This window comes from Bombyx mandarina, chromosome 07, assembly GCF_030267445.1.
Source record: "Bombyx mandarina strain Sakado chromosome 07, ASM3026744v2".
Classification (NCBI taxonomy): Eukaryota; Metazoa; Arthropoda; class Insecta; order Lepidoptera; family Bombycidae; genus Bombyx; species Bombyx mandarina.
The window spans coordinates 2,293,146-2,581,503 of NC_143214.1; the positions used below are offsets into that span (position 1 = coordinate 2,293,146).

The 288,358-nt window shown below is 38.7% G+C and overlaps 6 protein-coding genes and 2 long non-coding RNA genes across 9 annotated transcripts in view; 4 read left to right on the forward strand and 4 right to left on the reverse strand.

Moving 5' to 3' along the window:
* Window positions 1-3,405, forward strand: part of LOC149502597 (uncharacterized) — a 3,826-nt gene extending 421 nt beyond the window's left edge. The window contains exons 1-2 of the long non-coding RNA XR_016323299.1: window positions 1-702; window positions 1,842-3,405. The exon at window positions 1-702 is cut by the window's left edge and continues 421 nt beyond it. This is a non-coding gene — a long non-coding RNA (uncharacterized LOC149502597). The remainder of the gene's footprint in view (window positions 703-1,841) is intronic.
* Gas8 (Growth arrest specific protein 8) overlaps window positions 1-6,334 on the reverse strand; it is an 8,290-nt gene extending 1,956 nt beyond the window's left edge. The window contains exons 1-3 of the mRNA XM_089728605.1: window positions 5,364-6,334; window positions 4,220-4,912; window positions 3,788-3,975 (exon numbers count right to left, since the gene is read on the reverse strand). Of these exons, the coding sequence (XP_089584731.1) occupies window positions 3,788-3,975; window positions 4,220-4,912; window positions 5,364-5,424 (942 nt within the window). The 5' untranslated portion in view covers window positions 5,425-6,334. The remainder of the gene's footprint in view (window positions 1-3,787; window positions 3,976-4,219; window positions 4,913-5,363) is intronic.
* Window positions 6,335-6,957: 623 nt separating this feature from the next.
* On the forward strand, window positions 6,958-10,334 carry LOC114241245 (uncharacterized). Of its 2 annotated transcripts, none has more exons than XM_028172039.2 (4): window positions 6,958-7,288; window positions 8,018-8,191; window positions 9,056-9,148; window positions 10,050-10,334. In XM_028172039.2, exons 1-4 carry the CDS (start codon window positions 7,046-7,048, stop codon window positions 10,305-10,307), a joined length of 768 nt encoding a protein of 255 aa, XP_028027840.1. In that variant the 5' UTR covers window positions 6,958-7,045; the 3' UTR covers window positions 10,308-10,334. The 2 variants fall into 2 exon arrangements, with proteins under 2 accessions (XP_028027840.1, XP_089584692.1); XM_089728566.1 differs by having other exon boundaries at window positions 8,018-8,134.
* An 18,903-nt stretch (window positions 10,335-29,237) lies between these two features.
* On the reverse strand, window positions 29,238-175,390 carry Ibm1 (IAP-binding motif 1). Its single transcript, XM_089728606.1, has 3 exons — window positions 174,572-175,390; window positions 77,310-77,623; window positions 29,238-33,691 (listed from the first exon to the last, which is right to left on the reverse strand). Exons 1-3 carry the CDS (start codon window positions 174,717-174,719, stop codon window positions 33,545-33,547), a joined length of 609 nt encoding a protein of 202 aa, XP_089584732.1. The 5' UTR covers window positions 174,720-175,390; the 3' UTR covers window positions 29,238-33,544.
* Window positions 175,391-183,346: 7,956 nt separating this feature from the next.
* LOC114245543 (uncharacterized) lies at window positions 183,347-204,906 on the reverse strand. Its single transcript, XM_089728916.1, has 6 exons — window positions 204,274-204,906; window positions 203,476-203,769; window positions 188,200-188,317; window positions 187,117-187,635; window positions 185,597-186,708; window positions 183,347-185,041 (listed from the first exon to the last, which is right to left on the reverse strand). Exons 1-6 carry the CDS (start codon window positions 204,904-204,906, stop codon window positions 183,347-183,349), a joined length of 4,371 nt encoding a protein of 1,456 aa, XP_089585042.1.
* An 18,131-nt stretch (window positions 204,907-223,037) lies between these two features.
* On the reverse strand, window positions 223,038-226,784 carry LOC149502598 (uncharacterized). The gene is made up of 2 exons (XR_016323300.1): window positions 225,660-226,784; window positions 223,038-225,554 (listed from the first exon to the last, which is right to left on the reverse strand). It is a non-coding gene; the product is annotated as an uncharacterized LOC149502598 (long non-coding RNA).
* Window positions 226,785-230,287: 3,503 nt separating this feature from the next.
* LOC149502599 (uncharacterized) lies at window positions 230,288-232,202 on the forward strand. Its single transcript, XM_089728607.1, has one exon. It carries the CDS (start codon window positions 231,096-231,098, stop codon window positions 232,200-232,202), a length of 1,107 nt encoding a protein of 368 aa, XP_089584733.1. The 5' UTR covers window positions 230,288-231,095.
* A 23,437-nt stretch (window positions 232,203-255,639) lies between these two features.
* LOC114241163 (uncharacterized) lies at window positions 255,640-256,947 on the forward strand. The gene has a single exon (XM_028171941.2). It carries the CDS (start codon window positions 255,640-255,642, stop codon window positions 256,945-256,947), a length of 1,308 nt encoding a protein of 435 aa, XP_028027742.2.
* The last annotated feature ends 31,411 nt before the right edge of the window (window positions 256,948-288,358 follow it).

Genomic DNA, 288,358 nt, shown 5'->3' on the forward strand with positions numbered 1-288,358 from the left:
TATGTTTTGTGAATTGTTTCGCAGTAATTACATTTGTTTGTATAAAAGAAGTTGTAGTTGCTATAACCAACACAAAATGGCTAATTGTGTAAAAACCACTGAATAACTCAGGCGTGGCTTTTTGTTGTAAACAAGTAATGTTAAAGTTTTATAGAATTGTATTGTATTTTCATTGTAAAAGAAGTTATGTGTGTAAATCCTGGCTTAACGCCGACATCAGAAGTGGGATCGCAGCCCCAAAATTAATCGTAAGCCTCCGAATGAAGTAGCCCACTGTTGAACAAGTGATGGGTCTCTCAACCTGTATTAAAAAGGCGAAAAGTGATGATAGCTGCAAATGCTGTACCCTTGTAGTGGCATTATAACTTTTATTTGCCGCCGTTCAACTCCGATGAGGGCGTGACATCAAGACCGATGCGGAAATGTGGACGAAACTATCATGAAGCTAATTGTTTCATCGCATGAACATCGAGTTCAAAAGAGCAAGCAAGACATAAGCCGATATCTGGTCTTTGTATTGAACCGCATTGGAGCAAGTGAGGGATGAACTGATCCATGCATTCAGTAAAGTTGTGGATATTTAAAATGAGTTCTAGACCGTGGATGTTTTGGAAAAGCTACTGACGCTGAGATGGTAAAAATACTGATTTCAGGTATTTATCTTAAATTTATTCGATCCAAGTTATTGAGAAATACGCTGTGGTATGTATTTCGCTTCCTAAATAATATCGATTCTAAAAACGTTCCGAAAGCGTCAAATTGAAAATATACTGTAAATATAATGTTAATAATCTAAACATAACTCAGTTTTATCACAATCACATAATGATTCCTTCAGTTTTCGTGGCACTTTTAGTAACACTAAAGTTTTAAATGTGGTTACTGCGTCACTTGCGTCATTTCGAGAAAACTTGTTACCGCCGTCAAGATGACAAACGTATCACCACAATTAAGACTTAAATCATTGCAGATCTAGTTTAGTAAGCTAAACAACTTCATGTAAAGTTTTTGAGCATAAGGAGTCAACTGATTTCAAAACAAAGCATTGTGACTTTTAATGGAGAAAAATACTAGAACTATTATAGAATTTCATATGGTAATCATAATCATATGGTAATACTGACAGTCTTGCTGACATCCTAATAGGTTTTAATCTTTTAAAAATAACTTCTCAGTGTTGCACTCTTTGAGGAGAACTTATCTATTTTTATAAGTTTATATCCAGTGAATGCTCAAGTTTGGAGTCATTATTCAATCATCATGTAACTTTTGCAAATCATGTCTCATAGATGGTGATCAGGCAGATAAAAGTTGGATTTGAAATAATTAATTTGGATAGGATAGTACAACGCTGTACATACTGTATGTCTCCTGTTTATTGTGAGGAGTTCAAGCATATTACAATAAAAATATAAATAAACTTTTAATAATATGCCATAATAAGAGACAGCTCATCCCTGTTCAGCAGCTCCATATTATTACTTTTCCTTTCATAATTATTTATTTTTGGATGAGTGATTAACTCTCTGCGCCCTAGGTTTCTAGTGGGGGTGCTGCTTTATTATTAGTCAAGAAAAAGGATGGCAAAGATCTCTATGTGATTTCTGTTTTTAAAATCTTAGTTCCATTTTTGGAAACCTGTCACTTTTAAAAATTCACCAAGATAAAAGATAATTCAGGAGTTTCAAAAACTTGTGAACAATATGAAATTCAGTACCACATTATTGCAAAGAGAGCGAGCATGGTCAACAGGCATGCTGAACTTATTGATGGGTCATAAATGTCACATGTTTGTAAAATATCAATTAATAAGATCTGACAGGCAGCTTTAAGAATTACAGTTGATTAAAAGCTGCAGCACAACAATAAAACAAAAATGCAGAGGCATTAGAAGGATGATGTTCCCTACCAGTCATTAAAATAAAGCAAATTGAAAATGGTCCGCTGAATGATGAATTAGGGGAAATTGAATCAGCTGGTAAAAAATGGATGGACGAGCGGTCTCTGTCATCTAATGTGTTTTGGTAAAGGTAAAGGTTTAGTAATGGTAACGGTTTGATATAGGTAAATCTATCCTCTTAATGTCAGAGGATTCTGATAACTGACAAATTGACCGTATGGGCAGAGAGATTTGTTCTGCTGTAAAATGATTTATAATTTGTTATGGTATCTACTTTTATTTTCCTATCCAATTATCCTTCCTAAAACGCTGGCGGGCCACCATGCGAATCCTTAAACCTGGTCTTGTTGGCTAGATCCCGTATGGGTGATGCCTTATGAGTTGGCTAGATCCCGTATGGGTGATGCCTTATGAGTTGGCTAGATCCCGTATGGGTGATGCCTTATGAGTTGGCTAGATCCCGAATGGGTGATGCCTTATGAGTTGGCTAGATCCCGAATGGGTGATGCCTTATGAGTTGGCTAGATCCCGAATGGGTGATGCCTTTTGGGTTGGCTAGATCCCGAGAGGGTGATGCCTTGTGGGTTGGCTAGATCCCAAGTGGGTGATGCCTTGTGAGTTGGCTAGATCCCGAATGGGTGATGCCGAGTGTGTTGGCTAGATCCCGTAAGGGTGATGCCTGGTAAGTTGGCTAGATCCTGTAAGGGTGATGGCTTGCGAGTTAACTAGACTCGTATGGGTGATGCTTTGTGTGTTTGGTAAATCCCGTTGGGTAATCCTCTTGTGTGTTAGCTAGATCTCGTAAGGGTGAATGGTGCCTTGTGTGTTGGGCAGATCCCAGTAGGGGATATGCCTTGTTTACTGTTATGTGAAATGCTAAAACAGCGCAAGGGACGCGCTGGAATCAGTATGGCCGTATGGGCGCAAACGCCACTGTTGGCAATAATTAACATAATAATATATAGATTAGTTTATTATATGTTAATATTTATTTATTATTAGCAACAAAACTGTTATTCTACCATATTTAATAATTAGCAGACACTGTTTTGATGTGAAAATGTTCAGAATATGTTTAATGTTTATATTATTGTTTAAAAACCCAAATGACTGTATAAATGATTAAATATGAATAAAGCACAAATATTAATAATAATTTATATTATAATTAACACTACTAATAATTTAATTCAGTATTGTAATTGTTATGCAATTATGTTGTTGGCGCCATCTATTATTAGGCTGGATAATAACAATGTTAGTTAATATTACTTAAAAGTAATTCATGTAAAGTAAATTAAATGTGAGTCATGTAAAATCACTAAAATATGTATTTTGAATATTAAGCTATGTTTTGTGAATTGTTTCGCAGTAATTACATTTGTTTGTATAAAAGAAGTTGTAGTTGCTATAACCAACACAAAATGGCTAATTGTGTAAAAACCACTGAATAACTCAGGCGTGGCTTTTTGTTGTAAACAAGTAATGTTAAAGTTTTATAGAATTGTATTGTATTTTCATTGTAAAAGAAGTTATGTGTGTAAATCCTGGCTTAACGCCGACATATACGTACTTAACAAATGTTCACGATTGACTTCCACGGTGAAGGAATAACATCGTGTAATAAAAATCAAACCCGCAAAATTATAATTTGCGTAATTACTGGTGGTAGGACCTCTTGTGAGTCCGCACGGGTAGGTATCACCACCCCGCCATTTCTGCCGTGAAGCAGTAATGCGTTTCGGTTTGAAGGGTGGGGCATCCGTTGTAACTATACTGAGACCTTAGAACTTATTATGAAGGTGGGTGGCGGTGTTTACTTTGTAGATGTCTATGGGCTGCGGTAACCACTTAACACTAGCTTAACACTAGGCTACTAATACTCACAGCTAAAGCAGCTTTGTCCCTATCATAGTTCGACATTTGCCGTTTTAGTTCCTTGTTGTCGATGATGGCTGCTTCTAAAGGCTCTCGAAGACCTTTCGCTTCTGCTACTGCATCTCTCGCGATCTTCTCGGCGCGTTCTTTAACTTTCTGCATATCTTCCATCTGTTGCTTGAGGCTACTGATTAAGCCTTTAGGAAAAGAGCAATTTAACATTAAAATTAGATATTTATTTTGGGTCTGCAAATTTATATCACAATATTTTTAACAATTCTTTTTCATAATCAAAGAGGAATCTTTTCCTAGAAAACTTTTAGCAAATGAAAGTATCGTTAACCATTACAATTCTAATAAAAATATTGAATTACATATTATTGAAGTTACATTTTGAAACCGCGCTAAAAGATAATAAAATCGTAAAATTTAAGCTCTTACCCAAATTGTTCAAAGTGATATCGTTGTAGTAGTTCTTTAAGTCGGCAAAAGCTCTTTCGTGATGGGCTATCAATTCAGACAGCTGTTTATTCTTTCTCTCTTCGACTTCAGCTATTTCGGTTCTATGTTTTACTGTCAACTCTACCTTAGTCTCTTGAAGCTTCTTTTCAGCTTTTTCTTCTATTTGTCTTGCTTTTTCTTCAAATTCTTCTCTCGTCTTAGAGAGGTCTTCGGCATGCATTAGTTTAGCTCTCCGCAGTTCGTCTTGAGCAGCTAGTGCTTTCTCTCTCATTTCTTGTCTTAGTGCTCTTTTGTCATTCAAAAGCTCGAGTTCTTGTTCAGCGTGTTCTTCCTTAGCAGCTTTTAAAGCCACGAGATTTTCCGCCCTCAAAGCGGCTGCAGCAGCTTGCTGTTCGTACTTTAGATGTTTTATCTTCTGCTTCTCTGTTTCAAGAAGTGCTTCATTTTCTTCTTGTGCTTCCTCTGTAGCTCTCTCTCGGTTACGAAGTTCAGCTTTAGCCTCATCTAGTTGTTGTCTAGTAATTTCCCAGAACGTTCGGATCTTGTCTCTTTCTAACTGAAAGTAATTACGTTCTTCCCTTTCTTTGTCTAATTCTTCTTTCACTCTAAGAGTGAATTGTTCTAGTTTCTCTCTTGTCATTTCAGAAGTGTCGACTCCATCAATAACGATGGCTGAAACAATACATATATTTTAAGTTTTAAATTTAAATGAGTCGGAGTTTTAATAAAAAGTAGTAGTAGCTCTTTTTGAAGTTCAACAAGTTTCATTTATGTTGAATAAAATAAACTTGATTTGATTTGAATAATGAATACATTACAGTAGGGCTAATATCATGTTGCATTTAAACATGTTAGACAATTAAGTTTTACTGGTGGTAGGCCCTCTTGTGAGTCCGCGCGGGTAGGTATCACCACCTTACCTATTTCTGCCGTGAAGCAGTAATGTGTTTCGGTCTGAAGGGTAGGGGAGCCTTTGTAACTATACTGAGATCTTAGAACTTATATCTCAAAGTGGGTGGCACATTTACATTGTAGATGTCTATGGGCTCCAGTAACCACTTAACACCAGGTGGGCTGTGAGCCCGTCCATCTATCTAAGCAATAAAAAAAAATTAAGTTTTACCTGCCGCCTTCTTAGCACCGCCTTTTCCTCCTTTGGGCGGCTGAAAAATATTATAAAACATTGTTAAATACTCAATAACGTTTAGAATGCTTCCTCAGAACCTAATGTAGGTGAAGTTAATAATGGAGCATACTCACTAGGTAATAAAATCAAATTACATACAAATTCTTTTTGCAATCAGCGGGTGTGGTAGCCATTTTCCACCGGTATTATTTCGGACCATTTCTTATAAAAAACAAAGAGTAGCAGCTTATCTGGTGACCCTTCTCTACTTATAGTCGGTCAAACCCGAAATGGTCACTACCCAGATCTAACCCAGGATTTGATTCCAAAAAGTAAATAAAGACTATACCAGAGCTTTGAAGGGATCCAGACTATTTAAATAAAGAATCAACTTACCATTTTGTTTATTTATTAATATTTAAGTAGCGTGATAGTTAAACTGAATTTGACAACAAATAAGGAAGACAAATCGTTGTCATGGATTGTGATTAAACAAAGCAGTTGTCATAGCAACGGTTTCTTCGACAATATTTTTCTATTACGATACGGGCTATTGGGACTATATCATTGGGTAACGTTTTACAAGCTAGATAAAAAGTTTAATAATAAAAGTTTTGCTTGATTTAATGGAATAATGGCCTAGCTGATGGTGGGTGGTTACTATCGATCATGGACATCAGTAATGCCGAGAGCACAGCCAGATCGCTGTCTAACTCTGAATCAAGTTTAAGCAAACAACTCAGCGATGTTTTTATCTTACTTATTGCGCTTGTATGCGACTCTGTGTGGTAGTACTAATACTTCATTTTCAATTCAATTTTGTTTATGATTTTATAGGTTTTTTGCACAGAACCCTGTCCCTGAGTTATCTGCTATTGAAAATCGGTCTAATCGCTTCAATTTTTAGATCTTTTCTTATAGTTTAAATAGGCAGTCTAGCTCACGGCTCACCTGGTATTAAGTGTTAACCGGAGTCCATAAACATCTACATAAACATCTACAATGTAAATGTCGCCCCCCACCTAGAGACATGAGTTGTGGGGTCCCAGTTTTAACAGTACAACGGTAGCTCCACCCTTCAAACTGAAACGCATTACTGCTTCACGGCAGAAATAGGTAAGGTGGTGATACCTACCCGTGCGGACTCACAAGACGTCCTACCACCAGTAATTACGCAAATTATAATTCTGCGGGCTTGATTTTTATTACACGATGTTATTCTTTCACCGCGGAAGTCAATCGTGAACGATTGTTAAGTACTTGTTTCATTAGACAAATTTTTACCCGTCTGCGGGATTCGAATACTGTTGCATCACTAGATACGAACGCACCGGACGTCTTATCCTTTAGGCCAAGACGACTTCAAGTATTTCGGGCGTCTTGTAAACAGCTTGCCTGTATCTGCCGCTAAGCTGTAATATCTTCCTTTTTGAAGGGGCGCCATCCACTTAGCACCAGGTAGGTCTTGAGCTCGTTCACAAACCCAAGCCACGAAAAAAACTCGGCGTGAAAAGGCAAGCCGTGTTCTATTTACATTTCAAAATAAGCAATCACGTTGACACCTGTCAAAGATGTCATGATTTGACGTCATTTCATTATACACTGACAAATTCGACGTGCCGCACGCTATAGTATGTGAAAGTAACAAAATTTTAAAATTTTCCGTTCACCAAATCAAAATGCTGGTACAAACGTTGAGCACTTTGATGTACACTTTCGTCTTTTTAAGTTTATTCCTGGTCGATTATTTGTTAGGCAATGGTTTCGTTGATATGTTCCAAACGATATTCTGCAAGATAGCTTGTTTCGTGAAGAAAACATTGCGAGAGGAGGCGAAAAAAACGCAATTGGTTGGCAAGGAGAATCCGATTAGCATTCCGGTCATATTCATCGAAATACTGGTTTTGTCATTGACTATTGCCGTGAGTATTGTGGTATTTGGCACCTTAAAACTAACGGCCATACAGTTCAGATTAAAGTTAGTGTTGTTTAGAAGTATATTGAGCAACATAATATTATAAATTCAGGTTGTATTGTCAACCTGTCAGGATAAGTCCTTAGAGGCTTACAATACGCTAAAAGACCAGAGACTACCCATCGGCCATCGCTGTAAGTCGGTGTGATACTCTGAGAATGCAGCTGAACATTCACAGGGGAAAGCATTAGTAGCTTTTTACGGCACCCCCGAGAAGAGACGTGGTGGTTCCATTCCAAGCTAACACCACACAACAATTAACCAGAAAAATCTGTGAATTCTGATCAACCGTATGTACCTACGTGTTGTTGACAAAAAAACGATATTCTTCACATATAGCCAAACTCGAGAGGCTATATGGGGCTAAGCGACATTTTTGAAACTTTACAAGAGAACAATTTAAAGTTTGAAATTTAGACAAATAAAGAAAAAAAAAATGTTTTCTCTTGTTTGAATGGTGTAAACCTAATTTTAGTTCGATTAAAAATATCAAATTTTCCCAATGAAATGAACCTTTAAGTACTTATAAATGTCGCGTTTTAAGCGAAATGTCATTTAAACTAAACAGCCCTTAACCCCCTTGAAATAAACTAACATAAAGTATTAAAGATGGACGAATTTTTACTCATGAATGCGTTGTGTTTGTACCTTAATATTTTCTTTCGTTACGTTTCAGTTCTTAAACAAGTACAAAAAGTATCGAGCCAAAGATCGTATAGATGAGTTACTGAATGAGAGCAAAGAGGCCATACGTCAGACAAACGAGTTTCTAGAGAAATGGCGACTGCGGAGGGTATCAGCGCCTTTAATGACCTCACGAAAATATCCCCTCGATTCAGTATCACGCTTAGTAATGTTCAATTTAAATTAAAAGTAGTTATGAGAACGAGGTACTGGTGGTAGGACCTCCTGTGAGTTCGCTCGGGTAGGTACCACCGCCCTGCCTATTTCTGGCGTGAAGCAGTAATGCGTTTCGGTTTGAAGGGTGGGGCAGCCGTTGCAGCTATACTGAGATCTTAGAATTTATATCTCAAGGTGGGTGGCGCATTTAATTTTTATATGTCTATGAGCTGCAGTAACCACTTAACACCAGGTAAGCTGTCCACCCATCTAAGTAATAAATAAATAAAAAAGAGTTTAATATTGGTCGACCGCAAATTGATACAGCTATGTGGTTTTTTAAGGAGTAGGTCAGAAGTATTCGTTTCGTCTACTTTTTGAGTTAGAGATCTTATCTTTCATGAACTGTTACTGGTACATCCTCATTATCCATCTCTAGTATTTAGGATGTCGTCGTGGCCTAAATGATAACACGCCCGGTGAACTCATGCGACTGTGCCAGTGTTCGAATCCCGGAGGCGGTTACCAATTTTTCTGATGAAATACGTACTTACCAAGTTATGTTCACGAATGACTTCCAATGGTAAAGGATTAACATCGTGTGATAATATAATACAAATGAAACCCGCTCAAATTATTATTTGAATAATTAGTGTTGTTAAAGTATCTTGCGAGCCCTTACTGGTAGATAACCATCGCCCTGCCTATTTCTACCTGCCTCTTCTCAACGTGGGTGACCTAATACACGTTGTTTTGTGTATGGGCTTCGATGACCATTTAAAAAGAGGAAAGCCGTGAGATTATTCACCCGTTTGTGAAATAAAAAGGGCACTTATACTCAATATATATTCATTATTAACTTTCATTGGAACAGGTGCCTACAGATTTTTCCTACTTGGACGAAGAACCCCAAGAAATCAAGCCTTTGAAGCTAGAAGTACCAATACTACACATGGCCATAATAGATGTGAGTTTGTTGGGTTTTTCGATATTGAAAAAGCTTTGTAAGAATATGTAATATTCACGGGTCCTTACCAAGTTTTTAATACGCTTTTATTAGCTTCAGACGTATGTATGTAACGGAATCTTTGAACATGATTTTGACCCCCTTCAAAACGTCGGATTAACTCGAAATTTGGTATACCTATTAAGGAAAAAATTGAAATTCAACTAAAAAATGAAAAATAAACAATAGTTAAAAAAAACTAATATAAAAATACGCTTTTATTAAAAAAAACCAACTAATAAATAGAAAACGGTTTTTACAATAAAATAATTTTTTCTTTTACACTATTTTGAAATCAAATTTATTAAAATTCATTTTCTATTTTTAAGTTGGATTTTCTATAAAAGCGTATTTTGTCAGTTTTTTAAACTATTATTTATTTATTAATAAGCTCTCGATATAAATTTAATAAAGATAATTAAAGATAATAGCTTTGTAGGGAATGTGGCATTGCGGAAGATTGAAAATTGTGGGTTGAACAAATTTTTGTACCCCCTTTAAAGTATTTGTGTACCGTAATTACCATGTATAATGCTTAATAGATCTAGTTTTAAGTTACATAAAGTTTAAGTATAATTTTATTGAATTAATGATATTAATTAGCTGTGAAAATGCTTGCTAATGTAGACTGGACTGGTTTTATCATTTTCTTCTTAATAACGAATCACTAAACGGGTGTAATCATTCTTGGGATTAAATCCCCAAGTTCCCATACCTACCTGGATGAAACTCCCATTCCCAAATCCCATTTGCGGTACAAACGCAAGATCTATCTACTACAAGTACTTTTCGATACTTCCTTCAGTTGGTTTAGTAGCAGAAAATCATTTCAAATCTCAATAAATATTTCAAATTCTCTCAGACCCTTGGGACAACAAGAAGCCTGCCCGAAAGCGGAGATGCCGGTGACACGTTCAACATTACGGATTCAACGTTATTATCTGTGACGTCGCTTCTCGAAGATGACCTAGAATCGATACCGGATCCGATTGATGATAAATTGACAGACGAATCTAATCACATCGATATGGATAATCGATTTTTGGACAGATCGAAAAGTATCGAGTTTAATAGTCGATTCTTGTGGGATGTTGTCGAAGAGGATGAGGCGTATGAGTAATTGTGTAATTCTTTTGATAACGTTGTATCAGTGTTTTGTATTTGGAATATAGAATTGCTATTTACGAGTTTTTTTTAACTTATTTAATAAGCAGCTTAATCCGCCGAGACATGCAAGAGTATGATGCTAGTATGGTCAAGAGAGTATGATGATAAATTGTTTTGGGATTACATTCAATTAGCTAAGAGTATCTAGGTATAATAATTGAGTCAAGCTTTCGATTTATTTATTAGGAAAATATATAACGAAGGCTCAGCTTATTCTAAATGTTCCCGTGACTCAAGTAATTATCGATAAATTATATCTCAACACATTCATTATAATACGCGCTACTTATAATAAAAAAATTAATATCACATTGTGAGATATTGTCTGCCCATAAGACCATGGGAAAATTTAATTACCTCACATCATATTACGGACACCCTGCGGTTAATATGACATCAAAGCAAATTCGGATTCGCACCCTTTGCCAATAATTCTGTGCAGTTGAAGACTTGCCTCAACAGCACTCATTATAGTTCGCGGCTTTGCTTGAATCCGTTTTTAGATTTTGTGTAATTACTTTTCATCTTTATTTAATACTATATTCAAAAACGTTTTTTTTTTTTCATCCGTAAACCAAATACATATTGACTTTATCAAAATTGGCACAAACAAAATTACTAATGTTCTTTTGCCAAGTTTTATCAAATAGATCATTATGATTATAATGCTTTTGGAAAATTAATATTGTAGCTTATTCGTAATTAGCATTCTACACATCTATTTAACACGTGGTTGGAGGCGTCCGGATTGGGGTCGGGGTGCAGTTGAAGTACCTCGGCCTCATTCTGGACAGTCGTTGGACCTTCCGTGCTCACTTTCAGCACCTGGTCCCTCCTTTGTTGGGGGTGGCCGGCGCGTTAAGCCGCCTTCTGCCCAACGTCGGGGGGCCTGACCAGGTGACGCGCCGTCTCTATACGGGGGTGGTGCGATCAATGGCCCTATACGGGGCGCCTGTGTGGGGCCAGTCCCTGGCCGCGGGGGTGGCGAAGCTGCTGCAACGGCCGCAACGCACCATCGCGATCAGGGTCATCCGTGGTTATCGCACCATCTCCTTTGAGGCGGCGTGTGTACTGGCTGGGACGCCGCCTTGGGCTCTGGAAGCGGAGGCGCTCGCCGCTGACTATCAGTGGCGGGCTGACCTTCGCGCCCGGGGCGTGGCGCGTCCCAGCCACAGTGTGGTCAGAGCGCGGAGGGCCCAATCTCGGCGGTCCGTGCTGGAGTCATGGTCCAGACGGCTGGCTGATCCTTCGGCCGGTCGTAGGACCGTCGAGGCGATTCGCCCGGTCCTTGTGGATTGGGTGAATCGTGACAGAGGACGCCTCACTTTCCGGCCCACGCAGGTGCTCACTGGGCATGGTTGCTTCGGTGAGTTCCTGCACCGGATCAGAGCCGAGCCGACGGCAGAGTGCCACCATTGTGATTGCGACTTGGACACGGCAGAGCATACGCTCGTCGCCTGCCCCGCATGGGAGGGGTGGCGCCGTGTCCTCGTCGCAAAAATAGGAACCGACTTGTCGTTGCCGAGTGTTGTGGCATCGATGCTCGGCGACGACGAGTCGTGGAAGGCGATGCTCGACTTCTGCGAGTGCACCATCTCGCAGAAGGAGGCGGCGGGGCGCGTGAGAGACGCACAATCCCGCCGCCGTCGAGCGGGGGCCAGGGAGGCGGATCTCGCCCAAGCCCTGGCCCTCTAAGTGTTTCGGGTCCCCCCTCACATGTCGGTCTGGGGACCGGCGAGGGGGGCCTAAGAAGACGACGTGCAAGCTGCTCTGCACGCGTTTTACGCCAGAGCATCCGGGTGAAGGAAGGCCGGCTATCCTCGACCCACGCTGGTTCTGGTCCAGCGGAGTATTCCGTAGGATAGCTCACTCTAACCGGCGCTATCTATGCGGGCTTCGGATAGCCTGCCGACCGAGAGGGCTGGTGGTCGTGGCGCCGACGACCGCCGGTCCGGCGTCCCGAGGAGGAGGGTGATGGGAGAGATGTGCTCCGCACTAAACGCTTCACTTTCCCCCCTTTGCCTCTTCATGAGTTCTGTCTCATGCGAGGTTTGGACGTTGGTTGTTGAGCGACAGGAGGTTTTAGTCAGTTCGACTCTGACATGCTCCGCCCTCTATCCCCAGTGGAGGGCGGAAGCCTGGCGATTTCCTCCTGACCAAAAAAAAAAATATCTATTTAACAAATTATAGTTCTTCTTAATCGTGACAACGAAAAACAACAGCTTAGAGCACTTTACATCTTATTTCCAGTTAAATAGAATTCCAAATTCAATGGACTTGTCAAAGTTCGCAAGTTTGTATCCGTAAACTGATGGTTTAAATTGTAAAATCATCTGGAACATGACATTTGTCATCTAAGAAAAAGAAATTATTCTCTCCACGAACGATACGATATGAACGTCTATTTATTTTTAGTTAATAAGAATAGCCATATTAATATAGTCAGAAAATCGGAGTGATACTGGTCAGGCAGTTTATTGTCAGAAAATGACAATAAAATTTTCACGTATAACAGCAAATCTAAGTTTGTCAATAAGGCGAGGCTTAATATGCACGTTCTGTCATAGAGTGACAATATAATGAGCGTTTGACACTGGGGGTGTGCGCTATCGACGGGATATAAATGCCTTTGTGGGATTATGGTATTTGAAAATCTGAAGTAAGGATTGAGTTGTACAACAAAATTTATTTGTCCGTTTTTTTCTTCTTATTGTTCCATTTTCTCTTCACTTTCTTGTTCTTTCGAATGAAGGTGTTGGTGTTAAATTTCGGCTATTTTCAACCCGACTTGATTATTTGATATTGAGTAAATCTAAGACATGCGATTAACCTCAAAATTTGGGCGCGTATCAAGCATGCACCGATACTTTGGCCATACAAATTAAAAATGAATTTAAATATTTTTATTTAGTTAAGTAGTAAGCTTTTTTTCCCCCACCTTTTTACGGGTGCCTAAGAGGCTTCCAATTACAGCCGGACGAATAGGTGAGCTCAACCTAAGATAATTTGCTGAGACTAGGCCCAGCAAGAGCAGTGCTGCGCTGAATCTACCACCGAATCGGAATCGCGGTCCACTGAGAAGATCCGGCGAGAAACTTAGTGGGCTGTGTCTATGGGAATAAAGCGTGTCTTTAAAACTACAAATGTATCGTATTACTTTCTTGGCAATTACAGGTAAAAGGTAAAATACTATGCAGTGTATCAAGCTTATTTAACTAATCCCAAACGAAATTGGATTCAAAGTCTTTTTTATTCATAATAAAAAAAATCCAATGCAAAATACGTTACAATCCAAAATGTGGATGCCTTACTTCATTATTTTGTCAAATTTTGGATACAAGTTAGTAACACTCTCTTAGTACTTAATTGCTTGAAGAATAGCATCCCGACGTGTCTTATTCAATAGATTTCGACTCTTTCAAGATGAATGACTTCAATTACTGGTATCTTTGACCTTCGATATAATTATTTAATATCAGATTTGCCATTACTATCCTCAATAATGAGTGAAATAAAATTCATAAAATTTATTTTATCTATATATTTTTTTTAAATTTATTCGAAACAGATTGTTCCAAATTGACAAAAACTTTTCTGAACGTTTTGAAATCAGAACAAAATATAATTGTGTTTTTGTAATATCACTCCACATTTCCCCCTAATTTTGGGCAACTGTAATCGTAGTGGTGCTTCCTTTGTGGGATCAAGCAGCTTATATCAGGGGATTATGGCGCTTATTACCGGGGCATTAGGAATTTATTATGCATGATTTAACGATAATGAAGTACGGGGATGTTTTACGACAGCTCACGTAATTGATTTTAGATTATTCGTTAATACGGTTGTTGATCGAAATTAATTAAAGACGATGTCGAGTTCACCGGGTGTACACAAGAAAGTACACTTTTGAGAAGGTTTTTGGAACGAAGTTACTTATGGGACGATGCGGAGGGGTACCCTAACCGGGAAAAAACGTCCGTAACGTAAGATTTTTATTATTTATGTATAGTCTTAGTATGATGGCTATACAGTGTCTAATCTATAGTCCTCGTAATGACGGTTATTATTATTATTCAAATAAGAAGCTGTTTCTTTGTATATTAGTATTACAGTCAAACCTGGATAAGCGAGAACTGGATAAGTGAGAAAACTCTATAAGTGAGAGTAATAGCCAGGACCCGTCATTTTAAGCTCCCAAAACCTCTATTAGCGAGAAACAGAAACCTCTGTACGAGAGAGTCGTTTCTCCCTCATGGACCTCCGTGAGTGAGACTGCTACTTATCTATACCTCTATAAGCGACAATCGAGCTTTATTTATTTATATTATTTAGGAGGAACAAATGACAAAACAAACTACAAATTTGACATCTGCTATTTTATGACTCATTCTTAACTTTCGGGGAACTTCCTACCATTGTTTTTGTAATGTTTTCTTGTCAATATTGAACCTATTCTATTTCGTGGAACTAAATAACGTTGTTATTTTATTAAGTCAACATAAACTTAAAATAGTGAATGCGTTTGAATCCGGAAAATCGCGAAATGAAATTCAGAGGGAGCATTAGCGAGAAACTCGGGTTAGTGAGAAACCTCTATAAGCGAGAATAAGATTGTGCTCCCTTGAAATCTCGCTTATCCAGGTTTGACTGTATATATTTTTTATAAATCATTGTGAATAAAATAAAGTTGATAACTTTGTAAAGTAGTTTTTATTTTTATTTTTATCAATAAAAAAATCATAATAGAAAATGTATAGCCGAATAATTATTTTTTTTATACCTCGAATAGAACTTAAAATTAATATTTTTATAATAAGGAACTTCGTTCCTATCCGGTGTCCCACGGCACCACACATTTTTTTTAAGGTTTTCAAAGATGACTAATGACAGATTCAACGCATCAATCCTAGAAGAACTAGGCGTTTCCACAGGACTCTTCACCACTTGCCTACGTAGGATTTTCGAGTATTTCGGTCACATTCCGAAGAAAAAGGATGAAAATCTCGAAAAACTACTGATCACCGGCAAAGTGGAAAGAATATGGCTTAGGGAGCGTAGTCCTATACGCTGATCCGATCAAATTAAGACGACATTGGACTCCAGCATCAATGATGCTATCCATTGCGCAGAGGTCAATAAGAAATGGAGGAACATAGTCCAAACAACAGTGCTCCGTAACGGTCACGACCCTCAATACTGAAAGGCACAACGCAAGGAGGAGTATGGCGAATTCAGAAAAAAAAATTGTTGACGAACAAACAACTAAGCCGCCACATGTTTCATAAAATTTTCTCGAAGTATTTTTGTGTTTTTATAACTCTACTTAGGTTAACGATCTCTTGACCCATCGAGAGGACTGAGAAATTAATAATTAAGCCCATCCTCAATTATTTTCTAGTTCTAGTTTTTCTAATTCATTTCTAATAAACAAACCATTTCTCAAATATCATAATACCGAAAAGCGTTTAGGGATTCTTCCATCCGTACTTAAGTCAGTAATTCGTATCGACAAACAATGGTCACGTGTTGTATGTATATGATCACTGCACCCACCCTTGCGCGTATAGCGTAATGATGTGGTGTATTCAATGGTGATTTTGTAAACATATGAGGTTAAAATTGAGCAAGAATCAAGAATATATTATTAAATTTTGCTCCTAATATAAATGGTGGGACGTCTTGTCTGATGGTAGGATGTGTTGTGAGTCCGCACGGGCAGGTACCACCACCCTGCCTATTTCTGCCGTGAAGCAGTAATGCGTTTCGGTTTGAAGGGTGGGGCAGCCGTTATTCTATACTGAGACCTTAGAACTCATATCTCAAGCTGGGTGGCGGGATTTACGTTGTAGATGTCTATGGGGTCCGGTAACCGTTTAACACCAGGTGGGCTGTGAGCCAGTCCATCCATTTAAGCAATAAATAAATAAAATGAGCATCTGGTATGTTAATTAAGATGGTCGATGCCAGTAGATCACTTACCAAAATGAGTAAAATAGTAAATTTAAATTGAATTGTAGTACTGAGTTCTTAACAAAAAGTACCAGGCGCTCATTACCAGCGAGGAGGTCAATTTATCACTCAACCTAACTTTTTGTATCGTTCTATTGAATAGGTACTTTTTGCACTGAAGATTAAGTTTCCCGCGTCTCGTTCGAATTTCGAACCATTAATACTAGACGACCGTTTTAACAAGAACCTTATTCTGTGAGAAAATTATTGAGTTTAATACGAGTTTTGAGTTGCTACGGTGTCAATGTTATTTGGACTTTATTGATCTGTGGTTTTATTGAATACATAACTAGTTCGCATTGGATTTTGTGCGATTTTATACCTACGAACAAAAAAAAACTATGTAGGTAATACAATAGTTAGTTTTCAAAACTAAAATTTTCAGATTTGTTATTGGTAAACATTAAAATTGCGACTTTCTATGTTAATTTTTAGATACATGGCCATTGTTTTAGAGTACAATGTGTATAGTTTAATTAATGACCTCTTCAAATTTCATTGAATTGTAACAAGAAAAAGACTGCCGTAAATTATTACTGCACACAGCAGACGAGCCACATCTAGTAAATGCCAACCGCCAACAACCTAGTGAGTTTCTCGCCGGATCTTCTCAGAGGGTCGCGATTCTGATCTGGTAGTAGATTCAGCGAAGCACTGCTCTTGCTCGGGCCAGTGTTTGCAAACTCTTTCAGGTTGGGCCTCCTGAGCTCCCTACCATTCAGAGCGTAGCTGAAATAGTCCCATAGGCTACCAACGAATAGGGAAAAAAAAAAAAAAAAAAAGACGCCAATTAGATAAGGGCAAAAAATGTCACTATATAAACCTAGAATACAATATTATCGTAGTAAACCATCGATAGTGGTAATATATCGATGTAGTAAACAAGTTTTTTTTTTAAATCACCACCCGTAAAAAGCGAAACTTAAACATCATTAACACTTTTGAAATAATAAAACGTCGTACACGCGCCACACAACAATGGATGACGGATTGCTAAAATCATTCTTCACGATCACGCCCATACATTTTAAAACTACCACATAAATCCAGTATTGTTTGAACTAAACCAATCATTTCTATCACTACCAAATCGTTTGTGAAGAACAAACTTATTTTACTACTTCGAAAAATGAAAATTTCCTAAACTGCAATACGTTTTCGACGTATTCCGAACGCAAACTTCAAAACGCAAATTAGAATTCTATGATTGATATAATGACCAACATCTCCAATTTAAGTAGCGCTCGACTGTTTCGGTCGATACCTGCGAGCGGAGCTCAAGATGATTTGGATGAGTTTTACAGGAGGCCGTCAGCACGTGTTGGTCACGTGACATTAGGAAAAGCAAAGCGCTAGTTCGGAATAACAGCTTAAATGGCGTCATTACAGATTTTGATTATATATTACATTGTTTGATATAGGTTTTGTAATAGATAGGGGTATGAGTTTGTAGTTTTATTTATTTAAAGTTTATTAATCGATTTCATGTGCGAGACTAAATTTGAAAATGTTTATTGGGAAATTCGATTTATGTTTGAAACGTAATACGAATTAAGAACGTAGTCAACGTCAAATGAGCATAGTAGTAGTTTTATTTTTCCTACTGGAAAAGCAAAGGTATCATACCATACAGCCTTATCTTTTATATATTTTTTGATGTAATGAGATGCTACGAGATGAAATATAGTCTCAGTTAAATGGTAGTTATTTACTGAGATTTTTTCGGTGGACTTTTTGAAGGATCCCGAGAAGTTACGTCCAGCGGCTTTGTTTCATTTTCCCACATTTGTGCACTTTCACAGATACTAAACAGTTAATAAACCGCCGTTCGTACACATTTAAAACTGAAGAAACACTAAATCGACAAAATAAAACAACTGACAACTTCGCTCCTCGCGTTCCCGCCAAAAAGTCCATACTTTTTTTTTTTCCCGCCAAAAAGTCCATACTTTTTTAATTGAATTCATGGCACAGATTATAATTAAATACAAAACTGATAGGATGATAAAATTTTCTTTCATGTATATAAGCATCTTATTATCGTCTAGATATATGGAAATTAGATAAAAGAAAAAATATATTACGATTATTAATTAATGTATCATAGCAGCAGTATATTTTATGTACTTCAGTGATGGTAACCATTTATAGTTTACGAACTCGGCTGTCTGAGTTGATAGCAAGTGATAGGTAAACCTCGATGTGTGTAGCCTAAAGATGCGAGGGAGAGGCCAGATATACTACAATCAACATTATGCAAGTACATGTTAAAAAAAAATTTGGCAAATGGATTTTCCACAATGACAATTGTTGAAAATCGATACAGTAGCATCTAAAATCAACCACTTACAAAAAACAACACTAAATTTTAATTTTTGAAAATAATTTCCCACAACGCGTCCCTCGTTTTAGTTAAAAGGATCAATTCAAAAGCTCGACGAAAAAAATCTTCCCACGTGCTATAAATTAAAGTCTTATTAATTTGTCGGGCACGTGTCTGTCTGCATTGCGATGACCCGTATTACAGCTAATGCAGCTTCACCTAAGCTACCTGTGGAGTATTTTATTTTTTATTGCCCTTGTAGGCAGATGAGCATACGGCCCACTTGATGGTGAGTGGTTACCGTCGCCCATGGACTTCAGCAATACCAGAGGCAGAGCCAAGCCGCTGCCTACCGCGGTACTGATATGTACGTATGTCCTCCTCCACGCCTCAGTTTCCTCAATGCCGAGGGTCGTGACCACTTCCTCGCAACAAGAGTTTATTTTGGATCACTAGCAGTGTTCTTTTTTTTTATTGCTTAGTGGGTGGACGAGCTCACAGCCCACCTAGTATTAAGTGGTTACAGGGTCCCATAGACATCTACAACGTAATTGCGCCAACCACCTTGAGATATAGTTCTAAGGTCTCAGTATATGTAAGGTGTAAGTATGTAAGTATGTAAGGTGTCAGTATATGTCGTCCGACAAATCACGCTTACTCATTCCTTGCATCATGGGGTGATTTTCGTGGGATACAATAATGGTGGGTACCCACGTGCTTCCATATCAGTCTTTTACAAGGGATTTTGTCTCTCGTGGCCACTGAAAACCGCTGCGAGATCGCCATGTGGACTTGGATGGTGGGTTATTTAAAAGCCGTTAATTCTAGCAATTTCAAGATGTGAGATTAATGCGGTTTCACCTAAGCTATGTACCTGTGACGCATGTTTTAACAAGCTTTTATTAGCTTGGTATGTATATAGGTATGTAAAAATTGCATAAGCATCAAATACCGGTAATAATACAACATCTTTATAACTTCGCTCCAAAATAACCTGAACAGTTTCGACAGGAAAAGAACAAAAGATGAAGTTAATTGTTTGTTCGATTTTCTGTATAGGTACGAGTTTGTTTTTTTTTAAGTTTTAAACAACATTTTTTTTTGTAACCATCTAAAGTTGACTTTCTAAATATTCAATAAGTTGTTATTAAACGACTTATTGAATATTTAGTTGAATATTAATTCAAAGACCATTTTTTCAATTAGCTCTATACGAGATTAAAATTCGTCACGTCATTTTGGGAAGTAGATATCCGTAAATATTAATCTATACTAATATATAAATCTGCAGTGGTTTTTACGGATGTTCCGTTATAACTACTGAACCATGCATCCGATTGACTTGAAACTTGGTATCCATGTAGAAAATACATGTACTTAATGGATAGGCTAATATTTATATTAGTGTTGGACTCCCTAATAATAATGACAATAAATAATAATGATAGTTTTAAATGCGCAGCGAAGCGAGCGTGTACGGCTAGTTACAATATAAATATGTATTAGCTTATAGCTGCTAGTTAGCTTTACCATTCTCAAAATTTTTAACTCTCGGATTCGAACCTCAGACCACTGTGCCGCGTGTACATTATGTTTATTGCGAATAGCACACGGCACCCCACAAGCCGAGACGGTACATTTGCATTGATATTGGATGTCCAGCTTCCATTTCGTGTACCATCAACGGATGATTTTACAATTCATAGACTAATTATAACAGAGATGACGGTGTATATAGCTTCGTCCATTTAACTCCTCTCAGAGGCAAGTCTTTCGATTTTTTTATTGCGTCGGTAGGTGGACGAGCTCACAGTCTACCTGGTGTTAAGTGGTTACTGGAGCCCATAGACATTTACACGTAAATGTCGCCACCCACCTTGAGATATCAGTTCTAAGGTCTCAGTATAGTTACAACGGCTGCCCCGCCCTTCAAACCGAAACGCATTACTGCTTCACGGCAGAAATAGTCAGGGTGGTGTTGCATACCCGTGCGGACTCACATGAGGTCCTACCACCAGTAATTACGCAAAATATAATTTTGTGGGTTTGATTGTTATATACGTATCTCATTAGAAAAAATCATACCTGGTATCGCTAGATACGAATGCACCGGACGTCTTATCCTTTAGGCCACGGCGACTTATAGATGACTATAATCTCTGCAGCATCGATCGCGTTTGAGTGGCAACCGCGTGGCAAGAGAAGACCTGGTCGCCATGTGCATGCTTGGCGATGCAGCGTGGAGAGCAAGATGAGGACTGCCGGCATGACCTGGAGTGATGTCAAGGAGCAAGCGCAAGACAGGGTCAAGTGGAGACAGTGGTACCCTAAGACACAACAACAAAAACAACATAATCTCTGCGTCAGATCTCTGGAACTTAAAGTCTCTTGCGATGTTCCACAGGAACTCCATAAGTGTACTCTACATGAATAGTACCGTCTTTTTGTCATCACAAAATTGACTACGAAGGTAAAGTTATCCAAGCGAGACGCTTAGTAACACAAGTCGACATAATTACTTCAGTGCGCCGCGTAGGGCACCGGTGACCTACATGGCAGTCATATGGGTAACTATGTTCGTTTGCATCTCAAACGTTTTCCGTTAGTCGGACTAATCTAGCATACTATTTCCAAACCCGATCCATTAACGGTGCTTTTAGGTACCACAAGCACCGGTCACCGTCCTCGTCGAACCCGTCGCTTGCGACGAAGGGCTCGACGAGTGAATTAACCCATAGACACAGCCCACTGAGTTTCTCGCCGGATCTTCTCAGTTGGTCGCGTTTCCGATCCGGTGATAGATTCTGCGAAGCACTGCTCTTGCTAGGACTAGTGTTAGTAACACACCCGGTTTGAGCCCCGTGAGCTCACCTACACGTCAAGGAGAAGCTAATATAGCCTCTCAAGGCTATCAGCATAAGAAGGAATAAAAACGGTTGTCTGTAAAGTCGGCTCACTAATAATAGTTGATCGTGACAACGTCAGAAGAAAATACTGATGGAATGGTTTCATTTTTCAAAAGAAAATTTTAATTTTATTTGTTTGAAAGATATTTTGTATGGACAATTGACACCACATTCACTTTTCACTGAACTTCATACTTGACGAAAACATGTAAATGTATTATTGTATAGCAGCTGTCCACGCGGATGCATCGCTCACTCAAGTAGGAGAGAGTCAGATGTCAAACGCTGCCGAACGCGAAGGCTGATTTTGTCTCTTGGTCGCTCGTTCCGCGCTCTCGCTTGCACTTCAAGCCTTAAATGGAACGCCTCAATGAGTCATGTTTTTTCGTGCGTGCAGCCGGCTTCATCGAATTATAAGACGTTGTCACATCAAAAATCCAAAATTGAACCGTCCAAATTTGCACCATCCGTCATGTCTACAACATTCCCCGTCTATAATCTTTGTTCACGTCTGAATATTATTAAGGTTTCCCATTTAGGGTCCGAGCTGCGTGCCTAAGTGATATTAGACGTGTGTACGTATGTCATGATTGATTTCGTTGTACGGGAACGAACTTATCGACGCGGCTATGTGCTAATTAGTTTACATTGACGCGCGTCTGCTTATGGAGATAGGTTTTCTTTTATTGATCGAAATGGGCAAACGCAATCTGGGCTATGTTAAATATTAACTTCTACCATTATATCGAGTTGAGAGCTTGAGACTTGTGATTAAAGTCTCAAACTCTCCTACCCATTGAACATACCGCATCACTGTTTCATGGCAAAATAGACAGTTTTTGTTGGGCTTTTTTTTATTGCTTAGTCGGGTGGACGAGCTCACGTCCCATCTGGTGTTAAGTGGCTACCGGAGCCCACTTCAAGCCTTAAATGGAACGCCTCAATGAGTCATGTTTTTTCGAGCGTGCAGCCGGCTCCATCGAATTATAAGACGTCGTCACTTCAAAAATAAAAATAAAATATCTAAGCAATACTTAATCTGGACAAGCTAAAAGACGCGCAACTTCATGAACTTCACGAACAAATAAACATATTAGCGTTTTAAAATAAACAAGTCTATAAATAGCATCATAATGAGATATATGATCTGTGACCAAAAATGACGGTATGTCGAAAAGAGCGGGGGATAAAAAAAAGCACAAAACATTCATACTGCATATAATGCGAACGTGATGAAGTAACGGGGTGCGTCGGCGTTTGAAGCAACCCCTTCATGTCCTTATTCAGTTACAACATTTTTTATTTAATTTTAACCATATATTTACCAAAAAAAAACCTTTTACAGTAATTGCAGTAAATTTCAATGAGTCATTTGATGAAAGTTTCATTCGGCTTTAAACTTGATGTATCTACCTTGGGTGGCTCTTGACGAATGCCAATTACGCTGAATTAAAGCCTATGTTACTATTTCCACTAAAACTTCTGCGGAAATTGTTAAATCTTAAAGCTCCCAAGTCAGAAGTCAAGTTTTGTTTTCTGAACTCAGAACAGGAAGTAAGCATACCTACCGGTTAATGATTCTAACAAAATTAATGATAATGACCAAACTTTTACCATGACAAAATCTGGTCGCCATTTGTTTACCTACACTACTTATCCGGGATTAGGAACGTAATCGTAAGTTATTATTTTTCGCCCCAGTTATATCCCAATACTTCACTATTATTATTTTTGCCCGAAAAAGTTTTTAATGTCCTCCAACTAACGAGCAAATTCCATTGTCCCAAGCGCTCCGACCTAAATACGTGCACACGGAACATGAGGTCTCTCCCATAGTCTGAAAGTTTGAATAACCTGAAGCTTTAAACGGCTTAAGGTTTAACCGCTTGCGATGGACGCCAGTGCAAATTTTAGAAGCCTGTATGGATCATCATGTAAAGTGACTCACAATATTTTGTCACCGAGAATAAGCCCCCGTCAAACATAAACGAAACACCGAATCAAAAAAGCAATATGTCCAAATTTGTTTTTCAATTTTGCACCAATTTTGCATACCGTGCCGCGCAGTCGGGTAATGCGACCAAATAAAATACGCCATTGTGGTTTTTACGATGCGTAAATATGGCGGTTCCATATTTTTTTGATTTTTTTTATTACTTGTGTAATGTGAAATAGGATTTTCTCCGCACTGTTTTATTGTTTACAAAATACGTATGCGGCTTTGTTATGTTTGCTATATCATTAGTTATATCTTAAATTCGAACAGGTTGTATGATTTTAATGAATTATTATGAACGGAATTATTATGAAGTTAAATATCACATATGACGGTTTCTCTCATCCTACGACTGTGTATGTAAATTAGTGAAAGTTCTGCTTTGGAAAGACTTTTTTTAATTACATGTCCCTTACAGATAGACGAGCATACGTCCCACCTGATGGTGAGTGGTTACCGTCGCCCATAGACTTCAGCAATGCCAGGAGCAGAGCCAATTATGTTATATTACTACTATAATATGATTGGCCGCTAATTATATTACTACTATATTAATACTAATTATATTTAGCTTTTAAATCAGCTTCGGTAAACTTGAAAAAGCTCAATTTTCCTCTATCTGATCGATGGTAGCCCCAATGGGCTATCCCAACTACGCTGGTACGGGCATGTGAGCTCACGGGACTCAATCTGAGAATTAGCTAGAGCTGCGAATTAGCTGCGAGCCTGAGATTAGCTAAGAAATAGTTGACACTAGCCCTAGCCAAGATCAGTGCTTCGCAGAATCTACCACCGGATCGGAATCGATTAGCTGAGTAATGCCGAATTACTAGACAATTCAGCATCAGTGATTCAGATTCATTAGATATAAAAATGCTAGAAAGCATGTAGCTTAGAAAGTTTGAGTACCTTAAACGATTTGTAAGCACGTTCTTGCAAAATTCTGAAAGAGTTAACTTAAGGTAACAATTAAGCGATGTATTTTTTTACAATTAAAATAAATTGATGCTGTTTCACTGACGAAAAAAAAAATCGAATTACAATAAAATATATACATATTTAAATACGACAGTTCAAAATATCAGTCTTCATTATAACATGATCAACGGCCCCCTCGATCGTATTGAAATAATCATTGATCGATGATTGTCACGTCGTCTATATGCAAATCGGGATAGTTCACGGCTGGCTCCGGAATTTGAATATCGCTGAATTTGTTTCGTGCATTTTTAGGTTGTGTTATTTAATAGTGCGGAATGGGGACGTACTCAGATTTTTGAAGTGAAAATAAAAGATAAAAGGTATGCTTAGTAATGCCTAAAATATTTTTTTTTATTATTTCAAAGAATACGTGTTTTTTTATTACTTAGATGGGTGAACAAGCTCACAGCCCACCCGGTGTTAAGTGTTTACTGGAGCCCATAGACATAAAAAACGTAAATGCGCCACCCACTTTGAGATATAAGTTCTAAGTTCTAAGGTATCAAGTATAGTTACAACGGCTGCCCCACCCTTCAAACCGAAACGCATTAATGCTTCACGCCAACAATAGTCAGGGTGGCTACCCGTTCGGACTCACAAGAGGTCCTACCACCAGTAAAAGTACGTATAGCCACACAGCACGTGTTGAGTGAGATACTAATAGAGAGCATACCCTCATAGAATTTGCTCAATCAGACATGTCCCTGCAGGTGTATACCTGCGCATTAGTTAGCGGTGACTGAAGCTTTTCTCTCATTTTGCTCCGCGACAACCAGACGCGATGTAAAGCTTCTTTGGAAAATATCTGTTCATGTAACAGTAACATGTGTCTCATATGGATTACCATTGTCCCACGCTAAGAAATAGGTTATTGAATACAATGGTGATGAAACTTACGGATTTACCTGCTGTTAAGTGTAATTAAGTGCTTATAACGGCTTTTTCAGAGTTGAAGTCATTTAGTTCACTACCTTTCGATCGAGAATGGTTTAACTTTAGAGCTAGGGGGACAGAATGGCCGAACTCGCCAAACTATGTTTAAGCACGTTCTACTACTTAGTAGTTTATTTTTCACTACCTAATCGTTGGTAGTCTAAGGGGCGATTCCAACTTCGCGCGGACTAGTAGGTGAGCTCACGGCTCAATCTGAGCGAATCGCTAACACTATTCCTAGCAGCAGTGCTTCGGTGAATCTACTACGGGACCGGAATCGCGACCCACTGATCCGGCGAGAAACTAAGTGGGCTGTATCTATGGGTACCAGTACTATTGAATATATTTCAATCAGCGGACTTTTTAAAAGAGAGAACCGTAATTTTTCTATAAGCAATTATTAGGTTATTATAGATTTAAAACTTTTATGAATAATCAAGGCTTCATTAATGAAACAGTTATTTAAATTATTTACGAACAAATCCGGCCCTGCATAAAGTACCGTATGCAAAACAAGTGATTTGTTCGGTTGTGACGCGGCTCCAATTGAACGCAAATATTGGTTGTATAGGATTTTTGATGGATGCCAATCTTACTTTGAACAGATTGTGTGAGAAGTAACGAGTTTGTGATGCTTTTTGTATTTGCGAATTTCACACAATAGAAACAATCAATCGTGCTCTGTGACCTAACCTAGCCTAACATTTGAAATGTTTGCTTTTAGGTGCTTTTAGTGAGGTTTGCTTTTAGGCTATACAGCTTTTACGGTAGATGAGCTTACGGGTCACCTGGTATTATATGATCATCGGAGCCTAAATACATTAACAACGTAACTTCCCCCTCCATTATTACTACACGAGGAACAAACCACCTTACACTACCATTAATTAAAAAAAAATGGACGTTACGCTAACGCAATTACTAAATACTAAATATTTAGATAAATAAATAAATATAATAAATATTTACTAACAATCACGCCACGTTAACTTGTCCCGTGATAAGTTCGTAAAGAACTTGTGTTACAGGTACCAGATAACGGAAATAAATGTAAGATTTTTATTATACACATACATATATTTAATATACATCCATAACCCTCGAATAGACATTTATATTTATCATACAAATATCTTCCCTTGGCGGGATTCGAACCCGCGACCCCCTTGTGTAGTGACCATGTCACTTACCACTACACCAGACGGCCGTTATTGAATTGAGAGTTTCATTCAATTGAGCGAATAATATCGTACGAATTCTGGTGTGCTATGGTAGGAGTGGGTGATATAAATCGTATATAAATTCAATATCTATATATCGCAGCAATATCGTTGAATCCGATATCGCCCCGCACGAAATCTATATATCGATATCAGCCGATACACGATATTGCTCGATGTGATGCGCATCGCCATATCGTACCGATTCGTGAATCGAAATCTATATTTCGATATCAGCCGATACACGATATTGCTCGATGTGATGCGCATCGGCATATCGTACCGATTCGTTAATATCAGCAATATTCGTTTGGTTCGTATCGAATCGGCCAGAGTGAGTGAGCGCACGATAGGGATATCATGTGATGAATGAAACAGAAACAGGCATTATCCACACAATTGTAAACCTTATATTTAAGTCCATATGTCTGTAGATTATTCTTAGCGTATCAGCAGGATACAATTAAGAAAAGAAGTTTCAACTTTCGACCCTAACTTGAATGCAGTATAGCCTATTTGCATCGTTGAATTTAATTTCACGCGCTTTGACCTTGAACTAGAATTTTTGGACAAGTGTTTATAAATACTTAAAAGTTTTTTGTGTTTGATTTTTAAAGTACACATTTTTCTATTTTTAGTTGAATCCAAATAATTGAGTTTATTTCTTGTGTTTGTATTAAACTTTTGAAATCTACACTCTTTTGGTATATTTTGTAATTTTAAATTAAGATACAAAATACTAAAAACTGAAAACAGTGTAGCCAGTCCTAAGCCTGGTAAAAGCATGAAGGAAAGTTTTTTTGATATTTTTATTTTCATGTTCTTTTTATTACTTTAAGATCATATTATAAATTGATATCAGAAAACCAACCGTATAACGTTGACTTAAATCTATATCTACTATGATATTATATCAGCGTATCGTTTCAAATCTCAAATATCATGAATCGAGAAAATCTACTAGCATCCATCAATATATAGATTCAGAAAATATATAGATTCAATATCCGATATTGATCCTCGATATATAGATACGATTCGATACGCGGCAAAACCGATATTACCCACTCCTATGCTATGGACTTATCCGCTTAGCATTGGCAAACGTGAATTATATAGCGATTAAAAATCTACAGAATCCCTCAATATTCTTCGGTTCAAATGTAATAAAGCTTTCTAATTACTCGCTATTGTCGGACCACATTGTCTCAGCTTAACTGTTAAGTCGTAAAACCTTCTAAGTCACGTTTAAGTGAAACGTCCAGTCGAACTGAGCGTTCAGCTCCAAGCGTTAAGTTACAAATTTCGTTCAGTCGTAAAACAGTGATGGACGATGTTTACACTCAATTTAAGCTTGGAGCTTTGTTGTATGGAATCGATCTTCCGATATTTCTCAGTGACTTAACTCCACTTACGTTACACACTGTACAAAAAATATTCGTCCATGGACGTCAGAACTGGAAAGCTGTAACATTTTTCGACGTCAATTATGGTGTATTATAGCAACAATTTCATAACTAATTAAATTAAAAATAATTATAGAAAAAATGGGACTTCAAATAAATGAACATACCATAATGAATATTAAGTTCGGCGTAAGACGGAATGGTTAAGAGGGAAAGGATCGTCGGCTATGCGTTGTTAAAAAAGGATTGCAGCTGTTGAGATTAGTTATTGGGACTCGGATCGAAGATCGATCCATGGATAGAAACATATCCTAGATTGCTTTCAATCTCGGATTGCGGATATGTTATTGGTTTCGAACGTCAAACGAATGCTCAAATAGTTACCGAAATTAAAAGATTTTCTGACCCGTGGTATTTTTTGGATTTTGGTTGGCTAAATTGATGACGTCATCCACATAGACGAGGATAGAACTGAGGTGTCGTTCGATAGTCCACTGGAGAGTTATTCAGATAGACCTCGACCCTCAGTATTGAGGATTATTGACGCAAGCAGGAGGTGGCTACGTAATTAAAACATGGCGTAGTCACCAATGTGTGACGTAATGAAAACTAAAAAAACTTTTAAATATATACATATTTTATTGCTTAGGTGGGTGGACGAGCTCACAACCCACCTGATGTTAAGGGGTCACCGGAGCCCATAGACATCTATGACGTAAAAGCCACCACCTATTTTGAGACATGAGTTCTAAGGTCTTTACAGTACGACGGCTAATCCAACCCTTCAAACCGAAACGCATTACTGCTTCACAGCAGAAATATGCCAGGTGGTGGTACCCTCCCCACCAGTGCGGACTCATAAGACATCCTACCCCCAGTAACTTCACCGTGGAAGTCAATCGCGAATATTTGTTAAGTACGTATTTCATTAGAAAAATTGGTACTTGCCAGCAGGGTCGAACACCGGTGCATCGCAAGATACGAATGCACTGGACGATTTTCCTTTAGGCCACACGACTTTTAAATATATCCACTAAGCATCTAATAATATGGTCTAAAATCGTATCTAAGCCGGAGCGCGAATCGCGTTCGGGAGAATTAAAAGAAAGTTATAGTAAAAGAAGTATATTTCGAAATAAATCATGAAACAAGAATACATTAATTGGCAGTTTCAAAATGAAATACAAAATTATTCTACGCTAAATTAATTAACTAAGTCATGGTATAACTGATTTACTAATAATAAAATGAAACACAAAAACATGGCTGGCGAACCTTAAAATTATCTAAAATATACAGGCCTTTATGGATAATACATAAACACACGCTTTGTTTCTAAAAATATATAATATATTTAAAGTAATTTCTTAATTACAAACATACAAAAAATGTCTTTCGTTCATAATAGAAATATAATTTATTTTATTTAAAATTATTCCTTTTGCTATCTCAATTTTTTAGTTCGGTTAATTCGTAATTAATTTACATGAAAACAAAAATTTATATAATAAAAAAAACATATTTATTGAAATATCAAAAAATTTAAAACTACACGTTACAATTATATTGCTTATGATTTCATATTTTCTTATAAATACGATACATTGGTCGTAACAATAAGCAGGTTTGTTAGGATTCATTTAGAAAATGCATAATATTTAATTACGTAAATTAAGTTATTGATTATGGAATTTTTTAAGAATTTCGTCACATTATATTTTTACTTTAATTGCTGAAGCTTTAAAATGTATTTACTAAAAACAATTTAGTTTTTTATTATTTATTTATGCATTTCCCGAATTTTCCTTTTCCTTAAAGCGTTATTATTATTACATATTAAATGGAAAATTTAGAATTTTATTCGCTACAGATTAATATAAAAGTGCGTTAGCTTACCAATTTTTTTTTTATATATACAAAACTCTTAAATCCATTTAAAACACTTTTTTGCTTTGAATTTTCTGACAAAAATAAAACATCGATAGAAGAAGTTAAAGTTTACGAAAATACAATGAATACAATAAAAAAAATTAGATACATTTCTATTTTTGTCAGAAACGTATCGGCAAAATATAATTGGCAGATAAGAGTTTCCAAGAGATCATTAGGAAAACTTCTTTTATTTTTATTTTATTAATTGCTTAAATAAATACATATGTACTATCACATTTGAACACATCCATCTGAATGTCTTGTGACCGTAATCGAACTGAAGTATTACTAAATAAAATAAAATCGTAAATAAAATAAAATTCATTATTGGCTTAATCAGAAGTGAAGCTAATTAGCTTCTTTAGGATTTATATTAGGACTAATATGGATAGACCGGCTCGAAGTTTATTTTTTATTTTTATTGCTTAAATGGTTGGACGAGCTAGCCTGGTGTTCAGTGGTTACTGGAGCCCATAGACATCTACAACTTAAATGCGCCACCCACCTTGAGATATAAGTTCTGAGGTCTCAAGTATAGTTACAACGGCTGCCCCGCCCTTCAAACCGAAACGCATTACTGCTTCACGGCAGAAATAGGCAGGGTGGTGGTACCTACCCGTGCGGACTCACAATACTAGAATGCGTTCAAATTCTCACGTCACATCGTTTTAATATTCCGTGGTCAGTAATACCAATTGTCACTGTCCTCTGCTACTACAAAGTTTGATCTAGTTCAATTGACAGTTCGATGGCTGTACATCAACGGGCTGTGACGTTGGTTCTGTGATAACTACGGGCCTCTTTCACCGCTTAATACCAGGCGGGCCTTGTGTGCTTAGTACGAGTTTTATTTTACGTTCTCGATCGCGTAAGAGTTAACTCAAATTTGTATGGAGTTGGAGCAACTTCACTACGTTTGCTGCTGGGGCGCTATTCATACTCCATACAAATTTGAGTTAACTTTTATGCGATCGAGAAGTTAAAAACTCTTACTACGCACGCGATTTCATACCTCCAATCAGAGCGCTTAGTGCGAATTTTTTAACGTGCTCGATAGCGTAAAAGTTAGCTCATATTTGTATGGAGTGGGATCGTTTTGGGTATGTTTGCCGTTAGGGGCGCTGTTCCAACTGCATACAAAATTGGCTTAACTTTTACGCTATCGAGAACGTTTAGGAACTCACACTAAGCACACAGAGCAATAAAATAATAATACTACAATTGGTATTTAAGAAAGTATCAAGATACAAGTTACGATATTTAAAAAGGCATGTTACAAATGTCGTTGAAATGATTCATTTTAAAGACGAATTAAATGATAAAGATAAGAATCTGTACTTACATTTTGTCTTGACAGAGCCGTCACATATAATTAATCTACATTTTGCACATGGGTAAAACAAATCGAAAATTTGTAATACATATATTTTTTTATTCACATCTTCAATGGCAGCAAGTGTAACATAAGTTTAGTAACGTCCTATTTCATTTACACCGACGTTAAGTTACGAAAATACGAAGCCTCATTAAAACTACAAGCCGTAAAACTAACTTTACCTAAGCGAGTACAAAATTATTACGATTAATTAAATCTCAAAAATAATAACCACATTATTAACCGCATTGATATAGTTTGCGATCCGTCAATCAGAGAAACGGTTTTTTATTCAATTTCAGAAAAAAAAGAAACATATACAATTTGATGAGATAGATTATTTTAAATCTAAAATTACGTGGAAACAACCAAGTCCTTCTTGTCGTTATGAATTCGAATTTAATTACAATTTAAGAACGCTAAGCACAAATGACGGATGCCATATATATATATATATATATTTATGTATATCGCTCTCAATTAAACTATTTACAATAATAATATCAAAATAGACCATCTCTTTTATCAAGGACACACCGTTCGAAAACTTGGCACAAATCCAAGACCCTTACGCTATTTACATTCTAAAATAAACATTTCAAAAATAATGAATTATTAAAAAAAAAAAAAAACATGAGATCAATCGATGATAATTTTTAGTCTGCCCTCTTTGGAACAATTTGATGGAAAACGGACGATGTTTAATTAAAAATAAAAATATTCGATTAAGAAAAATATTATACATATATTTTTTGTTAATAATAAAATCACTGGTCCATTTTCAACATTCGCTTTTATACTTATCTCGATTTAATCTACACAAGATTATTATTATATTTTACGCTAAAAATTCCTTAAATCGTTTAAATGTGGAGCGGAATGTAAATCGTCATTAATGTATATTAATCAATTTTTTCAAATGATTCAAAACAGCAAGATGAGCATTTTATTTTTACACGCAATTTATGTACAAGTTTATGTATATAGGTAGTTAGTTCTATTCTAAAACACAAAACAGTTTCTGCTTTAGCATCTAAGGCTAATTTTGGTTGAGGTCCGAGGATCGTACAATGGCCTGTTTAGTTTCAGTTTTTTTCCTACCTATGCTGATACCTTGAGAGGCTATTTCAGCTTCTCATGGACGTGTAGGTGAGCTCACGGGTCTCAAGCCGGAGTGTTGCTAACACTGGCCCTAGCAAGAGAGGTGCTTCGCAGAATCTACCACCGGATCGGAAACGCGACCCACTGAGAAGATCCGGCGAGAAACTCAGTGGGTTAGGTTCAGTATTCATCAATGGGTATATAGTACCCGTGCGTGGGTCCGTAGCCCCGGTTACTTATAGCTATTGGCAGTCCATTAATATACCTCGGACGCTCGTGTCGGTCCGATTTATTACTGCTGTTTTTTGTTTTGTTGATTAAAAATAAACTTTTAATATTTAATGAATAGATTCGATATGAATAAAAATCAGCTCTACATTAATAAGTTTTAATAAAAAGCTAATTAAAATTTTTCAAACTTTTCGAATTCTTAACCGGCTTCGAACCAAAGTTTTTCCATAGAAATTTAACGCGAGCTTTGACTGTAAAAGCGTTCTGATATAAACAGTGAACTTGCTAAGAAATATTTGTTATTCCAAAATGTTTTAACGATATAACCCTATAAAAAGTTAATTAATTAAGTTATACTAAATATTTTGCGTTTTAATAAAAAACTTATTATATTTAAATTAAAATCTCGTAACACAATAAATGACACACTTAATTTTTTTCATTTAAATCGTTTATAAAAACTTAGCTTCAATTAAGCTAAGTTATGTAAAACAGTTACATAATATTATAATAGTTTTGTGATTGATTTTATATACATATATACTTTTACATATTTTTATATGACATAGGCAGACTGTGTGGCAGCTGTTGCTTTAAAAATATGATCATACAAAAAAAAAATATTATAAAATGAACCGATAAAATTAGTTGTTACGTAAATAAATAAAAAAATTAAAAATTGTAAAAAAGAACGTAACACGGAATAAAAGCAATGTTTATTCGATGTACGCTTAAAATACAACATCCTGTATGTGTATAAATGCTGATGCGTGACGTTCACCGCTTCGAGAAGAGCTTCCAGCCCAGCATGAACAGAACCGCGGTGCATATCGAACCGGACAGCTTATCGGGTATGATCGAAGTTAAGATCGAAGTCACGCCCGGCTCCGTAGAAGTCGGGGCGTCCGGAGTACCCGCATCCGTCTGAAAAAAGACAAATCTATACTAATATATAAACCAACAGTGGTTTTTACGGATGTTCCGTTATAACTATTGAACCATGCATCCGATTGATTTGAAACTTGGTATCCATGTAGAAAATACATGTACTTAATGGATAGGCTAATATTTTTTATGCGTGTTGGACTCCCTAATAATAATGACAATAAATAATAATGTTAATTTTAAATTATGTACATGTAATTCTATACGTCTATTTCTACCGTGTAGCAGTAATGCGTTTCGGTTTGAACGCCGTTGTACTGTTAAAACTGAGAGCTTACAACTCATGTCTCGAGGTGGGTGGCGGCATTTATGTTGTAGAAGCTTAAGGGCGCCGGTAACCACTTCACACCACGTGGACCGTGAGCTCATCCACCCGTCTAAGTCATACAAAAAACCTTATTTCAGTGATATTAAATTGAAACTGTTTTGCATAACTTTAAATGGACAATACCACTGTTTGGTGATTTTTAGAACGCAACAGTTTCTAATGTGTGATATGATATGTAAAGTGTGAGATGGGGAAATTTTTGCTCGGTCATACGAGCTGATACTTCTTCAGATTACATTACTTTAGGTTTTGTAGTCGTCGTGGCCTAAAGGATAAGAAGTCCGGTGCATTCGTATCGAGCGATGCACTGGTGTTCGAATCTCGCTGGTGGGTACCAATTTTTCAAATGAAATACGTACTCAACAAATGTTCACGATTGACTTCCACGGTGAAGGAATAACACCGTGCAATAAGAATCAAACCCGCAAAATTATAATTTGCGTAATTACTGGTGGTAGGACCTCTTGTGAGTCCGCACGGGTCGGTACCACCGCCCCGCCTATTTCTGCCGTGAAGCAGTAATGCGTTTCGGTTTGAAGGGTGGGGCAGCCGTTGTGACTATACTGAGACCTTAGAACTATATCTCAAGGTTTGTGGCGCATTTACGTTGTAGATGTCTATGGGCTCCAGTAACCACTTAACACCAGGTGGGCTGTGAGCTCGTCCACACATCTAAGCAATGAAAAAAAATAATAATAATAATACAGAGCTCCAAAGCTCCCAGTTGTTTTTTTTTGTAGGGTTTACTGGTGGCCCTAAAACCATTCCAGTTTCACAAGGACAGGTGGGCGAGCAAGGTCTCAGCCAGGAGGGGCGGGATTTTCTAACAGCTACCCGAGTGCCTCCAAGGGAGACCTAACAACTCAAGAGTAGCTGCTTCGCGAATGAATCTACTACCGGATCGGAATCGCGACCCGCTGAGAAGATCCGGCGAGAAACTCAACGGGCTGATGCTTAGGTTAGGTTGCACGTCGAACTCTTTGCCGAGTTCGACGAGTATGGCTACCGCGCTCCCAGTTGTCAGCTGCCACCCAGTCGTACTGGCTCCCAATACGACTCTTCTCTATTGAAGCTATTATTAATCGCCCGTTTCTATAAATGAAAATAAAAACACAAGACGCACGCATCATGTTTATTCCTCAGCAATCTAACTTCAAATAACCGAACATTCAATCGTGAATTTGTTTTATACCATCGCCAATCAAAAACATAAATTTTCAGTGCGGGTCATTAAATTTTAATGCAATAACTCCCCAGTAAAGGTATATGAGGTTTAGGCGTTGTAAACTTAGCATATCTGGAAGCTCGTAAAATGATGCATTGCTTTTAATGTCCACTGCGCGGGTTGGTGCCGGCATCTTGTATTTTTCAGTCGCGAAGCCATTGTGTGTTTCAGTTTCGAGGGTCAAGCAGTCGACCTCACGTCTCAAGCTAACCTCATAATAGCAAGTGAGCTGTGAATTGATCTGGCCTATTTTTGTACCGTTTTTTGTTCTTGGAAAATTCAGTTTATCCCTAATGTATAATACTCATTAAACTGTTATGGTTTTCCATTCGCTCAGTGCATATCAACGCTAAATCGTCGTACTTCAAACACTTTTTATAGATATTAATAAAACAATATCCCTCGTAAAGCTTAGAATGAAATTTAAAGGGCTTTAGAATACGCGATACGATATCTATACGATTTATCGTGGATATATGATTTAATATGGTTTAAAGCATTTGTAAAAAAATCTATGTTAAGTCAATTAAGTTTTTATATAATTATATTTATCATCATCATCATCATTATCGTGAGCCTATGGAAGTCCACAACTGAACATATGCCTCTCCAACTGCACGCCATTGAGAACAATCCTCGGCGTCTCTCATCCAACTCTAGCTATTACTTTTATATTAGTAACTATTTCTCAATAAATCTGTACCACTGCTTCTACTGTGCATTAATAATAATATGAAAATGACAATAGTAGGATTGTCTCCCGTTTCAATATTTCTTGATGTTTCAAGTAAGTACCAGAAGTATAAAGTGCTTAAGAATTTTTTGAATTTTCTTCTACTTAAATGTATTAAAATAAAAAGTCGTCGATTTTTATGCATAGGTGGGTAAAAGATCTCAAACGTTAAAATAATCTAACAACATATTTAGACTCTTATATTTGGAGTCTCAAATGTGTTATAAAATAGTACTTCTACCTTCCACAGCCGCATTACTTTATATGATTGCATCGTGCCATGATAACCGAAATTTTACTTAAGGTAAAAAAAAACATTTGTATCCGAGATTACTTGGAGGCATCGTTTTGGCATACTAACATTTATATACTCATTTATTTACGCTATATGAACACAAAAAGTAATGGTTACATTACAAACAATTCCTTTTTACAACGTTCTTTTACTAGTGGTAGAATGTCTTGTGAGTCCGCGTGGGTGGGTACCACCACCCTGCCTATTTATGCCGTAAAGCAGTAAGTTGAAGTGGTTTGAAGGGCGGGCAGCCTTTGTACTGTTAAAAGTGAGACCTTACAACTCATGTCTCAAGGTGGGTGGCGGCATTTACGTTGTAGATGTCTATGGGCTCCGGTAACCACTTAACACCAGGTGGGTTGTGAACTCGTCCACCTATCTAATAAATAAATAAATAAACGTTTGACCAATGAACGGAAAACTTCAAAATAGTCGACAGTAAAACGCATCAGCAGTAATTCAAGTGAGTGATACACTCAACGATTTTATTGTATGGGATAATTTGAATGGTGTTTTTATAGTCCTAAGGGTGGAAACAATGCATGTTATGATAGCATTATACGGCTTTCCAATATCATCAATACGATTTCGACTGCATTACTCGAGATTAGATTTAGTATTTTTATTGCGCCATCGACTTCTGTCGTCGGGTGTAAAAGGTTTGTTTATTGTGAATTACGATCTTTCGAATTTTATTGAAGCACTAGCTTTTACCCGCGACTTCGTCCGCGTGGAATAGTTACTATACTATATAGCGCATGCACTGGAAGCGAGTTTTTTCTCAAAAGAGAAAAAACGTCGATTTTGAAACATTCTTTATTGGTGCTCCGCATTAGTTTTAGCGTGATTTTATATAGCCTATAACTAAGTTAACGGTAACGGGACAGCTCATAGATATCACAACGCGACTGCCATCACTCATTATGTAGATTAACGTCGAAACTCAAATTACTACAAAAACCCAATATTAAGAAACTAACTTTTGGCTGCGACTTCGTCCGCGTAGAATAGTTCACAAATAATGCTTTATTTTAGAACAAATTTGGTCAGCATAAAAAACGTTCTTACGCCAACCTTAACATATAAATATATGCTGTCGGGGACTTTTTTTTAGATCTTTTAAATGGGAACAATTCTCTCATACATTACTTAAGCGAAACGAACCGTTTCCGCAGCGCACGCAGCGGAAACTCTCAAAAGGAAAAAAAAAACGATTTTGAAACATTATTTATTGGTGTTCTTATCTTAGCGTGATGTTATAAAGTCTATTTCCTTCCTCGATAAATGGGTTATCTGACACTGAAAGATTTTTCAAATCGGACCAGTAGTTCCTGAGATTAGCGCGTTAAAACAAACAAACACACTCTTCCGCTTTATAATATTAGTATAGATATTTGCATTACGCTTGTATCTCTTTATGTTGGTACCGTTTTTTTTGCCCCTGTAGTCTGACTAGAATATGGCCCATCTGATGACGAGTGGTAATCTCGCTCACGGACTACAGCAGTGCAGAGTCAAGCCATTGCATACCAATAATTATAATAATTACAAGCCTTTATTTAAACGAAAATAGTGTCATTTTAAATGAGGTTAGATGCATGTGACAGCATTCGAATAGAATAGAAAACCTTGTATTAAATTCCACGACCAGAACTGAGGTGCTTAATAATGAAAATAAGTTTTTTTTTTAGTTTCCTACCTATGCTGATAGCCTTGAGCCTATTTCAGTTTCGCCCTAAGATGTAAGTGAGCTCACGGGGCTCAAGCCGAAGTGTTGCTAACACTGGCTCCAGCAAGAGCAGCGCTTCGCAGGATCTACCACCGCATCGGAAACGCGACCCACTGAGAAGATCCGGCGAGAAACTCAGTGGGCCGTGTCTGTGGGTTAATTCGCTCGTCGAGCCCTTCGTGGCAAGCGACGGGTTCGACGAGGACGGTGACCGGTGCTTGTCGTACCTAAAAGCACCGTTAGTGGATCGGGAGGATCCGTAATGACGTGTTTTGGGCGACGTCGACTGCCGTCGGTCTACAGAATCGGCTATGTAGTTTCCAGCGGCCACGACAAGAGGGTTCTCATGTCGAGAGCCTATGATATACAAAAAACAATAATCAATAAACAGACTTCTAATTTTACATCTACTTCGATGCACTACTTTTTTAAGGTAGGTACATAATATTATTTTAAAAAGAACAAACAAAACACCAACATACGGGAGACCTATTGTGTAAACGTTCCCTTATTTGAACAGATTACTAACCACAGGTACAAAAGAACCCTAAATACGAAATTAGAAAGAATAAAATCCGCTTAGCCACGCCGAAACCATTTATTATGGCAAATTATTTTTATAACAGCAGTTTCTATTTATAAGCAGACGAACTCACGGTCCATCGGAGAGTAATCTGTGATCCCGATAGACACATAAGGTCACACCTTAGTATTATAGGCTAAAATACCATTTAAATGAAAATCCATAATCACTCGGCAGGAATAGGCAGGAATGTGGTACCTAACCATGTGCTACATCAATACCGATATAAAAACATATATACATATATTAATACGTGAAGCAAAAACTTTGTATCCCTTTTTACGAAAATTGCGCGGACGGAGGAGTATGAAATTTTCCACATTTATAGAGAATATAGAGAAGAAGTGCACAATGCTAATATTTTTTAAAATAATGCATAAAAGATACATTAAATCAATAAAGAAAACATTACACACACTACCATGTATTTGACACACACGCACACACACACACACACACACAGATACTCTTTGTTTATTGTCAAACTTTTGTTACATAAAGTTCGTAGTCAAATTGAGAATAGGTTAGTATTGTTTATCTTTAATATTACAAGTATTTGTCTATAGTGTAGTCTTGGCGAAATCTGTAACAATAGGACCATAATAATGTTGAAACTTATAATTTCAGTTATTACAGTCGAATTTCGACTACTGCGGGACCACTAGTACCAATAAAACTGTCAAACTATACTGTGACAGCGTCACTGTCAAACTATATAAATAATATTTGACATATCGGGAACTTTCCAAATTTCAATGCCTAATAATTATCAACGCTAACATTTTTTTCATTTATCTTCCGACGTTTCTGCATTTGCGATTGTTGATCTTAATACAACCAAAAAATAAAAAACGATACAAAAGTACCTTTGAGACGTAACAATAGATAAGTCACCTCAAAGGGGATGCAAGGAACCGTATAATTTTCACTCGATACAGATCTCGCTACTTTGGAGTCTAATACACTTTCTTGATTTCTAAGAAAAACCTACTATAAACTGTGGAGCACAACACTCAATTTCCTTTGACAACATGATTGAGAACTTCATTTGAAAACATGCAAGCCAAAATATCTTGTATTTCTAATCAACATGAAGCTCATTTTCCTTTGAATGAATACTAATGTTCGGTAATTTCAAATGTTATTTACAAGGAGGATTGTAAAGAAGGAATTTAAAAAAAGAACCCGCGAAATGAATTCGATTTAATTTTGGTGTACGTTTTTTTTTTCTCTGTTTGCCAAAGGAATTGGTTTCCATTGATCTGCAACAAGAAAGGGTGGTTAATTTGATTTTTAATATTGAAATAAATCAGGTGCACGGACTAATATTGGAATGTAATAAATAATGTAATATTCTATTTGATGTTGTTAATTTACGTTTTTTTCAACTGGTAACCGCTTTGAATTTTTATTTACTCTATTTATCTATTTATTATTATGATCATGTACTAATGCGAGAGCAATGCTCACTTCATCTGGTGAGCCTTATACTCATCGTAATAATTCGAATTCGGTATTCCATGTCTACTACTATCTACACGCAAAATAAAAACAACCAAAAAATTATAGGCAACATGTTTTTATAAACAATAAATATTATTATTTTTGCAATCGCAATGGCTGAATGGCACTAAGTTCTAAGCCAATATTCAAAATTCAAAAAAGAATAATCATTACCAACAACCTCTGCAGGCCGACTAGATATTTACGATGGATTAATGCGTAGTATCATTTTCGTGTGAAAATCAATGGCTGGAATAGTTTATTTTTTTATTGGGTAAAATGACTACACAAATTATCAACACAGGTCTGACGTTAAGCAGCCACTTTTTTTATTGCTTAGATGGGTGGACGAGCTGGTGTTAAGTGGTTACTGGAGCCCATAGACATCTACAATGTAAATGGGCTCACCTTGAGTCATAAGTTCTAAGCTCACAGTTACCACGGCTGTCTCACCCTTCAAACCGAAATGCATTGCTGCTTTACGGCAGAAATAGGCAGGGTGGTGGTACCTACCCGCGGGGACTCACAAGAGGTCCTACCACCAGTATTGCCACTAAGGTCTAAAAGAACTGCTTTATAAATGCCGTTGTGTAAATAGTGTTATTGAAATCGGGTTTGTATACCTACACTTACAAAGTAGTGCGGTCGATTCTGAAAACAGTAAATGTAGAGCAAAAGTATTGCAAAGCGATAATGGCTGTATTTTATCGATAGAATTGAAATATTCTATCGTGGAACCCGCGAATCGTGTATCCGAGACGGCATGAAGACTTTAATGGCCTTAATATTGAGTTGTTGCCGATTTTACGATGCGCCTTTTAAAGTCAACTTACAAAGTCTTAATTGTTTTCTGTGGCACGTGTAGGTACACATGGGACGTTATTAAATCGATAACTGTGGATTTCAAGCTTTTGAATTTAGAACGTGCTTCTTTTTTTTTAATTACGTAGGCACTGTGTCATATTTAAATTTCCATTTATTTATCATTTCTTTTTATACAGTGATATGTGAGGTAAGATTAAACCTATGTTACGGATGCCAGGGCCTTTTCACAGCAACATTCATATTATACACAAAAAAAAAACGTACAATTATTTCTAGTAGTCTCGTCTCAAAGGGTTATTAATGTTGTTTGAAATGTCATTATCTTAAAAATTTAGATTCTCCCTCCTAAAAATGTACAACTTTTACGATAATAATAGAATTGGTTTAAGCCAACCTACTTTTTTATGTTTGATAGATTATTGGTGGCCCGGAGGGCTTTCTAGTTTTACCAGCAATAGGGCAAGCAAGAGCTCAGGAAGGAGGGGTGGGATTTGCTAACAGCTACCCGAGCGCCCCCACAGGAGACCTAACAACTCAAGAGTAGCTGCTTTGCGAATGAATCTACTACCGGATCAGAATCGCGACCCGCTGAGAAGATGCGGCGAGAAACTTAACGGGCTGATGCATGGGTTAGGTTGCACGTCGAACTCTTTGCCGAGTTCGACAAGTACGGTTACCGGGGTCCTTACTTCTAGTGTCAGATCTAAAGTTGTCTAATGCAAAGGTGTCTAATACAAAAATGCAAGTTACTGGATCTGATGGATCCGTAAGGACGTGTCGCAAATCTACTGTAAATTCTAGGCATATTGAATTTTGACCAGTTTCGTCTACGCTTGTCTGTATAATTAATTTATAGGGTAAGAAGCGTATTACTCGCTGTAACAATCACCACCCAATCAGCAATTGTAACAACTAACTCCACTACTGCTATACAATATCAATGTTGACTTAATTAAAAAAATTTTTTTAAAAAAAACTCTCATTGTGATGAAAAGTTATGAAAGCGATCTCGTAATTTCTATGATCATAAACTTTTTTTTTTTTGCCACAACGAAATAAAAAGCATCATTCATGTATGTATAATATGATATATAAAAAAATCAAAGCAATCTTCTAAAGAGGGTATTATGAAAAACCGCGTAGGCAACAAATATAACGACACATACGACGTTTACGATGCAAGAAATAAATTAAATGCTATCGTAAAACGAATGAAAAAGTATCGATATATAGAATCGACGCGTGTCGCACCACTATAAAACGTGTGCGCGCGTTTTAGACGAAACGCATATTGTACGAATAAACATGTCCGGCGCGCGTCGGAATGGGCTCTACGCATACTATGTTTTACCTTCGCAATCAACCGGAGATTTAACGGATCTAACGCTCTAAACTAGAGAGTGTGAGAAGTTTTGTTTTCCGAATAGACATGTTTTTTTTTCTTTTTTTATTGCCTTTGTAGGCAGACGGGCATACGGCTCACCTGATGGTGAGTGGTTACCGTCGCCCATTGACTTCAGCAATGCCAGGGGCAGAGCCAAGCCGCTGCCTACCGCTTAATACTCTCCACAAGCCTCGTTTGAAGAAGGACATGTCGTATAATATGCATGCTTTAGAGTAATCATATAACGCGTTCTAACTCACTTTCGATAGTTTTGGTTCGCGAGTGTCAAAATCATATGCATAATAAATAATCTGCATCTATAAAATAAATATATTTTATAAGACGTGCACTAGAAAGCTTTGAATTGAAAAAAAAACTGACGCATAATTTTATAGTTCTTTATAAAATATTAGACATATAAAATTACGATTAAGGCGGTCCGATGTATTTTAGTTAGTATTCGCTTATGATTTATTTTGATATTTAAGAGATTTATGACTAAACTAGGTTGAAATTTGTAAATTAAAATAGCAAAAGGCTTTTTTTCCCTAACCTACGCTGATAGCCTTGAGAGGCTATTTTAGAAACCGGGAGTGTTGCTATCACTGGCTCCAGCAAGAGCAGCGCTTCGCAGAATCTACCACCGGATCGAAAACGCGACCCACTGAGAGGATCCAGCGAGAAACTCAGTGGGTTGTGTCTATGGGTTAATTTACTCGTAGACCCCTTCGTCGCAAGCGACGGGCTCGGCGAGGACGTTGACCGGTGCTTGAGGTACCTAAAAGCACCGTTAATGGATCGGGAGGATTCGTAATGACGTGCTTAGGGCGACGTCGACTGTTTACCATTCGATCCACAGGATCGGGTATGTTAGAGAAGGACGAAGACTGATTCAAACCTCTATCACAGATGAAGTCAGATTTGAAGTCGTCGTGGCCTAAGCGATAAGACATCCGGTGCATTTGTGTTGAAGCGAATGCGATGCACCGGTGTTCGAATCTCAGGCGGGTACCAATTTTTCTAATGAAATACGTACTCAACAAATGTTCACGATTGACTTCCACGGTGAAGGAATAACATCGTGTAATAAAAATCAAACACGCAAAATTGTAATTTGCGTAATTACTGGTGGTAGGACCTCTTGTGAGTCCGCGCGGGTTGGTACCACCACTTTGCCTATTTCTACCGTGAAGCAGTAATGCGTTTCGGTTTGAAGGGTGGGGCAGCCGTTGTAACTATACTGAGACCCTTAGAACTTATATCTCAAGGTGGGTGGCGCATTTACGTTGTGGATGTCTATGGGCTCCAGTAACCACTTAACAACAGGTGGGCTGTGAGATCGTCCACCCATCTAAGTAATAAAAAAAAAATAAAAAAATATCGTTATTTTGAAATGAGCGTTAAGAAACAAAATATGTATATTTTTAAATTGAAACCATGACATCATCAAAACACAATTTACATTAAAAAAACCGTCAAAATTCAGATACATTTGTACAATGGATGGTCTTCTCGCTAAAAGCGATCTCTTCCAGACAACCGTTAAATTTAGAGATATTCTGGAAAATAAAAAAATATTGCAGGTACTCGTATGTTGCGGTGTACTATAGACAATATATTATTATAGAAAATATATACATACAATATATAGACATCATAATATACCGTTTACACATAATATGAAATATATAACTATTTGATTTATATACCAATATACTTAAAATAGTTACATACACATAATAAATCAACAGTATGGAAATAATAAATGATAATGAAACAAACAAACAACACTTAAGCAGATAAGTAACATTCCTTCAACATTATTTTAAAGCAGTTTAAAGTCTTTTTACCGGTACATATCGACGCAACTTAGATTTTATTTTATGATCGGCAAAAATCGTCACATGTAAATAACAAATTAGGACTTTGCGTATTACCAGTCTTTTACCAAGAAAACATTTTACAACGCACGACATCATAGAATGACACCAATTAGCGTTAAAAAAAATCACGACCTTATCGATGCCGCGACGGACCGGTCGTAAAAACGAAACTGCTAATAAAAAAATCGGTCATTAACGTGCGCACGCGCCGCCGACATAAAAATATATCCATAAAATTTTGATCTTAGAGAAATTACAGTAAATCACAAACTCACTGGTTTTAGTGTGAGGAAAATGTTTATAGAGCTTTTTTTTGCAATCAAATATGATATGCTTTATCCGGGTGTTCAGCGCATTATAGTATCTCATGTTATCCGGAAAGTTAATCAAGCACTCAAAATCTGTTAGTCTAGTTGATTAATCTGATTTGGTGGCGGTGGTCGTCGTGGCCTAAAGGATAAGACGTACGGTGCATTCGTATCGAGCGATGCAACGGTGTTCGAATCCCGCAGGCGCGTACCAATTTTTCTAATGAAATACGTACCTAACAAATGTTCACGATTGACTTCCACGGTGAAGGAATAACATCGTGTGATAAAAATCAAACCCGTAAAATTAAAATTTGCGTAATTACTGGTGGTAGGACCTCTTCTGAGTCTGCACCCTGCCTATTTCTACCGTGAAGCAGTAATACGTTTCGGTATGAAGGGTGGGGTAGCCGTTGTAATAATTATACTGAGACCTTAGAACTTATATCTCATGGTGGGTGGCGCATTTACGTTGTAAATGTCTATGGGCTCCAGTAACCACTTAACACCAGGTTGGCTGTGAGATCGTCCACCCATATAAGCAATAAAAAAAAAACTCAACGAGGAGTTAATTTCACGGACGTAATTTTCGTTAATTTTTGTTTTATCGACTGTCAAATTCCGAAACCTATACAGGATTTTGATTACTTTAGTTCAGTTGTTGAATCCGATTGAGGGCTGAAACCAGTTCGGATGATCTTTGCAAGCCGCCCTAAGAATAAACATTCGTTTTAACTAGAAAACTATAAACGCTTTCTTTATTTAAATCTAGAGATTTGATAGTTCTAACATTTTTTAACAAAATGACCGAAGTTGAAAGTAGCTCTACGTTGTGTATTGTATTTAAATCTATGTTTTGTATTACGTGATTTATTTGACCACAACTGACGTCATGAAGTTAGGTTCAGTTCGAGATTGCGTCGCACGCTACCGTCACTCTAGCCCGTTGGCACCAGGAGGACGGGACGACGCGACAGCATCCGCTGTGCTGTATCGCGTTCCGGCTGCCTGGCCCAGCGTGGTATCCCGGACCACCAGCATTGCCCGGGATGCTGAATCGCGGAGACCAGCGTTGGTCATCGACGATTGCCTCGACAGCCCGTCGGTCGGACGTCCTTGCGCCGCGAGTCTGGTTGTAGTGTTGACCGCAAGAACCCCCTTAATCTGACCCCGGTGCAGATCGGACGTCCGTTGAGAGGGGGCAAAGCGAAGTCGTTTGATTCGGTAGGGCCCTAAAGATATCCATGGGCACGCGGTCTGCTCCCAACATCTCTAAACAAGTCCTACATTCCCCGCGTTCCCTCTAAGCGCGGACACCTCTTAAGAGGTTTGGTCCCCTGCCCAAAAAAGCCCTACGTGACCCGACCCGAATGACACATATTCGGTGCCAACTCATGACGTCACAGCTCCGCCTCGTCCATACCGTCTCCACATCGTTACCACCCGTTTATCGACAGTTAAAATGTTCTTAATGAGCATTCGTTAAAGCGTCGGGCCGCTCTTGATTTGGTTATTTGTCGTTTAATTTTATTGCGCATTGTCGCTTGCAACGATTCAATCGGTCACGGACATTAAAGAATGCTTTTATTACACGTGTTAAGAAGAGTTCGTTGAGGAATTTTTAGGAGAGCTATATAATTTACGGGGAGATTGCAACGTTTGATTTATGTTTCTCTGAACGCGAATAAGGGGACTATGGGTGGATTAAATTTCGTGTGTAGTTCATTCTCGATATTATCATTTATGATTGGCGGGAGACGGATTTTTTCATGTTTTCAGACAAAGAAAATAGCCGCTTTTGACATATTTTGATTACTTTTGTTTGTTGGATGGGCAACGAGTCTATCTCTCATAGTTGGGCGGTCAACGGGGCCTATAAGGTTACAGCATAAAACTGGACATACAGCATATTTACTGGTGGTAGGACGTCTTGTGAGTACGCGCGGGTAGATACCATCACCCTGCCTATTTCTGCCGTGAAGCAATAGTGCGTTTCGGTTTGAAGGGTGGGGCAGCCGTTGTAACTATGCTTGAGACCTTAGAACTTACATCTCAAGGTGGGTGGTGCATTTACGTTGTAGATGTCTATGGGCTTCAGTAACCACTGAACACCAGGTGAGCTGTGAGCTCGTCCACCCATCCAAGCATTAAAAAAAAACCTTAACCGATGGCCATAGCCTACTTTTTACGAGTACGCTCCGCAATGGTGGGTATCCGATTCGGTGGTACATCTTATGGAGCCTGCTCTTATTAGGGATGGTGTTAGCAAATTCACTAAGTTTAGCCCGTAGGCTCACCCACACGTCCACGTAAATCTGAAACCGCTGCTTTCTTCAACAGTGGGTTTTCAGAGGACTTTTTGCCACGCAACCTTGCGCTATGACATGTTCTTCTTCAGAAAAGGTTTGAAGAGAGTTCTCATCAGTCGTTATTAGGCGGCGACTGTGCTATATATACCTTTGGCATTGCTGATGTCCTGATAAGCGATAGTGACCACTTAACTTTACGTGAGCTGTATGCTCATACTTACAGAGGCACTAAAAATAGGAATACATAATAATATGTAATAACTATCCACTAGTACCAGTATTAAAGTGCATTCCAAGGAAACTCTTATTGATTACTAGCTTTTGCCCGTGACTCCGTCTGCGTGGAATAATTACTTTGGCATAACGCTAAATTTTACCTCCACTTCATTTACGTAGAAAGTGAAAATATTGTTGAATTCTAGAATGTTAAGGAGCTATTTGAACCTCTATTTTGAAACATTATTAATTATTGGCGCTCCACTTGTATTGGCCTTACCGTGATGTTATATAGCTTATAACCTTCCTCAATAAATGGGTTATCTAACACTAACATAATTTTTCAAATCGGACCAGTACTTTCTGAGATTAGCGCGTTCAAACAAACAAACTCTTCAGCTTTATAATATTAGTATAGACTAGTCGTACTCGCCCACTTCGCTGGGCATTTAAAATGAACATTATTATTTATTGTCATTATTATTAGGGAGTCCAACAGTCATATAAATATTAGCCTATCCATTAAGTACATGTATTTTCTACATGGATACCAAGTTTTAAGTCAATCGGATGCATGGTTCAGTAGTTATAACGGAACATCCGTAAAAACCACTGCAGATTTATATATAGGTATTAGTATAGATATAGATTAAAATTTACGGCATGTGGTTTTAATGAAATCCATATATTCTGTTCCAAATCCGTCTCCTTCCACCTGAATCTGAATGTCAGCTTAATTTCGAATATTTACTTGGCAAATAGACGGATAGAAAATAATTTTAAAAGTTACTGGTTTATTTTAAATTAGTCTTATTTAATTTTTCTCCTCAGCTGCTTCGGTCATATTGCCCGCCGCAAGTCAGATAACTTGGACAAAGTGATCGTGACGGGCAAAGTAGAAGGAAAGAGACCCCGCGGCCGATCACCTAGCTGTTGGTGTGATCAAATAACTACCCTAACTGGGCTGCCAGTCGCAACCGCCACTCGAGAAGCTGAGGACCGGACGAGGTGGAAACAGCTCACGAGACAGGCCACGCTCAAGTTTCAGTTCAGGGATACGACCTTCAGCAATGAAGAAAGCGACGAAGAAGAAGAAGATTTAATTTTTCTAGTTTTTCTATTTTCCCCCTTTTCTCTCTTAATTCCTCTTCTTCAATGTAAAGTCGTACCGGATACCTATCTTAATTCGTCTTCTTCAATGTAAAGTCGTACGTGCCCTACGTATTCATTCGTAGTTCGTATTCTTCCAAATTCCCCGCGGAACCATAAAAAATAAAGTTTCTAAATATTTCCAAAATTTTCGTTAAAATTCATAGATAATAATTCGCATTTCATTTCAATCGTAAAACAACAAAAAAAAAACGAATTTGAAAAGTTATTTTTACTCTCGTTTTATATCAGATTTTAACGCGCAAAGGAATCTTTAAAACAAAGATGGCAGATTTGAGATCCGACTCTTTTTTTTTTTAAAACAACAATAAAAATTACATCCCTTTGCGTCAGAGAAGGGCGGACCGACTTAAGTATTTAATTTTTACAACGAGCCTTTTATTTTCTTAGTTTATGTTGTACAGTAAAACTTGTATGGCGAATAAAACGTAATCGTAAAATAGGTTGTATTCGAATGGAAATAATAACTATTTGTGTTAAAATTTAGTGTTAGCAGGAAGTCAAGTGTTCATTTACGAATGGGGATGGATAGAGAGTTATTTATAGCAGAGTGAGGGCAACGAATGTGAACAAATTACATTCCGTCTTTAACAGGAGTGCATATTGTCCGTACATCGCCGGTTTACGATGCGTATTGACAGTGATTTTCTGAAAACGCTCGCTAGTGTAAGATAGAACTATGGAAATTAAATAATTACAAATTATTGACATGTTTTAATTTTGATCGTCTCGTTAGTCTGGTGGTGGAACTTGGCAGAGGAACCACGATGCAGCCAATATTTATGTCAATACTTTTAATACTTATATCAGAATTTATGGCTTTTCTTTGTTTGTTCGCGATCTATATATGTATTCTATTGAATTTAAATAAATTAATCGACACTGTCACTGGTGGTAGGACCTCTTGTGAGTCCGCACGGGTAGGTACCAGCACCCCGCCTATTTCTGCCGTGAAGCAGTAATGCGTAAGGCGGGGCAGCCGTTGTAACTATACTGAGACCTTAGAACTTATATCTCGAGGTGGGTGGCGCATTTACGTTGTAGATGTCTATGGGCTCCAGTAACCACTTAACACCAGGTGGGCTGTGAGCTCGTCCACCCATCTAAGCAATAAAAAAAAAAAACATAATGTACTTAAGGTACTATGTCAAAGCACAAGCTATAAAAACAAAAAAAAGCTATAAATTCTGTTACAATGAATGCAAAATATTATCTTCATTAAATTCGAAAATGAATATCGACTGAATATCGATATATCCACATATCGATATCACAATACAATTTTACACAGCGCACGTGCCAGTTCTAAAATCTCGAGTTTTATTTTAACAGCTGATATGAAAAATGCGTTTTTCTTTAGCCGTTATAAAAAAAAGAGCGTCTTAACTTTAATATCATTTTTATTGTACAGATTACGGTATCATTCGGATGGGGGTCCGATATTTTGTTTACGTATACTGAGACGTAGACTTGCATCGCAATATTGTGAATTGAAAGCGCAATTAAAAATACTTTGGCCATTTAATCTCGTATTTTTTTATTGCTTAGATGTGTGAACGAGCTCATGGCTCCTCTAGTGTTAAGTGGTTACTAGAGCCCATAGATAGCTACAACGTAAATGCCGCGACGGCATTGAGCGACGGTAATCACTTACCATCAGTTGGGTCGTATGCTCGATGCCTACAAAGGCAATAAAAAAAAACAAAAAACACAAGTTCTAAGGTCTCAGTTTTAACAGTACAACGGCTGCCCCACTCTTCAAACAGAAACGCATTACTGCTTCACGGCAGAAATAGGTTAAGTGGTGATTACCTATCCACTCGGACTCACAAACGTCCTATTATCGTTATAAAATATAATTATAGTATTATCGCCAGTTCGATTCTCACATCGGGCAAACATTCGTGTGATAAACACGTTTGGTTGCTGTTTGTCTGGGTATTAGCATCGACGTTTTTCGACAAGTAAGTTCGTATTTTGTATACAATATAAATGAACTACTATAAATAATAAACGAATATAAATGAATTACTAATTTATTAATATATTTATAAATTAGTCCAGAAGAGATGTGTGAGCCTTCTAACTTTCTTATGGTATACTTAGATATAGGCCGATAGAAAGATATGTCAATAGCGCTAATTGGGAATTCATTCCAGAGCAGGGTACCTAGTTCTAGTGTTTCCGGATATCGTTTCCAACATTGTTTTTTTATTTGCTTACAATTGCGGACTTTTTGGCGGGAACGCGAGGAGTGAAGATGTGTGATTTGTTTTTTTTGTCTATTTAGTGTTTCTTCAGGTTTAAATGTGTAATAACGGTGGTTTATTAACTGTTTAATATCTGTGAAAGTGCACAAATGTGGGAAAATGAAACAAAGCCGCTAGACATAACTTCTCGGGACATTCCAAAAAGTCCACTGAAAAAATCTCAGTAAATGTCTACCATTTTACTGAGATTATATATCATCCCATATCATCTCATTTCATTTAATTTCATCCCAGTTGATTGATGTCTCAAATTAATCATCTTCATTTCATTTCACTCCATATTATCATTTTTCATCAAAAGAAGAATATAAATAAAAATAAGACATGACTTAAAGGTCTTAGTTACCAGATTATAAAATCCCTTCAAAAAAAGCGTACAATTGCCCGACTTAAACACTGCTCCAAACTCTAACGCTTCACTATTCATTTCGCTTACATCCATAGTAGTGAGCAAACATACAACGTAACAGGTATTTAATTTTAATTTAAATTTAATTTAAATAATAGGTGTTTGTTTCCGTGTTTCTGTTTGTCAGTGACGTCACACACATTCGAGTATTTCTATTTCCAAAATATATTCTATCAATCTGTTTCTACTTTACTGGTGGTAGGACCTCTTGTGAGTCCGCACGGGTAGGTACCGCCACCTTACCTATATCTGCCTTGAAGCAATAATACGTTTCGGCTTGAAGGGTGAGGCAGCCGTTGTAACTATACTTGATACCTTAGAACTTTTATCTCAAAGTGGGTGGCGCATTTACGTTGTAGATGTCTACGTGTTCCAGTAACCACTTAGCACCAGGTGGGCTGTGAGCTCGTCCACCCATCCAAGCAATAAAAAAAAATCCAAAAGCACATTACCTAACATAAGCATTCGTTGGCATAAAATTCGCGAAGAATTTTTATCATGTATCGATAACAACCGTGCATACCTTTAAATCGAGTTATTAACTATAAAACGCATGCGTTGCTCGATCAACGTTACAATAACGTTTTTACGTACACACATAATATTATGTATATTGCTAAAAATGTTTATAGTTAGAAAAAGGTAAAAACGAAAGCTTTTTTTTGTTCGTGATGAAAATTTTAAATTGTAATTGTAAAAGTGTAAAACTAATAATTATGGACTTACGTAGTTTTAAGGACGGGATTTGTAGCTGGTTTTTTTTAATACTAGTACATTCTTTGTGACAGTAGCTTTTTGACTTACAACAAATATCTTTTTCGAAAAATATTTCGGATGCCGAAGATACTAACTGAATAAATTGCCGAGCGAGTAGGTGAGCTCACGGGGCTTTGAACTGACGAATATCGCAGATACTAGCACCGAATCGGAATCGCGATCCGGTCAGAAGATCCGGCGAGAAACTCAATAGGCCGTTATTTGGTTACGTAACAATTGTGTATACAAATCTGGCTTTTAAAAAAAATTTCAAAACGTCGTATTTCATTAAAAAAAATCGATTGTCTGTAAAGTCGGTTTACTGACGATAGTTGAACGTGACAACGTCATAAGAAAATACGCCTCAGAGCGAGGTAACGCCGCATGCGTCATTTTTTTTCGTGCGTGCAGTCGGCTCCATCGAATTATAAGACGTTGTCACGTCAAAAAAAAAAACATCTAATTTACCAATTCCTTGACATGGACTTCTTCGGTTTCTCCTGTTTTACCACAATAAATTTTTAATAAATTTTTAACACCCAAATAGCAATATCAATTTGAATTAAACCTAAAATTCATGGTCCGCCACCCTTATCTTTAGGGTGTCGTAATAAAAACGCCGTGTGCACGGGGGAAATCTTTTCTGTTTTTTTTTTTTTATCTTTATTCTTTTGAGCGAGTTCGAATCATGACGGCTCACCCGTATTGAGCATTTTTTTTGCAGTCTCGTGTTTGTCATGTTGGTGGGTTCACTTAAGGCGACGATTTGAAATTCGTAAAAATTTGTAAGTTGTTTTTTGTATGCGGGTGGGAGATGACAGTACAGCGGTAGTTCTTTTGACGTTCAACAAGTATGTACTTTCATTTATGTTGAATATTTTTTTTTTGATTTGATTTGATTTGATTTGACATGATAAAGTGTATCTTCGTTATTATGAGGTTGAAATATTTTTATTTATTTTGTATTGCATTTATAGGTGGTTTTTTATTGCTTAGAGCTCACAGCCTACCTGGTGTTAAGTGGTTACTGGAGCCCATAGACATCTACAACGTAAATGCGCCACACACCTTGAGATATAAGTTCTAAGTTCTCAGTATAGTTACAACGGCTGCCCCACCCTTTAAACCGAAACGCATTACTGCTTCACGGCAGAAATAGGCAGGGGTGGTGGCACCTAGCTGTGCGGACTCACAAGAGGTCCTACCAAATGATAATTTTGCGAGTTGGATTTTTATTACACCATAGTTTTAATTTGATCAGTCCATAGCAGTCAGTCCATTTCTAGCATATTGTGTTATAGATGTCTATGGGCTCCAGCAACCACTCAACCAGGTGAACTGTGAGCTCGTCCACCCACACAATCAATAAAATAATAATAATAAAAAAATTCAGCAAAGTGTTTACGTAGTAACAATGTACATATCTATATATTAATACGTGAAGCAAAAACTTTCTATCCCTTTTTACGAAAATTGCGCGGACGGAGGAGTATGAAGTTTTCCACACTTATAGAGAATATAGAGAAGAAGTGGACAATGCTAATATTTTTTTTCAATAATACATAAAAGATACATTAAATCAATAAAGAAAACCTTACACACACTACATACCATGTATTTGACGCACACACGCATGCATACTATTTATTGTCGAACTTTTATTTTTGACGTCTGTTGTCAAATTGAGAATAGATTACATATTGTTTGTCTTTATTAATATTTTTCTATAGTATAGTCTTGGCGAAATTTGTGATTATAGAAGTCTAAAATACAATCATAATAGTGTACAAACTTACAATTCCAATTAATTATAGTCGAATTTCGACTACTGCGGGACCTCTAGTTTATTTAAAACGCCTTCTTCCCCTTAACGTTTTCTTTTCATCCGCACGATTTCATTACGATATCTCCTTCGCTGTTATGATTTGTATTATAATTCTTTCATTTACATCCGTCTCACAGAATAATCATAATGCAATCTGATATATCAAGAGCATTACTGAAATATACATTTGTTAGATTGAGTTTGCGTAATCTTTGGAAACATTTCGTAATTTAAGGAGAGAACAAGGTAAGAATTAAATTAGACAGTAGGTACCAGCCTATTTTTGCGCGAAGCAGTAATTCGTTTCGGTTTGAAGGTTGGGAGAAGTGTTATATCTACAATTGAAAAGAAGACTTCATGTCTCAAGATGGCATTCGTGTTGTGATGTCTACGTCCTGTTTTTTTTAATTGCCCTTTTAGGCAGACGAGCATACGGCCCACCTGATGGTGAGTGGTTACCGTGGACTTCAGCAATGCCAGGGGCAGAGCCGAGCCGCTGCCTACCTATGTGTGCTTGTGCGAGTTTTTTAACGTTCTCGATAGCGTAAAAGTTAACTGCTTACATGATCATATTAATATCTATATATTAATACGTGAAGCAAAAACTTTGTATCCCTTTTTACGAAAATTGCGTGGATGAAAAATGCGCGCGGAGGAGTATGAAATATTCCACACTTATAGAGAATATAGAGAAGTGCACAATGCTAATTTTTTTTTAAATAATGCATAAAAGATACATTAAATCAATAAAGAAAACATTACACACACTACATACCATGTATTTGACGCACACACGCATGCATACTATTTATTGTCAAACTTTTGTACTTGTTGTCAAATTGAGAATAGATTAAATATTGTTTGCCTTTGTTAATATTGTTTATAGTATAGTCTTGGCGAAATTTGTGATTATAGAAGTCTAAAATACAATCATAATAGTGTACAAACTTACAATTCCAATTAATTATAGTCGAATTTCGACTACTGCGGGACCTCTAGTAAATATTATCGTACACATAGCATTTAAGTAATAACCTAAGCTTTTCTCAAGATAATCAATGTCAAGATTAAATAGTTCAACTTAGATTAGTTTAAGTTATCACTTCTGTCGGCTGTCCGGAAAGGCACAAATTTTTATTATTACACGCTTTATTTTAGCTTCACTTGTATGTAAGTTTGTATCTGACTCCTTTAGACGCGATTTTGACCCACTTTAAACGGCCAGATTTCATTCAAACTTTGTAGATGTGAGACCGATGTCCTCGATAAATCTTTCATCACCTGGTAGGGTGCTTTTAAAGATATTATTGAAATAATAATTCTTCTACTTATATCTGTCAGAAAAATATTTATAACTAATAACACCATGCACCCGACGCTTTTTTTACAATAAAATATATTTTACACTATTTTCATTTAAATTTATTTCTATTTTTTGGTTGAATTTTATATAAAGCGTGTTTTTTTAAACTATTATTTATTTATTTCGAAATCAAAAATGCCTTAAAATTGAAAACAAATTACACAAGTTAAACAAAAAACATTGACGCGACATCCATTCGAATGGTAAGCAAGAAGATATATCATATTACAGAGTACACAACCCTAAGTACACTTGTTTCGTCATGGGAACAAACATGCGTAAGGTAAAGACGATCCTCGTTGTGTTCTAACCGCAGGCGTTCCGTATCACATACTTTCTATTGAATTTTAATTTATGATCGATAACGGTGTTACATAAGAATTTTAATTAGAAATTATTATTTTTTCCCATAACTTTACGTCGGGCAGTTCGTCACTAAGGTCCCTTTTTTTTCTCCTACCTATGCTGATAACTTTGAGAGGCAATTTCGGCTTCTTCTTGACGTGTAGGTGAGCTCACGGGGATCAAACCGAGAGTGTTGCTAACGCTGGCCCCAGCAAGAGCAGTGCTTTGCAAAATCTACCACCGGATCGGAAACGCGACCCACTGAGAAGATCCGGCGAGAAACTCAGTGGGTTGTGTCTATGGGTTAGTTTACGCGTCAAGCCCTTCGTCGCAAGCGACGGGTTCGACGAGGACGGTGACCGGTGCTTGTGGTACCTAAAAGCGCCGTTAATGGATCGGGAGGATCCGCAATGACGTGTTTAGGGCGACGTCGACTGTTTACTTGGTCCACTGGATCGGGTATGTAAGGTCCTTACTGAATTTGTGTTTGCGTCGCGGAGAGGTCATTTAGAATTTCACTTTCAAGTTGAACAGTGGGACAGCTGTAATACAAATAAAACTGTCTCCATGTCTCAAGGTAGATAGTGGCGTTCGCGTTTTCGGTAGGCAGCGGCTTGGCTCTGCCCCTGGCATTGCTGAAGTCCATGGGCGACGGAACCACTCACCATCAGGTATGGCCGTATGCTCGTCTGCCAACAAGGGCAATAAAAAAAAGGGTGCGTGTACTTATGTACGCGCGTAAGAAGTTATACTTTTTTTTTTATTAAATTTATTTCTTTTTTTTTATTTCAATTTTAATCAGTTTGAAAAAAATCGATTAAGCAACATCCTCAAACACGCATATTGGACATCCCTTTTCTTGACATCGTATAAATTCGGTAATTCTCGGTACGGTTCGGAAAGTTCGCCTGCGGCTATATTCAGACTCGCCAAGTTACGTCGGTCGTATTGTAATGAGCGATTTAATGGGCAACTTCATTTCTGTTAATTTTGTATCACGGTGCGCGCGCATCGTAAAATTTCACTCTCATCAATATTTCATAACGCGTCTAAAGAAAAATAACTTCAAAAAAGTGTGTCTAGTCAAGCTCCGGTATCAACTTACCATCCGTCTATCTATACTGCAAAAAAGTGATCACGCATGTACATTTTTTTGTTTCTAGCTAAGGATAACTTCAGTCGTGTTTTGCGAGCATGGAAAATAAATCAAAAGTATTACGCATCCTATTGCTTAATTAAATTATTTCATCATCATCAGCCCATACTCATTCACTGCTGGGCAATTTAGCCAATTTTCATCACTAAGTCCCTTCTTCGGCTTGTAAATGTACTCAAGTTATTGTACTATCTAGCCAGGGACACGTCACACAATAACTTCTTTACTATACCCTAATTAGGTGTCCGCTATTTGAACCTCATTGATGAGGCTGTTTTTGTGTGCCACCGCTATGATTCTTGGCTGCACAAAAATTATATTGGTGGTATGGAAGTTATAGGTATTGAACGTCGGCAGCAAATGGAAAAAGCGAACACAATGCATGGTCATGTTATGTGCACTGGTGGATACAAGGTTGCTTGTGTCCGAAGAAATTATGCCTTGCGGCTTAAGAGGTAGGATGATCCTAGATCGCCCTTGAGGCGCCCTTGAGAAATATTGATATTTATGTTGTAATGTTTATTAGCTTCAGTAGCCCGTAAACAAGAGATACCTGAATCAAATGATTCTTTAATTATCGTTAATATTACTATCTAGTCATTTGTATATTATGTAGTCAAAACAACCCAAAAAAAAGCAAAAAAAAGTATTAACACCGTATCGTCGTCGCTTCTCGCGAAAGCAAAAAAATAAACTCCAAAAACCCTACGCCTCGAAGGATTCTCGCAGTAATTAATACGGCGTCATCAAAAAATCTAAGCATCGCGACGCCCTTCGGAACTGAAAGACGGTGACACTCGAGTTTTCCATAAATAAAAAGAAAAAAAGATTAACGTTAAAACGTCTAAAAAGAATCTCGCGTTCACTTCGAGTTAATGATACGGCACGGGGAGTGGCGAGAAACAATGGTTGGGGTTCATTTTACACCGTTGCGAAATAGAAATCTAATATTTGCAATATATTGGTAATACATAGGCGGCACTGAAAATTTCGGGAATTAACGAAGTGACACAACATTACTATTTAAAAATGTATTTATTGCTTTTCGACTTCGACTACTTATTCTCCGCGAAATTTGACACATTTTTCCATACGATGGAACCAATCATCCGATTGCATCGCCGTACAGTCCGGACGCGTTTTTACGAAAAATTGTCGCTGCCGTCGCGATCTTGTGTCTCGAGTTTCGTTGCATTGTCGTTGTCGCACCGATCGCGGCATTGTTGCGAATTCTTGACGCACTATCGCTGGCGTCGCGACCTTGTGTCGTAAAAGCGATTCGAGCTTGTTGATTGTGCACTCGCAACGACAACTTCACACTATCATTTCACTCATCTCATTTATTAAATTTAATTATTTATTCGGCGTGAAAAACAGTCTCTTTCGAGACTAAAACTCCACTGAGATCACCGCTTGTTGTGGCATTCTCACAACCCAGTGGAGCCCTACCTTCCCAACTTTCCACCCCAATTCCCAGCCGACTGCCGTTTTCACGGCAAAGGCACTCCCCCCCCTTGGAGCTGGTAAAGCTCAGGGGGTGAACTCCTACTCAGGGGACTCGCCTTTCGGCGAGTGTGCCTTAAGTCCCGGGGACGCCCCCCCCGGGCAAAAGAAACCATGGAAGAAGAGTTATTAGGGTTTCTCGGGTTACTTGCCGAGAAGTACCCGGTCCTATCTAACCTCACGGCCGAATTCGCGGCCTACAGGGCCGCCCGCGCAAGTTCCCCCCGCCCGCGTCCCTCGCCGCGTCGTTCAGAGCCGCACAAACATGCCCCGCCCCCAAATCCATTTCGAGCGCACGTATTCACATAGCGACTCATGAAGCGCCTAGCGCCAGCGAGGCGCCTAACGCACCCGCGACGTTTACACCGATCTCGTCCGTCGCGTCGTCAATCGCCAACTCCGGTTCAGACTCCGATACCGGATCGGAGATGGACTTCGAGTCCGCGACGAGCCCGCAGCCCGGAACCTCCGATGGGTTCAAAACCGTCACGCGCGGCAAAAAACGCGCCCGTGCCGTGGAACCGTCCACAGCGCCAAAACAGCCCAAGGCCGCGAACGCGTCGCGACCTAAAGTCGTGGTCTCACCCGACTCCCCTCGCCGCGCAACCCCGTCGCCGAAACCCGCGCCCGTCAATAAAATTACCGCGCCCCCGCCCGTAATCCTACGGGAAAAATCAGCGTGGAACCGGGTATCCCAGGCCCTTACGGCCAATAAAATAAATTACTCCCAAGCGCGTAATCTCGCGCACGGGATTCAAATTAAGGTCGCAACGCCGGGCGACCATAGGGCCCTCACATCTTACCTCCGAAAAGAGAGCATAGGTTACCACACCTATGCACTCCAGGAGGACCGCGAGCTCCGCGTAGTAATACGCGGAGTACCAAAGGAGCTCGACGTCGAGCTAATTAAGGAAAACCTAATCGGGCAGGCGTACCCGATAGTAAGTGTGCACCGTATGCACAGCGGTCGGGACAAGTTCCCGTATAACATGGTTCTCGTCGCGCTAGAACCTACTCCGGAAGGCAAACGGATCGCCTCAAGTCTCCGCACCGTTTGCGGTTTATCAGGGGTCACCGTCGAGGCCCCACACAAAAAAGGCACTCCCGGGCAGTGCCATAGGTGCCAACTTTATGGCCACTCCGCGCGCAATTGCCACGCGCGTCCGCGGTGCGTAAAGTGCCTCGGTGACCACGCGACAGCCGACTGCTCGCGGGTCAAGGAGACCGCGACCGAACCGCCGAGCTGTGTGCTCTGCCAAAAGCAGGGTCACACGGCCAACTACCGCGGATGCCCCAAGGCCCCGCGGAAGCGTCTGGCCAACGCGCCACTGAAAACCGTCGGCCCAAAGACTTCGGCGCCCCGCGCGCCGAAACCTGCCTTCGTGCCGGCACCGGTGCCCACCGTCTCCGCGTGGGCAAAACCGCTGCCGCTCACGTTGGCAGGGAAACCACCGGCACCCCAGCCCCTGCTCGCGCCGCGCCCCGCCCTCGCGCCCGGTCCCGCGCCTCGCCCCGGCCCCGCGCGGCCTGCCGTAAACGATTTTTCAATCGTGCGGGATTATATCGCCGCGATAAATATAGATCGCATGCGCTCGTTCGCCGACGCCATGCGCAGGGCGGTCACGGCCGATGACCGCCTATACGCGACGTTCGACCATATGGACGTCATCGAGTCCGTCCAGCGTACGCTGGCTTGATTACCGGTAATCAATGGCCAACAACGGTAGGGTAAAACCGCGTTCCTTAAAGTTAGCATTTTATAATGCTAACGGACTCGCGCGTCAGCGCGACCAAGTATATGAGTTTCTCCGTGACAATCTCATCGACATCCTTCTGGTGCAGGAGACCTTCCTAAAGCCCTCGCGTCGCGACCCCAAAGTCGCGAATTACGTCATGGTTAGGAATGACAGACTCTCCACCCGCAAGGGCGGGACTGTCATTTACTATAGGAGGGCCCTGCACTGCGTCCCTCTCGATACTCCCTCGCTCTTACATATCGAGGCGTCAGTGTGCCGCATCGCGCTGACGGGACACCAGCCGATCGTCATCGCATCCGTCTATCTCCCCCCTGACAAACCCCTCCTGAGCAGTGACCTCGAGACACTGCTCGGTATGGGGGACGCGGTCATCCTGGCAGGCGATTTAAATTGCCACCACACTAGGTGGAACTGCCATCGCACGAATGTGAACGGTAGGCGTCTCGACGCGTTCATAGACGACCTCACATTCGAAATATTCAACCCCCCGACCCCCACGTGCTATCCGTACAACGCCGCGCGTCGTCCGAGCACAATAGATCTGGCACTGCTGAGGAACGTAACTCTGCGCTTACGCTCCATCGAGGCAATGTCAGAACTCGACTCAGACCACCGACCTGTAGTCATGCAGCTCGGTCGCCCACTCAACCGCGAACCAGATACGAGGACCATGGTGGATTGGAAGAAGCTGGGCACGTGCTTAGCTGACACCGCTCCACCAATCCTCCCTTGCGGCCCGGATTCAACTCCATCCCCCGAGGATACCGTCGAATCCATAAACATCTTCACTGATCACGTCTCGACGGCGATCATAAGATCCTCGAAACAAGTCGATGTGGAGGACTGCTTCCACCGCATCAGACTTTCCCCCGATCTTAGGGACCTCGTTAGAATCAGAAACGCGGCAATCCGGGCCTACGATCGATATCCCACGGATTCAAACCGGACTCGGATGCGTCGCTTACAGCGGGAGGTCAAATCCCGCTTAAGCGACGCCCGAAACGAAAACTGGGATAGTTATTTAGAAGAACTCGCGCCCACTCACCAAGCATACTGGCGACTAGCTAGGACCCTCAAGTCCGAAACTATCGTCACTATGCCGCCTCTCGTACGCCCCTCAGGCCAACCACCGGCTTACGATGACGATGACAAGGCAGAGTTGCTGGCCGATGCACTGCAAGAACAGTGCACCACCAGCACTCAACACGCGGACCCCGAACACACCGAGTTCGTCGACAGGGAGGTCGAGCGCAGAGCTTCCCTGCCGCCCTCGGACGCGCTACCCCCCATTACCACTTCCGAGGTTAAGGAGGCGATCGATAGCCTACAACCACGGAAAGCTCCCGGCTCCGACGGCATCCGCAACCGCGCGCTAAAACTGTTACCAGCCCAACTGATAACGATGTTGGCCACGATATTAAATGCTGCTATGACGAACTGCATCTTTCCCGCGGCGTGGAAAGAAGCGGACGTTATCGGCATACACAAGCCGGGCAAACCGAATAACGAAACCGCGAGTTACCGCCCCATCAGTCTCCTCCCGGCGATAGGCAAATTATACGAACGGCTCCTTCGTAAACGCCTCTGGGATTTCGTATCCGCGAATAAAATTCTTATAGACGAGCAGTTTGGATTCCGCGCCAGACACTCGTGCGTCCATCAAGTGCACCGCCTCACGGAGCACATCTTACTAGGGCTGAACAGGCGGAAACCCATTCCGACAGGAGCCCTCTTCTTCGATATAGCGAAGGCGTTCGACAAAGTCTGGCACAACGGTTTGATATTCAAACTGTATAACATGGGAGTGCCAGACAGACTCGTGCTCATCATACGAGACTACTTGTCGAACCGTTCGTTCCGATATCGAGTTGAGGGAACGCGTTCCCGGCCCCGTCGCGTCACAGCCGGAGTCCCGCAAGGCTCCGCCCTCTCCCCGTTACTATTCAGTTTGTATATCAACGATATACCCCGGTCTCCGGAGACCCATCTGGCGCTCTTCGCCGATGACACCGCCATCTACTACTCGTGTAGGAAGAAGGCGTTGCTTCATCGACGACTTCAGACCGCAGCTACCACCATGGGACAGTGGTTCCGGAAGTGGCGCATCGACATTAACCCCACGAAAAGCACAGCGGTGCTCTTCAAAAGGGGTCGCCCTCCGAACACCACGCTGAGCATCCCCCTCCCGACTAGGCGCGTCAATACCCCCGCCCCCGCCGTTCGCCCGATCACGATGTTCGACCAGCCCATACCGTGGGCCCCGAAGGTCAAATATTTAGGCGTCACCCTCGACAGTAGGATGACATTCCGCCCCACATCAAGACGGTACGCGATCGTGCCGCCTTCATTCTAGGACGTCTCTACCCGATGATATGTAGGCGAAGTAAAATGTCCCTTAGAAATAAGGTGACACTCTACAAAACTTGCATACGCCCCGTCATGACCTATGCAAGTGTAGTGTTCGCTCACGCGGCCCGCATACACTTGAAATCATTCCAAATTATTCAATCCCGTTTTTGCAGGATAGCCGTCGGAGCCCCGTGGTTCGTCAGGAACGTCGACCTCCATGACGACCTGGACTTAGAGTCCATCAGTAAGTATCTGCAGTCGGCGTCCATGCGCCACTTCGATAAAGCGGCACGACACGAGAACCCTCTCATCGTGGCCGCCGGTAACTACATTCCCGATCCTGCGGACAGAATGGAAAGCAGTCGACGTCGCCCAAAACACGTCATCTCGGATCCGCCCGATCCACTAACGGTGCTTCTAGGTACTTCAAGCACCGGTCACCGTTCTCGTCGAACCCGTCGCTTGCGACGAAGGGCTCGACGAGTAAATTAACTCTCAGACACAGCCCACTGAGTTTCTCGCCGGATCTTCTCAGTGGGTCGCGTTTCCGATCCGGTGGTAGATTCTGCGAAGCACGACTCTTGCTAGGGTTCGTGTTAGCAACATCGTCAGGTTTGAGCCCCGTGAGCTCACCTACTAAAGTTAGGGTTACGCTGACATAGCCTCTCAAGGCTCTCAGCTTAGGTAGGAAAAAAAAAAAAAAAAAAAAAAAAAAAATGAAGCAACCATTCCATTCGGAAGTTGGGGTCTCCAAAATGGCCGTTTTGTAGGCGTCCACAGCTTCTTCAGGTGATGAAATATTTTTAGAACAATATCGCAAACGTAACGATCATACCATTGTAGTCAATATCGAAAGTAGATCAAGCATTGAATACATTTTTATGATGAAATGAATATCAGTTCATATATATTAATAAATAATAGTTTAAAAAAACAAAAAAAATACGCTTTTATAGAAAATCCAACTAAAAAATTAAAAATAAATTTAAAAAAAAAAAAGTTTCAATTAAAAATAGTGTAATTAAAATTATTTTATTGTAAAAAAGCGGGGGGGGGGGGTGCATGATATCAGTAGTTATAAATATTTGATGAACAGATATGAGTAGAAGGGTTATTTTGATAATATCCTAAAAAGCAATTCAAATTTATTAAAATTTATTTTCTATTTTTTAATTGGATTTTTTATAAAAGCGTATTTGTTTAGTTTTTTTTTAAACTATTAATAATTTTTAGTTGAATTCCAATCTTGTCATATATTTTTTTTAATTGTCATCGGTCCATAACAAGTATACCAAATTTCGAGTTAATCCGACGTTTTGAATGGGGTCAAAATCATGTTCAAAGATTCCGTTACATACTAACATACTGAAAGCTGAATGAAGCTGAAGTCTGAAGCTAATAAAAGCGTATTAAAAAAAATAGATTGACGCGTTCGGTTTCAGATTGATTTGATGTTGAAGATATTAAAAGCTAGTTCTTTAGGTAATCTAAATTGAATTAGTTAACGTTTTGGTATTTTGGTCATGTTGCACGCAGGTATACCAACGATTTGGAACGCCTGGTGGTGACCGGTAAAATCGAGGGAAAAAGGCTTAGGGGTAGAGGTCTCATACCATCATCTCGTTTTTACCATCGCACCGCCCGCCACCGGAGTAGAGTTCATCCATATTACCTGGAGTCATTGCGTCCATCCACAGTGCGCTTCCAGAGAACTTTTTTGCCACGTACCATCCGGCTTTGGAATGAGCTCCCCTCCACGGTGTTTCCCGAGCGCTATGACATATCCTTCTTCAATTGAGGCTTGTGGAGAGTACTTAACGGTAGGCAGCGGCTTGGCTCTGCTCCTGGCATTGCTGAAGTCCATGGGCGACGGTAACCACTTACCATCAGGTGGGCCGTATGCTCGTCTGCATACAAGGGCAATAAAAAAAAAGAAACGATGGTTGGACTAAACAGCGGAGGAACTAAAGATACCTGTCAGCGACGCACTCCACCGAGCTACAAAATGGGATCGATGGAGACAGCTGGTTGACGGAATCAAACGGAGTCACGATCCTCAGCAATGAGGGACCGATTGAAGAAAGAGAGAGAGTTCACGTAAAATAATTCAGTAGGCCACGGCTTGGCTGTGCCCCTGACATGGTTAATATCCATGAACGACTTTTACTATTTACCAGTAGTGGTATGGTGGAATTCCTTTATTCTCACATTAAAGCAATAGCTGGTCCAAACTAGAAAAAAGTAGCTGAAGATAGAATCAAATGGGCATCACTGGAGGAGGCATTCACCCATCTGGGGTTCCGGTAGATTAAATAACTACATAATATTAAGTAAACATAACTACTAATTATATTAAGTAAGTGATAAAACTATATTAATAATTATATAATATTAAAATCGAAAAACTAAAAAAAAACTAACACATACATAGATTTTAAGTTATGTGAATTTACTGGAAATAAAAAGGCATTATTATTATTATTATTCTCACATCAGAACGCATCTAGTTATCTCAATAACCCGAAAAGAACCTTGAAGTGTGCATACTAATTTATTTAATTCATAATCGTGGCGATAATATGCTAGAATGCCATTTTTTGTACAAGTCAGTATCAAAATCTTTAATTCTAATGTGCATCCCTCAATTGGATGTATTTTGTGCGATCATAAATTTTCACAATAATGTTCAAAATCAAAATTATGTTCACAACGGTGTAACGTGCAGTCTCAGCCAAACTTCTCAGCTCAAGATCTCAGTGAAGATGTCTAGATTTTTTCTAGTCTATTTTCGATCCGGTTCTGACGTCTTAGAGAACGTCTGGCATGACTTGGGCACTTGACAAGTGTAGTGCAGTAGCTCGGTCCTGGTCACTGGCGGTTGCTTTGTGCTTTTTGCGGGTTTCAAAACGAAATCTTAAAAAGCTTTTGTTTAATGATGTTTTACTCCCAAACATAATTAGAAAGCGAATCATTTTCTTTATTCAAATTTGATTGTGGAATCCTTTTTTATTACCTTTGCAGGCAGATGAGCGTAAGGCCCACTTGATGGCGAGTGGTTGTCATCGCTCAAGTCAAGCTGTTATAATTGCGTCGAGTGTATTAAGTAAAAAAAATAATTACAAAAACTCTATTTTTGATTGATTGATTATGTTTTAAATGTATAACTTAGCTCGCAGCGATGGGAATGTTTAATTTTTTGTTTTTTTATTACTGGGTTGGGTGAACTAGCTCATGGCACACATGGCAGTGTGTTAAGTGCAGATTTGATTTTTATTACACGACATTATTTCTTTACTGTGGAAGTCAATCGTGAACATTTGTTAAGTACGTATTTCATTGGAAAAATTGGTACCTACCTGCGGGAATCGAACACCAGTGCATCGCTACATAAGAATGCACCGGACGTCTTATCCTAAGGCCACGACTACTTCAACATCAAGGGAATATTTTTGAACTGTGATATTTTTAATGACCAGCAGCAAAACAAAAATTTGCTATCTACATATGTAGATATAAACATGAACGGAGGAGATACGATTTAATTTTTTCGATAAAGGTAACAGGAAAAAATCTAGTTAATCAAAATCACGCATTACATTCGGAATGATCACAGCAATTTACTTATGAATATTAATACCGGTGAAGCGAATAAGACGGATACTATACAAAAAGGGAACAAATCTCCGGGACACGCCTAACAAAAAGCCTCTCCACCTTGACACGGGCCACATTTGGAGACTAAAATCGGGGTCTATTTTATCGTGAATCACACTGGCAGCTTCGCGCATCATACTTTTTGCGTTTGAAAATTTGAACACAAAATTTTTAACTTGGGTTAGGTACATTTTGTAGCCCTCTGACCCAGCGAGGTATCCCGGAACACTAGCGGCATCCATACCTTTAATTAGTTCGACAAAACGATTAAATTTCTGAAGCGACCTATGACGTCGGGACTAAAATTATGATGATAGCTCAAACCTGTGGGTCTCTAACCCATACATCAGCAGGCTGAGTTCTAGCCGGATCTTCTCAGCGGGTCGCGATTCCGATCCGGTAGTAGATCCATTCGCGAAGCAGCTGCCCTTGAGCTGTTAGGTCTTTGGAGGCGCTCTAGCAGCTGTTAGCAAGTCCCATCCCTGCTAGCTGGAAAGGCCTCCGGGCCACCAGTAATACTTCCTACATAAAACTACTTGTGGGTTTGCCCTCAAACATTAAACTAGATTGCCTAGTACATCCCTGGCCTACAAGGCCCTACGGTGATCCTCAAATGCGAAAATACATTTTGACGGATGACAAAACACAAAAGATATAAGACGTAGTGTAATTTTCTGCGCATTTAATATTCTCGAGTGTTTACCGTACAACGTCGGACGGAATCCTTTTTGAGACATTTTATTTTTTTAAAAAGATATCTTCGTTTTCCTTTTTCTTACAATGCACGGCGTTTGTGTGTGCTTAAGGAGATGTAAAAAAGGTTTTTTACGATTCGTGAGGTTAAAAATGAAAATTGTTTTTTTTTGTCTAGTACAATACAATATAACTAGAGGTCCCGCAGTAGTTGAAATTCGACTATAATTAATTGGAATTGTAAATTTGTACACTATTATGATTGTATTTTATACTTCTATAATCACAAATTTCGCCAAGACTACACTATAATAAATATTAACAAAGACAAACAATATTTAATCTATTCTCAATTTGAAAACAGCCGTCAAGAACAAAAGTTTGACAATAAATAGTATGCATGCGTGTGTGCGTCAAATGCATGGTATGTAGTGTGTGTAACGTTTTCTTTATTGATTTAATGTATCTTTTATGCATTATTTAAAAAAAAATTAGCATTGTGCACTTTTTCTCTATATTCTCTATAAGTGTGGAAAATTTCATACTCCTCCGTCCGCGCAATTTTCGTAAAAAGGGATACAAAGTTTTTGCTTCACGTATTAATATATAGATATTATGTCGATCGCACAATAAATAATTCTAAATCCGATGATTCTGCTTAGTATAACTGAATATATAATATAATTTTACGGTATAGTGTCAACGTTTTATTTTTATGGATCATCTTGTTGGACCACTAAAGTGGTGAATGAAAGGCGATTGCATGCACCAGAGACTTTTTTTCCTTACCTATGCTGATAGCCTTGAGAGGCTATTTCATCTTCTCCTTAACGTGTAGGTGAGTTCACGGGGCTCAAACCAGGAGTGTTGCTAACGCTGGCCCTAGCAAGAGCAGTGCTTCGCAGAATCTACTACCGGATCGGAAACGCGACCTACTGAGAAGATCCGGTGAGAAACTCAGAGGGCTTTGTCTATGGGCTAATTCACTCGTCGAGCCGTTCGTCGCAAGCGACGGGCTCAGTGAGGACGGTGACCTGTGCTTGAGGTACTTAAAAGCACCGTTAATGGATCGGGAGAATCTGTAATGACGTGTTTAGAGCGACGTCACGTCAAAAAGAAAAAAAAAAGTTTAATATGTTACGTACTACGTATTATCATTACGTATTATTATCATACAACAATTTTTCTGTCGCGAACTCTTACCGTTGCGCTTTGCAAAGCCATTACAACAAACTATTTAATCTTCCTATTGCTTTTTTATTTATTGCTTATATGACTGGACGAGCTCACAGCCCACCTGGTGTTAAGTGGTTACTGGAAACCATAGACATTTACAACGTAAATGCGCCACCCACCTTGAGATATAAGTTCTAAGGTCTCCGTGTAGTTACAACGGCTGCCCCACCCTTCAAACCGAAATGCATTGCTGCTTCACGGCAGAAATAGGCGAGGTGGTGAAGCCTACCCGTGCAGACTCACAAGACGTCCTACCACGAGTAAACCACTTTAACCGAAGGTCTTGTCCTTAAGCAAGCCTCCGCGTCGTGACGTCAGAGCTCCCTGAACTTGGCCAACCCCTTTTTGCTAAATAAATACAATTTCACTCACACATGCGCAAATGAGTTTTATTCCAATAACAATAAACACACATGTGTATCTTTACTTGTTTAATGTGTTCGCAATTAATTTTATGTTTATATTATTACGCTCTGTGTCTGCGTGATGCTCTCCCGCCGTGATTCATTCGAGACACGAATAGAAATTTGTTGCAATATGTTAATAGTTGCCTGATTTGGCTGTGTTAATTCCACCAGATTTCCAGGTATCGTACTAATAAAATAATTTAGTAGGGCCTTTAACAATCTCAAATAGTAACAATTTTCGGTAGGCAGCGCCTTTGCTCTGCCCCTGGCATTGCTGAAGTCCATGGGCGACGGTAACCACTCACCATCAGGTGGGCCGTATGCTCGTCTGCCTACAAGGGCAATAAAAAAAATAAAATATAAAAAGATTAAACGACTGTCATTAGATTTACGTGTACGTAATTCAATTTGGTTAAGGTTAAAAATGTGCCGTGATAGATATAATAATTAAACGCATTACTGCTTCACGGTAGAAATAGGCAGGGGCGGTGGTACCTACCCGCGCGGACTCATAAGAGGTCCTACCACCAGTAATTAAGCAAATTATAATTTTGCGGGTTCTATTTTTATTAGGTACACGATATTATTCCTTCACCGTGAAAACCATTCGTGAACATTTGTTAAGTACATATTTCATTAGAAAAATTGGTACTTGCCTGCTGGACTCGAACACCGTTGCTTCACTAGATACGAATGCACCGGACGTCTTATCTTTTAAGCCACGACGCCTTCGCATTATCTACCACCGAATCAGAATCACGACCTACTGAGAAGATCCGGCTAGAAACTCAGTGGGCTTTTCAGTGGGCTATGTCTATGGGTTAATTCGCTCGTGGAGCTCTTCGTCGTAATCGACGAGTTTGATGAGGACGGTGACCGGAGAATCATCATCATCATCATCATGAGCCTATGACAGTCCACTGCTGGACATAGAGGCCTGTCCAATTGCACGCCATTGAGCACGATCCTCGGTTTCACTCATCCAGCTCCTATAAATAGTCATCGAATTATATTTTTTTCTTACTTGTGGTAGGACCTCTTGTGAGTCCGCACGGGTAGGTACCATCACCCTGCCTATTTCTGCCGTGAAGCAGTTATGCGTTTCGGTTTGAAAAGTGGGGCAGCCGTTGTAACTATACTGAGAACTTAGAATTTATATCTCAAGGTGAGTGGCGCATTTACGTTATAGATGTCTATGGGCTCCAGTAACCACTTAACACCAGGTGGGCTGTGAGCTTGTCCACTCATCTAAGCAATAAAAAATAAAAATATAGTTAATATTATCAGGTTCAACAGCTAGGTTTTGGCTTTGTGTAAGTAACAGAAACCTCAACATTTCACGGGTGTAACAGTCATTTTGCAGGTTTGGAGTCAAGTGAGATAGCTGGAGTGTGATGAAAAATCTATAGGTCGTCATTTCATCATTTAGAACTCAATTTTTTTTCAAAGTAACAAAACTCAAACAAATATCCAAAGCCAATATTGGACAACCCTAAAAATAAAAGCACTTTTTTTTTTTTTTTTTTTTTTTTTTCCTACCTGTGCTGATAGCCTTGAGAGGCTATTTCAGCGTACCCTAGCTTGTGTAGGTGAGCTCGCGGGGCTCAAACCGGAGAATTGCTAACACCGCCCTAGCAAGAGCAGTGCTTCGCAGAATCTACCACCGGATCGGAAGCGCGACCCACTGAGAAGATCCGGCGAGAAACTCAGTGAGCTGTGTCTGTGGGTTAATTCGCTCGTCGAGCCCTTCGTCGCAAGCGACGGGTTCGGCGAGGACGGTGACCGGTGCTTGTATTGCCTAAAAGCACCGTTAATGGATCAGGAGGATCCGTGATGACGTGCTTTGGGCGACGTCGACGGTTTACCAAACGGTCTACAGGATCGGGTATGTAGTTTCCGGCGGCCACGACAAGAGGGTTCTCATGTCGTGCCGCCTTCTCAAAGTGGCGCAGCGATGCCGACTGTAGATACTTACTGACGGGGTCGAGCTCCAGGTCATCGTGGAGGTCCACGTTCCTCTGGAACCATGGTGCTCCGACGGCTATCCTGCAGAATCGGGATTGTATAACCTGAAGGGGTTTCAAGTTGGTGCGGGCCGCGTGAGCGAACACTACGCTTGCATACGTCATGACGGGGCGTATGCAAGTTTTGTAGAGGGTTACCTTATTACGGAGGGACAGTTTGCTTCGTCTACAAAGCATTGGGTAGAGTCGTCCTAGTATAAACGCGGCGCGATCGCGTACCGTTTTTACGTGGGGACGGAATGTCATCCCTCTGTCGAGGGTGACGCCTAGGTATTTGACCTTCGGGGCCCACGGTATGGGCTGGTCAAAGAGAGTGATGGGGCTAACGGCGGAGGTGTTTACGCGCCTATTGGGGAGTGGGGTGCTCGAAGTGGTATTCGGAGGGCGACCCCTTTTGAATAGCACCGCTGTGCTTTTCGTGGGGTTAATGTCTATTCGCCACTTCCGGAACCACTGTCCCATGGTGGTTACTGCGGTCTGGAGTCGCCGATGAAGCAACGACATCTTCCTACACGAGTAGTAGATAGCCGTGTCATCGGCGAAGAGCGCTAGATGGGTCTCCGGAGACCGGGGTATATCGTTGATATACAAACTAAATAGTAACGGGGAGAGTGCGGAGCCTTGCGGGACTCCGGCAGTCAGATGACGGGGACGAGAACGAGTTCCCTCTACTCGATATCGAAACGAACGGTTCGACAAGAAGTCTCGTATGATGAGCACGAGTCTGTCTGGCACTCCCATGTTGTACAGTTTGTAGATCAAACCGTTGTGCCAGACTTTGTCGAACGCCTTCGCTACATCGAAGAAGAGGGCGCCGGTCGGGATTTGTTTACGCCTATTTAGCCCTATTAAGATGTGCTCCGTGAGGCGGTGCACTTGTTGTACGCACGAGTGTTTGGCGCGGAATCCAAACTGCTCGTCTATTAGAATTTTATTCGCGGTAACGAAGTCCCAGAGGCGTTTCCGAAGGAGCCGTTCGTAAATTTTGCCTATCGCTGGGAGGAGACTGATCGGTCGGTAACTAGCGGTTTCATTATTCGGTTTGCCCGGCTTGTGTATACCGATAACGTCTGCTTCTTTCCATACCGCCGGAAAGATGCAGTGCGTCATAGCGGCATTTAAGATGGTAGCCAACATTGTTATCAGTTGGACTGGTAAGAGTTTTAACGCGCGGTTGCGGATGCCGTCGGAGCCGGGTGCCTTCTTAGGTTGAAGGTTGTCTATTAATTCTCTAACTTCGTCAGAGGTAATGGGGGGTAACGCGTCCGAGGGTGGCAGGGAAGCTCTGCGCTCGACCTCCCCGTCGACTGCCTCGGTGTGTTCGGGGTCCGCGTATTGAGTGCTGGTGGTGCACTGCTCTTGCAGTGCATCGGCCAGCAACTCTGCCTTGTCATCGTCATCGAAAGCCGGTGGTTGGCCTGAAGGGCGTACGAGAGGAGGCATAGTAGCGGTAGTTTCGGACTTGAGAGTCCTTGCTAGTCGCCAGTATGCTTGATGAGAGGGCGCGAGTCCTTCTAAGTAACTATCCCAATTCTCATTTCGGGCGTCGCTTAGGCGAGATTTTACATCCCGCTGTAGACGACGCATCCGAATCCGGTTTGAGTGCGTGGGAAGTTGATCGTAGGCCCGGATTGCCGCGTTTCTAACTCTTAGGAGGTTCCTAAGTTCGGGGGACAGTCTGATGCGGTGGAAGCTATCCTCCACATCGACTTCTTTTGAGGATCTTATGATCGCGGAAGAGATGTGATCCGTGATGATGTTTATGGATTCGACTGTGTCCTCGGGGGATGGAGTTGAATCCGGGCCGCAGGGGAGGATTGGTGGAGCGGCATCGGCTAAGCATTTGCCCAGCTTCTTCCAGTCCACCATGGTCCTCGTAGCTGTGACTGGGTTGTGGGGGCGACCGAGCTGCATAACGACAGGTCGGTGGTCTGAGTCGAGCTCTGACATTGCTTCGATGGAACGCAAGCGCAGAGTTACGTTCCTCAGCAGTGCCAGGTCTATAGTGCTCGGACGGAGCGCGATGTTATACGGATAACATGTTGGAGTTGGGGGACCGACTACTTCAAAGGTAAGGTCGTCTATAAACGCGTCGAGACGCCTACCGTTTATGTTTGAACTGTGGCAGTTCCACCTAGTGTGGTGGCAATTTAAATCGCCTGCCAGGATGACGGAGTCTCCCATGCCGAACAGTGACTCGATGTCACTGCTCAGAAGGGGCTTGTCCGGGGGGAGATAGACGGATGCGATGACGATCGGCTGGTGTCCCGTCAGCGAGATACGGCACACTGACGCCTCGATATGTGAGAGCGAGAGGGTATCGAGAGGGACAACGTGCAGGGCCCGCCTATAGTAAATGGCAGTCCCGCCTTTGGAGGCGGTGAGTCTGTCATTCCTAACCATGACGTAATTCGCGACTTTCGGGTCACGACGCGAGGGCTTCAGGCAGGTCTCCTGCACTAGCAGAATATCTACAAGATTGTCGCGGAGGAATTCGTAAATTTGATCGCGTTGTCGCGCGAGTCCGTTAGCATTGTAGAATGCTAACGTAAGGGAATATGGTTTCTCTCTAGCGTTTTGCGCCATTGATTACCGGTGATTTTAAAAAGTACGGGCCACGGACTCGTAAACGTCCATGTATTCGAACGCGGCCGCGAGCCGTTGTTCGGGGTTTACCGCCCTTCGCATCGCGTCTGCGAACGATCGCAGACGGTCGAAGTTGACCGCCGTGACGAAGTCGCGCACGAGCGTGAAGTCGTTGACGGCTGAGGGTTGCGGGGGACGGTACGCGGGCGCGGGGGGAGGTGCGAGCAGGGGCTGCGGCGCGGGACGTGTCGCGAGCGGGGGCTGGGGTGCGGTTTGTGTTCCCGACCTCGTATACGGCAACGGTTTGTTCCACGCCGAGACGGTGGGAACCGCAGCCGGTACGAAGGCGGGAAGTCTTTGGGCCGACGGTACGGGGGGCTGGGTGGGTCGGACGTTTTCGCGGAGCCCTAGGACATCCACGGTAATTCGCGGGGTGCCCTTGCTTAAGGCATAGGACACAGCTTGGAGGTTCGGTCGCGGTTTCCCTAACTCGCGAGCAATCTACCGTGGCGTGATCGCCGAGACACTTCACGCAGCGGGGACGCGCGTGGCAATTCCGAGCCGAGTGGCCATATAGTTGGCATCTGTGGCACTGTCCGGGAGTGCCACGTCTATGGGGGGCTTCAATGGTAACCCCGGATAGGCCACATACTGTCGCGAGACATGCGATCTTTTTCTTGGCCTCCGGGGTTGGTTCTAGAGCGACTAGAACCATGTTATATGGTTTTTTGTCGCGTCCGTTGTGCATCCGGTGCACACTTACTATCGGGAGGGACTGAGCGGTCAGATCCTCCCTTACGTACTCTATGTCGAGTTCCTTCGGAACTCCGCGTATTACTACGCGGAGCTCGCGGTCCTCCTGAAGAGCATAGGTATGGAAACCTATGTTCTCCTTTCGGAGGTACGCGGATAGAGCCCTATGGTCGCCCGGCGTTGCGACCTTTATTTGAATCCCATGCGCGACGTTACGCGCATGGGTATAATTTATTTTGTTTGCCTGAAGGGCCTGGGAGACGCGGTTCCATGCTGACTTCTCCTGGAGAATCAGCGGGGGCGGGGCGACAGTTTTTTGCGCGGGTGCGGGCTTGGGACGCGGCGGTGGGGTTGCGCGGCGGCTGGAGTCCGACTCCGGTGTCACGACTACCTGCGGACGGGAGGCAGTCGCTGATTTTGTTTGTTTTGTCGTGGAGCTCCGGGACTCCACGGCGCGAGTACGTTTTTTCCCGCGTTTTACCGTTTGGAACCCATCCGAGGTTCCGGGCTGCGGGCTCGTCGCGGACTCGAAGTCCATCTCCGATCCGGTATCGGAGTCTGAACCTGAGTTAATTATTACGGACGACGCGACGGATGAGATTGGCGAGAATGACGTCGCGGGTGCGTTAGGCGCTTCGTTGGCGCTAGGCGCTTCGTGAGTCGCTACGTGCGTACGTGCGCTCAAATTGGGTTTGGGGGCGGGGCCTGACTGCGCGGCTCGAAATGACGCGGCGAGGGACGCGGGCGGGGCGGGACTCGCGCGGGCGGCCCTGTAGGCCGCGAATTCGGCCGTGAGGTTGGATAGCACCGGGTACTTCTCGGCAAGTAACCCGAGAAACCCTAAGAGCTCTTCTTCCATTTTTTTTCGTTTTTGCCCGGGGGGGGCGTCCCCGGGACTTAAGGCACACTCGCCGAAAGGCGAGTCCCCTGAGTAGGAGTTCACCCCCTGAGCTTTACCAGCTCCAAGGGGGGGGAGTGCCTTTGCCGTGAAAACGGCAGTCGGCTAGGATTGGGGTGGAAGTTTGTGAAGGTGGGGCCCCCCTGGGTTGTGAGAATGCCACAACAAGCGGTGATCTCAGGGGGGGTTAGTCTCGAAAGAGACTGTTTTACTCGCCGAATAAATAATAAATTTAATAAATGATATGAGTGGATGATAATGTGAAGTCGTTACGAATGCACAATCGACAAGTTCGAGTTGCTTTTACGACACAAGGTCGCGACGCCAGCGATAGTGCGTCAAGATTTCGCAACAATGCCGCGATCGATGCGACAACGACAATGCAGCGAAACTCAAGACACAAGATCGCGACGGCAGCGACAGTTTCTCGCAAAAACACGTCCGGACTGTAAGGTGATGCAATCGGAACTGATAAAAGCACAAAGAACTAATTTCGTCAGTATTAACTGGGTATAAAATTCTAAATTCGTGTAACGATGTTTTTACAGGTGGTCTGTCTTGTACGTTATTGCGGGGACAAAGGTTTATTGTATATGCATATGGACTCAAGGTCACGGCTCGGTGTCTGAGCGAGCGTGCTTTGTATTATTATTGGAGAGTTGATCGATTTTTATATGAGACTAGATGAGACCGCGGTAGTGCTCGAGCTAATGCTTATAGCATTTATTTAAAAAAAAAAAAACGTTATCCTAAACTGTAAAAGTGCTATTAATTACGTCTATATAAAGCAGGCGTGTTAAAAATTTGTAGTTAAACTTTTTAAAAGGAACCATCAAAATCTTCAAACATTCGTTTTAAGCATCACGGAATCCACATTACTGAGCCTCCGATCAGAAAACACTCGTATAGAAATTTATTGCAACGTAAACCGGTTATCTGTTGGAAACATTTAATTTCGTTTCCCGTCAGCACTTTTTATTTTATTATCAGCATTAAGTAAATAATTGTACGTCTCGAGCTCAATGCCATTACGGGCTTTATTTGACGGAGGCGCCTGATCTTTTTTAATAGCACAACTTTTGCTACTATGTTTTTGTAAGGCGTATTTCATTTTTTGATCTTTGTTCAAAATTAATTTTAGCCTTGATGGCTGTCTTTGTTTATTAAGTAATTTCAATTGGTTATTACTTCAATTAGTGCATGTGCGTGCATTATTGCGGGTGCAGTCTACACGTGCAGTCTCTTAATACGCCTGTCGCTAGCAAACCTTTTGAATGTTGCTTTATAAATAGATATATTGTAAGGAGGTATTGATTTGAAGAACTGAATTAAGCCGCGGTCAGACTGTCTGATTTAGTCCGAGCGCATTATAATATCAAACAGTAGCTCCGTTCGTGTAACATGCTAAAAGTCACCCAGTTTTTTTTCTTCCACCTTTGCTAGTAACCTCAGCGGCTTATTTTTTCTCACGATATGATATTTCAACATCGTGGAGGTCAACTGTGAACACGTCTAAAATATTTTTTATTGCCTAGATGGCTGAACGAGCTCACAGCCCACCTAGTGTTAAGTGGATACTGGGGCCCGTCTACGACGCAAATGCGCCACCCACCCTGTGATATAAGTTCTAAGGTCACAAGTATAGTTACAACGGCTACCCCACCCTTCAAACCGAAACGCATTACTGCTTCACGGCAGAAATAGGCAGGGTGGTGGTACCTAACCGCGCGGACTCACAAGAGGTCTTACCAGCAAGTACGGACTTCCATAAGAAAGATTGGTAGTTATCTGCGAAGTTTCGGCACTATCGCATCGCTCGATATAATTATGTGCATCGGGCGTCTTATTCTTTAAGCCAATACTTGACCAGAATTGTATTACAGGGCTATATTTATTCTAAACTAGCTGACCCGGCAGACTTCGTAGTGCCTCACTCGATAAATAAAAGACCTAAACTTTTGTATAAAATAAACTTAAAACAAAGAAAAGAATCCGTCCGACGCGGCGACGGGGGACACATCAAAGGAAAAACAAAATAGTTATTTTTATTTAATTCCGAGCATTTTCATATTTGTCCTTTTAAACCTTCCCTGGACTTCCACAAATAATTCAAGACCAAAATTAGCCAAATCGGTCTAGCCGTTCTCGAGTTTTAGCGAGACTAACGAACAGCAATTCATTTATATATATAGATAGATGAGCATTACAACAACTAGAAACCATCTCGAATAATAAGTGTAATTAGTGTTTTAGCCGATTACAGGCGAACACTGAATTCAATAGCTATGATTGTTATACTGGAATATGGTAAATGTATGTATGATTCATTGCGCTGAGACAAAGAACGACCCGTGTGTGTATTTAAAATACTACGCATTGTCATTTATTGCGCATTACATAACGCTATTTTCAAATTGCTCGCATTTGTTTTATTATAATTAATAAAATATGTAATTAATTGTAGAATGTTTTCCGTATAATGTTTTTCGAATTAGACTACGTCATGGCCTGGAGGGATTATTGCAGTAGGTACATAAGCAACACAACAGACTGAAGTCAACAGCCTCAATATCACAAGCCATAGTTTGAAATACAGTCCTAATTTCAGTTATATTGTAACATATATTCCGAACTTGAATCCGAAACTAAAGACTAGTCTTAATAATCGAGTTTTTTAAATAAAATAATCAATTTTTAAATAAAAATAATATAATCGATTTTTTTTATTGCTTAGATGGGTGGACAAGCTCACAGCCTACCTGGTGTTAAATGGTTACTGGAGCCCATAGACAAGGTAGGTAGAAAATTCAAATAAAAAAATCGATTCGAATTTGCTATGTGTGCTTAGTGCGAGTTTTTTAACGTTCTCGATAGCGTAAAAGTTAACTCAAATTTGTATGGAGTTCGAACGTTTGCTTTCGTTTGCCGCTAGGGGCGCTATTCCAACTGCATACACAGTTAACTTTTACGATATCGATAACGTTAAATAGCTCACACTAAGCACACTGATCGCAACCTAAAGATCTCGTGAAAGTTTCATCGATATCGAATCAAACGGATTCATCTATAGAGTACGTAAATACCTAGAAAAAAATCGATTTATATAAATAATGTTACGGTACCTCGTCAGCATCGCTCACTCCGTCAGTAACATCCGTCCCGCCTTTGTCCCGCCAATGCTTTTCGCTACTGGAAAACGTAAACTTTCTTTCTCTCCTAGGACTGAACAGGACCCCGCCGGGCGTCCTCGGACTGTTGCAGCCGTATATCTCCACGTTCCTAGTGGAAAAGATATCGTTTCTGTCGGTACGGGGCGCGAAGACATCGTCTTCTATGTCCGAATCGAAGGTCAGGGAGAGCGGAGGTGATGACGCTGACAGACGAGCGGGTTGAGGGTTCCGGCTTATCGTGAGCTCGGAGTCGGAGTGGGGTCGATCTGCGGACAAAAAAAAAATATAATTGAATATTTAGCGTTGCAAGGCATCATTTGAACATTATAAAAAAATCCTTATACATATTTGATGCAAGGTTACTGGTGGTAGGACCTCTTGTGAGTCCGCACGGGTAGGTACCACCACCTTACCTATTTCTGCCGTGAACCGGTAATGCGTTTCGGTTTGAAGGGTGGGACAGCCGTTGTAACTATACTTTAGACCTTAGAACTTATATCTGAAGGTGGGTGGCGTATTTACGTTGTATTCCAGTAACAACTAAACACCAGTCGGGCTGTGAGCTCATCCACCATCTTAGCAATAAAAAAAAAAATCTGAATCTATGTGATTAACAAATTATGTTTGTTTCATAATATTAGATAATATTTTCACTTGTAAAAATCCCTCCTCAGGTAAAGGCTTTCTCCAACAATTACCAATATTCACTAGATCGGGCTATTTTAATCCGATTTGTAGTTGTTACTTTCTTTTTTCTTCTTCCTTTCCTTCTTTCTTTTTTCTAGTGGGCACTCCCACATTGTAACGTTTTTTAACATTATGACATAATAATTCCTAAATTATAATTTGTGTCCTCGCGGCCAGTGGCTTGGATGTGACCCTGGTAATCGCGATGTCCGTTAGTTAGTAGTAATCTTCATCATCGTCGTCAGAAACGACAATTATCTGTTGTATTTTAAAATAAAAAAACATCATTTTATCAAAGTTTGTGAACGTTGATGGCGGCATATCCATCCATCATTTTTTTTTTTCGGGGGGAAATCCTCATGGACTACCTCCGCCTGGGGAAAGGTGGAGGGGCGTGCCGGACTCCTACCAGCTAAAACCACCCCGGTGTCCACCCACACGTGCGCGCAGGGCCGCGGGAATCCAAATTCTTCCGCAGCCCCACACCAGTGCTGGCCTGGTCTGTCCAGGCCTCGTCTCCTGCACGGGGTGGTGAGGCGTTCACCTACTCCGTGCATCGCCTCAGAGGCACGCGCCGACTCCCGCACGCGCCTTCGTCTCAGGTCCATCGAATAGGGGGCGAGGGCTTTCCCAAGTCCCTCACCCCTGGACCCATTCATGGGGGGCGGAAAAGGGCGTTGTCCGCTCTTCTCCTGCGCCCGATGCGCCTTCTGCGGCCGGAAGCAACCGTGCCCCGACAGCACCTGTGTCACCTTAAACGACAGGGAGCCGTGCCTTCTCCCGAGCCAGTCGTCCATCCATCTGACCTAAGTCTTAAACATTGTGCACGCACTTACAGAGCAAACAAAATGTACGACCTGCCATGAAATGTCAGATTCATTTAACTAATACCAACATATTAATATCAATGTTTCTCATTTAGGAAACGCCTATTCAAAAACTCGGTCAAATGTATTATTATTACGGGCTACAAACCGCAACTAATAATATTTACGTACAAGAAAATAAATCAAAGTGTTATTAAAACGGCCATCTTTGTTGTGTGGTTGGGTAATGTTTTTCTTTGGTCGCGTGTGGTCAGATGGTGTTCTGTGGTTATTGTGGACCGTTAATGTAAGGTAAGTGATAAGTAATCGAAACGATAATCCATATATATAAAAATAAATTGCTGTTCGTTAGTCTCGCTAAAACTCGAGAACGGCTGGACCGATTTGGCTAATTTTGCTCTTGAATTATTTGTGGAAGTCCAGAGAAAGTTTAAAAGGTAGATAAATATGAAAATGCTCGGAATTAAATAAAAATAATAATTTTGTTTTTCCTTTGATGTGCCCTCCGTTGGACAGATTCCTTTTCTTTGTTTTATGTTTATTTTATACAAAAGCTTAGGTCTTTTATTCATTTATTGAGGCACTATGAAGTCTGCTTTTTTTTTCCTACCTATGCTGATAGCCTTGAGAGGCTATTTCAGCTTCACCCTAACGTGTGTAGGTGAGCTCACGGGGCTCAAACCGGAGTGTTGCTAACACTGACTCTAGCAAGTGTAGTGCTTCGCAGAATCTACCACCGGATCGGAAACGCGACCCACTGAGAAGATCCGGCGAGAAACTCAGTGGGCTGTGTCTATGGGTTAATTCGCTCGTCGACCCCTTCGTCGCAATGAAGTCTGCCGGGACAGCTAGTCAATACTATAATTTACTTTATGTGATCATTTGTTCACAAATTGTTGCAGTAAATACGTAAACGAGCATTTATGCTTCAAGATTCAAGTTTCACGGCAAAAATAAGTGATAGCCTGATTGTATCTAACTTGGGAGCCCTGCTAACAGTAAAAAACCTCATGATGATCATCCGACAAACAACTAGCCTTGCCACTATTTAAATATAAGTAATGCCTCATAAAACCAGGTTGTTCCGTCATTTCGGAAAACATACAATCAAATTCAGAACCGGAGAATTATTTTTAAGTATGGCAACCGTCAGAAGGCATGCCATTGTTGCCACAGTTGGTTTTTTAAATCTTGAATCATTAAAAACGATATGAAGCAAAATGAATTTACCACCGGATCGGAAACGCGACCCACTGGGAAGATTCGACGCGAAACTCGGTGTGCCTGTGGGTTAATTTATTCGTTGAGCCCTTCGTTGCAAGCGATGGGTTCGACGAGAACGGCGACCAGTGCTTAAGGCATCTAAAAGCATCAATAGTGTATCGAGAAGATCCGAAATGACATGATTAGGGCGACGTCGACTGTTTACCATTCAGTCCGCAGGATCGGGTATATGCGACTAAGTGTACTCTAGTATACTTCTCCCAGATAATATTAAAGTCATTTTCAAATTAAACTGGTACTATAAATAAATGCGAAACAAAAAAAAAAGAAAATAAACGTATTTAATTGCAAACTTTAAAACTCTATTCAAGCAGAGCGCAATACAAATTACGGTGAAGGGAAAAAAATACAAACAAAAAATTGCAGAACAAAGAAAAGTAATTTGTTATCAACAATATCGATGATCGAAGTACCAGCAGACCAGGAGTCGTATGGAGGTGATACAGACAAAAAAAAAACAATAAACCAAAAGCAGACTATTCAAGGACAGAGTATAATGTTTTTTTTTTCTTTATGTAGGCGCTAAGCTTCAAACTTATGTATTTTTTCGGTCGAAGATAAATTAGCGGTCAGCTCGCCTGGGGCAAAGTCACTGCTATAAAATATTTCAAGAAAAACTTGAACCAAATATTTTCTTGATTGTTTAAACCTGAAGTAGTTTAGAACCATAAAAAAAAACACTAGAAAACCATTATGATTATCGGTTTAGTTTCATCTAAAACCAAACAAACTCTTGTTATTGAGTATCGAATAAATAACAACAATGGAAAATACCTATGAACTTTTAAAACTATACGCTATCAAATGAACAGACAGCTTTAACGGACACAAATTAATAAAATCTTCGCTCGGTAAGGCGAAACCAGTTTGCTTGACACACGTGCAGCGACCGGCCGCCATTAGAACGAGATACAAGATATGTTTGGACCCTTCTTGAGTGCAACGATAGTAAAGTATGGATATACCGGTCCTAATAAATATTACGTTCAGTTTAAATTATGATCTAGTTTTGATAAGCTGAGGTAAAGGGATACGGTCGTGGACAACACTGGAAATTTATTGGAATATCTTGATAGAGTAATAACTACATGCTTTAATTGGATTATGAATAAAACAAAACGAACATTTAGAGTCTTTATTTAAACATTAATATTGTTTTATTGAATACTAAGGCAACACGGTCACGCTTCGCTATGAATATTGCTAATTAATTAAAAACATTGGTTAGGTATTGAAACTATTTGAACGCCATATTATATCGTGCGTTTATGGAATTATGACCCAAACTTGGAGTGTCAACAACTGTTGTAGGAAATTTCATGACAATCAGATAAAATATTTAAGAAGGAATGCAGGACAATTGTATGCAATACCTAAAATACGTATTACAATTAGAACGGTTGCGAGTCGAATTTTGGAGCACATTAATCATTAATTTGCAATTATATCAATGATTCGGATTGTTTTAATTTTTTTTTTTTTTTTTTTATACTTAGATGTGTGGACGAGCTCACAGCCCACCTGGTGTTAAGTGGTTACTGGAGCCCATAGACATCTACAACGTAAATGCGCCACCCACCTTGAGATATAAGTTGTAAGGTCTCAGTATAGTTACAACGGCTGCCCCACCCTTCAAACCGAAACGCATTACTGCTTCACGGCAGAAATAGACAGGGCGGTGGTACCTACCCGTGCGGACTCACAAGAGGTCCTACCACCAGTAATTACGCAAATTATAATTTTGCGGGTTTTTATTTTTATTGCACGATGTTATTCCTTCACCGTGGAAGTCAATGGTGAACATTTGTTGAGTACGTATTTCATTAGAAAAATTGGTACCCGCCTGCGGGATTCGAACACCGTTGCATCGCTATATACGAATGCACCGGACGTCTTATCCTTTAGGCCACGACGACTTTTTAAAATTATCAAGTAGAGTAACTAGATTCTAAAATGTAAATGCAAGTCAGGGATAGCGGCTGGTGCCTGTGATTCTTAATATGAGTACACTAAAATCGCCAACGATTTTTATAGTAATCGTTTTTTTTAACTGCACCTAATAACAAATTCGATAGTGCACCCGTTTTGTTTTTGAATATATCGCAAAAGGCGTTGAATGGAATGACTTTACATTGCAACAGCGTTCTTTGAGCGTACTATACCAGCCCACTTCAATCTCCGATCAACATTTTGATGTCTACGGAATCCGGTAACTGCTTAAAACCACTCGTCCACGCAACTAAGCATACATATAAATAAATAAAAAGTATGTTGGTAGTAAGTTGTGTTGGAAGCGTTTATGGGTAAGTATTACCATCCAACTCATATCTGCCACGAAATACGTTCCGATATGAAAAGTAGGACATCCGTTATACAATACAATTGAGAATTCGACTTTATGTATGATGATGGATGGACAGCATTCACGTTGTAGGCTCCGGTAACTACTTAACACCAGAATAAAAAACAAACATTTGTAACCAAATAAAGACTGTGGTTGTAAATGAAATATAAAGTTACAGAAACGCTGATATGTATTGAATTGGCAAATGAACGTTTCTTTATGCTTAAGTTTCAAGTTCAAATTTGTTGATTACATAGAATGGGCTATTTACTTTAAACAAATATTGCTTTGCGGTAGTAATGTAAAATAGTGGGAGCGTTAGCTACCTACGCGGGTGCCTTTCATCGTGCCTAATCTGCTTGGTTATAATTTAGATCCATCCATACTATTCCCTCTCCGTGTAGCAGTGTCTGTGGAGTTAGTTTTTTTGTCTCACCGATTCTGGATGCGTAACACAGGTGTCCCAAGTTTATTTACAAGTTGTCTATTCACAAAAAAATTAAAGTATTTATTTTATAAATAGTAATTAAATACGAGAACGTTAATACACAATTCCCGTATAAACTGTTGTTTATTTATCAATATATTCTTGGGTAGATTTCATACTAGTATTCACTTTTGTATTTATTGTTACGTTACGTTTTATTCTTACCATTTTTATACGATTAATTTTGTTATCCGCGTCTACGAAATATAAGTGTGAATATTTAGGTAAGATATTAAGTACGGATAACTTGGAGTTTTTCGATTATATTTCTATGAATAATCGCTGCCTGTTTCAAAAATTTACTAGGGCTATAGCGTCTTATGAGCTTGCACGGAGTACCACCACCCTGCCTATTTCTGCCGCATGAAGCAGTAAAACTTAGACTTAAAACTTATTTACGGTGTCGATGCCTTTGCAAATGCGTAAACACTGGCGGGGCGCGTATGATACGGGCCCAGAAAGCCGTCAGATTTATCGTTGAGGCTTCGATCTCTTGTCCATGGACATGTGGCGGTACTGAAGTTTTTTAGGTGCTTTCAATAACCACGTCTTTATTTAACTATGTACTATAAAGTGCCTTAGTCATATATCCAGAAAAAAAATAACTCGATGAAGGGACTATTACTTCAAGGCCAGGTAGATGGCAAGAGATCACTTGGCCGATCACCAACCTATTGGATGGAGCTGATAGGGAAAGTAACTGAGTCTACCATGGTCTAGATTTACTCGAAGCGTTTTGAGCCGCCAAATCTGGAAGCTAATCGCCAGGAGGGGAATCCTCAAAATGGGGACCTAACCACCGCCTCATCAAAGCAACCACGATCATTTCTACAAGAATGTGCTATTAACGCTAAACGTACCATAACGGGTCAAATGACCCATTTTGAACTTTTGCACATTTGACTTCATGCCTTTTCTTATCAATGAATATACAGTTATTATACTATTTTTGTTGTTGTTTTGTTTATTTTGAGTAATACTTGTTGTATATGAGTCGACTATTATCAAATCAGAAAAACGAATTATTGACTTTGTATTCCATTGGCAGTCACAAAACTCTTCTGAACGACATCTTAGATAAATAACAGGTTAAGTATTAAACTTTATATAATGCAGGTTTTGAACCGTATTCTTTGAAGGAGACGATTATATTCAAATCAATCTGTAATGACATATCAATAACATTTTTTTGTCCAAATGCACAGATTGCCACCTTTGATAATAGACGACTCATATCGTTGTCTACCCGCTTCGGTAGAAATAGGTACCAGTAAGTGTCGGTATGATTAGTGCTAAAGAAAACTGTAAATATACTTAAATTGTATCATGTCAAAGTCCTCTCCGACTAAAACGAGAACAAATGCGACTGCGTAACAATTTATAACTGTAAATGCTGATGACTCGGACCGTAATACACAATAATGACACGAGTTAAAACATATAATGTTGGGTTGGTACAAGACTTACTGCAATTTAGCGTGCGTTCGCGCTAATGCGACTGTGATGGTTTAACTAGTACAGTAAGTATAGGTTCGTGCTTGACGAAATAGTCTCTAAGGTCTGTGACCTTCGGTTTTTAAATCTACACCTCGAATAGATATTAAAATTTATTGATCTTAGTCTTCATAGAATTGTGAACGCCGTTGTCCACCTTAAGATTTCAGAATAAAGTCTAAACTGCTTTGGTACATCAAATAACAGTTTCGACGTTTAGATGGAAGCGAATGATTACTTCGCAACAGACACGAACGAGATGGTATTACATAGTTGTATTAGTACTAGATGATCTACATGGGGAACGGAATCAAAGAGTTCGGGTGGTATTTCATGATGGGATTCTAGCTAAGAATGCGACTAAAAATGTAGGTAGTTCGAAATTAAATTATGATAGGCAGTTTTTATTGCATAAACTCAATATGAGCGCACACTTAACTGAACACTTAGGAAAAAGACAAGAAGGAAGTTGAGTAAAGAGCGAGATAGCTACATTTTAGAATTACAGGTGTCGAATGCGTTTAGGAGTTTGTTTGATATCTCACAGATATTAAGGGGTTACCGGAGCCCATAGAAAAGTAAATACATCCACATACCCAGAGATTGATTTAGATCTCATCTAATTCTCAATTATAAAGACTATCCCAATTGGCCAAATAGTAATGCATAACCACTTTGCGGTAAAAGCTGACTAGGTGATGGTACCTTCTCATGGGTCGTTACGCCCTACAATCTTAAAAACATCTATTGATGGTCAGCGCGAGGAGAACGTTTTCTCCGTCTCTATCAACAAGTTCCGGCTTGAACTGTAAGAAAAACGACGCTCAATTCAATTGCCACTTCAACTACTTGCCATAAATTAAATGGCTCTAATGACAACAGTCGTGAATAGCAAACAGATTTGCCTATCAAATTTAAACCAATTAAAAACTCTTTCAAACGCTACAGATCATTATGTTGATCACATCTAACGAAAACGAAGTACAAACTTGATCTTATGTAAACACATACGTGAATAAAAGACAAATCAGACGTTAAAACGGTATAAAATCGTGATTTTTACGATTGTCGTAAATCAAGTTTCGGTTGTTGATGGCGCGTCCCGAGAACAAATAAACGGCTTAGTGAAAACCGGCTCTTACTAGGGATAGTTACAAATAAAAGACAACAACTATGAGATATCGATGAAAGTTATTGGAAAAACATTAAACCTTTTCGCCTATGAGACTTAAGAACTAATATCTCAAGGTGGGTGGCGCGTTTACGTTGTAGATGTCTATGGGCTAGGGGGTCCAGTAACTACTATAACTACTAATAATCATAGAGGGACTTAAAGGGTAGTACGATTTGTGAACTGCACTTATTGTTTTTAATAAACAATTTATGATTAGAAATTTAGACTATCGGTTAGAAACAAATTAAAATTAATTAAAAATCTAGGAAAGTACTCAATCTTATTATATTAAATAGTATTTCATAAGCAATGAATATTATTGTAAGTGCCCCTTAAATAATACTGTTTGTAATGTAGATAACCGCGAAACTTTTCTTCACAACTTCAACAACTTTTTAGGTTGTCGTAAATCACTGAAGCAAAGCTGTATACCAACAAACAAAAGAATAGATTAAATGACTGTTTAGTTTATTATAAAGATTGCGTGAATCAAGAATGGCCCTTCGAAATACCGCATGCAATTAACCGCATCTCGTGAGTAACAGAAATTCCCACAAATCGTGCTCTGACCAGTTTCACAGGCGAACGATCACCGTTCGGATGGACGGAACACAATCCCTGGATTATTCCGACAGGACACAGCTCGATGACTCGTCACAAAAACTGTGAAATCATCGCACAATAATTAATTGATTCGATTTTGTTCAATCGATGCTCCCGAGATCGATGTTCCATCTCTATGTTGAGGTGATCTTGTGGTATTATTAGTTGGAAGATGTCACCGATTGAGAATCGATATTTTTACACGACCAAGGCAACTAAAGAGCGTTAATGCATTTATATTTAATTTTTTTGTTATATTACTCGAGCAGTCTTGTGACATAAAGTATCTATTATTTAAAACATATCAGCCATCCTACCCTGTGAACGTATCTTCATCATTCTTATTACCGAAAGGGCAGGAGGGCAGGGCCGTGGGTATAACCACTGCAAAAGCTGCAAAAATTTTACAATACAGTAGAATAGAATCTGTTAGATTTAACTACTATGTGTTTGGTTTAAAAATGGTTGCCTTTATAGGCAAGTGCCCACCGGCCCACCTAAGGTAGTCAGCATCACACATGGACATCAGGATTGAAAGGGGCACAGGACCGCTGCAAGAGGCTATCTGTTGTTACAAAAACATATGTCACACACAGGCAAATGCCACAAGACACTTCTGTTATTAGCAAGCAGAACAGTAATTATGATTGAATTGTTTGGTCATCTGACTACCGCTACTCCCGGATTATTTACTGCCCTGAAAGCATCTGGTTGATTGGATCTGTAGACATTATTATAGGTAGGACCTCTTGTGAGTCTGCATGGGTAGGTACCACCGACCTGCCTGTTTCTGCCGTGAAGCAGTAATGCGTTTCGGTTTGAAGGATGGGGTGAAATCAGCTTCTGCTTACCCAAAAGTAATTTCCTTGCACATGTCTGTGTGCAATGCTTCGTGTTTCAATTGCCAATCCCTTCAAATTGTTATGTCACCATTAAGCTTGGTAAATGTATGTTTTTCGATTTTGGAAGTGCCACGATGGAAGGGCTACCTATCTGATCTATTGATGAGTTTGTTAGGTAGATAATACTAGTTGTTGTTGTTGTAATAATTGTTGATAATACTAGTAAAGGGTAGTAACTAGTAACTACCAGAGTGTGGTATAGACCATCGAGTTTGGACAAACTACTATGTTATTTGTTTTTTTTTTTATTTACATCTCCGTGCCATCAAAGCTTATTCTAATCCAATTAAAATCATTCGTACATTAAAGAACCAGTAGTCGCAGACGCCACTAACCAGTCCGTATCATTGATTCCGAGTAAAAGGCAATCACGCTAAGATCCCTCATTCACGTTCCAATAGGCTCGTTATTGCTAAACACATAATCCTTTCCACTGGTAACTGTAAACGAACCAGTTCAGTGTAATGTGGTGTTCTTTTAAATAGCTACATTTTAGCTTAGTGGCCAAACGCCTTGGTAAATATTAGGTTGATAATTCGAGTTGGGACGACTTATAGGAAGTATCTATCTATTTTCTCTCGTTGGGACGACTTATATATATCTATCTATTTTTTATCATTGGACTAGCTAGGTACTTATTATGGTTGGCCTTCCCGGATTTAAAAGGTTATAAGGGCCCACAGATATCTTTTAGATATTTAATTCTATTGTATAATGGCGGTTTCGTCCTTCCGATCGGAAGTTATTTGCGTCAGGATAAGGAGAATGGCGGTACTAATTATTTTGGCGAACTAAACAATCAAGATCAAGAAAAATCTGAGATAAATCAATACGGCTCTTTTTCATTTATAAGGTCAAATTACTTGAATAGTGAAAATTTATCAAGTCATTAAGCAGTAAATTTAAGTTTGTAATCTGGATCTACTAGACTTGATAGTGTTTCCTTGTCGTCCCTATTGCGTGTGATATCTTCCTATGTGACCATACAATCCGTCCTACCATCAGTGTAACATTGATATTCTAAAAACATCTACTAAATACGAACCATAAATTAAATATCAAATACACAAAATTATTTAATAACAGTCCAAAGACGATCGAAAGTTTAATTTCAAATTACTTCGAATTTTATTGTTTTAATTTTCAAATTGTAGACACCAAAAAGTTTGGTAACGACTACAGGCGTAAGTTTGAAACGTTTATTCACAATTACATGTTATTATAGTTAATTGATGCTCCCATCAGTGTGATTCAAAAAAACTATAAACCATAACGTATGTGTCTGACCGTAGACAATTACGTCGGTGCTTTATTTGATGACTCTGAATTTTGAACAGTGATTTGTAACGATAGCATTTCCATTTTTATTCGTAATTCTTCCTTTGAGTCAAATTCGATCTTTTTTGTTCATAATTCTATCGACGGTTAAATATGAATCCAAATTTAACACGTTCGCGTGAGCAACCTCATTTCTGAATATCGCTACTGTGGCGCACCTTTTTCCCATACAAAGTTTAGCAACGTCTAAAAACGTCCCGCCGTAATACGTACATCGTATGATGATTTTTTTAGGGAACGTGGCGGTGTAGGCTATGCAAATTATGAAAATCAAATGTGTTGCGGCGCTAAGTAGATGCGCCATAGGAATTTGCCCATAAAATAGACGTCCAAAGACGTTCGGACAAAATAAATATGATAATCTAGAGGCCGTCATATGACGTTGCGCCATTTCATAATTTTAAAAACACGAAGTTGTAAGACGTTGCTCACGCAAACGTGTTAACAATATAAAAAATAAATAAATGACGGTAGTTGTATAAATTTCGTTGGGCAGTTGATATATTGCGATGAAATCTTCAAGGCTTTTTAGTATCACAGCACCCGGCATCGTAAAATACCTGATCCCAAGTTCTTAGATCCACTATGTTTTTCGTGAGAAAAGAAAAAATTTAAGTCCCCTTCGATGACAGTCCGAATATAGTTCGAAACTTGTATATTTATGTGTTTATATGTACGTTTATTTTGTTATCTACAGTTATATATTTCTTATTCGGTGGATTTTAACAGATCGTCTCTACAATGCAACAACCCACTCTGGAATGAACTTCTAACCGTAGTGCTTGCTAAGCCCGTGTGGACGATATTGTTGCAATATCCAACAGTGACTACTCAGGATCAAATGGACGACGCGCTTGTCTACCTACCTACCTAAAGCAGTAATAAATTAGAAAGCTAGTTGTATCTAGGAAGCAGATTCCTACTTATTCGCTGGTAGCCTAGGAGGCTTTTCCAGTAGGCGCGGACGGGTAGGAGAGCTCACTAGCTCAACTTGAGAGACTTTGATAACATTAGCCCTAGCAAGAGCAGTGCTTCTCAAAATCTACCGTCAGATCGGAATCGCGACCTATTAAGAAGATCCGGCGAGAAGATCTTGGGGTAGGCTGTTAGCTTAGGAAAGAATATAGGATATTTCAATCGGCTCTTGTGCACGGGTCAGTGAATACACTATATCAATATTTTTTTTATTGCTTCGATGTGTGGACGAGCTCACAGCCCACCTGGTGTTAAGTGGTTACTGGAGCCTATAGACATCTACAACGTAAATGCGCCACCCACCTTGAGATATAAGTTCTAAGGTCTCAAGTATAGTTAGAAAGGCTGCCCCATCCTTCAAACCGAAACGCATTACTGCTTCACGGCAGAAAAAGGCAGGGTGGTGGTACCTACCCGCGTGGACTCACAAGAAGTCCTACCACCAGTGAAGAAGTGCAAGTGAGGTTATGATGGGAAAGTTAGTTTGTAATAAAGGCAACATAAATACTAACTAGAGGTCCCGCAGTAGTCGAAATTCGACTATAATTAATTGGAATTGTATAATAAGTTTGTACACTATTATGATTGTATTTTATATTTCTATAATCACAAATTTCGCCAAGGCTACACTATAAAAAATGTTAATAAAGACAAACAATATTTGATCTCTTCTCAATTTGACAACAGACGTCAAGAACAAAAGTTTGACATTAAATAGTATGCATGCGTGTGTGCGTCAAATACATGGTTAGGTAGTGTGTGTAATGTTTTCTTTATTGATTTAATGTATCTTTTATGCATTATTTAAAAAAAATATTGGCATTGTGCACTTCTTCTCTATATTCTCTATAAGTGTGGAAAATTTCATACTCCTCCGTCAGCGCAATTTTCGTAAAAAGGGATACAAAGTTTTTGCTTCACGTATTAATATATAGATAGAATGATAGACACAAATACAAAATGGAAGATTTAAAATACAAGACAGCAAGGCAGCGGTCCTAAACATTTGGAAACGCACTCGCGTAGTGTAGCCGCATTGTATGTAAATATGCTTCAAACCAAACTTATTAATTATCATGGCTGAAGGATGACGTGAATGGTAATTAGTTTTCGAGCACTACCACAGTATTGGGACTGCAGACAAGCAACAAATGTTGCTTCATCCTCGCTGACAATTAATTATCCGAGAGGGTTTTGTGATTAGTCACTCATAGTCTCTTCTAGGTATCGGTCACTTGATTTTCATTCGCGAAACAATAAAAATAACATTTTGAATTGTCCAGAAATTTTAATTGAAACTAATGATCCCTTTGTAGTCGAAATTTGACTATAATTAATTGAAATTATAAGTTTGGACATTAATATGGTTCTATTGTCAAAAACGATTTAATGTACTTTTATAATCACAGATTTCGCCAAGACTACATTATAAATCAATAATATTAAAACAAACTATATTAATCTATTCTCAATTTGACCATAGACTTTCAACAATAACAAAAGTTTAACAATAAATACGAAGTATATGTGTATGTATGTGTTGTGTCAAATACACGGTAGTGTGTAATGTTTTCTTTATTGGTTTAATGATTTTTTTATACATAATTAAAATAAATATTTGTGATCTGCACTTCTTCTCTATATTCCCTATATAAGTGTGAGAAATTTCATACTTCTCCGTCCGCGAAATTTTCGTAAAAAAGGGTACACAGTTTCGGCTTCACGTATTAATATATAGATATCAGATTAGACATTCTTCATGAGAGTATATTTTTTGGCGATTATTCGGAAGACTAACAGCGTGTGACCGACTACTGCAACCAATGATTGCGATGAAATAAATCGTCCTTAAAGTTGCTCGTCTACAAATTAAGCGTTATACAGAAACAAGTAAAACTCATAGCTACCGTACTACGCGCCTTTTCATATGCAAATAAGCTTCAAGCTATTGTAACATTGATGTATGCGATGCTAAATCTATAGCTCAACGGTTTACTTTGCCTTTATAAAGAACTTTAACATCACAAGAGAGAAAAGTTTGACGTTATTTGTTTTTTTCTTTCATGTGAAAGTACCTACTTCATTTTGTTACCCCGTTCAAGAGTATAACTAATATTTATGAGGTATTATTTAGTAAATATAATCGTTTATTTCTGTATTTATTTAATACTAGACAAGGCGAGTGGCGGCATAGTCACTTAGCACCAAAGCAGTGAGTTTATACACCTTTTTTTTTTATTGCCCCTATAAGCAGACGAGCATACGGCCCACCTGATTGTGAGTGGTTACCGTCGCTCATTGACGTCAGCAATGCCAGGGGCAGAGCCAAGCCGCTGCCTACTGCTTAATAATCTTCACAAGCCTCGTTCGAAGAAGGATATGTCATAGGGGAAACACCGTGGAAGGGAGCTCATTCCATAGCCGGACAGTACGTGGCAGAACATATCTCTGGAAACGCACTGCGGATGACCGCAGTGGCTCCAGGTAGTATGGATGAGCTCTACTCCGGTGGCGGGCGGTGCGATGAAGTTATCATCTCAAACAATTCCTCAGAGGACTCCCCATGGTACATACGGTACAAAATACAAATCTATATATAAAAACAGTAAAGCAGGTCACTATGCGTATGTCGATTCGAATTGTTTAATAAATATTTGAAAGGAATACTGTTCAATGTAAAACAAAGACTGTTTTAAAATAGAATTACGTAATCTAAAATATGATTATAAGCTATCACAAATAATATAGGTAGGAACGTAAAATTTAGCCGAAAACTAAGCCCGTATGCCGAAGATTTATCAGCGGCTAACCGCAAGAGAATTGGTTTACGCGCTTCAAATTATCGCCGAAATACTTTCGGGCCCGTATCCGAATTTCAATTCAGGTAGCTGCGGTTTATCGATAAAAATAACCGATTATATTTTTCGTGGACCGAGTTTTTGTCGATAAAGATTTATCGATATTTTATTGCCGCTTTGAATATTTCTCTCGTGCGTTTTGTTTTTATATTATTAGTTGGAATTCTGTCGGAACATTTAAATGTTTTTTTTTTTTACATCCACAGTTCTTATAAAGGAAAATCAATGTTCATTAATAGACATCGAAACTCTGTATCCAGAAACTTCAGTGTTATCGTATTAAAGTAACAATATAACTTTTTTTTTCTTACCTATGCTGATAGGCTTGAGAGGCTATTTCAGCTTCTCCTTGACGTGTATGTGAGCTCACGCGGCTCAAACCGGGAGTGTTTCTAACACTGGCCCTAGCAAGAGTAGTGCTTCGCAGAATCTACCACCATATCGGAAACGCGACCCGCGGAGAAGATCTTGCACTATATAATGGTTTAACCAACTCAATACAAGAAATTATGATACTAAATATATGTCATAAAAATGCTTAATACATATCTATACTAGTATATAAATCTACAGTGGTTTTTACGGGTGTTCCGTTATAACTACTGAACCATGCATCCGATTGACTTGAAACTTGGTATCCATGTAGAAAAGACATGTACTTAATGGATAGGCTAATATTTATATGAGTGTTGGACTCCCTATACCAGTTGTGGGGGCGTTAATGATGAGAATCTTTGTGGGGGTAAGAAGTAATAATGTTAATTTTAAATGCCCAGCGAAGCGGACGGGTACAGCTATACCTATTATAATCTTTACAGTTACAGTTAGGTACATTACAACCCTATATTATAATCTTGTAACATTGTAAGTCACGTCAATAGCAATAGCTCATCAATAATTAATTCATCATCGCATTCATCATTAATAATTACTATAGGTATATTCAGCGAATGGTCATATTTTCGATATTAAAAGAAAATATACGGATGAAAGGCGATTGTATGCAGCAGAGATGCGAATATTGCGATGGACCTGTGGAGTAACGAGAATGGATAGAATACCGAATGAATATGTTAGAGGAAGTCTGAAAGTGGCACCTGTGACAGAGAAGCTGAGAAGTGCGCGTTTGGGATGGTATGGACAAGTGATGAGACGAAATGAAAATGAGGTTGGTAAGAGAGTGTTAACTATGAACGTGGAAGAATATAGAGGAAGAGGTAGCCCTAAGAAGAAATTGATGGATTGCGTGAAAGACGATATGGGTAAGAAGGGAGTGAGCGAAGAAATGGAAAATAATAGAAGAGTATGGAAGGAGAAAACATGTTACGCCGACCCCAGGTGACTGGGAGAAGGGCAGGATAATGATGATGATGATGATGATGATATGGACAAGGCCAGAACACTTTTGTTGTTTCCATTCCCACCTAACCGAATACATTCTGAAGACATGAGAGTACGCAAGGAAATGTGAAGTATATTGTCCATAGAAGCAGTATCTTGGTGGAAACACTTCACAGTACTTTTGTGCGTTCGAATTAAAATATTGACATCCTGACTACCTTTTCAGCCCACACCGAGAGTGCCCTTTGAAAATGAAACTCCATCTCATTAATATTCAACATTTCATTCTGCCAGAAGACATCTCTCGACATGTCGTGATGACAACGTATTTATAATGAAAATAGTGTTGAAAGTAAATACTCAAATACATGAATTTATCCCAATTTAGTGTTCCCTGTGTTATGGTTACCAGAGATTGACATACAAACTTTTTTTTAATTTGAATTTTGAATTCGCAAAAACACGAGAACAGCTGGACCGATTTGGCTAAATTTGGTCTTGAATTATTTGTGGAAGTCCAGAGAAGGTTTAAAAGGTAGATAAATATGAAAATGCTCGGAATTAAATAAAAATAACAATTTTGTTTTTCCTTTGATGTGTCCCTACCGGACGGATTCCTTTTGTTTGTTTTAAGTTTATTTTATACAAAAGTTTAGGTCTTTTATTTATCGATTGAAGCACTACGAAGTCTGCCGGGTCAGCTAGTATATAGATAATAATCAGCCAACCAAAGATCAAACAAACCTGTTCATTACACGAATGTTTGTCCGTTGCGGGAATCGAATCCAAGACCCTTGACGCAACCCTATCAGTAGCTACTCCAACACCGAGTCAGTCAAAAGTGCGTTCTGTTTTTTGATATCGATATTTCAGTTGTAAGAAACTTTGATCGCGGTTTCATTTTACGACGTACAATATAATAAAATTCGAAAAAGCGAGAGTCCACAGTGATTTGTGTCGTCTCCGTTCGTAGTGTGGGCGTTGGACTACTGTGCCGTTGATAGTGTTGTGAATTTTCGGTATTGATTTATCGATACGTCACAAAAACGAAAATATCGAGGGTATGCCGAAGTTTCTCGAAACACATAAAGGAATAAATTGATTTTACGTCACAGGACACAGGTACGTACGGTGACGATATAAAACTTCGAGCACGAAAATCTATCGAATTCATAATGAAAATGTATCGAGTTCTTGATACGAAAACGGATCATTAAATTAGATGGTAGTATTCGATAGCCAGCCTTAGAGATTTATGTTACGTTAATTTATTTATTTATTTAAGGATTACCGACAGGGTTTACAGTAAGACATAAAATAACATTGACATGTATAGAGCAATTGATAACTGCAACCCTAATTAGAGGTAATCACAGCATGCATTACATTAATATATCAATAGAGATTTAAATTGCAGCATTTAAAATTCTGTCACTGTCAGTCTTAAGCCCGGACGAGAAAAGTGAAGGGTTGAGTTGAAGTTTCACCCTTCCACCGTAACACAGTCAACGCGGAATGTCGGGCGGCGTTTAATTAGCCGGACCCAAATAAGACTTCAGCGGCCTCGAAGAATTAAATCTCTGCCAAAAGCACTGCCGTGGAAAGACGCGAGACTCCACCATGTGTATTTTCCTAAGAAAGCCTCATTGATATACTGGTGGTAGGACCTCTTGTGAGTCCGCGCAGGTAGGTACCACCGCCCTGCCTATTTCTGCCGTGAAGCAGTAATGCGTTTCGGTTTGAAGGGTGGAGCAGCCGTAGTAACTATACTGAGATCTTAGAACTTATACCTCAAGGTGGGTGGCGCATTTACGTTGTAGATGTCCATGGGCTCCAGTAGCCACTTAACACCAGGTGGGCTGTGAGCTCGTCCACCAACCTAAGCAATAAAAAAAAAATGAGACCACGACCCTCAGCATTGAGGATTATCGATGCAACGAGGAGGTAATACTTAAAAAAGATAACATACATTGCTATCTTTTGTTATTACGCTGGTATTCGCTATCTTCGAGAATTAGATTTGACGCGCAAAAAATTCACGTAACCACAAAGTATCGATTAAATCCGAGAACATCACTAGAGGCCAGTGACCCAAAAAAAGGTACTACGGTAAGAAAAAAAAAGGTTTATTTTATTTTCGAGATACAAGTACTATCGTGGCATAAATTAAAGGGTTTATTATTTTCTCTCTTTCTTTTACCACGTGTTTGAGACGCGAGCAGAGCGTGGCCGCGCGGTACGGTCTGCAAAACGAGCCCGCGACGTCATGCTTTTATTTTCTGTTTTCTTGCATTGAACACGGACTGTGTTAATAACCCGAAGAGGTGCGGAGTAAGCGCTTTTTATTTTGCAACGAAGTATTGGTTTAAACGAGTCACTTATTGTACGATCGCGGCTGTGATTTGAGGATTTATTCAAGCACAATTTTTCTACTAAGTATTTGTTTGGTGTTGGTCCGAAGTCTATGATTATCAGATCACAGGCTCACTCATAGACAATGCGGATGACAGTTTACAAAATAGGCACTTTAGTTTTTTAGATTTATTTTTCAACTAAGCCTATCGCATTGCAGAACACAATCCCTACGTAAATAAATTTACAAAGGAATTGATTAAGAAGAAATAATCAAAAAAATCAATCGACTTTCCAATACTCGGTACAAAAGTAAACAAGTTTTTTTCCATGTACTGGTTAATACATCATTGCATTGTGAACAACATATAATTGTTATTTTTCGGACGGTACACGACATTATCTCGATTATTACCGTTCACTTACATATAAACTGGCCGACTACTGGCTTTACGCGTTGCTTATGTGTGAGTATCGTATGCACGAGGCTTTAAGTTAGTGTGCGCGATTTCACAAGACCTGTTCTTGTCGTTCTGGTATTGTATGGAGTTTGCATTATTGTTAGACAAATTAAATAGCAATTTAAATGGTTAATAATTTCGTTGACTTAATTTCGTCTCGAACTGGATATCAACAGGGTTTTGTTTTTATTAATCTGCTAGGCCTTTATGGTTCTGATCGAAAAGGCTACTAGCTGTCGTTACTTGATGTTCAAGTACATACTTCGTTTAATAGTCTTGCTACTAAATCTTCTACATGTCTTTATCCTTGTACATGGGGTCAGTTCTATCAAACGTCATTTTTGCACTCACAGACTTCTCTCGCATAGCCTCTTTTTTACCTTGGTGGTAGGACCTCTTGTGAGTCCGCATGGGTAGGTACCACCGCCTTGCCTATTTCTGTCGTGAAGCAGTAATGCGTTTCGGTTTGAAGAGTGCGGCAGCCGTCGTAACTATACTGAGAACTTGGAACTAATATCTCAAGGTGGGTGGCGGCATTTACATTCTAGATGTCTATGGGCTCAGGTAACCATATAACACCAGGTGGGCTGTCAGCTCGTCCACCGATCTAAGCAATAAAAAAAATGCACAGTACTGCTATCCACCTTAAGTATTCGTTAGTAAATTTATATTATTTTAGATGTACTATATTGAGAGACTCATGCTTACAGACAAGATCGAGTGAAAGCGAACCAAAGGATCAATCTAACACGTGGCATATTTTAGACACACAGTCGAGCGTCATCTATTGTATGCTCTGTTTCGATGGCTGTAATGTGTATATTGGCATAATAAACTTTTTGGTGTTAGGGCGTACTGTAAGCGCGCGGATGAGATCTTGGAGAGTAGTAAGTGGGACGATTCAAGTCTTCTGTTTAATCAGTGTGAGTTTTTTAACGTTCTCGATAGCGTAAAAGTTAACTCAAATTTGTATAGAGTACAACGTCCCTAGTGGCAAACGTAGGCAAACGTTTCAGCTTCATACAATTAACACCTGCGATCAGTCGCCAAGACTATAATCAGGTGAGTTGTGATGTAACAATTGGTTTGGAGGGATAGAGCCAATGCTCCGTCTCGCCTTAGTAGGGTAGCACGTCGGCTCTCCTGAGTCTTCTAATCGGATTTGGCTGCAATAGTAAGCTGGACAACGGGTCTGGGTGAGCTTTCAAGCGGTTCTTATAGTTAGCTGAGTATCGTTTAACTTCATCCAAGACGGTTGGGATTTCCAGGTACTCGTGGATTTCAGAATTTCGAGTATACCAAGGCGCCGACGAGAGTACCCTCAGGATACTGTTTTGAGCTCTCTGGAGGCACATAATGTTGGATTTGCTGGCTGTCGACCACAGTTGGATTCCATACGTCCAGATCGGTTTTATTATTGAGCCATACAAGTTTGAGTTAACTTTTACGCTATAGAGAACGTTTAAAAACTCGCACTAAGTACACTGTAACCAATTTAACTAGAGTAAACCGTAAGATCGTTGACTTAAGCCATGAAAACAAAATCCTACAATGAAATACTATTTCCTACAACTTGGAACATAGGATATTATTGGAATAAATTATATTATACTTAATTGAAAATAATAATAATGTTCTGGTCGGGTTTTTTCCGGCCGTATTTTATAGGCCCGGTTATATTCGAGTAAGATAAAGCAGTGGCGTTTTTTTTTTGAATCTATTTAATATCTGATCTTCGTCTAATACAGTGATCTGTTTTCACTTTTATTTTAAAAATCTAGATATTTTTTTTCGTTAGTTAATAAAATAGGTTCTAATTTGATCAGTTGGATGGATCAGTGAACGAGCGTGTCGCCCGTCTATGGTCCGCCCTTGGTTATTGGAGCCCATGGACAAGATAGCGGGAATCCTGCCTTCTTCTCTTCTCTCAAGTCTTCTCTCTCTTCTCTTCAAGTCTCCATTGTATTGGGCAACGGTTGTTCCAGCCTTCAAACCCAAGCCCATGACTGCTTCGTGGCAGAAATAAGCAGTATAGCGGTGCGTACTTGTTAGGGCTTACAATACGGTCTACAACCAGAAAAAACCCGTTATTATTCTTTCGAGTAGTCTTTGTTAATGACTTGATTGTGCAATGTTTCAGGGACAATGAAAATATGAACATTACGTAAATATTATCTTTAATAAATTAATCATGTTTTTCTTTCAACATTGTTATAAAAAAAAAAAAACTGGACCAGTGAATTAAAAATGTGCTAACAGATTTATGATCTTTACCGTTAGCAAAAACAAAGGGAATTCGAATGGATGTAAAAAACGCAATTTGAACTCTATTACTCTTGTTATAAGACAATGCAATACTTGGACATGGAGTGGTGTGATAAAGTAATTCAATTTTGTGTTAATGTTTAGATGGGTGAATGAGTTCATGGTCCGCCTGGTGTTAAGTGGTAACCGGAGTCCAAGGACATCTACAACGTAAATGACGCCACTCGAAGACGAGTGGAAGGAACCGTTCCACTTCACAGTTAGTCATGAGGTCGAAAACCCAATCTAAATAGGCTGACCCATCCTTCAAACTGGAAGACATTACTGCTTCACGGCAGAAATAGGCAGGGTGGTGGTACCTACTCGTGCGGACTCACAAGAGGTCCTACCACCAGTAATTACGCAAATTATAATTTTGCGGGTTTGATTTTTATTACACGATGTTATTCCTTTACCATGGAAGTCAATTGTGAACATTTGTTGAGTACGTATTTCATTAGAAAAATTGGTACACGCCTGCGGGATTCGAACACCGTTGCATCGCTAGATACGAATGCACCAGACGTCTTATCTTTTAGGCCACGACGACTTCGTAACTTGCGGCAAAAAGAGGAGAATGGTGGTATTAAATATGCATGCCGTTTTTTACTACCAAATCAGAGTAACGAAAGCTTGAGAAATATGGATATGGCATTCTCCGTTTCGTCAGGTCAAAGTACTTGAATAAAAGAAATAAATTAAGTTATTAAGCAATAGATCCTAGTTTGTAATCTCAATTTCCTCGACTTGCTACTGCTTCCCCGTTGTTCAACCAAAAACCATTATAATCACAAAACTATCCTTCTCAACTGGGGGGAACTAAGGGGGGAAGAGGTCGACCGAAGAAGACATGGATGGAGTCTGTGAATGACAATATGAGAGAAAGAGGAGTAAGATGACGGTTGGTAGAGGAGAATGGAATAGAAAAATTCGCTGTGCCGACCCCACCTAGTGGGATAAGGTGGAGAATACAAGATGAATATCCTTCAAAATTGTCACTTCATCACTCCTTATTTTTATCTTAATTAGGCATTTAGATCATATAAAATAAATAATTGTTTGTAATCTTAGAACCCTGTCTATTTCTGCCACGTAATCTCTCAGGAAGTCCGCCAGGGTCTGACTAGTCAGAGAGTCATTTTTACCATACAACCCAGAAACTTCTATCTTAAGGTGCCTTCATTATTGTCAAAACGTGTAAACGTTCCACGTAACACCAATCGAGCTGAGTTCCTAATTTAGCTACGCGAATAAAAATGTTTAAATGGTCAATCTTTGCTGTTGCGAAATAGCCCAGAAGACTAACAGCGAAACCCCAATTAATTTTCGTACACAAAAGGATATGTTATAAGCATAATTGGAGAGTTGGTCTGAAATATGGCTAATAGCAACAAAATAAGTCAAAAAGGCTATAGCAGAAGAACAAAACGAAAAAAAAAAGATCCGTCACGAACATAGGCGAGGGAGAAGCAAAAGAAAAAAATACGTTTATTTTCGTGGCGTCTCGTTCTTACATTGCACGGTGCGATATTAGCATCTCTCTCGGCCGAGTTGAACGCTGGACACCTGTGCTTTAGTTTCCCCTGAGTACCAACGACCTCTTCGGGACATCGTGACAAAACATCATAACTCCCTTGAAAAGGGAATACGAATTTCGTTTTTATTTTGTACGCACATCGGTCGACGTTTGTATCGAACGGATCGTAATTACTGATGTGTTGTGCGCAGAGTAAAGCAATCATTGTCGTACAACGATTTGATTCGTGGCAAGTTGGTTTTTTTTTTGTTTTTTTTTCTTTTTTTTTTTATACTGCGTAAACTAATGTATCGTAATAATAACGATAGGGAACACCTGTTACTAATCCTATTGTTGGTGATCTCACAAAGGTATATTACGAAGTGCTTTTTACGTAAAAGCCGGAGTTTTGCAGTTTCTCTTTTGTTAGAAAAGTCGGGAAGTAGGGTATAGTTTTTTGTCCGATAATGCACATGTGTCGTGGATTAAGGGTGCGCATGTAAATACAAATAAATCAAGCCTATTTAATGTTGTAAAAAGTTTTTTTTAGACTACCATGCTTTTAGTTTTTAAGGACGAAAGTAAATCTAATGTTAGTTTTACAATTTGTTCATCGCGCATCAGGTCATCTGCCAAAATGAAATGCTTAGCGTTAGCCAACGGGCCAATGCGGGAATGGACGCAAGAATCACGCTGAAAATTACAGGAAGATGTAGATACTAATATAAGTAGCTGTTCCTCCACAAATATTCTGAAGCATATTTCTTCATCTTGAGATACCATACGATAAAAAGAGTATTAGGAAACGAACCCTTCTTGGTCCTGACCTCAAGCAAAAACTGTTTGTTATTTCATGTATGGAAACTTGACCTTTGTCTTTTTCTGAGACCAGATGTATCTAGATAGCTTCCAAACGATCGCTTTGGAAAATTATGGGGAGATATTAATTGTTTAGTAACTAATGGACATCGAGGGTCTGGTGACCACTAAACTAATAGTCGAATTCCACGATTCCAAATTTGGGTACACTGAAAGAAGTGTATAACCAATTAAAACGCGTAACTTTAACCACGGCATATCTTCATCTACTGAATCGGTCTCTTCATTGCTGAAGGTCGTGTCTAATTTGAATTGTTGAGCATTCAATGCACAATGCTTCCCCACGTCTTCCAATCCTCGGCCGTCTTTATAGCCTCGGTTTATTGGGAGGCCGGTGAGCGTCTTTATTAGGTCAGACCAGCGGGTAGGTGAGCGTCCGTGTGATCTTCTCACGTCAACCTGACCAACTACTTTCAGCTTCTCTAAGTTATCGGGGCCTCTACGAGCGATGTGACCAAAGTACGTTGGAAGCAGATAGAGGACAGCGTTGTGGCAAATATATTCGACAGAAATATGTCGATTATTGTCTTAATCATCCAGTTACGACAAATATGACCAAAGCTCACTAAGTCACAAAGTCGCTACGTTCGTTAACTGAAATGCTTTTGCTAATGCGTTTCGTCTCTGTCAATTGATTTATAGTTCGGTTGAAAGCTCTTTTGACACTTAAATTAATTGGTTTGTAACAGCCGAGCTATTAATAATCTTTCGGTTTGCGGATTTTCATCAGAGAGAGACATATATGGCTACTTTAGTTTGGAGTCGTCGTGGGCTAAAGGATAAGACGCCCGCTGCGTTCTACTCGTTTTTTTTTAAATTCTAACAATTCTCTGGTTGTCTTAGAGGCTATTCCAGCTACGCCCGGACGGATAGTTGAGCTCACGGGCTCAACCTGAGAGAATTTGCTAACACTAGACCTAGCAAGAGCAGTGTCTCGCAGAATCTACCACCGGATCGGAATCGCGACCCACTGAGAAGGTGCGACGAGAAACTCAGTGGGCTGTGTCTCGTGGAACTCTTCATCTTGATCGACGAGTTCGACGAGGACGGTGACCGATGCTCGAGGATTACCGATCAAGAGACACGATTACGCCACTGTTCAAATCTCGCAAGCAGATACCGATTTAATACGAGTACAATCAATAAATAAATGACAGTAAGTCTGTCTTGGCTACTGCATCACACGCATATATATTTTCTACATTATTTCAAATCGGTTTTTGATGACATTAAGAATTCAGGGTGATGAGCAGCAATAATTATTTTGTTGTCAATTTTTTTCTTTTTGGCGTGATAACTCATCAGATTCATCGATGAGCACCGGTTGCATGCACGAAAAAGTGTCACGTTCCGCCTGAGCCCGAGCGTGCAAGCGAGAGCGCGGAACAAGCGATAGAGAGGCACGATCGGCCCAAGCGTTGGCCTGCAACACATTTATCTCTCTTCTCGCGTGACATCAGAGACTTAACGTCAGTAGCAGAACTATTCTAGAGCTAGCAGTTCGAATAGTTCTGCTACGGACGTTATCAGGTCTTTACAAACAAACAAACTTGATGAAGATAGACGCTTTATTATTGAACAAAATCAGAATGTTGCTACTGAATACATATTGTAATTTTTCTGAATTAATAAGTAACTCGATACGTCACAGCGTAAATGATATACGATCGCTGACAACCGCCTTTTTTAAGTCAAATTGATTATATTCTAAAACGATTTACATAATATATTTTATTTTTTCTCCGCGTCCCGTCAACGGCAGTGTCGTTTGAATAAATCTAAATAATCATCAAGGCAATGTGTAAGGGTTGCGTTTTCGTATAATTCCTTTTTCTATAAAATATTCTTGATACAGCATTTTTATTTGTCATACGACGAAACAAAAAAATGTATTTCAAAAATTATTGTAAAAGTTCATCAAAAAGTGTTTTCTAGTATAGAGCGACTGAAAATTTATCTGAAGGTTAAAAATGATAATTCCATTTTTTGTTATAATTTATATTGTCGAATTAGTGTTTTAGTTTTTTTTTTATTGCTTAGATGGATGGACGAGCTCACAGCCCACCTGGTGCTAAGTGGTTACTGAAGCCCATAGACATCTACAACGTAAATGCGCCACCCACCTCGAGATATAAGTTCTAAGGTTTCAAGTATAGTTACAACGGCTGCCCCACCCTTCAAACCGAAACGGATTACTGCTTCACGGCGGAAAATAGGCGGGGTGGTGGTACCTACCACCAGTGAAGTGTAGTTTAAGTATTGTGGTCGAAATTCAATCACGAACACTCGACAACCCAAAATCTTAATTCGATTTAGGTATGTATTACATATTCTTTTTTGTTTGGTAATTAACATTTTTTCTTGCATTGTCGAGGAAAAAATCTGCTGCCAAATTACTTATTTATAACACTTACAGCTCGTCAATCGCGGCTAAACAAAACAATAATAAAGAAAGAACAGGTGATAATTACAGAAGAAAAAATGTACTCAACTGTTATGTCTTTATCGACTTATTTATGTGTGCTTTTAGTTGATTTTTTATGGCTTAGTTTGATGGACGAGGTCACTGTATAGTGATCCATCCTACAATTTTCTGTCGCGATGCTTGGAAGGGTAGAACAGAGTTATACTATACAATGGAGTCAATGTCCTTATGTTCCAAGGTGACGAAAGGGACAAGGTGAGGTCAAGGCGACTGTCTATGAACTCTAATGACCACTTAACATCAAATGGGCCATGAGCTCGAGCATTCAACTAGATTGATTTACTGCTTTGATTCGTAAGCGGTCTGGTACTTGTGGATGCCTTAAGTTGCATTGGAATAAGGGTTTTAGACATAAAAAAGGGCCAAATGTTCGTTGTCACACAAAAATTGTTTTTTTAAAGATTTTAAAATCATTTAAAATGAATTGTTATACCTTTGGCACGTGTAAAAAACTGACCCCAACTTTTCTTAGTAAATCAAAATACAGAACGGATAGCTAAACAAACAAAAAGGTCCATCTATCCAATAAACAAAATCATAGATAAAACCTCTGAGATAAGTGTAACATTATTTCTGTGTGCGCATCAAGTTAGTCTTATATTCGAATTAAAACACGAACGACATTAAATCTTAAACTCAAAGATTTAAAGTTTAATATCTTAAATAATATAGACTGTAGTTAAGACTTTTTCGTATTGACGTTAAAATTTATATTGTATTAAAAAGTTGTATAGCTACCGGTAAGGGTGATTGAACTCGGTGACCGGCGCACGCGGTCTCATCTCGTTTTTATAGTACATACTGTTTATTGTTTTGTTATTGGTGCCCGTTTTTTTTTTTTTTCGAATTTCGAAAGTCACTTCGAAAATTCATGGAATAATCTAGAAAAGTCTGTAAGTAGTGTTATTCTGATTAGTTGTCGATCGTTGTTGCAATTAAGTAGAATTTTGCTGCATAATTTCTAAGACTATAATTTTTTTTTACAATGAATTTTTTTAATAATCACGATGCAGAAATGTCAATTTGTTAAATTTAGTGACTTGTCTATTAACCGGCCGCTAAAAAAATGCATTTCTGGTGGGTCGTGATCAAACATCATAGTTGTAGATTTTTTTTGCATACCTACCTATGCTGGTAACCTCCACAGGTAAACTATATTATTTTCACCCAATCTCAGTGGGCCGTATTATTAGTCCCTGAGTTCTTAATTTTAAAAAAAAATCATTCAAATGATTTCCATAGAAAATTCTATTACATCATTATGTCAACATATTGTAAATTTGCGTTGAATTTGGATCGTTGGCATTCTCTCAGCGATTAAACTATGCTTTTTTGTAATTCAGGGAAAAAATAGCTAATTTGGCGATGGACATTGGGAAAGGAGAAACTTTCAGCTCTGTTTGAAGTGTTCTGGTTCAAAACGCACAAAACTATTGATTCTATTGAGGATTAAAAAGACAATAGTGCTTTACAGCAACAGAGTTTGACCATCAAAGAATTACAGCGCCCCTCTAATGACTAGTGGTGACTATTTATCGGAGGCTGCCCACCGCTGAGGAATCTACAAATCTCACTTGAGCCCTCAGTGAGCCCGTAGAGGCAAAAGCTAATTCCAAAGATCGTCTAGGGAAAAAAATATTTTGTAGTAGGAATGAACTTCAAAGTAAGGGGTAGTGTATTGGTAATATTTCCTTTTTATGTTTCAGTTATTACTGGTGGCTCGAAGGCCTTTCCAGTTTCACCGGGATAGGTAGGCGAGAAAGAGTTCAGTCAGGAGGGGTGGGATTTGCTAACAGCTACCCGAACGCTTCCAAAGAAGACCTAACAACTCAAGAGGAGCTGCTTCGCGAATGAATCTACTACCGGATCGGAATCGTGACCCGCTGAGAAGATCCGGCGAGGAACTAGCGGGCTGATGATTAGGTTAGATTGCAAGACAAATTCTTTGCCAAGTTCGACGATTACGGTTACCGGGGTCCTTACTCCCAGTATCAGAGCTGAAGGCGTCTAAAGCAAGGGTTATTGGATCTGATAGATCCGTAAGGACGTGTCCAGGGTGTTGACGGGGACTAGCTCCTGCGTGATCAGGATTCGGAGAGCGTGTTCGTAGAAATTATGAATTTCATATCATTCCTCAGAGCACGCCCTTGTGAGGAAGATAATAAAAAATATATGCTTTAAGGCGTATCGAATAGGGTTTTTTTTATAATAAAATTAACTAAGATTTCTGTCTCCCTAATTGCTCTCTGCCCGTCTGCCTTCAATAAGCACGTACCTACTGGATTTCGATTACGATGAAAACAAACCATGAATAAGGCACCTGATAAATTGACTGAGGTAAGTGCGATACTATGTACCGTATTTATTTTGGTAGAAGTCACCAGCGGTAGCGGTTTCGTTTAATTGCTCTTAATATTGTTTTAGTTAGCGTCTAAAAATATAAGTAATGTTCAAATTATTTCAATTTAAGTGTGAAACCGAAACAAGAAATGTAATAATGAGCCGCATAATATTTGGATTTTTGTAGAATCCTATGATTGGAATAACAACCAGTATGCAATGACACCAACTGCATCAAACAAATAAGTCAAACAATTCACTTGAAATATTTGACAAGACACATGCTGGTCACATACTGTCAAATTATATTACTAAAAAAAAAATTATCAAAATATTTCCCAACTTTGCACAAGGCCATAAAAAATATAATTTTAAATAAAACGCCAATTAATATAATTTTAGGACACGCGATAATCAATTTCAACGAAAAACCGGTAGCGACCAATTAGACCTCAATTTGGTCATAAGACCTGCAATTTTGGAAACAGGTTGCTCGCATTAAATCACAATTATGTTAAGAATCAAAAACAGTTTGATGAGAATGTACTAATAATGATAATGGAGAATATTTTTTGCTGGTAAAGAGAAAATCGCTAGACTTCTGACTACGCGTTGAGGGCGGTAGGCAGGAATAGAACTGACTAAAATACTAGGTGTAAGTAGATGGGTTATGAGAGTCACCAACTCGCACTCCAGGTTAACAGTTGGCTCGATATTCATCACCCGCTTACACTTCACCAGGTCAGTCAACTCACACATTATGTTTTAGGACCCCTTGCTGCTTCTCAAACCAGTGTACAGAGGCAGCCCATAATACTGAAGAAGTCAAAATTAGACGATCTCTATCCTGGTTTTCGGCTCAATGTCGAATGGCTGATGTTGGTATGGAGAGAGAAGCGCTTAGCTCTTTGTAGCAATATGTGGGGACTCTCGCGAACTTAAAATATTTGGTTGGCTAACATTTATACAGCTATTAAATAGACTACAGATTTGTTTCATAAATTCTCGTTTTCAATTTTACCTATCTCGATTGATGCAAGAATAAGTGAATGCCAAGCCCATATTTAATTCTGAGCTAATTGAATTATCCCTCGCGTTACAGATGATAATGAATCGAGAAATGAAAATGTTTTTTTTTTAATTGCTTAGATGGGTGGACGAGCTCACAGCCCACCTGGTGTTAAGTGGTTACTGGAGCCCATGGACATCTACAACGTAAATGCGCCACCCACCTTGAGATATAAGTTCTAAGATCTCAGTATAGTTACAACGGCTGCCCCACCCTTCAAACCGAAACGCATTACTGCTTCACGGCAGAAATAGGCAGGGTTGTGGTACCTACCCGCGCGGACTCACAAGACGTCCTACCACCAGTAAAGAAAATTATGTTTATACGTTCTAAAATATTGGAAAAACAGTACCTACTGTGAAACAGTTAATACAACCAAACAAAAGTAGATCAAAACGTAAAACAAAACTATAATTACGTTTCGTTTACATATTAAAGCCAAAAATAGAGAATACTATTTAAATACGATAACACGCGTTCAGACACGGTACAGACTCGAATGTAAAAACTCGACTTGCGCACAGATGTTCCCGACCTGCCTCAACACTCATAACAATTGCGTAGTGCAGTTTCATTACAGAAAGATTACTTGGATTCATTCGTTCGAATTGCCGATGCACCTGATGGTAATATTAATGAAAAAATTCTTACGAATTCTATTCAAAGGTGAGTGTGACAGGAAAATGTAAAAGTAACGGCTTTTTTATTTTGTCATTTGTGATTTACTCGAATGAGCCATACGCGTAGCTTCTCTGAAGGATCAAATCAAGAACGAGGTTAATAGAACACCAAACTGATCGAGATAGTCTAGTAAGCTAGCGAGCTGAAGCAGCAGTGACCTGGATATGTGCTGTTGAAGCAATGATTGCTGACGCAGGTTTTAGATCAGAAGACGTAATATGTGACACCTCGACCAGATGGACCGATAGCTTGCGAATGGTAGAGGGCAAAGAGGGGGATAAACCGAGACTGGGCTCAGTGGGGTTAAGTTGGAAAGTCTATTGTCCAGCCGTGGATGTCTGTGGGATAATGATAAATAGTTCATGGTCCTTCTTGAATAACATTAAAGTTAGAAACTTGATATAAAATTACAGGATTTTTAACTTTTAATTGGTAACTAATTAGGTAGTTAATATAACATGTTTAGAATATAATTCACTTAATTTAAACTTATGTCTTACAGCAACCCTGACTGACTAACTGACTGATTCATCCACACGCAGCCTAAGCCGCTGGGGCTATAAACTTCAGATTTTGGCAGTACATGTGTTTTTGTTGTTAAGCATATAAGGAATGATTATTGGAAAATTTATTACTCATCATGGAGTAAAATGGGGTATGAACGACTTTATGTAAGTCTGTAATTTACAAAGCAAGTTTTACGGAACTCAATAATCCAGGTTCGGATTAAAAATAAACGTAACCTATACAATTTGTTTAAATTTTAAAGGAGCAGATAGCAGTTGAAAGTTATCGTTGCAAAATTCATCATTTTTTATTCACTACTAGCTGACCCGAAGACTTCGTAGTGCTTCAATCAATAAAATAAACTTAAAACAAACAAAAGGAATCCGTCGGACGGGGGACACTTCAAAGGGAAAACAAAATTGTTATTTTTATTTAATTCCAAACATTTTCATATAATTTATTTACCTTTTAAACCTTCTCTGGACTTCCACAAATAATTCAAAACCAAAGTTAGCCAAATCGGTCCAGCCGTTCTCGAGTTTTAGCGAGACTAACGAACAGCAATTCATTTTTATATATACTTAGTCTGGCCATAAATACTGTTTCAATAAAAAATAAACAAAATATTACATTTGAATTTGGAATCTGTCTTACTCTAAACGCCATGATAATTTGGAGTCTCTAAAACAATCCGTATGATTGGCAGTGAAAATTTTTCCCATGGAAAGAGTGCGTGCTTCTATTGATAATTGGCCTCAACGTTTAAAAGACTGTATTGCAGCCAATGGAGATCACTTCGAATAAGCTTTTTATACTTTAAATTTTTTTATATTTATGTATTAAACTAACACACTGTAAAAGTAATAAATGTTATTTGCAATAGAAATTTTATTTTTTCCTTTGTAACAGTATTTATGGCCAGACTAAGTATAGGTAAGAAGAGAGTGGCTCTGTCGCCAGTGGCGGATGTAGATAAATTCTGGCCATATTCCATTTTCAAAACGCTTTAGCATTAACAGGTAAGCAATTATGAATGCAACCAAAATACGTTCTCGCGAATCGGAATAAACTTACCGCAAGTTCATATAAACAACATCTCGTAGCGAACAAGACGAGAGACTTTCCTCGCTTATATTTATCAAACTGGAAATAACCGAACGTTAACTATAGTACACGTTTTATTATTGTTTACATTTTGTTTACGATGCGAACTCAAACAGCTTGTGTTTTCGTGAAAACTAAGTTATTAATATACAGCTGGATTTGTTTACGTCCGAATGGTGTTTTTGAATAAATTCGCATTGCGGTTTTGTTTATTATTATTATTATTATTAAAAACAAGACATCAGACGCTTCGGTGACCGAAGTGTGGATCTTTTTCGTTAATATTAATGCATCAACTTGAGCAAAGATTAGACCCGAGGCGGTTCCGTCACACTGTCACTAGATGGCGCTGTTTGGTTTCCATAGTGCTCTTCAATTTTCAAAGTTTTTGTGTTACAGTTTTAATAGGTTTAAAAGTTAATTAGACTACTCGGAGTTCTGGATTCAAGGTTGAATCGAATATGACCTACAGTGGAATTTTATGACAGTAAAAAAAACAATAATCTAGCTATTCATTGATTATCCCTCCCACTTTTGATGGGTTATGTTGTGAGGCCGCGCTTGGTTATTTTCTTTTATTGCTTAGACGTAACAACACGAAGACCGTTATTCATCATAAGCCATGAGATCCCAGACTCAATTGAATTGTATAACGGCTGCCCCACCCTTCGAATCGGAGTATTTGACTCCTTTGCTCTAGAAATAGAAAGGGTATGCTGGTTACAACACTATGTAGTAGCTTTCTTCTCAGTCGGTCACTCTTGTCAGAGTGGTCGTGGTTGGGCTGACGATGTATATGCAGAAGCACTCGTTAGGTCAACCATGCTCCTGAGGACCGCCCCCCAGACAATGCACTTCCAGGTCTGGTGGTTCAAAGCGTTTCGAGTACATTACACCATGGTGGACTCAATTGCCTTCTTTATTAGGTCAGTCCAGGGGTTTGGTGATCGGCCGCGTGATCTCTTGCCTTCCACCCGGCCTTGGACTGCCAGTCTCTCCATCGAGTCCTCCTTTACTGGTGGTAGGACCTCTTGTGAGTCCGCACGGGTAGGTACCAGCACCCTGCCTATTTCTGCCGTGAAGCAGTCATGCGTTTCGGTTTGAAGGGTAGGACCTTAGAACTTATATCTCAAGATGGATGGCGCATTTACATTGTAGATGTTTATGGGCTCCAGTAAACGTTTAGCACCAGGTGGGCTGTGAGCTCGTCCACCCATTAAAGCAATAAAAAAAAAATTAAAAAAAATGTGATCAAAGAACTGCACTGATGTAGTAGCAGCTACTTGCCATCAAATTGGTTCTAAGTTCGAATATAAAAAAAAAAAAAAACTAACAAACACATTATTGTACTCATTAATCCTTTTTGAACATGACTGCCAAACGTGTATTTATAGTTGTAAATTAAAAAGCACGTAAGAATTCAATACAAACACAATCCTGCTTTATGCGCAACAATAAAGCTCTCAGAAAATCAATGCATAAAGACACAATGTAACTAACATACAACAAAATGAATACAATAACCACTCTAAAAAAGCTGTAACTCGCACGGAATACCGTTAGGAACAGGCTCAAGTTTCATTAGACGATAACGCCACTTAATAAAATCTTTACTTCCATTAAGTTATTAGGTAATGAGAGATCAATTTGTAGTGGTCCATTGTGCAGTAATGTCACGTCTTAACACAATCGGTCATTCGCATCAATTCTCAATTTGTACGTGATCCCGCATTCGTATTACAAAGAAGTCAATGTTTTGACGAAACATATTCTATGCAAAGGTTAGTGCACCTTACTTCGGAGTTTAGATATGTTTCTCAAACTATTTATTTGTCTGTGAACAAAAAGCGACAGCTTTATACCAAAAAAAACCTTTAAAAATATTAGGTAGTATTTATTGTAAGCACAAATTTATTTACCATTTCATAAAAGTGGAAGAGAATTCATTATGGTTGTATTTTCCCACCACTATAGTATAAGAGTTGTGAAAATATTCTCTAAAATCTAAGATCTTTCTAATATTATGAAAAGCTTATATATCTTAACGGATGACTGACAAGTCTACCCTAGTACTTATAATACTAGTTATTATAGCGAGTTACACTTCATTACGGATCCTCCCGATCCATTAACAGTGCTTTTAGGTACCTCAAGCACCGGTCCTCGCCGAGCCCGTCGCTTGCGACGAAGGGCTCGGCGAGTAAATTAAACCACAGACACAGCCCACTAAGTTTCTCGCCGGATCTTCTCAGTGGGTCGCGTTTCCGATCCGGTGGTAGATTCTGCGAAGTACTGCTCTTGCTAGGGCCAGTGTTAGCAACAATTTCGGTTTGAGCCCCGAGAGCTCACCCACGTGCTAGGGTAACGCTGATATAGCCTCTCAAGGCTATCAGCATAGGTAGGCATTAAAAAAAAGTGTTTCACTTAGATTGTGACATGCAGATTATGCTGCTTATAATATGGTCCCTCATATTTAGTCTATTCGCAGTCCCATATCACAGTTACATAGTACGTACTTTTTTTTAGTCGAATTCAAATAAAAATAACTAACTGGTAACTCTTAATTTGAATAGTTAATTTTTTTTTTTATGTATCTCTCTCTACTACTCCGCCTTAAATAAGCCGTTTAAGTTGATTCTTATTGTAGGGTAACTGTGTATATTAGAATCAAATAATTTAGGTAACAGCCAAAGTTATGAAGCGAATATTTCAATTTTCAATAAAACATTTAATGTATTCTATGGTTTATATTTAGACCTATGATATATGCTCGAGAGAAAGGGGGATAAGCCATATTCATCTTTTAAAGTAGAATAAAGGGAATTTGTAACAAAAACGAAACCCGAACTAAAAACATACTTCAGATCCACGCTATTTAAATCTATTGGATGACCTGGCGAAATAAATCTGCAACAGCTCTCTCTCTCTCTCTCTCTCTCTCTCTCTCTTGCTTTTCATCTCATTTCTTATTCAAAAATCATCTAAATCAAATTTAAGCGTATATGTGTGTGATCAATTATTGTGGTCCAAGTACTCTTTTATAATAACGAGACTTAAACTGTAAATACATATCTGTAATCCTTACGTTCTGTAGGAGGTCTAGGAGTCGTGGTAGGTCGTCTTATGAGTCCGCACGGGTAGATACCACCATCTGCCGTAAGCAGTGAGGCAGTAATGCGGTTTGAAGCGTAGAGCAGCTGTTGTATTGTAACTGATACCTTACAACTCATGTCTCGGGGTGAAAACCAAAATCGCCCCGCAACTAATATAATATTTTGTGCCAAACGAAATCACAATACAAAATAAAAACATTAAGATTCCGATCTGATCGTCGAAATCCGATGAACGGATCACCTTAAATGGTAACGTGTGAATGCTGAATAACAAACGCTTGTAATGCCCCACCTGGCGCGCTTCGTTGGTAATGTAGGCTTTTTATTATTTGTTATCGTTGTGGTCGATTAATTTGGCCTTTCTGATCACTCTTCAGACTGGCCTCTTCTCGCTCTATACCTAAGTCTCGGTCCTAAAGTGAAGGCTGATCTCTGGATCGAACTAGTCGCTTTCATGTCGACTTTGGACCACGGATAAGCCACCACAGAACATTTGGATGAAGGATATTATAAGAGCGCTTTCATACGTTCCTGTTCTATTTCCACATCATTTCGGATCCTCTCGATCCATTAATGGTGCTTTTAGGTAGCCTAAGCACCGGTCATGGATCTCGCCGAACCCGAAACACAGACAAAGCTCATTGAGTTTCTCGCGAGATCTTCTCAGTGGGTCGCGTTTCCGATCCGATGGTAGATTCTGCGAAACAGTGCTGGGGTTAATGTTAGCAACGACGTCAGGTTTGAGCCCCGTGAACTGACCTACTAGTTAAGGTTATGCTGCAATGGTCTCTCAACACTATCAGCTTACGTAAGAAAAAAAAAATCAATTTGGATAATGCAGAATCCTCAGTAGTTAACAGCCGATTGGCACTTCTGGCGTTATAAGTGTAATTGGTCACCATTCACCATAAGTTAAACGGATTGCACGTCTGTCTTATAATCCAATCTGCAATGCATAATTTAGTACCCGTAATACCACGAAAACGTTTTGCCTTACAATAACTGATCTCTAAAGAATACAGAAACGTTAAATCTTCCAATCGATTTGGAACTAGATGGATTTAATTGGAAACGAGGTCAACGGTGACCATTTACTAAATAGTCAATAAATTGCAATCGATAAAATGTAAAATTCAACACACCTTGCCTAATTGTTATTAAGTTTGACTCAATTCTAAATCGAAGCCTTAAATCGAAATTGGATTTTAACCTAATAAAGTTCTATTAATCATCAATCATGTTTAGCTTTGAATTTTACTTGTCAAAGCTGGTATTGTGTCGAGATCACGTTTCTTATAATACCACATTTTGTCGACGCGAACCGTATTTATATCAGGTCCCGATGGATGGATAGTAGAATTTCCTACCTTTTTTTTAACACTGGATAATCCAATTACATATACCCGGTCGATGGGGGTAATAGACCAGGTTATGGCGGACTTTTTTGCCTCCAGAAAGGAGGGGGAGAAGGGGAGAGACCAAGGAACCCCACTATCCTCGATTCCTCGCAGGAGATTACGCCTTGAAGAAGGCGCGCAAGGCAACCACTCCGTAGAATCGACTGCCGATATCGCCCCTAGGAATCTCTACCTAACTGGAACTTATATTATAATTGTAGTTGGATCTATATGTACAGCAAAACCCAATTTACCTGATATTCATTGCTTATCGGAGCTTATAGATATCACAACATGAGTTTTTGGTCTTCAGTTTTGAGATATATCACGTCTATCGCACTCTTCAAATTGGAATGCCCGAATACTTCGCATCCAAATTCAGCGGTATGGTACAGTGTAATGTTAAAATCTCCTACAATAGTCCAGATTTATCGAGTTTTAGAATGAGATGAGTTGGTGGTGAGATCGAACAAGCTTGGTTAGAGACGGGTTTCTGATTCTGTGTGATCTGTATTCTGCTCAAGGACCAATACCAATACCTTCACAGGATCGATTGGTTTTTAAGGAAACTTTTTTCTGCCTCGCTAGTTGCCGTGAGGTCATATAGAAAGAAACGATCTATCTAATCTTCAGTGGTCACGATCGCTTTTAGACATTAGAAATTCCAAGATCAAAGTCAAACCAATGTTGCATTATTCATTACACATATTTTCTAATTTCACTTTTCTTAGATTTCGCCTTCCCTTCGCCAAACTTTAACACACAAGTAAGCTGTATCTGTCTTCAGATAGTCTTTATAATCATTTAAAAAAAAAAAGGCTTGTCCATGCCTAGATCGATATTACGTTTATCATTCGTCGCCATAGTGTCTGCATCACCAGTTATTTCTTCGAATGACACATAACACAGCTGGTGCCTGTGATCTGTCGCGTAAGCATTCTCTCTAGTCCTTATTTGAAGTGTTTCAATGAACGGAACTGCGAGAATGCGTATATACAGAGTGTTCCGAAACTCAACTTATAGCAGGTACGGGGCGACGGGCTAGCTAGTACTAGTTCCGGGAAAAATCCATTTCACTCGGTTAAGTGATAATAGGTCAAGTCAAGTCATCGTGGCCTAAAGGATAAGACGTCCGGTGCATTTGTATGTAGCGATGCAGCGGTGTTCGAGTGTGGACGAGCTCACAACCCACCTGGTTACTGGAGCCCATAGACATCTACAACGTAAATGCGCCACCCACCTTGAGATATAAGTTCTAAGGTCTCAATTATAGTTACAACGGCTGCCCCACCCTTCAAACCGAAACGCATTACTGCTTCACGGCAGAAATAGGCAGGGTGGTGGTACCTACCCGTGCGGACTCACAAGAGGTCCTACCACCAGTTATTACGCAAATTATAATTTTGCGGGTTTCAAATACCTAGTGGCTTTTTTTTCTTTTTTACATACATACATTTCAGTAGATTTTTCTTGATTGTTCTACCATTATAATAGATATGGACATCAAGAGCCTTAAATAGTAATAATCTGGATGGTTTTGACCTGATTTGATCTGATGTGGTCCAATTATGCTACAATGAAGTTTCGCAATACCAACTTGAACTTCAAGCAGCCTGGTATGTGAAAACATACTTTTACACTAACGAATGTCAAGGGTAATAAAATACAGTACAAAATGATTTTCCAGTTTCCATTTTCAGTCAAACGTGTTTTGATATGTGCGATGCGCATACGCCAACTGAATCGATTCGAAACGGACGTAAGTGACGGCGTTCGCGAGGAAAATCAATCCTTAGTCCATCCAAGTCACCGTTGTTCTAAAGTCAAGTTTTCCGTGTGCGTTTACAGGCGCATATGGATGTCGTGATCGTTGCGTCAGAGCCGTAGCAATCAAGGTCTCCGGGTCTTTGAATGTCAACGGTTTGTTTACATGACTATACATGCGTGTTTATGAACGGGCTTTATTAAATAAATTTATACATATTCGCAATGAATTTATAGCAAGGTTAATGATAACATGCTAGTTACGTTTGTAATTTCAAGTGATGGTTAAGTCTGCTGAGATTTATATGTACAAGGTGACTGACTATTCACAAAATCGAACCGAATGTCTCTCTGCTTTATCGCTCCCTCGCTGCTGAGGGTCGCGACTACATGTTTTTTTTATAGCTTATATGGGTAGACGAGCTCACAGCCCACCTGATTTTAAGTGGTTACTGGAGCCCATAGACATCTACGGCGTAAATGCGCCACACACCTTGAGACATAGGTTCTAAAAGGTAGGGTTGCCCCACCCTTCAAACCGAAACGCATTACTGCTTCACGGCAGAAATAGGCCGGGTGGTGGTACCTACCCGTGCGGACTCACAAGATGTCCTACCACCAGTAATAACGCACATTATAATTTTGCGAGTTTGATTTTTATTACACGATGTTATTCCTTCACCGTGGAAGTCAACATGTGACTTTCCTCTACAGTGTTCGATCATGGGTGGCATGGACCGTATGGTATAGACTACTGCCCGCCGCTTCCTTAACCAGATCTGACCGTCTAGCTGGTGTTCTGCCCACGGCGCACTGGCCTTCTATGTGACACGAAATTATGAACTTCTCTAATCCATATCTGGGAGACCGCTTGATGTGTCCGAAAAAGCTCATGACACGTTCCCGGCAGATATATAATATACAACTGACTTAAACAGAGAGCAATATTCATTCATTTTAGACAACTAGTGGTCCCGCAGTAGTCGAAATTCGACTTTAATTAATTGAAATTATAAGTTTGAACAATATTATGGATCTGTTGTCAAAGACTATTAAACTTCTATAATCACAGATTTCGCCAAGACTATAGACACTATAGACAAATAATGCTAAAGATAAACAATATTAGCCTATTCTCAATTTGACCACAGACTTTAAGCAATAACAAAAGTTTGACAGTAAACAAAGGGTATATTATATGTGTGTATGTCAAATTCATGGTAGTGTGTGTAATGTTTTCTTTATTGAATTTATGTATTATTTAAATAAAATATTAACATTCTGCACTCCTTCTCTATATTCTCTTTAAGTGTGGGAAATTTCATACTCCTGCGTCCGCGCAATTTTCGTAAAAAGGGGTACAAATTTTTTGCTTCACGTATTAATATATAGATATTCATACGGCAGTGGTAGCTTTAATCGAACATATAATATTTGACAGATTCCTGAATTGCGCTAAAGACATTTTCAAGATAAGTTTGAATAAATACCAAGTTCCGGACATCAGAATTCGGACCATCAGACCAAATTCTCCTACTCTGTAGATGTTCCCTTAGTTAATTCTTCCAAAATACTAAAATGTTTTGATAACGTTAGCTGATCTAAACGTGCAACTAAAAGTAAGCAGTTAGTTACCAATAATGGTTTTGGAGGAAGTTTTGGAGGAGCTGACGACCCACCTAGGATTAAATGATTGACAGAGTCCATAGATGTGACAACGTGGATGCTGCCGCCCGGCATGAGAGTTTTATTTGTGTTATAACTGCTATCTTTTGCTTCGTTGTAGGAGTAAGCTATATGGTAATAGAATATGCCTCACCACTAATTTTATTGTTCGCAAAATTTATTTTGAGTACCGTGTTGTTTTTTTTTGTAAACCTACATTTATAAATTTATTTTTTTTCTGTTGATTTTCTACTTACGTGTGATTTTGACGGTGCAAATTTGTTTGATTTTTGTTTTAGATATTTGAATATTATTATACATATATTAGTTTTATGTACTGTTGCTTTACCAAATAAATAAATAAACATTCTTACAGCCACTACCTCTTAATACGCCCGCATTTCAAGATCACCACGAAAAATAAACGGAACCCCCAACATCCTCTTGACATCTGTCAAACATTCAAAACAAGAACGAATTCTTTGCATTACTGCAGACTAAAATTCACTCCGATGGTATCCCGAGGTATTCTGACCCCAAAATTACAACGTCGGAAATCAATGTTTCTGTCACTTTCGTTTACTTGAAACGCGTAAATCACGTTGACAGTTGACAGTTGACATTTTTTGTCATTCGAAAGAATTTTCTGAGGGTGGCGCTGGTGTTCTTCAAATAGACTCCACGTGATGACAGTTGACAGGTTAATTGGTTTCTAATTTCGTTAAAGCTAAATAGTTGTCAATAAGGAATGACCCTGCTTGAATTATATCGAAGATTGGGATTTGGGGTGGAAAAAGCTTTTTACCGTCTCTCATTAAATATGCCTTATTCGCGTCAAATTTAAAAGTAAAAGTCCTTAATTTCAATAGACAGACAAATATAATTATAAAATACTAGCAACCCGCCCTCGCTTTGCTTCGGAAACATTAAAACAAAAATGAAACAAAAAAAAAAAATTTAAAAAAAATTAGAAAAAGTAGCCTACGTTCATCAGGGACAATGTCGGCTTCTAATGGAAAAAGAATTTTTCAAATCGGTCCAGTAGTTTCGGAGCCTATTCGAAACAAACAAACAAACAAATCTTTCCTCTTTATAATATTAGTATAGAATCAAACTTTTCTAAATGCACTTAAAGAAATGTAATATGTTTTCGTGGGTTTTTTTCGTGGGAATTTACCTGTATCGAAGTATTTAAGTGTAGAATCATAAAAATAAATACGATAAAATTTCCTAATAGCATCAGTAATTTCTAGTACAGCCCTACAAAATTAATATTAAAGTACGGGTTAACATATTATGATCAAAGATCCTGGACTCCTTCGCCAAGCTAAAAGTGGGAATACACGTAATTACTCGTAGATAGACTACAGACATGAAAGAGAGAGAGAGAGAGAGAGTATTCATTATTGTATATCAAAAAATAAATTAACAATGCTATACATTAAATACAAAAAAAGTACAATTGGCGGTCTTATCGCTAAGAGCGATCTCTTCCAGACAATCATCAGGTGAACAAGAATCATTTGGAAACGAATTACACGCGGGATTATCAATCCAGTGAAATATATGTAGACATGAAATGATATAGAGTTACGATCTTCATACGTTCTTTGTACATACATTACGATTATATTAAATTTATACCTTAAGGAATTCGAAGAGAATTTTTTTTTTTTTTTTTTTATTGCCCTTGTAGGCAGACGAGCATACGGCCCACCTGATGGTGAGTGGTTACCGTCGCCCATGGACTTCAGCAATGCCAGGGGCAGAGCCAAGCCGCTGCCTATCGCTTAATACTCTCCACAAGCCTCTTTTAAAGAAGGACATGTCATAGCGCTCGGGAAACACCGTGGAGGGGAGCTCATTCCATAGCCGGATGGTACGTGGCAGAAAAGACCTCTGGAAACGCACTGTCGATGACCGCAGTGGCTCCAGGTAGTATGGATGAACTCTACTCCGGTGGCGGGCGGTGCGATGGTAAAAACGAGATGCCGGTATCATCTCGAACAATTCCTCAGAGCACTCCCCATGGAACATTCGGTACAAAATACAGAGGGAACCGAAGTCCCTCCGCAGACCCAAAGGTTCCAAAATTCGGATACAATAAAAATAAAATAACATTGTACTGAACTTTAACACTTATAATTAATAACAAATAATCACTCAATCAACAAGTAATCACAATGTGTCCAATCAAAATATTTACGACACACCCTTAACTACACTAATTAATTTCATACATAAATCAAATGTACTTAAAAATAATAAAGAATAACTATGACAAATAACACTTTATTTGAACCCCCGAAATAGTACAATAGAACTACTTTCCACACCAAAAAACTTCAAAGTAAATGAATATTAATGGGTGACACCCTTGTATTAGGGCTGAAGGCGAAAAGTTTAGTTTAAAAAAAGTTCTTTAGTTAAAAAAAAGTTTAAGGCGATAAATTTTGTACGTAATTATAGATTGTCGAAAAGAAATTTGAACGTAAGTGAGTAAGTAGGTGATCTAATTTGTGGGTATAAAGTTTCTTTTGTACTAATTGAAGTTTGGTGTAAATTATCAGTTTAAGACTACAAATAACTATACGGCAATTTTTTGAGTGAGACGTTTTGAATAAACGGAAATTTGTTATTAATTAAAGTCGAAACTCAATTATTTCATGGGTAGATCAAGAATCATTATTCGCATGTCTGTTATAAATCAATTTTCAGTTTTCCATAAGCTTGAAGTCACAATACCAACATTTCCCCAGAACATATACAAAAAATTAAAGAAAAACTTCAAAATATGGCATTCAATTTATGAAATAGTTTGATCGAGGGCCCTTGCCGGTAGATATCGCCACTTAGTGTATATTGCTGTCGCAAAACAGCAAATCTTTCTGATTTGAAGAATTAAACAGACGTTTTAATCTATAATTGAGATTTGATTTCATCTCTCAAAGTGGACTATAAACTTGTTAGTTCGCTAATCTATGCAATAAATAATAAGTATCGGAACTAACATCCTTAGTAGGAATATTTTAGGCCTCATTTCTTAAATTCACTAAACGACGTCTATAAAAACAAGCAAAATATAATATTTCAGACATGATGAACAAAGCTTAATATTCAAAACATGAACTTTATTAACAATTTCAGTTAATAACGACCACTTAAATAAGATTTTAGACGGACGATGGATATTCCAAACGACGAGAAACAGTTCGAAAACTTAGTTCATACAGATGCCAATTTGGTTGGTGGAGTGGCGAACGTTAGTATAAAATTTAATGATAGGACTTTGGTAAAGTGTGCACTGTGAACTGAATTTTGATTTTAAATATTCCTGTGGTAAAGTTTTCACTGTAAGCCGCGAATACGTTAGATATTTCTTGGGCTAGAAGATATGACATGAGCTACAAGAAGCAAAGTTTGATTAGCGTAAATACACAGACAGTTTCAAGGGCGAAATTATTAGAACACTTGCATTGTGCTAGCTCACAATATACTCATTAATCAAGTAAATTTATTAAGAGAGTGGTTTTTAAGTTCATCCTGATATCCTTTAGCATTTATTCAATTTTCGTTTAATTTTTCTTGAATAGGTGCTGTATAGACAATTTGGTCATTGTCCTTGGAACTTTAATGTTATCTTTTTAATGTTATCCTCCCAACAGACCACAGATTTTTCGATTGTAGTTAAAACTTAAAAATGTACACACAATAGCATGATATAGTTTAACTCAATTGTAATTTTCAGAAGTCGAAACTCTGCCTGCAATTGTCCATTGCCGAAATTTAATTAATTAGAAATTTAATTATTAGAAATCATTTATTATATTTTTATTTATATTATTATATTTAATTAATTAGAAATTTATTAAACTTCAGTTTGACTAATAACCTTGGCGTAACCTTATAATTTGCGTAATCACTGGTGGTAGGACCTCTTGGGAGTCCGCACGGGTAGGTACCACCACCCCGCCTATTTCCGCCGTGAAGCAGTAATGCGTTTCGGTTCGAAGAGTGGAGTAGCCGTTGTAACTATATCTTAGAACCTTAGAACTTATATCTCGAGGTGGGTGGCGCATTTACGTTATAGATGTCTATGGGCTCCAGTAACTACTTAACACCTGGTGGGCTGTGAGCTCGTCCACCCATCTAAGTAATAAAAAATAAAAAAATGCAAAAGTATAAAACTTTAGTAGCCGAAGTATGCCAAGACCCTTAAATTAAATTGACCATCATAGAAAATAAGAGCTTACTTTGTTCAAACTTTATGTTGTACTCAAAAGAAATGGTGTGTAGCGAAGATTCTTCGTATTTATTAATATCTCCATAGAATCATATTCATACAATGAAAGGCATTCATGGGATTATTTTTAGATCACGAAATGTGACTAAGTTTTAACTTTATGGTTTAAGTTCTAAGATGCTTTTTACCTTTGTCATTTACTTGTTGGTACCTGTTCTGTTCAGATAAAATTCTTGTTAAATAAATGTCCTGCACTGAACGGTTTGATCAGTGGATGGCCCTAATCTAATTGCATTTCAACGATTCTTGGAATTATTGTTTGAGCGTTTTAGGCTTCACGCGTAGCTCATCACTCAGAAATAACCGTTGTTGATGTTGATTGAATTTTATTGCTATAAAGCCTTGGTTTTTGTCCGAGTGTGTGGCTGATCTTAGACAGTTCGCAGGGTATGTGAGACTTGACTAATTGCAGATGTTGGGAATAGGCCGCGGTCCCAAGTTTATTGAACATAACTCACGAAATCTCATATGTCACATCTTATACATATCATACTATTATCTTACTATATTGGTTGATCCCTTTCTGCTTTCACGTACCTCTGCTTATTAATATCTTTATTCTTATGATCATTATCATCCTTTCCTATTAGCTGAAACTCTAGTACTTCTATTTGCAAATAGCTATCATCGATCAAATAATCATTCACCATTTCCGCTCTTTAGCTCCAAAAAAAACCAACTTCAATCAACATTGATGCCTTTTACACCAAACTCACCCTAAATCAAGATCAGCAGAGGCAGTCATGTTTTATACTCAGCTTTACGAGAATACTTCGACTGGCTTACTTAAAATCTTTTGAGCCCTTCATAATGAGCTCGGGTCTTAGGACAAATTGCGGTGTTATTTCGGTAAAGAATTCAAAAGCGTCACGCCTTTTTTAACTCTCCCCATTGAGACAAAAGGGATTCCGTGATGGGGTGTTTTAAGATGTTCGATTTTGTTGCTCTGATAATTTGGAGATGATTTTGATAGTTTGCCGTGAACAGAAAATTAGATTGAACAGTTCAGACATTTTATGGAGGGTATTCCCCTGTAATTTTTTTTCCTACTTTAGTTTAGAATCTTCTGAATTTATGTGCTACTTAGATCTTGGGAAACAAGTTGATAATATAAATATCAAATCAAGGTTAAGATTATGTAACATATGATGTAAAAATAATATATAAAAATTGTTGTTAAAGTAATTAGCCTCGCCCACTCCTTTGAATCTAATCACGGAACGAATTTATATTTAGCGACATGGGAACTTGCCTAGGCACTCAAACATTTTATTATTCGTCAAGTACAACTATTAACTGGCTACTTGAGTCGTAGCTGATGTATTACGATTCGATGTATACAATCATGTAATTGGTTTTTATTTTCGGTACTGTGAGAAAGTTTACCATAAGCTACTGCGTCTAGTATATTACTATGCTATTGCCTAATAAAGCTATTTGTCTTAGCTAATCATACCCACACTTACTGATACCTATTTCTACAATAGCGGGTAGATAACGGTATACGACAAGTATTACTCAAAATAAACAAAACAAACCAAAAAATAAAGTATAATAGGTAACTGTAGATTAATTGGTAAGAAAAAATCATGAAGTAAAAATGTGCAAAAGCAATAAGATGATAATAATATGTGAATTTTCAATACAAAAGTTCAAAATGGGCAATTTGACCCGTTATGGTATGTTTAGTGTTAAATCTAATACGAAATATATTATGTTTCTAGGAGTCAAGAATGCGTTATGATATTATGGGCAGTACAGAATATCTTTTTATCAAATTCCCTGATAGACTTCATTGTTACCATGCGGCGCAAAGGAGTATAGCTAACGTGACCATTTATATTTTTACTCAAAACGGGAGGTTGATTTATTTGGGACAATTGACAGGTAGATACATATTGAAAAAAAAAAACCAGTACTTTTTTAAAGTTATTATTCGGAAAAGTTAGCTTGAAAATTGCGAATTAAAGAACATATCGTCTTCTTGCATCAAAACTGTGTAGTCTCAAAACTTACTAATTTTACAGGAGAGATGTCACATTTTTGATATGAATCATCTTTTCACATTATTATTTTTATTATTTACCAGTTACATTATCTGTCTTTTAACGTAAGATAAAATCATGTATTAATATGGTTAATAGTAGTCAAAATATAGGTAAACTAAAAAAAAAACTAAAACTAAACTACGCTCTTTTGACAGTATTTATGAGAAAAATTCTGGTGATACCAAATGATTCCACATATTAACTCGATTTCGAATATTTTTAGAAATTGTACACTTTTAATGCGAAATGATGATACATACTCAAGATGTTTAGTTATATTTTTATTTATTAGAGGAACAAATTTGCTTTAATATAGCTTACATCGCTCGCATTCGGCCGAAAACGGGACAATTTTGCGTTCCAGAGTTCATTTCGGGGACACCGGGACTCGTAACCATAAAACAGTCCCGTTGAAAACGGGACGTCTGGTCACGTTAATTATACCTTACTCGATAAGTAATTATTGTCGTTCGCGGACCTTAAAATTACCGGCAGTCCAGCCGCTGATCACTGTCAAGGACTCTTCAAGCCCAGAATATACCCTGTGAGACTTTTTTTTTTATTGCCCTTATAGGCAGACGAGCATACGGCCCACCTGATGGTGAGTGGTTATCGTCGCCCATGGACTTCAGCAATGACAGGAGCAAAGCCAAGCCGCTGCCTACCGCTTAATACTCTCCACAAGCCTCGTTTGAAGAAGGACATGTCATAGCATTCGGGAAACACAGTGGAGGGGAGCTTATTCCATAGCCATTTTTACATAGACATTTTTTTTATTGGTTAGATGTGTGGATGAGCTCACAGCCCACCTGGTGTTAAGTGGTTACTGGAAGCCCATAGACATTTAGAGCGTAAATGCGCCACCCACCTTGAGATATAAGTTCTAAGGTCTCAAGTATAGTTATAACGGCTGCGTCACCCTTCAAGCCGAAACGCATTACTGCCTCACGGCAGAAATAGGCAGGGTGGTGGTACCTACCCGTGCGGACTCACAAGAGGTCCTACCACCAGTAATACATTTTAAAGCCGAACCATTCAATTATATTATGATTGTGATGCCTCTCTGATCGCGTTTAGTCCATCTATCTATATATGATGGATAACATTGCAATCGAAATTGTTATTAAATATCTCATTTTATTTGTTTTAATCTAACTTTCTTTCATGTGTGTTTCAGAATAAATATCCAGTTTTTTTTTGTTCAAACAAATAATAAACAATACTGAAACATCAAAGTGCACCCCACACGATGATGTTTTCTTGTTAAAATATGAAAAGTCTACACGTATGCGAGAGCGCGAACGACATTTTAAGGGTTCCGCATAAATAATACACATATTTTTGTAGCGAATCTATAGAAAAATAACCAGGAAATCCTTTTGATATTAGTTTAGGCAGTTGTTTGTCCTGACTCTATCATCGCTGGCAGTCGTATGTCGTAGCGTGCTGTATCCAATATCATTAAACAATCAAGTAATTCTTAAGGTTTATCTGTACTTGTAGATTAATTTACTACTAATTTATTAAAATTATATCGAGGGCGATATAACCTTATTTTTAAAGATGTTAATTTAATTTACGCTTATGAAAAATAGTTCTAGTCTTGTTCTGAGCTTTTCTTAGTTAAATGTCGTTGAGATTAAATTTAAAATAACAAAAATAAACTTCGGAAAAAGTTCCTTTGACCAATCACGGAACCCCGACAAACCCTAACTAAGGGTGTGTTTACACTATCAAATACAAGCCAACTTTAATGCCATATTTATTTACGTTTCTTACAACGCACGCGCGCATGCAAGGCACGTGTACAACGAAGGAATGTGTCGTTAAAAGTTTTTTTTTTTTTTTTTCAGAATTTTCACATCTGGTGCGGTGGTCGGTGTGCGCTACGTATTAAAACGCACGAACTTTAAACAGGTAAAATTAACTACGTCAATAAACGTGACAGTTTTTGGAGATTGATTGCGCTTTTACGAGTCCACGCTGGACGCGATCGGGCCGCCTTATAATATTTTCATGATTACAAGACGCCTTTACGATTTTCAGGGTTCGGTAGTCAAAATAACGAAACATAAAACCCGTTTGCCGTTTTCAAAGCTATTTTGTACTGGTGGTGGGACCTTTTGAGAGTCCGCACGGGTAGGTACCACCATCCCGCCTATTTCTGCCGTGAAGCAGTAATGCGTTTCGGCTTGAAGGGTGGGGCAGCCGTTGTAACTATACTGAGACCTTAGAACTTACATCTCAAGCCGGGTGGCGCATTTACGTTGTAAATGTCTATGAGTTCCAGTACCCACTTAACACCAGATGGACTCGTCCACCCATCTAAGCCACAAAAAAAAAAATGTTAGACTAACCATAACACCAATCTTACTATCTACAGAAAGAGCAACTGGAGACAACGCCCCGCGGTGTGCTACTACAAACTCTCATGGCAGTTAATTTTATTTGAGATTAAGTTCCCCTACCTTTTCGCTGGTAGCCTCTATTTCAGCTACGCCCGGACGGATAAATGAGCTCACGGGCTCAATCTGAGAGAATTTGCTAACACTGGCACTAGCAAGAGCAGCGCTTCGCAGAATCTACCACCGGATCGGAATCGCGACCCACTGAGAAGATCAGCGGGCTGTGTCTATGGGTTAGTTTGCTCGTTGAAATGTTTGTCGTTATCGACGAGTACGACGAGGAATTTTGAGCTACATTGCCTATTATGTATACACATTACCAACGCGAGCTGTCTACGTTTTCGATAAAATTCATCCCGTATGAACTGAGCCCTCTATTACGTTCAGCATTTTCGGTAACTTCAATATGGATAAATTCAAGTTTTCAACTACTAGAGCCATGCCCTTTGCTTCCTATTACAGTGAATCAGAAATGCCAGCTGTGTCGTCATATACATCGACTGTTAACGTGATATGCCAATGATTTCACAACTCTGATGTTAAAACCTGGCCTGGTGAGTTTGTGTTAATGACGATTAGTATTAATAGTGCTAAGTATAATTAGTAAGTAGTAGTGGTAATTATAGATTAGTATTACGTCCGAACATTTTGAGGTACAAACAGTTTGAGGCATGATATGTGTTTCTTAAAAGCCTTATTCATTCATTGTTTAATTCTTTCGTGAGTATTTATTGTTATAGATGGGTATTTCCTCGGGGAAAATCGCCTCAGAATCCGATATATGTACAATCCAGTTTAAGAATATAGGTAGGCAGGTTATGTCTTAAATACAATTATTAATGCTTTTAGAAAAAATATATACGGAACTCGTAATTATTGAACTATTTTTTTTACTCAATGCAGACTTTAAAAAAAGTAGAGCTACCTATGTTATAAATTTGAACTATTCGCTCAATAAATTCCACTCATATTGTGTGCAATAATAAATATTACCTTGAAAACGCGCAAAATGCTTAAATTCCAAGCTAAGCTAAACTGCGTCGCAGGTGTTCGATTTATACATAATAATGTTTAGATGCGAGTGGGTCAAGGGCCAGAATGGACAAGTCGTAATGAACGTATACAATTACTGATTTTATGTTTTGTTTAGATATAAACGGGAATGGTGAACGGTATGTACTACACCTAAAATTCAATTTAGTATTACTTTATGTCCAATACTTCACACTTTTTTTTTTATTGCATAGCCGAGTGATGGAGCTCACATGGTGTTAAGTGATTACCGGGGCCCACATGAGCATTTCTCAAAATAATTGCACCACCAATAGAATAATGTACTAAAATAAAAATGTTAAACTAAAGTATTTTTTTTGTTTTCATTTGTAGATAGGTGTCTAAAGATTTTGAATATGAGGTTTGTTATGAGGTTTAATATGTAATAAAGTAGAGAAATGTGTAGAAATATACCAAGGGCGGAGAAATATTCTTATTTTGTTACCGTCTATCAATTACGTTAATTAAAACACCAAATCAATTACGTAAATTTTTATGCATTTCAATAGGGTGACATAACCATCATTTTACGTATCTATAAAAAACTGTTAACATTTACAGAAAAATGTTACTTAAATAAGTTGTAATATATCCTTTACGTGACCATTTGCCCACAACTTTGTTTTAAAATCACAGTAAAAAAGTTTTGATATTGTTTTATTTTTAAATACGATCACAAATGAAATAACAATACACTTCTTTTGCTTTTTTCATAAAAATTGCAGGTTTTAAGATAAAAATAAAAAAATTTGAAAAGAAATACGAGTCCGCTGTTATGGGACAGTAACAAAAATGGAATACTGGTAACAAACTAGGATTTTATAAGGCTAGTTTTCGAAGTAGTTCAAATTATAATAAACTTTGACCCGTGTTAAAAATAATTATATTTATATATGTAGATTATAGTATGAACTGCTGTCAAAGGACATTTAAACATTTTTCGTTTAAAAATACCCTATCCAAATATTTAGGAACATTTACGAGTAGGTAACAAAAATATCGTTTCAGTTCTTTTTTAATCATAATGAAAAGGAGGCCTAACGGTTTCTAATGCAGTAAAAACCTTTAATAGCAATAATCACATTCATCGGCTGGATAGTGATCGTATAAATCATAATCACATCTTTGGCACCAGAAAAATGGACAACACCACATCAGAACGAATATCATGCAGTAGTTCTCTCTTTACCATGATCGCACTTTTAGATTAAAACAAGCAGATATTTAAAAGCCGCATTTGTTTTTAAATAAACTAATAAAACTGATAGAAAAATACTAACAAAAAACTCCCAATCTATTTCATAGTACAAATCTGTAATAGTACAACAACAAAACAAAGAAATCGACGCCGTTGTACATAGTTGTAATAATTATTTTAAATAGAAAGTTAAATAATATATTATGTATATATACTCAGCCTAATGATTTCCTATTTTGTTACTCTCTTTTCCATTTATACGTTACCACACAAAAGTAACAAAAAAAGAAGTAACAAATCAAGTACAACATGTTATTTTATTTTTAAACACATGCAACTCACACGATTACTCTTATTTCGATTTGATTAACGAAATCAAGAATGGGAGCTTTAATAGTAGGTTAAGTGAAATAACAATAAAATCTGCACTTACCTATGTTTTTTGAGTAACAAAGGTGGAATTTTTTTCTGACCGCTAGCTTAAATATTGACTTTTACCGTTCGTACCGGCACCAGAAAGAACTAGTCGAAATTAAAACAAGACGGATGCCAAGCCGGCTAGTGCTACCATTATTCTAAAATATAATTGCATTAATCGATTCTCATATTTCTTCAAAATTATGGTAACAAAAACTGGAATTTCTAGGTGGAACTTTTTACGGGACAAGTTAAAATCATTAATTAGAAATTTAATTATAAAGTAATGCTAAAAAGGATGTTTTAGGATGAATTGAGACTTATGGCTATAAATAAATAATATTTTATATTTATGCAATGCCCATGTCCATTCAACTAAAGATCGATGGTTTGGTAAGATATTGAGATTAGGACACTGCACTTTTCATACAACTGGTTGAAGCTGATTTATGATATATATTTTTAATGAAAAAATCTCATTGTATTTATGTCTGTTTTTTTCCTTTCTAATAAGTAGAGTAGTTTTACTGCTTACACAATTTATAAAAAGTAGTAATGATCTAATATATTAGCCGGAACAAAATATTAAAAAAATGGGACAGAGGCTAAAGTCTATTCTGCAATAATTTTGAGAAATGCTCACATACATCTATAACTTAAATACCGCCACCCACCTTGAGATATGAGTCCTAAGGTCTTAGTATAGTTAAAACTGCTGTCCCACCCTTCAAACATATATTTATCCTCAAAGCGTTATCGAGGATAAATATATGATTTTTTCTGTTTATAAACACAAACATAGCCTATTTCGCATTTGGCTAAGTTCAATAATTAATCTTAGTACTGAGATACCCAATCGTGACTTTCCAATAATAACAGTCATATTCATATCGGATTACTTGATGTAATCAGGTGTACACAAAACGCGCGTTCCTTTACACTTAATTACCAACAAATTGAACATTTACTGTCTGTACTGTATGATGTGTGGTCTAAACGAAAAACTTACGATTTGCCTCAATGCTAACTTAATTAAAACACATTTTAGCTCGGATGCGTGTTTTAAGTATATGTCAGACTAGAAAATTTTATGTTTTTAAGCTATTGCATAGCTTTTATCGCGGGCTTTGAGCGCAGCGACCGAAACAAAAAAATGCGTAACGAAAATAAAACCTAACACCCCCAACTCCGCCTACCATGTAGCTCGCGTTCAATACATTCACATGTTGCGCTTATGTAGTATATGTGAATAAGCGCGCGGCGTGACTACGCACTGCATGCGCATCATGAAAAGTCTGTCCATCTCTCTGTCTCTCTCGCGCGGTCCCTCAGCTTATGAGTGTGAAGGGGACAGTTAATGTTTTGCTTTTGTTAATGTTTATAAATATAGCGTGGTCTTATTTTATTATTGTTTTAATATTAAATTATTATTGTCTAATTATAATTGCATAGGTTGATTAAAAATTGCTATGCCATAGCTTTACTCCGGCAGTCCCCGAGTGCCACACGTGTTTTTTTTATTTATCGGTCCATTTAAAGACGACTTATAATATTGGGCTACGTAAATTTGGAACATGGTACATTTTTTCGTCGTTAAATCCACTTATCACTTGAACCCCACCGATGTTGTCCGTTAATACAGACAGTTCCTTTGACCGTACCCCTTGGAACACGACACCGTTCGCTCTCACACCGTAGAAAGATAATATCAAGTTCGGTTATAAATAGATTCATTTTGAATTACGTCTGTGTTTGTACAACACGGATTTACGAAGGCTTCGCGCTCATGTAAATTTTCATTGCAAAATAAACCGTAAAAATATAAACGTAAAGTAATTAGATTCGAACGTCGTAATGTAATTACAGTGCGTTTGATTACAGGTGGGTTCGTTGTTTTAGACGGGTGGATGAGCTGATGGCTCTACTTGTGCTAAGTTGTATATTAACTAGAACCAGAGTCCACGGGCATAATGTAAATCGCCTTGAGACGTAGGTTCGGAAATCGAAACTCATAACAGAAGACAGCTGTAAGTCAGAAATGGGAAAATAGTAGGTGTAGGCAGCGGTTTGGCTATGCTTTTGGTGATCACTCGCAATCAGATGGGCCGTATATTCGTTTGCCTGTTAAGACAACAAAAGTACTTGTGAGATATCAAACCAATTCCTAAACGCATTCGAGACCTGTAATTCTAAAATGTAGCTATCTCGCTCTTTACTCAACTTCCTTCCTGTCTTTTTCCTAAGTATTCGGTTAAGTGTGCGCTTATATTAAATAATACTTATTAATTAATTAAGTGTTTTAATCTATATATAAAAGTAGTGCCACACCTTGCAGACTCACAATATGCTTTAGTACAAGTCTAACTTATTAAATATAAAAAGTTTTCTTTCAAAGTTTCACTTTATTTGTAAGTGTTAATCATTATCGTTGAAGACATTTGCGAATATAATGTGTCAATCATATAATTATTTAGATCACTGATTCTCAACCTTTTTATGATTTCTAAATTGGACGAAACGGAAAGAAAGAAATAAGGGTAAAATCTGTTTATATACCTATAATATACTGTGAAAAATAGTTTATTAAGATTTAATGTCAAATTTACGAGTATACTTTAAGAATTTGGTAAAGAGTGCCCGCGGTCACATGAGTTGAGAACCACTGATTTAGATGAGTTGGTATATGTATACCCAAAATGTTAATATTGACTATGTGTTTATTACGCATCTTACGTGTCAGGGAACAAAAGAGATTGATAGGTTTGTGGAAAATGTTAATTAAATGTTAATATCGCACCGCCACACTAATTAGATACGTTTAAATATAGTGTAATTACAAGAATTCCTTTGCGGATAAATAAAGTTCACACATTTTATTTATGTAATCAATAAAATCTAGTAACGGTTTAATGAGTAATTATCGAGTCGCAATAATTCTCGAGCAGCTTCATAGTAATTGACAGTGGTATTGATTACAAATTGTAATTTTTCATAATGAACCGTAATTAAGTGGAAATATCAACTCAGGCATGTATCGGCTCCGCGAAGTCTGTTTTTGACTCATGGAATCGTTTGTTGGAGATATATTTTTTAGATATAGCATAAATGTATTTACTGCTTTAGTAATTTTGTCCGTTGGATGCAAGAAGTCGCTTGGAAATGCATTTTTTTTATTTTTTTTTTATTGCTTAGATGGGTGGACGAGCTCACAGCCCACCTGGTGTTAAGTGGTTACTGGAGCCCATAGACATCTACAACGTAAATGCGCCACCCACCATGAGATATAAGTTCTAAGGTCTCAGTATAGTTACAACGGCTACCCCACCCTTCGAACCGAAACGCATTACTGCTTCACGGCGGAAATAGGCGGGGTGGTGGTACCTACCCGTGCGGACTCCCAAGAGGTCCTACCACCAGTGATAAAATTTGAAAAAATTTATAATAAACTAACATTTCATATACATAATATAACATAATCATAGCGCGATTCAAAAATTAATAACCTCATAATAATATTATAATGGGTTCGATTCTCACATCAAGAAACATTCCAGTGGCGAAGAGGTTTGTTTGCTCTATGTCATACTTATTACCTTTAATATGTATAGGGTATGTACGCCTCTAGTTCCTATTGTGTAGAGAATTCTAGTTTGAGTTTGACCGTGGCTTCAAACAACCTATTTATACATTCTAAGCTTTGATAATTACTATAAATTAAATGAAGATTTTTTGGGTAGCGGTACTAATCTCTTGCGAGGTTTGCGAACTGTTATATCCCTACATAGCATATAATAATGCTTACCAAACATCAACATCAGCATTTATTCCCGATAATGATTTTTAGCTAGCTTTTTAAAGCAGTTCGGGTCAGACTTTCATCGGAGTGAGACGTATACCGAATTTTCCCCACTTTCCATAGGGAGTATTAAAAGTGTTTTTTACAAAGAAGTTCCTTGTTTCAATTCCAAAAGAATCAAAAGGGCACGCGAGATTATTGGGTCTTGACGCTTTGCAGATCTTGAGAAAATTATAACAAAGTTGATCTAAATCAATTCAGTTATTACTGCCTGATTAATGCAAAATTAGAAAATATATTGTTTGAGTTGTACGGATTCTGTTAAATCAAATATGTTTTATTACTATTACTGCTCTGACCTCCAAGCTCACTAAAGAAGTCGTCGTGGCCTAAAGGATAAGACGTCCGGTGCATTCGTATATAGCGATGCATCGGTGTTCGAATCCCGCCGACAGGTACCAATTTTACCAATGAAATACGTAGGTACTTAACAAATGTTCACGATTGACTTCCACGGCGAAAGAATAACATCGTGTAATAAAAATCAAACCCGCAAAATAAGAATTTGTGTAATTACTGGTGCTAGCACTTGTTGTGATTCTGCACGAGTAGGTACCACCACCCTTCCTATTTCTGCCGTGAAGCAGTAATCCGTTTCGGTTTGAAGGACGGGGCAGCCGTTGTAACTATACCTAGTCAGGTCATAAATTCTGTCACATGTTTAATGTTAAATAATTGAAACAAGTTTATTCATTATGTAACCATTCATATACCAAAATGAACTTAACAAAACATAGATTCTTATGACACTAAAGTTTATTCAAAATGACCTCCGTGATTTTGAATACAGGCCTTCAATCTGCGCGGCCAGTCGTCTATCGCAGCACGAACGAGGTCCATGTCAATATCGGCGGCTGCCTTAATCAAGGATGTCTTGAGTGACTCCAAATTGGGATGAGGCTTTGAGCACGCCTTTTCCTCCAATTGTTGCCATATCTTGTAATCTAACGGATTCAAATCTGGACTGGAGGAGGGCCAGTCTTCGTGCCGGATGAAGTCGATTTCACGCGCCGCCAGCCAGTCTTGTGTGCTCTTCGCTCTATGAGCTGGCGCCAAATCTTGTTGGAATACCCAGTGCCTGTTATTGAACATGGTATGAGAAACAGGTTCCACAAGGTTCGTCAGGACTGTATTTTGATACACAACTGCATTCGTTTGTACACCTTTCTCACAAAAATGTACCTCTGTTAAGCCCCAATAAGAAACTCCCAACCATACCATGAGCGAGGATGGAAAATGACCTCGTTGGACACGCGGAACACAGTTGCTCGCTTCTTCACTACTGTGTGCGTACACCTTATCATTTTGTTTGTTGTAGCTCTCTTCTACGGTAAAATTTTTTTCATCCGAAAAAAGAATTTCCCGTTATTTTTTTCCCGCGTACCGGTTCAACAAAGCGGGGCATCTCTTCAGTCTCAGGTCCATTAGACGAGCATTCAAACGATGTCCTGTTTTTCTTCGATATGCCCGAAGCCCTAAGTCTTCATTTAACACCCTTTTTACCGTGGTTCTGCTTAACCCCATCTGAAGGGCCAACAGTTTCTGCTTACGTTTGGGATTTCTTTGAATTCGCGCCTTCACAGCTTTTATCACTGCTGGAGTCCTAACAGACCGAGGGCGACCACTTCTTGACCTGTCATCTACACTAGAGTGTTCATTGTATCGTTTGATGGTACGATAAACGAATCTTTTGGTTATATTCAAATTTTTCAGTATGTTAAAAATTTGAATTGGCGCGTAACCGCAACGCTGCAACGCAATAACTGCAACACGGTCTTCTTTAAGCGTCCACTCCATATTTAAAAATGAGTAAAATGCTAAAAGTATATACATTTTTATTTTCATGAACAATTCGAAATTCGAATTCAATAAACTTTTTTGTGGCCAGCATCCTAAAAGAAAAGTTTTTACTGTGTGACAATACTTATGACCTGACTAGTTACTGAGACCTTAGGACTCATATCTCAAGGTGGATGGCGGTATTTACGTTGTAAATGTCTATGGGCTCCGGTGCCCGCTTAACACCTGGTGGGCTGTGGGCTCTTCCACCTATGTAAGAAATAAATAAAAAAAGTTCGCAAAGGTATAGAGAATGCTGCCACCCGCTTTGGCACATGAGGTCAGGATTATTCCCTTTTAATCTCAAAATTATTCGATTGTATTGCCAGCTGTTTTTCAAAAAGGAATATTCACACGCTGCGATAACTATGGATATAGGCCTTCCCCAATGCCTCCCACAGAATGCGGTCCTCCGCCTTCTGCATCCAACGACTTCCCGCCGTGCGCACTAAGCCGTCGGTCCACCTGGTAGGAGGACGCCCCACGCAGTGGTCAGATAAAGGCTGATGATGATGATCATAACTATGGGATTCGGTAGCTACATAGCCGGTGTCTAAAGCGGTAAGTGGATCTGCATTGCTTTAAATCAAGTACCGTTAGAATAAATTCGTAATTTAAATAAGTAGTTATTTTAAATAAATTTTACTGGTTAATATTTTACTGGTGGTAGGACCTCTTCTGAGTCCGCACGGGTAGGTACCACCGCCCTGTCTATTTCTGTCGTGAAGCAGTAATGCGTTTCGGTTTGAAGGGTGGGGCAGCCGTTGTAACTATACTGAGACCTTAGAACTTATATCTCAAGGTGTGTGGCGCATTTACGTTGTATATGTCTATGGGCTCCAGTAACCACTTAACACCAGGTGGGCTGTGAGCTCGTCCACATATCTCAGCAACAAAAAAAAAAAAAACTCAAAATTAGTACCGGGTGCAAAGTGGTCATAATCAATGGTGCGAACAATAAAATGTATAGTTTAATCTGTGGTGCACGTTCTCTATCAAAGATCGGCGCGTGACTGGCTTTTGAACTTCATCGTGGCTCCCGTGCAGCCGAGACATAGGGCTGCCTCTTTAGTTTAATTAATTAAAAACAAAAGTCTACGAAATACTTTGAAAGACTGAGAATTCTTTGGTAAGAAGCAAGCACTGGTCCCTGTGCGAAATTAGACAATTTTTTTTACTTCTGTGTCTTAATTTTTGTTTGAAACTCGATGACTCGGAAAAGACTCTTCAAAACTACACCAGAAAGAGAAAAACGTATGTATCTATAAGATTCAAAACTACCGCGTGTAAATTAAAGACATACATGTTTTTGTTCACGAATTCTACGGGATCTACAGTTTTTGTTATTTTTTACTCCTCATAAACTCTACTCCTATAAAAATTGTAAGCAAATAAAATTAAAAAAAGTAATATAAATATAAAACAAAACATTACATTTTTCTATTTCCGTGCAACCCTACGACCGCCTCAAGCGTCGACAGTTTTTGCCTCCGATATCTAATGACAAAGGCATCATTATCTAATCACGAGATGTCAGATTTTTTACCAGTCTACCTCTACTAGACGTGATATAAAGTACTTTTATTTTTAACGGTACAAATCGATCGTGGTTTGGGAAAGCTTAACTTCAATAGTCTGGGTTTTTAGTTACGAAGGCTTACTTAAGATTGGCCACCTGGTGCGGTGTTCTTTTTTTCTACCTAGTCTCGGTAGCCTAAGAGGCTATTCCAGCTATACGCCGACGGGTAGATCGATGCCTTCAATGAACACTACTCAAAAACTCAAAAATTTGAAATTTTCGTTTTTCACGCAAATCGCTTCACTATTTTAAAAGTATTACAAATCATTATTGATGGGGTTCGAAGCAAGAGTAGATCAGCTAGTTACACCAAAAAAAAACATAAATATATCGGCAATAATAAAGATTTTATCAACTTTTTTCCTTTAAACGCTCCTCCTGCAAACCTACGAATTTGGAGTTAGCGTAGTGTTCAGTGTGGAGGCATCGAGATGAGCTTATGGGCTCAAGTGAACAGATTTTGCTAACACTGGCCCTAGCAAGCGCAGAATCTACCACCGGCTAGGAATCACGACCCAGTGAGAAGATTCGACGAGAAGCGAAGTGGGTTGGATCTTTTTTTTTATTGCCCTTGTAGGCAGACGAGCATACGGCCTGATGGTGAGTGGTTACCGTCGCCCATGGACTCCAACAATGCCAGGGGCAGAGCCAAGCCGCTGCCTACCGCTTAATACTCTCCACAATACTAGTTTGAAGAAGGACATGTCATAGCGCTCGGAAAACACCGTGGAGGGAAGCTCATTCCGTAGCCGTACGTGGCAAAAAAGACCTCTGGAAACGCAACGTTTGCTAAGACGGTGACCAGTGTTTGTTGAGCCTGGAAGAACCGAGAGTGAATCCGGGGGATCTGACAAGACATGCTTCGAGTGACGCGTCGGCAGATTTGCGTTGCCCATGTCACGATAAGGTGGTTGAAGTAATTTCAATATATGTAACGCAAGCCTTTAGACTTCACAAGAGTCATGATGCGTGCTATTGTTTATTGGGATTGATATAAGAGATCAAATCCTGCAAGTAGGTACCGAGTGTGGGAGAATAGTAAGTAATATATTCCTTTTAATATTGTATAAACTGTTATATGTATGTATATATATATGATTGTGTATAATTGTGTGAATATACTTTTTTGTGTATGTATTTGTAACTTAATATAAATTTCATTGCACCTACCACTAGTTACTCTGCACTAACTTTGGTTGACTGGTAGAGAATGCCTAAGGCATTAAGTCCGCCAATGTAAATTTTGCATTAAGTGTAATAAATAAATAAAAATAAAATAAATAAATAGTGAATTTTACTAGATATGATGTTTGAGATTAGGTATGATCTCTATGGGCATCAGATGGATTGTGAGATCATCTACGAGATACTTCTCTGACTATAGCAGCATAATGTTAAGCTTAGAAGTCATCGTGGCCTAAAGTATAAGACGCCCGATGCATTCGTATCGAGCTATACGACTGTGCCAGTGTTCGAATCCCGCAGACTGGTACCGATTTGTCTAATGAAATACGTACTTAACAGATGCTTACAATTGACTTCCACGGTGAAGGAATAAGTTAAGTACCACCACCCTGCCTTTTTCTTTCGTGAAGTAGTAATTAGTACTGTAAAACTGGAATTTAGAACTCATGTCTCAAGATGGATGACGGAATTTACTTTTATGATTTCTATGGGCTCCGGTAACCACTTAACACCAGTAGGGCTGTGAGCTCGTTCACTCATCAAAACAAAAATAATAATCATTACAATAATAATAAAATCTTTTTCACAATCAATGGATGTAGTATCCTCAGCATTTTAAAAATTTCATTTAAATTATTTATCAATTTAATGTAATGGTCTCCTAGCTAGGTAATAACATCAATTAGGCAAGCGTTTCACTAACAACTTAAATGGTTCGGATATTTGACGCACAAATAGCGGGTAATCAGTCTTCGAACGTCGGTGGTTAAGCTCTTGAGTTTTCCTTGGTAGGTATTTTAGTATTTGCTATAGTGATATCTTCGTAGGATAAGTATTATTTTTTTCCTTTAAATATTACACGATTTATTCGTAAAATCCTTTTGGGATACTAGTTGGTCAGACTGGTTAAGAAGCATCCGCGCGGATGCTAGCTGTGTCTTCCAATATTACATATGCCCAAAATTTTGCGGGCTTGATTTATATCTATTATAGCATAATACTTTATTACCGTGAAAGTCGCTTGTGAACTGGCTCAGTTCACTGCATCAGCTCGATCAGCTACGTAAATATATAGAATTTGAAATATATGTAGTATTGGTTAAGATGGAATCTATGAAAAGAGTGTGGAACGGAGCGTTAAGATGTGAGTGAGAGAAAACGGTAAGGGAAAAGAGAACGAGAGACAAAAAAAGCAAGATAGCGAGAACAGTCTTAACCCACAGACACAGCCCACTGAGTTTCTCGCCGGATCTTCTCAATGGGTCGCGTTTCCGATCCGGTGGTAGATTCCGCGAAGCACTGCCCTTGCTAGGGCTAGAGTTAGGAGATTGACCTGCGTGAGTTCACCTATACGCTAGGGTAACGCTTATATAGCCGGCTATCAACAAAGGTAGGAAAAAAAAAGTAATTGAATGAGTAATGCGTAAAAAAGGTATCAGATAATTTTTAATTATAATAACAGAAGATTTTGGAACAGTGGAATAGTTTTATTTTATGCACCGCGATTCCAATTCTACATATTATTATAAATAAATAAAAAATAATTAATAATATGTAGAATTGAAATCGCGGCAGAACTTATAGGTAGAGTTGGAAAACAAATGTAGATATTATAATTAAAGTACTTTTACGATTTATATTCGCAATTTTTACTATCATTTCATGTGCTTCCGACGTTTTGTATGCTTTACAGCTTTCTTGGTTACTGAAGATGACGTAAAAGCAGTTTTCATTATGTCTACGGCTCGTGAAAATCAAAGTTACTGAGCATGTATTTAAATAAAAGAATATATTATAGTATCAATGAAGTTTGGGCAGTGTACATCTTATCTTTAGGCGCTACAATCTACGATGTCTTAGCAAAAGTGTTTTCATTCATATGTATGTATTTTAAGATCCATCAATCTTTGGTTGATAGTTTTGGGTAAATTTTAGTGGGCCAGGATTCAAGTCGTTTGGTAATAATAACGAGTAATCACTACATAGTATAAAACAAAGTCGCTTTCTCTATCCCTATATCTGCCTCTATGTATGCTTAAATCTTTAAAACTACGCATTTTGATGCGGCAATAATAAATTACAGTTTCTGAAGTGAAGCGAGGGCGAGTCGCTAGTAGTACATAAATGCTTCGTGGTGCCCAGAATGGAAGCCGAGAATACCGCCACGCCATCTCTTGTTGTGGGTGCGTGAAAAGGCGGTTAAGAGATTCATCGGAAGATATGCAGCAGCTTTATATCATGGCCAACAGCTAATAACCGGTGGTAATACGTGCGTCCGATTAGGTAGACACCATTCCTGTTTTTAGGGCGAAGCAGCTATGCGTTTCGGTTTGAAGGGCAGGACAGCAGTTATAATATGAAAAACAATAGAGACGATCATGTCTGTTTGTGGGCGACGTCAATAGTAGTGTCATATCTATAAGCTCCGGCGACAAGTTGGAGGAGTAATGCGTTTCGGTATGAAGGGTGGCGCAGCCGTTGTAACTATACTGAGACCTTAGAACTTATATCTCAAGGTGAGCGGCGGTATTTACGTTGTAAATGTCTATGGGCTTCAGTAACCACTTAACACCAGGCGTGAGCTCGTCCACCCACTTAAGCAATAAAATAATAATAAATATATATTTGTCTATACAGTAAATACAGAGGACACCCATTAAACAATCTAGATTTCGTTCAACAAATTATTCAACGTAATTGAATACAATGGACTATCATGTCAATTCCCTTCCAGTGATTATCCGTGAGCGAATTGCGAGACCGATACTATGATTGAAGAAAAATGATTCATAATAGCAAAAGTTCTTGACCTACTTACATGCAACGTTCACGCGTGATGCACATTGCACGGAAATAAATGTATGTAATATGCAATGCATGTTGATGTAGTTCCTCCTTGGGTTTTTAATTAAATTATTGATGGAATTGCAAACTTATACAGACTATTGCGAAATTGTAAAAACAATGAATATAAACACCGCGAGATTAAGGTATAAAAACTTTAAATTACAGTCAAACCTGGATAAGCGAGAGTTCAAGGGAGCACAATCTCATTCTCGCTTATAGAGGTTTCTCACTAACCCGAGTTTCTCGCTAATGCTCCCTCTGAATTTCATTTCGCGATTTTCCGGATTCAAATGCATTCACTATTTTAAGTTTATCACTTAATGATAATTTTAATTTGCCGTTTTGACATGATGCAGAACAGAACTTTCCTTCGCAATTGATTAACGATAAACTGAGTAAGTCCGACAAACAGGACGGTACACAGGCACACGTGTCCATTCGAAAAGAATGCGATAAAATAACAACGTTATTTATTTCCACGAAATAGAATTAATCGAATTAAACGAAATAGTTCAATATCCAGTTCTCACTTACCCAGGTTTGACTGTATATCTTAAAATCGATCTCGTTAATACCAAATCAAATCAAATCAAAAATTTTTACCGAAACCGAAAGGAATATTGTAAAAACCATGTAATATTTAGCATTATGAGGTTCCGATCCCCAAATGATGCATTTTATTCTATGCTCATTTGTAGAAGGAAACTTCTGAAACTATTTTGATGTAGTTTTTTTTTATGTTTAAAAGCTTCTGGTTCAACTTAAACAGTGGTATGTTGTCGATAGTTTTTTCATAACCGAATCGACGAGGGCAACTTTTTATCATTAACATTTTTAATGCACTTCAGGCAAAACTGCAAGACGTAGCTACATTTATTTTAAGTTTAACTTTGTGTAAAAAATATTTGTTTCTTTCATCAAACAGTAATTATGGTAGCATTACTAAGTAAACAGCAGTTATCGTGGCAGCTATTTATGACTTTACGAGTCCACGGCCCACCTGGCGTTAAGCGATTACCAGGCTCGATAGACATCATAACGTGAATGTCTCAACCTACGTTGAGGCCAGAAATAGAAGTCACATCATAATTCTCCTGCCCTTCTCCCAATTACCCGGGGTCTGCTCAACTTGTTTTCTTCTTCCATACTCCTCTATCATATACCATTTCTTCGCTCACTCTCCCCTCTTACACATATCGTCTTTCATGCAATCCAGCCATTTCTTCTTAGGTCTTCTTCCTCTATATCTTTCGCACATTCATAGTTAACAGTCTCTCATCACTTAGAAATCGAAGTCACAATTGTATTGTATACGAATTATCTCAGCTAGAATCGATGACAGCAAAACGTCATAGATGATTCTTACTCACTGATGGCTAATATTTTTTTTAATGATGTTTTCGCTTATCCTATCTACAAGTAGATTGATATTACCCTTCTTTAAAGTTCTTCTTCTTTAACTTCCTTCTTTAACTATAATTACGTATGCACTGTTTGATCACCATAAATATGTAAATCAGTTTTAAATAGGGCATAACGTAAGCGACATACGAATTGTTCGTGATCCGTTCAAGTATTCAAGACCTAAGGCGTGTAAAGTCTAGAACTAGGCACAGACTAGAATAACAATGTTCACCGTTAGAATTCGTGACGACGCTGTGTCGTTGCTGAACTGACGGGAATATTTTAACGCTAAATATGATTGGGAGTGGCTGGGAAATGGGCCGTTCGATATCTATAGCGGGATAAATAAAAAAATCTACCGAAGTACAAGTTAACACTGTATTAGCACTTAGAACACTTAAAACACTTCACAAACACTTTAAAATTCTCAATTCGCTTCGAATAGTTCCAATTACTGACTGACTGCGTGCCATCTCTGCAACGCTTTTATAGCCGATACTACATCCTTAGAATTATTCAGAATATTCCACAAAAGTCGAGTTTTGTGTGTTTCCGCTATCTGACAATAGATGGCATTGTACTTCTCGAACGTTCAAGGTGCTACTAGATCCTTCGACATTCGTTCGGCTATTCGGCGATAGATGGCGTTACTCTTACCGGTGTAACAATACTATTCTAGCCTTTGTACCATGCAGCATTTATGCATTCCAGCCTGAAGGGTGGGTGAGCTATTCCAAACTAATGCCGCTTCGTCATCATATCTCCAGTTACACATTCATGACAGCGCTTATGAGCTCGTTAAAAAGAATTGGTATTTACAGACAATTCTTGCTATCAATACTATTCTGATGCTGCATCATCATTAGAACAAAATGATTTGTCGAATAGTGCATGTTCATAGGTTTAATTTTTATTTGCAACAATAATTTGTAAAACTAAGTTTCGATAAAGTAATACAATTATTGTAATATAATTGGTCCTTGATAAGTATGCAAATTTTCTAGATTTTCTGACCTCTTAAAGAGATGAGAATGACATAGAATGAGTACGTTACGTACATAGGGCCAGCTGATTAAAATGTGTAAATAAAATATATGCAATTTAAAAACCACAAAAACACGCTTCTTAAATAGTAAACCGCACAAATCAATTCATTTCATCTTTTTTATACCCTATTGGTAAGAACATAAGAGCGAAGCTATCAAATTATATTATAAGTATTGCTTGTGGTGTGATGCTTGTGGACATTTTCAAGTTAATCGGATATCTTGAAATCGATGACGAAATGACGCTTAAAGATTCTGTTACATATAAACACAAGTACATAGCTCTTCTTCTTCCTGTATTCTCTTATGATGCCGCATAGGGATTTGGCATGAGTTTTACGACTGGTCGCCTGCGTGACTTCATTGGTCCTTGGATTATAAATATCTCCAATACTATATCCACTGCAACGTTCCATAAGTAGGGACCATCTACCACCAGTAAAGGTGTCCTACCACCAGTAATTATGGCAACGCACAAATATTATTAAGAAAGGTACTAGTTTACTGAATCTTTCTTTATTTATTGAATATAAGGACGAACGAGCTCACGACAAACCTCGTCTTAAGTGATTGACGGGGTTCATTGACATCATCATGTGAATGTCGCCATCCCCCTTGAGATATGAGCTCTAAGTCTCAATTGTACAGTACAACGGTAGGTGTACCTTTCAAACCGGAACGCATTGCTGTTTCATGGCAGAAATAGGCAGAGTGGTCAAGTGGCAAGACCCTAACTGGCAGTAAGATATAAGTTACAAACACTAACGTTGCTAGCTAAGATTTAGTGGTCAATAAACATAATTTTGCCGTCTAGCTTCTAATATAGAGAGCGTATAATATACTCGTATATCTAAAGGAACATACAATTAGAACTTAGAACTAACCTAACCCCAACGAGAACTGAATATAGCGTTTGTTTATATACGAACCGGTTTCTGCAAGGTGTCGGGCCCACTCGCCGTGGGTAAACCGGCTGAGAGCAGGTTGTGAATTCGACACAGCACTTGCTGATTTCAACGAGCCTCCATGATATCCAAGCTTGTATTCATCTTGAGGTATCGCAAAACGTTCTCAAACGGAATATAGTTTGATTCATTTTATTAATAAAAAAAATGAGAAATATATTTTTTGGCTTTCACGTTTTTTTTTATACTACCTTTGTAGGCAGATGAGCATACGGCCCACCTGATGGTAAGTGGTCACCGTCGTTCATGGACGTCAGCAATGCCAGGGGCAGAGCCAAGCCGCTGCCTACCATTAAGTGCTCTCCGCAAGCCTCGTTTGAAGAAGGACATGTCATAGCGCTCGGAAAGCACCGTGGAGGGAGGTTCATTCCAAAGCCGGATGGTACGTGGCAAAAAAAATCTTTGGAAACGCACTGTCGATGAACGCAGCGGTTCCAGATAACATGGGTGAACTCTGCTCCGATGGCGGGAGGTGCGATGATAAAAAGGAGATGAGGGACATAAGAAAATATTCCATTAATAATAACAACTCTGTGTTTTGCATATTACTATTTATTGGTAATATAGGAAGCAAGAGCAAGCCCTAAGGCTAAGTAGACTAGTTACAGCCTGTTGCCCTAAAACTTAGGTAACGGTAGATAATATTGTTAATTAGAGGTTTTAGCTCGTCGATTACGACGAAGAGTTCGAGGTGCGAACTAGTCCATGGACAACACCCACCGAGCTTCGCGCCGGATCTTCTCAGTGGGTCGCGATCCAGAGTCCGATTCTGCGAAGGACTGCTATTACTAAGACCAGTGTTAGCTGGAATAGCCCTTTACGCTACCAGCGATTAAGTATGGAAAAAAATAGAGGATTTTTATGACTATATTTTTATTTCTTTAAATTAATGAGAAAACTCACAGTTCTGATATGGTCACTGAAGCTAATAGACATCGCATCGTGAAAGTTGCCTCCCATTTGAAGACACGAAAACGAAATCTCATTTTTTATGGTACAAAAGCATTCCCACCTTCGAGATCAGTATGCATGCCCGCTTTGAATAAGAAAGAGGCAGCAGGATTATGGCACTTATCGTGGGATGACTATTTGCTTCACCAAAAGTAAAAAAGTAAAATTTGATAACCACTTTGCAGTTGGACGAATGGTCACCGAAGAACTTTTATTTTCACAAGCAAAGTAATAATATAAATTCGCGTGTAAGTGTATTTAACTAGTAGTTGCATCTACCTTACTATCATAAGTATATACCTATTTATTTTAAGGTATCTTACATACGTCTCAATTGTTTGCTAATTGCATTTTTTATTTTTTTTAATTATCAATTTCACGATACTATCCTTCATCATGGAAGCTAGGAGACAAAATGAATCAAGTACGTATTTCATTATAATGGTACTAGTGTATGCGAAGTACAACCCAAATAGTCGCATCGCTACGAGTTTACCAGATGTCTTATCATTTAGGGTAGGACTAGTTCCTCGCCTTACTGAAGCACCCAGCGTTCTGGTCTGAAGATTTAGACAGATTTTACGATTTTACCTCAAGTAGTTGCCAATGCCGGTTCCAAGCTCTGATGAGAAAAAAGAAGAGTTGAGTTGGAAGTTCGACCTTTCCACCATAAAACAGTCAACGCCGAATGTCGGGTGGCAGTTAATTAGCCGGACCCAAATAAAGCTTCAGCGGCTTCAAAGAACTAAATCTCTTTCAAAAGCACTGCCTTGGAAGGACCCCACCACGCGTATTTTCCCAAGAAAGCCTCGTGATGCCACGACCCTCAGCATTAAGGATTATCGACGCAAAGAGGAGGGCAGTGAGCCCATTTAACCAACAATAGCAATAGCAGAAAAGTCACCATGGTGTAATAAGCTATTTTAGAAATAAATAAAAAACAAATCTTGACAACAATACACGAATTATCCGTCCGCATCCAAATCATGTGTTCGAATATTTTTTCTGAATAAAAGCACCAGAGATATACTGCTAATAATACTGTCACTGTAACACAAAACTAATTTGAACCAAGCAATTTCAATTACACTAATACTCATAAAAGATACTACGCAAAATAGTACAACTAGCCGTGCTTTATTGCGTAAAACTAAGAACTATAATGACAGCATCACTAAAAACATAACTGAATCTTAAAATGAACTCTATTACGTAGCCTTTAAAATTATAATTAAAGCAGCAGATGCTGCAGTTAAAATTGTAGATGCAAAGCAGCTTTATGTCACTGCAATGGCTTCGGAACTGATATTTAACGACTGCACTATAATTTATGTATAGGAGATTAGAATTATTATGTTTGTATACACTATGACGAAATATCTCGGTTTTTTTTTTATTAAAACCGGTTCACGTCTGTTTATGGAAAAACGGTTTTGCCATTAAAAATAGATATTAAAACGTTATAAAAATCGTTCTTGTAAATGTTACGAGCGTTGCCTCCGCGTCTGGTGTTTGCGGTTTTAATTATGGGTTTGTGAAATCGTGAGTGTTCTAAACTGCGTTTAGTATTCTAAAGGTAATTAAGCTTAATATAATAACAGATGATTTGTGCAATTAAATTTTAATTAGGGCCAATTGATTTCCTGATCAAAATTGGCTCAGAATGGTCGGATCGAAATCTGAAATCACCATTATAGCCATACGTAAGAAGATTCGAAGAAGCAGAAATCACGATTATTTAGCCTTTTAGTTACAGGACACACATCTTCAATTACAATTTACAATGAAAAAAATCGATGACACGACTGAATCGGTCATACTGTATTTCAGAGTTACGCCCGGTACTACTGCCTTACGTATCATCTATGTGTTTCAATCCACAAAGCTGCTAGGTATGTAATGCTAAAATAAAATTCCACCAAGATAATTTCACACTAACAATAAAAAAAAGCGTACAGAGCTTAAACGCAAATCTTAAGGAACATAGTAATGAAAACAAGTTTTATTTGAACCAGGAAATAAAATAGACACGCTATAGTTATAGTAAGTGATTATGGCGTGTTGTCGATAGTATCTCGGGACAAGGAGTAATAAAGACGCCTCACAACAAAACCTTGCTTTCAAGACAGAGAAAGGCATTGGATAGTTATTTGCAGGAACAAAATCACTACATCGGACTTTAGTGAATGTGAAAAAGGGGTGGTTATTCTGAAAGTCGTCCATATCAACCCCTAAGGGTAGACCTGTAGCATATCGATGGAATTAATATAAAGTTTGAATTCATGAGACATCTTTATTTTTATTTTGAATGTTTAAGTAGATAAACATACGGTTCACGTGATCATGATGGATTACCGATGCTTTAGGGAAGCCGCTTTTAGGCTTTTCAAGCCCCGGTCACCATCTTCGTCGAATACGAGAAACACATGCCCCAGATTTCCTCGACGGATATTCCTAGTGGATCGCGATTCCGATCCGGTGGTAGATCATGCCAGAACTAGTGTTAGCTATTCTCGCAGGTGGGACCCGTGAGCTGACCTAATAGCCCCTTTAGGCTACTAGCAATTAGGTAGGGGAAAAGGTAAGTTACCAAATTTTAGACAATTTTGGACTGCTAGTGTTCTACGGGAAAAACGAAATTTGGAAGTTATAGGCGTCTATAGTAAATGGATTTAGATCAGAAAGAAGAACGAAAGGCATATGGTACCGTTAGAGGTGATCTTAAGAGCTTTAGGGTACCGGTTATATTTTTAATCTATTCGCTTATCTGCTAGCGTGAGTTAATGAAACCACTTCTAAGCTCAACAAGAATCTTCTAAAATGTTTATTTGAAGCTAAATATAGGTACATATGTATGTATAAGTCCGCATGAACTAACCTATACCGCTTAAGTTATATGTCAAAAAGCCCGCTAATACCGAGAACGGCAATACTAAACATATAAAAAATGTATTCAATTTCATGTCTTAAACTCAGAAGCGGCTTTTACGTAGCGGTGTCTATATATTGTCTGCTTTCTGTAGCTTAACATTGGTTGCATTATGAGCCAATTAGAAACAGAATATGTGAAATTAAGTTTTAGTAGTAAAATGTCAGTTCATCTGGGAAGGAAAAATTTAATAACAACACAAACGAACCCCTCCTCGGTTTTTGTTCTAGGAGGCAACGTGCAGTATTCAGTAAACTGGTTCTAAAACCGCTTCTGCCGTGCCTCGCAAAAGTTCATACGTGTATACGCTTCGGTATAATGTACTACGTAATATTATAGGGACGGTTTGGTACAAATGTCGTACTTCAAGCGAAATCACGAAGATGGAGTAAATTGAAAATTTTCAGTTACATTTACGCTATAAGACGCAAAATTTGAAAAAAAAAAAAAAAACCGAAAAGATATATTAGTCTATCGATATATCGATTTATCGATTATTCAAGGTGTTTGCTATTTCCTAACTCCTACAGTTATGACAGTACTAAAAACATATCGTAATTTAAAATAAACTCGATCACAAAGCACATACAAAACTGAAGGGTGGGGCAGCCGTTGTAACTATACTGAGATCGTAGAACTTATATCTCAAGGTGGGTGGCGCATTTACGTTGTAGATGTCCATGGGCTCCAGTAACCACTTAACACCAGGTGGGCTGTGAGCTCGTCCACTCATCTAAGCAATAAAAAACAAAAAAAAATCATGATTCTTTCAGTTAGTATTTTAGTCAATAATCTTTGTTATATTGACTGCATTCCAAACCCCAAATCGCTTTGCTCTCATGAATTAAAAATCAAATCTAGCACGGTAGCAAGCCCTCAAGCCATCTCTTAGGTTTCCTGACGACTTAGAATCATGTTTATTTTCTGTTCGTCCAGACAAACGCTGGGTTTTTAGGTTACACAGCCAAGATTACCTTTGTCTCTAGATTGCGAAGCATTGCGCTTGGAAATTATTGTGCAGTTTATTTTACGCTGCATTTACTGGCTTTTTACGTTATCCGATAAGATTCTATGGTTATATACCGCTTTCATTTTGCATTCTCTTTAAAAGGTTATTTACCCTTACCTAATATGGCTTTTGGAGTAGTCGGGGCCTAAAGGATAAGACGTCCGGTGCATTCGTGTTGAGCGATGTACCGGTGTTCGAATCCTAGGCGGGTACCAATTTTTTTAATGAAATACGTACTTAACAAATGTTCACGAGTGACTTCCACGGTGAAGGAATAACGTGTAATAAAAATCAAACCCGCAAAATTATAAATATAATTTGCGTAATTACTGGTGATAGATAAGACTTTTTATGAGCCCGCACGGGTGGGTACCACCACCCTACCTATTTCTGCCCTCAAGCAGTAATGCGTTTCGGTTTGAAGGGTGGGGCAGCCGTTGTAACTATTGTAATTTCTAATAAATAATTTCTTAGACAAGATGTAGTGTTGAATCGTTGGATAAGAAGATGTTGATTTAAAGCAGTGGGTAGTATGTATTCAACCAACGTACGAGATGCAGAAAAAGATAAATGTAACAAAGCTCCGTCTAGTGATGCATATTGGTACTATCTTAATGTTTGCAGGAACGACTAGATGTCGCTAGTATGACTTTAAATTTTTTAATTAAATTTTTAGGAGAATTTTTGCTCATCCTTATCGGATTATTATTTTCTTTGAAACAGTACCATTATATGAACTATGTTGGCCTTTTCTATCATCTCTGCCTTATTTGATTTTTGATAGCATCGTAGCACGGGATCAGGGTTTCATTCTAATTGTGTTTGTCGCGAATTTGTCTTTCCAAGTCATAATACGAGATTGATTTAAAAACTCTGCGTTGGTTTGCCAAAGTGAAAATTCTATTCCCTAAAAATACTAACTACCCTAATAATGGCTACCTATTTAATTACATTTACTTTATAATTATTATTAAAAATAAATGTTTACATGTTTGTCCTCATTAGTTCTTAAATTATTGATCCAATTGTGATATAAAGTGGTACCGTTATTTTTGGGACATCATGTATGCTTAGTGCCAATAGTGTAAAAATTCACTCAGATATGGATGGAGTTGGAACTTTTGCCTAAGTTTGCCGCTAGGGGCGCTGTTCTAACTCCTTATAAATTTGAGTTAACTTTTACGCTATCGAGAACGTTAAAAAACTCGCATGACTTACACAGGAAAAGTTTTTGTTATAGTTTTTGACGACATGCGAGCGGTTTCAAGAAATCGATGATTTTCAATTACCGATAATCACAGTGAAGCGTGAAAAGTTCAAATAACTTATCCTCTCTTCATTCGTTTATTGTCGGGTTTTATTTAAAAAATTAAATTCTGTACTATAATTAAATCCGTATTTTTATTTTCGTGCGCTTTCGACCCAATTTGAAAACAATTCTGCAACTGACGCGCAAGAAGAAAAGACAAGAACACCAAAGATTCGGAATTCGTAAAATAACACAATATTTAATAAGCCAATGAAAAACATTAAAATAACGCATTTCATTAACAATGCGATACAATTATTTATAAGCCAATTATTATAAAGCAAAGATAAAAAACATGTATCCAATAAATTTAAATGTATCCATATTAACGCAACGTTAGGAAAACGTAACTGCAGCTAATTTAATATTCAAATTTATATCAAGACAGTGCTGCACTATCGATGATCGATATGACGGTATTTCAATATAACTTGAAGTGCTTGATTTTAAATTTAGGTCGTAAAAGTCGAGAGATCTCAAGAAAAAAAAAGTGCGTGCGTACAAAGTACACATGTCAGAAGTGAAACTTTTTTGGCGAACTAATTTATAAATCTTGCTTATATTTATACAAATCTAAAACTTTAGATTTCCGAGACTTAGAGGAAGGGAATAAGGAAGATATTATTATGTTCCCGCCAAAAGTCTGTCAAATGTCAATCTCAAACCTCAGTGTTGACAGTCACATTATGTTTAGATTTCTAAATTGTAAATGACTAATATTTTGCCAATTGAATTGACTAATTTAATTTCATGCTATTTGATTAATGTTTCAAATTCTTTTCATTTCATTTCAATTCCTATTAACATTTTTCACAAAAAAATTATAAAATATTAGGCTGTATGGTATGATACATTTGCCTTTCCAGTTGGAAAAATACAACAACTACTACTACTGACATTTGACAAGTACTTAATTTCAATAGTAGTTTGATGTCACTTCCGTTGCATATCTGCGTGACGTATGTAAAAATTTTACCCTCATGCGCCTAAAGAAGTTTCACTTCAAAAACCGTTTGAATAAAAGCTATTTTTGCAATTAATGTTGATTACGACCTTATTGTTCTGGTGCCGACAATAATAATTGTGATCGAATGTTTCAGTAGTCGACGTTAGCTATCACGTGTCGACTACGTCACGATTACAAACAAAATATATAATGCCCAGTTGTATGTACAACTAGATACGTTATTATCAAACTGCGGATGAGTAGAGCATTGTAGTAAATTTATCACGCGCTTGACACAAATGCTGCACACATGAGTATTGATAATGTAAATATATTATTAGCTCGCAGCAAAACTGTGTAGTTTAACAATAATGTCATTGTTTGTAGTTTTAACTAGCAAATTCTTCTTCTTCTTTTTCTTCATCTTTCTCTAGCTGGAGTCGGCACAGCTAATTTTTCTCTTCCATTATCTTCTATCAGCTGTCATCTCAACACTCTCTCCTCTCTCTCTCATATCGTGATTCACACACTCAATCCACATCTTCTTCGGTCGACCTCTTCCCCCTTTAGCTTGCATTACTTTTTTTTTAAAATTGCTTTGATGGATGGATGAGCTCACAGCCCACCTGGTGTTAAGTGGTTACTGGAGCCCATGGACATCTACAACGTAAATGCGCCACCCACCTTGAGATATAAGTTCTAAGATCTCAGTATAGTTACAACGGCTGCCCTACCCTTCAGACTGAAACGCATGATTGCTTCACGGCAGAAATAGGCAGGGTGGTGGTACCTACCCGCGCGGACTCACAAGCGGTCCTACCACCAGTAATTACGCAAATTATAATTTTTCGGGTTTCTCTTTTATTACACGATGTTATTCCTTCACCGTGGAAGTCAATCGTGAACATTTGTTGAGTACGTAATTCATTCGAAAAATTGGTACCCGCCTGGGATTCCAACACCGGTGCATCGCTCAACACGAATGCATCGGACGTCTTATCTCTTAGGCCACGACGACTTCGACAGGTCATAGTGTCAGAAGGATCGATATACTTACTGCAGGTAACTGCACTTTAAAAGTAAGAGGTCAACGACCCGATTTCGGAATTAAAAACGTATTTATCAATAGTGAGGTACAATTTCAATAATATATTAATTTTCATCCACGCGGCCACGTCCTCGTGTAACTCGTTACCAATGCCAGACCGCATAGTATAATATTTTACTTACGCCGCAACACCGTTTGCCGCTACGAACTGGTAATTTAGTGATGTGCTCAAAATAAGCACGGAATAATTACGATTACGATATATTAAAATTAAAATTCGTTAAGAGCTCTGCAATGTTTCGTAGATATTAAACATCTTGAGAATCGTGCAAGATCAGCTTTAGATTAATATGTGGTTATGTTAATAATTTTGTTGCGATTAAGATTTTGTGATAATTATATAACTATGATTATGAAGTCTCCGTTTGAACTACACAGAATATAAAATGCTATACAACCCTTATTTATCTTACAAATTACATAACAAAATTAAGACTGACATGTAGTTTTAACTGTATTCATTGTTTTGGGCCGGTCACATTTGTCAAGGTACATATAATGGCACGTAGTCATTTCCTTAAATTTAACAATAGTCAGAACGAAGTTCGGTTATAGTAATAATCACATTCACATTCTGAATCTCCGAGGATCTATTACCATTATTATTGTATCACGAAGCATGTCATGACGAATATTTAAGCAAGTAATGTTGTCACGATTTTTTGTCGATAAAACGATACATCACTAGACGAGTCAACAGTAGATCAGATCTGCGCACGCGCCGGTCTTGAAATACGAGTTGCAATTTGAACTACTCCGATCCGCGAACGCCTTCTGCCACAAAGCAGATAATAAACGTGTTTATGTTTGCAGCTTCATGAAAATTGACGTCACCCAAAACTTTGTTCGGTTGCGATGCTCTGTTCTTACGGCCATTTAGCCCACTGAGTTTTTCGCCGGATCTTCTCAGTGGGTCGCGTTTCCGATCCGGTGGTAGATTCTGCGAAGCACGACTCTTGGTAGGGTTCGTGTTAGCAACGTCATCAGGTTTGAGCCCCGTGAGCTCACCTACTAGTTAAGGCTACGTTGATATAGCCTCTTAAGGCTCTCAGCTTAGGTAAGAAAAAAAAAGACCATTTATTATTACAACCTCAAAAAAATTAACACTATTATTTGACGGGTTCTCACCACGGTTTAGGTTTTTTTAATGAGTTCGTGTTGCACTTAGTTGACCCGTGTTGTTAGTTTACACGTCTGTATGAGTACGGCAATGTCGTGATTTCATGAAGATTGAAAACGTTAAGATACCTACGAGTACCACCACTTAACACCAGGTGGGCTGTATGAGCTCATCCAACCATCTAAGCCATTAAAAATAAATAAATAAAAAGTCTACTGAATCAAAACCCTCGGGCGGTGAAAAATCTAATTTATATATACTTTTTTAACAAGATTTTTCATTCTAGTTGAGCAAACAGACTCACAGCCATGCCGGTATTAAGTGCTGGTACTCGTAGGCATCTTAACGTGAATGCCACCATTCATCGTAAAACGCGAGTTCGAATTATCAATTCTAATAATTCAAGAACAAACTAGAATGAACTATAGCTTCGCGACAAAGGTTCATGATTTTCTCCATCTTATTATATTTTTAATCACATATTAATCATTTTGTATTTTAAAGAAAATTTAAAAGGTCGCAGCAAAGAAACTCTCAATGAATTGACTAACGACCATTATTATTTTGAACGCAAATACTTTTCTTACCGAACCGAAACACAACGAAGGAACGCTATTTATAAACTCGTCATAACGCACTGGGCTCGTTTTAAATCGTTCATTGCGCAATTTGGTACATTATCACACTGTATACTAGACGAAATGAACAGTAATGACCGAAGCTATACTTGGGCTAAGGCCGACTTCATACTAAGCGATTAGAGAACAACTTTTATAATTTATTAATAATAAACTTTTCAGTTATGTCTTTTTTTTATTTATTGCTTAGATGAGTGGACGAGCTCACAGCCCACCTGGTGTTCAGCGGTTACTGGAGTCCATAGACATCTACAACGTAAATGCGCCACCCACCTTGAAGATTGAGCCCACCTTTCAGTGATATATTATTCGCTTCAATTAAATAACGATGGAATGGATAAAAATATTAACGTATTGAAATGTGTAAAACTGTCTGGTATTTGAATATCTAAATTTTAGTATGAATGTTTATAATGATAAATTGAGAATCATAGAACCAAAAGTGGATGCAGTAAAAGATACACCGAATGAAGAAATAGAAAAAGTCCCTCGCTATAGCACGTTGCAGTGGATACAATACTGGAGATTATAACGCCAATGCCATCCCTAAGAAGCATGAGAAGAGGACATGCTAAGCCGACGCTACATAATGTAGGACAAGGGTAAGAGAAAGAAGAAGATTAAAATGTAGTTAGTAGATAAGCAACAGTGGGCGAGCCCACTGAGTTTCTCGCCGAATCTTCTAAGTGGATCGCGTTTCCGATCCGGCGGTAGATTCTGCGAAGCACTGCTCTAGCTAGGGCCAGTGCTAACAACACCTCCGATTTGAGCCCCGAGCGGTCACCTACACGCTAGTGTAACGCTGATATAGCCACTCAAGGCTATCAGAATAGGTAAGGAAAAAAAAGCAGCCGGCCTGGAATTAAAATTGTTATAAAAAACATAAGAGTGTGATTGAGAAGAAAAAGGTACTATTTAATTAATAATTGATAAATTACTCCGTTCTTGTTGCAATGGTTTTCTGAGCTCATAGACATCAGAACTTGAATGCCACCGCTTTGAGACAAGTTGTAGAAGTCTCAGTTGTAATCGATTCCCACGTAAGTGGTGGAGTTGAAGAGGAATCAAGCCACAATGTAAGATCGCTTCGACTATCAGATGGGTACGGACGAAAATGGGAGGTCCTGAAATTTGGGGGGCTCATTGGGGTATAGTCGATAGTGCCCCTACAGCCAACGTTTCCCAAACATAAAAAAGACTCAATTATGTTAAATTAGCGACTAAATGTTATTCATGTGCTTTTAAACAAGAATTCTTTTATTCATTTACAGAAACGTGGGCCGTGTGTGTTGACCCTTATTTGTTTGAATATAAATCAAACCTTAAGCGCTAGTTTATACGTTCACTGGATGAACTACGCTTTGTGGTCGCTAAGTGTGCACATTTGTTACACCGTATAGTAATTTTTAATATCATATTTTTATTTCTTTAGTTAGACGAGCGCATGTGATGGTATGTTGGTTACAACTTATAGGACCTTGCAGATAATAATATGATAACTTAAACGTCACCAACCGAACCTAAGACGAAATCCAAACTTCAATTGAATATGCAATTTCGAAAAGGGCACATGTCGCATATTTTGTCAAATAAGTTTTTTCATAAAAATGTAGTTTTGAGGCTTACCTACCTACACCCATTTTATTACAATTCCAGTAATTTTCAATTGCTAATGAACACTAAAATATATCTCAAAGGTAAATATTTTAAATTTTACACTGCTTTAGAAAATAATCAGTTTTTTTCATTTCCTGAACATTTTACATTTTCAGAGATGTGCCCTTTTCGGAATTGCATATTCAATTGTATTTTTTATTGTCCTTGTAGACAGTCGTTTGTCTCTACCTGAAGGTGAGTGGCTACTATCGCTCATAGACATCAGACCTCTCAGGAGCCCAGCAAAACCTCTCCCTTCTATTCTCCTATAACAAGTCACACTTCAAAGCGAACCCGTAACTAGTTGGTGCCGGGTGGTGCGATAATAAACATCGCCAATCGCTTCGACTGTTACAATACGGTGTTAAAACTTCATAAATGTGTACTTACAGAGTAATTCAAATACGTGAAGGCAGTTAAAGATTCATCTTAATGATGTAGTCGTTTTCATCATCTTCTTTTTTTCATTTACGTTGATAGGCAAATGTGGTTAAGGTACACCTTGTGTTAAACCGTCACTAAGCCGCTTAGACAACGTAATATCACTGATACCCCACCTAGACTGGGACACTTTAGCCTACCTATCAGCCTATAGCTTCGATGGGATATTTTGGCTTTACCTTGACTGGGGCGAAATCTCACGGCACTCACTGAGAGGATTGCTAACTTCTGGCTCAGAAAGAACGATTCATCACTGACTCTACCACCAGATCGCAATCCAATGAGAAGAGCCGGCGAAAAACTCAGTGTCTTGTGTCTGTGGGTTAAGTTGCATGTCGCATTTGATGAAAACGATCATTGTTATGGTAAGTTCTGAATTCTGCCTATCTATTATAAAGAAACAAAATCTACGTAAAACTTGATCATGGGTACCACTCTACCATCAAGGAGTTCTGTTCTGTTTTAATAAGATATTCGATAACAATACAAACAACGATACAGAAGCGTCAATGTAAATCTAATCTCATTATATAATTACAATAAACAAAAGAATCTGTAACACAGATTAACTGGTAATTTGAATAATGATTAATTGTGGAGTAGAGTGATCAAAGCGACGTGACGTTGCTTTAACACGAGATACACATTGACGGTTCGCACGTAGGACTTGCTGGCGAGCATAAGCAAGGTATTAACAACCCTGTAGGTGGCGGCTTCACCCCGGTGAAGATTACGGGGCGACCTCAGGGGTAGAGGCCGCGCGGCGCGCAACCAGTACTCTAGCACGCCGCCAAGGAGTATCAATAATAGAGCAATCGGTTGGGGGTGTATCGCATCCCGACCCGACAGGGTGTTTCTGGTCGAGCGGGTTATTCCGGGACACCATCGGCACCATCTGGGCGGCCTGACGGGCTGCCGTACCGAGACGGTTGACGTTGCAGAGCTTTCGATTCGTCTCGAAGGCTCCGTCGGCCGGGCTTCCTTGGGGTGAGCTGCGCCGTCTGGTTGTAATGTTGATCGCAGTAGCCCCCTTACGTCATCCGGGTTCTGAGCTCGGAGGGGATCGGACGCTTGGGCGAAGAGTGCAGGAGAGTCGTTTAGTGGTTTGTGACACATTTATCTCTTTTCTCGCGTGACGTCAGAGCTAGCATTTCGAATAGTTCTGCTATCGACGTTATCACGTAACACTATCGTCCGTAAACCGACTTTACAGACAACCAATTATTTTTAAATCGAATTCTGTTTAGAATTCGAAAATTTAGAAAATTTGATTGTGTGCAGGATAATATCAATTAATGTCATGTGAATAAAATACAATAATCATTTACTTGAAAACCTAGGTCAATTAGATGAATAAATCTAAACGCTTTTTAAGATATTAAAAATAAATGATAATAGTTAATGTATTGTCTAACAATTTTTTTAAACCTAAAAACGCTATTTTATGTTTTTTTATGAAAACAAAAATCAATATACGGTTATGTAGATTTTATTCACCTTCGACAATTGATAAAAAAAATCTAACCCAATCCAAAGGCTGCTTACTGCTATTACTGTAACAGTGAACTAAAAACGGTTCATATTTCCCAAGCTCGCCATTCCAGTAGCTCGTGTGTCAAACGATTTTATCAAAACAACTATCTTAAGTGCGGCCACGTGCTACATTTTTTTACCGTCGTCATCAATACGACACTCGTATGAGGTAATGGAAAATGATTTATAAGCACTTATCGGTTCGTTCGGTCGACGTATCCAGCATTGGTTTGTTTATAAGTAGTAATATGATTTTTGTACTGACCCTACGTCATACTTACATATTATCACGTATAATAACTGTATTATAAACTATATTTCATAATTGTATTTGTCTGCCAGCATAATTTTTGATGATTCGTACGAAATTAATGTTTGGTTTTGAGCTAGTCATGTCTGAATTAGTTGATAATGTTTATTTTCTAGCTAAAGTTCATCTATAAAAGTAAATTCTTTCGAGGTGTTTAGTGTATGTCGCAAGCTTTTGCCGCATACAGACTTTTGCTGCATACCATTTTTATTTATTTTCCTTGGTGGCAGATGAGCATACGGCCCACATGATGGTGAGTGGTTACCGTCGCCCATGGACTTCAGCAATGCCAGAGGCAGAGCCAAGCCGCTGCCTACCGAAATGCGAATGGGCATACAGACTTTTGCTGCACACCAGTCACGCGTTTAAAATATCTTCCAAGCTTAAGATTGTTTAAAACTTTATAGTGAGCTATTACGTTTGACCTGGTCACCAATGAAACCAAAGGATCCACGCGCATCATCTCTACCTTAAAAAAACTATTAAATTTTAAGAAATTCGATTCAAAATAGCGTTTTTTTTCTCATCCAAACCGACGACCGTCTATTATACGTCACAGTAGATGAATCCGAAGTGCATTTGCTAAATGAAGCAGAACGCTCATGAACCTTTGTATCTACTTTCTTATTCCACAACAAACATACGTTTGCCTTTAAACCTCTAGATCACGACGGATTTTGGGCGTTATTCCAACGTTCTTTAGTTTAAATTAGTAAATTTATTCGTAACATTACCGGTAAATTTGAATTTGTCAAAGTGATTCATCTCTCGATGCCACTACACTACTACCTTTGTTTCTTGCACATGATTTATGAATTTATTCGTGTCGCATGAGTTTTGTTTTTGCTATAATCATTAACTTAATGTTTTTCGTATCAGCTAATAGAATAGTGGCCATTTTTTTTTATTGTTTAAATGGGTGGACGAGCTCACAGCCCATCTGGTGTTAAGTGGTTACTGGAGCCCATAGACAGCCACAACGTAAATGCGCCACCCACCTTAAGATATAAGTTCGAAGGTCTCAAGTATAGTTACAACGGCTGCCCCACCCTTCAAACCGAAACGCATTGCTGCTTCACGGCAGAAATAGGCAGGGTGGTGGTACCCACCCGCGCGGACTCACAAGAGGTCCTACCACCAGCAACAAAGTGTTTCACGTTTTTAAAGTGTAAAAATTACGGGTTAAATTTTCTGCAGATGTTTTATGATAGTTGTATTTCTAATAGTCGACAATTATTCAGGGTGGTAAGTTTTTTAAATTTAAATTGTTACGTATTTTTTCTTTATAATCGATTCTGATATTAAAATGTTCAAATGCCCTCTTCATTAAATTGAATATTTGGTAAATAGTAATAACATAATGTACGTTTTGGAGCGAATAAGTCATGTCTTGTGCTGGGCAGAGATTTTGACTGCGTACATAGGTATTTCAATAAACTTACCCACCTGATATTAAGTTCATACCGAAGTTCATAGATATCAGAACATGAATTTCACCACCTATCTGACAATATGAGGTCAAAATCACAGAGTTTTTTATTAAGGCCTTCGCAAAAATCGTTTCTAAACGAAGCAAGCTTTGACATAACTTCTAATATATTGCTAATATCTTTTAAAATTAATTAGATTAAAAAAATATGATTGCCAGAGTAGTATTTTTGAAATGTTGTTTCGTATTGGAAAAGAGTCGGTGGCTTAGTAAGTGTCGCTCCTGACTGCTGAGTCGTAGTTCGTGGATTCGATTCAAACATCAGCCAAAGCATTCGTGTGACGACGACGCTTTTTGTCTGGGTGTTTAATATTTATTTATATTTCGGCTTGTATAAGTATATACCTATATATTTCTCTGATTCCCATAGGACATGGGTATCCCAGTTTGTGGCCACATGACCGTGAGTGACTTGTTCGTGATTTTCATTGTCATTTAACTCTTTGACTGTCGTGTAGGTCACCGGTGCCCTACGCGGCGCACTGAAATAAATAAGTACGGTAAGATAATTTTGTCAATATTATGTTTTCTAATTTTTTTTCCTACTTATGCTGATAGCCTTGAGAGGCTATTTCAACTTCACCCTAACGTGTAGGTGAGCTCACGGGGCTCAAACTGGAGTGTTGCTTAGACTGGACCTAGCAAGAGCAGTGCTTCGCAGAATCTAGCACCGGATCGGAAACGCGACCCACTGAGAAGATCCGGCGAGAAACTCAGTGGGCTGTGTCTATGGGTTAATTCGCTCGTCGAGCCCTTCGTCGCAAGCGACGGGTTCGAAGAGGACGGTGACCGATACTTGTGGTATCTAAAAGCACCGTTAATGGATCGGGAGGATCCGTAATGGCGTGTAATTTTTATAGTATATATACATTCATAGTTACAGCGGACAGTGGCCGCTTTCCCTAATATCTCATAAAGATAATAATGTATCAAACTATGTACATATTGATTATGTCTGTTTATTATAAATTCTAATAAGCGAATAATAAGAGTGAAATTTGTTCACATCTTTTTGAAAATGTAATCCTACGTCGAGTGCTGCATGATCGATTTTCTCATCCAACAAAACAATGCTCTAAACGCCTTTCTTAAAAAATATCTTTATGTTATAGATAATAAAGGTCGAATTTCCATATTCAAAGCTTGATAGGCTCAATTTCTTTTTGTTGCGAGCTTAAGGTGTATAAAGCTATTCAACTTTATGCTTCACTTGATTTCAACGATTTTAACTGTCAAGAGTACAGTGATGGTGATGAAAAGCATGTGGTACCATTAACTAATGTTACTGAGTTTTCAAAGATCTTATGAGCTATATTTTTTCCCTAATTATGCTGATAGCCTTGAGAGGCTATTTCAGCTTCTCCTTGTCGTGAGCTCACGGGGCTCAAACCGGAAGTGTTGCTAACACTGGCCCTAGCAAGAGCAGTGCTGCGCAGAAGCTACCGCCGAATCAGAAACGCGACCCACTGAGAAGATCCGACGAGAAGCTCAGTGGGCTGTGTCTATGGGTTGATTTACTCGTCGAGCCCTTCGTCGCAAGCGACGGGTTCGGCGAGGACGGTGACCGGAATGAGCTACGTGAAGGGTTATTAAAGTATGTTGGGCTGCAAAAGGGCAATGATAGTGCTGGAAATAATTAGGTCACATGAATATACAGCTAACGCCATCTAGGTAATCAGGTAGGTATAAAATATTTACCGTTTAGAATTCAAGGGTAGTCAATTAAAAACGAAATTAGAATTTATGTAATAATTATTTTTTGAACATTTTCTACTTCATTTGTATGACACAGTATTGCGAAAGTATATCCGTGCAAATCTGCAATAAACCGTCTAATGTCAGATAAACAATACCTCAAAACAGGGTGACTAGGTCCTGAATAATTAACAGGAAAAATAATCTAATAAGAATATAAGTTCTGTTTTAATAAACTTTTGGCTCAAGGGTGTTCCAAGATGATTTGCTAAAGGACAAAAGGAAATGCAATGTCACTGACGATGATGTCGAAGACAGAGATAAGTGGAAGAAGGAAGTAAGGAAAGCTAACCCCGCCACCATGTAGGTGGTAGGATAAACTGGTAGGTAGGGTGAAAGTAGTAGAACATCTTGTGAGTCCGCACGGGTAGGTACCACCACCGACCCCGACAATGATGCGTTTCGGTTTGAAGGGTGGGGCAGCCGTTGTAACTATACTGAGACCTCAGAACTTGTATATCAAGGTGGGAGGCGCATTTGCGTTGTAGATGTCTATGGGCTTCAGTAACCACTTAACACCAGGTGGGATGTGAGCTCGTCCACTCAACTAAGCAATAAAAAAAAAAGAATGTTCCAATGTGGAAAGATGATTTGCTAAAGGTCAAGAGGAAATGCAATGTCACTGACGATGATGTCAAAGACAGAGAGAAGTGGAGGAAGGAAGTAAGAAAAGCTAACCCCACCACCATATAGCATAAGGAGCTAGGAAGAGAGAATGAGAGAGAGATAATTGTTTTGTGCAAAGAATATCCTGCAAACATACAATACGCTATTTAAATTGTAATGATACTTATATTGATAACAACAAAAGCTAACCGCAACACAGATGGCTTAGTTGAGAACGAAAAACGAATCACTGTATTCGTTCTTAGAAAACGATTTTGTCAATTTACAACAAGAATGATTCCTTATAAAATTAATTCCAGGAATCTTGGCGGTTTTTGCTCATCCGTAGTAACCATACCTATCAACATGGAACCAGTCCGGTCTTGTTTCCCGATACTACTGTACAAACATAACATGCCTGTTTGAATACTATCGTATAAAATTACTTAGTTAGGTATGACGTCATTTACTATTAACAATTACAACTGTATCAAGTTTCATAACAATTAGAATGGTATAAGAACCTATGGGCGATTAATATTTTGACAAACACATAGATTTTATTTGAGGCTGAGGTCACTGTATTTTGCTTGCACCGTGATTTTTATTTATTTATTTATTGCTTAGATGGGTGGACGAGCTCACAGCCCACCTGGTGTTAAATGGTTACTGGAGCTCATAGACATCTATGACATCTACAACGTAAATAACCCACCTTGAAATATAAGTTCTAAGGTCTCAGTATAGTTACAACGGCTGCCCCACCCTTCAAACCGAAACGCATTACTGCTTCACGGTAGGCAGGGTGGTGGTACCTACCCGTGCGGACTCACAAGAGGTCCTACCACCAGCTAAGCAGTAATACGTTTCGGTTTGAAGAGTGGGGCAGTCGTTGTGCCTACTATAAAACTGAGACTTAGAAGAAATCATTTTTCGAGGTGGGTGGTGGCATTTGCGTTGTTTCAGTAATCACTTTAACACCAAGCGGGCCGTGACTTTGAGCAACCATATGAGCAGTAAAAGCATCGTCAATAGAACTTTATAGGACCGCCACGTGAATCCCACATACCACCTTACATCGCGGCAGTTCTATCCTTGAAACCAGAGCCCGTGACCGTATTGCGGCAGAACTAGTTAGAATGCCCCAGCTCGCGCGGACTCACAATATCCTCTACCACCAATCTCTGTCCACCTTAATTTTTTTCGATTACAATAAGCCTTTGCAGGCCATCAGCATATCTATGCACTTAATAGACACTTAAACGAAACCATTATTAGAATGCATCTCTCAAAATGCGATTACTCATTATTTTAAGCGTGGGAGCTCCGCACGGATCATTGGTTCAAACAAAACTACGATTATAATAACGGTATTACGCTGCTGCACCTTTTATTAGGAACTATTAAATTGTTTTGTAAGTATTATTATAAAATGTAACATGATAATATTGATGGGCCGGTTCAGTAACATTTTTTCGTTAAATAAGTTTTCATCTGTCTTCCTCGTCGAAGGGTGGCGTAGGTATTGATTGCTAGCATGAAATGCAGCAAGACCACACGAGAGGGTATCACCAATTGGCTCAACCTATACTTTTTACTTACCTAATCATTGGTAGCCTAAGGGGCTATTCCAAATAAGCGAGGACCGTTACGTGAGCTCACAATTCACCTGTTGTTAAGTGGTTACTGGAGCCCATAGACATCTACAACTTAAATGCGCCACCCACCTTGAGATATAAGTTTTAAGATCTCAATATAGTTAAAACCGCTGCCCCACTCTTCAAACCGAAACGAATTACTGCTTCACGGCAGAAATAGGCGGGTGGTGGTACCTACCCGCACGGACTGACAAGGGGTCTTACCACCAATAACTCATTTCATTTTTATTACACTTACTACAATTGCTAACACTAGCCATAGCAAAAGCAGTGCTTCGCTGAATCTACTACCGGATCGAAATTGCGACCCACTGAGAAGACCCGACAAGAAAATCAGTGAGTTCTACCACTATTGCGAAGTTATAATGTTTTCTGATTGCATACGTTCGACAAACTTCAGCGCGTAACGAAAATAATTTGAAAAGTCACTTATCTGGAGGCAAGAGTGTAAAGTTTCCTGAAATCCTCTCAAAATCCATTTTTTTTATGAAAAACAATTATTTTATTTACTTAAACGGAATTTCCAATTCAATTATCTGTCTCGTTTACTAATCACTTTCAACTTGGTTTGCAAGCTTAGTACTGCCCCCGTTGCACAGATGGCGTCAGTAGTTTTTAATACAACTCAAAATGAACAGCGGGAAACTTTTTAATATGGGTACATTACACTGTGATAAATTCTAGGAAATGTTCGAATATTTTGTTTTTCAGAGCTGCGTTTTCAATTTATGGTCTTATTCTTTTTTTTTTCCTACCTATGCTGATAGCCTTAAGAGACTATTTCAGCTTCTCCTTGACGTGTAGGTGAGCTCACAGGGCTGGAACCGGGAGTGTTGGTAACACTAACCCTAGCAAAGGCAGTGATTCACAGAATCTACCACCGGATCGGAAACGCGACCCACTGAGAAGATCCGGCGAGAAACTCAGTGGGCTGTGTCTATGGCTTAATTCGCTCGTCGAGCCCTTCGTCGCTAGCGACGGGTTCGACGAGGACGGTGACCGGAGCTTATGGTCAATATCTCTGTATGGCTATAGAAATAAGCGCTGTCGTTTTGTGTCATAGCAATTCATATTTATACAACATAAACTTTACTTAACACTATTCAATCGTCACGCGTCATTGAAAATATTTGCTTCGATAAATATACTTCTTATTTGGGCTATCGAAATAATATTGTTTTCGACTTTTTTTACTTGTCATTATAATATTATTTCTAATGTTTCAGGTTATATTACAGTTCTCGTGAACGCGAACGACTTTGGTGTTAAATGTAATGACAATAAAAAAATCGTAAAATAAGTTTTAATTATTACAAATATAGATTAGGTATATTTTTTTAACAAGTAAATTACCATAAAACTGGTTCACTCGTAAATTCACTCGTCCGTGACCACGAAAACAGTATAGTATTCGGATACTCTGAAATAATATGATGACGCAAGATTAAACCGTAAAAGTTGTTTTAATTATAACTCGTAAAGTTTAATTTTAAGAATAGACGTCGCCAATATATTTATTTTATTTCTTTGTGTATTAACCACGTTCTAACCCCAAGAGGTCAGTAGACAATTAATCTCGTTGCATACGTGTTAATAAATTTTATGTTGCGTTCAGTTTTAATGATGCGAAAACAGTTCTTGTTGAATAAAATTTGAGTAAATATCTTCAGCGCCCCTTACACTTAATGTAACCGACACCTGTCTTATTGACAATGTCAAGTCATTGTCAACGTACTGCGAAGCGTGAGCATTCGTGAACTCTAGGAATATATTTAACCTATTTATCTATAATTTCATACTGTACGCTTTTGATTTAAATAAATACAATAGTGAGCCGGTTTTACTGAAACATTTTTAATTGCTGTACTGGACATTGCAGTTCAGGGCTGGCCAAGTTTTACATGGTTACTGGAGCATGTCAGCCTCACAAAATGAGTACCGTTACGGCCCTTGAGGCTTGAGATCGAAGTTTCAATATTTAAAATGTCCTTTCTGTGCGCTTAGTGCGAGTTTGTTAACATTCTCGATAGCGTAAAAGTTAACTCAGCATGTAGTTGGAACAGCGCCCCTAGCGGCAAACGTAGGCGATCTTTCCAGCTCCTACTCCACAGCAACTGTAACTATACTGAGATCTTAGAACTCATATCTCACGGTGTGTGGCGAATTTACGTTGTAGATGTCTATGAGCTCCAGTAACCACTTAAAACCAGGTGGGCTGCGAGCTCGTTCACACACCTAAGCAATAAAAAAAATAAAAAAGCTCCATACAAATTTGAGTTAACATTTACGCTATCTAGAACGTTAAAAAACTTACTGTAAGAACACTGCTTCCGTGGCTAATTTTTAGTACGGTACTGTTAGCATAACGTTTGTGTATTAATTCTGATTATTAAATACGTGTATAATAATCTCTCAGTCAATAACAGCCTGTTAACATATCGATAGTCTATGATCTAGCAGTAGCTACTAGACCCCATAGAGTTCTCCAACGTAAATCCCGCCACCCACTTCGAGATGTGAGTTCTAAGGTCTCAGTTTCTAAAGTACAGAGGCTGTCCCACCCTTCAAACCGAAACGCATTTCTGTTTTATTTATTTATTTATTTATTTATGTACACACAGAAAAGAGGACATAATACAGAGTAATAGGAAAATTATGTACAAAGGCACTGCTTATTTCTTTAAGAAATCTCTTCCAGCAGACCTGCGAGAGGATAATGAGAATAATAATAAAAAGTGATGAGTGTGTGTAGAAAAAATAACACATCACTAAAATAACAAATACAGCATGAGACGGTCACGATATAAACAGGCTAACTCCATAGAGAGTTGCAAGGAGTAGTGTGCAAGGATCTCCCAGGTGCCCGATAAATTAATCTTAAACAATCAACACTATCACAGAAAGAATTATCTATTAAAATTTTGTTAATAACATTAAGTCTTTATCAGTGTGACTTATTAAATGAGAAAAATTGTAATCGCGTACGAATTCTGTGCACGTTTATCATCCAATAAAATATGCGCGACACAAAAATAACACAGAGTAAGCACATCTTAGGGTTGTCAATCTTATGTTTAAGAACTTAATTTTATTTTTAAATATAATTTGTTTGAAAAGAAATGTACGATACTGTTTTATAAATTAATCATTAAGCGGTGGTTAGTGGCGAAAGTGAAATCAAAAGAAAATGGTGGCTTTGCCCACAGCAACTATAGCTTGTTAAACTTAGGATATTTCAAAATAAGTAAATGAAGACAAACTAAACCGAAGTTCGCTGACACTAATATCATTTTAATTTAATTAATGGTGGTAGAACCTCTTGAGTGTCCGCACGGGTAGATACCACCACCCTGCCTATTTCTGCCGTGAAGCAGTAATGCGTTTCGGTTTGACGGATGGGGCGGCCGCTGTAACTATACTTGAGACCTTAGAGCTTATATTTCAAGGTAGGTGGCGCATTTACGTGGTAAATGTCTATGAGCTCCAGTAACCACTTAACACCAGATGGGCTGTGAGCTCGTCCATTCATGTACGCAATAAAAAAAAGTATTGTAATCTATTCTGTTAAGGGTACAACATCTCTAAGTAACATCTTCACATGATCTCTATTTATCTTAACATCATTTCTAGGTAACATCTCTAAGATGTTGCAATCTGCGGTACGAAAAAAGTATTTTTTCCCTACCTATGTTGAGAGCCTTGGGAGGCTATTTCAGCTTCTCCTTGACGTGTAGGCTAGCTCACGGAGCACAAACCGGGAGTGTTGCTAACACTGGCCCTAGCAAGAGCAACGCTTCGCAAATTTTACCACCGGATCGGAAACGCCACCCACTGAGAAGATCTGGCGAGAAACTCAGTGGGCTGTGTCTATGAGGAAAAAGTCGATCACTTCGATAATAGACCATCATTAGTGGATCATTAATTAAACAAATAACCAGATAACGTTCAGAGTTCCTATTTATTTTGTTTATCAGCTTACTTAACCTAACGACGTGACGTTACAAATTATTCAATATTCCACCTCATACATTTTTAGTATTTTTTCTCTGTAATAATACTTCGACATCCCTAATCCCCGACAACAAAGCGAGACAAGACCCTATTGAACTTGTCCGGACTTGTCGAAAAAAAAATTTTTTTTTAATAATGCACCTGTTTGAGACACCTGTGGAACAAATAACCTCATCCATTTTCGGTATAGGATTTTTGGAGAATCTAGGGAAACGCTTTCAGTTTTTTTAGATTTAAACATGACTGACGAGCTTCTTAACGGTATATCCATGAGCTTTATGACCTTAAGGTATAAAGTTGTAAATTGATCGTATGTACCTATTTAGATATTATCAGTATTCAGGTATACTCAGGTATTAATGCCTACCTCTACCTTAAGGTAGATTCATCTATTCAAAACAAGCTTGTCTATCGCTATTTTTTTTTATTGCTCAGATGGGTGGATGGGCTCACAGCCCACCTGGTGTTAAGTGGTTACTGGAGCCCATAGACATTTACAATGCAAATGCGCCACCCACCTTGAGATATAAGTTCTAAGGTCTCAGTATAGTTACAACGGCTGCCCCACCCTTTAACGCATTACTGCTTTACGGCAGAAATAGGCGGCTAGTGGTACCTACTCACATGAGGTCCTACCACCAGTAAAAATTATATTTCATAGTTTCCGTTCTTAGTGTTAGTAGAAGAGGAATTCACACAATATTATCGTAGTCAAAATCTAAGCGGCCAAAGAAATCTGAGCTTCCGATCCGGTATTCATTCGCGAAGCAGTTGCTCTTGAGTTGTTAGGTCTCCTTCGGAGGTACTCGGGCAGTTGTTAGCAAATCCCACCCCTTCTGGCTGAGTATTTGCTCGCCCACCTGTCCTGGTGAAACTGGAAAGGCCTACGGGTCACCAGTAAATATTCATTTTAAAAAAATAAATAAAAAAAAACTGAGTAATTATAGAACTCTCTGCGGCCCTCCCACAAAGAGAGTTCGATTGGTGACGAAAATAAAATAAAACTAAAGTCAATCAAGAATCACAATGGACAGAGGACAGTGTTTAGTTTCTAAATATACAAAAACAAAAAAAAAAAACAAAAAACATTATGACTTCTGTGCCCGTTCAAGCATTTAAGATGGTTTTTTTTTCTTGTCTTTTGTAAACTAGATCAATAGGTTTGAACTTTGTGTGATAGTTCAATGGCTTTATTGTGATTAAGTGCAAGTAATGTTAATTTGTACTAAGCTAACAAACAACAGCTGCGGCTGATCTTCTCATTCTGACTATTCGAAGCTATTCAGATTTGATCTTTACTTTATATCCGTTTAATAATAGATGGATACTGAGCCATGTGCTAGTAAATATTTGGGGTTAACTGATGGTAGTGAGTCCGCGCGGGTAGGTCCCACCACTCTGCCTATTTCTGCCGTGAAGCAGTAATGCGTTTCGGTTTGAAGGGTGGGGCACCCGTTGTAGCTACACTTGAGAACTTAGAACTTATATCTCAAGATGGGTGGCGCATTTACGTTGTGGATGTCTATGGGTTCCAGTAACCACTTAAAACCAGGTGGGCTGTGAGCTCGTTCACCCATCCTAGCAATAAAATAATAATAATAATAAATAAATGTATGGGAACAAATTACGCACCGTCATCGGACCCCAAATTAGAATTCTCTGTGTTATGGGTAATAGAAACTGACATATATACCTAAATACGCTTAAATACAATGCAAACAAACTGCTCATCACATGAATGTTTGGCTGATGCGGGAATCGAACCCAGGACCCTCGGCACAACAGTCAGACCCCTTAACTACTGCACCACTAAGTTAGTCGGTGCTGGGCGTATATTTGTTATAACAGTGTAGTGTATATTTATTGTACTATCAAAGTAGGCTGTGTGATAGTAAGGTTATATTTGCTTTATTAATGTATTGTATATTTATTGTATTACCAAAATGGGTCGTGTAATACCTACTTAGTTTTTTTGTCTGCGCCTTTACCATAAGCATTAAGTCTTTCAAACTAAACATATATAATTTTTATCTAATTACGATGAAAGCAACCCGTATTGTTCAAAGAATATCGTATTTGTTCACAATCAGGCACGCGATAATGAGCTCCCATTTCAATTTCAATTTAATTATTTGATTATTTTACAAAAATCGTAAATAGAACATCAACACGCTGGCGAACAATTTTAATACATGATCATCGACAATCGGATAAAATCACACTTACCTTGAATTACGATATGACTTGTTCCTAGATTCTGCTGCTATGCCAATCCGTCGCCTCTAACAAATTAAGCTAAAGTTCAGAAGATGAATTTTGCTTTTGTACACGAAATTGAATGTTGCGAAGTACTTGCCAAAAAAGTAATATAATAATTACCATTTTTATAAATCATGCCAATGGTACCATTGAAATTATAAACGGGTCTTTAGCGCTATTTTCACATTGAATGAGTTCTCTCTCTCTCTGAGTCTCTCTGCAAACTCAAACTCTGAGTCTCTTTACGTCCAATGACAGTGTTTATAACGTAGATAAATGTAAATGTTTAAAACAGTTCAGTACTCCGTTTATAAATTATTAATAACTAGGGACCCGCCCTCGCTTCGCTTCGAAAACTGTAATTTATTATTGATTTCTCCACTATTTAATGGACGTTATTATACATATAAACCTTTCTCTTTAATTACTCTATCTATTAAAAAAAACCGCATCAAAATCCGTTGCGTGGTTTTAAAGATTTAAGCATACATAGGGACAGACAGATATAGGGACAGAGAAAGCGACTTTGTTTTATACTATGTAGTGATACTACAAGAAATTTTCCGAGTTACAGCTTAATTTCGTGTTGACAAAAACCCTTATTATAATTTCCGTTATTTCGAATACCTCGTCTTTGGAGTCACGAAATGACTAATCGAATTAGAATTTCGATCACCAAAAAGAAAGGATGCGGCCGTGGCCTCCAAATGTTTGTCGAACCAAAACATTAACCTCTTAGCAAAGTTCACGTAATAAAGAATTATCTTCGTCTAACCTACTTACTATGTATTTAAATAGGATATTTCCATACGAACATCTAAGGACGTATGTTATTTGGTTTCAGTGAAATTATGTCCCTAAATTTTTTATGTATTCCATTTCTACATATTTTATAATTATATTTTATACATTGGTAGCACAGTCAAAGAGAAGTGAGATTGAGTTTCTATTATCCTACCGAGACAACTGTAAAGTCAAAACATGATTGTTTCCGCAACCGTTATTTATAATGTAAATTGTTTATATAATAATATCAATAAATAAAACCTTGTATAATATACATACCAATAAACCTTGTATAATGTGCATTATGTTTGTATCTGTATAGATATGAGCATGCAAAGGCCTATGTTATTACTGCATTCTTATCAGAATCTACATGAACATGTCTTCCTAAATATCAGTATTAAAATTCATAAATTCAGAATGCCACGCAAAATTCACCATACTATAATATCGCTAAGTAGTTCTTTGAACTCATTTTCGCTTTCAATCGCTTAGTTGTAAGCAGACGGTGAATGTTGCACATAAAAAAAACTTTACTTAATTCATAAATGTTCTTCTTATTTTACCTTCTCGGTAAACTGGAGAATATTCTTAAACGTAAATAGGAAATTTACGCAATATCCCATTTATAACTGTACTAGTGTGTATAGTTATTTTTGTTTGTAGAGTAAGTTATTTAAGTAATTAAAACTAGTATTACGGTTTAAGTTCATATTTTTTATTATCAATGTTATTTTAGATGTTTTGAATATATTTAATCGTCACGGAAGACTAAGATGTTACCTACCTATTTGCTGGGACTATTCCGGCTTGGACGGGTAGGTGAGCTCACCTCACGGGCTCAACCTGAGAGAATTTACTAACACTAGTCCTAGCGTCTTAGCAAGATCAGTGTTTCGCAGAATCTACTACCGGTTCGGAATCACGACTCACTGACAATATCTGACGACAAACTTAGTGGAACTAAGGTGTTATTCGTCGAAACTGGTATATTGTGATATATTTACTGAACTTCTTTTAAGTGAAATAGATGTTTTTTCTGATTGTCTCACTACTTACAGGAAAAATCTGTCGCGGATCATCTCCCAATTAAATTAATCTTAAGCAATGAATGAAATGTATTCAAATCTTAGCTGTATATTTTTTTTATTTTTGATGTTAATGCACTGTCGATTGCACCTATAATTGAGGTGACATCTGCCATGAACTTTTGTCAATTTGTCAATGTTTTGTATTGATGATCACTTTGTTGGTGCAACTTAATAAATAGATAAATAAATATAATGCTAATGGCCGACACTACGCACTGTAGAAAATTTTCTATGATAGATAAATAAAATAAATAAATTGGAACAATGATGCTAATTCTAAAAATGTTACCAGGGTTTTAGAATTGTTACCATTTAACGGTAGTGTCTATAAAATTGTGACTCGCCTTACAGACAATATAAGTAAACTAGCGACCCGCCCTCGCTTCGCTTCGGAAACTGTAATTTATTATTGATTTCTCCACTATTTAATGGATGTTATTATACATATAAACCTTCCTCTTCAATAACTCTATCTGTTAAAATAAACCGCATCAAAATCCGTTGCGTAGTTTTAAAGATTTAAGCATACATATGGACAGATATAGGGACAGAGAAAGCGACTTTGTTTTATACTATGTAGTGATTTATACTTTAAATATTATTATTGTTTGTGATACTATAAAGCATATGAAAAATCGTAAATAATGAAAGTGAAGTTAAACCGTAAAAGTAATTTTAATTATATCTACGAGACACGAAATCCCAAAAAAAAAAGTTTTCTGTAACTTTACTGATCCGGTTTGAACGTATACGATACAGAAACGGTATCGTTCTATGCGCGCGGATTTTATTTTATTCATTAATTATTATATCAGCCATTATTTCAAAGTAATTGAAAATGAATGAATTAATTTAACAATGAATTATTTGATAATGAAAGCTAGCACACGGCGGTTCTCCAAGTGAAGTCCTGGTATTAAGCATCTTCGAATTATCAATAATCAAATTGACTTGTTTTCTCGTCTCTAATATTGAAAGAGCGATGGAATATGATTTAATGCGAAGGTAGTATCTATAGGTCAAGAATACTACTATTGCCGACGGAATATTTAATACTTAATTTATTTTGTCTTATAACGATACCCACTCATCAAATCCGTACGCTAGAAATCGCGGCAGAAATAGGCGGGGCGATATCTTCGCGTGCGGGTTTATTTCACGCCACATATATGTATGTACCATACTAATTCGAATTTCGAAGTCGTCGTGGTCTAACGGATAAGACGTCCGGTGCATTCGCGTTGAGCGCGATGCTCCGGTGTTCGAATCTCAGGCGGGTACCAATTTTTCTAATGAAATACGTACTAAACAAATGTTCACGATTGACTTCCACGGTGAAGGAATAACATCGTGTAATAAAAATGAAACCCGCAAAATTATAATTTGCGTAATTACTGGTGGTAGGACCTCTTGTGAGTCCGCGCGGGTGGGTACCACCACCCTGCCTATTTCTGCCGTGAAGCAGTAATGCGTTTCGGTTTGAAGGGTGGGGCAGCCGTTGTAACTAAACTTGAGACCTTAGAACTCATATCTCAAGGTGGCGCATTTACGTTGTGGATGTATATGGGCTCCAGTAACCACTTAACATCAGGTGGGCTGTAAGCTCGACCACCCATCTAAGAAAAAGAAACTAATAATAATAATAATAAACGTTTACATAAGTTTTACGTGTTTTATTGTTTCCATACGAATTTATATTCCCTTAAACAAAAAAGAAACTGCCTGCCAGATTTGAACCGTGGTCACGTCGCTCGATATTAGTACCGTTAATGTGCGCTTACTTATACTTTAGGCCCGACGATGGTAAACAAAATATCCGAACCTAATTTTGAATACAGAATTCACTTTTGAAGTTAAGTTAATAGATATTTTAGTGTGATACCTCTCAATTTTAAGTTCGATTTTTATACACAAACCAGTATAAGTAAGGTTAAATTTTTGTGGGCATTATTTTAAGGTATCAAACGAAATACGATAAAAAAATTGATTTTTTCAATTATTTTTTTCAACGTTTCAGTTTTATTGGCGTCATTTAATGGTTAGCATGTTATAGTGGAATAAAAATATACACAAAATGACAACTTTTGATGCTTGTGTACTATTTATTACATTTATAACTTATTGAAAATTATTTCGATCGTGGCCATATGAAATGAATTTATCTGTGTGACTCGTGGGATTAAATACAAACTCGTCATATAAATTTATAAAATATTATTTATTTTTATTAAAAATCCCCTTATAAACATTACGGGCATTAACATAATCCAGATTAAGATTAATAATAATGTAACTACACACTGCACTTATATGTTAAGTTTATTGATTATATTGGAAATTCGCATATAGAAAAAAATCATAAAAAAATAAATGCATTATTTACATTTTTCTAAATAAATCTTAAAAAAGCTTAGTGAATTATATTTATACATATTTTTTTTTTTTTTAATTTTTACGACCAAATTTGGTGCGTGTTTTTTTTTTAAAACAGAACAGTCGAAAAAATGTCTTAATTTATTTTAACAAAAATCTAACGAACTACTATTTATTTACACTCACAATTCGAGAAGTAATGTGTACAATTTTATTAATAGCACTAGAAATATTTCGTTGCTTGGAAAATTATTAATAAAAAATTGCGTAAAATGTTTACGAGATAACCAATTTATATTTGGCCTATGTTTAATCTGGTTCACTTAATTCACCTAAACGAAGAACGAAGCCTTAACACTATTTTATTTGGAATTTAACGCAAAACTGAGATCCGTGAACAAAATATTAAAAACCTATTCGATCGTTTATTCGTAATAAATTAAACTAAAATAATAGTCAGAACTAAAATTCAAAAACACAAATAAAGAGATCAAACGAAAATTCTAAGCTCAAACTTAACAAAGCCATGAAAGAACGAGAAAGTTTTATTTATATCAAAGACTTTTAGCGATTTGTAACATTGAAAATCACTGGTTATTATACATTATTATGTTTATACAACGGCAAAATTTGAGAGAATCTGACATTGATCCAAGCGAGGCTAATTTTTGTTCGCGACGATACGAAATTAAACTAAGCTTTTACATATTATTTCGGTACAGAGGCGTTTTGTCGAACTTCACTCAAACTTGGAAGGATAAATAAAAGCAAAATTCATCTTATAAAAAAGTAATTTTTAGCGTAAACGGAATAAAACGAGATGATTAATTATCATGTCGTTCTAACCGTGCCCTAACCACCATTGCAATTTAAGTGCAGTCGGACACAACATCTCTTCACAATGACACAAATCAAGAGCACATAATGATGGACTTAAAATTACGTAACAACAGTCTCCATCTGCTATGCAGCATCACTGTCAACAATACTTATCTATATCTTCATTTTATCTGATGGTGTTGAAGAGTGATGACGCGAGCGACACTTTAATGATGGCCACAACCATAACTAAGTTGACAATGTAGGTCGAATTGCATCTTAAGTGGTAAGGTGGTGGGCTAGGCGCACGAGGGCACTCACCTCGACGATTCTCCTGGACCTCGCCAGGCTGTCGTGAGACCAGGATGTGGCACAGAACCTCGTACAGCTCGGCCAGCAGCCGGTTCAGACGTGAAAAGTTCTCGTCCGCAGCCTCGCGTTCGCTTGGCAAGTTGAACGCTATAGCCATCTTTGTCTTTTTCTACGGAAACGTGGGCTGATTGCGGTTGATTTTGTATGCATAAATACTGTGTGGCCTTTGTGTATTTAGCTCCTCCCGCCTCAATACTCTATTGTCTCGCTAATGTACGAAAATCAGACCAAACTTTTTTTCAAGAACAAATATCTCTATGTCGTGCAAAAGTTGCTTCGTTCCTTGAAATTTTCACAACAAATAGTTCACGGCACTACGGATGGCACAGCGAGTCTCGAAAATTCGCACTTAAATTCGGCTAAAGAGATCACTAAGTCGGTCCGAATAAATATTACTAAAAAAGTTTCACATAAAAAGTTCTCTTCCGAAAACAACGTACGATTATTGTCTGTGAATCACTCGCAATTTAGCCGAGGGCCGCGCACGGTCGATGACACAATCGCGCTAACTAAAGCACTTATACATCGTTGTTCGAGCGCGATGTAAACAAACTGGCACTTCGCACCGCGCCCGGTAACGACGGCCAAGTGACGACTGTTGCACGTGCGTTCAGCGCGGAAGCGAATCGTGTAATAAGGGATAATACTTCGTGCACATCATTGCCCGGCTCGGCCCCTCTCCGTGTGCTGGTGCGGTGCATAACGTAAACACACGCGCACACAAACGCGACCCATTTGATTATAAATAGTGGACCCACGGTAGCACGTACCCTTCGCACTCTGCCACTACAATCAACGTTGACACCGTTTCACCTGTCCCCCTTTAACGACAAACCGGGCCATCTGTCTGTCTCGCTTTATTTGTGTTACATCACGTTACAACAGCGACCGACAAAGTGGTGTTCTCTCGTTCGCTATTCTTCATACGTTCCCTTTGCGGAAGGGAAAGAGGTTGTGGTGTTTATTTCGAATTTGGAGTGCGGAAAGCGCGCCAAAGTGAATGGGCCGATTCGATTGGTCGGTCGGTGTGGGGTGAGATGACGTAACGAAGGAGGATTCGGGTCGCCGGGGTTGTTAAACGGAAAGCGTTCACTCGGACGCGGACCTGATAGAGTTGCACAGCCACGTCGCGCGATCTCCGTATTATTTAACGACTCTTTGTTAAGGCAGACGATTGTAGACGTTTTTAATGCGAGCTAGGATCGTTTCGAACGGTGAAGTGACTAAGTCGAGTGTGATTCGTAGTAATTCGGTAATGCAACGGTCGGTTATAATAGTTTACGTGCGCGGCTCTACCACAAGCGTTAGGTTAATGTGCCAGCCGATGTTACGGGTTTTATTAGCTGTAGATTAGAGTGCAAACCTTTGTTTCAATTGACCGAAATCGAGCAATAAAATTTGTTTTTTAAGTGTTTTTTTTACGTAACTAAACGTAAAAGCTTTGGTTTCATTTCCTTGCGTTTCGTGTGTTTGATTGTATTAGAATTTGTTTTGTTTGAACTATAACGGCTCTTAGTAGATAATTAATGTTCGCGGTAATTAAAGTGGACGCTAAAACAATTTAGAACTGAATATTCATTATTGTGTACAAAAGTAACTAAGATTTGATTACAAAAAAACCAAACCAACATTTATCAACAAGCACAAAAGTCATTATGTTTAATTAGCGAAACACTTTTAATATATTAATAAAACTAAGAATTAAATAGTCATTTAAATATAAACTATTCAGAAAAAAAAAAACATTTGTGAAAATAATAAACTTATCAAAACTCTAAAGATAAGTACGGCTTCGTTCTAAAATTAAAATAAACAAAATCATAAGTCCGCGACCACGAAAACTGAAGTATACAAAAACTCCAAAATAATATAATGATAATAATAAACGCGAGATAAATCCGTGAAAGTAGTTTTAGCTATGTCTACGACTCGAGAAAATCAAAGAAAATACTAAAATAAAATAACAAAAAAAGTTGAACGTTATAAAAAAATTTGAAAATCACGAAATAAATTCTATATCTAGAAACAAATTAACGACACCATTTTTTTTATATTCATGATTCTATTGATGTTTTTTAGCTTGACGTCTCCACGATAAAAGGATAAGTATTATCACACTGCATACATTCAGATTACACAATTAAAATTTAATGTAAAACAAAGAATAAAATATTTTAATGATGATTTCATACAACGATGTCAGATGAAAAATGGTCTTATATCTTAACTAGTTTAATACAAAGCAGATATTTTATGAATTCTCGTCTCGGTTTAAAATCAGGTAGGCCAAGAAATTACCTTTAAAATTAAACTTGTAAAAATACACAGCACAGTGAATCATAGTCAGCATGAAGAAATCAAATTTATTTTTTTATAATTCCATTTTCTTACATAAAACATTAAAAATTCATAACCATACTGACCTTTTAGTAAACGTGAAATCCTAACGCACTAAATCCATCGCACCACTGGCTTCGACAGAAACCTAAACTAAACTAAAAGTTTGACGAAAAATCATCCAAACCACGAAATTAGTCACAAGCTAAAACTCCAAGGACCAAATGACTCACTTTAATTACAAAAATATCTCGCATCTTTGAAATTGGTGGTTTGCGAAATCGAATATGATATTACAGGGTGTTTAGTGGTTACTCACACATTTTTAAACCATTTAATTTCGTTATTACTGTTTCTCACATTACACTCAGGAGTCAAGACGAATATTGGTGTTTTATTCTCAACATATTTATAAGACATAATAATAATAATAATAATAATAATAATTTATTTATTTCTCTCTTAAAGGTATAGTACAAATTCAAATGGAAAGAAATTAACCTTATAATTTTTTTTATAAGCCTTTGAAAGAGCTGAAGTCTGTACTAGGTTCAAAGACCTGTATTACTGATCTCCAGGCTCATACGAGCCATACGAGGCGATACGTGTGCCATAGGCACATACGAGTATTATTCAAATAAAAACTGCTTTGTCACACAACAAATATTTATTGTCAAAAAAAGGCAGTAGGTGAGTGATAAAGCTGCATGTACCATCATCACAGATGCAGGGATCAGCATCTTGCCCATTTCTGTACGTTACTAAGCCCGCGTTGCTGTTAAATGACAGCCTTTTCCAACAAGAATTATGAGAGAGAAATCTATAGTAGTGTTACAATTTCGATCATTACTTAATTTATTTGTGGTTGAGACGGACAAAATTGCTTTTATGTGGTTACCGCTTCCTATAGACACGATAACATAAAAACGAACTCTTGTTAGGGTAAGTGTTGGTAAGTTCTCTTAGACTGAGCTCCCGTGAGCTCGCCTACCAGACCGGCGAAGCTGGTATATCCCTCAGCACTACAAACGATTAGGTAAGGAGAAATAAAGTAAAAACAATTTTGAGCGACAAAGGACAAGTCTCATTTTTAAATAACAGTTGAACTTAAGATTTTTTTAATTTTTTTTATTGCTTAGATAGGTGCACGAGCTCACAGCCCACCTGGTATTAAGTGGTTACTGGAGCCGATAGACATCTACAACGTAAATGCGCCACCCACCTTGAGATATAAGTTCTAAAATCTCAATATAGTTACAACTGCTGCCCTACCCTTCAGACCGAAACGCATTACTGCTTCACGGCAGAAATAGGCAGGGCGGTGGTACCTACCCGCGCGGACTCACAAGAGGTACTATCACCAGTAAATTAGATAGAAACGACTGCTCCACCACAAAAATGGACAGGTTGGCGGGTTTTCCCTGTGCTCATAATACGCCATATCACCGGCACCTTTTGTCGTACCTCAGGTACAGTTGTTATCTATTGAAAAAAATATCGCATAGACAGAGATTGAAGCAGCAATGTAAGTATTCCGAAATATGATTCGTAAGTGAAAGTCCGCACGGCCTATCACAGTTGCAGGTAAAGTAATCGACAAGACAAGTTTGAACACGATATATTATTTACGGTATAATAACGCAAATCGTTTGTTTGTGTTTACCGATATTCGATCGAGTTCTCATTGTAGGGCCAAAATATACCATACTTTATTGTAAAGCAACCATTGGTTTTTTTCCTACCTAGTCTAGTAACCTCGAGGGGCTATTCTACATTCTCCGAGCTAATAGGTGAGCTCACGGTGCTCAAGCCGGGAGTGTTGCTAACACTGGCCCTAGCGAGAGCAGTGCTTGGCAGAATCTACCACCGGATCGGAAACGCGACCCACTGGGAAGATCCGGTGAGAAAATCAGTGGGCTGTGTCTGTGTCAAAATTAAAAAAAAGTCAAGTTTGAATAAAAAATGTCTTTTATTGCCGTACACAAATCGGTGTCCATACGGTTTGGATGCCGTATCGTAAGAGGATACTCAAGTCCTGATTAACTTAAATGTTTTTTTTATTGCTTAGATGGGTGGACGAGCTCACAGCCCACCTGGTGTTGAGTGGTTACTGGAGCCCATAGACATCTATAAATGCGCCATCCAACTTGAGATATAAGTTGTAAGGTCTCAGACCTCAGCATAGTTACAACGGCTGCCCCACCTTTCAAACCGAAACGCATTACTGCTTCACTTCAGAAATAGGTAGGGTGGTGGTTCCTACCCGTGCGGACTCTCAAGGCGTCTTACCACCAGTAATAGGCTCATCTGAAATCAATCACATTTCAATGAAATGAGAATAGACACAATATATTTTCATTAAAGTTCTTTTATTACCAAAAAACGACAATAGATGTCGCTACAGACTCCAAGATACACTACCACAGGATATTGGTCGGGTTTTGACGATGGTAAAGCTTACATTATTTTATTTGTATTGAAGTAATAATAATTGAAGAAATTGTAAAAGTAGAAATAATATATGGTCAAATTCCAGAATTAATTCAAATATTTGAAATCTGGTAACAACCTCACCGTACAACGTAACAATAGTAACTGTTGGTTTTTCGATCAATAAACATTTTTCCAGGCCTTTACCGCAATTTATTTTGAGACTACGTCATGAAAATTGTGTTTTTTTTATTATTCACAATTCAGAAATTAATATTTATTAGCGACTAGCTGACCCGGCAGATTTCGTAGTGCCTCAATCGATAAATCAAAGGCCTAAACTTTTGTATAAAGTCCAATGGGGGACACATCAAAGGAAAAACAAAATTGTTATTTTTATTTAATTCCTATCATTTTCATATTTATCTAACCTTTTAAACCTTCTCTGGACTTCCACAAATAATTCAAGACCAAAATTAGCCAAATCGGTCCAGCCGTTCTCGAGTTTTAGCGAGACTAACGAACAGCAATTCATTTTTATATATATAGATAAATGGTAAAATTTCGCGGCCAAATAGTGACACACGTTCCAATTCAAAGATACAATAAATGTAACAATTGACAAACACCGCATATTCATGTTTTGAACTGGTATTAAGTATATGGCATGCCGCGGTGCTAAAGGACTTCGGTAATGGTGGACTCTGCCCGTCTAGAACAAGAATATACTTTTTTTATTGCCCTAGTAGGCATACGAGCATACGGCCCACCTGATGGTAAGTGGTTACTGTCAATCATGTACGTCAGTAATGCCAGGGGCAAAGCCAAGCCGCTGCTTACCGCTAAATAAATAGAACATCACTTACCATAGACAAAGCTAAAAAAAAACAGGCGACCTAACTTATGTTATTTAGCGCTAAAATTACGAATCGTGTCCTCCTAAAATTAAGACCTAAGACGATTGCCTCCCTTGATTTCTTAAATTTAATCCTCCAAGACCAATTCTTCACAGCTCCGTTCCGGGGGCATTAAAGACGATGCGTGACAGCTACTGTGTGATTTCACGGGTTGGAATCCAGTTCTGATGGCCCTTTGTTGAGCTGATGCTTGTACAAACTATGAAATCGTTTTAAAACGTTGTTATTTTATTGCTTCGATTGATGATCGAGGTCACGGCCCACCTGGTATTAAGCGGTCACTGGAGTCTGGTGGGCTGTGAGCTCGTCCACCCATATAAGCAAAAAAAAAATTCAATCGCGGCATGAATTCAGATTTGTATTGTAGGTATTATTGTAGTTTTTCTATCACTTAACTTTCATATGAATTACTTCTGGGTTTTCTCTATTGGGAATGACCCTTTACATCCTGTATGAAGCATCTGAACTATCACTGAAAGACCGAACTACTGTAGAATTAATTCAGATTTCAGTTTATTTTAAGCTAAATTAATTGAATTACGCGATGTACAGCAGAAACAGATAGTCGATTTTGCGCTAGTTTTTCATACAACTTCTACTTATTTATTTAATGTAATAGCATTTTTTTTTATTGCTTAGATGGGTGGACGATCTCACAGCCCACCTGGTGTTAAGTGGTTACTGGAGCCCATAGACATCTACAACGTAAATGCGCCACCCACCTAGAGATATAAGTTCTAAGGTCTCAGTATAGTTACAACGGCTGCCCCACCCTTCAAACCGAAACGCATTACTGCTGTACGGTAGAAATAGGCAGGGTGGCGGTACCTACCCGTGCGGACACGCAAGAGGTCCTACCACCAGTAATTGTAAACAATTGGCGTTTAATTGTGGCTAATTGCTCACAAAACTCCCCTTGATACGTGGTTGAAAAAGTTAATTAGACATGGCAGTGTTAAGACAGAACAGGAGCATAATAATTGACATTTGAAGTCTGAGTTGATCTGTATAATGGTTTCACCCTCCAAAGAGTATGTATGTCTCTTACGCGGCAGATAGAGTCAATGTTTCAGTACTAGCTTATCTATATATATAAAAATGAATTGCTGTTCGTTAGTCTCGCTAAACCTCGAGAACAGCTGGACCGCTTTAGTTAATTTTGGTCTTGAATTATTTGTGGAAGTCCAGAGAAGGTTTAAAAGGTAGATAAATTAATTTGATAGAATTTGGTAGATAATTGAAAACAATTTTGTTTTTCCTTCGATCTGTCCTCCGTCGGGCGGATTCCTTTTGTTTGTTTTAAGTTTATTTTATACTAAAGTTTAGGTCTTTTATTTATCGATGAGGCACTACGAAGCTAGTCATAAATAACTTTCATATTTTATGTTACTACACGCTATATTAAGTACTAAAATAATATCGATACACCTATTTGGTTAATTTATTTTTAATTTATTCTGAACACGTTTTAAATTAACAATTTTAAAAGTATAATATCATAATATTTTCGTTCTATGAAACGGCACTCCAGTTGCGGATCCTTTTTAGTTCGTGTCAATCTCGTTGGCGTAAATTTATGCCTCTTTTCCATTACCGTATCACTGCTTAATGAACATTTATTTAACTCCGTAAATGTAATACGATAAACTAATTAACGCGGCCGTGGCGGGATGAATTTGCGAAGCTGGAAATTATCAATACGAGACCATAAGCGGATATGTAATCCATTGTTACTGATGGTGCGGCATATTGTGAGCCGGCACGTGTAGGTAGATATAGCGTCTTGTGCTATTTATGCCGTAAAGAAATTCTAGGTTTCGGATAAAGCCGTTATGTAAGTACTATGTTACTATAATTCTCATGTTGTATTTGTTATTTTAGCTGTTCTACACACACTCATCACTTTTAATTATTATTCTCATAATCCTCTCACAGGTCTGCTGGAAGAAATTTCTTAAAGAAATAAGCAGTGCCTTTGTACATAATTTTCCTATTACTCTGTACTATGTCTTCCTTTTTGTGTGTACATAAATAAAAAAATAAAATGAAATGAAAATACTTGAGACTTGCAACTCATATCTTAAAACTGACGTCATTTCCGTCGTATTACCCATGAGCCCTTGCGAAAAAGGACGCAAGCGACTTAATATTAAAACAAACTAAAAACAATGTGATAAATAAATTTATACGTTTTCAGTGTACACAAACAGAATTAAATATTCATCAGAATATTGCACCCATTGCTATCAATATGTTCAGCTCAGAACGCTGACACATAGGAATTTATAATTAGCACAACGCTGAAAGCAATTACTATGCTTTCAAAGCATTGACAAATTCAATTTTAATTCAAATCAATAATAGCAAGCTTGTGCATCGGCGGTAAAATATGATTTTCTTGTATTCATCGGGTGTTGGTTCAAATAAGGTCGTTTATTTATTTATTTGATCAATGATTGTTTGATATTGAATTGACAGATTCATGTGACTAGGAGGTGTATGGAAATGGTAGTGCAAGGTAGAGCGGGAAGAGGTCGATCGGAGAAGACATGGATGGAGCGTGTGAATAATGATATGAAAGAGAGAGGAGTGAGTGTTGAGATGACGGCTGATAGAACAGAATTGAAATGAAAAATTCGTTGTGCCGACCCCACCTAGTGGGATAAGGTAGAGACAAAGAAGAAGATCAATGATTGAGTTGAAATTTCACTCGGTGTTAAATGGTTACCTGAATGTATTACTGCTTAGCAATAGTGAACGGTCGAATGACTACTTGAACGGTCGAAGGTCACTTGAACATCTTATATAAGAACGGTCATTTAATATTCGTTCTGTTTCGTCTTTTTGTATGTCTGTCTTTTCCGAAGTCAAAAAATGTACTGAGTCGCTGCTGGTCACGTACGCCCTCGTTCCATTTATATTTGAATTATTTTCAAATGTCTGTCTTAGTCTGTCTATGTGTAGTCATTATAGGTTTTATGTCTTGTCAATGAGGTTGCACGCCACGACATCCCCACCTCCAGTACCAGAAGGCTGGTACTCAAGATGAGGAGTGTACGTCCAACCTGCACAATTTCGTCGCCGGTCTTGTGTAGAGTCCATGTCTGGTCCGAACTTTAGCAACGCGAACCATGTCGTCCTTACCAGGGAAGACCTGCTCGATCTTGCCAAGCGGCCACTGGTTGCGGGGTAGCTGGGAGTCAACAACAACTACGACGTCACCAATCGCCAGTGGTCTGTCAGAATCTCTGTACCATTTGTCTCGTCGTGTCAAAGTGGGCAAGTACTCCTTGACCCAGCGTTTCCAAATCAAGTCTGCAAGTCGTTGAGATTCTCTCCAAGTCCGTTTCAGTAAATCATGGTCCGTAAACATTCCGAAAGGATGGTCAATAAATTCTGTCTTTGGTAGTAAAAAATCATTCGGAGTCAAGGGCAAGTCGTCGTCAAAATCAAGAGGTACGTATGTCAGTGGTCTTGAATTCACCATGAATTCGGCCTCAGCCAGGAGTGTCATTAATGTCTGATCGTTAGGTGTTCTGGTCTTGAGCGTTACTCGCAAGCTTGTTTTGACGGATCTCACGAGCCGCTCCCAGCATCCACCCATATGAGGTGCGTCAGGGGCTATGAATCGCCACTCCAAGTGTCGGATGCTACCGAAGGTGATGAGTTCGTCTTTGTCGATAGCTTGTACAGCTCGCTTCAGTTCACGGTCAGCCCCACGAAAGGTGGTCGCGTTGTCGCTGAAAATAATACTTGGACAGCCTCGTCTCGCTATCAGCCGTCTGAGGCTCATCAACACGGAGCTGGTTGTCAAATCGTGAACCAACTCCAGATGGATAGAGCGAACTGTCAGACATGTAAATAGTGCTACCCATCTTTTCTCGTGTCTACGTCCAACCTTCACTATAATTGGACCGAAATAATCTAACCCGGTGTAAGTGAAAGGTCGACTGACCTCCTTCAATCTAACATCTGGTAAATCAGCCATGAGTGGTGGCGAGGGCTTCGCACGACTGTTCTTGCAGAACTGACAGTCATTCCATGTCATCTTTACTGCATTACGTCCATTTATTATCCAGAATCGTCGTCTCACTTCATGCAGCACACGTTCGCGTCCATTATGTGCTGAGTCCACGTGATACTGCATAAGTTGTAATTTCACATATCTGTCTTTTGGATTCAAAATTATAGGGTGCCTGAAATCGTTATCACCATCTGCTCTGCAGATCCTCCCACGAATACGGAGGATGCCGTCCTTGTCTAAAAATGGTGTAAGTTGACGGAGCGGAGAATCTCGCTTCACTTGTCCGGTTTTCTTGACACTTTCTATATCGTCTGAGAACATTCGTCTTTGGCTTTCTCTAATCCAGATTAGCTCCGCTACTTTAACTTCGTCGGCTATCAACTCACCGTGTCGCTTGCTACTCTTGTGCATCCAGTTGTGTACTGCACGCATAAACCAAGCGGTGCTCCTGATAAGTCTCCAGTATCGGGAAAAACGACTGTCATCGGGTAGCTGTACAGTCATTAAAGTAATTGTGCAAACCTTAACCTCAACGTCGTCAGGGTCCAGACTTATGATAGAATCTGGTGGCCAGGTCTCTTTGGGCTCACGTAGAAATGACGGTCCATTCATCCATCGTGTGTTGTCCTCGGCAACAGTCTCCCTTGTGGCGTCATCTGCAGCATTCAGTCCTGAAGGTACCCACCTCCAGTGACTGACCTCAGTCAACTCCTGTCAGACCTAAGCCAACTTATCACGGTCTTTGAGTCAGACCAGTAGGTCACGGTACTCACGTCTATATTTTTCTTCAAAGTGTGAGCTAGTCTTGCACCCATAAGCGCAGCTTGTAGCTCAAGTCGAGGGATACTCATCACTTTAAGAGGTGCAACACGTGCGCGTGCAATGACAAAAGACACGTGCCATTTGCCATCAGTGGTTTTGTCTCGTAAATATGCCACACTGGCGAAAGCTTTGCTGCTTGCATCGCAAAAAAATATGAAGTTCTGGCGGTTCTTGCTTGCCACATCCGTCGTTAAACAACCAACGTGGAGTCCTGAATTCACTGGTCTTTTGAAGCTGAGTCAACCAAGACTGCCATTTTTCAAACTGGCTAAGCTCAACTTCGTCATCCCAACCAACATTTGACTTCCATATAGTCTGTAGCAGAATACGACCCTTCACGGTGACGTAAAGCAAAAAACCTAACGGGTCAAATAGAGACATAATAAGTCTCATCACTTCGCGTTTAGTCGGTCTTTTAATGCCTGTCTTAATAGCTTCGCTCACCTTCGGGAACTTCAAATGAAATAGAAATTCGTCAGTCTCTCGATCCCAACGCACTCCGAGTACTCTTTCAACCTGGTCATCTTTAACGTCTGAGAGGATTTTCAGACAGCTCGGGGCAAGTTTCTCAGCCGGTAAATGAGATAGTAAACGTGTTGAGTTCGATACAAAATTACGTAAGTTAAACCCACCTGAAGCATGAATGTGTACCACGTCATCCACCACCCGGATCAGATCATCTTCATGATCGAAAGAGTGGATATAATCATCGACATAGTGGTGATCAACAATTGCTTTATATGCTTCAGGTTTTGTCGTCTCATACCTACGAGCATTTATATTTTTAACAAATTGTGCTGATGACGGTGAGCATACAGCACCAAAGGTCATGACGTTCATGATGTAAGTTTCACCATCCCACAAAATTCTCTGAGCATGTCTATCTTCCGGTCGGATGAGAACTCTGTGGAACATTTCCTGTATGTCCGCTGTCACAGCAAACTTTCCTGTCCGGAATTTTAATAAGACTGCTGGTAGTGATGTCAAAAAGTCAGGTCCTCGCAGTAGGAAATCATTAAAAGACTTACCACCAGACTTCGCAGCACAGTCTAAAACAATCCGCAGCTTATTCGGTTTGTTGGGGTTGAAGACTGCAAAATGCGGCAAGTACCAGATCCTAGTCTTAGTCGCAGGATCTCCTGATTGAATTTTCGTGATGTACCCTTTGTCCAAATTCTCTTCTATCTTAGACCTGTACTGAGAAGCAAACTCTGGGTACCTCACCATTTTCTTCTGAACACCGTTGAGTCGGCTCATAGCCAACGGTAGGCTGTCCGGCAGCTGAAGATCGTCAGACTTCCAAAGCAGGCCAGTCTCCCACCTGCCTTCGGGCAAGAGCTTAGTGGTTCGCTCCATGATGCTCAGCGCTAGCTGATCCTCTCGAGAACGAGGAAAGTCGTTAGTCTGCTTAACGCCAAACGACTCTGTGGAGAAAGACTGCTTGACCAGCTCGTGTAGTTCGTCGCATCGACAAGAATGTAAAACAGTTGTATCGTCTGGTATACTACCCAGTCCTACATTTCCATGAACTACGTAACCTAAGTTAGTCTTAGAAACTATTGGTCAAGTCTTATGTCTTTGTATTATCTGTCTAGTAATAATCAAATCAATGTTGTCTTGTCCAATAAGAAGTTCAATCATGTCAGGCCGTATGTCAAAGTCAGTTACATAGTCAGTCACCCACGGATATTTGTTTAGAATTTTCTTATATCTAAAACTATCTACACATATATTAAGATTATTTACAGAACGTGCACTATTTACATTATATACATATGATACATTTACTCCGCGAATATTAAAAGAAACTAGTCTAGAGTTCGGTTCGATGGTTGTCATGCCGGACGCGCCACGGATGCGAAGGCTCGACGTCGGTCCAGTAATGCCAGCTCTCTCCAGAAGTGACGAGTTCACGAGTGTCACTGCTGCTCCCTCGTCTAAAAGTGCATAGGTTAGCACGTCACCTTTCGCTCCGGATACTACAACTGGAACCACTTTTAAAAATACATGCCGATCCGCACTGTTGAGAGTATTAACGGTCTTGTCCGTGTGGTTGACAGCATTGTCAATTTTCATGACGCGTCGCACAGCGTGGAGCAAAGTGTGATGAACCCTCATGCAGTCGCGAACAGCACACTTCGTCTTTTTTTCACAAGCCCTTAATTGATGTCGGCTGGACAAACATGAAAAACACAACTTCTTCTCAGTTACGAATCTCCAACGATCGTCTGTCGTCATCTGTATGAACCTCTCACAGCTTTGTATGTCATGCGCATCGCCGCAAAGAGTACAGGATAAATTTACTGCCGTTGGAGTCGTCGCCATCACTGCTGGTCTCCAAGGTCTAGGATCCGGTCTGGTTGGTGGTTTCACATCACTAGACGTCTTGGTGGTCAGAGGACTGATGAATGAAGCAGCGTTGGCCATTGTCATAAGCCACTCCGATATATGTGACAGCGTGACGGTCTTCACGCCTAAGCTCGCTGCATGTATCGCCCATTGATATCGTAACGTCGATGGCAGCTTACTCACAATTTCTCGTATTAACGTTGGATTCATTAAATGTCCTATTTCTTCGGTTGATTTCATAGTCGCCGTGATATTTTGCACAGCCGTCGCGAACTCTATTAGACGGTCTATGTCGTCGTGACGTATGTCACGTATTGCATGAATTTTATTCAATAAAATTTCGATGATATTTTCTGGTCGGCCGAAACGTAATTTTAATGTGCTGATAATGCGATCGAGATTGCTAGCGCTAACAAGAAGCGCGTACACTGCGTCACGTGCTCGTCCCTTCAAACATCGCGCGAGTCGGGCTATATTCTCGTCATCGCTATAGCCGCATAATTTTGTTGTCGATGTAAATTGACTATAAAAAAGAGACCATTCCTCGGGCTCACCAGAGAACGTAGGCAATTCTCGAGTACTTGACTGTCTTGCGAGGAATTTAGTTACGCAATTTGCTAGCTCATTCTCTTCTGAATTTTGCTGACAGCAAGCCGGTAATCTTACGTCATGTGCGTTTGGTAATGTTTGAGAGTTACCTGGTGGATTGCAAGTCAGTTGCGGATCTTCTTCCTCTTCTAGGGCCTGACTTTCGATGGCTAGTTTTTCCTCCAGAAGCTGCAGGTGTAGTCGTGCGCGTTGTTCGGCAGCGTCCAACTTTAGTTGTATTAGTTTTTGTCGTCGAATCTGAGTCATTGCACTGGAGACGGTGGACCGGACAGACGGGGTCGGTGACGGTGCGCGACTGCTGTGGACGGACTGTCGGTCTCGCCCGGTCTGGTCAGCAGCGGCGGTCGTACCATTTGTCGAAGACGTCGCCATGTCGGTGTCTGTTCCTAGTCTTGTCTTCACCATAGAACTTGTCTTTTTGCTCGAAGGACCACTTGAACGGTCGAATGACTACTTGAACGGTCGAAGGTCACTTGAACATCTTATATAAGAACGGTCATTTAATATTCGTTCTGTTTCGTCTTTTTGTATGTCTGTCTTTTCAGAAGTCAAAAAATGTACTGCGTCGCTGCTGGTCACGTACGCCCTCGTTCCATTTATATTTGAATTATTTTCAAATGTCTGTCTTAGTCTGTCTATGTGTAGTCATTATAGGTTTTATGTCTTGTCAATGAGGTTGCACGCCACGACAAATAGTGTCTGTGTGTACGTACTATTAATTTCGCTACTGACCGCTAACAAGTTCATGACAACAGAAGCTGCGCTGTATAATAAGAACGATAAGTTTAACGTAAGTATTATTTTCCAATCCAAATCCAATCCATAAGAAATGTTAGTGTGATAGCAGACAATATTTTTGGAGATCAACATATTCATATTTATCGCGGGGGGAAAAGCAATTTGGTTCAAGTGACATTTCGCGACAACACACGACATTTATTTTTCTAATTAAAAAGGCGTTTTATTTGGTATTAGCATCAACAGTTCGATGTTTTTAATTAAATTTCAATTAAGCTTACTCCATTCAAATAGCTGAAGACGTTGTTTTGTGAATGATATTTTTTTCGAATTTTAAACTTTAAATGGCTCTCCGGGAAAGCAGCAAAAACATCGCTGAAGCCAAATAACCTTGCACCTCTCAATATAGCTATCTGGCTGGTTTTGGTATCATTAAAAGTTTAAATTTTAAAGAAGATAATTCCAAATTCAAATTAGGAAAATGTGTGATTTTATTTATTTTTCGTACTGTCAAGATGAGTGGATCTAATGAAGAAATTCGATACATTTTAAAATTTTACTACAAAAAAAGTAAAAATGCTACGCAAGTCCCGAAAAAAAATTGCGATGTTTATGGACCTAGTGCAGTGACTGAGAGAGTAGCACAAATTTGGTTTAAGCGTTTTCGATCTGGAAATTTTGATGTCAAAGATGCACGTCGCTCTGCTCGCTCTATTGCGGATAAAATGGATGCCATTTTTGAAAAAGTGGAGCAAGATCGACATATCTGTATTTACGACGTAGAAGAACTGGGAATTGACCGCAAAATAGTTTTGGCGCATTTGAAAAAACTGGGTACACAAAAAAGCTCGATATTAGGGTACCTCACGAGCTCACTGAAAGAAACCTAATGAACCGTGTACTCATTTGTGATTCTTTATTACGACGTCATGAAACCGAACCATTTTTGAAGAAGCTGATAACTGGTGATGAAAAGTGGAGCACGCACGACAAGTATAAGATCACGTAAGATAGTCACGTATTTTGATCAGAAGCCCCAAATTTTCTATAGCAATAGGATCATGTCTCTACCTGCAGGATGGCAAAAAGTTATCGAACAAAATGGTACCTACATACTTTAGTTAAATGCAAATAAACTATATTAAAAAATGTTGTGAATTTTCTTAAAAAATGCGAAGAAACTTTATCCCCAACCTATTGCTCTCCGGCGTATAAGCTGCTTGCATAGACGTAAGCCGATTGTTTCAATGCTTTGTGATGCACATATTAATAAAAGTGAATACTTCTCTAACATAAATTACAGTTTTAAATTACGACCGCTATATTTTATTTCGTTGTCAACAAATGTAAAATAGCTACATTACAGTTTGCCGAGCGTTTAATGAAGAACTATATCACGAAATATTGGAAAAAGCTCTCGCTAGGATTGGTACGGGAGCTCGTAATCCTGCCTGCCGTGTTTAAATAGTTTTTAATCTGTGGCAACCCCTAGTGCATTTTAATCGGAAGCTATTATATGGCTTGTTATTGGTTTGCTTTTAATATCGATGATCGATTGTAAAAGCTCGATGTAGCAGAGATAGAACTTATCAGATACTGGAGAAAGCTTTTCTCCATGGTTTGACGTGTCTATAAAAATTAATTGTCTCCTATCACTAATACAATCTGGCTTGATTTAAATAGCTCAGGAACTAAAGGGTTCAAATTAAATATCTACGCAATTAAACTTTGAATCAACTGTTAGATATTGAATTGCGCTTTCTCCTGCGTTAAGTAAAAGTAAAGAAAACAATCGTAAGTATGAAAACACAAGTAACAGCTGATCATGAGCTTATTCCACTTAAAAAAAAGTATAATTATTTGTTACTTTATTGTGGTATGAATAACGTAACAATATAATAATATTATGTTTTATTATTTGTTATTCTGATTTAATCTTAAAAAATCCAGTATGAGAGAACATAAAAATAATAAATCGTGATTGAAACATCTTTATTTCAACTAAATTGTTTGTCTTTAACTTAGAATTTTATTTAAGAAACTACTTAAGCGGCAAGTATTTATATTAGCTTGTTAAATATATATTAGTTTTGTTGAGTGAAATGAATTCCATTTGTAGATTCGGAAATCTCTATAGATCGTAAATGTGTGATAAAGGTCCGGAATTTACTGATTTTTCTATTCAGCGTAATTTTTGTCATCACTAGTCTATGGAATATAGTATGAAATGCAAAAAGCGACACATGCCCGTTGGTACTTTTAATGAATTGCAATCGGACTGATGCGTGGAGATTAGTATCGCCGCGCGCCGTGAAGAGTTCATTGTACTTTAACTATATAGAGATGTTTGTATTTATTTTGACGTATTTTTTTTTATTTCAACCGCTTCTTACGAAGATTGTTTGCGTCACTAGACAGATGAGCCCACGGACCATCTGGTGTTTAACAACAAAACCTTTTTTGGTTTTGTTGTTAAACACCACTTTTTTTTTTCATCTGGTGTAAAGCTGTTGTAAATCAGTACACTCATTAGTCATATTTTATTATGTTAAAAATTTACTTCAGTAATGTTTTATATATTCTAAAATTTATTGCTCTACTTGTGAGCACACGTTTCTTTCAAATGCGATGTTTTGTTCAACGTCTATTACAAATTTATATATGAAGGGGAAACAGGATTACTGGATTGATTGTAATACCGGAGTCCTTTTGTAATTAAAATCAGTGCAATTAATATGAAACATTCAATGAATTATAACGATGGTCGATTAAAAACTAATTTCATGGTGATTGTTATAAATTTATATAAAAAGTAAAAAAGTTTTGAAATATAAAAAGTAAAACTATATTTTTTTATTTCAATATTTTTTTAAATTAACTGCTGATGAAAAACAAATAAATTATTAATGTCTTTTAATTAAATCTTAAATAAAGTATTTTACTATGCGTATAAAATAACAGTTCTTCTTTATCTCACTAAAATGTACGTACAATATAACAGATCAACAGCTCCGTATATATATTTATTGAATTCAGTTAATTTAAGCTATGATGCGAGATTGCACCATACCGCACCTGTTGTTTTGTCGATCCATGTTATTTGCAGCTCAGTACGCCATAATCAGGTACGTATACAGTGGGAACTCGAAATGGAAAGTGTTCAAAACTCACAGTGACTACCAAGCACTTAATGTACTTAATAAGGCTTGTGGAACTGGTGATTTTAAAATTGTACCTACTTTTGTTTATAGATTCTTTGTTAATTATGCTTTCGTGGTTAAGTTTGAAGGTAACTAGGTTTAAGACAGCAAACGATAGCAAAGACTTGAAATATGCATACGTATAGATGTGACTAAGGGAACTAAGCTGGTACTAGCAGGATCCCTTGCACTCTGAGGCAAACCTGAAAGCGGTGGAGAATCTCTTACTCACTCCACTGGACTCACATATGTCAAGCATCGTCTTCTGTATCTTGTCTTTTTGACCATTGAGGACAAGATGGGGCAGGCGAAACTGGTCTCGAGCGTGTTTTTGTCGCAATCACGATAATGACATTCTATTGTCGACTTCCACGCAACGTCGCAGTGTAAGTGCAATGGTTAAAGCAACACTAAGATGCTTTAGCCTCTGGCTTTTTTATTTATTTATTTTATTGCTTAGACCCACCTAGTGTTAAGCGGTTACCGGAGCTCATAGACACTTACAAAGTAAATGCCGCCACCTACCTTGAGAAATAATTTCTAAAGGTCTCAGTATAGTTACAATTGTTGCTCCGCCCTTCAAACCGAAACGCATTAGTGCTTCACAGCAGAAATAAGCATAGTGGTGGTACCTACCCGTGTGGACTCACAAGAGATCCTACCACCAGTAATTACGCAAATTATAATTTTGCGGGTTTGATTTTTATTCAACGATGTTGTTCCTTCACCGTGGAAGTCAATCGTGAGAATTTGTTTAGTACGTATTTCATTAGAAAAATTGGTACCCGCCTCCGTGATTCGAACAGCGGTACATCGCTAGATACGAATGCACTGGACGTCTTATGCTTTAGGCCACGACGACTTGGTACCTGGACGACTGAGTACTAAGACGACGTACCAACCAGGACGCAAGTCATCTCGAAGGTGGCACTGCCCTAGCCATGATATCGCGCTGAGTAAGTGGCAGTCTCACAGCGTTGTCGCTGATCAGACCCTAAGCCAAGTTAACTCAACCCATGTCACTAGCAACGTCAGTTTTACAGGTCAAAAACCATTAACTCTCTTAATGATTCAAAACAAAGAATCACCATAGCACATAATAAAAACTTAATCTGTAAATCTCACCACACGTAGCCCGTGGCTTGTAAAAAATATCCCTTGACAAAACCATAGAAAAAGCTTACAAAAAAAATGTAAACAATTCTTTTTTTGTGAAGGCAGGTTCGGACATGTTGTGGACTGATAATGTTCTAGGGTGAGCAAACCTATTTTTTGTTACCTTTTAATTAAAAAAAATAGGAATTCGTTTTTGAATTTTTAAACGATATTCTGTTTATTTTTAATGCTATCTCTCATATTTTTGCTAATCAAATACCGGAGTACTTACAAATGTCGCATGTTAATGAATGCGACGACCTTGATGAAGTCAAACAATTAATACTATGCTATCCTTCGCAAATAAACAGACCAAATCCAACTCTGAGATATGATTGCTGTGTTGTTGTAAATCGTGCACTGTATCAAGTATAAAATCGTTTAGATGAAACACGCAATACTCGTACTAGCAATAAGTTGTATTTCTAAACATTAAATGAAGTTTATTAACGTAATGTTTTCAAATGGTATAGTTGAACACATTTTTGAAACAAAAAGGGTTTTTTTCAAGATTGAGGGATTATTGATGGGCCGGAGGCTTTTACAGTTTCACCAGGACAGGAGGACGAGCAAGGGCTCAATCAGAGGGGTGAGATGTGCCGACAGCTATTTGAGCGCCTCCAAAGAAGACATAACAACTCAAAAATAGCTGCTTCGCGAAAAAGGGGCTACGTAACGATATGAGTCTACTTTTGGGACCTTAACATACGACATATAAATAAACATATTATTATTTAATTTTGATTCAAATAACCAATTATACAATCTTTTCGCAAACTAAACAAAGAGTCGAGATTAAATCTACAATAGTGGTAAAAACTAGGTGTTTCGCCCTATATTGAAAGCTACTGCGTAAAAGAGCATCCCTAACAAAAAAAATGTGGCTATTTGTTAAAAAAAAAGTTAAAGCCATTACCTGATAAGACCCAAACCATTACGTCGATAAGATGTGACTTTTTTCAAACCAACGTATTATTGAAATCAACAAAGACTATGTTGCAAATTTAATTTATTTCATAGACTTCTAGAACTACTAGCTTTTGATATTCTTTTTTATTTCTTGATCTAAATGTGTAGTCGATCTCATGGTTTACCTGTTATTGTCAACAGGAGTTATTGGTAATATTTTGACGTCTTGGACTCTATAATTTCATTTAACATTTAATTAATATTTAATAGGCGTTGACTGCAAACTCCAAATCATAATAAAACACGACAATTTGATATGATTTTTGGTAGTAAAAATTTTGCAGATGGCTTTCGAACCTTTGAGTCTGTGGTGGGATTTTGATTGTCTCTATACATCGCACCTTATGTACCGTAGATAGTCCTCTGAGGAAGTGTTTGAGATGAACGCGCGATCTTCTTTTTTAAAATCTCATCACTTGTACCATAACAAAATTTATCCCTACTATCTGCGTGTGTTACAGTGATTCCCCAGAAATCATTATAGGATGAATTGAATTACCTAAATTGTTTCTTAGGTGCTATGACACGTGCTTCTTTGGACGTGGTTTGAGTAGAGTTCTAAATGGTAGTTAGCGTTTTGACTTTGCACCTAATATTGCTGATGCTCACAGGCGATGGTTTAACATGAAAATAAAGTGTAAGTTTTGCGAAAACGTGCTTTATCGTTCAACAAAACAATAGTTCATTGTTTGTCTTCTTACTAGATCCGAATTCCTTGTATGTTTAAGAATTTGGCTGATTCATACCAAACTTTTTTTTTATTGCTTAGATGGGTGGACGAGCTCACAGCCCACCTGGTGTTAAGTGGTTCCTGGAGGCCATAGACATCTACAGCGTAAATGCGCCACCCACCTTGAGATATAAGCTCCAAGATCTCAGCATAGCTACAATCTTCTGCATTCTGTACCAAACACGCAATAGATTCGTCTTTGAAACTAGATAGTACAGCATTACGAAACTTATTATCAATATTCCATAATCCAAATAAAACAACAAGATTTATCACGTTACGAAGTACATTTGTAATTCAGTTCGATGACGGCTCGCTGATAGCTGTGAAACATTCGAAGCTTAGATTTATAACGGACATCGACTGGTCCAAACAAAGGATTCAGCTCGGGCGCACTTAAATCCTATCTAGGTTGATCGAGCGACAGTTTAGGTCTTATCCCGATATCTAGGTCTTAGGGTCTTATACTCCATGGTTCGATAAACAACGATATTTGAAAGTTATATATCTATATATAATATTTTCGATATTTTGGACACGTATCGCGACGGCCAGCAGAGTCTATCGAGAAACTTGTTGTTCAGGGTAGGGTCAATGGTAAGAGATCTCGTGGACGAATCCCCATGCGCTGGACTAATCAGGTGAAAGACCTTAATGAAACCTCACTTAACGAGTGCATACGCCAAGCTTCAGTTCGCAAACTATAGAAATCATCTGTCAAGGCTTTAATAAATAAAAATTCCACATGACCACGACTGCTCTGCCAAGAGAGACTGACTATGATGATGATGATATCTATTCTATCTCTATATATAAAAATTATTTGCTGTTCGTTAGTCCCGCTAAAATTCGAGAACGGCTGGACCGATTTGGCTAATTTTGGTCTTGAATTATTTATGGAAGTCCAGAGAAGGTTTAAAAGGTAGATAAATATGAAAATGCTCGGAATTAAATAAAAATAACAATTTTGTTTTCCCATTAATGTGTCCCCCGTCGGACGGATTCCTTTTGTTTGTTTTAAGTTTATTTTATACAAAAGTTTAGGTATTTTATTCATCGGTTGAGGCCCTACGAAGTCTGCCGGGTCAGCCAGTTTAATATACATATATATTTAATATACTCTCATAAAAAGTATTACTATCTGTGCCACTAGTAGACTTGGAATAGCAGCTACCAAATTCAAAGGAATCTTATTCGGTGACAGAAGTACAAAGTCAACCTTATCTAAGCGTAGACTTTTTTCCCTACCTAAGCACTAATAGCCTAAGGGGGTATTCCAGCTATTCGCGGTCTTAACCTGAGAGAATTTGCTATCACTAGCTCCGGCTAATCACACGGCCTGAAAGTACTAAAATAAAATTGAGCTGTATTAGGTTTTTTCTAAAACTATAAAAATTTACAAGTCCAGCGAAATAAAGGGAAGCCATATAATCCTCCTGGATTAATTTACTAATACTGACTATGACAGACGGCAATAGAGGGCAATAATAATCACGAAACCATAATTCAACTCGCGTTAATGATCCAGAGACATTGAGAAAGCTCAAGAAAGATAAAGATCATTGGGGTAATTCATCGTAGGATTTGTTTAGAACAGCTAATTAGACGGTAGTAAAATACAAGTCGTCACTTGTTAAAAATATTCTGGGCGATAGGTTTATAAAACGGCTACCGTATTTATAGAACACGACAGTTTGTTGGCGATAAATTAGATATTAGTGTTCACTGAGCACTGAGTATGGTTTAACCAATCATTATTGTTGTCGTGAGAAAGTATTCGCAATACAACTCTTGATAGAATAATAATATTGTTGTTGCTTATTAAAAATTCGGTTTTTGTTAAAGCATGACTATTTACAATTATTATTATCAGAATATTTGCTTTCAATGCATATTAATTTAACACTGCGGGAACAATTACATTGATACATGATTAGAACAAACCTAAATTGTAGCCTATTCATGTAATAAGATTGAAACAATTATAACAGCACATTTAATAATAAAAAAAATTGTTTTTTTTGTTTTTGCTTAGATGGGTGGGTGAGCTCACAGACCACCTAATGTTAAGTGGTTACTGGAGCCCATAGACATCTACAACGTAAGTGCGCCACCCACCTTGAGATGTAAGTTTTAAGGTCTCAGCTTTCTATCTGCATTAACACATTACATTTCACGGGTGGTAGAACCTCTTGTGAGTCCGCACGGGTAGGTACCACCACCCTGCCTATTTCTACCGTGAAGCAGCAATGCGTTTCGGTTTGAAGGGTGGGGGTAGCCGTTGTAACTATAATGAGACCTTAGAACTTATATCTCAAGGTGGGTGGCGCATTTACGTTGTAGATATCTATGGGCTCCAGTGAGCACTTAACGCCAGGTGGGCTGTGAGCTCATCCAACCATCTAAGCAATAACCAATCACCAATCACCCATCGTGGATCTAACTCGTGCCCGAATAGACCGTGAAAACGCACCGTTATCCTGAAATCTAGATTTTAGGATTTGTTTAATTTACGAATGTTTATCGAGTCCACATCGAGAATTAGGTTTATTGTGTTTTGAATTCCAGTTCATATGATGAGCGCGAAATGTATACAGTGTATTCATTTTAAACGTTGATAAATTTATTGCTTAAACAATATCGCTCAAAATAGTCATCATGCTCATGATCCGGCCACATTGCATAGTACCCGTCGTTCTAGAGGTAGCAGGTTCGAGACTAGGTGCTTTTTATCCCTATCTATGCTGATGGCCTAGAGAGGCTATTTCAGCTTCTCCTTGGCGTGTAGGTGAGCTCACGGGGCTCAAACCGGGTGTGTTGCTAACACTGGCCCTAGCAAGAGCAGTGCTTCGCGGAATCTATCACCGGATTGGAAACGCGACCCATTGAGAAGATCCGGCGAGAAACTCAGTGGGCTGTGTCTATGGGTTCATTTACTCGTCGAGCCCTTCATCGCAAGCGGCGGGTTCGGCGAGGACGGTAACTTTGAGACTAGGCACAGGAACTTTTCTTAACTAGAAAATCTACGTTGGTCTAAAAAAGGCTCTCTGCCATCTGCCGGGAACGTGTTATGAGCTTCTTCGGACACATCATGCGGTCTCCCAGGCATAAATTAGAGAAGCTCATAATTGCGGGTCTCATAGAGGGCAAGCGCGCCGTGGGTAGAACACCAGCTAAATGGTCAGATTTAGTAAGGGAAGCACTTGGTGGTAGTCTGTACCACGGGGTCCATACCACCCATGATCGAGCACTGTGGAGGAACGCCACATGTGGTCGCGATCCTCAGCAGTGAGGGAACGATATAGAAGAAGAAATCGAAGTGTGTCTGCATGTCGATGATCACTGTAAAACACATACATAGTCATCTCAAGGGATCGAACTATCGGGTAATATTTGTTCAGCCCCTAAAGTAGAATCTGTAATACAATCACCATTTTTTTCTTTTTTTCTTTTTTTTGTTTGTTAGTATATTTGTTCGTTAGAAAAAAAAAGTATAAAAAGCTTGTTTTATTTTATACATATGTAATGTGTTTTGTAATGAAACAAAGAACCAAGTTGTTGCTCTGCAAAGAGATTTTTATTATTATTATTTTATTAACTTATTTCTACACTTACAATTATTATAATTATTTTCGAACCTGCAAAGAGAAACAACATTGAAAGATATAGCTTCACCCTTTTTTAAATCTGCAAGTTTTTTAATCTATTAAGAAAGCACGTTATATTTTTGAATGTCCGAAGCCAGAGAGCAAATCCAATTATGGAATGAACATAGCTTCCACCACAGATAATATTATTATGATAGTGGTGGAAGCTAATGCGCGGGAAACTTAAATGTAATTAATGAAGGGCCAAGAGAGCTTCATTTACACATATACTTAAATGTGGGTTGATATCACAAAACAATTTTGCGTTCCTGTTTTAGGACAAAAAATACAATTGTTTTACTGCAATTGAGAGACAGATTTATGTCTCAAGATTGAGGGGGACATTTAAATTGTGTTTCCTAACCTTTCAATTTAAAACTATGTAGATAGGTGTTTCAATTCACTCTCAATTCGACACCAGACAGAAGAATCGTGGGTTTGGCTGACCATACACACACCAGACAGGAGCATCATGGGCTTAGCTGACCGTGTACTTCAAAAAATCGTGTGCTGCATATAAAAAAAATCAAAGTGAAAGTTGTATATGTTACAAAAAAAAAATCAAAAGAGTACGGTCAACGCAACTCTATTTTTTCTTTTTTACGTATCTACACTTTTGTTGTAGGCTCTATTATGCTTTGCTCTAGAAAAAAAAAAACCTGTGAAATTAGCCTCAATGCAATCTAGTGAGCAAACACCACCAAGATGTTCCTTATAGAACACAACAATAACATCACAAAAAAAAACCGATGAAATTGTTAACTCTGCACACGTGCACGAACACAAAGGTTTCCTACAAAAAATTGGCAGTAGGTCAAAAGTAGGGTAAACTGAAACAAAGATTATAATTTTTTTTTTTTTTTTTTTTTTTTAGGTCAGGAGGAAATCGCCGGACTTCCGCCCTTTTCTGGGGATACTGGGCGGGGTATGTCAGAGTCGAACTGACTAAAACCTCCTGTCGCTCAACAACCAACGTCCAAACCTCGCATGAGACAGAACTCATGACAAGGCAAAGGGGGGAAAGTGAAGCGTTTAGTGCGGAGCACATCTCTCCCATCACCCTCCCCCTCGGGACGCCGGACTGGCGGTCGTCGGCGCCACGACCACCAGCCCTCTCGGTCGGCAGACTGTCCGAAGCCCGCCTAGATGGCGCCGGTTAGAGTGGGATACCCTACGGAATACCCCGCTGGGCCAGAACCAGCGTGGGTCGAGGATAGCCGGCCTTCCATCACCCGGATGCTCTTGCGTAAAACGCGTGCAGAGCAGCTTGCACGTCGTCTTCTTAGGCCCCCCTCGCCGGTCCCCAGACCGACATGTGAGGGGGACCCGAAACACTTAGAGGGCCAGGGCTTGGGCGAAATCCGCCTCCCTGGCCCCCGCTCGACGGCGGCGGGATTGTGCGTCTCTCACGCGCCCCGCCGCCTCCTTCTGCGAGATGGTGCACTCGCAGAAGTCGAGCATCGCCTTCCACGACTCGTCGTCGCCGAGCATCGATGCCACAACACTCGGCAACGACAAGTCGGTTCCTATTTTTGCGACGAGGACACGGCGCCACCCCTCCCATGCGGGGCAGGCGACGAGCGTATGCTCTGCCGTGTCCAAGTCGCAACCACAATGGTGGCACTCTGCCGTCGGCTCGGCTGTGATCCGGTGCAGGAACTCACCGAAACAACCATGCCCAGTGAGCACCTGCGTAAGCCGGAAAGTGAGGCGTCCTCTGTCACGATTCACCCAATCCACAAGGACCGGGCGAATCGCCTCGACGGTCCTACGACCAGCCGAAGGATCAGCCAGTCGTCTGGACCACGACTCCAGCACGGACCGCCGAGATTGGGCCCTCCGTGCTCTGACCACACTGGGGCTGGGACGCGCCACGCCCCGGGCACGAAGTTCAGCCCGCCACCTATAGTCAGCGGCGAGCGCCTCCGCTTCCAGAACCCAAGGCGGCGTCCCAGCCAGTACACACGCCGCCTCAAAGGAGATGGTGCGATAACCACGGATGACCCTGACCGCGATGGTGCGTTGCGGCCGTTGCAGCAGCTTCGCCACCCCCACGGCCAGGGACTGGCCCCACACGGGCGCCCCGTATAGGGCCATTGATCGCACCACCCCCGTATAGAGACGGCGCGTCACCTGGTCAGGCCCCCCGACGTTGGGCAGAAGCCGGCTTAGCGCGCCGGCCACCCCCAACAAACGAGGGACCAGGTTCTGAAAGTGAGCACGGAAGGTCCAACGACTGTCCAGAATGAGGCCGAGGTACTTCAACTGCACCCCGACCCCGATACGGACGCCTCCAACCACGATATGGGCATCGACAGGTGGCACTCTCCGGGGCCTGTGGAACCACATGGCCTCGGATTTACTGAGCGCCACGTCGAGGCCCAATCTCCTAATTTTGCCGACGACATGCGCCACCCCAGCCGTAGCAAGACGGGCAGACTCAGCAAAACTCCCCCCCGGGCCACGACCAACGTGTCGTCCGCGTAACATATTACGCTCAGGCCCGGGAGGAGGGCACCTCTCAGCACCCAGTCATACCCGATATTCCACAAAAGGGGGCCGAGCACCGACCCCTGTGGAACACCGCGCACGACCGGGAACCGGTGCAGGATCCCACCATGTCCGGTACACGTGACCGATCTGTCCTCTAAGTAGGAACCCACCAGCCGGCGAAGGTAGGGGGGCACTCTATGTCGTTCCAGCGCCCCCCCTATCACGGACCAGGGCAGGGTGTTAAATGCATTGGCGATATCGAGCGACACCGCCAAAGCCACCCCACCCCTGGAGACGGCCTCCTCCGAGAGGGCCCGCACGCGAAGGATCGCGTCTACCGTTGAGCGGCCCTCTCGGAAGCCATACTGCTCCGCCGACAGATCGGGTCCCACCCCGACCAGATGCTGGATGATGCGGGCTGCCAGAATGCGTTCCAGCAGCTTGCCCACCTCATCCAGCAACACGATGGGACGGTACCCGGCGGCAGTATCCGCCGGGCGCCCCTCCTTTCTCAACAGCACGAGTCTGCCCGTCCTCCACGATGAAGGAAACCGTCCCGACTCGAGGCAGGAGTTGTAAAGTCTCAAGAGTCGGTCCCCTAGGGCACCAAGAGCCAAGGCCCAAACCCGGCCATGGACGCCATCCGGGCCGGGTGCAGTGTCCTTCGCGCACATTTTGCGAACGGCCACACGGAGCTCCGCCCCCGTTATATGGGGCACCTCAGCAGGGACTTCGCCGTCGTAGTCCGGCGGCGCGTCCATAGCGGGAGCGACAAATCCCTCCCGCTCCTGCGGGAAAAGCACCGAGACGATGTCCCGCAGCTGCTGAGGCTGGAGACGCTCCGTGATCGGGGGGGCCCATGGGCGCATTTTATTGCGCACCATATGATAGGGCCGCCCCCACGGATCCTCATCCAGCGTCTCCAAGAGACCCTCCATGTGTTGGTTCTTGGCTCTTCTGATGGCCAGCTGCAATGCCCTCTGCGCGACGCGGAATGTGCCGTGCAGCCGGGCCTCTGCTGCCGCGAACGCAATCGGATCGTTGCGCCGCGGCAGGCGGCGGCGGCGATGCCTGGCGCACTCGCGCCTCGCCCGAACGCACTCCACGCGGAGTTGCGCAATTTCGGGCGACCACCAGTACGCCTGGCGATTAGGAAGTCGAGGGCCGATCCGGGGCATCGACGCATCACAGATGCGACGCATCGTGTCCCGGAACCACCCTGCCTCTCCCTCGACCTCGACCGGGTGTGGACGCATGGGCGCCCACGCCGCCACCGTAGAGGCTTCCATCAGGAGCTCCTTATTCAGGCGCTTCAGTGCCCACTTGGGGAATGACCGGGACGCACCACGGGGGTGGTCCCCGTGGACGTCCGCGACTGTGGAGCGGGCGGAGAGATCAAACCGAATATATCGGTGATCTGACAGTGTCTCCGCCCCTCCAAAACTCTCCAGTCGCGGATACGGCGTGCGATGGCCGGGCTTGCGAACGTAACGTCCACAATAGACTCGCCCTGCCACCGCACGCACGTCGCAACCGAACCTCTATTCAACAAACAGAGGCCGGCCGCGTTCGCCCACCTCTCCAGTAGCCTACCACGAGCGTCCGAGCGGGGGGAGCCCCATGCGACAGACTTCGCATTGAGATCCCCCGCGAGAATCACTGGACGGGGAGCGAGGCGGCGAGCAATCGCCCCGATCCCGCCCAGGAAATGCCCGAACTCGACAGTAGGCCTGTTCGGAGAGAAGTACGCCCCGATCACGACGGTCCCTTCCAACTGCACCGCGACGAACCCTTGGCCCCTGGTCACCATCGCCAGGGGGGGGATCGCCGCGTCTCTTCTTATGGCTATGGCCGCCAGGCCGCCATCGTCCCCGAACCAGCAATCATTTGCCGGGGGAACGAAATATGGCTCGGCGACCACAGCCACATCTATAGACCACTCCGCCATACTCTGAGACAGCATGTCCTGAGCTCTGGCGGAGTGGTTCAGGTTTCCTTGGAGGAAGCGATAGGTGCGGTCCATTACTGTTGGACCACATCCATCGCTCCCTCCCCTTCACCGCTGCCCCCACCCTCCGGCACCGGTGCCGCAGCGGGGATTACAGCGTTGGCCAGTGCTCCTCTGGCCAACTTTCTCCTCTGCCGGCGCTTTGACTTCCGGTGCCGGTTGCGTTCGGTGTTATCACCGGACGGGAGGCACGCCTTTCCTCCCGCCCGGTGGTTAGCCCTGCGCCCGGCCGCAGCGCACAGAGCGCAGTGCGGGGCGGCCGCGCAGGACGCCGCTTTATGGCCCGGCTGGCCGCAGCGGAAACACAGACCGCTGCGGTCAACCGAGCTAGTGCACCTGGCGAGACCGTGTCCGGTGCTAAAGCACCGGAGGCATCGCCAGGCGCGTGGTTCAAGCAGGCGCACGTGGGCCGCTATCCAGCCCACGCGCAGCCTGCCTGGATTCCCCGACGGTCCCCCGGGCGGAGGAGCAGCCAGGGAGGCAGCCGTCTCCAACGGGCAACGCACCCACACTGAGCTGGCCCCGTTATAACCACGGCGCAGCTCACCCACGGTTACATTCTCCGGTGCACAGTTGCCCTGGGTAGCGACGGCCGCTCTCACCTCATCCCTGGTGGTGCAGTCGTCCAGGCCGGTCACTCTTAATTCCGCCATTTTTACCGGCCTGTGCACCCGCACCTCCTCCTCAGGCAAGACCATACGAAGCTTCGCCGCCAGACGCTCCGCGATGCCGGGACTATCGGCACCGGGACACTCTAACAGCTTGGCCCCATTGGCCGTCTGCCTGCTGCGGAGGCCCTCCTCCGCCCCAATCTCGTCCAGGTTGACTGCTTCACGCGCCCGGGCCATCACATCATTATATGTGATGCCCTTGGCCTCAGCGGCAGGCAGTAAAGTTAGAACCACTGCCGCTGATCGCGGCGCCCGCGACGACTTCTTCCCTTTTTTTGTTTTTTTGTTTTTCTTGGCGGCTACAGGTGCTCGACCCTGTTGGGGTGCAGCCTGAACCGCCATGGCCACTGGCGCTCTACCCATTTGGGGAGCTGCCAGTGAGGCCTTTTTGGCACCCCGCCGGGCCACCACGTTCCACCCCTCGTCCATGTCTGACGGGGGCGGAGGCAGCGGACGGGACTGGGGTGCTTGTGATGGAGGCTTCGCGTTAGCGCCGCCCCCTCGCTTAGTTCGATCCCGTCCCGGGCCCGACCTGGTGGCCGGAGCCCGTACAGGAGCGGAACGGGTGGCCAAAGCACCCGTCACCGCCGGTTGCCTAACGTCGGCCGAAACAGTCACTCTCGCCTCAAGAGCCGCTAGCCTCCCGCCCAGCTTTTCTACTACAGCCTGGACGGTGCGGTTGATGACCTCGTCCAGGCTGAAGGGCTTCGGTTCTGGCGGAGCCAGCATCCGTGGCCCCGCGAGTGCTTGCTGCCGCGCGGCGGCGGTCGTCTCTCTAGAGCGCGGTGACGGGAGACGCGGACGCTCCTGTGCCGCACGCGGTGGTGGCAGCACAGGCCACTGATCACCAGTCAGCGCCGGGAGACGGGAGCTCCGAGGGGCTCCAGCGACCCAGGACGTCGCTGCTCCATCATCGGGCCGTTGCCGAGCTTGGAGCTGTGCTCGAAGTCTCGAATTCTCCGCCATCAGCTGTACCACCTGGTCATTGGCAGAAGCAACTGATGGCAGAACTTTCGAGACCTGCGAGACCACTTCTCGCAGTTTACGACCAGCGGCTTTGGTCTTGGTGCCATTGGCCGCGTATGATTTCACGGTCTTCATGGCCCTGTCTATGACCATGGCAGGATCCTGAAGGCCGCTCTCTTCCTCCTCTGTCGTCTGCCCATCCAACGAGGCGACAGACATTGACACTGATGATGGCGCCGGTGACGGCGCGCCCCTTTTCCGGGCGGGTCTCCCTCTAGGGGGCGGCATCTCCTCCGCAGCAGAGGCTGCATCGGAGATTACCAACACCTTTTCCGGCGGGGCATCTGCGCCAGAGGATGACGCTGGCTCCCCTACCCCCTCACGAGAGGAAGCTCGCCAAGACTTCCTCTTCCGCCTAATCTTCTTGGCGGTTGTCCCTTTCGGACCAGCCGCCTCGCCTTCGCTGACGAGCGCAGAGCGCGTCGAGCCAGCGCTGTCACACCTCGGTTCGACGGGTTTTCCGCTGCCCGTCGCACAGCCCCCTTCATCGTGGCATGCTTTGCCCCCCCCAGAATACGCGGGGCAGCATGCTCCCACCGAGGTGGAAGCACGGAGGGATTCTCCACCTAGGGTGGTACCCTCCTGGGGTAATTTTATTTTTAAGTTTGCCATCATTTTTTGGTCCTTTGTTATTTAACCAGGGGTCGGTCCCCTGGGACGGCCCTTACGACTGGACTCCCTCCAGCCACTCATCTCATCACCGGGCACGTCACAAGCTTAAGATTAGGGCATTTTTTATAGAGGTACACATCCTCGCGGCCCCTGCTAGGCAGCGGCCCCCGTCCCCTACTCGGTAGGGATTACGGTATGCTTCTACGAAGCCACGCCGGTAAACCGGTACCCCCCTCTGGAGGGTCTTCCCCTGTAGCCGCCAAGAGGCAGCCGGGGACATGGCAACCAGCGACCGGAAGGGAGTGCCCTCCGGTTCACTTCTCATCCACGTGGGGTCTACCATTACTGACAGACCCACACGTCTGACCACGACGTGGCCACGCCGGCGTACCGGTACCCTCCTCTGGAGGGCCTTCCCCTTTAGCAGTCAAAGAGCTGCCGGGGACATGGCCTAGCCTCCAAAAGGTCTCCAGAAGGGAGCCTTCTCCCGCTTCACGCACCCTTTGTCCAGCAAAGGTGGGAAAAGGGAACACCGTGTGCAGTCTTCTTAGTTCGCGGCACCCCTCTGCAGACAATGCTGCTCCACGGTATCGGGGTGCACACTTAAGCCCCACCGCCGCGACAAGGCGAGACCACGTTGTGTGGGGAAGATTATAATACCTTCATTTTGATCGTTTTTCTAACTACACAAAGTATAAAATCGTGCGTTTTATAGAACGTTTAATTTTGGTTCGGTTTTCTACCTGTTGCGAGGGGCGGTGATAGAAAATTAGTCACGATATTAGGATACACTTGGTCATACCGTGATATACAATGTTTTTCGTTTTAAACAATTTTGGCCTTACGAAAGTCTGTAATTTAAGTTTTAAAAAAATGTTTGCTTTCGTAAAATTAAATTATTCTTCTCAATCGTATGCACTTTTGGCAGAGTGGTCGTGGTCATCAGTTTGGGTGATGGTGTGCTTCACCAGACGTCGCCATTCCCCGCTTACCGCGGCCCTTCCTGTGCTCTCCTAAATAAAACTAAATTATATCGCACATGGTATTGTAAATGATCTAACAATTAGATGCAATTATGAGTTGTCTTCGTCATTTATTACTTTTCAATAGAAGCCAGTCGCTGCAGAGCCTAGAAATTCGTCATCATTGGCTAAAATTTTCTGCGCTACTTCTATCGAATGGATTTTTTAACGTAGTTGATAAAAATAATTAGCTAGACAGTTATTTCATCGTACGCATTGTGCATCCATAGCCGTTTCTCATTTATAGACTTTGCTCAAGATTTTTTATTTATTGCTTAGATGTGTGGACGAGCTCACAGCCCACCTGGTGTTAAGTGGTTACTGGAGCCCATAGACATCTACAACGTAAATACGCGACACACCTTGAGATATAAGTTCTAAGGTCTCAAGTATAGTTACAACGGCTACCCCACCCTTCGAACCGAAACGCATTACTGCTTCACGGCGGAAATAGGCGGGGTGGTGGTACCTACCCGTGCGGACTCCCAAGAGGTCCTACCACCAGTATATTATATTATCGGTATGTATGTACTATGATTTCTAGTTTTAATTATGTAGTCCTTCTTTTTTTTGAGTCTTTACTGGTGGCCCTGAGGCCTTTCCAGTTTCACAAGGACAGGTGGGCGAGCAAGGGCTTAGCCAGAAGAGGCTTGATTTGCTAACAGCTACCCGAATGCCTCCAAGGAAAACCTAACAACTCAAGAGTAGCTGCTTCGCCATTTAATTAGTCCTCTTTCATGACAAACTCTCTTGCTGTGGCCGCCAGAAATTACATACCAGATTCTGTGGACGAATGGTGAACAGTCGATTCCGCCTTAAGTACGTCAATTACGGATCTCAATATTCAATAATAGCTGGTAGCCTTGAGGGGCTATCCCAGCTAGACAAGGTTTGGTAGGTGAGCTCACGAGGGTCAATCTACTAACTCCAGCTCCAATAATTGCAGTGCTTCGCTGAAACTACCACCGGATTGAAATTGCGACCCACTGAGAAGATCAGGCGTGTAACTCAGCGGGTTGTATCGATGGGATAAGCTGTACATCGAATTCTTCGTCACATTCCCTGGGTTCGAAGAGAATTGTGCCTGGAGCTTGGAGTGCCAAAAAGCATCGAGAGTGAATCGGTAGGATCCGACATGACATGTGGTACGTTGCAAAAATTCACCAAAAATTTATGTGTTCACTTCCAAATACAGAAATTCTGCAATTCTAAAAGCATTATTGTTTCACCGACTAAAAACAAGTGTTTGTAATAACCGAAAAACGCGATTGTGTTCGTCATATCAAATCAATTTATGATATAGCTCTGGGTTTAATGTGTGGTATTCTGTCTTCAAGACACTTACCAAATGTGTACGTACATTAAAGGGCTCTTCTTTGTTAGTTAAATGTGTAGAAGGCCCACTCACTGAATTTCGGTCTTTTATCGGAATTTTATCAGAGGGTCGCGATTCCGATCTGGTGGTAGATTCTGTGAAGCACTGCTTTTGCTAGGGCCAGATTTAACAAATTCTCTCGGGTTGATACCGTGAACTCACCTACCCATCCGCGCGAAGCTGGAATAGTCCTTTAGCCTACCAGCGAGTAGGCAGGGACAAAAAATGTGAACAGAAAATTACTTGATACTCTGAAACTCCTTCTAGAAGTTACCACAAAAAAAGGCTGATTACTTATGGTGAGGTACGTTGTAAGCCCTTTTTGCCACTAAGCAGTAATGCGTTCCAGTTCAGAGGGTGGGATTGCCCCCTTACAATGGAATTGAGACCACGACCTCATGTCTCAAAGCGAATTACGCTATTCACGTCTAGATCTAGATACTTAAAACCTTTGACGTTCGACCTTTTTACACTAATATTTTCATATGAAAGTGTGCTTGTTACCTGTATGTACCTTTCCTTCCCGGAGCGACGAGTTCGCCTTACTTATCAGCAGGAAACTAAAGCTACTTTTTAGTCAGAAAAAATACATATCTATTTATTTCAATGGCACACACCGGCACAGGGTAAACGGTCTCGCAGTCCATTCCGAGACTTTAGGTGGAAGTCACAATTGCAACGTCTAAATACCATTAGTGTTCAAATGGAAGCCCAGCCTGTACGATCTGTTCTAATGGACAGATCGCGTGTTCCACAACTGATGGGGAGAAGGCCGTGCCAAAATAACCGATTGCTCTACAACCTGATTTATCGTAACGCCTTTAGCTATTTTCTAACTGAACACCAGAATTTGTAACGCTACTTTGGCATTATGATCATGTAGCTAATTAATATTTTTTTTATTATTTTTTTATTGCTAAGATGGATGGACGAGCTCACAGCACACCTGGTGTTGGGTGGTTACTGAAGCCCATAGACATCTACAACGTAAATGCGCCACCCACCTCGAGATACAAGTTCTAAGGTCTCAAGTATAGTTACAACGGCTACCCCACTCTTCGAACCGAAACGCATTGCTGCTTCACGGTGTAAATAGGCGGGGTGGTGGTACCTACCCGTGTGGACTCCCAAGAGGTCCTACCACCAGTAATTGTAAATAATTGGCGTATATTTGTGCCTAATTGCTCACAAAACTCCTCTTGATACGTGGTTGAAAGAGTTAATTAGACATGGCGGTGTTAAGACAAAACAGCCATAATAATTGACATTTGAAGTAAGAGTTGATATGTATAATGGTTTCGCCCTCCAAAGAGGATGTCTCTTACGCGGCAGATAGAGGCAATGTTTAAGTACTAGCTTATCTATACTAACATTATAAAGAGGAAAGATTTGAAGGAAAGAAGAAGTGAAAAAGGAGTATATTATATATAAGGAGTGCTAGAAACACTGGCCTCTCATGAGAATTTAATGTCCAAATATTAATTAAAAAGATGCGAGATACATGTTTGTCATTATCGTTTCCACGGGCTACTGCTTTAATTAATTATGGTTAAGTTGTTAGTAGAGCCTGTAGGTATTATAACATGAATGTCTCAAGGTGGGTGACGATCTTGAAGTTTAAATATCAATCATAATGCGTAGCGGTTAGCGATCGCAGAAATACACGAGGTGATTGTAAAAACCTGTGCGGGCTTACAATAAACAGATAAATAGCATGTACTCGTGGTATAATTAATATAATAATATACAAAATTGAAAACTGTTTTTTTTTTAAATCATAACGTCCAAAACTCAAATTACTCAAAGACAAAAACCCAATATCAAGAAATATTTATCACTAGCGGCCCGCTCCGGCTCCCCTCGGGTCTTTAACAAACATTTCAAGGTTATATGACGTTGTTTTATTTAAAAAAATAAAAAAAACACTTATTGCGGCATAAATATAATAGTTAGACATATACTGTTACAGCACTCTTTGTAAATAATAATGTGTTCTACAAAGTCGTAGTACATTATTTTATTCTATCATCAATAGTTTTCGCAGGGCACGCGACGTAAAGAATATTTTAGGTAGTTTTTTTACACCTTGCGTTACATTATTGGAGTTTTAGTAAGGATCCCTAATTTTTTTCAAAAAAGATTATAGCCTATGTCACTCGGGAATAGTGTAGCTTCCAAACAGTGAAAGAATTTTCCAAATCGGTTTAGTGGTTTCGGGGCCTATTCAATACAAACAAATAAACAAATCTTTCCTCTTTATAATATAAGTACATATAGATAAAACCTTTTGAAAACAATCAAGACACTCTTAAACAGTAGTGATTCATAAACAAGTCTGAATCGAAAATAGAAAAATCGTACGAATATTATACAACATTTGGGTAATGGAATACAAATGGCACTCATTAAGGAAATCTAAATTAACTTAATATTTCCGGTCCGATAATTGAATTTACATAGAGTATTGTAAATTGATCTTGTTTAATTGCTAAGGTACATACTTTATGTATTATTTTATGTTTTAATAGTGGCAATGAAATTTTCTGGTCAATTACTACAAGTGAACGCATACTCATTTATCTTACTTTATTGGGAGCTGAGCGAACTGGGATTTTCTCTACAAGCTTATGCTGATCTGTCTGGCTTCTTATAAGGGAGTTTTTTGTAAGGTTTTTTTAATTCGTTTGGACGTCCTCGTTTCCTACCTGGTGTTAAGTGGTTTAATTGGAGTCCATAGACATTACCTCGTGAATGCTGCCACCCAACTTAGTCTTGAGGTCTATGTCTTAATTGTTTGGAAATTACGTATTAAATACGTTTGTTGCGGTTTTCATTTTTATTATTCATCGTGGAAATCATTCGTGAGCATAGCTCATGTTTTTTTTACCCTGGTAGGCAGTTAAGTGTACGGCCCACCTGATGGTGAGTGGTTACCGTCGCCCATGGACTTCAGCAATGCCAGGGGCAGAAGCAAGCCACGGCCTACCAAAAAGGGCTATGTACGTGTTTTATTAGAAAACAGAATGGTAGCTGCCTGCTGAAAATTATCCTTTAGCCACGACGAATACGTGTTCGCGACCCTTTTACTCAAAATCCTGCTTAAGTATTCCTTCAAATCAGCCGAATGCTGTAATATACATTTTCCTAAATTACAATTACACACCTTCTTTTTCCCAGATAACTTCTACTAACTAATTTTACTTGTGGTAGAAGCTTGTACTAATATTAGTCTGTATGTCTTATCCTACTTGTTTCCGCTACATTTCTGCATTACGTTTGAATAATACACAACATATTTCCGAATTCGACCTCATATCTTAAGGTGACCATAACTCAACACCGAGTAAGATGTAAGCTCAACGACCAGTGCAATAAATAAAATGGAAAATGGAAGAGTGATTGGTAAGTGACTAAGCGTCATTAAAACTGTGGCTAAACCCAAGTCAGTAAAAATCGGAAAAAAACACTTGCCATTGACATTATTAATAACCTATATACATCATTGAATAGATATAGTTGATCTCGAAGTTAATGTTCCTAAACTCCAAACATGTGTTGGATCAGTGCGCATCTCTTCTTTCTCAGTTTTCTCCCAGCTCTAAAACAATGACTTTTCTTATCCATATGAGGCATCATGACATGTTCTTCTTCAAACGAGGTTTGCAGACAGTCCTCGGCAGTAAGCAGACGCTTAACCATGGCTCAGCATTGCCGACCATAGCGACTTACCAACGAAAGCAATAAAAAAAAATAAAAAAAAAGCTTTACAAAATCCACCTAACAATATTCTCGTTGCATTAGCTATGTCTGTAATATTAAGTGATCTAACTTTATTGTTTTTTGTGAAATGTAACTAAGCTTTATACCCCCATAGTTTTAATAATGGTATCGCATGGGACACTCGATTAAGTTGACATCGTTAATCTAACGATCCATATTACGGGTCTGGTGTTCTTTCCCATGCAGGTATTGTTTCGTTATGGTACTTTGAGGTTCAATAATGATCAAAAATGGCCTAACGGATATCTGATGGTGACTGTTAGAATGTATTTATGGTTTTGTTAATAAAAATGGCCGTAGCAATCTGAACCAATACGCTGTTCTATTGTTCTTTTTGAGTCGGTTAGCGGATATCTGCTTGAGTTTCAAGGTACGACATTTTGGCTGTTTATTGTCTGGTCTAGAATAACATTACTCCGTCTCGTCCCGTGGGTGTTGAAAAGGGCAATTGTTTCTCTACAAAATAGTCATCAGCGCTGTCTGATACATTCTAATTTCGCATAGTTAGGTTCCATCACCCTCCCTAATTTTACCATCAATTTCAAGATTGCCCGAGAAAATTCAAATCAAATATTTATCTTTGGAAGACCAGAAAAAGTAGATTTTCAATTTATGATAACATTACGTTTGTGTACAGTCAGTATCTTGCGACAAAACAGCAATAATGTTGATAAAAGAGAGTAATGAATGCGCAAAGTTTGGATACCTAAAAATCACAATGTAATAAACCAGCCCCGACTAAAAAAGCACTGTAACTCAATAATTCACAGTTTCTAAGACCGTTATTAGGTTTAAAACTGACAATTACACATTGTGTTTCTTTAAGCATTGTTTATAACATAGTCCCGGCGTATATCTACAGGGTGTTTTATTTTGAGATCCGTTTTATGTGTTTTTACAACAGTTCGAGTATTATGTCGGATTTTAGTGGGCACTCGGAGCGAGATAAAACGTATTAGGGCGGCAGTAAAATATTTGAGGTTGCTGTCATTATGAGGTATTGAATGACAGTTAAAATTGGCTTTAAATAAATGTGTGTGTTTTGAAGTTAAAATAGTTTATGAGTAATTTCGGGAAATCCTAGGACGTTAGATATGTCATGGTTGTTACTCTGCTTAGAATGTGGAAGGAAGAGCTTAGAGAAAATTGTAAGCTGATGTATTTTATCTTTTTGTGTTTCAATTGTAGACTGATTCTGAGTTATTAAACAACGTAAGCTAACTGGGCTGACATTTTAAATCATTTATAGAGTTATCTGAGAGTATGACAGGATTTTATCTAGAAATATTTTGACTAAAACAGTACATGGATAATTTAAGAAAAAATCTGAACGTTTTTCCTGAACGTGGCAAGTGTTTTGGTATCCAAGTGATAATAGAGGCAATTATAATTAGACTATAGAGACTAATTGAATTGGCATAATAATGATGTGTGTATCATAAAACAACTATATCAACTAGTTATTTCAATGCAGTTTGAAGAATTTTCAAGTGTTTTTTTTTTAAATGTAATACTATAACAATGAACGTTGATGTGACAAAGACCGCATCACCTCTACGCTAGTGCATTTGTAATTGAGGTAGTCCTCAATTACAAATGGCATAACAAATCACCAAGCTTCATTATTAAAATGTATTGAACAGTGAAGACTTGCTTACTTATGGGTAGGTACCACCACTCACCACCTTGCCTATTTCTGTCGTGAACCAGTTATGTTCTATATTATATATTAAACAAAAAAATAATTATATACATTAAGGTGAAAAAAAGAAGAAGAACGGGCTCATTTATATCAACATATTATGTAAATCTCAAACCTTTTATGTTTAACGTAACATCATCATCATCATCATCATTATCCTGCCCTTTTTCCAGTCACCTGGGGTCGGAGCAACATGTTTTCTCCTTCCATACTCTTCTATCATATACCATTTCTTCGCTCACTCCCCTCTTACCCATATCGTCTTTCACAAAATCTATCCATTTCTTCTTAGGTCTACCTCTTCCTCTATATCCTTCCACTTTCATAGTTAACATTTAACGTTAACTTAGAGCAACATTTAACGTAACATATTATGTTTTATTGATTTACGACTTCAAAAATTTCAGATACATGACGTCTAAATAACACTCTAAATATATCTTTAAGCTTTGATAATTCATTTTTACACAAACATATTGTTTAAATCAGATTAAGCTATTGCAGAGATTTTCAAAAATACTAAAGTGCGGCTGATACCACTTTAACATATTTGGCGATTCCCTTCCAATATTCAAGAACAAAATTATAAAAAGTTGTTGTTGAACCTCAGCCTCAGCCTTGGTCTGAGTGCTCGGGTATTACTGTCCTTGTTGTCTTTTTTTTGTTTTTAATTTTTTATTATTATTAATAGTATTGTTAAATCTCTATTGATTTATTAATGTAATGCATGCTGTGATTGCCTCTAATTAGAGTTGCAGTTATCAATTGCTCTATGCATGTCAATATTATTTTATGTCTTACTGTAAACCCTGTCGGTAATCCTTAAATAAATAAATAAACAACAAAAAACGGTAAACAAACAAAAAACATCTTCATCGCGCCATTTATTTTTACGTTAAGCTCAGATAATACCTGAAAAGGACAAGTAAAGAAAACACTAAAATTGTTTATAGGAAGCAGTTATCACCAGGAATAATTAAAACCATTGTCTTTGGCCAACAAAAATTACGGTCGACATAAATCGTGAGGCCCGCTGCGTCGTTTGAGACGCCATATTTAAAATAGTACCATAAAAACATGTCGTAAGTATTAAACCACCAGACGTTTTGGTCCCTCAGAATTCATGGTTTCATTAAAACGTGACAAGAATTTGAATTTTTCTGGGTTGTAACAGTTTGCTTTTGACGTGTTTGCAAATCGATATGGCCAAACATCGCTTTTTTTTTATTGCTTTCGTGTGTGGACGAGCTCACAGTCCACCTGATGTTAAATGGTGACTGGAGCCCATAGACATCTACAACGTAAATGCGCCACCCACCTTGGGACTAGCTCGTGTCCTTTTGATTATTACTACTTTTTGTCTTCTACATCATACGGCACATAGTGCTTTTTGCTTTAGGTTTTGTCATTCTGTTACACTACACTCACAAACACTCACTCACTAATTTGTTTATAAAAAAAATGTCGAGTACAAATCCCACATGGTCTAGGTATATGCAACCTTAGTGCTGGAACTAATACATACATTCTGATATACATATACATATGAGTTGAAATATTTATAAATATATACAACCATAAATATTAGCACCATGCAGTAACTGATAGATTATATCTCGAATATTTATTTTGTAGAAAGTAACATTGTCTCGTGCTTACTGGATACTCCCAAAATTGCACGTGTGATTTTTCTCTAAAACTAGAGCAGCTATTAACATTGACATTTGTTGACAGATATGATTTACTGAGTAGCTAAGTAATAATTCACATACACCAAATACTTAAATGCAAATTCAGAAAAAAACTAACTTGAATGTAATCAATGAAAGTGAATTTAAGTTTTAAGCTCTCCTTAAAAATCGTCGAAGCTCAAATGAAACTGGTTTGTTAACGTAAAAAAAAAGCGGAGAGTGCCATCGATCTACCTCCTGTGGGGATCTTGAAGGCATTAAATATTTTATTGGTAGTTAACTTTGCTTTATTATTCAACTTCCAGATTAGGATAATAGGTAATATCATTAGGGACGACACAGATCGACGTCTTAGGTATTTTCTACTAATTAGTCTAATGATTCGGTTTAGCTGACACTCTGATGCAAACTTTTTAGGATTAAACACGAACTAGGACTCGGTCAACTTGTAGAGGGATAAGCCAAGCCCGGCACTCCTCAAATTATTACAAAAATGCATTATTGCAGTATTGCAAGCGTTATTGCAGAATTGCCATTTTTTTCTACATTTTCTGATAGCCTTGAGTGGCTATGTCAGCGTTACCTTGGCGTGTAGGTGAGCTCAAGGGGCTCAAACCGGAGTCTTGCTAACACTGGCCCTAGCAAAAGCAGTGCTTCGCAGAATCTACCAACGGATCGGAAACACGACCCACTGATAAGATCCGGCGAGAAACTCAGTAGTCTATTATTGCAGCAAACATATTATTAGCTTTTAGTTCTTATTTAAAATCAGATCCTTTCAGAGTGTTTCACCGGACGCTTTTAGGTTTGCGATCGTTTCAGTACCCTAATCAACAGATGAAGCTATTTTGAGGATCTAATTTTATGACCCATACCTAGCAATTTAAAATACGTACCTAACATGTGTTTTTGTAATGAAATCCAATCTTCCAGTTCCATAAACTTGAGTAACTGCTAATGTGAGCTCAAATAGGTAGTACTATGTACTAGGTACTAATTACCTTGTCAATTTATATCGCGAAATAGTCATACTTTGACTTCTAGGGTTCGGTACACACATTCGGACACAGTATTAGGTCTCAAACATACCCGATCCTGTGGACCAAATGGTAAACAGTCGACGTCGCCTTAAACACGTCATTACGGATCCTCCCGATCCATTAACGGTGCTTTTAGGTACTGCAAGCACTGATCACCATTCTCGGCGAGCCCGTCGCTTGCGACGAAGGGCTCGACGAGAAAATTAACCCATAGACCACTGAGTTTCTCGCCGGATCTTCTCAGTGGGTCGCGTTTCCGATCCGGTGCTAGATTCTGCGAAGCACTGCTCTTGCTAGGGCCAGTCAGTGTTAGCAACACTCCCGGTTTAAGCCCCGTGAGCTTACCTACGCGTCAAGGCGAAGCTGACATAGCTTTTCAAAGCTATCAGCATAGGTAGGAGAAAAAAAAGATCTCAGCATACCTATAAGATCCGGTAGCAGTTTGAGCGTCAATTTTTCATTTATTTTGCACCGGGCAACTTACCCTTTAGGCTACGACGACTCCAAATACATATATCGTGAATTTGTTCAGTAAAAATGCAAAATGCAGAAATAATTCAAATTATTAATATTCAACCCAAAGATTAAGGATATATTTGTAAAGCAATGCACCTACAAAACTGCTAACCGCTTTCCTGAAATATCCAATCTTATATACCTAATAATGCTATTCGCAGTAAACCTCGGGAGATTATCAGCATTTTAATGACCAATAAACGTTCCTATATACCCTTTACAGTTCTCTTGATTGATTCTAAGGCGCGCTAAAGATTTACTGTATGACTAAAATGTAATCCTTAGGGAATAAGGACAAAGGGAAGTCGGAATACAAATGTTTATTGATACATTAATTTTAATTCGAATATCTCCGTATATTTATGTTTCCTCTCGCGATTTATTGGTTTTAAGCGGTGGTGTTAGTGTTTGGTTCGATTGAAAATAGTGCATTTTCAGTTGTATTACGGTTACATAGATGTGTTGTTTGTGCCACAGTCCTGCCTATTTCTAGCTCGAAGAAATCTTAAATTTCGGGGGTTTTTTTTTTTCTTTCTCTCGGACTAATCCTCCAACATGTAATGTCTTGGCGCTAACTAGATACCTAATTCTCATACAAACTAGTTTTCCCACGTCATGCCTCTCGCACTTTCATTCCGCATACTTAATCTTTCCAGTATCCATCACGCATTCATTCCTGTGGGTGGGACTCACATTTCTGTAACCTACTATAACTACTACACTATTTCTTATTTTAATTTGTTTACTTTATTGGAAGGAAATAAATGTGGACACTTCTCTGGTCTTAGAGGGATGGGAATTTTGGTAGCCACTTAATAGCTGTAAGCCCGATCGCATATTGCAAAAACTCGAGGTCGTTCTTCAGCTATTCAAACCAAATCAAATCAAATCAAAAAAAAAATTCAACATAACATACTTGTTGAACGTCAAAAATAACTACCGCCAATTCACAAAAACTAACCTCCGTCCTGAGAAGAACTGTCAAGAAACTCAGCGGGTATGTCTTTTTTTTTAAATATTAGACTTTTATTTTAATGTTAGATTTTTTTTAAATATTCATTTCCACAAGATAGATATAGATCCACATAGATTTGAAGGGCTGTGACAAGATTGTGTCAAGGCTCCATAGTTCATGTCGGCGTGAACTGTAATTGTCTGATGTAGATAAACGCTAGTTTCGCTGGCAACTGGATAAATCCTTTCACTTAGCTGAGACCTCTAGACTCTAAAACGATAACCAGATTCGGGTGATTGCGGTCGATTTTGAATGCATCTCTTACAGGAAACATTCTTCACTACATAGTATAAAACAAAGTCGCTTTCTCTGTCCCTATATCTGTCCCTACGTATGCTTAAATCTTTAAAACTACGCAACGGATTTTGATCCGGTTTTTTTTAATAGATAGAGTGATTGAAGAGGAAGGTTTATATGTATAATAACATCCATTGAATAGTGGAGAAATCAATAATAAATTACAGTTTCCGAAGCGAAGCGAGGACGGGTCGCTAGTACTTTAATAAGCCTGCTTTATATAGAACATGAATATATAATCAAACTAAACGATTCTCTCCTTATTGATTATTAATGCATAAATTAAAATGGTACGATAGCTTTAAAATACAATAGACACTTCTAGATATTTGTTATTCAAGATGACATTCACGTTGTGATGTCTATATACTCCAACAACCACTTCCTGCCAATCTACTCATGGAAGATAAAAAAAACGTGTGGCACTCGGGAACTGCCGCGGAAAAGCTATTGCATAGCATTTTTTATCAACTTATGCAATTATAATTAGACAATGATAATTTAATATTAAAACAATAATAAAACAAGACCACGCTTTATTAAGCATTAATAAAAGCAAAACCTTAACTGTCCTGTTCACACTCATAAGCTAGAACGCGCGAGAGAGAGATGGGCAGACTTTTCATGATGCGCATGCAGTGTGACGTCACGCCACGCGCTTATTCACAAACACTACACAAGCGCAACGTGTGAATGTGTTTAACGCTAGCTACATGGTAGGCGGAATGAGAGGTGTAAGGTTTTTTTCGTTACGGAATTTCATGATTACAGTAAGCCGCGCTCAAGGCCCGCGATAAAATCTATGCAATAGCTTAAAAAAACTCATATTACGACAGACATATTAATAAATAAACGCAAAATCTAGATAAACAATTTACTAATTCACGTTAAGCCAGTACAGCATGCGCCGTGATCTTGTCATTACGAAATAACAACAAACCACGTATTTGCTAAAGACAATAGGTCTAGAAACTATAAACAGGTTTACCCTTGACAGTGTAATTATAAGGAGTCCATTATATTGCGATCACGAACCGAATGGCCTGTATTGATAAAGGTTACGTTTTATTTACTCGTTTTTGATAAGTCTAATTTGTCGATAGAAATATACAACATAATGATGATATTAAAGCACATTGGAAGAAGAAGAGAACTATCGAACTAAAACTATATACCCTATTAGTAAAATAACTTTAATAACGGGCAAATGTTATTGATTTAAATTCGTATCCAATCTATGTTTGAAAAGAGAATTGTCTTTTTTTTCCTACCTATACTAGTAACCTCGAGTGGTTATTCTAGATTCACTGACCTAGTAGGTGAGCTCACGGGGCTCAAACCTGACGACGTTGCTAGCACGAACCCTAGCAAGAGCCGTACTTCGCAGAATCTATCAACGGATCGGAAACGCGACCCACTGAGAAGATCCGGCGAGAAACTCAGTGGCTTGAATTTTCTAACTACCGCTTATAGCACTCGCTAAATCCTGAAGTTATTACTAAGAAAAGATGGCTCAATTTTTTACATGCATATTTAGGACTCTAAAATGATCGTAGACCTTCGCGTCGAAGCACTCACTGGATCCCGCAGGTTACTATATTTTAAATTGTGGTATTTACCAGATATATTAGTAAAATGGGTAGGTACCACCACCCCGCCTATTTCTGCCGTGAAGCAGTAATGCGTTTCGGTTTGAAGGGTGTGGCAGCCGTTGTAACTAACTATACTGAGACCTTAGAACTTATATCTCAAGGTGAGTGGTGCATTTACGTTGTAGATGTCTACGGGCTCCAGAAAACACTTAACACCAGGTGAGCTGTGAGCTCGTCCATCCATCTAAGCAATAATAAATAAAAAACGATTTCGTTGGTTCGAGGCTTTCTTAGTTTTCCGGTAAATCTTAGTATTCGGAAACGATTTCAAACCTTTCTTTTCATTTATTTAGGACAGCGCACAGAAAACGCGTAAAACAATCGGCTTCTTTATCATTATGTCATTAGGGGAGTGGTTACCAGTACTTGGGTTTCACTCGTAATTTATGATTTCAGCTGTAACCTAATTGTTCTTAGTTCGTTTGTAAAGTTTATCATCGTTTAAGCGTGATTAGTGTTTTGTTTTTGTCGATTGATACATTGTACAAATTAGGCAAAGACTCTAATGGCGTATCCAGAATAGAGTAGAGAAAACTGTAACATATTTTATTGTACGCCATAAACCTTATAGTAATATTGGAATACTAAAATAAATTATGTTTGAAATATCTCAAAATATTACATACCTATACCTTATTTAAACCTAAAATTTAGTTAAGTCACTTTTTTCCGACCTGTTCTAGTAACTTCGAGGGGTTATTCTAGATTCGCTGAATTAGTAGGTGTGCTCATGGGGCTCAAATCTGACGACATTGCTAACACGAACCCTAGCAAGAGCTGTGCTTCGCAGACTCTACCCCGGATCGGAAACGCGATCCACTGAGAAGATCCGGCGAGAAACTCAGGGCACTGTGTCTGTGGGTCAATTTACTCGCCGAGCCCTTCGTCGCAAGCAACGGGTTCGACGAGAACGATGACTGGTGCTTGGGGTACCTAAAAGTACCGTTAGTGGATCGGAAGGATCCGAAATGACGTGTTTTGGGCGACGTCGACTGCTTTTCATTCATTCCCCAGAGGGTTCTCGTGTCGTGCCGCTTTCTCGAAATGGCGCACTGATGCCGACTGTAGATACTTACTGATGTACTCTAGGTCCAGGTCGTCGTGGAGATCGATGTTTCTGACGTACCACGGAGCTCCGATGGCTATCCTGCAGAAACGTGATTGAATGACATGAAGAGGTTTCAAGTTGGTGCGGGACGCGTGAGCGAACACTACACTTGCATAGGCCATGACGGAGCGTATGCAAGTTTTGTAGAGTGTCAACTTATTTCTAAGGAACAATTTATTTCGCTTGCAAATCATTGGATAGATGCTCGTTACCGTTAGCTCATTAATGATACTATCCAAGAAGCCAACTCCAGATTGCCAAAAACAATCATACAAAGTTTCAGAATTTCAAACATAACGAAGTCGATTTTATTCATAAGTAATATTGATTGACATTAGGTATATGCTAGATTCTTCACAGTAAGAATAGATGCGCAGATAATTAATACTAATGAATTGAGTTCGGTTTCTTTTAGTTATAATGATGTTATGTATTAAAAAAAATATACCTAGTCAGGTCATAAATTCTGTCACATGTTTAATGTAAAATAATTGAAACAAGTTTATTCATTATGTAACCATTCATATACCAAAATGAACTTAACAAAACATAGATTCTTATGACACTAAAGTTTATTCAAAATGACCTCCGTGATTTTGAATACAGGCCTTCAATCTGCGCGGCCAGTCGTCTATCGCAGCACGAACGAGGTCCATGTCAATATCGGCGGCTGCCTTAATCAAGGATGTCTTGAGTGACTCCAAATTGGGATGAGGCTTTGAGCACGCCTTTTCCTCCAAGTGTTCCCATATCTTGTAATCTAATGGATTCAAATCTGGACTGAAGGAGGGCCAGTCTTCGTGCCGGATGAAGTCGATTTCACGCGCCGCCAGCCAGTCTTGTGTGCTCTTCGCTCTATGAGCTGGCGCCGAATCTTGTTCGAATACCCAGTGCCTGTTATTGAACATGGTATGAGAAACAGGTTCCACAAGGTTCGTCAGCACTGTATTTTGATACACAACTGCATTCGTTTTTACACCTTTCTCACAAAAATGTACCTCTGTAAAGCCCCAATAAGAAACTCCCAACCATACCATGAGCGAGGATGGAAAATGACCTCGTTGGACACGCGGAATACGGTTGCTCGCTTCTTCACTACTGTGTGCGTACACCTTATCATTTTGTTTGTTGTAGCTCTCTTCTACGGTAAAAATTTTTTCATCCGAAAAAAGAATTTCCCGATTTTTTTTTCCCGCGTACCGCTTCAACAAAGCGCGGCATCTCTTCAGTCTCAGGTCCATTAGACGAGCATTCAAACGATTTCCTGTTTTTCTTCGATATGCCCGAAGCCCTAAGTCTTCATTTAACACCCTTTTCACCGTGGTTCTGCTTAACCCCATCTGAAGGGCCAACAGTTTCTGCTTACGTTTGGGATTTCTTTGAATTCGCACCTTCACAGCTTTTATCACTGCTAGAGTCCTAACAGACCGAGGGCGACCACTTCTTGACCTGTCATCTACACTAGAGTCTTCATTGTATCGTTTGATGGTACGATATACGAATCTTTTGGTTATATTCAAATTTTTCAGTATGTTAAAAATTCGAATTGGCGCGTAACCGCAACGATGCAACGCAATAACTGCAACACGGTCTTCTTTAAGCGTCCACTCCATATTTAAAAATGAGTAAAATTCTAAAAGTATACATTTTTATTTTCATGAACAATTCGAAATTCGAATTCAATAAACTTTTTTGTGGCCAGCATTCTAAAAGAAAAGTTTTTACTGTCTGACAATACTTATGACCTGACTAGCTATAATGAGAATAATTTGAATCTATACCGTCATTCTGTTTCCAAAAACAAGATATAAATAAATCTGTTTATTCATATACCTCAAATAGCTTTAAAAAATATCCACATTTACTAGCATCTTCTTGAACTTACCCGTTTTTCTTCACGACGCTTGAATCAGAAAACAATTACAATCTTTTTTGTTACTAAGCACAGTTAGCCAGAATTTTCCCACGATCATTATTCTCAATAAACTTATTTCACGTTTCTTTATGCAATTATGAACTGTATCAGTCTTGAAATAAAGATATAATAAGGCTAAAACAAAAGGAAACATCTGTAGGTGCGTGTCTAGAACTCTTTCTAGGAAAGAATGTGTTTTTTTTAACGCCTCAGTGAATTTCTAAGTCAACCGTTGTGTCTTCTAATTGAAACTTGTTAATTATACAGAAAATTGCAAAATAAAACTCATATTCTGAAATGGCAACTTTATAAATGTGATTCGTCATATAGGATATTAAAGAACTAGCTTTTGTCCGCGACTTCGTCCGCGTGGAATAGTTCACAAATAATGGTTTTTTTTTAGAACAAATTTGGTTAGCATAAAAAACGTTATAATGAGCCAACCTTAACATATAGACATATGCTGTCGCGGACTTTTTTTAGATCTCTTAAAGGGGAACAATTCTGTCATATGTAAGCTTGAGGGTAGATATTATCTTGTTGAACACCAAGTAAAACGATGTCACTTTTTGATTCCTGATTTAATCAACAATATGTTATCTTAACAATTCACTTTAACACTTGTCCAACTTTAACCAGTACGTACAACAGTCACTGAATCACACAACGTAACAAGGATATAGTAAGTGCACCAGGCAAGCGCAGTCCAACGAATGTTCATTTCAAGGCACGTTCCGCCTTTTTATACTAGCCGGCGCAGCTGGCTTATGAGTCACCTCTGTTGCAGCTGTTGTTTACGAGTGGAACGACACGGCCGGCGCACCTGGTTTGTGTGAGTCACTCCTATTGCACGTGCTATATAACATAAATATCGTTAACGCCGTCACGGCCATACTGACGTGCGCTCGTCCTCGTGCGCGCATTCTTATGGTATGTCTGTGAACAACAAACGTGTTCGTTCATCCTGACATTAACGGATACAACATAAAACGTGGTCTATGATATTAACAATCTAGTACGGTTCGGTTCGCATAATTCTTCAGAAAATCCTATACTGGCTATAAATAACCTTCAGACTGCTTACATACCTGGGCCAGTTCATTTGAAACTCTTCAGGTATGTAAGTATGTCCCTTTTAACTTTTTTCGAACTGGACCGGATAATGCTAGACCGAATCGCAATCCCTGTAGCTAATTGTTGTGGCTAATCTGGATGAAAATCCCTATAGCCAAGCCATTGGACCGGACAGACCCTTCAATGACTTCACACTTTCTTTTTTTTTTTTTTTTTTTATCTCTTTTTTTTTTTTTGCTATTCCGGATTAACATCTCTCTAGCCACATACAATTCTAATCTGCGTGTACGGTAGCGTTTGTTAAAACATTTCTTAAACCAGAACATTTATACGGAATTTCTTCAGAAATAGTGCGAGACCGACCATCGTTTTCTACATTACCTACACCTGCAACCGAGGTGCCTGAGCTTACAGACATTGTATCACTACCCACAGACTGTTTGCTGTATCGCTATTTGCGGACAAAAATGTCGCTTCTATTGTCAGTGATAGAGTCGTCATCATTAAGATCAGTTTCATGAACAAGATTAATTAACCCATCTGTGTACGCCGTCACGTCATCGTTACTATAATTTTCAGAAATTTCTAGTAGGCCTGACGGGCCTCGAGGTATTTCACGTAAGTTTTCATGGGGAAATTTGTACAATCTATTAGAACTATTTACATGTCTCAATTTATACCTATCGTTTTCCAAAACTGCAGTAATGTTGAAGGGACCTTTACATTTTCGGTCAACTTACGAAAACAAAATCCCCAGCGGAAAAGAGGTTGACTTTAGCTTTGCCTCGACTAAACCAAGCTTCTATTTGTGCCCTTTTTTTATGTTTTCGCCGGTCTTCGACCGTGCTAAATCAAGATCTAATCTAGAGGGATTATCACTCTGTTGAAACTTTAAGATATTTCAAGTGAACTACCCTGAACGGCAAACGTCTATTCTATTGGAGTAAACCCTGTTACTCGACAACGTGCACTATTAAGGGCGAGTTGAATATCCCCTAAGTGCTCTTACCATCATGATTGGTCTAAGTTACTTTCAGATCAAAGAGTGACTTGTTCATGAAACCGCTTACCATTGAATAAATTACTATGACTTTGTTTTATAAGACTACATTCTGACCCTGAATGGAACATAAAGGGGAAGCCAAAACCACTTATCTGTAACACACTGAAGCTCTGGAACACACGTTGACGTCTCTGGTTGCACCTGCCACAGCACCTGGAGCAGTGTCGTTTTTCTTCTTGTAGCGTATGGAACACCCAGAAGCTACATGGCTCGCATCACCGCACACATAACAGCCGACTTGCAGGCGAGAGCCGGGCGCCCACGGATGAGGAGGTTGTTCAGGTTTTGCAGGCTGTATTTTTGTGAGGCAAGTAGCAGCTCGAGCCTTAAGCGAATGTGTGAGAGTCAAAATTAAATCGACACCATCCAATACTTCAACTACTTCAAACGGCCCTTTAAACTTCGTATCTAATTTCGTTTGATTATGCTCTTCGTATTAATATGTGGACGAGCTCACAGCCCACCTTGTGTTAAGTGGTTACTGGAACCCATAGACATCCACAGCGTAAACGCACCACACACCTTGAGATAGAAGTTCTAAGGTCTCAGTATAGTTACAACCGCTGTCCCACCCTTCAAACCGAAATACACCACTGCTTCACGGCAGAAATAGGCAGGGTGATGGTACCCGTGCGGTCGATGGCACTATACGGAGCACCCGTCTGGTGCCACGTCCTTACCCACGAGAACGTCGCCGCGCTGCGACGCCGGCAGCGCGCGATCGCAGTCAGAGTTATTCAATGATACCTCACAGTCTCCTACGAGGCGGCGCGCCCTAGCGCAAGTGCATCCGGAGCGCGGGGACTCCAATATCGGCAGTCCGTGCTGGAGGCGAGGTCTCGTCGTTTGGCGGACCCGTCGGCCGGCCTCCGTACCGTCGAGGCGATCTGCCCGGTTCTCGCGGACTGGGTGGGCCGCGACCGCGGAAGTCTCACCTCCGGCTACCTGTGCAGACTCACAAGACATTTTACCACCATGCAAACTTCTTACCGCAACAAATCTTACCAGCCACCACGCAAACTACAATTTGACGGGTTCCACCTCTCTTACACGATGTTACTCCCACACTGAGGAAGCCAACCGCGAACACTTGTCAAGCACGCACAAGCACGCACTTCACCGGAAAAACCTGCATCCGCCAGCGGAACCCGAACACCGCCGCATCGCCAGACACGAACGCACCGGACGTCTTATCTTACAGGTCACGACGACTTCAGATGTGTCAATTTTTCTTCCCCACGGAAACTTGCTTGCTTTCTTGTTTGCTTGCTTGCTGGAGCCCGAAGTCATCGAACGTGTAGTGTTATTGGTATTGAATCGAGTAGATTCTAAAATTTCAGCGACAATTCACAGTCTCATGTCCTGGTTTACCGTACTAGTGCCATGTAACTCTAACAGTAGTCATTGGCTTAAAAACGATTCGTGTCGGAACTACCCACTCGTCATGACAGATCCATTATTGCGATCGAAGTTTCACTTGAGATTTGCACTTGCCTTAATTTCTTGCAATAGCTTGTTACGTGTTGTATTTCCGTTAGTAAATGCCATGTGATGAAGTCGACAGTCAAACTGGGCAACATGAGCCAGAACGTAAGATGTGACGATTTTTTCGTGGCTCTGATCTTCCATCGAGGTAACAGAGACGTTATTACACGACTTACGTATGCTGCATTCACGCTCTTGTGGCGTACCACTACTAGTATTCTGATCTGCATCATGTTTTTTTTTGCTGTACTTCGAACATGTTCAAACACGTCACACCAGTGAGAGTAGAGTCCTGATCTCACTTCTGATGTTAGCTTGAGGGTAGATATTATCTTGTTGAACACCAAGTAAAACGATGTCACTTTTTGATTCCTGATTTAATCAACAATATGTTATCTTAACAATTCACTTTAACACTTGTCCAACTTTAACCAGTACGTACAACAGTCACTGAATCACACAACGTAACAAGGATATAGTAAGTGCACCAGGCAAGCGCAGTCCAACGAATGTTCATTTCAAGGCACGTTCCGCCTTTTTATACTAGCCGGCGCAGCTGGCTTATGAGTCACCTCTGTTGCAGCTGTTGTTTACGAGTGGAACGACACGGCCGGCGCACCTGGTTTGTGTGAGTCACTCCTATTGCACGTGCTATATAACATAAATATCGTTAACGCCGTCACATACATTATTTTATCGAAACTTCAATCGTTTCTGCAGCGCACGCAGCGGAAGTTCTCAAAAGGGAAAAAAAACCCTGATTTTGAAACATTCTTCATTAGTGCTCCGCTTGTATTGGTCTTAGCGTGAAGTTATATAGCCTATAACTTTCCTCGATAAATGTGCTGTCTAACACTGAAATATTTTTTTCAAATCAGACCAGTAGTTCCTGAGATTAGTGGGTTCAAACAAACAAATTCTTCAGCTTTAGTTTAGGTTTGAAAAAAATTGATGTTCGTTATTGTGGGCATATTAACTACTTTCTCACCTACTTCGGATACTTGCAGTTGCATGATTTGTCTGATGTTCATCAAAATCAAACAATTAATACCGAAATTATTAACATAATACATTTGCACTCCACACAAATTACATCGTGCTATTATTTTGGATACCCAAACAATTAGAATAAAAATTGGCCAATTCTAATCATCCTATTCTAAAAATAGCTAAACTAGAGCAATCAAAAGTATTCTTTAAATGTATGCCACTAAAGATCAGACTAGGTTGCGAAGTGACACTTTAAAAAGGCACTTCGGAAAACGACACCGTTTGCGTATCATAACATTAATTTTAACGATTAAACCTACAACATTCTTCGTCATTCGTTTTAGGGGAATACAAAAAAAAACCATTCAAATTTGGTCGCAGTAAAAATGCACGAAAAATTTCACTTTCAAGCAATAAAGGGAAGTGCGAGTATGATACAACGTTATGCATACATTCGTAAAAGAAATCTTAGGGCCCCAGAACAAGAGAGGTTATGGGAATTTGGTCATTAGTAAAACTATGAAGAGGTAATAAAAAACAATGCATGGAAGAAGGTAAAGTAAGAAGAAGTAATAAAGGTACTTATATCTAAACAACTATCTCCAATGTAGAGCAGTGAATGAACTAAACAATAAATTAGTATAATTTTGTTAAAATAATTACAAATCTTATGTATCATCGATTGTAATTTCAATTCATTTAGATCTGCCCTAAACAACCAGACCAAGTTTCGGTGACAAAAGTGAAAAGTAATTTGTAATTCGGTTTTTTCAACTTAAAAGACGAGCGGTTTTTGTTTGCATGTTAAATAATATAACGGTATTCACGGATGTTGTAAGGTTCATATAATAATCATTAATTTAAGAAACATTGTACTTCTTTAGTTAATCGTTATAAAAAACTACTTTCCCTGAATTAATCATTAAACATTGAATAAGTAAGGTATACAAATTATATTTGCGTTCGAGTTTTGTGCGATATTCAAAATCGCCAATTCTAAGGCCCAAATCCAAAGTGTAATTTTGTTTGTACAATTTGACATTAAGTGGTTTTACAAGAAATTACATCCTCCAATATGCTTCCGTTAAGATGCTTGTTGTTAAATTTATATTTTCAATTACCCCTTGCATATTTTTTTTTCATAGATTATCATAATTGCTGCTTTTTTCGATTACACCTGCTGAAATTGTAATAATTGTTACATTTACAGGTTCACACCTTTTCTGCTATTCTTTAGTTTGGCAGTTTATATATATATATATAGTATATATATATAGTATATATTTTGGTTATTTTTTGGAAACACTTGTCATATAATTTATTGAACATATCTTCAGGGAAGGATTGAAAGGTTATTCAGTTAACAAATAAGCTAAGATTTTAGTAAATTCTTTTAGATTCGGTTATTTAGAGAAAATTTGACATAAGGCATGAAAAAAACAAACTAATTGCTGTAGTTAATACAAGTGGTGGTAGGAACTGTTGTGAGTCCCCGCGGATAGGTACCACCACCCTGCCTATTTCGCTTCACGTTTCGGTTTGAAGGGTGGGGCAGCCGTTTTAACTATACTTGAGACCTTAGAACTTATATCTCAAGATGGGTGGCGCACTTACGTTGTAGATGTCTGTGGGCTCCAGTAACCACTTAACACCAGGTGGGCTGTGAGCTCGTTCACCCATCTAAGCAATAAAAAAAAAAGTGATGCAACAAAATCATTGCCGAACGCTATTCTGAACCCGTGTTTGAAAAAGGAATAGTAATACAGCATCTTTATATTGCCTTTGTACGAGCACGCTGACCACTTGATAGTAAGCAATCGACGTCGCTATTGGATATCAGCAATGTGAGGGGCACAGTAAAGCCGCTCCACACATTTGAGGTCTCTCCTCAAACTTCACATCCAATATAATTATAATAACCAGATATGAGTCACGCAAGATCATTTGGCCCTAAGCTTTGAGTACTATGGGAACCAGAGATTGATATACACCAAGTACGCTTAATAAGCTCTGCCAATGTCAGTCCAAAGCCTGGATGAGAAAAGAGGAGGGCTGAGTTTGGAGTTCGACCTTTCCACGGTAAAACAGTCAACGCCGAATGCCTTGCGGTGGCTAATTAGCCGAACCCAAATAAGGCTTCAACAGCCTCGAAGAACTGAATATCTTCCAAAAGCACTGCAGTGGAACGACGCGGGACCCCACCAAGTGTATTTTCCGAAGAAATCCTCATGAGGCCACGACCCTCTGCATTAAGCATGCATTTATAGACCAGCATTTATCGACGCAAGGAGTTTTTTTTTTCTTGCCTATTTTAGTAGCCTCGAGGGGCTATTCTAGATTCGCTGAGCTAGTAGGTGAGCTCACGGGGCTCAAACCTGATGACGTTGCTAACACGAACCCTAGGAAGAGCAGTGCTTTGCAGAATCTACCACCAGATCGGAAACGCGACCCACTGAGAAGATCCGGTGAGAAACTCAGTGGGCTGTGTCTGTGTGTGGGGGGGGTTAATTCGCTCGTCGAGCCCTTCATCGCAAGCGACTGGTTCGACAAGGATGGTGACCGGTGCTTGCGGTACCTAAAAGCACCGTTAGTGGATCAGGAGGATCCGAAATGACGTGTTTTGGACGACGTGGACTGCTTTCCATTCGGTCCGCAGGATCGGGAATGGACGCAAGGAGGATGTACGTTTAAATGTATACCTAAATAATATAGAGATATTTATTTATTTATAATAAGGCTCAGAAGAAGAATAAATAAATTTGTTCATCACACAAAGATCGAGTCAGTCCACACTATCCACAGATAATACTTGAAAAATATAAACCACGAAATGCACGCTTAAAATGTTAACCCTCAAATGACCAGGTTATTTATACCCCGATCTCCCTTCAAATCCGAGTGTACAGCTCCAAATGACCGAGTATAATGACGTAACTATTGTCCTCGCCCCGATGTTTGCGAAGCCTCATTTATTTTTATAACTCTACGGGATTTTTAACTGAAACGAATAAAAAAAGCGAACGACGACCTCAGCGACAAGTTACACCGTCGATGCGGTTGTTAAAAGTATTTCTGTTAAAAACAATTGAAGATCGAAAATTTTAATGAACAAGCGCTGACATCTATATAAGTACATATTTTAAAAGAAATAATTAAAATAATTAAAGGTTAATAAATTAATCGTGTTTGTTAAAGGTAGATGGGTAAGAGGTCGAACTGTTATATCCGGGCTTCGGTACCGTAGATATGCAGACCCTACCGTATTCCTGCTGCATCAGCTCTCCCGTAACCTTATCCACACCATACCTCATTGCAATCCCCACTCTCTCAATCAGTTCGTCTCCATCCTTCGCCGCGCTCGCGCCTATCATTTTTTATTAAATCCAGTGTGAATCATAATTTAGTTTTTTTTTAAAAAGAAGTTCATAGTGTCCCGTATAACATTGGTGGCAGCTCAAGGGATTTGAAAAAGAAAAATCCCCGGAACGTCTTCCGAAAATAAAAGTGAGAATAACTATTAAAAGTGACAAAATAACGACTAAAAGTGAAAATAACTAAATAAATAAGTGAAATAAGTGAAAAGAAAATACTCACTAGTATTCTGAGCATACCAATCTCATCATCCCGTGGAAATCCTGGAAAAGATCTGCGCGTACTACATTTACCTTAATATCCTGCGAAGAAATCTATCTACTATTTCATCCTGCAACATCTATAGACCCTGTATCCTGTTGGTGGCTGTGCGTCGTAAAATCTTGCAAATAAAATTCATCGTGAACAATCCAAGGCCGAAGCAATTGTTACCTGTTACCTGCCTTATCGCTGCGGAATGCTCCTGTTCGTCGCGCCGATATCCGCCGTCTACGTACTGCTGACTCTGTAAGTCTCCGGACATTGTTGCGTTTTATAACTAGGGTTGTTAAATTTTTGTAATTGAATTCTAATCCATGTAATGTTGTAGTAGTTTGCCATTTGTTCCGTCTCCTCTATCTACATTTAAATTTAAATACTATGCCAAAAGTGCCTAAAATTGAAGAAAGCAAATTAAGTTTACTAATTCCAGAACCGGAACAGGTTGCAAGCAACATAGAAATTAAGTCGCCTACTCTATCTCCTCGTGTCACAAGAAAGACCGCCGCATTCCTCACTATGTCCGAACTCGACCTAAACACTCTGTTTAAATTTGTTAAATGTTACGATGGTAGCCGCGATACCCTCAACTCGTTTTTAGTTAATTGCGACAACGCATATGATTTAGCATCAGAATCACAGAAACACATATTATTCAAGTATATCCTTAGCCAATTAAATGGAAAAGCAGAAATTGCTTGTTCCATCAAAGAGTTTTCGACATGGGAACAGTTAAAGGAGTTTCTCAAAGCTCAATTCAGTGAGCGTAAACATTACTCACATCTTTTAACCGACCTTCAAGAAAGCAGACAAGGGACACAAGAAAATGTCGGCCAATACGCTCTACGAGTAGAGACATATCTATCTCAACTTTTAACAGAAATCTCTTTTTCGAACACAAAAGCAAAAGAACTCCCAGGTCGAACAGCGGCCATGGAAGACCTGGCTCTACACCACTTCTTAATGGGACTTAATCCCCGAATAGCAACGATTGTGAGGTGCAGAAATCCGAAAACTCTAAACGACGCAATCAACCTCGCAATTTCCGAGGAAAAAATAATGCAAGTGACATCGCGAAGAACTCCCCCTGTTTACAACCCTAGCCAAAATCGTAATCAAAACGCGAACTCATATCAACGTCAATATCAACCCGCTAGTAGGGCTTTCCCTCAACGCGGAATAACCGCCCCTCAGCGGCCAACCTATCAAAGTGCCTCTTCATTCACCACTTACCCTGCAATCTGTAGGTACTGCAAGGCCCCAGGGCACACTATCGACTTTTGCCGAAAACGAGAGTTTAATAATAGAAAATTCAATAATCAACCGGGGTCTCACACGAATAATAATAATAATAACACTCAGGGTCGTACATGGGCTAATCAGCCCATCCATCCTATTTTATCGAGAGATGAAGGCCGTGACGAAGTCGATAACAGTCATTTAAACACAATCGCTCTCCCGTCAGGTATCGTGCAGGGAGATTGTTAACCAATAAAATCGATATCAAACAAAATCATATAAATGTATCCACTGTATCCACTGTATCCACTGTATCCACTGTATCCACTGTATCCACTGTATCCACTGTATCCACTGTATCCACTGTATCCACTGTATCCGCTGTATCCACTGTATCCGCTGTATCCGCTGTATCCGCTGTATCTAATGTATCCACTGTATCCACTGTATCCGCTGTATCCACTGTATCCACCGTACCTAATGCATCCACCGTATCCGCTGTGTCCGCTTTATCCACTGTACCTTCTTTATCCACTGTATCCGCATTACCTACTGTGCCTATCCTCTCCACTACATCCAAACCTAAGCTAGTTTCGACGTCTCCAATACTTGAACAAAAAAAAAGAAATATATTAAAAACATATAATATTACAACTAGCCCATCAAAAAAATACTTACCATTTATAGAAATCAAGACATCACTCTCTCCCAAACCTTTGAAGCTCCTCGTTGATAGTGGTGCATCCGTTAGTATTATTAAAATATCTTCCATCGAAACTATGCCCGAGATCAAAAATGAATTCATCACCTTTTCTGGCCTAGGAACCGAAAGTAATCCAATGAAATCCCTAGGAATGATAGATGCAACATTTGATTCGTTAAAACACCAGTTCCACCTTGTCCCTGACTTGGATTTTCCATATGACGGCATAATAGGTAATGACTACTTCACCACACTTAACTGCAAAATAGATTACACTGAAAACACATTAGTTGTCAACAACACTAAACTTAATCTAAAATTCACTGATCCAATTTATACTATTCCTCCTAGGACCGAAACCGTTATCGAATGCTCTGTACTAAATCCAGAAGTTAAAGAGGGTCTTATTTTAGACCAAAATCAGATCAGTTCTCTTCTCATCGCTAACTGCATAGTAAAAGTTAAATCAAACTCAAGAATAAATATATCAGTTGTGAATACTTCCGAATATCCATTACGTGTAAATTCAAACTTAAAACTCAAATTGATATCATTTGACGAAAAAGCTAATAGCAAAATTTTCTATACTTCCGTCAGTGACAAAGAAAGTCAAAACAATGCTTTAGAGAGAGCCGAAGCAGTTCTAGACCTATTACGTGTCTCACACTTGAATGTCGAAGAAAAAGATGCTCTCTATGATCTATGTGCGACTTATTCTGACATCTTCCATTTACCCAATGACAAATTGACTTGTACCGACGCGATACTTCATGAAATAACCACTTCTTCCTCTGTCCCTATTAATACGAAATCGTATAGATTCCCTGAAGTGCACAAACAAGAAGTCCAATCCCAAATTACTAAAATGTTGGATGAAGGGATCATTAAACCTTCCACATCTCCATGGTCCTCTCCAATCTGGATAGTCCCCAAGAAAATCGACGCATCTGGTCAACGCAAATGGCGAGTGGTGATCGACTACCGTAAGCTCAACGACATCACTATAGGTGACGTTTATCCAATCCCTAATATTTCCGAAATACTGGACCAACTAGGTAAATCTAAATATTTCAGCACATTAGACCTTGCTTCCGGTTTCCATCAAATTAGGATGTCTCCACAAGATGCTCCTAAAACCGCTTTCTCAATTCCTCAAGGTCACTTCGAATTCACACGCATGCCTTTCGGACTGAAAAACGCCCCAGCTACTTTTCAGAGACTCATGAACTCTGCCCTCTCAGGCCTACAAGGCATACAATGCTTCGTATATTTGGACGATATAGTCGTCCATTCATTTGACCTAGAAAAACATATCCTCAACCTTTCCAATATTTTCGACAGGCTCCGTACTTTTAATTTAAAACTTCAACCGGACAAATGTGAATTTCTCCGTAAGGAAGTATCTTACCTTGGTCACATAATAACCGATGAAGGTGTAAAACCTAATCCGGAAAAAATCAAAGCCGTGCAACAATTTCCTACTCCCAAATCTCCCAAAGATATAAAATCCTTCCTTGGACTCGTATCATACTACAGAAAATTTATCCCAGATATATCCAAAATAGCTAAACCCCTTACTAATCTCCTAAAAAAGAATGTCCCGTTCCTTTGGCAAAATGAACAGCAACTCGCCTTTGAAACCTTGAAAAACGCACTCATAACAGCTCCACTACTAGCCTATCCTGACTTTAACAAACCATTTGTACTTACTTGTGACGCATCCGATTATGCAATCTCCGCCATTTTATCCCAGGGTGAAATAGGGAAGGATCGCCCCATTGCCTATGCATCACGAACCCTAAACAAATCCGAATTAAATTATTCCGTTTCTGAAAAAGAATGTTTGGCCATTATATTCGGCACCAAAACGTTCAGACCATATCTATATGGACATCGTTTCAAAATTGTTACAGACCATCAACCGCTTAAATGGTTATTCAGTCACAAAGATCCGTCTTCCAAATTAATCCGATGGAGACTCAAACTAGAGGAGTTTGATTATGAAATTGAATATAAAAGGGGCAAAATCAATCGAAACGCGGATGCTTTGTCCCGTTTTCCTGTAAACCCAATAATCGAAAACCAACCTCAATCTTCCACTTCTGGCACCGCCAATCCTAATCTCCAAGAATCTGAGATTCCTTCCGACCTTCTAGAAGACCTTACCGAACTTGGTGCCTTAGATATCAGTCCAAGCCAAGGCGTCGACTTCAGCCCTCTCTATCCACCTTCCGAATCAAGTGATCCAAACCCTCCACCTTTGCCAGATCCTGTCAACGACACACACGAACCGACACCTGAAATAAATTCCAACATCACAGACGACTACTCGACCTTTCTAAAATCCTTCACAGACGAGAACCAAACTTTTAATACTCAAGTTAAAGAACACAACGAAAGTCTCCTTAAAAGCACTTCAAAAACTATTTTAATCCCTGTCTCCATTGATTTCGATGACTCAAACCCTTATCTTGAAGACATACTTTCCTCATTAGAAGACCGTACAATCCTTGACAATGAACGTGAACTTCATAGTTTTATGAAAATAGAGCTTAAAGGAAAAGTTTTTTATCTTCTATTTACGAAGGTTTACTATTTCGACAATTGCACTTACCCAGACATATTCAAGACCCTTAAGTCCGCACGAGACGACATCATACTCCAAGGTGACATAAATGATATTGCCATTTCCGACTTCAAGAGCTCATTTGAACAACACTCTTTTGTGAAAATTTATGGGATGCTAGTTTACCTATTCAACAACACAAACACTACAGTAAACATACACCATGATACTATCATCCATCCTGTCCCCACCGAAATTTCTAGAATACTGAAAGAAAACCACGATATTCCGATCGCCGGTCATCTCGGTTCCAATCGAATGTTAAGCAGAATTAAAGAACGTTATCATTGGATAAATATGCGCTCAGACATCGAAGACTACGTCAAGAATTGCAAACTGTGTCAATCAAACAAAGCTCTGCGCAAGATCAACAAATCTCCTATGCAAATCACCACTAGCTCTACTCGCCCCTTTGAGAGGATTAGCCTCGATCTCGTTGGTCCCTTGCCTGAGGCTGGCCTTTCAAAGCTTAAGTTTATTCTAACTCTTCAAGACGATTTAACCAAATTTTCTATTGCATACCCAATCTCTAATGCTACCGCAGAGGAGTCCTGCGAATGCTTAGTCCACTTCATTTCCTTATTTGGTATCCCGAAATCAATACTCACTGATCAGGGAACCAACTTCACTGCCGAACTCTTTAAAGTAACGTGTCAATTTTTAAAAATTAAGCAACTCTGGTCCTCTCCCTACCATCCCCAAACGCAGGGCGCCCTGGAAAGAAGTCACTCAACACTAAAAGAATACCTTAAGTCTTATGTGAATGATAATCAGACAAATTGGCATAAATTTGTATACACAGCTATGCTCACCTACAACAGTACAATCCACACCACTACTCAATTTACACCTTACGAACTCGTCTTTGGTCATAAACCATATATACCCGATTCCGTCTTCGATTTACGATCAGATGTCACGTACCCTGAATATCTTAAGATGCTTAGTCACCGCCTCAAAATATCAAGAGAAAAAGCTCTACAAAATATTAATGTCTCTAAAGAAAAGTCCAAGACATATTATGACAGACACTCTCGCCCCGTCCAATACAAGGTTGGAGATTACGTGTATTTAAAGAATCATCTCCGACTTAGAAAGGCCCTATCACCGATGTGGAAAGGTCCTTACAAAGTTGTAAAAATTCACGGCAATAACACCCTTTCCCTCCTGGTAAATCGTCGGCACGTGAAACATCATTTCGACGAAGTAAAACCAGCACCCGTAGTATAAAACATAATTAACTACTAGCTCTTCTAATAAATACGTTCATAGCTTTAATACATAAATATAATTAAATAAATAAACATAACCATATCAGTAGTATCATGAAAGGAATAAAATCTATGATACTTTCAGAATCGCTACGAAAAGTGTCAGCATCCATGGAACAGATGCTATTCAGATACATCCTGTGCAGAGTAGTCCTGGCATCTACCTCGACCCGATGGGTTCCTTAAAATTAATTAATGGTCATTTAAGTATTGTCATTCCAGTAAATGTATCCTTCATAAGTCCCCATTTATATAACATTAAAGCCGTCTTAAGTACAGCTCGTAACTTCTGTAACCAGAATAGGATATTTGAATCTTCAGAATGCGAAAACATATTACAACCTCTCGAAGTTCGTTTCTCTGATATGCTGAGAGATTTCGATTCTGTTTCTCACCTCGTTGCACGAAGAACAAAACGCTCAGCGTGGTTCGGTGGTGTCGGGTCAGTATTCAAAACCCTGTTCGGCACAGTAGACGAAAATGATGCGATCCGTTATGATAACGCCATTCGAGTATTACAAGATGATCAAAAAGATCTAGCAGAAAATATAAAACAAGGTATAGTAGTTACAACCTTTGCGCTTGACGCACTTAACAAATCTATTAACCAATTAATAGATAACGAAAAATCTCTAAATAATGCTGTTACTATTTTATCCGATAATCTAAAGAATTTGAGTCAGGGTTCCGCTACCCTTAATACTAAAATGAAAATGATGAAAATTGTAAATATCCTAGAAAATAGCATACTTACCCTGTCATTTAAATTAGAAGACATATCCAACGGCCTTATGTTTAGTAAAAACAATGTATTATATCCTGCAATTTACTCTCCTAAAGAATTTTATAATGATTTAGTTAATAATTTAAGATTTCTTCCTAACTCTAAAGAACTACCAATTCCATTAGATATAAGCAACGTCCATAATTTAATTGACGTCTCTAGTATTAGTTCATATTATTTAAATGGTAAACTTGTATTTGTTTTAAAACTACCTTTAGTATATCCTTTGGAATTTAACCTTTATCATGTGTTGCCTTTACCTACCCCTATCAATAATAATTCCTACGCTATGATTATCCCTAACACAGTATATATTGGATTTTCCAAAGATAGAACTAAGTATTGTCATTTCGAATCATTTGATAAATGTAAATCCATTGGTCAAAATTATATTTGTGACCACATATATACACTATCTAGTGCAACTCACCCCACATGTGAAAGTGAAATCATTACTAAACATGTAACTAAATTACCTGATGAATGCCAAATTAAAGCCATAACAGGAAACATAGAAATGTGGCAAAAACTGCAAGAAAACAGATGGATTTTTGTCATGTCCAAGAACTCCAAATTTACACTTGATTGTCTTGATGAACATATCTATGAGACAAATATATTTGGCACAGGTATCATTGAAATACCCATGGGTTGCACCGGATATTGCCGTGGTATTGAATTATTATCTAAAGAAACTATTCAGATTAATGTTACACATATTAAAATTGATTTTGATATTATAAGTAATCTTAATTTAAGCGAATCCAAGTTCTCCAATGTAATGCCAAAAGTAAATATAAAATATCCAAATTTTGACCCGTTACTAAACTACAATGAGAACTTTGATTTACTTAACCATAAATTAGAAAATATTATAAATAAGCCTCAACTTGTAAAAAATTATGAACACTACTATGTCCCGACTACCATGTATTGTATTCTACTCATATTATTAGCATTAAGTTATAAATATTATAAGTTTTGTAAATCTAGGTCCAGCGGCATCCTTCAATCTCCTTCCATCCACCTTGCTCCTGATAATCCCGAACCTGAAATTGAACTTACCTCACCTACCTCTCCTACTCCAAGACTTCGCTTTTGATTCCTAAACTTCACCCTTAAGGTGTAAGTTTAGTCTCATCCGGGGGGCTGTTATATCCGGGCTTCGGTACCGTAGATATGCAGACCCTACCGTATTCCTGCTGCATCAGCTCTCCCGTAACCTTATCCACACCATACCTCATTGCAATCCCCACTCTCTCAATCAGTTCGTCTCCATCCTTCGCCGCGCTCGCGCCTATCATTTTTTATTAAATCCAGTGTGAATCATAATTTAGTTTTTTTTTAAAAAGAAGTTCATAGTGTCCCGTATAACAGAACGAAGAAGACATTGATGGAGTGTGTGAATGAGGATATGAGAGAAAGAGGAGTGATTGTTGAGATGATGGCTGATAGAAGAGAATTGAATAGAAGAATTCGCTGTGCCGACTCCACCTAGTGGGATAAGGTGGAGACAAAGGAGAAGAATCGTATTTGTTAAATCCGTCTGGAAGCATCAAAGGCAAATATGTATGATTATGTGTTGAATTTCGGCTTCTGAATTCTAAAAGGTCCTATATTTTTATTCGCACTTTGACGTTTTTATAACACGTTTTCATACCCGATCCTGTAGACCGAATGGTAAACTGTCGACGCCGCCCAAAACACATCATTACGGATCCTCCCGATCCATTAGCGGTGCTTTTAGGTACCGCAAGCACCGGTCACCGTCCTTGTCGAACCCGTCGCTTGCGACGAAGGGCTCGACGAGCGAATTAACCCATAGACACAGCCCACTGAGTTTCTCGCCGGATCTTCTCAGTGGGTAACGTTTCCGATCCGGCGGTAGATTCTGCGAAGCACTGCTTTTGCTAGGGTCAGTGTTAGCATCACTCCTGTTTGAGCCCCGTGAGCTCACCTACTAGTTAAGGTTACGCTGAAATAGACTCTCAAGGCTATCAGCTTAGGTTAGAAAAAAAAAACACGTTCATTTTGTATACGGTGTGTTAGACCGACGAACGTTGGTCGGAATTGATGTCTCGTGACGCGGTTCACGATACGAATGCGTCTCGGTCATTTTTTGTCGATGCGCTATGACTGACCCTGTCGGAATGGAAAGTGTTATTTACTTTTTTACGTACTCTTTGAGGGTGAATCTTGCGTCGTTCCGATTTCATATGCTCATGCTAAATGATTTGAAATTTATCTCGTAATTGAATTAAGCTATTTGATTCAGTAAAATAAATCAGTGGGTGGTTAAGGATCTATTGTACAACGGCTATTCTAACTTACCATGTCGGAAAGTTCCTTCACGGAAGAAATAGGTAAACTGGCGATAGCTCTCCATGTGGACCGACTCTACACTTTACGCCTATACGATATAAATTTAGAGTCTTAGATTACTTCGAACCAATTTAGAAATCGACAATCGGTAAATATGATTGCACTCTCAACAAACTCACGACAAACATATAACAAATCTTACCTAATAAGAATTATCTGAAAGTAAAGGACAAAAGTGGGCCAACTTTATATCAAAACTATTAAATTTGTACTTGAAAAACTATGCCTTATTTTTTCACGTTGTTTACTTTATGTATCAGTATTTCTTTCACCCTGGCATTGTTTTACAAAAAAAAATAATTACATATTTGATAACATCCCAAAACTGAGTGTTATAGTTTTTAAATTCGCCAATAGGCAAAGGGCTTAGCCCATACAGCCTTATAGTAAACCTATATGCTGCCAAACGAAAGAGTTGTCTGTGACTTGAACAACAAATAAAAAAAAATAGCCAATGGTTACAATTCACAGACTTTTTAGTTTATTTTTGTTCAATTCAATATTTATATATTGTAATAATAATTATTACTTAAAACCATGAATTATTTAATATTTTTAGATATTAATGATTCAATTAGTAAAAATCTCAATGGCATACCATTACTCTATTCTTATTATATATGATCAGAGAGTTTTGGCAGCAACCCGAGTGAAGCGTCACTTGAAGTTTTATTTTAATGTTTTTTAATAGTTTATTGTAATGTATAATATATAAATTCCAATGCCACAATAATCGTTGTTCAAGATTATTGTGGCATTGGAATAAAACTGTGGCCAACATAGCAGTGACTGTTTTTTTTTTTTTTTTTTTTTCAATATAAAATGTCTGCGGAAATTCACGCTCACTCAATGTGCTATTCATCGAGTTTATGTCAAAACTCCCAAAAATCAAAATAAAGAGATACACCGGCTTTTTATTGACATAAAAAAATATAACTACGACAGGCTAGGCTGTACAGGCTACGCTCTTTGCCTGCTTATCGGCGAATTTAAAAACAACAACAACAATATCGTTGCCAGCTTCCGGATTTTCATTTTATTATTATTATGAGGATATAATAATAATAAAATGTACGTAAGGGCTTATTTCTAGCAACATTAACCACAATTAACTTATTTAATACTGTAAATAATGATGAGAGCGATTATTGACTTCGAAGAAAACAATTAACAACTTAATTTTAGCTGCAGAAAAAAACAGATTTCTCTTAAACCTGGGTGAGAATATAAAAATCGTTTTCTGAATATGAAACGATATTTCTTTGTCTATCAAATTAAGTTAAAAGCATCATCACTTTATCTTTATTTTTATCTTTATTTAAACTTTATCTTTATATTCGAGCGAGATGAGGACTGCTAGCATGACTTGGAGTGAAGTCAAGGAGCAAGTGCAAGACAGGGTCAAGTGGAGACAACTTGTGACCTAAGACTACAACAACAACGTGTCCGACGTTTCGATACTCCACAGTATTCGTGGTCACGGACGGACCAGTCGACCGTACAAGAAGTTATGATTATACATTTGTATAAACGACTTGTTGATAACAAAACATTTTCCTATAATAAAGTATGATCTTTATTCCTTTTTTTTAAATATTTTATTTCATCTAGCCCTAAATTAAGATTACGTCTATTATGGGAACCAGAGTGTGATAAATATAGAAAAATACGATGATGACGCATTAATATTATTAAAGCATGATTATAACAAGATTTTACTGGTGGTAGGACCTGTTGTAAGTCCGCGCCGATAGGTACCACCGCCCGGCCTATTTCTGCCGTGAAGCAGTAATGCGTTTCGGTCTGAAGGGTAGGGCAGCCGTTGTAATTATACTGAGATCTTAGAACTTATATCTCAAGGTGGGTGGCGCATTTACGTTGTAGATGTGTATGGGCTCCAGTAACCACTTAACACCGGGTGGGCTGTGAGCTCGTCCATCCATTTATGTAATAAATAAATAAAAAATCGAATTTAGGATAACAGGCTTATAACAACAGAGTGCAATGTCATAAATTATAAATATAAATTTTGTACATACCTTAAGTTTTTCCAAAGTCTAGCCAGGACAAGCTTGTTGAAAATCTTTATTAAATTTAAACCTGTTTAGCTAGACCGAGTGCCCTCTGCGAGCAGCCCAATTATGCTCTGAATGTTTGCTCTGATCTTCATACAGCTGCACCAGACGTGGACGGTCCCTGCAGCTCTGGATTACCAATTAGTTTTGTGCTAAATATAAACAAAAACTTTAAAATACAAATAGTTGTGCTTTCGTTTTTTTATTTAAATACAGATTTATGTCTTTGTTTAATATGCTATCACTAAGGTATTATTCAGTGGAAAAAGCAATATAGTTCATTCTTTGTAATTTTTTTAATTTTCCCAATTTAGTCATTCTATCAAAAAGGATGTGTGGTGTCGTGGGACACCGGATAGGAACGAAGTTCCTTATTATAAAAATATTAATTTTAAGTTCTATTCGAGGTATAAAGAAAATAATTATTCGGGTATACATTTTTTATTATGATTTTTTTAAAGATAAAAAAAAAACTACTATACAAAGTTATCAACTTGATTTTATTCAAAATGATTCATAAAAAATATATAATAATAATATACAAAGAAACAGCTATTTATATGAATAATAATAATAACTGTCATCACGTAGACTATACATTAGACACTGTATAGCCATCATAATAAGACTATACATAAATTATAAATATCTTACGTTACGGACGTTTTTTCCCTATTAGGGTGCCCCTCCGCATCGTTCCATAATTTTTTTTTTTTTTTTATTGCTTAGATGGATGGACGAGCTCACAGCCCACCTGGTGTTAAGTGGTTACTGGAGCCCATAGACATCTACAACGTAAATGCGCCACCCACCTCGAGATATAAGTTCTAAGATCTCAGGTATAGTTACAACGGCTACCGCACCCTTCGAACCGAAACGCATTACTGCTTCACGGCGGAAATAGGCGGGGTGGTGGTACCTACCCGTGTGGACTCCCAAGAGGTCCTACCACCAGTGATTACGCAAATTATAATTTTGCGGGTTTGATTTTTATTACACGATGTTATTCCTTCACCGTGGAAGTCAATCGTGAACATTTGTTGAGTACGTATTTCATTAGAAAAATTGGTACCCGCCTGCAGGATTCGAACACCGGTGCATCGCTTCAACACGAATGCACCGGACGTCTTATCCGTTAGGCCACAACGACTTCGCAAACTAGGATAAGGAATATAAGGAACTTCGTTCCAAAACTTCGTTCCAAAAAGGCCTCGATACACGCAGTTTGTTTTTTAATTATTAGAAATAATATAATAATTGATCTTAAGGACTTACCCTACTTGTTTAATAGTCCGTTTTAAATTAATCTCTCATCATCAACACAGAAACGCCAGTGGCACATTGTTTGCATATACAAAAGGGAGCTTCGAGTGTTTTTCCTATTGATTAACAGTCGAGCAACGGTACAGGCGTGAATAAAAAGGAAACAATACTTTCTTTTATTATAAAATTTAAATTTTATTTCCCACAAATACTGAAATATCATTTAGTTGAAGTGCGTCCAAGTTTTTATGTGTTTACGCCTAGCTAATGTTATGTAGGTGCGAGAAACCATAAAATACGTTCACTGTAACACATAATTAGATTGACATCACAATATAAAGCATGCTTTTTAAAATTTATTTTAAGGTACACATTGACCTTATAGATAAAGGTTTGGGCTTAAAAGGGCACGTAATACGGTTTACTGTTACGCTGTATATATAAGTTGTAGAGGTTCAATTTTGCGATTTCACTTATGTCATTAATTCATCGTGGAACTTCTTTATAACCAAATCATTAAAAAAGCTTCAACGCTGTCATAGGTGCATGATAAGAGCATGCCATGTCTAATAGCTATTATTTTTATTTATTTTTATTGTCCTTGTAGGCAGACGAGCATACGGCCCACCTGATAGTGAGTGGTTACCGTCGCCCATGGACGTCAGCAATACCAGGGGCAGAACCAAGCCGCTGCTTACAAAATTATGCCTATTGGATCACAGACGCTTCAATTTTGTGACAATATCGGGGGCCAACTTTACATAAGGACTGCTCCAAGCTTTTCAGTCACCTGGCAATATATTATATATCAATGATACTATATCAATTGTGCTGATATTATTTTAAATGTTTCTTTTTTCTATCACTTCTATACCCGACTGTCCACAGATCAAAAGCGTAACAATATTTAGTTTAACCCTGTGTTTATTCAAATCCGCCGAAACTATTGGACAATAACAGCTTCGGTCTGTCAATTAGCCGCTTCGCCCTCAGGGGTCGACACACAGATATTTTGAGAGTAAACTTTGACAAGTTCTTAGATCGTTTTTTGAGTAAACACTGAACGTTTAGAAGGGACAGTCTCAGTACAAACAGTTTTATGTTTGTGCCGGGTGTAAGGGGAAGTTTGCCGAATGCGGAGACCGGTGGTAGAGCTGCTGTTGGCTACCGTGATATTGAAAAATCTTAATCGAAGTATGAAATGAGTGCACGAAATGTATTAGAAACAAAAAGATTGTTAGTGCACGGGGCCAATGATTTCGATGTGGATTACGTATTTCAAATTGCTTAATGATGTTGAATCATTATCATCATCATCAACCTATAGCAGTCCACTGCTGTTGCCTCTCCATTGCTCACCACTGAGCATGATCCTCGGCTTCTCTCATCCTACCAGCCACCCTGCACAGATCATCACTCCTAAGCCTGAGGGAGACCTGTACTGCGTTTGCCAATTCAATATGCTCACGGTATATTAAGTATTAAGTGATTATATGACGTAAACGTCGCCTTCTACTTTCTTTTCAGTGCTGTTTGGTGGACAGGCAATTTAACTCAACAATTATGCAAAGATACTGCTAATACCGAGTACCTTTTTTTTTTTTTTGTTGCTTAGATGTGTGGACGAGCTCACAGCCCACCTGGTGTTAAGTGGTTACTGGAGCCCATAGACATCTACAACGTAAATGCGCCACCCACCTTATCCGTACACCACACCACCGTATCTGAGTACAACTGGTAGTAGGACGTATTGTAAGCTCGCTTCGTTCTCTTGTCTCTAGGTCAGGGGCAACTTTCACGTTTTAGCGATTACGGGCACTGGTAACTATTTAATATCGGACGAACCGTGAGATAGTCCACTCCTTTACGGACTAAATTCAAAGATATTCAAGACGAGAATGCTAGAAAGATCTAAAGTACCAATTCAGAACCACCAAAGTTTGTACTGAAAGTTTTTCAACATTCCATCGCGCCGTCTATAGTTCATTACGATAAAAATAACATGCACTAAATCTCTGAGCCAATTTATTCTGACGCGCAATTAATATACAAAATCTATTATCATCTTAAGTAAGTATTATTTATAATTTACAGCGACCGTTAATGGCAATCAACAAGTTACTATGTAATTTAATAAAACGCATAAAACTGACTAACGGAGAATATTTTCATTCTTACTTAATAAATTTTGTAAGTAATCCTTTACGTGCGGTACAAGGTGTAGGAATAAAGCGATTATTTAAAATATAAACGAAATTAAGTTTTTTATTCTTTCTATTTTTTTTGTTAAAATGGGACGTGCATCAGAAACGTCATTAAAAAAAAAGCTTGAAAGTGAGCGATGGTTGATGCTCATAAACATAAGACACTGTTGACGCCGTAAAGCTAACTTAAGGGTGTCACACATGATACGGTTCTAATGGCAGAATGTGCTCGAATAACTTTAGTAATATATTCAGCTGTTAATCAGAAAAAAAAGTTTGCGACTTGGTTTATCTACGTAGATTTTTTTCCGTGTCATGCCACTTTCTCGAAATGGCGCTCTGATGCCAACTGTAGATACTTACTGTAAGCTTGAGATCCAGTTCGTCGTCGAGATTCACGTTCCTTACGCACCACGGTGCTCCGACGGCTATCCTGCAAAAACGGGATTGTATGACTTGAAGGGGTGTCAAGTTAGTGCGGGCCGCGTGAGCGAACACTACACTTGCATAAGTCATGACTGGACGTATGCAAGTTTTATATAGTAGCCTTATTACGAAAGAACTATGTAGCAGTACGTCAATAGTGGTAGTAAGACCTCCCTCTAATTGACTTCATAATTCTTAAACCGCTGTTTATGTCGCGATCATTTATCCTGTCTATCTATTGAGATAGGTGAGACCAGTCATGTCGTGGTTGTTGCTATATGCTATTAACTTGCTTCTTCATTTTAGCGTATTTAGTTCGAAAGCTTAAACAATATTCTTGCTTGTGACTTAAGCCATATAACCCAAAACCAACTGCCGCCATGTTAATGAGCGTTCGTTTGTTGTTTCTGGATTTGATTGAAGTTCGAACACTGGACAGTACTGACAAAACAAAAAAGCACCTGTTCCTTACGAATAAGACTTTAATAAACTTTGTAGCTTCACTCAACTAGCTTTACTAGCTCTTTGGTACTTATTTCGTACTGATTTTCTTGTGTTTAATCGTTGAGATTATAGTTTATCAATATTGTAAGTCGGTAAGTCAATATACTAAACGATCTGAATTGATGAAAATATATCCTACTTAAAAAATATATATTCAAAACAAATTTGAGTAATTACTCAAATTTATTTAAAATATACCACTATCTACATCTATCACTACATCTATGGTAAACCTAATATCTCTAGATCAGCAGCTACGCCGTGGCCTCAAAATGCTTAGCGGTAGGCAGCGGCTTAGCTATGCCCCAGGCATTGCTGAAGTCCATGGGCGACGGTAACCACTCACCATCAGGTGGGCCGTACGCTCGTCTGCTTACAAGGGCAATAAATAAAATGCTCCGGTGAGTACTTAAGCATTTTTTAGGAGGAAGTGATCACTGACGGTTCGGCGGCTTTACCAGTTTCACTAGGACATCGGGGCGAGCTCGATCTCAGCCAGGATTTCGTAACCACTGTCCAAGTACTTCAAGGAGACCTAACAGCTCAAGGGCAGCTACCGAATACATCAACTATCGGAAACGCAACCTGCTGAAAAAATCTCGCGAGAAACTCGGCTTGCTGACGTGTGGATTACGTTGAATAATTACGTTAAATAAATAAAACAAGCTACTTTTGCTTGAGTCTTATTGAAGCTAAAGACCAATCGCTATGGAGAAATACCGCTGACTACTCTAACTACTGCTACTCTTCCACTAATTGGAGCCATACAATATTTTTTTTATTGCTTACGAGCAAGGGTAGACGAGCTCACAGTCCACCTGGTGTTAAGCGGTTACTGGAGCCCATAGACATCTACAACGTAAATGCCCCACCCACCTTGAGATATATGTTCTAAGATCTCAAGCATAGTTACAACGGCTGCCCCACCCTTCAAACCGAAATGCATTACGCCAGAAATAGGCAGGGTGGTGGTACCACCAGTAATTACGCAAATTATAATTTTGCGGGTTTGATTTTTATTACATTATGTTATTCCTTCACCCTGGAAGCCAATCGTGAACATTTGATGAGTACGTATTTCATTAGAAAAATTGGTAACTTGACTACGGGATTCGAACACCGGTGCATCGCTCGATACAAATGCACCGGACGTCTTATCCTTTAGGCCACGACGACTTCAAGAAATAATTTAATAATTATTGCTTGATTTACTTTTTATGTCCATCAAAGACTATTATTTGTAAAAGGAAAGTGGAAGTGATTTTTCGTTTCTCACATTATTAAAATATAAGTTAATAGAAGCTTTCTAAAGCTCGGAGTTAAAATTCAAAGTGAACGATCGTTCATATTAAAGACTTTTGTAATTTCCTTCTTCGCTTATTATGTTCTCACGATGTGAGCCTCGTTAATATCAATTTCGAGACTTTTATCACTAATTGACAGATGGATATTGATCGCGATGTTCGAAAGTATTAATTGTTTGGATACGTTGCTTGAATTTCAGTGGAGTTTTTGCTATCGGTTAAACATGATTAAGGAAAATCAATTTAACACTTCTTATATAGATTTTAAAGTAAATTTTACAATAATTTTTTTTATCTTCAAGTTGTTAGATTTTGGAAATCACAAGCTTCAGATAGCATTTGTTTGAAACATCAACACTCAGATATAGTGATATAAACATTGTCACAGCCACTCTTGATTAATCACGCCACGCTATCAGCTTGAGCTTCTAATGACAAATTCATTATGATTATTATTATTATTGTTAGGAAGCGGCTTGGCTCTGCCCCTGGCATTGCTGAAGTCCATGGGCGACGATAACCACTCACCATCAGGTGGGCCCCGTATGCTCGTCTGCCTACAAGGGTAATAAATTTTTTTTTGCTATGATTATTATTTTTAATTTTTACCGAACAGAATATGAAAAAATGACAAATTACAAATTTCAGTGGAAATGAGCAAGACATATTATTATTTAAACGTGGGTAGAATTTTGAATTTCGAAACTTCCAATATTAATTAAAATCTCGATCGACTCTGTCTAAATAAGCTTCATCAAATTCAATTATTATATATAACACTGACGTACAACGTTAACAATCGATTTCAATGTTCTTTGATATTGAGACGCTTTCATTCATCATCTGAAAGAATCTTTGAATGTAATGCTCACCGAAATTCAACACGTCTTTGTTCATCAATTAATTAACACGTATTAAGGACTGATAAAAATACAATCATATTGTTTTTGAGTCGACTTCCTGACCTCTATGACAGGGGTTAGTAGACATGATTATTGTAATCTATATATTAATACGTGAAGCATAAACTTTGTATCCCTTTTTACGTAAATTGCGCGGACGGAGGAGTATGAAATTTTCCACACTTATAGAGAATATAGAGAAGAAGTGCACAATGCTAATATTTTTAAAAGATACATTAAATCAATAAAGAAAACATTACACACACTAAATACCATGTATTTGACGCATACACGCATGCATACTATTTATTGTCAAACTTTTGTTATTGACGTCTGTTGTCAAATTGAGAATAGATTAATATTGTTTGTCTTTAATAATATTTTTTATAGTGTAGCCTTGGCGAAATTTGGGATTATAGAAGTATAAAATACAATCATAATAGTGTACAAACTTCCAATTCCAATTAATTATAGTCGAATTTCGACTACTGCGGGACCTCTAGTAATATAATTATTCGGTTATCTGTCAAAAATTCAAATTAAGATATTAAAATTTTTAAACTAGACTGATCGCGTCTATTTTATATAGATACCAAAGTAATTTGTAACGGATAATATACATATACGCTTAATAGTACAACACTGATACAGTGCAAGTTTAATATAACGAAAGTCAATCAAAGTTCTCGATTTAACGATTTATCCCCTGGAATTGTCCATAAGAGTCAAAAAACCTTTAAATTGCGAAGATTTCTTGCGAACAACACCTTTATAACAAATTTTCAATTATCAAAAATCCCATAGTATGTGAATCAGTCTGGAAAAACCTTAATATAACAAATCTCAGTTTACCGAATTACTTGACATAATAATAATAAAGCTTTTTATTTCCACTAAATTTACATAACTAAAAATCTATGTACATATGGGTAATTTTTATTTATTTTGTATTTATCACTTACTTAGTAGTTAGAGTTTATACCTAGCGAATATTTACTTGTACCCTTCCGATTTGTTATATCGAGGTTGCACTGTATTAGATATATTTATATGACAAATCTATGTTGAGATAATTACGGTACGGTTTACAGTGTACGCTGCACGTACGCCTTACTACCTAATACACATCGTGAGATGATTGCATAGGGCGCGTTCATACCGGTCACTTTATTTTATTCTTGATTTACTTTAACACTAATCATACACTTACTGGTACCTTTTTTTACCATAGCGGGTAGACAACAGTATACAAGTACGACAAGTATTACTCAAAACAAACAAAACAATACAAAATAGTTAAATAACTGTAGATTAATTGGTGAGAAAAAGTCATGAAGTCAAATGTGCAAAAGCAATACGTGAATTTTCAAAGCAAATTTCCAAATGGGTCATTTGACCTGTTATGGTATGTTTAGTGTTAAATAATAGAAGGTACGGTAGGAACGGAACAGAAGGAAGGTAGGTTAAATAATAGGTATATAAGCGAATGAGATGAATATAATATAGTTTGGACCAAGTCGTCAGAGAGCTGGATACGTGAATCATGGAATCCGTGGAGGAGAAAAATAATAAAGAAAATCTTTTTTTCAGTATCATTTTGATTTAATTATTACCATATTTCATTTTGTAGAAACCAATACTATAGGCACGGATAAAACCGTACTCAGCATTGCGATGTTGAGTGAAAAAACGAAGTAAAATCGTGCGAATAACACATCTTGACAGTCTTTTCTTCATTTCTCTTGAGTCTTATAACAGGCATATAAAACACCGATATATCACAATAGCTATGACCGTTAGTTTGAAATTAAAACTCAGTCTCCATTATTCAATCAAGTTCTGAACATTGATGTAACTCACTAAAATATATACAGGGTGTCCCAGAAATAATGGATAATCCTGAAACACCTTATAGTAGAGCGATTGGGGACACACAAAAAAAAAATTCTCAGCTAGTACCCAAATTACGTATTTTAAAAAAAAGTTGATATTTTCCATCCTGCTGTGAGTTTCTGGAATATACAACAGCTACAAATAAATGAAATTCATAGGCTTTTTGGTGTAAATTTGAATCATGAAATTTGGTATTATTTCTCTGTTTTTAATTTGGGTAGTACTTAAGAATTTTTTTTTTTATTTTTTTTATTTTGAGTCCCCATTGAGTCCTCTCTACTATGAAGTGTTTCAGGATTATCCATTCTTTCTGGGACACCCTGTATACACGAATATTCGTTGCAGTACCAACTTAAATACCAGACATGTTCTCATTAAACATTCAGTACAAAATGCATGTGTCATAAAGGTTAAGTTGACTCACGTTTACATAGAAAATTACAATTCAAAGAATTTGAATCAATTATTACACTGAAAATTCGATTTAAATACTGATAATTTAACCACCATGCCTTATTCTTGAAACTTTTGATGTTGTGAGATTTTTGCGTCTGTTCAAGTCAGTGTTAACGAAACCTTCTTTGTCTTCTTCTAAGTCGCTTCGTTCTTAACAAAGTGGTTGTATCACTGTGTATCAGTATTACGGAGAGCAGATTAGATGGTTCTTACGATGTTCCGTCATCTCTAGCAGGGAAGATATATACTAACTCGGCTTAAATCAGTGTTGATAGATTTAGGAGTCGCCTATAGCATTAAAAGCCTCCTCCAAACTATTTAGTTTAACATAGATCCAAAAATAATCTAGCCGCCTGTAATACATCAGTGAATACGGTTCGCTTTTAACTACTAGATATGTGTTATTACAGTATTTTACTCAACCGTAATAATAGTACCTTCTCAATTACTTTCGTTATGTCCAACTCCTTCTTACTTCGTGAATTTACATGTGAAGAACTGGAACCACGTTCATACTTGTGAGACACTACAGCATTATTGAGACTGGATGAGGGCATCGCAGAAGCGATCATAACGATGATGATAACACGTTCTTCATGGTTCACTTGGTGTAAAGTTGATAGAAACTAGACGCGTCCGAAACTTAATGAATAAGGGACACAGTTTCAAATCAAATATTTTTTTATTCAACATAAATGAAAGTAACTACATACTTGTTGAACGTCAAAAAGAACTACCGCCAATTCACAAAAACTAGCCTCCGTTCTGAGAAGAACTGACAAGGAACTCAACGGGCATGTCTTTTTTTTATTTTATTTTTTAAATATTCATTTTTACTGTGAGTATTATTATATAACGTAACAATTATTGCAATATTGAAATGCCCGGAGCGAGTAACTCATTCCCACTTTGTGCAGTCTTCTAGATAATCATTGAATTTATAGTAAGATTTATTGCACAGATGTTCTTTAATAGTTTTCTTAAACCTAAGTATATGTAGGTTCTGAACATCTTGTGGGATTTTGTTGTACAGGCGCACAGACAAACACCCAAATGAATTTCGTATCTTATGTAACCTACTCATCGGCACATGAAGCTTGTGATTGTTCATAGCATTTCTATTATGTAAGTCAGACTTTTTAGGAAACTCCTCAATATGTTTACGAACATACATCAAATTTTCAAAAATGGACTGGGACGGCATAATTAGAACTTTAATTTCTTTAAATTTTTCCCTCAGGGATTCCCTTGAGTGCATGTTATAAAATATAGAACGTATAGCTTTTTTCTGCAGAATAAATATCATTTCTACATCGGCCGCCGCCGTATAGTTTTCTTAAACCTATGTATATGTAGGTTTTGAACATCTTGTGGGATTTTGTTCACTTTATTCACGTTACGCAAAATATTACTTTAATAACATAAGTCATGTGTCGTATTGTTTTTTATTGTATTGTAAACTTGCCTTTATGGACTCGAGCGCAGCTGCACGATGCGCAGTGGCTACCGGTTTCGCCTCCCCTCCCCCCCGCAGCGCCCGAGCGAAACGGAATATTTTGTACGCCCTTTTTTATTAGACTGGAGTCATGTATAAATTATATGGATATATAAAATGAAGTTTAAGGAAGGTTAAAAATATACAAGCTTAATGATACTGTCAACGGGTTTAAGGTGTGATTTTCTTGCGTTTAAGTTGGTTATGGGAACACAAATAAACTAGAGATACATAATATCTTTGGCAAAGGCTTTAATTCAGATAGATAATATCAACCCGCACCCAGTGGTCCGGTCGTCACCAACGAAGCAATTCAGATCGGAGGCGATAGTAGAAGTGTAAAAAGGTTTTATTTCTAGTAATTTCATGTTTTAGATTCAAACTTTTTGAATGAATCTGAGCCACCTAGATCTACAACTACCATTGCCACTTCGTTTTTTTTTTCATTATGATTCGCTAACGGACGTGTGTTACTCGACCTTTGAGCCAAACTTAGTTCTTTGACAAGCTGACTTTAACTTCACTATACTTTTCTAAGTACGCGAAAAACAAATTAAGCGGATTTTCTAAGATCAATCCTAATAATAAAAAAAAAAAAAAAATTAAAAAAAAATAATAATCTTATTTGAAGGTTCAATTTAAGAAAACTTTAGTGTTTCTTTAACCAGTGCAAACCTGTCGAAACTTTAAATAAAAAGTAATTCTTGCTATATCAAATTACAATGTATTTAGCCATCATTGGCTGACTATACCCGACCTGAAAACACTAATTACGTAAACATATTTTTTTAAATGCGCAGTATATTTAATGATAAAACAATAATATGTAAGGCGTTGCATGACATGTGTGTTTTGTGTGTTTTAATAATAACTAGAGGTCCCGCAGTAGTCGAAGTTCGACTATAATTAATTGGAATTGTAAGTTTGTACACTATTATGATTGTATTTTATACTTCTACAGTCACAAATTTCGCCAAGACTACACTATAAAAAATATTAACAAAGACAAACAATATTTAATCTATTCTCAATTTGACAACAGACGTCAAGAACAAAAGTTTGACAATAAATAGTATGCATGCGTGTGTGCGTCAAATACATGGTATGTAGTGTGTGTTATGTTTTCTTTATTGATTTAATGTATCTTTTATGCATTATTTTAAAACAATATTATTTGTATTGTGCACTTCTTCTCTATATTCTCTATAAGTGTTGAAATTTTCATACTCCTCCGTTCGCGCAATTTTCGTAAAAAGAGATACAAAGTTTTAGCTTCACGTATTAATATATAGATAATATTATTTTCATATTTTCCATAAACAACCTACCATAGCTCTCTTTACACTACCTTTAATTGAGTGGTAAAGAATGCTTCAGAATGCCTCCTGTACTCACTGTGTATAAGGATAAATAAACTATTCAAATGTAACACAAAGCTGTAGATGAATGTAAAATACAAAGTTGCATTTTTTTTATTTTCAAAACATACTAACTATAAACTCTAATTATGAATAACAATGAAATTTACCGAACTAAGCTCGAGCTGTGTCGCACGTGATATTTTCCATCCGATTATCTAATAAAACTACTCCCACAGAACTTACGATTTGATTTGAATAATGCACGACCCGCATTATATGGGTTTGTATCGCGAATCGTCATATTATAGCCGGTGCTAATTTTAAATGTAGGTGCGAGCGAGACGGCCAATGTGATCGGCTCTTCTTGAATCTAGATGGGATACAACACTCAGATTTCTGATAAACTAAAGCCGAATTCATTTCTCTAGTATCCATCGACATGTAATCTATACTAATATTATAAAGCTGAAGAGTTTGTTTCTTTGAACGCGCTAATCTCAGGAACTACTGGTCCGATTTGAAAAATTCTTTCAGTCTCAGATAGCCTATTTATCGAGGAAGGCTATAGGCTATATAACATCACGCTTAGACTAATACATGCGGAGCACTGATAAATAATGTTTCAAAATCGGGGTTTTTTCCCTTTTGAGAGCTTCTGCTGCGTGCGCTGCAGAAACGGTTAAAGTTTCGCTAAAATAATGTATGACAGAATTGTTCCCCTTTAAAAAATCTAAAAAAAAGTCCGCGACAGTATATGTCCATATGTTAAGGTTGGCTCACTATAACGTTTTTTATGCTAACCAAATTTGTTCTAAAATAAAGCTTTATTTGTGAACTATTCCACGCGGACGTAGTCGCGGCCAAAAGCTATTTTTTAATAATCTAGAGAGCTAAATCTAGAGAGCATTAGTTTAGTATTAAATTGTAATGTTTAGTTATAAATGAAGTAATAGTCCCATCCAGTCTCTAATCGCTCGCTGATCTCGAACTCGTCCCGCGTCTCCCAACCCCCCTCTCCTTCCCGCCTCTCACTACACTCCGGTGCGTAAACGTGACCCCGCCGAATGAACTCTAACTGCGCAGAGTTTTGTTTTACATTTCATCTCGGTCAGCGTGTAATTATTCTGTTTTGGAATCATTAGCGTTTATTTTTAGGGACGAAATTGTGTACCGATTTAATATAAACGCGGTTTCGTGTGTGTTGTTAATAAATTCGCGCTGTTTTGATATTCGTGGGAGTGAAGTGTTCAAGTTATATTTGTATTGGCGAAACAAGAATTAGATAAATTCTCATTATTGTCGAAGCGTATCTATGCTCTTTACAAAATAGCTTTGGTACTTTTGGTACATGAATCATTATTCACTTCGTTCACTTCATTATCATTATGCACTTCGGTGTTGAGTTGTTGCAATTTGCGAACTTGAACAACTACATAAGTACATATTATGTGAGCTTTTAATACGGACCACTTAAAGCACGATCGAAATATGGCTTTAGAAAAAACTTTTTTTTTTTCACTGCTAATTGTGAAGATACATTACGGTAGGCTTTACTTTGCAGTTATCCTGTGAAACAATTACGTGATAGATACTCGCAAGAGTTCATAGCTTGCAAGCTTAGTACAGCATGATACAATAGCTTCGAATGAAGATTATTACGTTGGTCTATGATTTGTCATCGGTTCCATAAATTACAAGAGATTCAAATAAAAACTTTACATAGCCTCGGATGCACTAACGTCACATATGTCAAAAGTAAAGTATGTCAACAAATGATGTAGCCGGCAAGATTTTTGTAAACAATGTATCAACAGTACACATACCTAAAAAACATAAAAACACATGAAACATATTAGAATGCGAATCAGAAAAATATTAATCAATATATTTTCTTAAAAAAAATTTCAAAACCAAAATTCAGGGACTGCTAATTAATAAGTTTATTCAGCTTAAAGACAAGAAAATTATTTGCAAATATTTATAAAAATATATGAATGGTGACTCAAACATAAATTGACCTTATTTATCATAGTCAACATGGAACAAATTTTTATGATTGAAGTGTATGTGAAAAAAATTATATTAAAAGTTGAACCACCTGAAAAAGATGAATATGAACTAAAAATGGAGGAAAAGCAACGTAGAAAAGAAGCAGAAGCCTTAGCAGCTGCAGAGGCCGCTAAAAAAGGCAAAAAGGGTGGCAAGTCAGCTGGTAAGAAAGCTAAAAAAGGAAAGAAAGGCAAAAAAGGTAAGGAACCACCCATGCCTTCAGAAGAAGAAATGAAGTTTATGCAAACCTGTACATTACAAATGAACTGTCTACCAGTGTTTGACTTTTACGTTGCTCACGATAATTTTATAGCACCAGAACCTCCAGGCCCTCCTCCCAAAAAAGGTAAAAAGCCACCGAAGCCAAAAAAGCCGAAAAAGGGTAAGGGTAAAGTTGTTCCAAAAAAGATTGTCCTACCTTCTGAACCATTACCTCAACCTCCATTTTTCGGAGTAGGAAACTCAGTCATGTTCCTTTCGAGACCTTCTAAATTAGAAGAAGTGTTAAGAAAAACTCCAATTTACATCACTGTTTGGAACAGGGATCAGGAAATGAACTGCGTTGGTTTTTGCGTAGTTGAATGGCATAAATCCTATTTTGAAGCTCTTCAAAAAGCTGGTGAACTGAATCCTGTGAACATGGACCAAGCTGAATACCGTGACACGACAAAACAGTTGATGGTCACTAATACGGTTGAAATGAAAAAACCTCTGCAATGCGAAGAAGATCTGAAAGCGTCAGGTGAAATCGAATTTTACATAAGGCTAACATGCCTTGGCAATAGAGTGGTCAGTTATTTCGTATCTTTGCCAGAAATGGAACGACTGCCTGGTCGAAAATATTTGAACGATGATTTGAAACTAAAAGATCTAGAAGTTGTCCGTCATTGGGCAGGAACTACAATAGATGCTGTGCCACCTGTTGCATACTTTTTCGGAGCTCCTGACATAACAAGAGAACCAATAAGACCGGTAGAAGAACCAAATATATATGAAGATTTCGTAGCTCCATTCACTGCAAGCGAATTGGCTATATTAGCTATGGGATTTCCTAAAGGACCTTGCGGTGGAACCAATTGTCCAAAACGAATGGATTTTAGAGGTAGTCAGCACCAGTTCATCCCTGGAGAAACTTTAAAGGGCAAATATACACATGGACAATTTGTCAATAAGCGAGATGTTCATGGACCATGTGGAAGATTGGATTGTCCTTTAGCGAAGAAAGTCAGAGCATTTCTGTGTTCCGAAGGAAGTTACAAGCCTTGCAAGAAACCGTGTTGTAAAGATTACTATTAAAATTACTAGAACTACAATAGAACATTACCGATTTCATTGTTCTCAATTAAAAAAAACGTATTATAGTATAATCTAAAAATATTCAAATTAATATCCCTTGGGAAAAGTATACTGTCTTATTACCTGTTATTTCAATGTTCATATAGCTTTAGACAATAGTGTATGTACAAGTTTTGTTACCATTCGCAGGTTTTGTTGGTACCTTTAACATTCAGAAGGTCACCTGGTGCATTTTTATTAGCATACATATGTACATATAGTTCCTCTAGTCTCCCATACACTACCTCATTAAAAAATATTATATCTTCCTAATAAAACCAGTTCTTTTGCATGTCCTTAAAAATTAAAATGTTCATTTCAAACAACATAAAACGCGTTAGTTTTAATTATTTATTTGTTGCCTTGAAAATATCTTACTCTAAATTTTGCACAAAGAAATGAGTCATTCCTGGAGCTTTCTCTTTTAGCTTCACACCTACAACTTACAGGGTCAAATGTGTTGAAACAATTAAAGGTATGATGATATCATCTTTAGTAATTTAACGTGTACATTTTTACGATATGCGATTACTTGAAAAATAATAATTTGATACAATTACACAATGAGGCTACATTCCCAAAACCACATTTTTTTTTTAAATCCAATTTACTGTGATTTAGGTAAGTGGTCGCATTCACGTTATCTTACCGGTAACGACAACATGCCAGATATACCGTGAGCTTGTGCACCCAGCTATGTAATAAAACAAATAGCCACAGCATCATGGGCTCTTAAGTTTTATTCCTGGTTAAAGTCAGTATCTTCATTATCAGTATCAGTATCGTCAGTATTTATAGTATTTTTATAGTATTTTTAAAGTATTTATTAAGTATATATTATAGTATTTTTAAAGATATTTGCTAGTCAGCATCTGTATTTAATTTTTCTCGTACGTGTATATCTGCTACTGATCCCGAGATCCCGAGAAGTTACATCCAGCGGCTTTGTTTTATTTTCCCACATTCATGCACTTTCACAGATACTAAACAGAAACACGACAGACAGAAGAAACACTAAATAGACAAAATAAAACAAATCAAACAGCTTCACTCCTCGCGTTCCCGCCAAAAAGTCCTTATCATAAAGATTCTAAATTATTTGATAAAATAATAAACTATAGATAAAGTATAAAATAGTAAACCTAATTTTATTATTAAAAAACGTTGTTTCTCGTCCACTAAGTTCTTTGACCTGTTTATTCGTTAAAGAAACAGAAATAAACTTCTACAATATTTATGTTACGGTCGTCAAGCATTATCTAGTCTTACATCTTCTTGTTTAAAATGAATTAAATATGCAAATCTCGGATATGTGATTTAATATTTCAAAATTAAAATTACTTTACACAGTAAGCAGATGCTTAATCGCGGGTATGTGATCAAACTCGTGTTTAATTTTATTAATTTTAACATGCGACTGCAAATTATGTCCTAGTCTTTTTTTTGGAGAAAAGCCTATGTCATTGGCGGGCTTCTAAGCTATTGGACTGTTAAAAAATTGGCGTGGAAGAAGGGAACGGATACATTTGAACTATTTTTATTCATGTGACAGTTTTAGGTTTTGGCTTCAATGTTTTTTGCGAATACGCTTTTGCATATGGGATTAATAGGAAGGCTACGTTAAAAATTAGATTCATATCGACCAAACAGTATCAGATAAGCGTTGAGGTACCACTTTCCTCTGATTAATATCCGATATTTTTTTTTATTGCTTAGATGGGTGGACGAGCTCATAGCCTGGTGTTAAGTGGCTACTGGAGCCCATAGACATCTACAACGTAAATACGCCACCCACCTTGAGATATAAGTTCTAAGGTCTCAGTATAGTTAAAACGACACCCTTCAAACCGAAACGCATTACTGCTTCACGGCAGAAATAGGCAGGGCGGTGGTACCTATCCGTGCGGACTCTCATGAAGACCTACCACCAGTAAGAAATTAAGATCCTCTTCAAATGATCTTCAATTATACAATTCGAAAGTGGATCATGCAATAAACAAAATATTCATACGAACAATAAAACTTGCTGGGAGACATGAAATCCTAAATTCCAAGTAAAGATAATCTCTTTGTGACGTTCAATTAAAAATCTTACCAGTTTACGTGCGCGTGTAAAATTTGAACTTGTGTAGCTGTGTTACCTTACCGTTGGTCAAATAAGGGTGCTTTTACCTTGACTGTGAATTGTGAACTGTACCATTAATACATTTTGACATTGGCAATTTAGCGTCACGGTTTTTGAACATGAATAAAAATCGCAATTAGGTCGCGGAATGTATTTAATGTGTTTTTGTAAAGCCATTGTTAAGCTTGAGGTTACAGCCGAGCAGTAACATTGTGGAATACGATATTAATAAAAGTTACAGTGGAATTGTGGTTTAAATTTGAGCTTAAAATTGACAAACATTTGGTTGTTCGTTATGATACTTACATCATTTGAGTTCCATTTTCTCGTCAATTTTTCGAAGGATTTTCTTTTGTTTATTTATTTTATTTATTTAATATATTTTGTACACACAGCTGTTAGAAAAAAACACGACAATAAGGATACAGAGTACAAGGGCACTACTTATTTCATGTTGAAATCTCTTCCGGTAGGCCCGCAAAAGGAGAGAAGAATTAGGAACTCAAACCTAGTGCATACAGTAAACATTACATATAATAATATATACATATTACAAGATACAAAACAATATATATACATACAAATACACACACACACACACACACACACACATATATATATGCATGTTTGTTTTTACTTAGTACTCAGTTCTTTTTTTGTATTTCATAGAACCAACTAATATTTAAGCATAAAACGAATCTAAGCCTTTCGGTGACAGTGATTATGGTCGAATTTCGATCGATGAACAAATGCTTTACGAAAACGGAAAGCATGCGAATATTAAGATTATGCAACGCGTATTTTGGTATTTTTTTTTTTCGAATCATATATCTATTTTTACAAAACTAATGTTCCTTTTTGTATTTTTTGAAGTCGTCGTGGCCTAAGCGATAAGAGGTCCGGTGCATTCGTGTTGCGCGATGCACCGGTGTTCGAATCTCAGGCGGGTACCAATTTTTCTAATGAAATACGTACTCGACAAATATTCACGATTGACTTCCACGGTGAAGGAATAACATCGTGTAATAAAAATCAAACCCGTAAAATTATAATTTGCGTAATTACTGCTGGTAGGACCTCTTGTGAGTCCGCGTGGATAGGTACCACCACCCTGCCTATTTCTGCTGTGAAGCAGTAATGCGTTTCGGTTTGAAGGATGGGGCAGCCGTTGTAACTATACTGAGACCCTTAGAACTTATATCTCAAGGTGGGTGGCGCATTTACGTTGCAGATGTCTATGGGCTCCAGTAACCACTTAACACCAGGTGGGCTGTGAGCTCGTCCACCGATCTAAGCAATAAAAAAAATATATATATTAAAAAGAAAATAAAGAGAATCGGTAGTAATTGATATTGAGCATACACTGAAACATCGGTCGCTCGTACTGATTTATTCTAATTTACAAATATACTTCATCTGTGTTGTCCTCAACATCTTAGTCTTTAACGTATTATCCTTAATTTAACATACTCAAAGATTTTTCGTATGGACGCCAACGATGAATACTTATGCCCATTCCGGGCTGAGCCATTGCTCGCCCACCTGTTCTGGCGAAACTGGAAATACCTCTGGGTCAGCAGTAGTACCTCATTCCCAAAAAAAATGCGGGTAGCCATTATAAAATACAGCATATTTGACACATGTCATATTTGATCCCCTAATCTCCTTTTTATCATCGCACCTCCTGCCATCGGAGCACGGCTCATCCATATTACCCGGAACCGCTGCGTTCATCGACAGTGCGTTTCCAAAGATATTTTTTGCCACGTACCATCCGGCTTTGGAATGAACTCCCCTCCACGGTATTTTCTAAGCGCTATGACATGTCCTTCTTCAAACGAGGCTTGCGGAGAGTAGCTAATGGTAGGCAGCGGCTTGACTCTGCCTCTGGCATCCACTTACCATCAGGTGGCTCGTCGGCCTACAAAGGCAATAAAAAAAAAAGATTTACACATATGTCATATATTGTAACTGCCTATATACTTGAGACCTTATAACTTGGATATCAAGGTGGGTGGCGCATTTAAGTTGTAGATGTCTACAGGCTCCAGTAACCACTTTACACCAGGTGGGCTGTGAGCTCGTCCACCCATCTAAGCAATAAAAAATAATGCTTGAATGTTGCTAACGACAATTTCATCATAAATTAGTATAATACAATAATATAAAAGTTCCGAAAAACAACATTCGGGCCGTCGGTCTCCCGAACTGTTTCACCAGCTCTGTGGAAGATTTTTCTTTTGTCCTTACCAGCTGGCGAATCTTGTTTTCATAGTTACTTACAATCACCAGCTTTAGTGTTTATTGGCCTAGATATACCTACGTAATATCGGTCCCGAGTTGAATTTCTAGTAAACAAGAATTTATTCCACGAAAAACTTTAAGTTTATTCTTAAAAGCTCGAAACGCCTTGAGGATAACACAAAGCAATCTACTGTTCGAAGCCTTCGTTTGAAGAAAAGCTTTCAATGTCGATAAATAATAAGAAACATTTAAACTTAGGCATTGTTTTATAAGACAATTATATTACATGATTTTTACTTTCAGCGTTGCTGTAATTTTTAGACCTGCACCGACCCTGCGTCGTTGGTCATGGGTTCAATTTCCACTTCAGAGAAGCATGTTGCAGCAAAGCATGCGATGAGCAAGTTTTTTCCGCAATTCTTTATTTATTTGTTTCTACTGTAAAGAAGTGAGAAATAGTAATATGTATCCCTGAAGTAATTTTATGATCTTGATTACAGGGAAAATATAAATATGATGAAATACGTACTCAATAAATGTTCACGATTGACTTTCATGGTGAAGGAATAACATCGTGTAATAAAAATCAAACCCGCAAAATTATAATTTGCGTAATTACTGGTGGTAGGGCCTCTTGTGAGTCCGCACGGGTAGGTACCGCCCTGCCTATTTGGAAGGGCGGGGCAGCTGTTGTGTGCTGTTGTGTAACTATACTGAGACCTTAGAACTCATTCTCAAGGTGGGTGGCGGCATTCACGTTGTAGATGTCTATGGGCTCCGGTAACCACTTAACACCAGGTGGGGCATGAGCTCGTCCAGAAACCTAAATATATTTTTGAGTTCATGTTTTTATTGCGATTTTGAATAGGAACAACCGAAAATAGTGATAATTATTATTTTTAAAATTATAATTTTTGCGAGTTTGATTTTTACTACACGACCAGCTTTTGCCCGCGACTTCGTCCGCGTGGAATAGTTCACCAATAATGCTTGATTTTAGAACAAATTTGGTTAGCATAAAAAACATTATAGTGAGCCAACCTCAACATATGGACATATGCTGTCGCGGACTTTTTTTTGATCTTTTAAAAGGGAACAATTCTGTAATATATTATTTCAGCAAAACTTTAATCGTTTCTGCAGCGCACGCAGCGAAAGCTCTCAAAAGGGAAAAAAACTCCGATTTTGAAACATTATTTAGTGGTGCTTCGCTTGTATTGGTTTATTGGTCTTAGCGTGATGTTATATAGCCTTCCTCGATAATATGGCTATCTAACACTGAAATAATTTTTCAAATCGGCCCAGTAGTTCCGGAGATTAGCGCGCTCAAACAAACAAACTCTTCAGCTTTATAATATTAGTATAGATGTTATTCCTTCACTGTGGAAGTTAATCGAGAACATTTGTTAAGTACGTATTTCATTAGAAAAATTGTTACCCGCCAGCAGGATTCAAACACCACGAATTGCATCGCTAGATACGAATGCACCGCACGTCTTATCCTCTAGGCCACGACGACTTCACGTATCTCAGTCATCCAGTGAAATATCAATTTTTTACGTATTATAATTGATTAAAGACTCAGGTTATGAAATACATAGAGAATGCTAAAATAAACAACAATAACAAAAATCTACTTATTTCGTCTCCACGTTTTTATGTTCATAAGGTCTGAAGCGGCCAATCGAACTATCCACATCACTTGTTTCTCAAACTCAATAAGCTACAACTCCCCAATCAAACTGTCTGTGCGATGATATGATTTCACAAAACCGTAGCTTGTACGTAATTTATACGTTCAATGGAGACTCTGAGTCATCACCGGCTACAATGGAGTGGTCACGCTACAGCTCTGATCGGGTGTGAGGTGCGATTAGTAACATCATGATTCATCATCGTTGAGAATTATCGGTCGATAATGCTATGATAATTAGGAACTTACTGTTCACGGATACCTGTTTTATTTCTTTACTAGCGACCCTCCCTCGCTTCGCTTCGGAAACATTAAATTTTATTATTGATAACTGAGTCCCGCGATGTTACCCGCAGTTGTTGTCGTACCGCGGGTGACGCCGCGGGGCAAAGCTAGTCTAAAAAAAGTTAAGTTAGCTTAAAAGTAAAGCTTAAGTTACTCTTTAGATCATCAGCTATCTATCAGTGAAAGTCTCGTCAAAATCGGTCCAGCCGTTCCAGAGATTAGCCGGAACAAACAGACAGCCTGACAAAAATTAAAAAAAATGTTATTTTGGTGTATGTACCGTATATACCTATATATTCATATGCATGTAGTAAAAAGCGGTTATTTCAATGTTACAAACAGACACTCCAATTTTATTTACATGTATAGATTAGCAAACTAGCATTCGGACCACCTGCTTGTAATCAGGCACCGTGGCTCGTGGAGATCAGTGATTTAACCAAGATGTTAAGTAGTTACTGCAGTCCACAGACTCATAAATGTGAAGTATGTTCTAATAGCAGCTACCCTACTTACCTTCGTAACTTTCATCTTCTTAATGCCCTTATTCTATGTTTTGTAAAAACGGCGCAGCATGTCTTCATGCTGGGATTCAGCTTGAGTTTTACGAACAGTGGCCTGGCTGACATCAAACCTCATTGTTATATCTCTAGAAGTAAATCCATCGCAACGTGCCATAGGGAGAGATATTTTCTGTTTCTTTTACTTCATTTATTTTCTTCTTGTTCGGTTATTGGTTCCTATTGTTTGTAGATTAATAATATAAACATCTATATAAATAAAAACGAATTGCTGTTCGTTAGTTTCGCTAAAACTCGAGAACGGCTGAACAGATTTAGCTAATTTTGGTCTTGAATTATTTGTGGAAGTCCAGAGAAGGTTCAAAAGGTAGATAAATATGAAAATGCTCGGAACTAAATAAAAATAGCAATTTTGTTTTCCCTTTGATGTGTACCCCGTCAAACGGATTCCTTTTGTTTGTTTTAAATTCATTTTACACAAATGTTTAGGTCTTTTAAGTATCGACTGAGGCACTACGAAGTCTGCTGGGTCAGCTAGTTTACAATAAAATTTGATTTGAATGAATTGTTAGTGTGATTCCTAACCGATAATCGTCTTAAACACATCATGCTGGTATTTTCTTCACTTTTCTTGAAATGTGTGTAGATAGATATAACTACATAATATATACTACTTTTAGGGTTTAATCTCGTATTTATTGTTTTTATTTTGTTATTTAGGACATTTCGATCACTTTAAAGTTTTCGTGGTCACTATATAGAATTACAATATTTTATTGCTTAAATGAGCGGACGAACTCACAGCCCACGTGGTGTTAAGGGGTTATTGGAACCCACGTAAACGCGCCACCCGCCCTGAGGTATAAGTTCTAAGGTCTCAAGTATAGTTGCATACCGTAATTTTAAGTATAGTTACAGTTATAGTACATGTTAAGTACCCTGATTTTTCATGTCTATCTCGTCTCAGTAATCGGATCTCAGTTAGGTTGTACCTATGACTCGATACACCGAGCATTCATCAGTTACAACTTGCACTCAACCTATTAGCTGAGAAGGTCATGAATACATAAAAAACTTAAGTTCTTGTAAAGCAAATTCTCGGTTCAGACAGGTACCAGTCTATTTTAATTATATCTGTCCCAAAACAGTGACGTGTTCCGGTTTAAAGGCCGGAACAGCTTGCAACTATGACCTCATGTCTCAAGGTATTAAGGATATTCAGGTTGTGAAGCTCATGGACTCCAGTGACCGCTTGATAACAAGGTACCCGCCTAATTTAAACGTATTTCTGCCTTTGTTTTCGGAAACCACACAGTCTCCAAACTTTTGACTACTTGTGACAAGTAATGATTCATAAATTTGAGCTTTATTTCCAGTGCATTAAATAAACAAACATTCCGTTTGTATTCGAGGCATCTGTTCAAAACTTGTCTAAATAGTTTCTAATGTGACCGCCCGACATTATATATTTGATTTGTAACTCAAACATTTTAGGAGGCTATTTAATTAGTGCACATGTTACACTGTACTTATAATTAGCCATTGTTAGTTTATACTATACGTCTGCACTGTAGTTTTACTGGTGGTAGGACCTCTTGTGAGTCCGCACGGGTAGGTACCACCACCCTGCCTATTTCTGCGGTGAAGCAGTAATGCGTTTCGGTTTGAAGGGTGGGGCAGCCGTTGTAACTATCCTTGAGACCTTAGAACTTTATATCTCAAGATGGGTGGCGCATTTACGTTGTAGATGTCTATGGGATCCAGTAACTACTTAACACCAGGTGGGCTGTGAGCTCGTCCACTCATCTAAGCAATAAAAAAAAGCTGCCTTCACTCGGATTAGTGGTGGAAGAGCAACCTCACCCAGCTGACTTGGGCTGTAGGTTGCCGCTTTGAGGTTTGAATATAAGAAACAGAATCCCAGAATAAGGCTCATATCACCAGGCTAAGGAAATGTTACTAATGCCATGGGTCTTGCAGCGAAAATTGGAGCAAAATTAAACCGTAGCTTGGATAACGTAGTTTTAAGTACCAATTTTTCGTTCGGCGCTTTTTCTATGGGGTAATAAAAAGTCACGCTCCCTGATCTAAGCTGGAAAGAACTGGACTGGTGGTAGGACCTCTTGTGAGTCCGCACCCTGCCTATTTATGCGGTGAAGCAGTAATGCGTTTCGGTTTGAAGGATGGGGCAGCCGTTGTAACTATACTGAGATCTTAGAACTTATATCTCAAGTTGGGTGGCGTATTTACGTCGTAGATGTCTATGGGCTCCAGTAACCACTGAACACCAGGTGAGCTATGAGCTCGTCCATCCATCTGTGTCTATCAACGATTCCTCCAATGCGTGCGAAACGTATCTGGCATATTGTGACCATCAGTACGCTATGTTGTTACCACCCGCCCAATTCTATGCATGAGTCATTGTTTACATTCTCTTATTTTTGCATCAGTCGCGTGTTAAAGCATCCAGTCCACAACAGGTTTGGAAAGCGTGTCGATGCGTCAGCAACGACCTGACAAACTTGAACTAGACTCGCTTTGGAAATCGGTCACGATTCCGAAATATTCATGGGGCGCGGTCAACCTGCGAGGTTCGTTGTTGTCATGCAAAAATTGCAGAATTTTTAATACGCTTTTATTAGCTTCAGACGTATGTATGTTAGTATGTAACGTAATCTTTGAACATGATTTTGACCCCCCTTCAAAACGTCGGATTAACTCAAAATTTGGCATACACTTATTAAGGACCGACGATGATTCAATATTTAAAAAAAAAATTAAATTCAACTAAAAATGAACAATAAATAATAGTTTAAAAGAAACAAAAAAATACGCTTTTATAAAAAATCCAACTAAAAAATAGAAAATAAATTTTAATAAATTGGAATTAAAAATAGTGTAAGAAAAAATGATTTTATCGTAAAAAAGCGTGGGGTGCTTTTCAGGATATTATCGAAATAGCCCTTCTACTCATATCTGTTCATAAAATATTTATAACTACTGATACCATGCACCCCACGCTTTTTTTACAATAAAATCATATTTTCTTACACTATTTTTAATTCAAATTTATTAAAATTTATTTTCTATTTTTTAGTTGGATTTTCTATGAAAGCGTACTTTTTTTTGTTTTTATACACTATATTATCTATTTTTAAAGAGATAAACTTTCCGAGAATCGTCATCCAACATTCCAACTTCTAAGATTACGTAGTTTGTGTTCATACTCGATTATGTCTGTCGTTTTAGTGTTGAAAATCTTATCATGTAACAATTGATTTTTGTTCGAGAAGACATAATTACATGCTTAATATAATTTAAAATGTAAAGACAATGACCTCCTCAACAGTTTTTTCATTCTTTTTTTTATTGCTTAGATGTATGGACGAGCCCACAGCCCACCTGGTGTTAAGTGGTTACTGGTGCCCATAGACATCTGCAACGTAAATGCGCCATCCACCTCGAGATATAAATTCTAAGGTCTCAGTATAGTTACAACGGCTACCCCACTCTTCGAACCGAAACGCATTACTGCTTCACGGCGGAAATAGGCGGGGTGGTGGTACCTACCCATGCGGACTTCCAAGAGGTGCTACTACCAGTGATTACGCAAATTATAATTTTGCGGGTTTGATTTTTATTACAAGATGTTATTCCTTCACCGTGGAAGTCAGTCGTGAACATTTGTTGAGTACGTATTTCATTAGAAAAATTGGTACCCGCCTGCTGGATTCGAACACTGGTGCAGCGCTACATACGAATGCGCCGGATGTCTTATCCTTTAAGCCACGACGACTTCAGTAGTAGTCTCTCTTCTTATCTTCTGTAAATCTTATTCCAAATCACGTCTGTAATGCTTAGGCTGGTACGGCCATCCTGCTTTCATCTGCCGGAAGGGTTTTAAGTGAGAATAGTAACTTTAAATTCTTGAGGTACATGCGTGGTGCTAGCTAACTGAAACTAGCAGATTTTGGATAAAAGCCTGAATCGTGCTAACGACATTTTTAAGACAAGCTTGCTCATACAAGTTCCGATTAACAACATTCAGACCGTAGGTCTACTGACAATAAATGTCCGCTCTGTGGAAGATCTATTCTTTGTCAGTTCCCAAGTCTTTAAACTCTAATATCGATTTAATATACCTACCTAGCCAGAAATAATGAAAAGAAGAACTAAAGTTTATTATACGTGCCTAGAATAAGTACTAGTGACGTCAAACTCCTATAGTATCTAATAATATGTGATTGTTAGTAAATATTTATTTATTATAAAAAAAAAAACAATATGACAGTACAGAAACTCCTCTCAAACAAAACATTACAAAGCAACATAATGAAAACATACTCTAATTAAGGAATGATTAAACAAAAGCACGAAATTTATTAAAAGTCGAATATAATTTTACAATTTATGTCAATTAATTACGAAGATCGGGGGGTACGTGTAAAAACCGCAATGACGTACATACATACAGGAGTAAAGTTAAATTTTGTATACATTAAAAGGTTTCATTTTGAGTTAATTGTACGAAATATTCCCAATTAAATTATAGAATGTCCGGAGTGACCCTTTGTAATGAAACTTATGTAATATTAATTTCGTGTTATTTGTATAGAAAATGTTAATTATTATTTGGACTGATGAAAATGGCTTTGATTTGTTGCTATGAGTGTGTCGCCTTTTTATTATTACTAGAGGTCCCGCAGTAGTCGAAATTCGACTATAATTAATTGGAATTGTAAGTTTGTAAACTATTATGATTGTATTTTCAACGCCAAGACTACACTATAGAAAAATATTAAAAAAGACAAACAATATTTAATCTATTCTCAATTTGACCACAGACGTCAAGAACAAAAGTTTGACAATAAATAGTATGCATGCGTGTGTGCGTCAAATACATGGTATGTAGTGTGTGTAATGTTTTCTTTATTGATTTAAATAGCGACCCGCCCTCGCTTCGCTTCGGAAACATTAAAACACACATGAAACCAAAAAAAAAAATAACAAAAAGTAGCCTATGTTCATCAGGGACAATGTCGGCTTCTAATGGAAAAAGAATTTTTCAAATCGGTCCAGTAGTTTCAGAGCCTATTCGAAACAAACAAACAAACAAATCTTTCCTCTTTATAATATTAGTATAGATTAGTATAGATGTATCGTTTATGCATTATTTAAAAAAAAAATAGCATTGTGTACTGCTTCTCTATGTTCTCTATAAGTGTGTCCGTCTGCGCAATTTTCGTAAAAAGGGATACAAAGTTTTTGCTTCACGTATTAATATATAGATTTGAGATGGGCAGTTTTACTCGCGGATCTTTTTTATGTTTGAGAGATTACTGGTGGCCCGGAGGCCTTTCCAGATTTATCAGGGCAGGTGAGCGAGCAAGGGCTCAGCCAGTAAACTCGAGGACCGCTTTGTGTTAAGTCCTGAATATAAATAAAGCAACTACGGGAATGGAGAAATTAGTGAGCTTTTTGGTCACCAGGCTTTTCTCATATAGGTGGCACACAAAAACAGAGTTCGTTTTTGGCACGGCACGGGTCAGCACGGGTAGGTACCATCAGCCCGCCTATTTCTGCCGTGAAGCAGTAATGCGTTTCGGTTTGAAGGGTGGGGCAGCCGTTGTAACTATACTGAGACCTTAGAACTTATATCTCAAGGTGGTTGGCGCATTTCCGTTGTAGATGTCTATGGGCTCCAGTAATCACTTAACACCAGGTGGGCTGTGAGCTCGTCCACCCATCTAAGCAACAAAAAAAAAGAAAAAAAAAACTCATATACATAAGTCGAAATAACCGTTCAATAATCAGAAGCTCCTATCATCCGAGTTAAACTTTTATTAAGAACTCAAACAAGGTTTTCAGAAAAGTGTAGGGAAGTTAGCAGCGACATGGCTGTGCAAAGCGATCACTAACAAAAAAATTTTGCACGAAAATTTATTAAAGGCAATTTAATCAAAATAAGAGCTTATTTAATTTGGGAAACGCGAATATAGTGTGAATTTTGGTAGGCACTGGCTTGGCTTTGCCCTTGGCATTGCTGACGTCCATAAGTGACGGTAATCACTCACCATCAGGTGGGACGAATGCTCGTCTGCCCACGAAGACAATAAAAAAAATTGAGAAAAGATCGAGTTTGTTAATATAAAAAGGTTAGTACCAAGAAAAATGTTTTAATATTTTAATTATTATTATACATACTACTTATTTTTTTTCTATACATTCATCTTCAATCGAACTATTTGGATTTACTATTAAAATGAGATATTAAATGCGTAACCGTTTCATCTCTTTGAAACATTTCAATTCATCGCCGGTAAATAAAATACATTGTATTTTATTAAAAATCTCGTAAAAATATGACCCAATAGATCATTGTATTTAAAACCGAAACTATTAACGGCTGTTATAACTCAGAAATATATAAAAGAATACAAACATTAAGTTCTAAGGTATAAAGAATATTTTTCTGTGCACCACTTTAGTTCTTTTTTTTAATAGATATATAAATAGTTATAACGAAAGCAACAGTTGTATTATTGTCATATTTAAAAATTTTAAGTCATCGAACAATAGTGTTGCTAGTTTATGACAAGTAAATCAAACGTATCGTAAATTTAGTTTGACTCTTTCATTATTCATATTTTATGGTACTGTTTATGACCGGGGTTTTTTTTGGTTGGTATGAGTTGCGAATGCTTTTTTTTCAATACCAAAGCCATGATTCTTCTTCTTCTTCTCTGTCGTTTCCTCATTACTGAGGGTCGTGACCACCTTGGTCCAGTTTTTGCACCAGCTTCCTCCAATGCTGCCTGCATTCGGCCTGCTTAATGGCGCCCGGGACGCTGGTGTTTGTGGCCTCCCTGATAATGTCCGTCCACCTGGTTGGCAATCTTCCTCGACTTCTCTTTCCTTCCACGTGACCTACAACTATTAATTTTTCCAAGTTCTCAGGATTTTGTCGGGCCACGTGTCCGAAGTACTTGAGGAGACGCTGCATACAAATTGCAGATAGACGGGTCTTGACGTTTAGCTCCTCGAGAATTGACACATTTGTTCGGCGCTCCGTCCATGATACGCCCAACATTTTGCGCCAACACCACATTCCAAATGCGTCAATTCTCGATCGGGTACGGCCCTTGAGGGTCCACGTCTCAGAAGCGTACAAGAATATGGAGAAGATAAGGGTTCTCATGAGCTTTATCTTAGTTTTTTTGCTTATGCTGCGATTTCTCCAAATCTTCTCCAATCGCTTCACGGCTGATTTTGACATCTGGGCCCTCTTGACCACCTCCCTGTCACAATCACCGTCACTGGATATTAATGACCCCAAGTACACAAATTCCTGCACCACGTCCAGGTCACGCAGTTCGTGAGTGCGTGTCATTGCGCCAGCTCTATCGACAAACATCAATTTCGTTTTGGATCGGTTGATGCGAAGTCCGTAATCTTTGCTAACGACTTCCACTCTCCTCAGAAGCTCATGCAGCTCTCGCTCCGAGGTACCGATTATAGTGGTATCATCAGCGAAACGAAGATTATTAAGCCATGATTAGAGACAGAATAGAATAGTTCTAGTCTAATCTCATTCAGTGAACACTCTCTGTGGCAGAGAGAGGTATGGTGGTGCTATCTATCCGTGGGAGCTCTCAAACCGGCCTACCAGCAGTATTTTTTTACTGGTGGTAGGACCTATTGTGAGTCCGCGCGGGTAGGTACCCCCCCACCCTGCCTATTTCTGCCGTGAAGCAGTAATGCGTTTCGGCTCGAAGGGTGGGGCAGCCGTTGTCACTATACTTGAGACCTTAGAACTTATATCTCAAGGTGGGCTCCAGTAACCGCTCCACATCAAGTGGGCTGTGAGCTCGTCCACCCATGTAAGCAATAAAAAATAAAAATAAAACCTTAAATGTTATAAGCAATCCACTAGCACTATACAATTCATTTAGTGCTTTTATGCATCTTTTTTTTTCTACCTATGCTGATAGCCTTGAGAGGCTATTTCAGCTTCTCCTTGACGTGTAGGTGAGCTCACGGGGCTCAAACCGGGAGTGTTGCTAGCACTGGCCCTAGCAAGAGCAGTGCTTTGCAGAATCTACTACCGGATCGGAATCGCGACCCACTGAGAAGATCCGGCGAGAAACTCAGTGGGCTGTGTCTGTGGGTTAATTTATTCGTCAAGCCCTTCGTCGCAAGTGACGGGTTCGGCGAGGACGGTGACCGGTGCTTGAGGTCTCGAGGTACCTAAAAGCACCGTTAATGCATTGGGAGGATCCGTAATGACGTGTTTAAGGGACGATCCACCGGTGGGGCTAGCGTACTATACCATTCGGGCCAAGCAAAATTCAGGAAATCAGTAATTTTTATCAACTTGAGATTTTCATTCTAAAATTTCTAAAATCCGATAATTTGCACAGAAGATAAATATTAACGACTTTTACCGTCTAATTTTTAAGGTTGATAAAAAAAATTAAGTGCTCCGTAATAAATTTTAAATACGCTAAATAATAATGAAAAAATACATAATGTGCTCAAAGTTAAGTAAGGAATTAATTGATTTGAATACTGTTTTATAAAACAATTTAATATACATAAATAAAATAAATAATAAAATCATAATAAAATATAAATAAAAATAATAATATATAAAATGTAATAAATAATAATAAACAATTAAATAAAAAAAAAAATATATTAAGAAAGAAATATAAAATGTATTTATTCAAATCAAATCTAAAATTGGATGTTATGTATTTTTTTTTATTGCTTAGGTGTGTGAACGAGCTCACAGCCCACCTGATGTTAAGTGGTTACTGGAGCCCATAGACATCTACAACGTAAATGCGCCACACACCTTGAGATATAAGTGATAGTGAAGTTGATAAAACACATAATCTCATCGTTTACATTAACGTACGATATTGTAATGAAATGTTTTTTGAATTCTATTCCTTTGTCGTGAGAGAGTGTTTGACGATCGGGATGTGAGTCATCTGCGCTGGCGCATGCTATATACAGGGTGTTCGAAAAAAATTTGAAATTCGATAAAGTATCCTAATCAGCTCACACTCCTATGCTATGACTCTAATCGTTCATTATAGCGTATGCCGTGAGATCTTCTGTCTGTCTATACTGACTTAAAAAAAACACATGTAGCACTCGGGGACTGCCGCGGTAAAGCTATTGCATATAATTTTTTATCAACTTATGCAATTATAATTAGACAATAATAATTTAACTGTAAAACAATAATAAAATAAGACTACTCGATATTTATAAACATTAACAAAAGTAAAAAGTTAATTGTCCCTTTCACACTCATAAACTAGACCGCACGTGAGAGAGATGGGCAGACTTTTCATGATGCGCATGCAGTGCGACGTCACGCCGCGCGTTCATTTACAAACAAGCGCAACGTGTGAATGTGTTGAATGCGAGCTACATGGTAGGCGGAGTGAGGGGTGTGAGGTTTTATTTTCGTTACGGAATTTCTTGATTCGGTCGCCGCACTCAACTTAAAAAAAGTAAGCAGATAGATATCCGGGAAGAACCCGTTTAACTGAACACAAGAGCGAATGAAAGTTTTATTGCAAATTCACGTTTGTTGTGACAACCGATTTAATCAGAGATGTGTGCTTAGTCTAGACTGTGAATGTCTCTGTCAATGCATCGGTGAATTAGTTTGAGAGGAGGTCGTAAAGTCCTGTGATTGAATCGGACTCGTTTATTAAGGTTTTTTTTTTGTAAGAGATAAACAAAATGATGCACTAATATGCAATATATGATAGGTTCATTATGTATTTTTGTAAATATTTTAGGTTGTGTGAGTTAATTTGTGTATGTGTTTATGTGAGCCTATTACCAAGGCTTAGGTTTTATAACGCATTAAAAAATCTAAGTAATAATTAATTGTATGAAATTTACTGGTGGTAGGACCTCTTATGAGTCCGCACGGGTAGGTACCACCACCCTTCCCTATTTCTGCCGTGAAGCAGTAATGTTTTTCGGTTTGAAGGATAAGGCAGTCGTTGTAACCATACTGAGACCTAAGAACTTATATCTAAGGTGGGTGGCGCATTTACGCTGTATGTCTATGGGCTACGGTAACCACTTACCGCCAGGTGGGCCGTGAGCTCGTCCATCCATCTAAGCAATAAAATAAAAAGCTTAAATTGGTGGACTAGCTCACGACCCACCTGATGTTAACTGGTAATATCATTAAATTCAATAGATCTTTAAATTACACATAGCGGAACGTACTTATGAATTTTCTTTTGTTTTGTTAGCTTACTATTACAGGTATATAGAATAACGTGCTCAATTGAAAAAAAATGTTGCTATTGTACTTGAAAAGAAAAAGGCAAAATCAATACTTTACTTTTCAATTATCTTGTTCATTCATCAATTAGATTTATTTATCTTAATCGATAATGTTTCGTAGCAACGGAACCGGTATGTTTAAATTTAATCTTGGTCACTTGGTCTAATTTCGATGGCTGAATTTGCTCATGAACATTAACAGTGCCAATGCGTTGCAGAGCTCCTGTGAAATTTTTATGGAGCGTCTTTCGTGTCACATAGAAAGTTTCCGAAAAAAAATATCTATTATCAACATTTAATTTATTTTGAAAGATGAACACATGAAAATTCTTCATATTGTAATATAAATATGTATACATTTTTATACAGTTTTACTTACACTGTCAACGCTGTCAAATTATTAAATATCAGTAAAAAATATTGAAAAAAAACTCATTCAGAAATAAAGAGGTTAATAGATAAATTAAGGAGCGTACAAAACGCAACAGCCCGTATATTATCTGATGCAACAGATAAAGTGCGTACACACTAGAGGTATTTTTTTTCGAATGGTGCCTACCCGTACCACCGTTCTACTTCGGCATGACTCACCGCCGGTGAGATAGAACAGGAAACAGTGGCGTTGTTCTTAGAATAACAATTTTTGCATTCAAATTTGATATTCGATATGACAGTGAAAATAATAGGTCTTATGATTCTATATCAATCTATAGGTATATCTAAATGTTTACCTATATTCTATATCTTTATTTATAACTTTATATACTAGACAGTATAAAGGCGGACTTAATGCCATAGGCATTCTCTGACAGTTTACCTTAGGGAGTGCAGAGATGAATCTTGGTAGGTGTAGTGTGATAGTGATATTACTTAAAAATATTATGTGTGTATATAACATACATAATATTTATAGTTACAAATACTCATACTTAAATAAATACATATACATAAATATATAATATAAACAAATATTATCAAATATTAACTAACTTTTAAAATTTTGTAATAAATTTTTGCTTATAACTATTTTGGTGAATGTGTTTTCTGTAAGATGACGTCATAATATATTAGGATGATATATTGACATTTTTCGGGACGGGAAAGAGTATTTGCAAATAAATTTATGACGAATAATTTATTGCTCTATTTTGATCATAATCGAGCAAGTCTTTTGTGAACACTCATACATTGTTTAATACTTCAAATATTTACCCAAAACTACTTATCCATTGTAAGAATAAAGATAAAAACTTCATAGCATTGTAACTATACTGAGACCTTAGAACTTATATCTCAAGGTAGGTGGTGCCATTTACGTTCTAGATATTTCTGGGCGCCGGTAGCTACTTAACACCAGGTGGGCCGTGAGCTCGTAAATCCACATAAGCAATAAATAAATAAAAACTATTTTTAAACGCAACTCAGCGTTACTCACTAATATTTATAGTGGATTTAGAAAATAAAAATTATTCATCACCACTCCACAGTTTTTCCTCTCGATCTATTGACCGAACCCTAGACGACGTCTTCAAACAGTTTTGGTTTTTTGTCTATTTAACACCAAAATATTTAGCTACTAAACGTTTTAAAAAATTTAACGACAATTAGTAGCTTATTAACTTTGATCGCCGACAGAATTAAGTGTACTACTACTACTACTGCGCTGGCGCTGTGACCCCGAAGTGGGTCTTGGCCTCCGACAATAAACTTTGCCATTCGTCCCGGCGCTACGTAACACCTAGCCAGTCCGACACTTGGAGCTCACGTAAACTTCCTTCCACAGCGTCAGAGCAGCGGTACTTGGGCCTCCCTAAGGGGCGGCGTCCTTCCGGTACACCCCTTTTACAGCTCGATTTTCCTCCTTAAGCACTACATGCCTCAACCATCGAGCCTCCGTGCCTTCATCTCCCCCAGAATATTTGGCTCACCAAAAAGCCTCTCCACATCCTTGTTTTTCCGGACGTGCCAAGCAAGAACCATCATCTTTCTGAACTGGTCCTAGTATTTTTTTTTCCCCAAAACTTCTCGTGACGGAGCGAAAGGTGCTGAGAAAAATTCTAGGAATTAATTGTACCGTTAGTAAAATTGTCAACAGATACATAGTTATAAACATTGTTATTCTACACATTCTCACTACGATTTTAAGATTTTATGAGTGTGCCCGTGGCGTTATTGCAATTGCCATAACCACACGAGTGGACTGTACCGATAAGTCGAAATCTGAAAAAGATCGGATCCGATATATAGGAATTTTTTTTATTGCTTAGATGGACCTTAAGGAAGAAATAAACACGAAAAACTTAGAAGGCTTTAAGGAAGAAATAAACACGATAGTGGTAGGTAGCAACTCAGAGCAAACCCGACCATTAATGTGACATGGTAAATTATTCTTGTTTTTTTTTTATTGCTTATATCGTTGGACGAGCTCACAGCCCACCTAGTGTTAAGCGGTTACTGGAGCCCAAAGACATCCACAACGTAAATGCGCCACCCACCTCGAGATATAAGTTCTAATCTCTCAAGTATATTATAGTTACAACGGCTGCCCCACCCTTCAAACCGAAACGCATTATTGGTTCACGGCAGAAATAGACAGGGTGATGGTACCTAATCTATTTAATTAATTTTCTATTTTTGTATATCTGAAATAAAGCTGTCGTATTATATTCTTTGTACGAGGAGCACTGTTGCTCGAGATACAGGTTTTATCATGTAGTATTATATATTTCTATGGATTATTTGAATGAATTCCTTCACTCGTTATTTCTATTTCAAACGAAGTATAAATTCCGTTTTTATCGGTTTCCGGTGCCCTTGGCGTCGTTGGTACCAATAACGTGCTCACTACCGTGTGTGTCATAAGCTCACCTCGCTTCGACTGCATTAGAAAAAGTAGCGAAATGTATATTGGAAATATTCACACAGCTGCTGTGAGTATAAAAGATCGCGTTTGCCTAAATAACTATTTTTGGAACGAAGTTCCTTATGAGACGATGCGGAGGGGTACCCTAACCGGAAAAAAACGTCCGTAACGTAAGATTTTATTAGTAATGCACCCAGTGTACGACTTAACTTTGTAATAACGTACAAAAAAAAACATATTTTTTTATCATTCATTGACCACGATCTCAGAGCGTTCGTTTGCGCAATAAACTAACTCTTATGCAAACAACCGTGAATGAAGTGTACCACAATAAGTTCGCACATTACCGAATGACCGTGGGTTGTTGCGAAACCTCCAGTTTTATTTTCTTTATACCTCGAATAGAACTTAAAATTAATATTTTTATAATAAGGAACTTCGTTCCTATCCGGTGTCCCACGACACCACACATTGTTTTTTTTGTAGGTTAATCTGTAGTACATGACTTAAAACACATTCGTAGCGTTAGCTTTAGCGCTTACACCTAGATACGGACGAGTGATTTATTTTCAACATTATTGAAATTTAAACATTTACGAATAAAAAATGAATAGTTCGTGTTGCCATCTGTGTAGTTTTCTAAATGTCTGAATTACATGAAAATAATATACATGTGGTTAAACTTAGTATTAATTAACTAATCCTGTATCTACAATATTAAAGTTGAAAAACGCAATGACTTTGAAACCGCATCCCAACCCAATCTAGAGAATATGGATTGATTATGTTACTGTGATGGGTACCACTATAAAATGGATATGAAATCATCTCCAACGATCCTTCACTGCAGTCTCAGTGGAACACATGGTACAAAAAACCAACAGCAACTAACCCAATAGATAAATCATTTGGGGGTTATTTGAAATATCACGCATTATCCAAAATTAACCGGTTTTATTTGCAGCATAATTTTGTAGAGGAATATTAACAGGATTTTACGCTTATACAAGCATCCACTTTTTTCGTTACCCAACGCCAGGTCAAGAATTTAAATCCATTTTTCCGAAGTATACCAATCTAGAATGTTCTGAAGACAATTTTCTAACCGGTCCATGCTCGGGTCAAAACTAATTTACGGACACAAAACCGATACTAACCCGTCGAATGGTAAATTCAATCAGCCAAGTTAAACTACACAGTTCAGAGTCAGGCATTCAGTTGATTAGTTCTGGTATAGTTTAAATGTTCTCTGTCTGTGCACATTGGAATCGAAGTGATGACCTCTATTTTCAACGGATAGATGAGCTCACGAAGCATCAGGGGATGAAATCTTGAGTCTGAAGTGAGTTGGATGGTCGCATTTAAACGGGCATTTACCACTTATAAATTGGGATAAAGTTCTAAGCAATACCAGCAATAATTTTCGTAGAAGATATAGTCATGGAGTATTAAATTATCGTCGTTGGTACACCAAAGTATTAAGCAAAACTGTGCAATTGGATTTCGTAAAAGCGTCTGTAAAATGTTTTACATTCCAGACTTTAAATAAGCGTTTTCTTGTTTTCAATTTGAGCTCTTCTAGACTACATCGCAAAGAAAACCACTAGACCGATTATGAAGAAGCCAATTGTGAAAATAAAAGTATTTCATTGAGAGCAACTGCAATGCTATGAAACTGTATTTCCCTACAAACATACGTACAGGTCTGGAAATAACATAAGCTTAACTTCAAATTTAATCAACCAAGTGGAACTCTAGTGTGGGGACTTGTTGATTAGTTCCAGCAAGTTCCTGTAGCGGTCTGCATATTGGAATGGACGGGCTGTCTCTTAATTTAAAACCGAAGTGCTGCTGATGCATTGGGTTTCATTTTTCGCCTTAACTATTGCCCCCAGAATGATAAAATGAAATTGCTGGGTTGTTAATCAAACTTTTCCTTGACCACCTGTTTCTGCGAAGTGTCCCTTTCATATAGGTAGCTATTCGAATTACCACTTTGATCGTATGTAGCTGCTTCCAGCTGTTCACGCTAATGATGGCTACACTTTGCGAAAAATTGGGAGGAAAACATTATTGCCGTGAAGCAATAATGCGTTTCGGTTTGAGGGGTGGGGCAGCCGTTGTGACTACATTGAGACGTTAAAACTTGTGTCTCATGGTGGGTGGCGAATTTACGTTGTAGATCTCCAGTAACCACTTAATACTAGGTGGGCTGTAAGCTCGTCCACCCATCTAAGTAACAAAAAAGGAGGTGGTGGAGATTTACTAAAGAATACAAATTTTAGAAGAGGATTTTAATATTCCGAATAGGTTGAGGTAATCGAGTTCTAATACCCGCATCCTGCGATGAATGTCCAGACATCGTATTTATCAGTGTAGTATCCTAAAAATTCTATACGAAACGCCTATATTGAGTTTGAAATTTTATTGGTAACGATAATACAAAGTACATTAAAATCAGCTAGTTTTATGTCAAAGATAACGGCAGAGTGAGATGACGAAAGATATGTTACAAATAAGTTGAAATTAACCAACTGTTTGTTCATGATAATAATGTAGATTGTGAGTAACACTAAACATTGTGGGTTAATTCACAAATTTTAAGCAAATGTAATTAATTTTTTTCTACTATCATTACCTCTCTGAGCATAGCACATAATGAAAAGGACGATTATATTAGACGTCTGAATGATATTAATGGTAAATATTGAATAACAAAGGATAATAAAACATTATTTTATCAATCGTGTTGGGTGTTGAAATAGGAGAGACTGAGTTAGTTGTCAATCCAGATTCTGCAGGATAACCGTCGGAGCACCATGGTTCCTCTAGAACGTGGATCTCCACGTTGACCTGGAGCTCGACTCTGTCAGTAAGTATTTACAGTCGGCATCGCTGGGCCATTTTGAGAAGGCGGCACGACATGGGAACTCTCTTGTCGTGGCCGCTGGAAACTACATACCCGATCCTGTAGACCGAATGGTAAACAGTCGACGTCGCCCAAAGTAAGTCATTACGGATCCTCCCGATCCATTAACGATGCTTTTAAGCACCACAAGCACCGGTCACCGTCCTCGTCGAACCCGTCGCTTGCGACGAAGGGCTCGACGAGCGAATTAACCCACTGAGTTTTTCGCCGGATCATTTGAGTGGGTCGCGTTTCCGATCCGGTGGTAGATTCTGCGAAGCAATGCTCTTGCTAGGGTCAGTGTTAGCAACACTCCGGTTTGAGCCCCGTGAGCTCACCTATACACGTTATAGGGTGAAGCTGAAATAGCCTCTCAAGACTATCAGCATAGGTAGGATAAAAAAAAAGTTAGTTGTACTGGATTTTTATAAAATCGACATGGATATTCCGTATGCTTTTTTCATCAAATAACTACAATTCAGCAATTGCATTAACTCTGTGTATAACGTGTACTAGATACATATTAAACAGCTGGCTCCCGTAACTTGGACCATCACTAAAACACAGATAAAGGTGGGAGCCGACAAGTTTTTAATAAAAAAAACTCCTTTGTGCCACCATAACAGGCACGCTTTATGGCAACCGTATCAATAGTTTCGTAATTTCTGTAAGCACTTCATAAAGTTCGGTCTTTGTTTTAAAAGTTTATTGACATTTATGAATGATTCATTTCAGGTCATCGAACTACATAAAAGGGTTTTAATTGTTACATATCGAGTGATGTTTATAGATAATGTTAAGTGTTCGTTTTATGTGTGATCTGCGTTGTTCATTAAGATAATGGATTTGTGGATTTATTATTTTACTTCAAAACGCACTTTCATCACTGGAATCAATGTTATGGCTTTTTTTTTTGATCAGGAGGAAATCGCCAGATTTACGCCCTCCCCTGGAGATGGAGGGCGGGGCACGTTGAAGTCGAACTGACTCCTGTCGCTCAACAACCCACGTCCGAACCTCGCATGACACAGAAGTCATGAAAAGGCAAAGGCAGGAAAGTGAAGCGTTTAGTGCGGAGCACATCTCTCCCATCACCCTCCCCCTCGGGACGCCGGACAGGCGCCACGACCACCAGCCCTCGGTGGGCAGGCTATCCGGAGCCCGCCTAGATGGCGCCGGTTAGAATGGGTTACCCTACGGAATATCTTGCTAGGGTGGGGCAGCCATTGTGCAACTGAGACTTAGAACTCATGACTTTTGGTGGGTGGCGGCATTTACATTGTTAATGTCTATTGGAGCCTTAGTGTTAGGTAACTTCAGGACTATAACTGGGGTACGTTTGGCAAACTCGAAATGTAAAAAAAATTGTTTAAAAAAATCGGATGCGCCAGTTTTTTTCATAGCCTGCCTCTTCATTGTTTTCTGTCAGAGAAAAGTGACAAAATAATCTGAATTCATCTATACTAATATTATAAAGAGGAAAGATTTGTTTGTTTGTTTGTTTCGAATAGGCTCCGAAACTACTGGACCGATTTGAAAAATTATTTTTCCATTAAAAGCCGACATTGTCCCTGATGAACATAGGCTACTTTTTTTTATTTTTTTGTTTTTTTTTTTTTTGTTTCATGTTTGTTTTAATCTTTCCGAAGCGAAGCGAGGGCGGGTCGCTAGTTATTCTATAAGAATCTATATCGCACAAACTCTACTAACAAATTGCTTTAAAAAACTAAACTAATTATCTTCAAATTATAAATTCAAAAATGATTCATTACCGTCCTTATGTGTAATTATTTATGAATCATAATAGGCCATTGTAAGCTTCCTAGTTTTCACAAGCAATTAGCATACATTATCTATCCATTAGCGAGGCAAGAGACATAAATTACGATATAGGCACGTCCCGAAATTATAGTTTTTTAAATGCGTTGTTTTAGTTGAAATTTGTGTAAATCTTTTTCGTTGCGTTCATGATTACCATCATCATTTTAATTTTTAATTTTTAGTGTTATTACCTTTATTACGCAATATTAAGTAAACTGAATAAACATTAATAATATATTTACTATACAATAAGGCTAATTTTATTTAGATAGTGCTAGGAGAGCAATCATCAAGCCCTAACGGTAATAAAATGAAGTCGTCGTGGCCTAAAGGATAAGACGTCCGGTGCATTCGTATATAGCGATGCAGCGGCGTTCGAATCCCGCAGGCGGGTACCAATTTTTCTAATGAAATACGTACTTAACAATTGTTCACAATTGACTTCCACGGTGAAGGAATAACATCGTGTAATAAAAATCAAACCCGCAAAATTATAATTTGCGTAATTACTGGTGGTAGGATCTCTTGTGAGTCCGCACGGGTAGGTACCACCACCCCATCTATTTCTGCCGTGAAGCAGTAATGCGTTTCAGTTTGAAGGGTGGGGCAGCCGTTGTAACTGTACTGAGACCTTAGAACTTATATCTCAAGGTGTGTGGCGCATTTACATTGTAAATGTCTATGGGTTCCAGTAACCACTTAACACCAGGTGGGCTGTGAGCTCGTCCCCATATATAGGCAATAAAAAAAAATAAAAATAAAAGTCGTATAATAAGTTGATATCAACAATTATTTACTTCTTGTGAACCTACAATTAAACTAAAAGTGCGAATTGAAAGCGCTACTTTGCTGAGATATTTCTGCCGTTGCTAAGCTATTTCTTCCTGCGTCTAAAGAGTAGGATGACAATCCCTCTGTTAAATAATTGGGATATCCTATTAGTACTTCCGGGGCTCATTGTAGTTACAAAGTGAATCCCATTGTTCATTATCTAATCTATAGTCTAGATAATAAGAATATCGGCCATTTTAATCTTCAGCTCGTCCTTAAACAAAGCTCGTCTATGAATAATATTAACCGTAATATAAAAATGAAAACACAGGTCTTTGAATTCGACACCGTAACAAATTTTCATTCCGTATGTTCCCGTAACATAATATTGTTTATTCTTATATGTGTTGTAATTGACAACAAAGCAAATATCGATCCCCTATCAAAGATCACAATACAAGCTTATGGCGCAGAGGCGAATCTGGAAAAAGTCGAATCATTGTAACACCTGCGATCCAAAACGAATATATCATTCATCGATTAACTTTGAATATCATTAAGGAACCTTCAAAAATGAACACCTTAATTACTAAGCAACATGAGCTATTATCCATTAGTAAGTTTCGATTGAATTAGTATTCATTTTCAAACGAAATAGCGTCTTATGCGTACATTTTAAAAGCGGTTATTGGTTAATGGATTTTTTTTCGGTAACGGGTTGTATTCGGGAACTAATGACTAAATTGAGTGTGGTCCTTTTGTAGGTATATATTATAATGCAAAAACACGTGTGAGTTTTGTGTGAGTTGCATATTTTTTTTGGTATTTTTATTTAAGTGTCAACTTTTTTGTTATATAGATGATATTTAAAAGAATAATTTGGTTACATAGCTATGTGATACTATTGTGGCCGCTTCTGTCATTAAATAATTTCTATTCTAAATGCCGAATACGAAATTCTATTATCTACATACAAAAGAGAAAATCACATACTTTGTGAAAATCGTAAACTTACAAAGTATGTATATCTAATCTGTTGCAAAATATATCGTAAAGCCGACGTTTTAAAATCAACACATTATTTTACATGCGGGTAAATATGATTCATTCAAACAAAAGGGACCTTGTAAATATGGTACCTATGTATAATATTATGAATAGTGGTCGACACCCGTATTCTAAGACGTTACCTCGAATTTATAACCACCTCGACTCGAGCGAGTATTTATTTTACACACGTATTCTAATTTCTAATAAATAATGTACTGAAATTTCCTCGAGTCTCCGAGTCTCGCTATGTCAGCTTCTCCTTGACGTGTAGGTGAGCTCACGGGGCTCAAACCGGGTGTGTTGCTGACACTGGCCCTAGCAGCAGCAGTGCTTCACAGAATCTACCACCGGATCGGAAACCAGACCCACTGAGAATATCCGGCGAGAAACTCACTGGGTTATGTCTATGGGTATTTTTTTTTTTAATAAATAAATATATATTTACTAACGATCACACCACGTTAACTGGTCCCGTGCTAAGTTCGTAAAGAACTTGTATTACAGGTACCAGATAACGGAAATAAATGTAAGATTTTTATTATACACATACATATATTTAATATACATCCATAACCCTGGAAAAGACATTTATGTTTATCATACAAATATCTTCCCTTGGCGGGATTCGAACCCGCGATCCCTTGTGCAGTGACCATGTCACTTACCACTACACCAGACGGCCGTTAAACCTCTCTCGAGTTACAATCATCACGTGCTTTACAATTTACAACCAAACCATTATGAGTAGTTCCAAGGAAGTAATTAGTGTTAATTACTTATACATTTATACCTTCATCTACATTTTACAACGTTGTTTAATCTACTGATGCACCGCCATTGTTCTCGTGAACGTGAGCCGATATCATCGCTTCTGTTTCTGCCGCGATGGAATGATATATTCCAGCTTGAAGAATGGGATCATAGTCATATAATAGAATCTGAAGTTCAACCGTATGCCTCGAGTTGGACGGTGTCAATAACGCTTTAGCCAAAATCTTCTCTCTCATGTACGAATTATGTTTCTTTTTAATCGTAACGTCATAGGAGATTTCTTGGTTACAAAATCTCAGCAGCAATATCAGAAGATATGGATATGGTTCTTTAGTCTTCATTCTTTTCTTTTGTCGTATCACTCTTTGAAGTCGTCGTGGCCTAAAAGATAATACGTTTTTCTAATGAATTTCTAATGACAATTTCTCTAATGAAATACGTACTCAACAAATGTTCACGATTGACTTCCACGGTGAAGGAATAACATCGTGTAATAAAAATCAAACCCGCAAAATTATAATTTGCGTAATTACTGGTGGTAGGACCTCTTGTGAGTCCGCACGGATAGGTACCACCACTCTGCCTATTTATGCGGTGAAGCCGTAATGAGTTTCGGTTAGAAGGGTGGGGCAGCCTTCGTAACTATACTGAGACTTTAGAACTTTTATCTTAAGGTGGGTGGCGCATTTACGTCGTAGATGTCTATGGGCTCCAGTAACCACTTAACACTAGGTAGGCTGTGAGCTCGTCCACCCATCTAAGCAATAAAAAAATAAATAATAATAAATAAATTAAAAAAACTCTTGTCAGAGAGGTCGTAGTCGTCATTCAGTATCATTTAGTCAGCTCTATGGAGTCATTTCCTGGCCGGGGGACACGTCCAAAAAATCATAGTATGCGCCCATCCACGAGCGAAGAAAGACGCTGCTTAATGCCGAGTTCTTGAAGAATGGAGATCCATTTGAAGAATTCTTGAAGAATGGAGTTCGGTCCATGAAATACCAAGCATTTGTCTCCACCACCCCACCTCCAGAGCTACTTGCTTATCAACTGGGTTGGGTTTGCAATTCTAAAACTTGATAAATTGACATGTCGTAAATGTACACTTTTTTGTAGACCCACGACCATACCACCCATCTGGTGGTAAGTTTTGAAAAGAATAATTATACTGGTGGTAGGACCTCTTGTGAGTCCGCGCGGGTGGGTACCACCACCCTGCCTATTTCTGCCGTGAAGCAGTAATGCGTTTCGGTTTGAAGGGTGGGGCAGCCGTTGTAACTATACTTGAGACCTTAGAACTTATATCTCAAGGTGGGTGGCGCATTTACGTAGTAGATGTCTATGAGCTCCAGTAACCACTTAACACCAGGTGGACTGAGAGCTCGTCCACACATCTAAGCAATTAAAAAAAAAAACTTTTGGTGGTAGTCACTTTATAATTGGGCTCTAGCAATGCCAAATCGCTGCCCAGTGGCGAGTGCTCTCTTCCACTACGCAGAGAGAGCATCCACTATCTTCATTCCAAATCTGAATGGTACGTGACAAAAAATATTCCAAATGATAGTCGAGGCCGTCAGCGCAAAAGTGGCCTAACCCACAATTTTTCATAATCATGCTTATGTTATGTATATTTCAATTTATTTAAAATATAATAAATTTTGATGCAAAACTGGCCTATTAATAGTTTCACCGATAGATAACAGATGACTTTGTAAACATTATTTTTGCGCGTATTGTTTTTTTTACCTACTCAAATTCAAATTCAGGAAAACTTAAACCTAATTGCTCCATAATAACTATGGTAAGCTTAGGCCACTTTTGCGCTGACGGCCTCATTTATAACTTGGCTCCGTTGTAGGACGATGCAATAGTAAAAAGAATCTGAGGGAGTCCTCTCAAATATTTCCTCAGAGCATTTCATCATAGAACGTACGATAGAAAACACTGAAAGAACCGTAGTGCAGGTTTGCCATTATGAAGATCCCATCAATATCATTATTAAATCCTCATTAAATCTTACTAATTGTGCCTTATAATTAAATCTTAATGATAAATTTGTATAAAATTTAAGAACTGTACGGATGTCCTCCTAAAAAGCCAAAATAGACAACGTTATTACTCCGAACCGTTTACATATCGGATTTCAATTTACAGGTATAAACATTACTGCTCAGTGCTTATTCAGCAGGCGTCATATTTCTGCAGCGCCGTTGTGACGTGCTAATGCAACTTTGGAAGGCGTCTTGGTAAACAATAGTACGGTACTGGTCGAAAGACTAGCGCTTGAAGCATAACATTGTTTTAAAGACGGAATTCACATGAATATTATTTATAAAAATAGAATCATTAGCAGAGATTACTGTGGTTCAGTCAAGACAATTATTGAAATATTCTGAAGTCATAAAACAAGAGTTTTAGTGCGATCAGGGTACTATAATTAACTCGCAGCTATTTGGATTCTGCTATAAAACTAAATATTAATATTATACCTTTAAACGAGCAATTCTTGTATATTAATATATATACTTATACAATCTGAATCTCGGAAACGGCTCCAACGATTTTCATAAAATTTAGTATACAGGAGATTTCGGGGGCGATAAATCGATCTAGCTACGATTTATTTTCAGAAAATGTGGTTCTATTCGTGTTTTCAATAATCAACTCTTCCCGACATCTATTGGCGAATAATAATACTATACTAACCGCTTTAAAGACACAACAAGATGGCGTTATCAAAAAAAACCGGTCATCATCTAGTTATTCTTATAAAAGTAAATGAACTTTTACAAGTAAAAGCAATGAAAACTATAAAATCTAAATACAACATTCGCTTAATGACGGTACCAAACATATTATATCCTAAGCTTGTTTGGGTGTCCGAATTAGTACATTCGGTGTTAGACCCTCTTAAAAGTTCAAATATAGATGAAGGAAGAAAAAATATACGATAATTAATTTTGAAGATAAAATATTTATATTTTCTACTCGCCTGTACACAAGTCACCCGGCAAGCGAATGTAACGGAAAGCGCAGTATCAGTCACGTTGTATTTGGCTGCAATATTCATTAAGCGGGCTCACTGCAGCCATTAATTCGCGCCAACACTGATGCGCGCCATTGTACCGGCGATGATGTTGCATTATTGTTTCGTAACGTTTAGGGCTGTGTTTCGATGTGTCGGTATGTCTGCGTTGAGTTAGGGCTGTCGATTTATATTGGATCCGTATTTTGATTCAGAAATTCCGATTTCACAATACATACTCATATCGAACGAAGCAAACTATAAAGTATAGGTATACATAGACGTCAGAAATAATACATTTACCATAATAATTTCTTTCTAATTTCATTAACGTAGATACTGGCTTGCTTTTTGTTTATTAAAGTTGTTTTATTTCTTCTTTTTGTTTGCAATGAGTAAGTTTTTGTATATTTAGGCGACTTTAAAACACAAAAAGATATTATATAATAATATAGAACGCAATAGTAATTCGTGGAAGTATCCATAATAGTGTTGACTATATCTACGACATAAGTAAACCGAGGAATTGGTATTGGGAAACATATAATTCGTAGTAAACAATACAGCTCTATTCTATCAGCGACAGCGAGGGAAGTTTTTAATTTTTTAATTTTTTTATTGCCCTTGTAGGCAGACGAGCACACGGCCCACCTGATGATGAGTGGTTACCGTAGTCCATGGACTTCAGAAATCCGGGGGCAGAGCCAAGCCGCTGCCTACCGCTTAATACTCTCCACAAGCCTCGTTTGAAGAAGGGAAGGGAAAGGGAAGGGTTTGTCTTAGGGAAATTTTCAGGTTTCGCACAAGCTGTCATCTAAGACCCACAACCGAACTATTACAGTCGACCTACAACTTATACAGCGCAATGATAAATAATTAAACAGTGAAAACACATTCAACAAGGCTACAGGAAAATATTGATATATTCGTAAGGACGTCTTACATATCCTATCCTTCGCCGTGACAGACAAA

Coding starts and splice junctions, on each gene's coding strand:
- LOC114241163 (XM_028171941.2), top strand. CDS start 255,640: ATGGAACAAATTTTTATGATTGAAGTGTATGTGAAAAAAATTATATTA.
- Ibm1 (XM_089728606.1), bottom strand. CDS start 174,719: ATGGCTATAGCGTTCAACTTGCCAAGCGAACGCGAGGCTGCGGACGAG. Junction 77,624..174,571: donor GGTCCAGGAGAATCGTCGAG/GTGAGTGCCCTC, acceptor TTTTGTCCGCAG/ATCGACCCCACTCCGACTCC. Junction 33,692..77,309: donor GAGTGAGCGATGCTGACGAG/GTACCGTAACAT, acceptor GTCTTTTTTCAG/ACGGATGCGGGTACTCCGGA.
- LOC114241245 (XM_028172039.2), top strand. CDS start 7,046: ATGCTGGTACAAACGTTGAGCACTTTGATGTACACTTTCGTCTTTTTA. Junction 7,289..8,017: donor TTTTGTCATTGACTATTGCC/GTGAGTATTGTG, acceptor GTTACGTTTCAG/TTCTTAAACAAGTACAAAAA. Junction 8,192..9,055: donor TCGATTCAGTATCACGCTTA/GTAATGTTCAAT, acceptor TCATTGGAACAG/GTGCCTACAGATTTTTCCTA.
- LOC149502599 (XM_089728607.1), top strand. CDS start 231,096: ATGCCAAAAGTGCCTAAAATTGAAGAAAGCAAATTAAGTTTACTAATT.
- LOC114245543 (XM_089728916.1), bottom strand. CDS start 204,906: ATGTCTGTCGCCTCGTTGGATGGGCAGACGACAGAGGAGGAAGAGAGC. Junction 187,636..188,199: donor ACTGACTTGCAATCCACCAG/GTAACTCTCAAA, acceptor CGATACATGCAG/CGAGCTTAGGCGTGAAGACC. Junction 186,709..187,116: donor TGTAGTATCCGGAGCGAAAG/GTGACGTGCTAA, acceptor CTTGACCAATAG/TTTCTAAGACTAACTTAGGT.